A 285,258-nucleotide genomic window follows, 5' to 3' on the forward strand; every position below is an offset into this window, starting at 1 on the left:
TTGTGTTTGAGCCCTGGCACCTCAGGCAGGGTTGTAGATTCGATCTGGGCAGCCCAACAAACGCAAACATCAGGTGTTGATACGCCTCCCCTGAGACACTAAAACCTTTTGAGATCTGGCCTTCAGAGTCTGTAGAATTCAGGCTGCTCAAACCCCCACAAGTTTATTATTTTTGTGCTTCTTTTTTTCAATAGACAAAATACCTTGAAGTCATATTAAATAATAAAGAAGGCAAAATCATTAGAAAAGCAAACCAATAAACTTCCAAACAATGCAAACTGAAGTAACACAAATACTGCTCAGGGCAGTGGGCCCGTTGTTACAGCAGTCACAGGAAAGCTAGAGGCTTCAGCAAAGGTGAAAACAAATTTTCCTCTGTTGATGAACTGATATTCCTGATATTTATTAACTCAGGGTACAAAGATGGGTTTGGTCTGTAAGTTAACTGCAAGTTGAAGAGGACTGCTGTGTGGAAAACTTTCAGGAAAGTGAGGCCAGATTCTAGCTCCGCTTGTATGTATTTGGCCATAGTAATTGAGTTTTATTCAAATAAATAACTTCCTTCTTAATTTTATGGAGCATAATTTACTACTATTACTATTTTAGGAATGATTTAAAAAATTAGACATTTTATTAGAAATGGTACTATGTCTTCCACATCTCATTCATTGAGTCAGTGTACTGGGACAGGGTTTCTAGCATCTCCAATATATCGGGACAGGAGTGACAGTTGTACTGATTTGGCAAGGTAATGAAGTGAAATTATACCAGCAATTATTTGTGGACCCAGTGTGCTCTCCTAGCTGCCTGCAGCTTGCTCTTCCCAGTCCTTTCTGCACAATCCAAGAGGAGGTCTGAATAGGTTCTCAACTTTCAGTTGATGGTCTGTTAAAATTAATATTCAGAGATTGCAGCTTGTAACAAGGACATTTATAGTCATATGAGAAGTGCGTGGTTCTATGGGAGCTCTCGATTCAGAATTGTATCTGTCTTCAAAAATATATGTACATAGCACAAAGGGGGAAAATGAAGCAACTCTGCTGTTTCCTTCTTGGTAACCTGGGTTCACCTGTGTGAGATGAGTTTAACCCTTTTATGAGTGTTACGAGTGCTGAATATCGTATCGTAATGGCATAAAGAGACAGGAGACTACACTTCTTAAGAATAACTCAAACCTTTACACTCTATGCCTCGGGCTATCTTTTCAGTGATTTGTACACTTTGATTTGGAAAAAAAATTATCCATTAATTGCCGGTATATTTCTGAGCGACCCTACTTTTGTACTGAATGAACTTGAAGCTCTGCAAAGAAGGCACTACACATGCTAGGCAGCTTTTTGCGTGTTAAAATACTGTCCATAAGCTGCATGATTTTTGCCTTCATGCACAGAAGGGAAAAAAAAAAAAATCCTTGGATCTGTGAGGTCTCCAGTTTCTAAAGAGAAGAAAGTGTTACTTCCCCTTTAAGCCTGGAGCCGTTCGTGTGTGTGAGAGAGTGTGTGAGTGTGTGAGAGAGAGAGAGAGAGTGTCTCCTCCTCTTTGAGTGACACAGCACTTAGATATGCCTATCAGTAACTTAAACCCCACAAACTCCACCTTCTAAGTGAGGAAGCTGTGGGTTGATGGAAATGTAGTGAGCAGATTGAGACAGACAGTGAATCATTAGCAAACTGCAACGCCAGGATGAACTTGTCTGGAACCTAAAAGGAGAAAACAGTCTGAGAGTCCTTTGCGGTGCTGGGTTTTGCTAAATACAGCCAAAGTGGATCTAAAAGCCGGTTGATCCCCAGTCCAAGATGCTGCTGGTTTCCCAGCGGGTAGAAGCACCACGCATGGAGCCACATATTCCAGTAAGTAGCATTTGAAATCGATATGGACTGGAAAAGTAGGAGTTGATTTAAAAGGACTTAAACACCCTCGGAATAGTTGCTCGCCCAGGCTCGGCGCGGCCGCAGCCGGAGCCGCTCTCAGCCGGGGCTGTAAAGTTTGCAGGCGCGGTTCAAGAAGTGCCCACCTTGTGCTGGCGTTGCCCGGCGAGTTTGTGCTTGTGGGGGCTGCGCCGGGGTCTGGAAGAGGAGAAACCAGAAACTTGGGGTAAAGCTTTCGCCCTGCTTTCTGCTGAGAGCTGGTGTCAGTCCAGGGAGAGGAGGGAGGCTATGGCTTGCGGCGGGAGGGAGGGGGTCCGTGGGCTTTAAAATGGTGGTGAACAAGGTGATCTGCGGGGCGGTGCGGTGCCCGGCGGGGCAGCGGGGCAGCCGGTGCGTGGCGGCGGAGAGGCCGGCTCCGCGGCGGGCGGGCGGGCAGGCAGCGCCCGTGGCCGGCGGAGAGGGGGCGGCCGCGCCGGCGAGCCTGGTCCGCGGCCCGGCAGCGGCGGGGGACGCTCCGTGGGTTTTCGTGTCATTGCTCGCGTGGCGACGCGCAGGGTGCGGGGAGGAGGAGGTGGATGCTGCCGGTCTCGGCCGGGGCGAAACGCCGGCGGCCCGGGGCGAGCGGGATGAGGGACCGGCCGTGCGCCCAGCGCCGCAAGCTCGTAGTATCCCCGTGTAAACACAGCCGTGCGGCCGGGCTCGCTCAGCCCATCGCTGGGGGATTTTCATTTAAACTTGGATCAAACAGGCAGGGAAGGATGAAGCCGTCGTCGCCAGGGGACTCCTCCGGGAAGGTGTCACACGTAGAGGGGCTAATGCTGCTCTGAATTATTATTTTTTTAATAACTCCTGGTATTTGCGTTGGCAGCGGCGTGCCTGGTTATTTTGGGAGTCTGAAGCGCACGTTATAGAGGCTGGATTTTAAACAAAAGGCTCCGCCGAGCCCAGAAGGAGCCCTCGGTTATTCCTGAAAAGAGTGTGGAGCCCAGCACTCAGCCGTTTTGGCGAGGTTGCGTGTGCGTTTCTCGGAACGGGAATAGCCCAAAAGTGAGGGAGATGGTGCAAACGCGGCGTGTTTGCCTCCCTTTCCGAGACTATACATGTATTTGATATAAAATGCATGCTGACTCACGATTTAAACTGTTTTGGTTTCTCATCCTGTGATTAAGATCGGGCTTTAGAGCAATTGCAGGGTAAACAAGGCGCTCGCTGACTCGGTCCCACGTCTCCTTCTAAGGCAGGGGCTGCCCCTCTCCCCCAGTCAATAGGCGATCCCTCCTCCCGGTCCCTCCTCCGCCGCCTTCCCCGGCCTGTTGCTCGGCCCGGGGGAGCACCGGGCGAGGGCACGGCGGCTTTTGTTCGGGTTTGGCTGGCGGGGGGTTGTCACCAGGGTGACTCGGAGGGATCCCGGGGAGAACGGCCGTTTCTTGGAAGAAAACGGGCTTTGGTTTCCTTTCACACCGCCCCCCCACCCACCCCCCCCCGCCCCGCCCGGAACAATAAATTAAAAGGCCGCTTTTGTTTTCCACGGTGCTCCCGGCAGGGCGGCGGGGGGGGGAGGCGGCGGAGCCCGGCGCTGGGCAGCGGGGGCCGGGAGGCGCCGCGGAGCCGCGGCCCGACGCGATCGGCTGGGCAGTCTCGCCGGTGCAGTGCGCGGACGCGTGATCGCCTCGCCTCTTCCCGTCGGAAGCAGATGAGCCTTTCGGGCACCGGCCGCTCGTAGGGAGCCTCCTGGCACGGGCGCTGCACGAAGAGCCTGCCGCCTCCTCCTCCTCCGCCGGCACCGGGGGGGACCCCGCAGTCCCTCCCCCGCCGCCCCCCCGACCCGCCAGCGGGGAGATTAACTGCGTCTGGCCCCTTCCCCGAGCCGGGGCGGAGGCGCCGGGCTCCCCCCGCCGCCGCTCCGGCCGCCCCCCGCCGCCGTGCGGCCGCCCCAGCTCGGGGGGGAGGGGGGAGGGAGGGGTGTGGGAGCGCCGGGAGGGGCGAAGTGCTCCCCCTGTTATATAACGTGAGTGTTTCCCTGCTTAGCCCCGTAATCCCCGGGCAGTGCCTAATGTCGTGCCCCTGGGGGGCAGCGGGGGGCCTCCCCTCCCGGAGCTCCCCCTCTGGCCAGAGCTGATGGGGAAATAAAGCTGCTGATGTGCGCGATGGACCATATGGTGCCTCCAGGAGAGAGGGAGCCGGAACGGCCTTGAACCTGCCGGACCCAGCAGCTGTTTGCTCCCCCCGCCCCCGCCCCGGGCAGCTGATCGGCTCGCCCCCCCCCCGGCCCGGCGGCAGGCACTCGGGCACCCCCCGGGGAAGCGGGGCCTTGCGCCCCCCTCGGCGCCGGTGCCGGCTTTTCCCCGCCACCCCCAGGCCGGGCTGCCCGCCGGAACATACTCTTGCGTGTTGCCGTGCGAGAAGCTGACTGCAAGCAGAATCCCCGCGGGGGCGGGAGGCACTGGTAGTGCGGTGGGGGTGCCAGGCGCTCGGAGACAAACGCGTCCGCCGGTGGGAGAAGCTCCCTCGCACGGGGGGCTGCTTGCCCACGGCCGCGCTCTCCGAGGTAAAGGCAGGCGGGAGCAGTTTGAGTAAGTTACACGCTAGCACCTAAAAAAGCAGCGATCTAGTTCTGGCACTGACCATTTTCAGTTCTCTCTCCCTGCCATATGTTTGGAAGGGGGGGGGGAAGCCATTTGGGAAAGATGCTCTCAGCTGAAGGGAGGAGGTGGGCTGAGGGAGCGAGATACAAGGAAATTCCATGTTAGGAAAGCATTAGCAAGGGGTGACTTCTAATGTTTTCCTGCCACTGACGTTGACAGTGACACACATGTGTGGGCTGAAATTGGAACGTCACTGAGTTTTTAAACCCAACCAGGAAATAGTCTGTTGCTCAGGGATAAAAAACAAATAGTATATATTGTAAGGCAGGTGACATGCAGTTAACAGTTCCTTTCGAGTCAGTGAAAAGCTGTTTAATGTTTATTATTGAGCAGCTCAAATTTAATTTAGCTTTTATTTTCAGAGATTTTTTTTTTTTACCTTGAGGTTTTTTCATCTCTATTTTTAATCCTTTTAACTAATACTTCAGAATCAGAAAAGCAAATATTGACAGGGCTTCACTTTTAGTCCCTTGTAACTAAGTAGTTTGAACCTGCAAAGTCTCTTGGATTTTTTTAAAGCTAAGGTAGTTGTTAAAGGGTTTGGGGGGGGGGATTAATAATGACAGGAGGCATTTCTATTTTTTTAAATTCTTTTGTAGGGCTTCCTGTTACACAGGTAGAAGTGTTTTATAAATACAGTGTGTTTGGTTTTGGTTTTTTACTGACCTCGTTACAAATGTTACAATGTGGTAGCATTCAGAGATTTAAAATGGGATTAGGGAGCTATGGTGCGCTAGATGCTTTCTGAACATACAGGAAGATTTACTGCAAGAGTTCATCATCCAAGATGCCAGGCTGATGCTCTTGCCCTGACTGAAATGGTCGCTAACCTGCCTGGATGCAACTGTAGGACAAGGATCGACCTAGGAACCGGCTTCATGAGAGAGACAGAAGTTAGGAAGGCAGAAGGTAACACAAGGGCAAGGATAACAGTACGTAAAATCCCTGTCGTCCTGTAGGTTAAGTACAGTGCAACTCACTGGTTCCCAGTCATTTAATCAATAAACGTTCTATGTTACTTGCTACTCTGATGAAAGTCGCCTTAAAATAACTTTTATGAGTTCGTAGCCATGGGAAAGTGAAGTAAATCTTGCAGAAGCTGTGACAAATGGATTTATCCAAACTGGGGGGTGGAGTAGTAGAAGGTTGTCTGAGCTCCTTAAATAGGGAAAAAGGCAGGATCCCCAGGTTTTCATTGTTCCCTCGTGCTGGCTGTTTCTGAGTGTCAGCATTTTTCAACATTTAGGCAAAGGTGACTATAAGTTAGGATTTATTAGTAATTGGTGTGGTCTCCAAATAAAGATAGCTAAATCAGTTTAAATGATGCTGGCACCTCTCCAAGGAACCCTCTTTATATCTGACACATTTGCCACTCACTTCTTTAAGGAACAATTAATATTGTACACTCCTATTTTTTCCTCTATGGGAAAAGCAGTAGTGTAACTCATTACGAAGGCTTTCTACCTGATGTTCCAGTTTGACTTGCTATGTTAAAAAAAAAAAGTATTTTGAACTGAAGGAAGCCGAAGACACACCAAGGCTTTGCGTTGAACTGTTTTATATCAATATTGATTTTTTAAGGGGGTTTGTGTTATAAAGAGGGAGCTTTTATCCCCCTGAGCTCTTTGGCAATTATCTTCCTGCCATAAATGTTGATACGCACATAATGGATGTAACTAAAAAATCTCCTTATCCCAGCAGAAAAGGCTGACTGTTTGTTGGAGCAGAGAGAATGCTGAGAGTGTGAATAGACAAACCCATATGTCGCTGGTGAGAGAGATAAATGATGGACGAACAGGAGTTGGTTACTATGGATCAGCACAATAAACCAATTCCCATCATACACCTCTCTTAATAATATACCAGTTTCAATGCCATTGACGGGTAACCTAGGTAGCACCAGTCAACTGTAAGTTTTTCAACTGTTCTTTTATACATCTCAAAGAACAGTTGGGACTGTTCTAATTTTTTCAGATGTTGAGTGCTAAAATTATGCAGAACTTCCTTCCTTGCCAGTAATTTTGAAGGGGAACTTCAGAGCATTGCTGTAAAATGCCAAATGTGCACGATACCGTTGTGTACTCACAGTAAGTTTTGTTTTGTGCACCCCTAAAAGGGGTGCACCCGAAAAGGCAATTGGTTAACAAATATGTGAAGAAACTGTTTAGGCGCTTAGTACTACCCTCATTAGTGTTGTTTCAGATTGGACCGGATATTGGAAGATACTGGAGTATTGTTTTAAGTGAAAATAGCAAAAGAACAATGTTGTTTTATTTAAAAAAAGACCCCACAATCAAAAAAAAAACCAACAACAAACCAGCCCTGCAGAATAGGCAGTGATCAATAACACAGTTTTAACTTTCTGTAACCCATTTCAGGGCTGCCAGCAGCTGAAGGGAAACTTTGCAAAACAGTCTGTGCTTGCATCACGGTCTCCTTCCCGTGTTCTTTATTATTACTGCTAGCGCTTTGCACAGAAAATTGAAATCTTTGTCAGTTAAAGGTTTCACTTTATGTCCTTGACTTCTGGTAGGTATTTTTCATTGCAGTTGCTATGGACCGGCCTGTTAGCTCTGTTCAAAATGAAAGTATATCTCAGGGTGACGGCGTAAGCAGAGCTCATGGCTCTTGGGATATGACTCCATCGTTTTCGAAGTCACCAGTTGCGCTACCAGAGAGTGATGCGGTCAGAGAGGGATAACTAGCAAATGCAAATGAGCTATGAAGAGTCTTTATCGCTCTTGGGAAGCCTCCTCACTGATAATAATTTTCGGTTTTTAAATGGAAGAAAATGTATTACTAAGTCATTACTTTCCTTCAAGAGGAAAATACTTATTTTGTGCAGCATTTACTTGCAAACTCGCAGTAGCTCTTTCTAGAGCTGTTTCCTTTGGTGTGCATCTCGGATGAACTGAAGGGTGTTCATTCGGCCGGGCGGTAGGAGAGTACACCCGTCTTCCTCCTGTCAGGGCCCAGCCTAGCAGCCCTTCTTCATTTTGTAGTAGATGAGACCCAGATTTGATCCTAGAATTAAGGGCTTCCCTTGAGTAGGGAAGGGGGATTGTTACGTGCCCCCCACCCTGCTCACTCTCGCCTGTTGGAGGAAGTGAAATGGAAACGAAGCAGGGCGAAGGATATTGTCTCTGCAGGCTGAATCTGAGCTGGCCCTTGGCTCCTGCGGAGGAACAGTTGTGCCCAAAGGGTAGAGCAGGGGAAGGAGTTGTGGGTTTCCTTCCTCCCCTCTCTACCACCAGCCCAGCCAGCCGGACTGGCTGGGGGACGTAGGCAGTGCCCAGGGAGCGCGCGGCTGGTGGCTGTCTCCATGGGGCCAGTGAAGTGCCAGCGGGGCCCCGGCGTGGGAGATGCAGGGGGATGCGGGATTTCGTAGGGCCCTTTACTCCGAGCGCTGCCTCATCGCTACAATGAGCCATTGATAAGCACTGACCTGATTAAAGGGCTGCTGCTCGTGGGAGGCTGGGGTGCGCCCCGGGCTTCGAGCGGGGGCTGCCGGACTGACCAAAGTTGCTCTTTGGGAATGGGTGGCTGGGCTGAGGAGAGGGAAACCAGAATTCATCGTCGTACCCTGTCCAAAGGGAGGTGTCGTATTATGACTTGTTGAAATCTGCTCTGCTTTTCCCTGCAAGGGACTTGGCAGTTTTATTGATAAAGAAGTGTTACATAAGTACCCCATCAGGCATGTCCTAATTTGTTAATAATTGATGATCTGGGTAGTACAGACATACCGGTGGTGTTAATGCACTCCCACGCTGATCTGCAATGTCCGCAAACCGCCTGTTTTGCTTTTACTTTAATTGTAATACAAGCTTTTTCCTTTTTTTTTTTTTCCTTTTCCTTTTGAATTTACCTGGTGATCCAACCGCAGCTGCCTGTTGTGCTTTCCCGTTCAGGCAGGGACAGCTGGGGGCTCAGCCCGTCGCAGACATGATATAGATTACCTCTGCAGGGGAGGGTGTTAACTATGTTATTGTTTCACCCCGTGTCAGGCAATCTATTGAGCGGCATCAGCGTTAGCCCAGGGGGAAGCCTGTTTTTTGCACCTTCCACCTTTGGAGGTAAGGTGTAAGTCAAGTGGGACGGAGGCGGTTGGTCCGTCCGCAATTCCTGCGCCAGGATTTGTCAGCGCGGGGAAGCCAGGGCGCTTTTTGCACAGCGCAGAGCAAGCACCCTTCCGTTTCTCCCCTTCTGATAACAGCCTGTATTTGCGTGGATTTAAAAACCGGTTACTTTTGTCGTGCCACAGCTAGAGAGATAGGAAAAAACGTTTACTTCTGTTGACACGCACAAAAAAGAAATACTTACTGGATATCATCAACGTGATCTGGCTGCCTCCTTTGTCTTGTGTTGTTTTTCTTTTGCATTTCTGTGGAAGTTTCTTTTTCTCTAGAATTAAGTACCTCAGAACTCCGAGCAGGTTCGGGAGTTACACCTACCCGAGACATACCTATTTATTGTTTTCAGAATAACACAGCGCATTTACTCTGTTGTGGGCAATGAAATCCATTACCTGCATTAACACCAGAAGCAGCAAGGTAACTTTCTAGTTATGTTGTGAAATATAATGCCATTGTTCGCTTTTATTAACGTCTCGAGGTTGATTATACGGCGGTCAGAAGCCTGTTCTGCTGTGCAGAAGGCTGTCTTTAACTTCAAGTGGTTGATCCTGATCCGGCAGTTAGAGCGGCTGCAGCAACAATTGCTTGGAGCTCTAAATCACAGTTGTCACAAGATCTGCCTGCGAGTATTGGCTGCTCGAAGACTTACTCCGACTTTTCAGCGTTACCCTTTGGTTGGATTGCCGTGGCGAGGGACTTGCCAATCTTGCCTGTTCTTTGTGCCTGGTTCTGAAAGACTGGCAAGCTTTATGCTATGTTTTCTGAAGAGGGCCCAGCTTTACTAAGCTGCCTGTCTGTCAGGGATTAATTTAACCTCTAATTACTACATTTTCTTCACAGTTTGCTGCACATGAGCGTGTTATAACAAAAGCACAAAGAAGTATGTCATTTTATTTAGCCACTACTCTGAAATTAATTTAGGGGGTATAGAGTCAGATCTGACACACTTGGTGTTAAAATAATTGTGCTGGCATTAGAATTAAAGTACATAATCTTGTTGTTTCTAATGATACAACAGTACTAGTGTAAATAGTGTTGTTAACTCGTTAGTCATAGCCACAGTAATAGAAATGATATCTAGTTACAGAGAAATACTCAAATAAGCATGGCAGCAAAAGTTTCCCCCAAATAATTCATGGTTTCCCCAAAATAATGCAGGGTTTCTGCTTGATTCCCATCCACCATTTGGGTTTAGGATTACATGTCTAAGAGTAGTTTGTTGTTTTTTCTTAAAAGGTCTTCCAAATTGCAATAAACAAACATTTATGATGGCTTGGGTTTCTTCCAGCCTGGATAATGGTTTTTGAATTTTTTTTCTTTTTTTTCTTTTTTTTTTTTTTAACATGCAGCATCTTGGGAACAGTACAAAAGGCCATATGTCCTCTTCTGCCTGCTCACGCTGACATCAGCGGTGCTGCAGTTCACGTTGCACTGAGAGCAGTGTGTGGTCTTGAAGGAAGGGAGTGAGTCTGTTTCTGTTATGAAACATAGGATGACTTTCTTCTTTTCCAGTTCTGTGTTCTGTGATGTTACAACAAAGATTTTTTTTTTTTTTTTTTTTTTTTTTCCTTTGGGAAGGTTTGGATTGGGAAATGCAGCCTATCTCTGGTTTAGGTAAATGTGGTTAAACGAGCTGTTGTTACATAAGGAATCTGCAGGAGCTGCCTTTTCGTCCTGCCCTGTGTCCTTCACCTCTGGGCAGACTCGTGGAAATGACTTTGAAAATGTAATTTCTCACACAGGGTTGGATCTGCAAAATCGTCGGTTATGTACTGACGGTTTATTTCTAGTGGAAACAGAAGATTGCTTGTATATTTTTGTGCCTTCATTCGAGTTACAAAGCATGAGCCCACCTCAGTAATTCTCCTTCAGTAAAAACTGTAACTGCATTTGATGGGAAACTTCCCCCAAAGATTCCCCAAGGTTAGATAGGACACAGTTACGGAGTCAAATCTTGTAGTCCCTTTCTCAAAAGGAGAATTAATGTGGCATCATTATCCAGGCTTGTGACAGCAGTGACACAGGATTGCCAAAAAGACTAATGGAAGGAGATGGATGATGATTCTCTTTACAGTAGTAGATCAGGTTATTTCTCTGAATTCTTTCTTCAGTTCTCTCAATTCCCAAACTGTAACCAGTTACTGTAATTATTTACTCTAATAACTTCCAATCTACAAGTAAATTGAACATAAATTAAGATCAACTGATGTAAGGGACGGGATGGTTCAGTGAGCTGACAGTAAGGCATGGAGACGCTTTTGCTGATCGGTAGTTACACGGGATGGCTGCTTGGTAGCTGTGTGGAGCGAGTGGTAAGTCCCTGCTCTAATTTTTGTGGATACGAGTTTTCATATAACAATTTGGAGATTTCCTAAGGTAGAAGCCAAGCCCGAATAATGCCTACTCTAATTTCAAAACTGTCAAGATTTTTTTTCAAAGGGTCTGAATACCTGTAGCCCCACAGGCCTCCAGAGGTGGAGGCAATTTTTGGAGTAAACAGTTCCCAGGTTCTTACCTGTGCATTGTAAAATGGGAATAATGGTGCTTTACCTTAACCTTCACACTAAGTGTCCTTAAGTAGTTAAATATTGCGTAAATCATAAGTGAAGCCTAGCTGAAGTCTTTAGGGACTTTTCACATAGTTGGAAATTATATTCAAAATAAAGGCAGGTACCTCTTACTCTAAGACCCCCTCGGTGTGAATGATAGTTTTATTTCTTTGCTTTGGCTATAATGCCAACGCAGGTGGATTCCCCCCTCCCCCTCCCCGACATCACATCATAGTATCTTCCTGTTTGCTGAAACTTCAGAATTTGATATAGGGGGAAAGAAAATATTTAAAGACAAAAATGGCATCTACTCTCCGGCATGTATTTTAATGTTTCGTTCTCCGTCACAGATCTTCCTAGGTTAAGTTTTGGGCAAAGATAAACATGAATATTGTGACATGACACTTGTCACACACAGTTCCACTCACACAGAAGAAGCTTTTTCCCCATACATTAATATGTAACATTTAGTATGTAAACATTTTCATTAGTTTAAGAATAATTATGCAACAGTCATTTCATGTGGTTATCAGAATAGGTACTGAGTATAATTTCATTTTGCTTTGACTAGTTACTTTAAATCTCACTAGGATTTTCACAATTCCAAATTTATATATGGAAATAATTTCTGAATTCATCCGGTATTTCAGTAGCCCAGTAGATCATGCTGATGGTCAGGAACTTTTCAGGACTTCACTTTTCCTGTTCCTTTAACTTACTTATTTTCTTAATTAACTGTGTTGATTTAAATAAAGTCACACAGACTGAAAAAAACCCCAAGTATATACAATCTTGCAGTCAGAAATACAGGCAAAAGGTTTTGATCTCTGACTGCCAAATGGTGACTCATTAAAAAGGAATTTTTGTTCCTCCCTTTTCAAAGGGTTGCTCACTACCAAGCAGTAAATATCTAGTTTTGATGCTACTGCATTGAAATGCCTGACATTGTTGGTGTATTAAGTCCAAACTGTAAGATTATTTGATCGCAGGCTCCATGAAGTTTTGTTTTGTTGTTTTTCTCGATGAAAAACAAAACTGTTCAAGCTTTACCCTGTCAGTTTGAGTACAGTCTAAAATGAAATATGTTTGGATTTTAATAACAGAGGACCCCTTCCATACTTTAAGCAGTGGGTCATTCAAATTCTTTTTAAACACACAGGACCATGCAAGGACTAATTTCTTTCTAATTTTGCGTTGTGTAACACTAGACAAGGACATTGGAATTTGTCTAAATCAAAAAAATTCTCTTTGTCTTCCACATCAAGGGTTGTGTGCTAAGCATTTTCTAATATTGCATTGCATAAAGCTGAAAATAAATTGTACTGAAGAGACACAGTCAAAATCCAATCAAAGGCATGCCCTTTTTCTCAATTTCCATATTAATCTTGACTCTCTGGGCCATCTGCTTTGTCCTCCTGTTCTTACGTACTCTACACGTTTGATGGAAGGGCACAAAGGCATGTCTGAATCCTCCATCTCGTCTCCTCTTCTTATTTATGGATTGGTTGGTTTGAACTTTACATAGTGTTGGAAGGATGTTTTCTTGGTTGCAGCAACACTTGTGTTTGACTTGAAGCAGAAGGAGAGTGCGTTTGGGCTTTTCAGTCTTTATGAGAAGTGAATCTTGATCCCTGAACCCAGAAGGTAGATCAGCCTTAATTTCAAGTGAAAGTCCTGCATCTTCAAATAACTTCCCATGTCAGTTAAAGTTCAATATTCTTGAATTCCAGAGATACAGATGAGTCAAATCTAAAGTTTAGGGCAAGTGTGAAGGATGTAAGAGAAAATGTAGATGTTTCTTCTGATGCCACTCTCCCCTCCCCTTCAGGCTCTCACAGTCTGTCAGCTATAACGGAGTGATTTGATTACTTTGTAGTGTTAAGCTAAAAGAATAAATCTAAGTGCCTTGGGAATGGGGAACCAATCCAACAATCAAAACCAAACAAGTTAATAAATGTGAAGCATTTCTTCACGGTGCTGCTGCAGAAATGCTACTTCCAGAAATGCTTGGGGGCAGCCATGACTATTGGACCAGTCAATTAGTGTAAGTATGGTCACTGTACACACCACCATTAATTGGATGCTGGGGGGTGCGCTCTGTGTTTTGAAGGCGAAGTGTGTGTCTTTTGTGGGTTATAAATTATGAAAATCTTGAATGTCGCGGGCTGAACTGTTTATTGCTCACCCCTTGCTTCCCAGTTACTCTAACGTACCTGCAAAAAGCTTGACTTAGGCAGTCTTAATTGCCCTTTCTTTAAAATTGTTCTGGCTCTTCACATCATCTACTGTCGTGGTTTAACCAGGACATCTACAAATTCTTTTTTTTCCCCTTCTCTCTCCTCCCTTCTCTTCTCTCCCCCTACCTAAGGCCCCAAAAATCTAGCCAGAAATAGAGCATTTCAGTGACTGTCCACAGAGGCAGTCTGCAATCCAGATTATCCGCTCGGACTGGTTTTTGATGCCCACGTGCCAGGCTACGTACGGTCTGGAGTCACTTGTGAGGACAGCGTGCATAGAAATATTGTGAGCTACAGCAACAGTGTCAAGTGCTGTTGTGTAAGAAAACCCCTACTACTCGCCTGCATGGAACCGATTTTGGATGTTGGTACTTGTGCAGATAAGGCGCAGATTAGTTACCAGAAGTTTTATATAGCTTTAATTTTATCATATCTGAGAATGGCAGTAATGGCCAACTAGCAGGTAAATGACCGACTCTGGCTGCCCACGAGTCCTCCCTTTGGAGCGTCTATATTGGTAACTACGTGTCTACTATTTCAGGATTTAAAATGGTCACCCACTTCGCAGCCTTCAGCTAATCCAGCGAACGTCCCTCCATTGGCGTTCACACTTGGAAAGAAGGAGGTATAGGTCTTTGTACGAGGACTGCAGAAAATGCACCATTGAGCGCCTTGCCATCTGCTACCCAAAACACAGTGAAGCAAACTGTTAAACTTCACGTGGAGCTTAGGGCTTGATTAACTTAAATTACCCTCCTGTTGTACGTGTTTGCAATGCCGAGGGGATTAGGTGGCATGTATTTTCAAGAAATACATGTTCATTATTAAGAAAGGTTAAGCAATAACATCCAGTGGTCATTTCCTTTCGGAGCATAGCTCTGTGTCTGTAGGGTAATTTGTTTGTTTATGCATACTGCTGCATCCCGGCGAGGAGGTGGACCAGCACTGCAGGCGCGAGCTGAGCTGCTCTGCGGCGCTGGCTGGCCCGGCTGCACGGGCTGGTGCTGCCCGAGCCGCCGATGGAGAGCCAGAGACCTCGGGGCGTAGAGGTGAAGAGGTCCAAAGTACGAGGAGGCAATGGTAGGGGAGATTGAGCAGGGACGGGCTGGGACCGACGGGAGGGCAAAGCCAAGGAGACAGAGGGAGAGCTGAGGAAGCCGAGCAGGTGTCTGGGATGAGGCACAGCAGGTCCAGGCCCACCTCGGGAGGGCTGGGATCCCTCATGTGCCTGGTGCCCCAGGTCCAGCGTCTCCTATTGCATCCACTCAAGCAGTAAGTGTTTCCTGTGTGCAAACTCGTTCTGTGCTCCTTCAACACTGACTTACAGAGGGTGCTTTTCTGGATCTCCATGGTCTTTTTTAAGTTTGCGACTCTTGGTTTTTTCCTTGTACTCTTGCTTTCCTACCTTTGTTGTGATTGCTCTGCTGGAGAAATTGGACTCTCTTAGCAGCAGTGAAGAGATGCTCCAGGGAGCTAACCCTGCGTCTGCTCTTCAGAGGCAGGCAGAGCTGCAGCAGGGCGCAGGCACAGTGCCGGGGCTGCTCACCTTTGATTGCCCTGTGGCATGTGTTGGTTTGGTTTATTTTGTTAGAAGGAGTTTTCTTTGGGCGAGCGCGCTCCTTGGGCAGCCCAGCTACTGAACAGCTGACCGAAGCACGCGACTGCTATTCCGTGCGCAGCTGCGGCGCGCGCCGGTTGGCTTTGAGCCACTGGGACAAAAGTCAAGGTATGTCTGCGCTGCTGTCCTTGTTGTGTAAATTCACTGGTTCAGGCAGAAATAGTGAGGACCGCTTTCACCCGGCTAACCTGCTGGTTACTGCCAGCAGGACAGCTACGGTTGCATGAGCTAAGTTTGAGCTGCAGAAGTTGCTTAAGACATTAAGTAAATAATCTGGCCTTTGACCCACATGGAACAGCAAAAGTGCCCGGAGCAGCACGGCTGCCTTCCCCGGGCCAGCCTCGCGGGCACGTCTGCGCGAGATCAGCGCGCTTCGCTGCGCCCGGGAAGCTGCTTCAGATCAGCCGAGCTGCTGCCGAACCATCTTCCCACATCTCCTTCAACAGAAATTTGGGGTCTTAAGGTGGCCTTGAATTCTGTCAGCCTAAGACGGTAATGTTCTCTTTTACAGCTGGCTCTGAAGCATTGTAGCTTCTCCGAAGTAAGGAGACGTAATTCAGTGTTTATAAAGGCAGACGGGAAAGTAAAAGATTCTTTGGTTCTCTCTCTCTGAGAGCTTTTTCACACGTAGAAAGAATGAGTCACTCGACATTTCATTATTGAATAGGAGCTGATTTACAAGTGTGTATGCTCTAAGATGAATGTCGGTGGATGAACTCTTGTAGTTTCCTCCATGACCACGCTGTAAATGGGCTTCAGCCAGTTTGATGTAATTCATTCTGTGGCACTCTGCTGCCTTTTGAAATGGAAGCATCATCCTTCTTATGATCTTCTGAAGGCTAGAAATGGGAATTCTTGATTACCTTTAATTCAGCTCTACTACTCCAGGAAAGCATAGTTCCTGAATTGCACAAAGGAAGACTCTTCAAACACGGATCCAAATCAGCGTACTGGAGATCCTGTTGGTAGGTGTGGTGACTATGATTAATATTTACTTGATGCCTTTCATCTTCCAAGTACTTTACACAGAACAAGCATTTCATCTTCACAAAAGATGTATGAGTTAGGTGAAATAAGTTTTACTGTCTCTGCTTTATTAATAAAGGCAGGGAAACTGAAGCAAAGAGATTAAAGTCGTTTGCTCATGGTTACAAAGAAGGCCAGCGCTGAAACTGTGTCATTTCTGGTTTCTATTTCTATGTCCAGACTAATGTCTCTTCTTTGGAAGAAGAAGCAGCAGGACAAACTTTCGAGGAAGAACATCACAAGAATTTAGTGAGGCAACTTAGCAGATGTTGCAGCTGCACCTGTGGCGCTCAGCCGGTGCCCTCAGAGTGATGCACCGCTCTCCTCCCTTGGCCCTGCAGTCTCTCATCCCCCCTTACGGAGGCATCGCCACAGATTGCTGCCTGAGTTGCAAAGCATCCGTGGACCTTTTCTTAGGCTGATAAAATGGCTCAGTTTAGTCACTGGTCTGGCTGGACCGTTGGAGACATAAGTATGTGTTGAGATTTCTGGAGTAAAAGAGTTTCTGCTGGAGTGGATATGATGAGGTGCATACATGATTTTATTCAACTCAATGACTTCTTGAGATGTTCCTTTGGAGATGCGCTAGGAAGTGCTTAAATTGTATTGTTGAATTTTAAGCATGCAAGTGGTCTCATTAATACGGAAAAATCATTTGTTTACCTTTGGCTTGGATAGGGCTACTGCTAGAGCTCGATGTAAGCGCGTGCTCAAGCGCGTTGCTGAACCAGGGCCCTAGTTAGCAGCAAAGGCTGCGTCACCCTGCACCTCAGACTGGCAGGGGAGTTGTTTGAGGGCCCGAAGGTAGTTTTGGGTTTAAAGAGCTTCCTATCAAGATGAGTCAGTGGACAAAGCTTAACATCTGAGAAAGTTCTTATCTGAGAAGGCATCTGACCTTTTGAAAGAGAAACCTCCTTTGTAGATGCGTACGAGTTGTGTGCAGCCTCTGCCCGATCGCACGGCCGGCTGTAATGGAAGTCCTCACCGGGGGAGGCCGCGCCGGGAGCCCCCTCCCTCTGTGCGGGGAAGAGCCGTTGCGGTTTGGTTCCTCCAGTCCCACCTTAACGGAGGAAGAGAAGATGCCCTTGCCTGAAACGGGAATCTGCTCAGAGATGGCGGCTGTAGAAGCCACTTCGTTTAGTCTAGATTTGACTGTAAATTCAGTCTCCTGTTTCACGTGGACTAACGATTTTTAGGCTGCAGTGAGGAATCGCTCGGCAAGAGAAGGGAGACAGGAGAGCAGAGCAGAGCAGCCCTGCTCTCCTCGTAAGGCCATGGTTCAAAATGTTTAATTAGTTGTTTCGAAACGGTGGCTCTTCTCCTTTGAGGGAGGAATGATGTATCAGCAAAAGCTGACCAAATTGATGTAGCAAATCAATTCTATGGTAATCCGTTTATTTAAACTTTGGTACTTAATTTTATAAGCTCTTCTCAAGTGTTCCTGTGCTCCCGTTCATTAGCCGGTATTCTTTTATGCTCTTGCTTGGAGGTTTGTGCTGCAGATAGCAAAATGGCCAGGACATGCCACTCGAAACTGCCTCTAAATGTAATTCAAGCAGGTCTGCAATAATAGTGCTAAAAGAAGAGCTATTTAGCGGCATTATTAATGGGCAAAGAGTTCAGGCAGGATTATGAAAAAGTAAATTTTTATTAAGAGTGGAGGAGCTAGAAGAATGGACTGATTGCCCTGAGTCCTCTGGGCCCTCGAGCAATCAATTTCCCTTTCTAGTATTCAGTTACTTGCTAATTGTATTGATTTTTATCAAATATGTGTACAAATCAATTTTATATTTTAGTGCTGTTAAAAGCTTCCTTCCTTCCTCACAGGCAGTGCTGCTCTGATCGTTCTCATTGTCTTCCTTTATTTTAATGCTTTTATCTTAATCCATATTTGCGTTAGGACACGCATGTTTTTCTTTAGGACATTTACCCGGGTGGGATTTTACCTAGATGCTCAGGGTTGCGGCAAACAGGCGTCAGGCGGACAAAACCTCTGTGAACTCAGTGGAACTGTCTGCTTAAGTAAAAATTGCAGGAAAGGGATGTGTTGTGTCGTAAAATGGGTGGGTGCAAGTGTGACCCCCCGAAGAGCAGGAAGCGCTGCCAGCGCGGGAGCTGAATTGTGTGGCGGAAAGGTTGTAACTAGGAACAAAGAGGGGGGACAAATGCCGAACATGACGCACTCTGATTGAATAAACATGAAAAATGAAGTCGGGGCGACAAAAATTAAACTCCTGAAATAACGCGAGCCGTTTTATCAGTACGGCCTCCATCGTTTCTGCAAACCAAGTCACTCAGGCACTCCGAGTGAAGTGGATGCTGGAGACATCTCTAAGCAAAGTGAATGTATTGAGCTCTGAACAAAATAAAACAACATTCTCCATTTGTGTTTGTTTATGCCCATGGCGGTTTAAATTGTTCCTGTCAAACGTACCTATTTTCTGAGATAGCAGACGCTCGCGCTCTCTTTTTAATGTCAGCTACACAGTTTGGAGTTGAGGAGAATCTCTCTGGCCGTGTGTGTAAGCCTGAGACATCGACTCTCATCACGGCAATGTCTGGGGTACGTACAGGGCTGCCGAGACCGTGGGAGAGGCTTGGGACTTTGAACGGCGTGAGCAGGAGTCATGAGAACAAGGAGAGTTAGAGCTCTGCTTTTCCACTTGCCTCTGACTTAATATTACACTGCAGAGTTCATGTCACTGTGTTTTCTGCTCTTATTGCCAAGGCACTTTAAAAAAGATATTCTTATCCTTTTCTTTGGGAGGGAGTTGCATTAGCAAGTGTCCAGGTATATACACATATCCCGTAAAAATACACTTTACATTAAATAATCTAATACAGTGGTAGAAACATAAAGCATTTTATATTTTACATTGATCACTTTGGTCTTTATGGTTTTGTTCTCCTCCCTGGTTCCGCTGGTGTTTCTTCATCACCCAGCGCTGCCAGCAGAAACCAGAGGTTTCTCAGCCCCTCTTCTCTGCCAGTCGCTGCTCCCCGAGGCAGAGGAGCTGTGGTAGGAGAAGACGTACCCCAGCCCTCCTGCCAGTTCAAATGGCACGGGGGAGCCTGGGAGGTGGTTCACCGGGAGCCCCCAGCCAGCGCCGGGTAAGAAGCAGGCGTCTTTTGTGCCCCGTAACACGGTTTCGCTGTGCTCCCTAGCTGCCACGGCGGCTTTTCTTGCTAAGGGGTGTGTGATATTTTCAGCCCCAGTGTAGGCACCGCAACCGTAATCATCAGTAGAATGTTTTAGAAGCTGGCTAGGAGGAACCAGTCTTATTCTCCTTTGATCTCTGTGCGCAGTGAGATCCTCGCTGCATTCCCAGCTAGGGCGAGGGGACGTATTCTGCTTGTGTGAATAGCTGCCTGCCCCGGGAAGCTGGCGGCTCCGTAACCCGAAGGGCAAGGGCTCGGTGGGAGGAGAGCCTCTGCGAGCGCTGCCTCTGGCTCGGCATCATCTTGCAAACCGTGAGCGCGTTTTTGTCATTAGGTTTATACAGCACCTCTTGTACGAGAAATCACAAACTGGATAAGCTGTATGAGGGGTCATTATAACACAGAGAAGATAAATGTACCGGTTCTGCTGGAGGCTGTCCTCAGGCTGTTTGTTATGTGTCTCTAACACTGTCACTACATCACACACTTCCTCGATCTCCGTATTACCCTACAAGCCTGTCTAATGGGATCCTCTGTTGCTGATTCCGGCTTACCCTGACCTACTTCTTTCTTGTGTCCCAGCAAGCTGTCAGGAGCTATCAGAGCACTGGGAGCTGAAATAAACACTCACTGAGGGGAAAAGCAAGGCTGTCTCTAGTGAATTTAATTAGCTTTGTTTAACTGGCTTGTTTGCTTTGTAAATCACATCATTTTTAGTCAAATTTAAGGGATAAAAAAATCTGTAATTAAAATCAAATGATGCACGACCTTATTAAAAGTCAAAGGGTTCAGTACAAAAAGTCATTTAGTTTGTAACACATTTGCAGCACTCTGAAATTTTAGGGGGAAGAAGAATGAATTTGAGAGGCTTTTTGGTTTTGGGTCTTTCTTCAGACCGGAGGCAGACTGTTATTATTATTGAGTCAATATCTTTACCTTTCCGTGAATTGGAGAAAAAAACCCACTGTTTTTTTTAATTAAGACTTGAGTCTTTTCATCAATATTGCAAGCTTGCTGGATAAAATTTTTGAATCCAAATAAAGATTCTTACTGTTTCTTTTGCCCTGTGGCCTAAGCGTCAGTGTATTACCCATAGTTTGAACCCCTGCTCTTATGCAAGGCCATGGTTTAAATCGTGGCTTCCCTTTGCACTTCTGTTGCATTTTTGAGCATTAGAACAGAAGTCATTGTCATTTTGGCTCTGCCAGACAAATGAAGCACTGACTCGGCAAGTCATCACTGGCTTGAATTTGAAAGTGCTTATAGTGTTTTTATCAGACAGTATGTTATGTCTTTCAGGTGCTTTACTGTATTTCAGTGTGGCGCATATTTCTTTTAACAATTGATGTTCTTGCTCTTGTCAGCATAGGGTCTAATCCTCTTGCTGTTGAAAATGATGAAAGCCCTATGAATTCCTAATACGTCTTATCAAAATCTGGCTAAAATATAAAACGTCTGACCCCAACTTCTGATTCTTCTTCAGCAGAAATATGTTTCTTCCTTGCACCACGCATGCATATTGACAGAGCCTCCCGAGTACACGGCTTATAGAAATACACCCGTCCTTGTGCTGAGCTGCAGCACGAACAGAAAAGGATTAAAGGACCACGGAGAAAGAAATGGGTATGGGTGAACTTGCAGTGTGCAAAAAGGTAAAATACAGGATAAAATGACTACCCGAGAGTATGAGAGGAATTCAAAATTTGTTTCACAAAGCTGCAGTACTTCTTCCAGTCCTTTGAAAAGGATGTAAGATTGGCCAACCTGTAGCACTGCACTGAGAATTCCTCGTGGTAATAATTTCATTGAGGAGTATAACGAGCAGCCTGATTGCTCAATGACTTCTGAGTAACTCTCTAACTTACTGATCGCTGCGAGGTTTCAAAGAAGTAAGAGAGAAATGTCCTTTCCTCGGTTGAAGTTTTGGAGGTCCCTTGGCTCCAGGGGAGCGCGTGGGGCAGGATGCTCTCTGCCGCGCCGGGGCTGGAAGTAGTATGGAAGTCTTACCAAAAGAAACATGTTGGGAGACTTCAGTGGTTTGACAAAATTGAATCAAAACAAGAATAGCCAGGTGAGTGGGCTAAACCAGCCCTAAGCTGTTCAGTCAAGTGAACTAGGTTTGCCAAGTTACAGCAGTGGGGAATGAGGCAAGGAAAGCTGAGACATTCCAGTTGAAGAATTCACATATCTTCAATGACTCCACTGAATGGAGAGCAGAAAATTTGAAGTATTACAACTTGAGAAACTTTGCCGGCATTCTGCTGCTTTACCGGATCCTGTCTCTCCCTTGTGGATTGAGGTCTTCGGTATTTTTGGCATCTGTAGCGGCGATGTGTGGAGTGGGAGGAATACAAGTACTTCTCCTGGGTCATCGCTCCAGAGAGAGTGGGTGAGGTGGATATCGTGGAGCTTTTATCATAGGCATGGGAGCAGACATGCTTTATCATCTGATCCAGTGTGAATAGCAAGAAAAATTTTATGGACTTAATACCCTAGCAGGAAGATGAGTGGTGGAGCCGTGAGATAACGAGGGGGCTAAAGCTAAATGCTCATTTGGACCCATTAGCTGCTGAATGCAGTTCGCTGCAGCTGAGAACCGGGTGTGAGGACAAGGAGACTTCGGCGCTGTGGGAAAGTGGGAATTTAGCGTGTTTGGCAACAAACATGTGATTAATAGATGCGTGCCTGTCATCTCTGCGATAGCACCATAGTCCCTCCATTCATCTCCCCGGCTGCTGGGGGAGGGGAGCAGGAGGGCGGCTCCATGCTCGGAGGGCACGTTTGCTCTTGGTGTAAATCAGGAGCCAAGAAAGGGATCTGTCCCGGCGCCTCCCTCTGCGCTTAGAAAAGTGCCTGGCGTGTTTTGGGCACCGCTGTAATCTGAATAATAAACACTTAATTCCGAGCTGCTCATATTTGGCTGAGGTTGTTCTGTTAAATGATGCTTTGCTTAGAGGACACAGAAAGGGGCAAATGTTCAGTAAGACTTGAGTCGTTTAACTTAAATCAACCTCCTCCTACCCACTATTGACATATCAAGAGAACCAATGAGGCATGTTTAATTACACATGCACTGAGTTTACAATTAGTCTGCAGACAGTGATTTTTTTTTTTTTTTTTTCCTTCTGACGCAGCAAGGAAAGATTTGATCCTGCAAGAGGTCTTATTAGCTGTAATACAAGCAGGGCTAGGGTTTGTTTTTTTTTTTTTCCATTTTAAATGTAAGTGGAATGTTTTTATCTTCTAGGTCAAATGATTTAATCTGATGCTCTAATGTTACATGGTTTAGCAATCCTTCTGCTCCCCTTCTGCTTGTAATAAGTGACAAAAGTACGGCTCCTTGCTTGATAAATGGGTTAACAGTATTCACAAGGCAGGTAATAGAAATCCATATTAATAGGTGGAAATTGGCTCTTGATGCCAGGCAGGAGAGTCTAATGAAAGTATTATTGTTTTAGCTTCCAGCTCCTTTGGAAGCTGAAAGCTAAATGCCTGTATTACATTCTTACTCCCTATTTATCACACCCTATAGCTGAGTGGATGTTTATTAAATTACATTCATGTTTAATGCCTGTTTGTATACTTTTCACTGAACGTGTTCTCAAAGGAAATTTTCTGGAAGTGTTTCAGAAATGCACGACTATTTTCCCATTCTCTTTTTATAAAGTAAAACCATTGTTGCCAACTGTCAATATACAATTGGCTTGGAAATTAAATTGTTTCCTGCTAAGCTGTAAGAACCAGCTAAACCTACTCTATTTAATTTAGGAAATAAATATTTAAAAATCTGAAAAACACACGGTGTTCTTGGGTAATGTTGATTCTATTCTAGTCTTTGAAAATAACCAAGATCCCAAGAGTTGGGCTTACCTAGTTTCAGCTTTAATTTAGCATTAAATTGCTTCATTGGGGATTTTATATATGACCTTCTGTATGTTTGTGATTCTTTTGAGAATATTTAAAATAGTACTGAATACCATCAAAGATAAGAAATTAGGAGACTGTTTATTAATATACCTACTTACGGCACTTCTCCAGTTTTGCATTCTTATTTTCTTCTTAAGCAGCACTTTCAATTCGTTCCATCCAGATTAAAAGAAAAAAAAGAAAAGACAAGAAAAAAAACCCAAAAACCCAAACCCAAAAACCCAGCACAGCTCAAATATTCCCACACAGCTTTGACCTGGAGAGTGCTGGGATCTCAAGGGCTTTCTGCACATTCTGGGAGCAAAAAAAAAAGGGAGCTGGGCTCACATTTTCTTCCACCTGTGTTAGTCACAGCTCGTCCCCCTCGTCGGAGCAGTGTGACCACGCAGCATGGTGGGGTGATGTGGCTTCGGTCACAGCGTGAGTCAGGTGAGGACCGTGGCTGGTAGCCGAGGGCTCCTGGTTGCATCTCTGCCCTGCCCGGCGGAGTCACACCGCTTCCTTTCCTGACCCAGCGTCCTGCCTTGACGCCTGTGTCCTGCCCTTACAAACCAGACAAGAGGGATGCCCGGCTTTTCTGGAAGCTGTGTTTACTGCTCCTGGGCTGCAGGCACCCGTGGCTGGAAATCGGTGCAAGTTTATTTAAGCAATCCCAAACAGGAGGTTTGACTCCCGCTCTCACATGGAGAAATACCTGTAACGCGTAGAAATCTGAAGTGTGTATTCTTTCACGTCACCAAGTTATTAGCAGATGCCCCAGAAATACCTGGGGCTTGGTGCAGGTGACTCTCTTGTGCTTGCAGAGAGCTTCAGCGGCTCTTGCAGGCACCCTGACCAGGGATGGAAGCAGCCCGAGTGCCGGTGAAATGCAGGGGCTCCTGCCTATGAAATCCTGCTTGGAGGATCGGGCTGTAGGATCTGGACTCAAACGAGAAAGACCAAGGGTTTTTTAAGCAAAGGCTTTGATAGCTCTTGTCTGCTTGAAGTTTAAGTTCAATGGAATATTGTATTGATCCATCAGTGCAATCTGTTAAATACTGCGATTTGAACCATGCTTACTTGCTTATATTAAGAATAAATAAATAAATCAGAGCTGCTGCATGCATTTCAGCTCTCTGCTGTGCAGATAATAATGCAAACATTCTCACTTCTGTAATGAGCAGGTTAATAACGATGACTTTTACTAAAATTTTGCTGCCACTGCCCTTTAAAGAGCTAATGTTTGTCATTAGTGGGTCCTAAAAATGCACAGTGAACATACTTTCAAGTTAGAGAGACTGAAAAAAAAAACTGTATAAAAGAATGTCATGTTATGCTCCACTTAGTACTGATTTACATTATTAATTTAACAGAACAATTCAAAACACAGTTGTAATCATGCTACCAATTTTTTTTAAATGGTGGGGAGAGAAACAATAAATCAATCTCCTGGAGTATGTGGAGCACATGAGAAAACAGTATTTCGAACAAATTTTAGAAGGCTTATTGGGTTTTGAAATTTCAGCTATCTTGCATCAGCAAATATTATTAACATTTTAAGAGCCATTGCAAGTGTTCCTTAGATTTTATACATATAAAAATATATATACACTAAGAAAAGTTAATCTATATGTGTGTATGTATATATATAGAGAGAAACTCCATCTCTGTTAAGCATTTTAGATGTCATGGGAATAAGCTCTTTAAACTGTTATTCTTTCAGTTTTAATAATCTTAAGTTCCTTTTCAGTACTTGCAGCTCTGCTTTACCTTTGTGTTCACTCAGTCTGATAAAGACTCGATGGACTAATTGGTTTCATTTCTGCTTATGGCTGGTCTTAATAGTTTTCATTCTTTTGGCTTCTCAGCTCTTGATCAATGCTTCAGTATGTTTGCTGTAAGCACTGCAGGGAATGATTGTTCTCTTTTCTGTACCCCAGTAAAACACGCTGCAGCACTCTACTAGTTCCCCGGTTTGTAACACCTTTAAAATATGGATCTGTTTGAGTCAAAATGCATACGGTGCTTTCTTAAATCATATTGATAGAAACGTTGCATTAGATCCCTTTTCATGGGGTGTAACAGTACAACAGAATTTATAGCATTGGAAGTCATCCATAATAACGCTAGGATTTTCTGACCTGCCTTAATTTCTTTTCTTATTCCAGGCATCTGTAATTGACTGTGTTAATTTTTTTGTTTAATGAAGTTCTTTAAGATGAGACTTTGCCAATTGGTGTTTGGGCAAGTCTTTAATAAGATTTTTTATTTCCTAAAGTTATTATCTTACTCTCCAACAGTTTGTGCGTATTTGAGTTATGTGAGCTTGGATTCTGTCCTTGGAAGTCAACATGAAGTGCTTAGCATGAGGTAGAGATCTCGTAGATCCTGCACATAACATGAAAGCAGTTCGTGGGACTGCAAACAACAGCAAAACCACTTACAGGTTTAATATGTTTGGATAAGGAATGCCCAAGAAAATGTATTTCTGAGCCCCGTGTTGTTTGTTAAGTCACGCTGACGCACAACCGAGGGCCCGAGGAAAAGTTCAGGAACGGCAGAGCTTGACGGCGTAGAGAGCGAGGGAGAAACTTGTCCGTGGAGCATTTCTGTTGAGATAGTTTGTCGGCTGTTTATCGATTGCGCAGGTCATTGGTGAAAGGTCAACAGCTCTGCTGTGTCGGCAGATAAAGATAGAGGAATGGCATGTTGAGGTCACGTTGGCAAGGAATTCAGTCACGCTAAAGAAAGACCATTTTAAACCTTTATTTACTCAAAAAGGGTTGTGAGGTATTGAGCTTGCACGTTTACTACCCTTCAGTGTAAGATTAAGAAGCCTTATTCTCAGCTTTCCCTAGGAGTTCTCCCCTTCGCTTTACAAGCCGTTTTTAGAGTGGAACAATTTTTAGCTGGAATTCCTTGCGCCTGCTTTTGTTTCTTGCAAAGCATTAGAAGGATATTTCTTTAGGCAAAGAGAGGCTGGTAATTTTTTCTGAACTACCAAATTTTGAAGCGATTATGCTCTGATTAATTTAAATTTTTTTTCCCTTTTTTCTCAAAGTGCCTAGAGAGTGCTGAGCACCGTTTATGCAGTTTATTTCTATTGTGTTTTGCTTTTACCCTCTTTGAAGGTAACTATTGCATGGCAGAGCTGAGATTTAACACGTGAAAGGTAAACTGGTTATGTTCAGGACAGGATTTAAATCAGGAGGACTCGGGTCTTGTCTGAACACGGTAGTTACACTGATTATCAGCTGGTGTATGCTGTAGTTTAGCCAGGCTGCGTAAAACCACTCCTTTTCATTTTATTTACCTCCATTAGGAACCAATTTAAATGAAAGCTAATAGGCCATTATTATACTTTAGAAAAAATGTTCTTACACAAACAGCTGAAGTTCACACTTTTAACTAATCCGATGCAGATTGGTGGTGCAGGTAAGGTGTAAGTAGATGGCTAGCTGTTTTCCGGAGTTGGGAGCCAAAACACCTTCCAATAAGCATGGTATTTTTTCCTGTTGCAAAGTCCTGGTCCAGACCTTCCCTGTCACCAAATTCCACTTAATCCCTGGAAGTGGTGCAGAGTCTCTTCAGCACAGGGAACTACACCCAGCACAAGGATAACCTTGTGGAGAGGCACCTCTGGCAATCCCTTGGTGAAGCGGCTGGCAAAGAGCACACTTGTTTCTTTTGTTGGGTTTGGCATAAAGGCAATATGAGAATAAGATTTGCCTTTATAGACGATGTGAGAAAAGGTTTGTATGTTGGAGACAGGGTTGCTTTGACTGATGATTTTAATATTGCCACTTATCCCGGGCTTCTAAACTCCAAAATTACATTTAAAAAAAATCCAAGTCTCAAAGCTCCTGAGTTTATGATCAGGGTAGATTTTTTTAATATTTTAATATTAAAACTAATAAATCCTGCCTGTTAGATCTTCCAAGGCCGCTCAGGTAGTTTGCTTCCCCCCCCCCAGCCTTGATGCAAAGCGCTACGTAAAGATAAACACTTTGCTTTCATGCAGTTCCATGAAGACACTCAAAACTGCTCTAGAGAAGATGCTAAGGAGCACATCCAGGCACCGGGCACGTCCCTGCCAGCATCCTTGGGCACCCTCTGCATCAGCGCTGCCAACCGGGGCTTCTGCTTGCTCGACTTTATATGTTGATACTTTCAAGTGCAGTGAGTTACCTTCTGTACCTCACAGGGAACACAGGAAAAAATAAATGTTTCAACTGTGTTTTGCAATCGCCTTATCTCTGCTCTTCCCCAGCGGGCCCACGTATGTGGGTGGAAGATGATAGTGTTCTTCCGAGCGCTGCCCGTGGAGCAGGGTCCACCGGCCGGAGGCGGCTGATGCGCCTGCTCCGGCACGGTCGTAACAGGACAGAGCGACAGAGAAGCTGCTTCCAGCTGTTGGTGTAAGGCAGCTGTGGTGGGGCTGCGTTTTGGGTGAAATCTTGATAATATGGGGGAGAAAGCTTTTCAGAGTCTAAGACTGATGTGATGCCGAGTGCAGGACTTAGTGTTACAGATGTGTGGCGATACTATGATTCCTCACGGGTCTTCTGAATACCTATGAGTACCTAGAGGGGCAAGAGGTGTGTATGATGTTAGATCCATAGTGACTGTAATAAAAAAAAGACCAATGATTAAACTGAATTTTAGTTTAATTTATTAAGAAAAAAAGGAGTCTGGAGGATGCAAGGGATACACTGCTACTTGCCTGTAGTTGCTGAATCACATCCTGCTCCATCCAGAAGTAACTACATGTTGGCATCTAAATGCTGTTGAGTCACCTCCGCAATATGGACTGGTGATTTACGTTCATACATCAGGAAAATATCTCCGTTTAATAGTAAAAAAAAAAAAAAACACCATTAAAAAAAAACAATTTTGCAAGGGGCCGCCCCAGAAGAAAAATCTCTGGAAGGGGTTAAGATTTCCATTGGCAACAGGCAGGGAAAACTTTGTGAGGAACCTGCCCCACGTAGCCGCCGGGAGAAGGTGCGGAGATCGCAAATACCCAGCCGGCAGCGCTGGCCAGAAACACATCCAGGCCGCCGGCACTGAAGGTGCAGGAGCTACAGCTCCCTCCTTTTTTATTACTGCGGGGTCCCGAAACCTGAAGGGAGCCTGGGGAGCAGACTCCTGCAACTACCGGCAGAGTAACGTGCCAGCACCGTGCCCAAAACACCGTGACCGTGTTTTCTGGTGTGCGTGCCCTCCTCTTGCAGAGAATCGGGCCTTTGTCTGAACAACTCCTTTCTCCTTTTCTTTTCTTTCTGAAGTTTTCAGTTGGCGACTAGGAAGGCGGGGGGGGTGGGGGCGCAGCCTGCAAAGATGAAGCAGCTCATGAAAAGAAAGCTGCTGAATAGGCAAATTGTTTTATCTGGATGGGTTTTGTGTTCCTGACGCTGTGTTGCAAGGGAAGGTACAGTAGAAACAGTGTTCTGGCTCCTGTGCTCCTGCTCCAGCCGGGCGATCGCTGTTTTCTCCTGCTGCTTCTGATGCTCAAAAGCTCTGAGCCTTTGGTATCTTTTTCCTCCTCCCCCGAAAGAAATCCATTCGCTGCTGATGGCATTTCTATTTAGTAACGGCCGTGTTTACACACTGTAAAAAATGTGAGCTAGTCTCAAGGATTCTGCAGCTCTGTGCGCCCCCGCAAAGCGGTATTTCCTATGGCAGTTGACTCCAAAAAGGTCCTGTGTTTCCAACCTCGTTTGCTTAACAGTCTGGAAAGAAAACTGCAAAGTTGAGGATAAATCATCTGCGTGAGCTTTAGAAGGAAATTTGAAAGCCCAGGCTCGGAGTGGGGATCCCGGCTTGCTCTGGCACTGGCTGAACCTTCTTCTGCTTGTCTCTTCTTCCTTCAAAAAAACTTGAGGAATAGCTGAGGCTCTGGTCGGCTGGTGGTCACTGGGTAGCCTGTGCAATCCCAGGCTCCCACATCACATGTGTTGATAGCCTTTGAAACGGAGAGGCGGTGGCCTCTGTATTATTAAAGGTCATCAGGCATCTGGTACGAGCTGAAGGGATTTTGTGCTGTGAAGGCAAAAGGGCAAAAAGGGTGTATAAATTTTTAAAAAAAGAAAAGGAAAAAATGATGGTAAATTTAGTGCCTTAGCTTCAACACCACAGGGAGGGACAGGAAGGTGGGATGTGTGTGTCCAGGCAAAAAAATCCTGATTAAATAAGTCCTGTTGATTCAGGGCCCTTGAAAAGAGAATTCCTTATCTGATGCGACTGGGTTTTTCTCCCATCCTGAACTGTGTCAGTGAGACACTGAACTCCTCATCAGCGATGGGGGAGAGGAATGGAGCTGCTGGCTTCTTATGTGCTGAAATCGTAATTTAAAAATGTAGGGCTGCTAGAAGTTTTCTGGCTTTTCATCTGAGAATAAAGTGCTAAGGCATCCCCCCCGCTCAAAGGTAGAAAAACAGCGAGCAGGACTCTCGGCAAACACAATGGCTCTATCTTGCTCTATTATGCCACAAAGGAGTGGCTTGCTTAATCTCCGAAATTAATAGAGCAGAGAGGAAACGGCTCTTAAAGAGATGTGTGCCTGCTTCCTTCCTGCGCGTAGCACGGGGAGCCTGGGGCTGGGAGGTAATGTCATTTCACATAACTAGAGGGCTCTTCTTATAAAGGACAATTACAGTAAGTGTAGCGAGTCTGGAATTTTTGACTTTTCAGTGTTTTTTTTTTCTTGCTACAGCGGTGGGGATTTTTGTTTAAAACCTGACATACTATTTTGGTGAAAGATGATGCTGTGAGAGTTTGTCCCACATTTGATTTTCAAGAGGTTTTGTTGGTTGTTTTTTGTTTTTTTTTTTTGGGTCTGCCTCTTGTTTAGTGACATCAGAGAGAAACCAGCCCGCTGCTCCGTTCCCTGCCACGCTCAGCACAATAGTCTAAACGCGTTTTGAGCCGTTGTCCTAGGAGAACGTCAGTTCAGCCAGAATTAACGGAGTGTATTCTAGCAGAACAGCTCCTTTTTCACACTGTGTTGGCCCTTTATAGCAGTGTGTTACTCTTGGTGTGAAGCCAAATCGACTGATAAGCAATGGACTAGATTTTCCTGCATGTGGTCAAGGCTGCTCACATCTATCCAAACATTTTTAGCTTTAGGAAAAAGACCTAGCACTTACAAAACTAAACCCCACCTAGCCATTGTCGCTTCGGAGAGAGTGAGAGAAGAGAAAAAAATTGGCTTGCCAAGAAGCCTTCAGGATTTTTTAATTGCGTCAGGGAGAAAGATGGGAAGGGCAGGAAGAGGCACCGTGGGGACCGGGGCTCCCGGGTACCGTGCTGCCTCCAGCCCACTCGCCTGGGGAACGGGGTGATGCTCAGCGTGTTTCAGGAGCTGACTTGAGTTGGGCAGGTGAAGCTTTGCTCTGCTTTCATTCCTTAACTTTTGTTTAGGTGTGATACTGCACAGTAGAAATATCCCTCCTGTTTAGGTGTGATACTGCACGGTAGAAATATCCCTCCAACCCTGCGTTTTAAACCAGTGTCTAGAGCAGCGTCACATAATCCACCCATGTTGTCTATCTTCTGCGTTTATTAAAAAGAAAGGATGCATGAAGCGTTTGTTTTCTGAGTCACAATCGGGGGAATCTGTAATAAAATGACTATCTATAAAATGCAGGACAGTTCGTTCCCTACTAGCAGCATGATGTATTTTACATATGAACAATAGTACGTTGCTTTGCAGAAAATGTGTTTTTGATATAAAGATTATCAGTGCTGCCACCCCTCTTCCCTCATTTATTATTGGACTCACCGCAGCAAAATTGCTGAGCTCCAAGTGCTTTTTCAGCTTTCATTCAGCTGCATGATTTGTAATGACTGTTGTGAGCTGGGGAAAGGAGGAAGTTTAAATTTGGGCAGTTGTGCATCTATCCACAGTTAACGAGGCATCTAATTTCTCTGCAAATTCAATACAGCTTTACCACAGTCGTGGCTGTAGCTGCAAGTATGCTGTAGTATTTTTCAATTTGTTGCTATACCTTTGCTGCTATCTGTGTGTGTTAAGCTCCATCTATTTTGGATTTTATTTATCCGAAAGATGAGATCAAGAACTGGCTTTGTATCAGTGCTGCTCACTAACAGCCGGGGAGGCTCAGCAACCTTTTGCCTGCCTGTCTCCACGCTGCCCATGGACGCTCCTAACCAGGTACTGAAAAGGGCCAACATTCAGTGGAGATTGTATCACTGCAGTGTCCTTTTCCTCTTGACGCGTTTTCAGGAGCACCGAGTAGCTACGTCTGTCTGTCTGAACCATCACTTTAACGCCCTGCACCAGATCCCCCTTCCAAGTGTTGATAAAGCTTGGCTTCAGAGTTACTGCAAGCTCCTAGGGGCAGGGACCATCTTTTCTTCTGCTTTTGGGCAGATGTCTAGCACCGTATGGTTGTGCCCCTGTCTGTCTTGCAAGGAATTACTGTGATTCACGTAATACTGACTAAGAACAGACAGCAGCACAGCACAAGGTGGGATGGCTACAGTTTAAAATAGAAGATGGCATAATGAAGTTCTTAGGCTAAATGCCAACATAAAATTAGCATTTAACCTCCCCCTTAGTATTTGCCTGTTAATTGGGTGTCACCGTTTATATTGGCATAGTTTTTAGAGATTGTTACAGCAATAGTAACATGATTGAAATGCATCACATAAAATTATAATATCCATCAAAGTTTTCTCCTGGTGGGGGCTTAGATCATCCAGCCCACAGCTGGGAATGATATTATTTTACTTGTTCTATTATAGACATCCAGACACATACGCAGCCCTCAGACTTACAAGAATGTGTCTGCAAGGTAAAATAATAAGCGTGTACTAGACAGTCCACAGGATTATAAGGCTATTTAAATGAGAAGAAAAAGTTGGGGGCAGAGATGAGACGGGAGGGAATTACATGGCTTGTAATGATACCCTCTTTCACCTTCCAGCTAGGACTTCTCAAACCGGATCAGGTTTTCTCTTCTTAAAGCTTGGTCCAAGCATCCCGGAGCAGGTTGGAGAGGGAGGATTTCCATCACATCCTTTCTTTGGACCTTTTTTTTTTTTTTAACCAAATCTTCAAGCAGTGCCTTTCATGAGTTTTGATGTCAAGTTTCACCAATTTGTAAAAAGTTCCCACTTCTGGCTGTTCTCCCAAAAAAGACCTGGCCCCGAACTGCTGTTGTCGGGCTTCCCTCTGCGGCCAGGGCCTTTCTGAAACCCCGTGAAGGTCTGGGGTCCAGTGTATGCGGGGCCGCCTGTCCTCATACCTGGCAATGCCTCCCATTCCCATGCAGTCCCTGTGTCTTTTTGGGGGGCCCCTGTGGTGTGGGGGCCCGTCCGGCTGGCCTCCGATAGCTCTGCCCATGCGCCTTCCCCAGCGCCATTTCTCTCCCCCCCTCATAATCAGGACAGCGTTAAAGGGGGGCTGGGGCGAGATGCAGGCTCTGGGGTCCTGTGCCGTACACCACAGCCATACCAGAAGGCAGGCAATTTGCATTTTAATAACTCCCTCATTATGTATTTGTCTGATCTTGTCAATATTTTGCATTTTTTAAATTTTGCTGACTGCAGACGTTGTGGACTATCAAGTTGATAATTAGATCGCCTGATTTGAAACACCTCAGTTATAAATCAGAGCAGCCCGTTTCTATAGCCCAGTGGCTTTGGCTGGAAAGCAGCCGTCCTGTATGTGGAAGGCAAAAGATTTGAGGAAAGCATTGCACGCTGATTTACTGTTGTTAGGAATTCCTTGATGAACATACTTAAAAGCTGGGGGACTGATCCTTTGTCAGAAATAAAAATCACAGAAATTAAATCTTTATCACAGGACGTAGCATCACCTTGCCTGTCAAGTGAGCGTGGTTCTTCCCGCATCAAGTAGGAGAGCCGCAGACTTCACCTTCGGTTATTCCACCTGTCTAATGAGGTTTTTTTTTTGTTTCACCTAAAACTTGAGCTAACGGCCAAAACATTAAATGCAAATTGCACCTTCAGGGCCCCCTTTGAATAGCACAGCACAGCACAGCTTGCACTGCAGTTGATGCTAGGTTTATCTCGATTGTCGTCTAAAGCTTTGGAATTACAAATGTTGGTGTTAGACACATACTTTCTCTTCCGTGTGGTGCAGTTCTTTGTATCGCACATGGGGTTTGAAACGAGTCAAATATGGTGAGCGCACAAACAAGAAAATCTCTTTATATGCGCAGGTATGTGGAAGGTGAGAATAAGCGCTGGTATCGTTATAAATTGTGTGGCGATCATTTCCTTCTCAAAAGAGCTAACTGTGAGTAGAGACGCAGAGAAATGCCCACTGAAATCAGCTGAAAAGTTTCCAGTTGTTTCAGCAGCCCAGGTCTGGGTATAAAACAGAATAGAGATTATGCTGCATGTAGAATATCGCAAAGACAGATTTCAGAGACGAAAAGACCAAGTTTGCTTTTATTTTGAAAAATACTCCTGACAAGCACTGAGATACCCCAACAGAAATGTGTTTGATGCACGAGGCACTGGAGAGCCTGGGCCCGATGAGCTCTGCAGTTGGCACTGGAATGTGGCAAAATGGGTCCTGGGAAGGCGTCTGCACAAAGGAGCACCCAGGAACAAGTGAGCATAGAAAAAGGCAAGTTTTGCGTCTTTAAATTTATATCAGGAACCAAGGGAAAGTTGTGGGCAAATGTGTTGGAGAGGGAGGCAAAGAAGCATTAGAGGTTGCATTATTTCTCTTACTGTTAATAGCTTTTTTCCCAGCATGGAAAGACAGCAGCTCTTCCTGGGGTTGTTTGCTGTTTACGTGACTATTTGATGGTTCAGCTTGTAAATGGACCAGGTTTCTATTAAAAGTATTTAGTTGTTTGACAGCCGCGTGCTTCAGAAGCCAGGAACATATCACGTGCTGGTGAAGGCTGCTGCTGCTTTCTCATGTGGAGATAAACATAAACACATTTTTAAGGGGTAACAAAAATTCCTCCTTGTTCTTGGATTACCCTTAGAGTTAAGCACAAACCATTTGCAAGTAAAGTAAATGCACTTGAGGTTAATTCTCCTTCCCTCCCATTCAATCCATGAGCTTCTACACATTTTAGCGGGGAAAAAAAAAAAGTTCAACCTCTTTCAGAAACCCAAAACTAATATGTGGCAATGAGAGATCCAGACCGTGGCAATGCGAGAGCTGTCTAGGAATCCCGTTGCAGCTCCATTTCGGCATAATTAAATGGGCAGTCCTGATGAGCTGGTGGTTTTCAGAGCCGATGTGCAAGAGCTGCCAGAGCAGAGCCCTGTCCTGCCGGGCGCCGCGGCACCCGTGCTGCCCTGGAAGCGGCAGGTACTGATGAGCAAAATCTCATCTTGCGTAACCGCTCGGCGAACAAACGCGGTGACGCGGCGTCTGACGGGCTCGCGCTGCCGTTCTCGCAGGGAACCACATTCTTTGCTGGGTTGAGGAATCAGGCCTTGCGCTTTGCCGGCGGTGCAGCTCGCTTGCAGGCAACCCGATAAGCTCCTTCCCCGCAGTTCGCGTTCGTGTCCCACGTTAGAAATGCTGTATCGTAAATGAGCAAAGTTTATTTTCAGGGAGTTGCTCATATTGACACTACTGACTTGGTGTCTGTCTTGTTACAGAACAGATTTGTCTTGCAAAAGTCAGGAAACACCATGTAAGGGAACACGCAGCGTGCTGCAGAAGAAACTTCCTTAAATAAAAGTCTACCCAATGTCACCCCATTTCTCCCATGCGTTATTTTTGGTGTCTTGTTGTGTGCTAACACAAAGTATTTCAAATTGGGTTCGGTATTGTGAGTTAATTCTTAATTGGTCATGACCAAATATAAGGCAGACTTGATTTTTCAAAAATGATCAGCAGTACAAATGGCATGATCTGGAAGATACTGGATTATCAGTTAGGACCTGTAGATTCTCCAGTGATAAATAGTTTTCTTGACAGTAAACAGAAACTACAAAAAGGTAAGACAACTATTGTAAAAAGAAAGGAGTAATCCAGCAAGAGGGAGATTTTTTTGTTGTTGGAGGACTGGTAAATTGTGATGCATTTTTCCTTTAAAGATGGACTTGACATTTATCTTTCCCTTTTCATATACAATTAATGGGGAAACAAAAAGGAAAATTGTATTTCAATTTAAGGTGTTTAAGAGGAGAAGAGGGGTAGCTTTATTAGAGAAATACATGCTGTATCTGATTCCACTTCCTTACTTCTTATGCTGTCATTTACACCTGGATAAAGTGACTATAAAATGCTGCCAGGTTAGAAAAGTACTATTTTACCCCCATTGTTCAAATGATTGCACAAAGAAGCAAGGTGAAGGACTAGGTCTTCGTTGGTTTTCTGCCTTGGATTTTTTTAATGGAAGGAAAATTAAGATGACTGTAAAAGGGAGAGGGAGAAATATAACAGCTGAAACCTCCTAACTCATGTGCTTAATCACAGTACATCTTTTTGTGCATCAGCACCTCTCATGTCTGTACAGAGCTCCAGGAATGTCAGTTCTTTAACAGTCTTTACGCTGGTACCAGAATGAGTAAAAAATAGGTTGGATTTTTTAATTTTTGTTGATCTTACAAAATTAGTGCAGTTAAAAATGTGCAGTTTGCTTTAGATTTGAGTACAAATAGGTATGAAACAGGGTGTCAGCCTTTTTCATAAAAAAAACATAGGCAATGTGTTTGGCTTTTTATTTGTGTTTGGCTCTAGATCTGACTCAAATGTTTGTGTAAGAAAGGCTGCACTAAAAAGTGCAAGGTCAGGTCTTGGTGTGCTGCTCAGACGTGGCATGGAGGGAAGGGGAAGAATTGCTGCAATACGTAAGGTTGATGTTTCCTGCCCATTTCCTATATCATGTCTGGCAAATCTAGTGACTGAAGCACAGGAAACCAGGTACAGTTTCTCTGCAGTCCCCGCAAGCAACTTCAATAGGAAATAGGTGTTTTGAAGAACTGGAGCGCTCTTCCTCCAAAGCAACCACAGCGGTGGGACGAAGTGTGCTGGGCTGGGAAGGCGCTGCGCCGCGGTGTGGTACCGATGGCGCTGGTGGGCACCAGGAGGGACTCTACTGAAGATTTGGTTCAGAAGAGAACTTGGCTCTCTGTTAGGAACTTGGGAATGGGAGACTTGTGAAATGCGTATCGATGCTCACGATGCATGCTGGAAATACTGTCAAGGACCAAAGCTAAGCTGGCAGGAGCTTTGCATAGCGGTAAGGATGGAGGTGAGGGGTTGCAGCCGTGGTAAGCACTTGGAAGTGCTCAAGTTAGTCCATTTGAAGAAGTTGCGTTCCCTTCTACGAAGCGGTACCTGACAGCCTCTGTGCCAGTATGAAATAAAATGGTTACCCTCAGCCACTTTTTAGTGGCTAACCTGTTTCCATCTCTATTGCATTTGCAGTCAGTCAGTGCTTCTCAGCTGGAGATCAGCAGCTTCCACCTGGGGGGCTGTCATGTCGTAACAGAGAGGACAGTCATCTCACCAGGCTAAGGCGTCCCTGTTCACCAGCACTGAATAAGCTAAGGGGAGTTTCTCTCGGTGCAATTCAGCTTGAGATTGCCGAGACTACCTGGGCACAGCGCACACAATGTCCTGCTGAGGTCCCAGCGTGGCCCAGCGCGGTGGGTCGCATTAACGTGGTGCTCACCCGCGCTAATTAGTCCCAGAGCCAGCTCAGTGCAGCCTTGGATTCAGGATGTCGGAGCCCCGGGGGAGGAATACGGTCTCAAGTGATGAAGTGCCCTCAAGCAGCTCTGTTGAAATGAAGTGAACCTCACCTCTTTGGGCTAGGGTTAAACTGGTGCTCCTTCAATTCCCGTAACGCCCTGAAACTTGAAGGTGGACACAACACTGTGTTTCGTGACAGACCAGAGCACTCCCAGCAAATCCCAACTTTTGTCCCCCGTTTGCAAGGTCCTTGCAGCTCCCCAATAACGCTCCGCAGTGCCATCCGACGTGACAGTCGTTTCCTGACCGTTACAGCAGTTACATCCTCACTAGACCACGTAACTGTAACTGAAAGGGGAAGTTCCTCCCATTCTTTCAGCAAAAATGAAGAGCTACCCGCCCTCCAGCTCTGTATTTTAGATTTCATAGTTGTTTCAGGTTTGCGAAGTTTGGTGCAAATGGTCACGTGCAGGCAGCGGCTCGCCATCGGCTGCTGTCTGGGCAAGTCGGGTTCCTCCAGCCCCTTCTCCTCGAAGGCGGACAGGGCTTCCCCACGCGCGTCTGCTGGCGGCTGAAGCCCTTTTGGGGAGGAACGGCTGTATTCTTGACAAATCACTGGATTCGGTGACGGCTGCGATAAGTTAATACAGAAAAGGAGTTTTACCTTCACTTTGCAACACTGGGAGAAAAGCATGTTCTTGGGCTTGAAAACTTTTAGGGGAAGTAGTGTAATTCTTGTGGGTAAACTGAAATGTCATAACTAAAAGGCAACAACAGTTTTTTTCATCCTAAACTAGGTACATACAGTTTAAGTGTTCTGACCTTTCAAGAATGTGTTTGCTCAACTCCAGACATCGTGTCTGTATTAGAAAATGGAAGGGTAATTTACTGTTGATGTTCAAAAGTATGCAGTGAGTTTTCCTGTAATATCATTGTTTCTTAGTAAAGTCTTGCAGCCCACGGTTTTCAGTTGAGGAGCCCTTAGTAGGATGAGGACCATACCCCAGGATGTCAACCTCGCATCCTGGGTGGAGGGGAAGCCTCTACTCATTTAAAAATTAAGTCCTGTAAGAAAGGGCTCAGAAAAAACAAAGTACTTGGGGTTTTTTCTTCTTTTCTCCTTAACCTGATGCTCATGTTGCATAACGCGAACACTTCGAATGAATAACCGTGATATTCTTGATTGAACGTGTGCTATGCTTAAAAGGAAAAAATGACTCTGACAAAAAAAAAAAAAAAAGAAGAAAAACCGCAGGTATTGCAGACCTAGTGCACGGTACGTGCTGCTGCCTCCTGTGCATCTCAGCCTTGCTCTGGTGCTGCCGGAGAGCCAAGGGACACCCTCCTAGCCCTGATGCTGTTTCCCCAGTTCTCACATCTCCCAGACGTACGGCCATACCTGTGGTAGGGTAGAGGAAGCTAATGGACACAGTTGGTTTGGAAAGTCCCATTATCATTTAAAGAATTTTAATAAGAGAGTGTTTGATAGCATGTGGAGGGAAGATAAGTGTAAATGGGGAAATGAGGAGCCCATTTGTGAAGCACTCAAAGGTCTAAGGTTTTCTAAGGGTTTTCAGGTTATCTTGTCCCCTTGAAATTAAATTGGAGCCAAGTGTCTAGGCTCATCTGCAAACCTCAGTGAAGGCGTTTAATGAAAAAAATAGTTCCTTTACATAATTCCCTTCCCTTCACCATTAACAGGATATATGGGATTCCATCAGTACTTCCTCTGTAAATCAAGATATCGGGTGCTATTGTCTCCATATGCAGCTCCAGCTCAGTATGGAAAGCGTTTCAGATTTGAAGCTTCAAAGGTCAACCATCTGATTAATACTGCAATTCCCATGATGAGATTTTTCTCTCTTTGTGGTAAACCTGTACTTTTGAAACGCCTCATACAGATGACACTAAAAATGTTTCCTCTGCACTCAGACTTGACCCAGCTGCTTTAGTCGCGTGTTGGGACTGGTGCTGCTGCAGCCATTTTCTGAAGTTCCTCTAGGGAATGAAGGCCATGCCCCAGCCATCCAGGAGGCTTCCGCGAGATAGTCCCACTACGGTCAGCAGTAAGCCTCAAGCTCTTTTTTTCACCCTGCAGTACATCTCCTTCCTGGAGTTTTACAGAGAGACCAGGACCACGTAAAGTATTCCCGAACCGAGCAGCGTGCTTCATTCTGTGTATTCAAAACTACCTCCTCTGTTATGACAGATAACTGCAGTCTGGCTACAAAATCTGTAACAGGGATTGGTAACCCTCCAGGATGATACTTGGCACTCAAGAGCTAACACATGTTTTTGTTACATGAGCATGAGTCTAATAAAATGGCTCACTGGTTTAATATGCCTCTTTGTAAAAACAAGACGCAGTTGGATTTAGAAATTGTGATGATTTGGCAAGTTCAATTATTAACTTCTCTTGCAGGGTTAAGCTTTGACCAGAAATTTGCCATGAACCCATGGGCACATCCTGCTAGGAAACAACATGCAGAAATCCTTCACTGTCCTCCTTGATTTATCTACACAGTGCAAACTCGGAGCGTAGAGCTGTATTTTCCCTGGAGGAAGTCACGGCAACCTCCATCCCCACTCCACAGCAGAATGCTCTAACGTTTTAATGTTTTACTACTTTGCTATAGTTCTGCTCTGCTCAAGACTCTGCATCTAAGGAAACTTCGGCAGGTCCTGAACTGGCCTGTTGTATAGTCTGCTTTCACCATGTTTTGGGAGAAAAATTGAATGTGGTGAAGAGCCCGAGCTATGTTAGCTATGCAGTGTCCTGTGGGATTGTTTGTGAACACAGCAGCTAAAGATAGAAGTGCACCATAGAGATGCTAAAAATACTGTCCAACTCTACAGTGGTTGTTTAGCATTTGGAGCGCTATAGATGGCCTTACACAGACAAAGGGAAGATGCAGTTTTGCAATTTGAATATGCAAATGAATTCCTGATCTTGCAAATGTGCAATCATATGCTCGAATCTAAAAAGACCGCATGTATTCCTGAAGTTAAGCATTGGCAAGATTAAGAGTTTAATCAGTCAAATACGGTGTCATCAGAAGTTAGTGTGATTGCATGGCGATGTGGAGACTTTACTTCAAAAAACAACAAAAATCACATTGCGTGATTAAGATCAGATTTTTACATTCCACATGTTGATACTTGGAACCGTGTTGTCTGATAAATCATCTCTTATTAACGCAGTAGGTTGCAAACAGTTTCTTCTTTACATTTATATGCATGATTTAATAAACAGTATTTTAATATCAGTGGGAACACATGCTATGCTTCATAGCTTTCAACTGTGTGACCTTTAAAGGCAGAACAAAGGCTTAGAAATTAGAGTTTACATAAAACTGAGAAGTGTAGAAAGCTTGAAAGGCTGTGTAATTCACTTCTGCAGCAAGAACACCATTTTCTCTAACATTGTTTGCACAAGTCAGCATTTAGGTTGTCAATTTGCAGTGATGAATGTGTGATTAACATTGCTTCTAGGACAGAGGGGAACTGGTATCTATAGCAAGTCGAGAGGTTCTCTGGTTAAAAATCAAGTAACTTAAGCATTGCGTTTTCTGCTGGAGAGTATTTCTCCAAATCCTGTGTATTTTTAATTCACTCCTTTGGTTAATAATAACGAAAGAGCAAAGAGTGAAAGCCCATCCCTGCTGAAGTCAGTGTCCCAAAATACTTATTTCATTGAGGCGAGGATTTCAACAGCTTCATACAGGATGAGGGCTTCAGGGGTGGGGCGATGGTCTGTGTTTGGTTTGGGGTTTTTAGTACCACTGTTTTGCAGAATCCCTCCAAAGGTCCCTGGGTCAGTAACAGATGCTGTTCAAAGACTGTGTGTTGTAGGAGCCAGAGCCGCGTGCTGGTCCGGTCATCTCGCTGGTCCAGGGAAGCCTACAAATGACATGTTGCCAATGAACCGTGCTCCTATCCCAGTTAATGCACGCTGAGAGTAGCGGAGTTGCTGTGTAGGTAAAGATGGAAGTGGTAGGATAAAATGAAGTAGTCAGAAACAAATTAAATATTCACTACCAGACTCTTCTGCTTTACAAAACATTTCTGCTGCTGGCTGTATAAAGACCTCTCTCTACACCCAGGTTCAGTGAGAGACTCACTAGATTCATGACCTTTTTACTCCAAGTGAGGCTTGGTTTTATAGTTCTGTATTAATCAATATCCTGTTTATTGTTTCATTTTTTGAAAGGCAGAGGCTAACAAAGGCCCTGGGTGAATGGGTAGGAGAGGAGCCGTTCAGGACATTTCCTTTCCCTGCCCGTTTGTTCCATCCTTGTTAGAGTTGTGCTCCACTTTCTGATACCACTTAGGAGAAACTTCAAACTGCTCTTTTAAATGTTTTATCCCCTGCCAAGCCTGGAGAAGAGCTCTGGATGCAGTAATGCATTGCTTTCCGACACAGAAAGTAAGCAGAAGGCCACTCGGCAGCCAGACGCAAGGTGTTGGCGGCCAGGTGCAGGCACACAGGGGAGGTTGCAGCTATTATTCTTTGGGGGAGCAAGTGCGAGTACTTCAGCTGTTGAGAGAAAAATGCGTTTTTTTCAGACTGAAATCCCATTGTTTCTTATTGTTCTGAGAATTTCAGAGCTTTTTGGCCCCGGGTTTAACCTAATTGAAGGCTTTGCCTCCAGGCTGCTAATTCCCCAACCGTACCTTTTGACAAAATGGAACCTGTAGCTTGATAAAACCGCAGGAATAAGTCTTCTGGGATTTTAAAAAATAATGCAATATGTAGTAGAAAAGAAGTCTCAGACTGCGTTTTACCTGGTTATCTAGTAAATGGTAAACCTACCTCATAATTTAGGAATGTACGCAGCCTGTTTCTTACACTTAGTGCCTGTTAACTTGTGGTCATTGCATAACTGTGCCAGTGTTAGGGGCTGAAAAAGAAGAGAGAAAAGTATCTTTCAAATCCCAGTAGACCCAAGTAGCAAAAACATCACTTTTTGCTCAGTGGAGAGGATCTGCAATTCTCCAGCCTAGCTATTGCCGTGAGAAATTAATGTAGTCTACAAAATTACTGCAAAGTGTTCCATAGGACTTTGAAATTAATGGACTATAAAAAAAAGATATAAAACAATACTGCTGGTATTAAAACTGAGGTAAGATGAGGTAATACTGATGGAAAGGCGTTGAGTCTAAGATTGATCTTGATTTACAGCCAGATATGAAAGAAATGCTCTTGTACTACAGCTTAAAAACCGAGAGGCAGAGAACTTGTTCTGTCTTCAGCTGTCTAGTTAATAACACTTGTCATTAAATGGAATGTGGAAGTTACAGCCAAACAATATGCGTGACGTGATTGCTATAAGTCTTCAGATGACTAATTAAGAGGCATCTGTACAGAGATCTCCTGCTAGCAGTACAACACAGGAGCAAGCACTAGTCCTGTTCCTCCAGATCCATTTGTCAGCAGCAATTTTTCTCCTGGAAGAATTTCCATTTTAACAGTGCCGTTAATACCGAAAGCAGATGAATCGCTAAGGAAAGACAAGATGGGAAGGCCCTGAACATTTGTTTTGATAGGGCAGATCTCTGTTGGTGCCTTTTAAATGAGATTGGTAATTCTGTCTGACCTGCAAAGGGGCAAAGCTACTGGTTCGGGGTTTTTTTCTTTTTTCTTTTCCTTACACGGAATGTTACTTGGTCTGTTGCATGTGGCTGGCTTGTGTGGGATGGCAGAATAGGTATATTCTGTGGTTTTTTTTCTCCTTGGAACTGATCCTACATTGATACCTTCACATGGATGTTAGTGTTGTTGCCTGTAATTTTACACAAGGATAATCAGAAAAACCTCGTTCACAAACTTGCTGCTGGGTAGCCTGTAAGGTGTTCCAGTTCGAAGCAGGATGTACATCAGACAGATTTCTGTCATTATGAGCGTAACTGCATTCACACAAATCGGTATGAGAAAATCGTAATTGTAGTATTTCCTTCCCTTTAATTTTTGGTTAAGATTTAGAAAAAAAGAGCACATACCTTAGGCTCTTGGTAGTCCAGGTTGAATTTCCTGTTAGTTTCTGTGGTTTAAGCTTATTGTAAGATCACATCTTTCCGGTTTTGTATAGTCATGATGTTTTGGATTTTTGTGCTTACCAGCAAAACTATGCAGTTCTCAGTATTTGCAGCCAGGATTCCTTCCTATGCCGCATGGTGACTTGGGGAAGAAGGCCACGTAGACGAAAGAAGGTGCCAGGTCACCAGTCACCATTTAAAAGTTCACATATGTTCAACAAACAAGAGACCTGTTGTACTGCAGCAATGTTACAGGGAAGGGGAATTGATTGTAGCTCTGGAGCGACAGTGCAAGCAAGCAAAACCCCTCATCGTGGGCTCTGGCGTGTGTCTGTCAGCCCAGATCCAGGTGATGCTTACAGGCATGGGACCAACTGCCCTGTTAGTTCTGTATTTTTGCACTCGCAACAGGGAGCGTTGCCACCTTTATTAAGGGAAAGCACACACCTTGTTTTCTTCCTTCTCTTCTAACACAGCTTGAGGTTCCTGACTTACTGAGGGAATAACTGGAGAAGATCACAATGAGTGGTGACAGTAATGTGGCAAAGGATCATAGCACGCTCCCGTCAAGTCAACTGATGTTTGCTATACTGATGGGAGATCAAATTCTACGAGTGTAGCAGCGGTGTTTAGGAGGAGTTTTACATGTGCATAGCCCAAGTAGCAATTTCCAATCTATGTTAATATGCTTGTTTTAAAGATGGCAGTTTTCATATTGCCACTGTAAATAATTATAAATTGGGAGAAGCTGTAGTTCCAGGTAAAAATAATCCACATAATGCATACAAGCTAGCTAATAACCAATGTCCTTTCATGGTTAAAATGACTGCTTACATCCCCGGTTCCTCTTCCTACATCCTCCCTTCCAGTTGCCTATTTCCACGAGCATGATGAATAGAAGGAAATCCACCCCGTGAATTTTCCCTATTCATAATCCTTTCTCCACTACCACACCTCATTACAAACGGATCTGCCACCTTTCCAGCCTACAAATACCCAACAGACCCCAAAGCAGACTTTACTGAGGAGCTGGGGTATTGCTGTTCTTAAGCACAGTGAAACACATCTCTGGTAGCTTGGAATTGCAATGTGATCCCTTTCCTGACAATGTGAAATGACGACTTTACGTCCATCCATGCTGAAATCGCTTGAAATCAGAAGGGTCAAACAGCCTAAAGCAGTAGAAAGAATGTGATTTTAGCTTATGTTTAATCTTAGTATGGAGAAAGTGAATGGTAGTTTTAATTGCTTGAGCCTCCTTGAGTTCTCCTTGTAGCCTGAGATGTGACTTTGATAAAGCATAGTTTATGTTCCTCGTAGTCATGGACTGCTTCGGCTACTCACTGGTCAGCAGGAGGCATTTTTTCTTGGATTCAGATATATAATGTGAGTTCCTGTTACCAAACTGCAGCCAGCATGCACGAATGGAAACTTGCAGATGTGCTAAATGCCCTTAATGCAGTGCCAGGTTCTGCTGTAGTTAAATGGGATCTTTGCCCATGAGCATTTGGGTTTTGTTGCTCATGTGCAAGCCAGCCTGCTACTAAAGCAGCACGTCTGATAGTTCAAGCAGGGCTGCAAGTAACTGCTGCCATTTGAAAGGTAATATTATATCAGATCCACTTTCCAGCCTTCAAACACACAGTCAAATTCTCACCTCTTTTTTATGAACTGTCCTCAAAGATGAGTAGGACATTAAAATCTAGCTAGAGTGTGGATAAATGAGCAATGGAGAGCACAAACCTTTCCAAATTGTGTATTTAAGGCACAGGAGAAAAATTTGTGAAGTTTTCTTGTTTTATATGGAAAATTGCCAGTTTCATTTTCTCATTACATGACTGTTTTTGTCAGAACAGATAGAAACATTTTGGGCTGATGGGCAGATAGCTCTCGCTGAAGCTTGTTGAAGCCACAGAGACTGAAGTCTTGATCGCTGAATGCTGCAAACAGTCTGCCTCTGGCAAATGCATACTTCCAGTTTTGGCAGTGTCGAGTGTTTGAAAGAGACAGCGAGTGATAGATTCTCTGGTCAGCTCCGTTGAGCAAACCTTAGACTCAGGTTTTATACTTTGCAGAGGGAAAAAACAGTTTGCAATATACCTTGAAAAAATACTGGAAAAAAGACTTCTACTCATCTCGGGCTGCTGCATCACTCAGCCCTTCCACCAAAAATTAAACGTGTTCTCTCTGTCAAAATAATTCAGATATGCCAGATCTTAGCAGCCTGTTGGTGACCTGGATTCCCCAGGTTTCTGAGGCACCAGTGTCTTGCTCTGAAAGGCTTTGCGCAAAGCTGCCACAACACTAGCAAATCCCAGTATCTGTGGTGAGACTGAAATTTTCCCCGCCTGCCTCGTCTCCTTTTACCATCATTTCTCTCTTTTCTTCAATCAAACAAGATTTCCCAAGAGTTACAAGAGTCTTGAGATTCCCAGTGAAAGAAGGTTATCTGACTCCCATTCTGGATACCCCGGTCACGGATCCATAGATTTCATGCTATTAAATCAAGAGAGTCTCCAGCAACGATGGTGCATGCTGGAGGCAGGGGGAGGTGGACTAGCCGCTGAAGGAGAACGCGGCGCAGGCTCTACAGACATCGGTTCAAAATGGCAGCGTCCCATCGGGCTCGGTTCTCGCTTGAAGAAGCTGCGTAGGTGTGGGAATCGCTGCTGTAGGTTGGATCTCTCAATGGCAGTGAGTGGGGTGGGGTGGTTGCAGATCAATAATCAGCACCCTGCGGTTGCTGTAAATCAAGGCTCGAATCTCTGACAGGCTGCAGAAGCCAGGAAGAGGCACAGAAATACCTCGCCTAACGTTTTTCCTCTCTCTCATTTCTGCATTACGGTGACCTAAATAGGAATCTCTGGTTAGACGTGGCTTCTTGCTGGCGGAAGGGGGAGCATTGCAAGGCTGGAGAAACGAGGCTCTCCCGAGCGGACCGCGGCGGCTCTTTCCTCCCAGACACCGTGCAGGCGAAGGAGCAAGTGACGGGTGGAGAATTAACGGGGGCTGGCAGCAGGGCCATGGGGCAGCCTGGCTCACGTGGAGAGCTGGAATGGAACCGAGGACAGCTGATGTATTAAAGGAAGGAGGAAGGCTGAGTGACAGCGAGGCAGGGAGCTAGTCCAGAGATGTCCATTCGGTTGGTTATTAAAATCCGATGGAACCACCACGGTGTATATTTATTAACAATTTGATCTCTCTGCTCCAGTTTTTGCTACTTCCAGCCTTCCTTTCTCCCTTCATTGAGAAATAGTAAGTTACACAAGGCCAGCACCACCTCCGGAGTTTGGAAAGTGCCTGACGCCGAAAGTCACCCGAGCGGGCAAGTTCAGAGAGCTCAGTCTAGGAGAGGGTGCAGCCGAGGACTAGTTTTGTTTGCCGAGTCTGCCTTTTCTTCCTTGCACAAGAGAAGCCTGCGGAGCGCTCTGCCCACACGTAGGGAATCGGTTCTGTGCGAAGAGGTAGCGTGTGACAAATCAGATGTTTGCAACCGTAGCTGTAGAGCTTCCTTGGACGGAGCAGGGTAAACAGTTATTATTTATTCTTGTTATACTGCCATTGCAAGCTCGCAGCACGACTCATTTGTAACCTGGGTCTTTCCCAGAAAGACAGCCTTCAGTTTCGAGAGGGTAGGAGTGCTGGGATCATGGCACTCTCACTTCTAGAAGCAAACCTGAGATAGTGGAGAGCTCATAATTGGATATTCCCCAAATCGGAGGGCCTGCCTTTGTTTCCCAGGTATTCCCAAACAGAAGTTAGCCTGTGCATGCCAATGCATTTTAATGAATTTTGACAAGGTCACAAGAGCCCATTTGTTGCTTGTCTGCTTTGTCCTTGCTTGCACATATGAATGAAGCTTTCTCATACTTCGCCATGTACAACCTCCAGCCAGCTTAAGTGTGTGCGTGTTTATATTTTAAAGTATTTCTATTCACTTGTGAGGTATTCAGTTTGAAACACAGCTGCCCAATATACTAATCAGCAGAGAAAGAGGAAGAACATATTTTGGTGCTCTTCTTATTTCTGTTGATTTCGTCAAATAGCTTGAAGAAGGGGAGAAAGAGTTGGAATAAATCAGCTCCTTCCTGGGGAATCCAGGGCCAGATGAAGGAAATGGGCAGTAAAAATGGTTTTAGTACAGGAAGAGTCCAGAAAAGGATAGATAGGTTTTAAAGAGATGGTCTTGAAACGTCTGCGAGTACTGGATGAATGAGTTGCACCAAGCAGCTTCTCGAATGAGTTAGGTCAGCAGCTCCTGGTCCCAGAAGTCGTAGTGCCTCAGTGATAATCTCCTGCCACCGTTGTTCTCAGCATGTCCGAGCCAGCCAGCGTCCCCGTAATACGAAACTGCATTATTGTCCCCTGCGCGGGTCAGGGCTGCCACAGTGGCACGCTCATGGAGAGCAGTCGCTGGGAGCCGGGGAGAAGAATGCTGGCGGCTCACAGACGGCAGCAGCACAGTGTGCTGCACGGGAGTAACAACCACGCGTGTTTCCGTGGGGAATACTGAAGCAAACCTCTCAGCTAGCCCGTCCAGCCCAAGAAGGGATTTCTGCATGTAGCTGATACTCCATACTTAAGTGCCTGGTGAAATACTGTCGCCTATTTTTTTCATTTGTGATGTACTTGAAGCAGAGGGCTGAGGATACCCAGACCTCCCTTCTAACCAAAATTATTCTATGATTTGTTCAGTTGCTTTAAGGATGGTGTCTTTCTCTCTCAGATTTGGGGCTGTGGTCAAATCTATCTTAAGCAAAAGCAATGCTACTGAATTGTGTGGATTATACCTGCCTGCACTGGGGGAAGTTGGTCTTCTGGATTTTATGGTCCTTGTGCAAATATTCACCTGGGAAATAGGAGTCTTGCTTTTCAAGAGAACGTAACACCCAGCTAATTTCACTGCCTCTCTTACAGCCAGGCTTCTCACGAGGGCTAAGCAACAGCATCCTATTTAAAAATCCCGTCCCAGTTTTAGAATGCCCATGCCATCGGAAAGCTATGGCCTTATTTTATCTGTTTATATCTAGTAACAGTCTTGGGGAAATGGGAGTTTTGTTTTCCCATCACATTTACTCCCCAGTGCAACAGTTAAAAAGCTGTTTTTCAGAGTTTAGAAAGCCCAAATTTTTCCCCAGTAACTCAGAGCATAGGAATGTCCTATGGCAAAAGAAGCACTGGCAAGGCCGCGCGTGCCAGCATGTCAGCTGGCCAAGTCCGGGAGATCCCCACCGCTTCCTGCCTGAAGGTTCCCAGGGTGCAACTTGGGAACACGCTGTGTTTACTTTGGATGTCTGAAGCCCCTGTACAGATTCTCTATACATGCCTGGGTTTAAATATATGTAGCTATGCTCTACCAACATGTTTCAGCCTACACAGGGCAACATCTGTTGAAACATGCAACTCTGGCTTAGTTTTAGCAAAGAAAATGAAGGAAAACAATTTCATCCATCATTAGACCAACACTTGGGAGAAGATTTAGGCCTTGTTCCATTTCCTAAAGCTAAGCAAATTTTGGCCTCATCAGCCCAGAGGAATAATCAAATCGCTGATGCTTCAGCTGTCTCTGGCTGTGATGTGCAGGCGGTCTCTCGCAGAGCAACGATGCAAACCACGCGGAGCACTGCTGACCGAAGAGGGCGGTCAGGCAACCAGTGAACGGTGCCCTGAAAGCAACTCTCCCTGCTCAGCGACGGTTCTCACTTGCCAGTGGTTTTTGAGTGCAACCCCTGTTAAAGCAGTGCAACTGGAGGTCACAGGAGAGAAGAACTGATTGCTCTAGTAAGGCATAACTCTTAGAGGGTAGGGGGAAAATACCCAGGTAAAAAGGTCTCTTTGTCACAATGCCATTCAAAACTGCTGGGTCTGTTGATGGAGGGTAGGTGAACCCCTCCTAAAACCTGATCAGCAGCTCTCCACAGTATGCAGACCTGCTTTTCCATCTGCCATGATGATCATACAATTAACTTGTATCTTCTCACTCTCCTCCAGACGTCTGTGTAAGCTGGATGCTAGCATGGCAATGTCTGACACTAATCCTAAACTGCATCTGTAGCCTAAGCAACTGCAGGCACAGATCTGCAATCTTCTCTCTGCCCACCCATTTAGAAACAAGTGATGAGAGAGCACTGGTGTGAGCCCAGCTGAGCGAGCCACCGGGCAGCCCTCCCGTGTTCCCAGGTCAGAACAATGCACGTCTGCGGTCGATTGCCTGAACACAGGCTGAATTTAGGGGTGGACATTGGCCGTTTGCACAGTGACCTTCATGTGCACGGTGCAGAAGGAGCCGCCCAAGTTGTGCCCACCCTGTGCCGTGCAGCCTCCCCAGACCCTTCGGTGGTCGTCCTGTGACACCGTTGTCTGAGAGCACCAAAGTTGCTGGCCGTTGCGTAGTGACTCTTAGGCAAAACTGTGATGTGCTTAATAATTAGTGTAAAATTTAGAAGTTAGTCATACCCACCACAGCCCTAGGGTGGATCTGGTTACGCTGGGGTTAGGTGGTGGGGCTTTTCTGGTGATAGGAGCTGTTATTAGATGTGAATTTTTTCCATGGTACTAGATGACTGGCAGCACTTGCAGTTGCAGGCCAGGGCTGGGAGAGGCTTTACTGTGAGCCGGCTTAGAGGAACAGTGACTTTCTATGGTTTTCCCATTGCTGATTAGATACTTCTCTAAATGCTGCCTCCCTCTATTGATAAACCAGGGCTTAATGCTTATTTCCCTTAACTTGAAGCAGTAATGTTAATGTCTGATTAATCCTATGACATACAGGTCACGCTTGTTAAAATTGAAAGCCACAGATGATTATATTTGGGAGAGATTGCCATATCACGCTGAATTAGTATTAGAAGGGTTGTTTTCAGTTTCACTTTCTTCGTATGTATAAGGCAGGGTTTTTTTCCCTAAGATGTGCGGATTTACAACTTTACCATTTCTTGTAGATCAAGATATTTATATAATTGTATTTTGAAAATACTTCCATTTTTATGAATGAGTTGCAATCCTTCAAAAGAACAAAGCCCATACTGCCTTAGACTTATTTACTGGTTTCTGAAATCTAAAACATCTGTGATTAGGAAGCTTGAAAGTCTGTTTAGATAGATAGTTGAGAATTTGTTTTGTTTTGGTTTGTTTAGAAAGTATGCCAGTTATTTCAGATGTTCTGCCTATAAAGAATGTAAAACAATTTAGTTGTCTCAGGTCTGAATTTAATCCGAGTCACTGGCAGAAGGTCACTAAATTCAGTCCAGGGTTTCATTCAGATCTGCCATTGTTTAAACCTAAAAAATGTTACCATAAAAATGTTGGCATGTTTGTTATTCAGGGAGTATAATGTCTTAATTGAAATGGTACCAGAAACTATTTAAAAAACTTCTATTACAGTTCACATGACAGACAGTATTTTATAGCTTTAACATCTGTTTCAAGGCCAACATGTGAGATTTAGCCTTTGTCTGACTATAACTCTTTTGATTTCAGTGAAGTTGCACCCACTTAAGTCCTGATTGAATTTGTCTCACTTGATTGGGTTTTTAATTGTATAATTTAATTTTCTTTATCTCCAACCCAGTGTTAAGAGTATGGAGCTTCAGAGCATGTCAGAATAAGGTCAATAACGGATCCTTTCTTCCTTTTTTATTTTCCCAGTTACAGGGATCCATTAAAAGAAAACTGGAAGATGATAGCTCTCCTGCCTCCAGTGGCGTGCCTGACGTAGTTTTCCCAAATGACAGTAAAAGACTTTGTCTCGATGATGTAAACCTTGCCATGGGCCAAGGTGCCAATCCCAACGTGGCGTGTCCAGAAATGCAAAGTTCTCCGTTCTCCACCAGTCACAGCGCTTCTTCCCTGGGAGTCGCAGGTCATTCAGTGCTCCTTGAAAACAATCACATGAATGGCGGTGGCATTGGTTCCCCGTTTTCAGTGCCACCCAACACGGAAATAAATCAGAAGGGGTCCATAGGAGGGCAAACCAATAACATTGTCCACTATGATGAGAAAGGAAACAGCTTACAGTCTGTGGACCAAGAGCTGCAAGATCTATTGGAAGAGCTGACGAAAATGCCTGATCCTTCTCCCAATGACCTGGATCTGGAGAAGATTTTGTGCAGCAAGGCTGAAGAGCCACTTGGGCTGAGTCATTCTCAGCCAAGCATAAGCACCACCCCAAAGTCCTCCCCACAGAATTCCCACTTGGACAACCATGTTGGTAACAAAGATTTTTCTCCGGGCTGCAATCCAACCAGTGGAGGATCTCCTCAGATGAGACCATCATCTGCTGGAGCTAACTTCCAAGTTCCTCCCTCAAACAAACCTGCTGCATCGCCCATCTCTACAGCAGCTCAGAGCAAGAACCAGCCACCACCTATGCTTCCCGTACCCTTACCCAACATACCCGGCTCCAACTGGCACGCTCAGCAGCTAAAGCAGCTGGCAGCTAGCAAGCAGGTGTCTACTACTAAGCAACAAGTACAGGCTCCCAGCTGGCCAACTATGTCTCCTCCTGGTCTCTCTCCGCCTTACAGGGCAGGATCATCCCCACACCATCAACCTTTCAGTCCTCAAAATGTTATGGTGTCTGGCATGCCTGCTAATAATTTACCAGGAAACAACATTCAGAGTCCTCAAAACACTTTGCTTTCAAGCATGACTTCCAGCAGCACCCCATCCAATGGCCCCTCGCCTCCGTATGGGTCTGAGAAGCTCTCCAGTCCGGCTCTGAACCAGCAGCCCTTCAGCCCACAGAGCTCCATGCTGCCCACCCTGACGGCAGCCAGCTTACCAGCCAACAACATCAAAAGTCCACAGAACAACTTGGTTGCCAGCATGGCCTCCACAAATACTGGACCTTCTCCACCCTACAGGCCAGAAAAGCTGTCAAGCCCGGCTCTGCATCAGCAGCCCTTCAGTCCTCAAGGTACATTAATCTCTAACATCACTCCCACCAGCAACCCCACAAATATGCAGAGCTCGCTTTTTAAATCAATGACTACAAACCAGTCCAAAAATATGAACATAATTATGCAGCAGCCATCCAGTAGCTTACAGCCAGGTCTGGTGAGTGAGAGCCCTGTTAGCCAAGACCAGTTTTCCTTCAGTAACACCAAACCACTGTCTCACTTTGCCTCAGAGTCAGCTACTCAAAAGATGTCACCTCTGACAGCAGGACAAGGGCAGCAGTCTCTCATTCACTATCTCCAGCAGCAGCAGCAGCAGCAGCAGCCGTCTCCGGCCCCGCAGCAGTCCCAGCAGGCTAACAATAGCCAGTTTCTCCAGCAGCAGTTTCGACAGCTGATACAGCCGCATCGGATGCAGAGACACATGCAGCCCGCCACTTTGCCATCTCAAAGCAGACAGGTGAGAACGTCTCTTCTGTCTTTAAGGCTTATATGAAAATATTGAGTCATTTATTTTCTTATTTTTACTTTCCTTTGTGTTTCAAATGCGACATCGCTAAGCTTCTGGGGTGTGCAGAGTGTATACAAGGACAAGGCAGTAACAACATCCTGGTGTTATCAGAAGTAACTTTATTTATTTCTTCAATTGAAATGTACTGTAATTCCACCATGCGTTGTCTCTTCTAGCCCAGTGGAGAACTTTATGCTACTAGGCAAAACACATTTCATACCACTAAAATAAATTATTTTTATGTGTATGGGTGGTATTCTTATTTAGCCTATATTGTAAGCTGCAGAGATGTTTGCATAACGTGTTTCCCATCATCTTTTTGGTAGGAATAGATTTTTTTTTTCTTAGTGTTCTTCAACAAATTCATCTCTGTGTTATGCTTCTGAGGCTAGAAAAGATCAGGTGGGGTGAGAAGTGAAGTTAAAATATGACTCCTTCATGGACAGCAGGTCAAACATGTACAGCTCCCGAATAGCAAAGAGACAGACTTGAAATACCTGTTACCAGCATTTGCCAGAAGCAATGCCCTGCTTTGGATGAGGGCCATTCCCCACCCCTTGTTGATCTGCGATACCAACCGAGCTGGTAAATGCAAAAACGCAGGCGGCAGGAGTGAGACACAGCCCTGATTCCTCTCCAGCACCCTTCTTCCTGAGACTCGCGGAGCGGTGCGAAGCACTATCCGCTACCCCCCCAGATAAGAGAGATTCACTGTGAACGGGGACTTCAGAGCAAGGAAGGGCTTGGGGACGCAGCCTGAGAGCAGCCTGGGCGTGAGGAATAAAGAGCTATCTTGTACTTAGGACGAATAGTAGGAAACAGGTTGAACCTCACCACCAAAGCCAACACTTTGTTAGGCTGAGCCAACACTTTGGAAGCAGAATCCTTCAAGCTGCTTAGCTGTGCACACAGGCGCTGCATCAGCTCCTCGTGAAGGATTGAAACACTTCTCACCCAGCAAACCAGAGGTTGATCTCTGAAGCTCTGCTAGGATCCGCCCGAGAGCGTGGTGCTTAGCTGGGGAACACACTCCAGAGCTGGGTTTCTTTGCTCTTCTTCCCTGCTAAGTGACTGGTTCTTATAGAGGTGGATTTCTTCAATGTGGGTGACTTGGTGTAACCCTGTCCTATGATAGCAATGAGAAATAAGGGGATAGTTACTAAATGTCAGCTTCTTAGTGGTGAATCAATGAGGTGCATTTCCACTGTGCCACTTTAGGATCGACTCACTCTTTTCCAGGTTGTGCATGCTCAGTACCCCCTTGCTTCAATACAGCTGCTTAAAACAGACAGCTGGGAAGGGCTGATGACTTGCTGAATTTGCTTATCCAAATATATAACGTGTAACGATATGGCATACATAGTTGACTTTAAAGGCTCATCAATATAAGAACCCCTAATGCAACAAAGGCCTGAAGCAGTTGTGTTGCTTTAAGTATGTGAGGACCCTGTTTGTGTTCAGTGGGACCCAAATTAAACACAAAGTAGAGGGTCTTGCTGGCTTGGGATCTAGGAGTATGGATGGACATATGATTGAAAGTCAGTAAGTTGCTGCAGCTTCATGAATTACTGCCCATCAGATGTTTTTACTCTGGAGGCAGCGTGGGTGAATAATACATTCACGGTGCTTTACTGCAGCTCTGATGATGGCTGGTAAGTTGTTAAACTGCAGTAACATGATCGCTTTTGATCGTATGTCCATAACCTTTGAGCATATATTTTTTTTCTGGCTCCCCCGCTGGGTGTGTGGAATTGCCACGTCCCTGTTGGATTCCTGAGGTTTCCTGTGCCCTAGTTTTCCCTGCTTCGCATTTTTGTCTTACACCTCTGAACCCCCTACATCATTGATTAGCCAAAAAATAAAAAAAAAGGGAGAAAAATTCCTGCAGTGAGTCTCTTTAATTGGCCAGAATAGCCCCTCTTCCAGCAACTTTCCCAGTGCTCTGCCTGTCTGCATTTTTAGCTGATTCTCACTGTCAGAGAGAGAGTTGTTATAATTTGGCGGCTATCAGTAAAGATCAAGGACAGTTAAGACAATGATTACAGGTGATGAGCATTTTACATTTTCAGACTAGTTAGGTAAGCTTATGGTGCCTCCCTCATTTTACAAGTAAGACTTATTACAATAATTATACACCAGATGACAGTGCTTCAGTTTTACAGTCTGTTGAGCTGCCGAAGAAAGATGGTGGATGTTCTGAAGTGGAACGTTTTGTTAGGTTTTGATAACTTTACTGCAAATTTCATAGAAGAAAATGGATCCTGAGTGCCGAATTAAAAGAAAAATGACATGGAAAAAATATTCTAGGTAGGAAACCTTAAAATTTTGGGATACTTGCTACGTTTCTTTGAATCTAGCATGTAGGTCTGTTATTTTTCTGCAAGAGATTTCTTATTTACCTTGAGACATTGATACTGAAATTCTGGACCCGACCTGCTGTGTACCAATTTTACTCCATTATAGTGAAGTACCTCCAGCGACTGTGGTTTTGACTTCCAGCAGTGTACCCAGAGCTGAATTTGAGCTTTGCACCATCTCGGTGCCAATTCTCTCCTGAGGCAGGTGATGAATAGGACTTTTCAAGCCTAGAGCAGTTGTTTCATTAAAAGGCAAAATGTTAAAGATTCAGACGACAGGGGAGACGACTTCTGCATCTTCAAAAATTAGTAACCTTCTGGTGGAAAATTGCCTTTTTTAGCCTCATTCACAGAAATTTGCTCAAATTAAAATAACAGCATACCCTGCAATGTTGTTTAGCATTTAAAAGTCATCCCCTTACTCTCTGCGTGTGTTTGTAAATGTGACTAAAATTTATAAAAAGAAGGCATAGTACTCTCTTCTTTTGAGCAAGAGGTGCAGCTTTGTGCAGAAGAAGAATGTGGATGGTGGCCAGTTGGAGGGAGAACAATAAACCATGAAATTTGATCCTTGTAGCAGGCAGAGCAACATGGGCAAGAGAGCAGCGGCTGGGACGTAGACCCAGAGTGAGCTTTTTCCCGTTGTTTTAATGCGTATTGAAGCAAAGGCTCCACATTCCAGGAGCTGGGTTACTGGTGGTGCCTCACAGCTCTACCATTTTTGTACTCAGTGATCTGTCTCGTAAGCGTAATCAGTCTGCATCCCAGCTCCTGTATTGCCTGGACAACTGGTAAATCTGATAAGGGCTAATTTTGCCCATCTGAAGCACTACGTCTTTATTGTCGAGCACTGACGGATATTGATTGAGGCACTGACAGTTTGCATTGGGCGACACTGCAAAGCCTGGGGGTGCTAACGTTGCTCTGGTGGGTATGTGCAGGTTTTCATTTTACTCGTGTAGGACCGAGTGAAATTATACTCAAAGGTCTGGGCTTATAAATCCACAATATAAAGATGGTAGTAAATGCCAGGGAGTCAAAGATAGTCTCCAAAACTATCACACACTGTTTTCTGGGCTTAAGCTTAGCCACTTGACTTTATTGGCTGTTTCTGGGTGCATGAAAAACTGCATTTGCCCAAGCAGGTTGAATACTTGGGCATCTCCCCGATTTTCATGTCTAAATACAGTTTGTACTTGCAGATCGCCTATTCTGGCATGTCAGATATATTGGGCCCAATTCTGCCTCCAGCAACGTGATACAACATCACCGCTGCCAGAAGGGCTCTTTTACTCCCGCCAGCGTAAGAACAGACGCGGGTCTTTGCGAACGGAAAGCAGGGTTCCCCCGAAGGCAGGAGAACGAGCCGGTGATCTTTGCAGTTTAAGTCAGGCTGGAATAAAAGAAACCCTTGGGGTAGCCATTACTTTTCCAAGCCCAAGTTTGTCTGAGTTAACATTTGAGAGTCTCGGGGAGGAGGGCAGTATTGCCCACTGCTCTGCGTGTAAAACGTTGAAAACCAAAACACGGCGTAAAAGGTTGTTTTGTTGGGGGGATGTAGCTAATAAATAGCCATTGTTCGGGTGGGACGCACTGTGCGTCTCTGAGCTCCGCTTGCGCTGTAGGAACCAAATGTGCTATTCTTAGAGCTCTCCGCATTCCTGCTGACATCCAGATAGTTGTATACTGGATTGTCAGTGAAGGGTATATTTGTTTCAGCTCCATTGCCAAAAATGATGGTAGAGGAAAAACGATAGGAGAAGAGACAGAGAGAAAAATAATATTATTTGCAGGAAAAATGGCTATCTTTTACTACATGTGGACTGCATATGAGATAGTGAAGAACATGCTGAAGACTAAAAAAACCTTTGAAAAGGACTTGACAGTGTTTCTTTAACTGTGGTAAAAGCAGCAATACAGTATCTGAGTTGGCAGAGTTAAATTATAGGTTGCAGAGAAACACCAAAACCCCTGAGCTAGATTAAATATACTAGGGGGAAAAAAAATTAAACAAAAAATCTTGTTTCTGAGCATGAGTTCTCTAAATATAGAAACAAAACTGAAGAAGAAATGCACTGTTATAAAGAACAAACTGACCCAGAGCTTAGATGTCAAAGGTTAAATAAATATAATGGAATACAAAATAGAGCTTTTATTAATATAAACAGAGATGTTAATACCACGGACTGATTCCTGGGTGTCCTATGTTATGTGAAGTTATTTCTGCCCGTGAAAAGTCAGTGCACCGTGACTGTTAGATGAGGCTGTTCTGATTCAGCAGCACTTTATGTTTATGAGCTCTGATGCAGATTGATTAAGAGTTTGGAAAAGCAGAGAACGCAGCCCACAGCATCTGAGTACATACAGTCCTCTTGTAAGTACAGGGAAAAATCATGTTTTATTTGGGATTTCCGAGATGTCACAAAAAGTCTTCCTGACACATAAAACAACTACGGTATCATGTATTATCAATAAGACCAAAAGTACTGGCCAGATTTCATCTGCAGTTTCAACCCCCCCCTTATTCTTTAAGTGTCAAACTTATCTTTAAAGCCACTTTGAATGAAGTTCCGCTGGTATTTCCCCGTCATCTTCTTTTTCTTTCCTTTTCTTTCCTTTTCTTTCCTTTTCTTTCCTTTTCTTTCCTTTTCTTTCCTTTTCTTTCCTTTTCTTTCCTTTTCTTTCCTTTTCTTTTTTCTCTGGAAAAATTTTTGAAATATTACTTTTTTTTTTCCTTTTACTAATGCTGTGGAGGAGAAAAACAGATTTGATTTCAAAGGGCAATGGTAGCACAATACCGAAGCAAAGCCTTTGAGGGAGTGGAGAGCTTTTGAAGGCAAAGCAACAAGCCCTTCAGCTAATTAAGTGCCTTTGAATAGGCGAATAAAGGAAGCTGGTGATGAATCTGGATTACAGAGAGCAATAAGGCTGAGCCTGGGGTTTGACCTCTCCACAGATGTAAAAACATCTTCTTGAATGGTCATTTCTGAATTTATATTTATCCATGCACTTGCAACTGAGTTGATATTTTTTTTTTTCAAACTTGGAGATTCTCCCCTCCCCTCTTTCAAGAGAATCTGAAAGGAGCTTGACTGAAACTATCGGACTGCCATCTTCTCCCTTCCCCTCCCTCCCCTGCGAATAAATAATGTAAGATAAGTTTTGGAAAGTAAGCAGTAAACTTGTGCAAAGAAATGGGGTGTTTGGCCTCAACATGCCAACAGTAATACAACATTTTCAGAAGTGCAGTAATCAAGATAGATAAAAAACTTAGTTGACATCTGATCTTCTTAGCCCGTTGCTCTTTTGCGGTGTTTCTTAAATCGCATGTGTTGTCTTCTTCTGTCAGATCACAGGTATTTCAAAGCATTTCCCTGCTGTAGTGGAGCCCTTGTAGCCATGTCTTAACCTTCCCAGTTCTTTGGCTTGTATTTTAAGATGTTTACAGGCGTTGATATTTCTAGCAGCTCTGCCTAATGCACTCATCATTCCTTCCAGTTTAGCTATCTGTCGTGCTGAAAGCGCTTTTGGACACCACATAGCACATCATTAGGGGAAGCAATTTGCAGAGGAGAAGCTTGCAAATAGACGAAATCCTTCTGAACACCATGTGGGGAGCATCCTCTCCCACCCTCACCATCACCCTCCTGTTGGATCTGAAATTAATGTGGACACTACATCAAAGCTGCAGCACTTTCCTCAATCCAGCCGGGTCCTTCCCTTAGTTATGACCTGTTTAATAAAATGGAAGGTGTTCTGCCAGCAATTTAGCACTTAGGACACAGACAACTCTATGGGAATCTCACGCTGGACAAATTAAAATCCACTTGGAAAGAAAAAAGAGACTCGGGAGGTACTATAAACACCAGCGAGGGGTGCTGGGAGGCGTTCAAGTCTTCGTTACCTGCAGGACGATGAAGCGATGTGTGCGCGGGCTGGCGTGGTATTGTCCAGGGTTTTGGTGGAGAAAGGCAAGAGGAAGTAGTACTCATGTACTGTGAACATGTAGATGGAAATGTGACTTATCCCAGAGAAATTTAGGACAAGGCGCTGAATTTCAGCCTGACAGGCTGCTGTTAACGAGTCTCCTGGTGCCCAGGACAGAGGCTGGATGTCAGTGCTGCACCCCCCCCAACCCCGCTCCTGGCAGGGCCGCTCAGCCGCGGGGTGCGCGGCCGAGACTGTGCCATCGCACAGAGGTTCTGCATTAACTCTAAAAAAACCCCCTTGCTTTTGTGGTTTTGAGCTTTAAGCAACAGACAGTTGTTTCCTTCTGCTCTGCAGTGGGGGGTGGGAGAGAACCTCTTCTCTCAAAGGTGTAGAGAAAGTGGTGGTGTCATGCTAAAAAGTGTCTGATTCATTTGACGTGAAACACCCATTTGTAGCAAAACGACTCTGATCCTGCCAGCCTAGGTGGGCAGTTTCTCTCGGGTTTTCTAGGCAGCTTGGTAGCACTATTAACAAGTTTTCTTGGGCTAAACAGCGGCTGAATCAGGCCCCAACTGCAGATTTTCTTGCTTTCTTTTTTTTTCAAGTAACCCATTTTGCTTTCTTTATTACCACAAAAAAAAAACCCATCCAGATGCAGAAATCTTTAATTTATAAGCAGTTGAGCAAAAGGTTTTGAACATCTATTTTTTCTCAATCGTGCCCTTAGATGCAACGAAGTTATAAACATCCTAGGAATCTAGGGAAAGACTCGGGGACCTTCTCACTGTTTGGCTTCATAATGAATGCCATAACTTCCTTCTGTGTATCATTCTTAAAAATAACAACGGGAATAGTGGTTAGCGATGGGTAAGACATGCTATTTGCATCCTCACTTACAAGTCAGTGCACCCATAATTCTTATATTGAAAAGGTGTGTTCATGGCACGGCGTGCTGATGAATAGCAATGAGGAAGCGGCTTCCGTGACCCTACTGTACATCCAACTCGTTTCATCTGTGCTGCAAATTCCCATAAATATCAGAACATCTTAATTCCATTTTTCCCCACATTTGTGGAAGATAGGTTTGTTCGTTGTCTGTGTTTTCTGTATCTTTCTTAGTAAACGGCAGTTTGGGAGGCTTATTTTGAGCTGAAAGCAGCCTGGCTTTCAGAAAATGTGCTCACTTCCCTAAAACCATGCCAGTCTTACTACCTCAAATCTGATGCCTAAATTAATAATTAATTTTAGTACTTTTTTCAGTGACACTGCAGGAGCATGGTTTGTTCCCTTGATTTTGGGGGTGGTTTCTAGTCTTGTAGTAGTCAAAAATTCCATCTGTATCCCACAAGGCAGAAATACTTACAGAACCGAAGTCTAATTTAACAATTAGAATAAAAAGCAAACAAATAAATAAGAGAGTCCCTCAGATGCTGTTAAATCATGTGCCTGGCGCCGGACGGCGGTTCGGCAGGGTGGGGTGGCTGGAGCAGCCTAGTTTGTCCTTCTGCTCCGCTCCTCTGTCATTTCTGCCTCGCTGCAGTAAACACTGCACACCAAATAAAAGTACAAACATGTTTTGTTTCAGATGCAATACCTAGAAATAACTTTCCTGGTAAAATGAACTCAGTCTCTTTTTTCTTTTTCTCTGGGCATTTTGGAGAAATTTCAGTGTGTGGGTGGGGGAAAACAAAGCCGTGGCTGTAAACAGGAACTGATATTGTCTCCGCGTCTGAATGGGGAGAGAAACTGAACTGGCCTCGGTGGTTCTCTCGTACATCTGCAAGTCTGGAAACACTGGGATGATTCACAGTTTGCTGATTAATACAGGAGCAAGCAAAATGGTGTGAATTAACGGCCATTACAGAGCTGCGCTGGATGGCAAATATCCCCCTAGAACAAATGACGTTTCACAAAGATTGCTTAGAGGAAGAGGTAATGGGTCTTAAATACAAATTAGAAGCAGTCCCATCAAAGCTGTTAACATTAAGGTTTGAAAGCCAAACACTATTATGAGCTGTCTTCAAAACCTCTGTCCATTTAGGAAGCATATCAGTCTGCCGTGTTGGCTGTGCAATATTTCTGTCTCGAGCACTTTGGACTATTTCAAGCAGCCGGCGCTAATAATTGATAGAAATCCACAATCAGAACGTAGCAGCTCTTCTTAGGGCTTTGAAGGCTAATCACTCTATCACATGTACGTTTTTAAGTTAAAATTTTTATAGCATATATAAAGGCAAATATTATCATTTTCAGTATGTAATTCTTAAAAGCTCAGCTGTTAACAAAAAGTAATCCTGCATTACAATTTAACCCTTTGCATATGGGAATATTAAAAGAAGAAGATAGGAAATACATTACTTCAGCATAAATAATACTCTGTATATGACCGGCAAAATGATGTAATATGTCTCACGGTAGTAATGAAAACGTGATACCTTAGATCAGTGTCAGACAGATGCAGATGTGAATGCAGGTTATGGACAAGGTATGCGGAGCTATTTTTCCCCATTACAGAATTGATAAGAGACCCACAAGGAGGGTAAGGCCTGTAATGTAGACAAAATAGTATGACATCCTGGTCTAAGACATTACATTAACAGCTTGATCTTTTAAAGATTCAAACACACACACCTAAATTTACACAGTGGGAGGTCATCCCAGGACGACTACAGGATTATTTCTAAGAGCAGAGAAATATGCTCTTAGAATCATGTATGTCTTTGTATGCTCAAGAAAGACCAAAGGTGGAGGAGAAGGATGCAGCAAAGGGCGCAGCAGCCATTGGCAATGGCATATTAGTGCTACGACAAAAACAGAGAGTTGGAAGCTTTGATGCACTGTTCCTACCTTCGCTCAAGTTTACATTTTGAATTATTTTTGGCTTTTCTGTTTTTATTTTCTGGAGGTTAGTACCAGCATTTTGTAAACGTGCCAAACTTTGAATAAGTTTATGGTTTAATCAGTCCAGGGATTATTTGCAGTCCTCTGGGTTTGTTTTTTACAAACAAAGTCATGAATTGCAGAAGCAAAATTTGCCCCTTGCAGGAAGAAAAGCTGCCCCCTCCTCTCGGGCACAGCAATCACAAAAGCAAATGAAGAAGAAAAAAAAATTCTTAACAAAGACTTCTCCCCCCTCTTTTTCTTTGGTGTTTGAAGGCTGCTAATGTTAATGTGTTTCTTCCCTTTCCAGAAAGATGAGGACATACTATCCTGGGATACCAGCAGTATGTATCCCTGTCATAAACAAATCCATTTCTCTCAGTACTTAAATACTCAGGGCTTTTGGAAGCTTCTCTTTGCGTAATAAATGTGTTTAATATTTCCTTTACTCTCCAGCATTATTAAGTATAAACTGTTACTGTACTGGATTGAAGGGTAGTTTACATGGCACTTGTATTTGGATAGTCTGTTTTCTTTTACCATTGCTCCGAAGGGCGTGTTTAAGCAATGAATGAGTGATTGTATGAGCATTATTTTTTTGTTTCGTACAACCCCCTTTTTCTCCTCCTTTCCCGCTCAGTCAGCACACTTTCCGCAGCGGCATTTTAATTTTCTACGTGGAAATGTGGCGTTTAGCAGAATAGATGCATAACAAGGATGAGACACTTTTTCCTCCTTTCCCTCTTCTCCCAAGAGATACCCTGTGACTTCCTCTATTAGTCCATTAATCGCCGTAGCTCAAAATTCAGTCTGATCAAAGGAGCAGAACGAGGTTGAAAAGTGCAGATTCTGGCAATTGACTTGACTGTTTAGATTCCCCGCTGAGCTCATTTAGAGCTGGAATTAAGCTATTCCTGCTGTATTTTTCGTCCTTGGCTCAGCCATAGTGCTGTGCCGAGCGCCGCGCCGGGGGAGTGCTGACGGCAGCGCGGCCGCTGCCCCAGCCCGGACCCAGCCCGCAGCAGAGAGCAGCCTCCGGGACCTGAAGGGCTGAATCTCCCTGTGCCAGGAGAAAGCTGAGTAATCTCGTCTTAGTTTGATGAGAAGGTCTGCGTTTAGATTGCGTTAGCTGTTCGACTGCAGGAAAAGTGGAGAACCTGTTAACTGAAGGTGCCGGAGTCAATATTGATGATTCTGTGTTTTTTAATTTAAGCATCAGGTTTCCGTCTCTTGCAGCTCTCTTTACTGAGGTTGGTGCGCGTGTTGTGAGTGGGAAGGAAAGAATTAAAAAAAAATGTAAAGGGGAAATTTGTAAACAACGTGAAGTTTCTTGTAAAAGTTTTCTTTACGAGGTAATGACTCACTTAAGGAATACAGTTGTTTTTAATGCCTGTTTATACGTGCAGTTAGAAACCGGTGCTGTTTTCTCTCATTAATAGTCTTGTTGGTTCTTGTTTGCTTAAGGCAAAAACGCAGACTGCCCATACCTGTGTTGTTCGCTGCAGATTAACATCTGATTTTGCAATCCTTACACGTCTCAAATTCCTACTGATGTAACCGGGAGTTACAAGTTCTCCAGGAATAGTGCTGGACTCTTGATGTCATTATTTGTGGTTCTACAGTTCCCCAAACTGTGCTAATATCTCTCAAACAGAGTTAGAGTAATTTGATGTGTAAGTTCTTATCTCATTAAAGTGAATTATTGTTACTGAAATGTGAATGGCATTCTATTATCAGAAAATATTATGTATTTAATGGTTTAAGAGTGCTTAAGGTCAGCAAGAACAGAGAAATGCTGCTAACATCACCATAGACTGTGTGATGGTCCTGAAATGTGAGTAAATCTTTAACTGAAAAAAGTTTTGCTAGACGTATTGGTGTTTTCCCGTAGTTTAGGACTTTGTCTAAAATCCCTTACATTTATTTATGTTGTATTTTACTTAAAAAAAAAAAACAAAAAACCAAACCATGACCATTTAATAAGAACCTTTTTTATTAAGAAAAAATATTGGTCGTGAGGGGGGAAATGGACAAATCCATTTTGTGCCCAGTCCAGAGTCCGAGCTTTTCCCTACATAGATGTCATATATCTATCTGTCTATAAATTTTAATTTTAAAAAGAACTGTTGACTTTCATCAGGGACCCTATGTGGAATAAGATTAGAAAGGGACTCCTGACTTGGGTATGCTGTTCCATTCTAAGTTTACACAATATATAAAACTATTGTGCTTTAGCTTACAGAGGTTCCCTGAAATTTCATGCTTTCTCTGTGATTTCTTATTTTTTCTGCTTATGATAACAGTATTGAGGCTTTTCATAAGATAAAACGCTGTCTAGCTGCATTTAAAATACACATTTTTGCCCATTTCTGTCTTGATTAAGCTAGAGGGAGAGTACCTACCTGCTGTCTAGATTACTGTCAAGCTTAACTGAAAGTAAAGTTGCATTGTTCTCTGTTCTCCTAACTGAGCCTATTTTCTCCTCCTGACTGGGTACTAAAAGGCTTTTCCTGCTGCACTAACATTTTCCAAATAAAACCTTTTTGCCCATTTCTGAAGAAATATCAGAACAAGTACCACCTTAGACATGCTGGAAGGAGTCCTGCGCCATAGATTATAAATTGGAACAGTTGGCCAGAATAAGGAATTAAAGTAATCCCTGATATTAGGAGAATGAAAATGAGATGACCTTCTGTGTATGCCCTGTGTGAGTTTCTAACGCAGTTGCACCGTAGGCTCCCCTTTATCGCCGTTCCCCCATACCTATACCACGCAGAAAACAAAAGACCAGCCATTCAGCTGGGAAACTGGAACACATGCTTGCAAATATTACAGACTTTAAATGCATTGTATTTTTAACAGTAGTTCGTGATTGGAATGACAGGAAGGAAATGAGCAGAAAACATCCTATTCTATCTCTATATAAAATCTTGCTTGTGAAAGATACAGTTACCACAATAATGATCGGACGCTAATTGATTCATTGTGCTGGGAGACAAGTGCTGAGTGGAGGAGCCAGCGGGGTCATTTTCTTGCTCCAACTCCACTTTGGTTGTTTGCTGAGGAAGGGCAGGAGAGGGTTATAAAGCTGCTGCCACTACATTCAGCGCATGTTTTTCTCAGAAGAGAAGAGACACCGCCAGCCAAGATCTCTTTCCTTTGGAAATTGTGGCTGGGAAGGGCCCCTTTGGCTGGGGAGACAAAGTGGGCAGTCAGACAGCCCCTTTCCTGAATCCCAGGCAGGCACCAGACGGCTGAAGGAAGAGAGGCACCAGGCTGAATTAGATTGCCTGCCTGCTTTGGACAGTCAGGCAGAGAGGCAGGCTTAATTGCTTTGCAGCTGTTCATTTTTTCCCCTTCTCCCTCCCCTGCCCTCCTCTCCCTCCTCCCGGCTGACCCCGGCGGCAGCCGCAGCTCCAGCCCCGAGGAAACCTCGCCAACTCGGGGAGAAGTATCAAAGGTTTCTGGACTCGTTTTTATCAGCCTTTATACCCTTCCCTCAAGTCCAGCAGCAAAGGGGAGAGAAAGGAAAGTACTAAGGAAAAAAAGACGGCGTAAACTAGTAATTTGTCGCTTTTTTCTGGGTTAGTTTGTACAGTGGCTTCTGAGCGCTGCTTGGGGCAAGGGGCAGGCGGGGACAGGGGACAGGGCAGCGGCAGGCAGACGGCTCGGGTGGCATCCTTTCGGGGAGGCGGCTGGGTGTCTTCGCTGGCGTCCTGTCCGAGCGGACGAACTGGGAGAGCCTTTGAACGAGCCCCCTGCGAGGTGGCACTCCCCGCAGCAGGATTTACGAGACATGTGAGATTTCCTCTCCGGAGCCGCGATACCGCTTCCAGAGATCTCCCAGGCTGGTGCCTGGCAGCGTGAGTGTGGCTGGGGTTGATTTGGAGGTGCTCTCACTGGTAAAAGAGCCTCGACACTGAAATGTTCTTGACCTGACTGTTAACGGAAAAGCTTTTTTGAACCTCGGAGAACTTGCAGGGGTCTCCAGCCCTCAAAAACTGGCTCAGACCAGACTTGCAGATTTGCATGTATCTCATCAACCCAAACTGCCTGAACCTCGTGTTTGTGCAGGAAACAGAGTTTGTTTTCTTAATTGCTCTCACTCCACTCCCGGATTTAAACATTTGAAAACGTGTTTCCATGCCTTAGCAATGAGACTGCAGTCAGCTTTCAGCTCACCTGGTTTGCAGAGAGGGGCTTTGCTCCTCTGCTGCTCAGCCAGCCTTCCTGGGTCTGTTCACCTCCAGCAGCAATGTCAAGCTAACCCAATTTTGCAGCTGGTATCGAGCGCCAGAGGCAAGCTTTGTAGATGTCTCTTTAATTCCTGCACTTGTAGAATTTAGTGTATATTTTCCCTCCAGTTCCACTGACTCACACAGTCCTTGGGGGCGGAGGCAGGGGGAGAACAAGAAGGCTGTAACCCAGGTCTAATTTACTCATCTGGTAAGGCCAGTCGTCAATGAGCCTTTCCCCTCTCTGTCCACAAAGATAGTCCCTCTCGGGAGCCTGTTTGGCCTCCCAGTTATAATTATGGCATCAGTAGTTTCGTACTTGACTGTCCTCCTAGGCCGACTGCATCTTCTCTGCCAGGGTGTCGTGTCTGGGTGATGGCATTAGAACGTGGAATGCCCCGGCGAGCCGACAGTACGACGCAGGGCGTGCAGCCCCGCATGGTTTGGGAGCACGGGCTGTCGTGGCACGCTAATCTCTTTATACAGGACATATTTGCTGCTTATTTTTTATGATACCCTTAACAGCATAAACCAGAACCTGAGGTGGTCAGCAGTGCAGGTTTTTGGCACGTTTCATTTAAGGCACAAAACTGCGATGGGGATCTTTGCTCAGGGGCACTGGAGAGACGGAGGGTGTCGTTCCTGGAAAGGTAGCGCAGCCACCAGCCGCATTGGTGGTCAGAGGGATTTCTGTCTGTAAGAAACGGATTTAGAAATAAGGTACAGTAGCATGTAAGTGACTTTTTTTTTTTTTTTAATCTGTTCAACATGCAGCCTACAATAGCTCTGCCAGTTAGATTTGAATTAAAACCGGCTCCACAAGCTACAAAGGCTCTTGAGCCTCATTGCCCAGACCGGAAATCCATTGTGGCGTCCTGATTAGTGCTGGTGAAATCGGAAACCTTTCTCGGGGCAGATAACAATCTCGCAAATGAAAATATAACCTGTTAATCCTGAATTTTAACAAGGATGGTTATGCAACTCCAGGCCAAATCCAGGATGTCCTATCCGTGTGCCCCTTGGTCAGAAGGATTTGCTGATAGGGAAGGGTGGGATTGCACCCCTGCAGTACCCTCTCTCAAAAGCACCCCTGCTTTATGCCAGGTCTGTGGCCAGAGGCAAGAGGAGGGGTGCTGGGGGTGAGGCTCAGCGCAGGAATTGGGGTTCACGTGTTGAGACCGACCTCTCTGAAGCTCTTGGCTGAAGAGTCTTTAGATGGGGCTTCTAATGTTCCTCCCCAAGCCAGTCGCCGCTGCCAAAGGAGGGGTGGTCTGGCTGGGGCCATCCATGCTTTTGCAGTCCCATAATAGTCCCTTTAATTATGGGTAACAATAGGTTCTGGTTTTTCCTATGTTAATAACAAATTCCAGGGTATAAATAACTCTGCAATTAAAACAAAGCAGCTAACGATTTACCATTTGACACCTATGCAGTCTGACGGAGCCTTGGCTGTGCAAGGAATTTTTTCTCCTGCCCTGAATATTTTATAATTGTTTTACAAAGAGCACATGGATGCTCCAGTCATTAAGAAATGCCAACCAAGGTACATTGTGGCACCAGGGAGGGGAGAACAAATAGCTACGCCTGTGCCAAGGCCATAGAGAGCTCTCCTTTCGGACGTGCAGGCATGATTTGCTTGACTACTTCTGTATATTGACCTTTGTTTTTTAAGAAAAACACAAACAATCAGGATTGCTTTATTGTAGGACCCATTAACTCCTTCAGAGACTTTGCGGTGTCCGTGGGTAAGAGCAGCACACGTGTGGCCATGTACTGCAGTCTGTGAAACCTCTGCTGCTCTGCTGCGTTTGGATGTTTGCAGGCAGATGCTGCATGTCGCTAGCTTTGAGCATTTGGAAGAGCCTGTCTATATGTAAAATTATGTGGAAATAGGCCGGGGGACTCTAATCACATTGGCCAAGGAGATAGGGGCCATGGGGAGAGGGGAATTCACCTCTGCTTTCAGTGGGGAGGCATGGAGCCGCCGTCTCTCATTTCCGAGACAGGCTGTGATGTGTTTGATGTGGAGCCCGCGCATGGAGTTGCTTACATATACAAGCGTGCCTAAAAATGTAAAAATAAAAGCAGTGCTATTTTAAGACTCTAGAATCAGGGATTATAAATAGCCCAACTGGTGTGTTACTCCTGGCTGGGTGTGTCGGTCCTAAAACATCACCACAACTGTCACTTCCCTTTGAAGCAGCTTGTCGGCTAATGACCGTGGCAGTGGAGCCTCCTCTGCATTTCCATGCTCTCTCGATAAGCACAGGTCAATGATAAGATGCTCTCCAGGCTGACGTGTCCATCACACAAGCCCTCACTTTGCCGGCTTGAGCACACACAAACGGAAGGGTGGGTGCACGCTGGCGGGGAGCGCTGCGGAGCTGGGATTCAGTGGTGGGAGGTAGCATTAGCAGGGCAGAGCGGAGCTCGCTCTGCTGAGCACACGCTGTGGAGCCGGGGCTGCTGAACCCCAGACAGAAGGCAAAATAGTTGCGTGGTTAAGCGCTGGTTTGGGACTTGTGAGATGTGGGTTTAGCGCTCTGCGTTGTCAGCCTTCCTCTGTGACTGGTTGGGATTCATCTTCCTGCTCCCATCATTTAGGCTCCTCCTGTGGCCGGTGGAGGAAAAGATCTGTGGAAGGTAATTTCACCTCACCCTAATGTGCACCTCCGAGATGGGATGGATGGTCTGCGGTGAGGGAAGCCTGGACAACACGCTTAGGCTTGGCCCTTGTCTGCTGGAGGTACCTTTATTCTCCATCTTTGGAAGCGGCAGCAGCTGTGGTGATCCAATATAAAAAAGCCTGTGAAGTTGAAAGTCATATAGGTACCATAAATAGCTGACTTCTGCCTCAGAAAGCATTTTCGTTTCTGCCTGTTTTTCCAGTGCGGTGGCTGGCAAGGAGTGCCTTTGATGGTGTTCCACCACCTCAGTACCGCGGGCGAGCGGCTGGGGGACGGGCTCTTCTCTGGCGGCTGTTTCCGAGAGGAATTCTGGCCGACTCCTGCACCAAGTAATGATATGTTTATTTGCAATATATGGAGCCAGGAGACGTCTCTGGGTGATAGGGATCTGGAGACTAGTAAACAAAAGAAGGCAAGGTTGGAACTCAAACTGTAAGAAGGCTTGTTTGGGTCTAAAGAAAACAACTATAAAACCAAATAATGACGGTGTTCAAAAAGGTCTGCAGTGGTGTATCTCAGGACAAGGTGCAAATGTATCCGCCAAGTCCCTGCACTGGTAGGATGCCAAAATCTGGGTTATTCTTACAGGGAGCTCTAAGCAGCCTCTCCCCAGAAGGTGAAGAAAAGGGAGCTTGTTGGCTGCTCCTTCTCTTCCTAATAGATAGAAATGGGCTAGGAATCTCTCCTGCTGTAGCTGAGTCTTCCCCAGAAAGGGGGAGCTTATTTCATGTTCTCTCAGTAGAGGAAAGCTTGCAAAGAGGCTGTGTCTAGCATTTCTAAAAGAAGCAAAACACCCTGATGTCTGAAGGTTTCCAAGAGTTCATGCTGAATTCTTCCTCCATAGCCTGCTTGTAACACAGAGGAGCTGTGTCCTGACGTGGTGCTTCCCTAGCACAGAACAAGCATTTGTATTTTATGGTGATAGAGAAGATGATTTCCATCAAGAAACGAATGGGGACAACAGCAGTGACAAATAAAGACCTTAAGCTTCAAAACCGATAAGCTGACAGCTCCGTTTTTTGGTTCTCTTGAACTAACCACCTAGAAACAGTATTTTGGCAATCTGCTGACTGCAGTGGGCCCCTGCGTTCTCCGCACTGCTGACAGTCGGGGAGCTTCTGGGGGGGGGGCTGGATGTGGATATGAAAAGTTACAGTAAGTGCCAGGTCAAAAATTAAAGCCTTTGTCTGAAAGTGAAGTTCTTCAGTCTGAAAACGGGGACTTCTCCCATTGCTCGCGGTGGTCAGAGTTGCTCCTGGAGGGCAATAGGAGGACTGATTTAATGCTCCATGTCTTTTTTCTTTTACGCTGCACTCTTAATTACGCCTGTATTTCACTGCCGATTAGCAGGGAGCGCGGTGCGGAGCCCGAGACCCCTGGGGTGCAGCGAGTGCCCAGATCTCCTCTGCCCTGGCCCTGGGCTGTGTTTGCAGATGAGATCTGTGGCTCTGCGAGGATGCACACACGCGTGCACGCTGTTAGGGTATGAAGAAGCTCAGTTTGCTTTTTATTCCTCCCCCCTCCTTCTTCTTTTCTATAATCATTGCAAAACAGGAACAAATGAGTGTGTCACTTTAAACCATGAAACCACTTAGTCCGTAAAGACAGATTTGGCGTCTTTGTGCTGGCAGTGACAGGCCAGCGCGGCGCTCCATAGTGATCCCACTGTTCTCCCTCTGCCCCGCACCCCGCCGCCGCTCCCCACCCCCTCCGAGATTTGCGCCGTGTTTGCCTGCCTCTGTTTTTGTGGTTGGTAACCAGCAAAAGAATGGAATGGATTTAATGATTTGTTGGCTGCGGTGCCGGCATGATTAAGTCAATAAAGCTGCAAGCTGCAAACAGACAGTGTAGTTACAGTATATGACTTTAACCTTGTTAATGCATGTTTATGTCCTCCTGCCCACTGTATAGCTGTACATTGCATAAAGAAGATCTGACCAATCTTTAACCCATTAAATAATTCATAAAGTGAGAGCAGACATCAGCTACTTGCGGAGCGGATCAGTAACCATGGGGTCAGCAATAACTTTGGCTCCCTGGACCATATCCAGCATGTTTAAACTCTGGTGATGTCACCGGGCAAGCTTCTAACCTTAATCATTTGGATGGGAACAAAGGGAAGTTAACTGTTGACATGCGGTGTCTCCGCAGAAGAAACAGAAGTGCTCTGCAACATCTCTGCCTCGCGGGGAACATGGACTAGCTCCAGCCTCCTTCCTTCTTTTATACGCTTCCCTCTTCCCTTACGGCAAAAGCGTGGCTGGCCAAATGTTCAAAGGCACACGTTTCCTAGAATCCTACTATCTTAAGTGACAGAGGCACCAAAATCCCACAGAATTTCAGGGAAACGTTGGCTGACTTGAGAAGATGGTATTTGGAGGCACTTGGATGGTTTTTTCATCGTGGATAAATTTTGAATGAAAAGTATCTCCTGCCGTGTAAATGAAAGGGAAGGATATATAATGGGGATGGAGGGAGGCGGAAGCCAGGGATGCAGGAGAGGATGTGGAGTGAAGCAGGACTCTTCTCACCGCAGTGAAAGCTCTCACAATAAGGTATCAGGCAGGACTTGCAGGAAAATCCTAGGATTCTCACCCGTAACTACCTCTTCTTTTTTTCAAAAACGTAGGGCTGACTTCTGGCACGCAGCCCTTTTTACCCAGCTCCCAGCTGGGCACCGAGGGATTCTCCAGGTGCGGCGATGTCCGTAGTTGTTGCAGCTGCTTCTTTTGCTGGCACGTAAGGGGTGAGTCATGGGATCATGGGGCGTGTGGCCGGGACACGCTGCGCTCCACTGGTCTATGCAGCCAGGTTAGAGGCCCTAGGGGACCATTACGAGTTGGTGTAGTTTAGTGCTGTTCTGAGATGCAACCAGCTGTGGCCGGACCCGGAGGAGAGATGCAAAGAGGAGGACACGACAAAATCTCGTATGCAGAGTGAAGCAGAAAAAGCCCTTCCACCTCTGGCCGGCGAGCAGCATGGAGCGCGGTTCTGCTGCAGGTCTTTGGGGTCATAACCCGAGGGCATGGTAGAGGCAACGTTTCAGGAGGCTGGAGACAAAACCTCCACGCTGCCCCGGGATCTGACCTTCATCTCCTATTCAGGGAGTAAATTTAATTCCTTCTGGGGGGGAAACTGAGACAGAGGGAGAAACGAAGCGACTTGTCCATAGTCACCTGAAGAAACTACGTATGATGTTGAACCTGGACCTGGGCATATGAGCCCGAGTCCATACAACCGGCTTTTATCCTCTGACTCAGTACAAAACAAACTCACCGTTCAAGATCATCTCCTTTCGAGGTGGCTTGGGAGTTCACCTTTAATGATGCCATTTTCTACGTCTCCTTCTGACAAATTGCATGCTCACAGTCTCATGAGCTAACCCTCCGCTGTGTGTCCAAAGGGACACTTGCTCGTGCAAGTAAACTCATCGGAGGCTCGTGTGCCTATCTGCACGGCGTACATGCAGGTGTGTTTGCAAACAGACCTCTATGGTGTGCTCGTCTTTATGTTTAGGACTGTTGGAGCTGTTAAAGGCATGCAGGTAAAAACTCTCACACCGTTATTTGTGAGCCAGATGGCTGCGTACAGCAGAGCATATCTCAGAATCCACTACATCAGTAGTGAATTTTCCAGGTGCCAAAAGATACGCACCTTGAGTTGGAGATTAGAGCCGGGACCTTCAGTTCGCTGTTGCCAGCAACTGCAGCCAGAGACCGGGGAGGAGACTGACCCCCAGAGCTGGTTATTCTCAACCACTCAGTTATTCCCTGTTGCTTTATGATTGTGCTAATGAAGACTCTCAAATTAATTTACCCTGCTTTTTTTGGTTTGGTTTGGTTTGGTTTGGTTTGGTCTTGCCATAATCCAGAACAGCAGTCTCTGCTTCGCAGAAGATGCTCCAGAATTTATGGCCAGTCAAATCTGATCCGAGTAGAAATTCCACGTTCCGTTTTCTTTGTTTTTAGCTTGGAACGCTGTGTGATGCATCTGAAAATCTTTCCTTACCGGTCTATTGATTTCGATGAATGAACCCACATACACCTAGTGATGTTTTATTATCACTCACCCACCACAGGGTATATAGCAGCTGGTAATTTTTGTGCATTGACTGCATTTTTTTTCTGCTTGATGGAAAACAGAGTCGCTCCAAGCGTATGCTAATGCTGAACGGGGGGTCCCAACTTCTGACCCATAGCTAATATCCTACAAGTCACATGAAGCTACCAAGAATTCTTGAGCTGGAGTTCGAAATGCCTATGTTATCAGCAAATAAACACCATTAATTGCTTCTAATATGTCATGCAGTGGTTAAATGACAAGATCCTTATTAATATGCGTGTATATCAGCCTTTTCAGTGTGTGTGAGGGGGAGTATGAAGTGGTAAAATTATTTAAAATTAGTGGGGAATATTTACAGGAAGGCATAAAGAACTGTCAGTTGAGGAAAGCAGCATTTTATGTTCTTGTCCCGGATGACCTTGCTCCAAGGACAAATCAGAGCTTGATGAAATGAAGCTGCAGATGGCTAGTGATCTCAACTCTGTAATAATGAAATGACACAAGAAAAAAATGAGACATCTACAGTTTGTAAATACAATCTGAATGGAAGGGGAAAAAAGGAATTTTTAAAAGGAGATTGAGTTGACTTGGTTACAGCAGTTCAGCTTCGGGTGTTTTAATAATAATTTCCATTTAAAAAAATAATGGAATCACTCCTTGTTCCCCATACTCAAGGTCACCTTAATACATTTTTCTTTTTTAACATGTCGATATCTTGGTTTTAAAAATTCGATCATGAGGACTACCTAGTCACAGCCTACTTTGTGTCCATTAGTTTAGCATATTATTTATCATTGCATTTTGTTTGGTAGGTCATGGTGGTGATTTTTGGCACCTGATTGGGTAGACAATCTGATACAACCATTTTAGGTGTTTGAATAGTTTCATCTGTTAGGAAGGAGTCAGCTTGTGAGATACTGAAAAAGTGATGTGATACTTTATGCCAGAGCGTGCTCTGTTTGTGCACTTACATGAGAAACCAGGAGTATGTACTGCTGGGTTTTGCATGTGGGCAGGTTTTCATGCAAAGGGCTTCTCGGAAGCGGTTAGGCAGCCAACTGCTATTGAAAGTTAACAAGACTTGGGCATCTGCCTCTGCAGGTTGAACCTTTGCGTGAAAAGGAAAAAGAAATTAATGGAAACATTAACTCAGAGAAATCAAGGGATTCGCAAACCTTTGCGATCCAGACCACCTCACTGCAGTTTGCAGAGCTTTTCAGAAATGGGCAGGTGGAGAACTGATCTCTCCCATTAGCTCAAGATTTCCTGACTTTCACTTTGTTAGAGTGAAATCTTCACTGCTTTTTGATCAGATCTTTTCTGCTCTCCCTAGTACATAAATTCCCAGCCAGTCATTGCATTTCTCTGTAGCAGCTTGTGCCGGGTGTTGAGCTAACCCGGCTCCTTTTGAATCTCATCGACACCTCTGAGAGCATGCCTTGACATAACACAAGGATTACTTGAGTCAAACCACTTTATAGGTACGAGATGTTGTAGTTTGTCATCACAGCTACCGCAACCTTGTAGAGACAGGCAGAAGGACTACCAGCTGAAATTGGGTGAGATAAATACAGTTTTAGATTATCTCATTGAATTTATAGGCAAGCTGCCCTCCATGGGAACGAGAGCGTGGTGTCAAGGGTTGGAGAATCATGATAGCTGTACAAGCCAAATATAAATATTTTGTTCTTTGCAGAGAATTCAATTTTGGATCTTGACTATATGTTATATAGACAGGTACAAAACACCCGTCTCTGCATCTTCGGGTGTATACACATAAAACCAATAACAAATACAGTTTATGTTAAAGTATGGTGGTACAAAGGCTGGTGGGGATGAGTCCAGGCGTAGAGCGTTGCTCTCAGGTGGAGGAGAAGTCTGTTACCACTGCAGGTACCTGGGTCCCATGGCCATCAGGGCTCTGGCACAGCCCCCGTGGGTCTCTAGCCCTCCTGAAAGGTTTGCCTTTCACTCGGGGTGGTGGAGCAAAGCGCTTCTCCGGGCTGCCTTCACCCATGGCCTGGGAGCTCATCTGGGCCAAAGGATCCATTTGCAGGGAGCTGCTGTTGCTGGGGTCTTGGTCGTGCCTCCTTACAAGCACCGCAGTCCCTGGGAGGCTGTGTGTGTCTGTGATACACCAACTCTCCCACCCGTGCTGTGCCTCAGGCTCTTGGCTGCTCCCAAAGCCGTTTCCCATGTTCTTTCTAACAACATGGTGCTGGTAACAGCATCACAGCTGGATTTCCCTGCTAAGGGATGCATTTTCGTCTAAGAGAAAAATCACTGTTGCAATAATTCACTCTGGATTTTCTGTCTTTTGCTCTGATTGCTGCTGCTCTTCAACGACGTGTTTTGATGGATGAAACCAGCTCTGAAAATATTGGTAGAGTCTTTGCACAAAAGCTTTAACTAATTCGATTAATTTTTTTAAGAGAGGAAGTGGACTCAGTTTCTATCTTATTAAAATTCTGGGTGCATTTCTAAAAGCACTTTGGGTGCTTTGATGGGATTTTGTTTTGTTTTGAACAGCATGCAGTATAAGAGCAGCTATAGGGAAATTAGTGTTTCATCTGCTTTGCTTGACGGGAGGAGATCCTGATACAATTGCTAGCCAGGTTGGTGATCTTGTCATTGCTCCTAGCGAAGAAGGAGGACTACCTTTCAAGGAAGCTGTGCGTGCTTGTGCCGTATGAAAAGAAAGAAAAACTTAAAAGAACTTTTTTTTTTAAAACAAAACCGTATACCCATGGATCACTTACAGTCTTCAAACAAAGCCTCTTCCTGACTGACAGCCCCCAAGATAAGCTTGGAAACTTGAGTCTGGTAGTATTTCACATGCTTGTATATCAAGTAAATGGGTGAAAGATGGGTAAAAAAAAGATCCACTGAGCTGCGCAGTTTGTTTTATCAATGTTCATACATTGTGTTAAAACAAACACGCAAACAAACAAAAAGCTTTGGAGCATTTCTGAACTGAAAGGCTGTTTTATCTTGAAGAGCATCTCTGAATTGTGAGCAGAATAGAGGAGAGAAAAAAGACAGAAAACTTCCAAAGCGCAAATGGAGAGTTTTGTTAAAGGCAAGAGGCAGAGGCGAGAAGCATACGTAACCCCTGACTTCTGCGAGAAGCAAATGATCATGGCATCTCATAGACATCACGCTCTTGAGTGGGCTGACACGGTCATTCTGCCAAACCATGACCCTGGATTTTGTTTGCTTTGTTTCTGTGCATTGGCCAAACAGATTCACCATCTTAGTATCTACTTGGATGAACAGCCGTGGAGGCAATGATCCTCCTTTGTAAAGGTGGCATCAAGGTTTTCTATGGGGCCGCACAAGGTTACTAGACACCAGGAGAATGTGTGTGGCTTCTCTGTAGATCTAAACATGAAACTCTTACAACCACGAAATTCTGTGGGTGAGGCAACTTTAATACTATTAGTGTTTTAATTGCTTAGTTTGTAGTATTTGTAGAGTCGTCGTGCCTAGGAGTCTTAGTCCTGGACTTCAGGCCTGAAAGCCCCACCGAGGAGATGCAGCGCGGGGGACGAGCACCGGCAGGCAGGCGGGAGCACAGGGAAACGCAGCGGCACTAGTTTGAAACTAGTATTTGCATTTCCTCAGCCGAGTACAGAACTCCCCATACGTAACAGATGTTCTTAAAATACAGAACAGAACTCGGCTAATGAAACTTCCCCACCCCTAGAGAACGGCTGTACCTGCTGGGAATACGGACCCACCGTGAGTCCCCGGCCGAGCCCCAGGGCCTCGGAGCGGAGCAGTAGCCCAGGCTGCTGCCAAGCCCTGTAGCCATGTTTTTCCTCTTTGTTTTTTTGTTGTTTTTTTTTTTTTTTTTACTGTCCGATGTCTCGGTAAATACTTCAAGCTAAGTTATCTTTGGTTACAAAAAAAACCTGGTGGGAAAAGCAGTTTGTCCCTTTCTCGCATCTACAGCAAACATCCACGCCGAGCGACCCATTTCCTTCGGTCTTTTCCTTTTATGCTGGGGTGCAACAACCCTTCTGTTTTGAGCTCTGTAATTGCTGGCTTCAGCTGGATGCCCTGAAAGTGGAGGGAATATTTCTCAAATCAGCAGTGCCTTTTGAAATGGAAGAAACTTTGAAAATGCAGGTACTATATGCATTTTTAATTAGACACGTTTCCGTTCTTCCACTGCTGCTAACGCTTTCAGTTAGGAAGTGCGGCTCTTCCCCGACTCCGCAAATACCTACCGAAAATTTGCAAAGCTCTCAGTCTCTCTCTCTCAGTAACCTTGCTGTGACCTGGTTATCTGTTAGAACCACAAAGAATTCAGTCTCTAATTAGTCCATCTGTTAACTATTGAAATTCATGGCTTAGTTTTATTGTCTGGGTCTGTAACATAATGCTGAATGGTCTCACCTGGCAGCTTATTTCTTATAAAGCAAATGTGCCTTTCCAAGAGCCATTTTGGTGCAGATAACTGTCTTTTCAGCATTGGACAAATGACTCTGTCTAGCAGCCTGCAGTCCCCTTCATGCCCTCACTGAAATAAATTGTACATCTCCAATAGCTCTGGGCTTAAGTCAATACAATTTAACATGTACGTTTCTTTGTTATATTCTTTGGAGTTACACCGTAAGAGCAGATGGGAAAGTTTAATAATGATAAATGAGTTTAGTGTTTTCACATAGTCCTAAAAAACAATGAATGCTTTTTATTAAAGATTAGAGGGATTTTTACATATTTGCCAAAGAGCGATTAAAGCTCTAGCTCAGATCCTCAGAAAGTCTTGCTTTTAAATTCTTTTTGGACTGTTTGTTAATGAGGATTCAGAGGAATTAGGGGCCATAAATTTCTTCATTCTCGCTTAAGTGAAGCCACAAAGTGATTACTGGATATGTAACTAAGTGCTGAGGACTGGAGTTTATCAACCACGTTCACACAGAACAATTCATCTCCACGCTTATTTACTGCAGTTGTGCATCTCGTACGTAATCAGATGATGGGGCTGGGCAGGTCAGGCTCGCCAGTGGATTTTTAGAGGATGTAGATTCATAAATATATGTGGTAGGTCTCAGTGGGACTCTTCGCACACTTTGCGTTGTGTGTGCCCGAATGTTTTGTTGGACCAGACCCACGCTCGGTACAGTTGTTCGCCGTAATCTGCAGATGCGTTTGCCCAGCCTGAGCAGCCCGCCATTGTGCGCCGGCTGGGCGGCTGGGAGGGACTGGTTTCACTGGGCTGTGCGGCGGCTTTTGCAATTACAGTCAGTGGCTGAATACGGACACAAACAGTACGCGTTCCTGCAAACCTGGAACCTCATTCTTTCCTCCTTGCTCTCGAAACTAGTGCATGAGATACTCAGTCAAACCACGAAGCTAGCCCCAGTGCCTTTTTGAACAGAAATTGCCACCTTGGAGAGCCGGGGGAGTGCTGCAGGAGCTCCGGACCTGCGGGGCCACCGTTCGCCTAGCAACAGAAACACACTGTCAGACACATGCCCTCCAAGTCCAGGTCGTGGCGTGCCGTTTGGTTAGGGATTCTGCCAATTTGATGTTTTAATATGAGTTTTTGGAGGGGAGAATGGCAAAAACCCCGATACCTACACGCAAACACATTTTTTTGAAGTTGAAGAATAAGAATCCCCAGTAGCCATCTGTATCCTCCAGTTACAGCTGGCTCAGCCGCACGACCCTTTGGGTGTGAACACCCACTCCCATCGTTCCCGACTTCGACACTAGAATCCTCCTCTCTTTGCTGTCTTCCTGGATTTTAAAATGGGATAATCCAAACCATAGAGGAGTTAAGATTATGGCTTGTTTGGCTTGGCCTTACTATGGGAAGGAAAGTGATTTTTCTTGGGAAGCGATGAAAAGGAAAAATGTTTAAAGTTCATTAACCTTTGGTACAGATAGCAGTGTCCTTTAGACTACACCAGAGCTATTCTTAGTCATGACGTTTAAGTGGTTATTTTTTATTGTAAGGGAATACAGTAGTTCCCACTAGTGGTGAAAAGAGAGAACTTTTTCCTTTTTCTTTTCTTTTTTTCTTTTTTTTTTTTTTTTTGGCTTAACCTAGATGTGAACTGTAGAACGCAAGATTTTGAATTCATTCCTTGTCTTCCCATCTACGCTATTTTGTCCTAATTTCCCCAAAAGCAAAATTTTTATCTATAGATTGTTTCTTTACTGGCTAATTAAGTGTTATACAACTTTGCTCTGAAAAACTCAGCAACCCATTCTGTGTATTTGCAAATGAACTTCGCTGATTGTCATTATTGCTATAGGGTGCCTGCAGAAAGTCCCATATAATTAAGCTGTTGTACTGCCACAGCACAAGAGCCGCAATTAGTAATGTGATTTACACTTCTTTACCATTAATAATATGGAAAAATCAACATTATTTTCTTGATGATGCTTAGGAGAAATTAGAATGAGGTGGACATGATTAGGAAAAGAGACTTTAATGTTACGACTTGTTAATGCAATAGCCCTGAGCGAGACATCAGAATGATTGTCCTTGCGCTAAACTCATTTGCTTCAGTAAGCACAGACCCTCTGCACGCAAGAAGGCAAGTTTGGAGGAAATTGGATAGATGGCAGGGATTTTGGTGGTATGAACATTTCAGTGCCTTTCATGTGCAGAGTACACAAACTGAATCCCTGCACTTTCAAATATTCCCCTAGAGGCAATCTGCATTATTCAAAGCTTAACTATGGCTGCAGAATCCTGTCTGACATGAAAGCAGAGTGCTAGCTTTACATGAACTTTCATATTTACATCTGTAGTAAATCATATTTACTTTTTTCCTCCCCTCCCTCTTTTTCTGTGGGTAAAATGGGTAGGAGGGAAGGGGGAGGAGGAGAGATGTCCAGCAGAATTGTAAGCAAAGCACCAGTAATAAAGTCTAGTCTTATGAGACTGCCCATGAATAGGAATGATAATGAGAGCAGTGATGAGCTGCAGGTTTGTGTCTTTTGGTAAATTATCTAGCAGGCATTTACATTTCATCAATTGTGCTTTTGCATAATAGACCGAAGTGCTACAACAAAAGGAGGCACCATAAAAATGAGGAATTTCAGTGACCTTCTTGGTAATCGCTCTTACAAAGAATATCTTGGAAGGAGTTGGGTGATTCCTCATGGTGAAGCTGCTGTGGGAAGGCGCCCCAGGCCCGAGAAGCTTGCCTGGTGACAAATGCCTTCCAAGGCTTTCTTCTGGCCACTCTGAAACATGGCTCGTATCCTGTTTTCTCCATCTGAGCATGCTTCTAATTGTCAGATGTCAAAAGGCAACAACCATTTTCTTCTTGCTTATCTCCTGATAACATTGATTCTCAAACAAAGGATGTGGGCTTCCATTCTGAAAACAAAGGAAGCATGGCCCAGCTAAGGATGCTGGATATAATATACATACTTCTCCCTGCCAATAAAAACAAAACATCATAAATAATGTAGAAGCTGGATGTGAAAATGGAGAAAGGGGAATACACTGGTACTGCTCTTCCTGGGTACAGCACTTACAGAAGTTTGTCCTCAGTGCGGCCTTGACTTCTTCCCTCGTTTTTCTCTTGTATTTCCCTGACTACCTGCCAGCTCCTAAGATGTTTAGACGTCAGTATTTTTAAAATTCTTTTTCTCTTTTGGTTTGTGTCTCCATCGTGTTCTTGTGATTTTTTTTTTCTCTTCTCCCCACAATGCTCTTTCTTTGGAGGCAAGTCCTCAGCTGGTGAAAGCCAACTCAGGTCTTTCACTGAGGACTTACAGCGAGGCCAGTTTGCACCAGCCAGGAGTCAGGCCTACCGCGTTACTGATTTGTGCCCGGCCGTGACCCGACCCTGGGTTTTTGCATGTTCTGCTCTCCTTTCACAATTAGCTCTCCTCGTTTGTCCATCATGGAACCCACAAGGACCACTTCAATCCCAGGCCCACGTCTTCCCCATCTTTCCAGGTCCCTGGTCTGATGGCACCTTTTCCCCTCTTCTGCCTTTAGTTTGCTGTTTTCTTTTACTGTAGGCTTCTCCTTTATCTGCAGTTGCCAAATCCTACCCTGATGCAACTTTTCTTTCCTTATGTCTTTCAGTGTAACAGTTGGGGAACTGGTGGGAAATGTGACGCTTTACTCACATCCCTTCTGCCAGCCAGGCAGCCATGTGACTCCGGTAATGGTAGTGAATCAGTCCCGTAGCCTTGGGCTAGTCACAAAGAATTTTGATTAACCTTTTGCTTCTCTCACTTCTTGTGCTGATCCTCAGAAATCAGAGCCGTCCCCTGCCCCTCGCTGTCCTCACCGTGACGTGCGGGTCCCTGTGAATCCAGAAGGTGTTTTGGCCTTGGGACCGCCAAAGACCGGAGAGAGGGCATCAGCAGAGAGGATAAGGGCTTCTGCTGTTATCTCCCTGATGAGATTAATTTTCTTTTTTCATCTTTCTTGGCAGGATCAAAATGCTGGAATTGTTGCCAGACTTCAGGAGCCGGGCTCCATCCCAAGCGGAGGCTCTGTGCCGGCACCAGCCACGGTGAACGGGTACACGATGAGGAACCATTTACTGAAGCAGCAAATAATGAAACGACAGCTGATGCAGGTACGATGCCGAGTGCCTCCGTGGGTTCCTGCGCTGTCCACCTCACTGGGAAGGACAGGACTGACTGGAATGGGGAAACCACCAGTCAGCAAACACTAAGGAGTGACCCTGGAATTGCTGGGTTGAGTCAGACTGGGGCTGTGGTGAGTCCAGGATGTCGTGCCCAGGAGAGGCCAGGGCCAAGTGCTGCTCAGCAAGTCCAAGTGCAGATCTGCCCACTCGTATGCGAGGGAAGGATTCAGTCACCTCCGTACCATTGCCGTCATCCTTGGTCAGCCACAGAGTTGGGAGGGAAGATGCAGAGAAGGGAGGCTTGGAGAGTGAGTCAGCCCCAGGAGAGATGTTCTCCATGCTTGCCTTTCTCTCTGGTTCCCTGGGGGTTTACCAGAGCAGATGTTAGACTCCGGTTTGTCCTGGACTTTGCTGGTCTCTCTCTTAAGTCCCTGTACAAGGTTTGTAAGATGCTGTGTGAAGGAGCAGGGATGGGGGAATCCCACAGACGAGTTGGGTGAGGCAGCATTGAACATGTGCCTCTGACTTTCTGAGTGTGCTGCTGGATTTGGGTCAAGGAGGCTCATTTCTTTGGATGGGAAATGAGACGAGAAGTCGCTCAGTAAAACCCTCAGCCGAGTACTGTCCTGCTCATTGATCAAACTCCCTTTCAAAACCAACTCTGGCTCCTTGTCATCAGTTGGCTTCAAGCTTATCTGTGCTGCTCTAATACAGCAGGAATTAGCCAGGCCTCAGCTTCCACCATCCACGGAGAGTTCCCCAGGTCACAGCTGCTGTCGATGGCAGGGATGCGAGTGTGGTGGCTGGTTCTGGGGTTAAATGGTGGGAGATGGAAATCAGGTCACTTGGAGGAAGCCAGCAATGCCTTGCTCAGGGAGCACCTGCTGAGGATCCCTGGCTTCCTGTGGGTCACTGCTGTGTTCTGGTTAGAGGTGGCAACCAGCACCAAAGGTGATGGTACGCACGAGCAGAGCCATCCTTCAGACAGGGTAATGGCCACCAGCAGTCTCCTGTTTGTCAATGTGTCCCCGCAATGCTACCACAGGTTCTGCTCACTAATAGACTTTTGGGCACGTTGTGTCCCCGGATCTGGTCCTTCAGAGAACACGTCCAAATAGTCAGCACGAGAGGCGCTGGGGAGACGCCAGGATTCCCGCAGCCTCCGGCTGTGCTGCACCTCACTCGCAAGCTGGTGAACACGAGGGTCCCCATGTTCATCCAGCTCCCCTTGGGCCTTGGGCCGCCCGCACAGCGTCTGCCGAAGGCTGCGCTTCCTAACGCTGGGCTGTTGTCAGGACAGCTTTGCAAGAAGGGCATGGGAGCAATTAGGATCCGGTCTGAAATGAACTGTCTGGGCTGAGTCTCGTCAGAGGTGTGTGTGTGGTTACGGGAGAGGTTGTTAATGATGACGGTGGCTATGCTTCAAGTGTCTGCTGCTATTCTTGTTTGTCAAGAGACTGCAGCTTGACTATTAGGCCCCTTGTTTTCCAGGAAAAGCAGAGACAGAACATGCTGGGAGTAACATCTGAGCAGAGGAGTTTGTTTGCGGCTCAGCAGATAAATCAGTTTCAAGGTAAGGAGGGAAACTGCATGCTATGAAAAGCCTCGAGGAGCCAGGGCCTGGGGTCTGATTAAATACAGGGCGCTTAATGATTCTCTGCCCTGAAATAAAAGCATTTGACATTTTCTCCCATATCATGAGATTCGCCCGTTTCCTCATTGCCCCAGTGATAACTCTGTTACAAAGAACACAGAGGAGAGGCCCGTGTAGTGAAAGAGAAAGGTGGAGCAGCAGCCTTTTAAGGCTCTGCCATGTTTCCAGGGTGAAGGTGCGGCTAACGTGTCTCTTTGTACGCAGCCGTGCAGCAGCCCATTCCCGCTGACTGCAGCCAGGTGATGCCAGCTCCGCCGCCCAACCACCGCATGCTGCCGTCTAACCCAGCCATGCTCCAGAGCACCTTGGGCTCTGGCATGGCCCCAGCCACCGCCAGCCAGAGCAGCGGGACGATGGTGATGATTCCACACAACCCTGGCAAGCAGCAGGGGATTTTTCCACCTAATTCTGACTTTAACATCCCGCTGCGGCCGAGCCAGAACTCGCTGGGCATGAACTCGGGGTGCCAAACAGTACATAGCCACTCTGCTGTGCGGCCGGGAATGCCGATGGCAGGCTTCAGTTCCGGTTCCTTAGCAAATCACTCCGCAACTCAGCAACACTTGAGGCAGCCGAGCATGCCAAGAATCCCTAACGTCTACCCCAACTCATCTGCCCAGATGTGGACGCCGACCGCTGTGCCAAGAATGCCAAATCAAAGCCAAATGGAAGCCGGCATGCAGCAGTTCTCCGGTAACACCCTCTTCTCCAAACAGAACGTGAGACCAAGCGCAGCGGGCCAGCAGTTCTCCCAGCAGGCTGTAGTGCCGCCTAACCAGATCGCTCCCGGCGTCCAGGTCAGACAGATGCAAAAACTGAGCATGGGGCAGTCTGGCCAGGGCCTGGGCTCAATGAGTAATCAGAACTTGAGACACAGTTTAACCAGAGGACCGTTGCCAGCTATGAATGTTATGAAATCAATGCCACAAGGAGTGTCCAGTTTTAACCAGCTCAATCCTGCCTCGGGCCTCGGCCCGCCCAGCTACCCTTCCACAGGCCAGCCGCCCGATGCCTTCGGCAGGATGAGCGCCGCTGCCGAGCTGCCGCAGTACGACTTCGTGTCCCAGCACGGCGGTTCGATCGTGCCCGCAAACTGCAGTGACACTGACTTCCTCGACTCCCTCATGAAGAACAGCAGCAGCAACGACGAAGAGTGGTTGAATAATCTGACAATGATAGACGACATTTTGGGACAGCACGCTCAAAGTTCCGGACATGTTTAGCTGGGAGAGAAGCAGTCTCGTTGTAAATAACATACGTATGGCTTTTGAACATAACAGACAACCCGTGAAAGCCGCCGCCTCTTTCCATACCGAATGAACAGACTCAGCCAATTCTTTGCCTGCATCAAAGTTTAATATTGGCAGTTTTTCAGACGACTGTATATATTTGAATATTTTGTAAATTATGTTTTCCTAAACCTTAAATGTAGAAGTATTTATACTTCTTTGCTGGACTGTTTGTAAATAAATCTATAGCATAACTTTTGGTTTTATTATAGGGATTTCATTATACCTTGTTATAAATATGCAAACAATATTGTTAGTTTCAGTAATACTGTGTATTACAGCATAAAATACTTATGTTTTTGACATAACTTAACACATGAACTAGGGGTGTCATTGCAACCAGACTAAGCAGAAATCAGATGTGGCATCTGTTCTCCCATATCAAGAGGAAAGATTGAAAAGTTGCATTAAAAAAAATAAAATCCGTAAAAGGAGCTGCTGACTCCCTGGTAGCTCAGTCTTGCAGCCCGATTCTGGTATGTAGGTCCCATCCGGGCTCCCAGTGCATTCCGGGATCTGCCCGCAGAGATCCATTTGCAAGATCCCGGGCACGTTCTCAACCTGCCACACTCCGGTAGGTCGGTTCGCCACTGCCAACGCGTCGTCCGTTGTCCTGCAGCGAGCGTGTGCTTGTGACGTTGCAGCTGCTGGCAGGCGCGCGTGGCCGGGCCCCGCAGGCAGGCGCTGCCCGGCGAGGGCTGCGCCGCAGCGGCGCGGGGCAGGCGCTGCCGAGCCTCCCCGGCGACTGCACCCTTCAGCGAAAAGGTAGCTCTGGTTTGCGCACCTCGGCCATGTATATTTGTAGTGTACAGGTGATTTGTTCCTGGTTTTAAGGCTTTTCATAATTTCTGTTTTAATGTGAGACTTTTTTCAGGGGAAAAGTCTATAAACATTAATAGTTAATTTTTGATGTTTTTCTGTCAGCTACTATTGTCCTATGTATATTTAAGAGTCTGTTTATAAAAGATTCACTGTACTGTAAACTTCTTAAAATGTTCATACTTTGTGTAATCATATTTTAATAGTCACGTCATACTTCGCAATACATTTGTAATATAACGTCAGCTTCAAGCACAGAATGTTTTTTTCTTCATACCATAATAAACTGCCAGGGGAAAATTGCATATACTTTATGTGCTCATTTCTCAGCTACAACGTTTCGTACCTGCAGATATTTGAATTAATTTGATTTGTCCAGGATGCTATAACGTCAATCTAATAACATGTACAAATGCGTTTGTGCTGTTAGTAGAAGAAATGGGCCAGACGAAGAATTGAAGCAGGCTTTAATTTTATTTTAAGATGGGATTTCTTAGTGTCGTTTTTTCCAGTGTAGTTATAGGTGAACGTGAAATTAACCTCTGTTGGGGTTTTTTTACATAGCACCAGGTGTATTTAAGTGACAGTTCTTGTTTCTAAACGCCCGTATCAGTTGGCCCATCAGAAAGTAAAGCCGTGCCCAGCGAGAGGCGGTGCGGAGGGCTGGGGGCCGCGGCGCAGTCCCACCTTGCTCGTGCGGCGATGCCAGCGAGGGCGGTGGCGGGTAGGGCAGGTCACTCCTGTGACACAGAAATGGTCTGACGGGAGAGCTGGTGCCTGCCCTGGGGGAGGTGAGGCGGGGAGGAGGGGTAGGAAGGAACAGGAAAATTTTAGCAATCTTAAATAAATGCACAAATAGAATCTGTAGCTAAAATTGCCTCGTTTAAACAGAGTCAGACGCCGCCCCAGCTTCCGAGGGCTGGTGGAGAAGACGTGTCGGTGCTGCCCCTTGTCCTGGGCACGCTCCGGGCACGGCAAGCCTGGGGAAATCTCCTGGGGGGATCCCCCTCAAAGTGTCCATGCTGGAGGGAGGGCTTTGGCAAGGTTGTCCCCACCCTGGAGTGGGTCCTTCTAGAGGCCTTTTCTCCAGAGCCGGATGGCAGAAAAGAGCTCCTGAAGCCAAAAGTGAGAGGGGAGAGTCAGGGTGTGAAGCAGTCGGGTACACGCACCGCTGCCGGTGCTCGGGTGGGCCGGAGACCTCCCGCCGGCTACCACCACCCCAGGCCTTGTCGGAGATCTGTGCGGCTTCGTGATGGCAAAGGTAGGTCCTCGCCGTGCAAGAGGCTCCCCGGGGAACGACCCCCAACCGGCTCCATCTCGAGAACGGCGCGTACTTGCGTGAAACCAGGGCGAGGAGGAAAGAAGCCAGTTTTTCCAGCAAAGGAAATCGGCCCCACCAAACAATTGCCCAAAACAGGCTGTAAAACCCGGCGAGCGGCTGAATGAGACAGAAATGCCGCCTCGCCTCCAGACAGCAGAGAGGGGGAGAAATGCCTCTGAGCACGTCTGTGGCGAGGACAAAGGTGAGTTTGTGCGGCTGCGAAAACTGGCACCGTTTCAGCAGCTTTTCTGTCGTGAGCTGTGTCCTGCCAGGGAGCAGCGCTGGCCGCGGCCGGGCCTTCGGCGGGTCTGACCGCAGGTCTGGGAGCCAGCAGCGCCTGACCCCCTCCGGGTTAGCAGCACGGCAGTCACAGATGGCAGAGAAGGCTACTGCCCACACACTCTTCTGGAGGATATTAATAAACATCATAAAATGCCCTCTTTTCATTCTTCGTTTTGTTTCTGTCAATGCACCTTTCAGCTTTTCAGTTCTGCAGGATTTGGGTTACAAACACCGGGGGGGGAACGTCTTCAAAAGCCAACTGTTTCCCACAGAATTTATGGAAAACAGTTTACCTGTGCTGTCTACCCACTTGTTTTCATTCTGTTTTTTGCCTAGCTTTCGAGCTTAGAGCTTTTCGCCCCTCCGTATCCCAGTTCCTCACATCTCAAGAGGGAATGATGATCCTTCCTTGCCGCAGAGGTGCTGAAGAGTCAGGACTGTATCAAGCTTGGAAGAGGAACAGAGCTAAGTATTATTATTATCTTGCTGTCTCTGGTTGTACTTATAGAATCATAGAATCACAGAATAGTTTGGGTTGAAAGGGACCTTTAAAGGTCATCTAGTCCAACCCCCCTGCCGTGGGCAGGGACATCTTCAACTAGATCAGGTTGCTCACAGCCCCGTCCAGCCTGACCTTGAATGTTCCCAGGGATGGGGCATCTACCACCTCTCTGGGCAACCTGTGCCAGGGTTGCACCACCCTCATTGTAAAAAATTTCTTCATAGGAGAGGTGTTCCATCCCCCTGATCATTTTCGTGGCCCTCCTCTGGACCCGCTCCAACAGGTCCATGTCTGTCTTGTGCTGAGGGCTCCAGAGCTGGACGCAGCACTGCAGGGGGGGTCTCACCAGAGCAGAGTAGAGGGGCAGAATCACCTCCCTCGACCTGCTGGCCACGCTGCTTTTGGTACTTGTAACTGCTGATTCTTAGGCTGGAGCGCACGGCGCAGGGGTGCGCAGGGGAAGGCACGATGACCGCGGGGTAACGTGTCAGCGACTGGAGCTCTAGCACTGCATTCTGGTTGGTGTCAGGCTGTAACAGGTAATGCCTCTATCACAATAAATTGTCTGTTTTGTTCTGCAAAAAATACCTTTGTCTGTGCTTTGCCTCCCCCTTTTCTTCTCTCCGTTTGAAGTGTGAAAATGGCCGAAGTCTCATCCTGCCTTTGCTTTCGTGGTCCGTATCACTAAGGTGAATAGTTACAACTCGTGAAGGAGTAGGGCTAAATACGTCTGCACAGTTCTCCCATTGCGTCTACTGGACGGGCAGATCACACCACAAGGCGTACATAGACTCACGCCACGAGCCAAATTCTGCTGCCTTGCAGGCGGTGTAAACATGGAGTAGGTCTCCTGAAGGCAGTGGTGTAGCATGGGACTTACACAAGCATAAATAAGAGCAGCATCTGGTGCTGTGGAAGTACAAAACGAATTTGGATTTCTAAAATAGTTACAAGGAACGAAGTGTCTGACAGCACTCGCTGTTGAAAGCTATCATTTATTTCCCAAACAAGTTACGTCACCAGACTGCCCTCATAATTACGGCCATGAAAACAGAGGCAAGGCAGTAAGCTTTTTCCTCTTGGATTCTAAAATAACATCAAATGCCTATAAAGGCCAGAATTTCCAAAGACCTGAGCTCACTAAAAGCCTGTCTGTCTGAAAGGTTAGTAGCATAGGTAAGTCGGACTTATTGCGGAAAAATTCTCTTTGTGGACTTAATCTAAAGCAGCCCATTTTTGACAAAGGCAAAACAGAAAAACACACTCATTCCTACCAGGAAGCATGCAGGGAGCGCCTAGGAATAGCTGTCATGGGAGCCTGGATCAGGCAGTTTCCCCGGGAAGCCTAGCCCTGACTTATGCAGAACCTGAGCTCTGCTGCTCGGTGGCTCTCCAGGATTGATTACATGTCTTGCTTAAGAAGCTTTCAACAAAGGAAGCTGCACTGATGTTGAAGTGTTAAGGTCAAGTTCTCCTCTTGTGTAGGATGTTGTAAATCAGGAGCTATTCCGCTGCCTGCAGCAGGGTAACCCCTGATTTACACCAGTCTGGGAGCAGGAGCGAGCGCCTGGCGAGAGGCTGGCACTTGCCTCGTGGTGCTGCCCCGAGGGCCCCGCGCTGCAGATGTGCAGGGTGGCCCCGGGAGAGGACCCGAGGGCCCCGCGCTGCAGATGTGCAGGGTGGCCCCGGGAGAGGACCCGAGGGCCCCGCGCTGCAGATGTGCAGGGTGGCCCCGGGAGAGGACCCGCTCCGCGCTGGCACCTGCTGCAGGGCAGGCAAGGACAAGTGAAGGCGTGAGGGCGCGAGGCCGGCCGCTGCGCCGGCTCTGCCTCCTCTCTGCCGCCTGTCTGCACTGAAGGGCAGGTGGCACGGGCTCCCGGGGAGACACTTGGCCCTGACACGTCTGCCCAGCCATCTATTCAGGCTGAGCTCAGGTTTTGGTGCTTAATGCCAAATTAATGCCTGTTTCACCTTCTATTCCCTGCTGTATACATAGCAAATTTTAAAAAAAAAAAAAAAAGAGTCTGGAAGAGAGTGAGGTGTTTTAAATACCAATAAGGGTCTCTCCTGGGCAAGCTAAAACACAAGTACTGGTTGGCAGCTGCAGGAGTTACTGAGAACTTAAGACTCCGGCTGGTCAAGAGGCCTCCTGTGTACAATCCTGCATAAAACCGGGGAAAGGCGCCTTATTAAAGCAGCCAGGCTGAAACCAGTAGAGCTGTAGTTAATCACAGCCATTTTCTTTGCTCCCTTCCCGCTCACTCGATGGTTTTGTAGCACTGCGCAGAATAAATATGCTGCTTTATACACATCTTGATCCATTTCCCGTTACGCAGCAGGTCTGGGACTTGGCTTTCATCCTCGCTCTGCCCGAGGCAGCCATTTGCCTAACGCGGGCTCGCGCTGTCTGTGCTGGGCTGCATGTGTGGTGTTGGGCTGCGTGTGTTGGTGTTGGGCTGCGTGTGTTAGTGTTGTTGGGCTGTGTGTGTTGGTGTTGGTGTTGGGCTGCGTGTGTTGGTGTTGGGCTGTGTGTGTTGGTGTTGGGCTGCGTGTGTTGGTGTTGGGCTGCGTGTGTTGGTGTTGGGCTGCGTGTGTTAGTGTTGTTGGGCTGTGTGTGTTGGTGTTGGTGTTGGGCTGCGTGTGTTGGTGTTGGGCTGTGTGTGTTGGTGTTGGGCTGTGTGTGTTGGTGTTGGGCTGCATGTGTTGGTGTTGGGCTGCGTGTGTTGGTGTTGTTGGGCTGCGTGTGTTGGTGTTGGGCTGCGTGTGTTGGTGTTGGGCTGCATGTGTTGGTGTTGTTGGGCTGTGTGTGTTGGTGTTGGGCTGTGTGTGTTGGTGTTGTTGGGCTGTGTGTGTTGGTGTTGTTGGGCTGTGTGTGTTGGTGTTGGGCTGCGTGTGTTGGTGTTGTTGGGCTGCGTGTGTTGGTGTTGGGCTGTGTGTGTTGGTGTTGGGCTGCGTGTGTGGTGTTGGGCTGTGTGTGTTGGTGGTGTTGGGCTGCGTGTGTTGGTGTTGGGCTGTGTGTGTTGGTGGTGTTGGGCTGCGTGTGTTGGTGTTGGGCTGCGTGTGTGGTGTTGGGCCGTGTGTGTTGGTGCTGTTGGGCTGCGTGTGTTGGTGGTGTTGGGCTGCATGTGTGGTGTTGGGCTGCGTGTGTTGGTGTTGTTGGGCTGCATGTGTTGGTGTTGGGCTGCGTGTGTTGGTGTTGGGTTGTGTGTGTTGGTGTTGGGCTGCATGTGTTGGTGTTGGGCTGCGTGTGTTGGTGTTGGGCTGCATGTGTTGGTGTTGGGCTGCGTGTGTTGGTGTTGTTGGGCTGCGTGTGTTGGTGTTGGGCTGCGTGTGTTGGTGTTGGGCTGCATGTGTTGGTGTTGGGCTGCGTGTGTTGGTGTTGTTGGGCTGCGTGTGTTGGTGTTGGGCTGCGTGTGTTGGTGTTGTTGGGCTGTGTGTGTTGGTGTTGGGCTGCGTGTGTGGTGTTGGGCTGCGTGTGTTGGTGGTGTTGGGCTGTGTGTGTTGGTGGTGTTGGGCTGCGTGTGTTGGTGTTGGCTGCATGTGTTGGTGTTGTTGGGCTGTGTGTGTTGGTGTTGGGCTGCGTGTGTTGGTGTTGGGCTGTGTGTGTTGGTGGTGTTGGGCTGCGTGTGCTGGGCTGCTTGCGCTGGGCTGTGTGCCCTCTGTGTAGCCAAGCACGCGTGACCACGCACGTGGTGGGGACATGGAGCCCGATTTCTTTGCTTTCCTCAGCTCAGGAAGTAGAGACGGTTGGATATTTTTTTCTTTTTCTGAAGTTTGGTATGACAGTGGTGTGGGTTGCATCATGGCCATGTGTCAATTAAAACAACCCACAGCTACAGCAAGGATTTCTCCCCACAGCCCAAAGGGCCCTCTGCTGCGCGGCTGAACTCTGCTGCCGGTCTCACACGCGTTAGAGCCAGAAACCAGTGAGAAGCTCCTGGGTTTTGTGCATCACGTTGGTTTTGTCCTTATCAAGGTTTATGATGCTGCAATTTAATGTCTGAGATTTAAACAATTTGGTTGGAGAAGAAAAAAGAAATGCCATTTTAAGCTCAAAGTCGGATTTATATCAAAAAAGGACATTTTAATTGTTCTGATGTTGTCTTAATCCCTTTTCAAGGAGCAAAAGGCCCGAGTGCTGACCCGGCTTGGTTTCACGTCCTGGAGTGTGCTGTGTTTGATGAATGGCTGGGAGAGACAAGACCCGGGGCAGTGGCAGGAGGTGGTGAGACCGGCCTGTTTTCACTCCCTGAGGGGAAACCAGCCTGAAGCTATAAAGTTGTGAAATGTCTTTTTTTTCTTTGCTAATATAGAGCTGTGCTTGACTCCATCCAGCTGCAGAAACATGCTTTCTTTCCAGTTTACAGACTGCTCCTTGTCAGCCCTGCTGGCTTTGTACGGCAGCCGGGGAAAAAGAATTACCTGGCAGACCAGGACCTGTGTTCCTTCCCTCTTCTCAGCCCATAAATTATTATTCTCTTTCACCTATTAGCTGGCTACACTATTTGCCTAAGCGTTTCCCATTAACCCCCTGTTTGAGCCTCACAATCTTTAATAAATACATATATTTTCCTGTGCCCTTTCAGGATAGTTGATGACGTCCATTAGCAGCGGGGGACCATGAGGCACAAAAGGCTCAGGACTCGAATCCCAAAGATATTTAAGTGCCTAATGAGGCAGGCAGGCACCAGTAGGATATTTCAAGTGTAGTTAGGCAGGACTGGCAGCCATGTCTCGCGGCCAGTGGGTTGTGTATTACTGTTGGTTGCTGTGCACAGGTTTGGACTTTGTTTTACGGATCTGGGAGGATAAGCTGGTTGTTTCTGCACGGCCCGTTGTGGGCAAAATGGGACTGTGAGTCAAGCCCCTTGGTGTCTTAATTTTCCAACCTCAAAAGCCAGTTGGCTCATCCCGGCTGGGGAGAGCATGCAGCCCAGCAGGTAGGCAGTGGAGGACGAGCCATCCATTTCACCGATCTTCCGTGCAAGCTCTTCACTTTACTCAGCGCCTTGTTCCCAGCTCTGGCACGCGGCACACTTCGCCCTGCCAGAGGGGCTGGGCTCACGGTGAACACGTGAGTGGTTCACTCTTCTTGGCCAATATCCCTGCCGACAAACTCTTTGAAAGTGCCTCTTGTGCATCTTGAAGAGCAGGTGGAGTCCTACTTCTGCTTCAGACTACAGATCTCTACTAAGGTTTTTGGCTTATGACCTGTGGTTGAAATAGTGTAGTAGTATCCCACGGCAAACCACACTAATGCAGCAAGACAGCTGGCAAGGGAAAGAGGACCTGTGGGGATCGAGCAGGAGAAAAGGGACAGATCTGAGTTCTGATCCATCTCCAGAGGAAGCAGGAGGTGCCCGTTCACAGCGGGGACGACGGCCACGCGTTCAGATGGGGAGCAGCCTGGCTTTAGCCTCAGGGCAGCACAGCTCCTCCCGCGTGGGCTGGGGATGGTTGCTGCTCGGGGTAGCAGGGTGCAGCGTTACCACGCTAACGCCAGGCTGGCCGTGGCCACGTTGCCAAAGTGGGACTGCTGTGAATGTAACATCACCTGGGGTGAACCTGAAATGAAGGACGGAGGGAGAGGGAAGGAGAGAAGGTGCACAAATGCGCTGGAGGCAGATTTCATGGCTAGGACTTCACTTACAGCCTCAGGTGACCCCTCTGCGCAGGGATGTCCTTTCCCCAAATCCTGTGGCACGGTCACCTCCCCCGGAGCCTGCAGAACCAGAACGTGCAGAAACGTAATGGTGTCTGTTGGTGGAGAGCTGGGAGGAGGTTGGGTGGGTTTGCACAGCCAATTTGCCATGGGATACCCCTTTGCCCTCCTGCAGAGCCCTTCCCTTCCCTTGGGGAGGCGTTCCGGCCCAGTGGCGTGCTCGTCACTGTAAATCAGAGGCTGCTGGCATCCCAGCCAAGCTCTGCACCTCAGTTTACCTACCCATAAAATTGAGATAGTCCCTCTTCCACAGAGATACTTTGAGGGGTAATTGTTTAACGCTGATAAAGCGCTTTGAGCAGCTAGGACTGTAAAAGTGCCAAGTATTATTATTAGTCCCATGTCTTTGCTTTACTGCGTCAACCAGATCAAAGAGCCTCCTGGTACCGCAGCAGCCTCCTGCAGCACCCGCTCCCCACACAGCACAGGCCACGCAAAGCAGATTAGCCTACAGCTGGCCTTTCCAGGCCAAAAGCAGCAGTTCCCGCTGCCTGCGGCGGGTGACTGAGTATCCAAAATAAAATTTAAACTAAATACTTGTAAATGCTTGGCTGCAATAGGCTGAGTTTTGCTGCTTGAGTGACTGAGACCCCAACCCCTTGCTGAAAAGGGAAATGCGTTTTTACACCAATGAATTTCAGGCCATGCTCTGAATCTACCTGGAAAATTAGTGTTTTGTTGGTGTCTCACAATTTGTGGGCAATTGTGCATTTGTGATTACCTGCAACCTCTCAGAGATTGAGTTCATGCTGTTCAGCTACATGAGTACTCCAAGAGGGTATCTGCTCTTGGATTCGCAATGCAGCTTTAACGTGTTACTTGACCAGTTTTTCCCCAAACAGTGGAAGTGATTTCTTACAGATCTGGCATTTATAGCTGTTCTGACTTTTTAACTAAAGTACGCTTTTTTGGTTTTTGTTTGGGGTTTTGGGTTTTTTGTTGTTTTTTTTTTATATCTCCTCACACATCTATACATTTCCTTTATTTTCTTCACATAGCCCTCCACACACACGACGATAACCTGTGGACTGCCATGTCTGGCTGTAAAGCACTGCTGGGAATCCAAGGCTGTCAGAGGTGAACCGGTGAGTATTTGGATAGTGACCCGCTTCTCCCTGGCTGTCTACCTTGTGAAACTTAATTATCTTGAGACCCCTAGTGTATTTTGAATTTGGTACAATTAATGAACAGTTCAAAATCATCTAGTGTGGGGGTGCCCAGGCACACACAGAAATGATTGCATCAGACTCATTCTCAGAGGAAACTGGCTAGAAGTGAGTTGTGATATGAATACAGCATTCAACAGAGAGGAGCCAAACGTTATTTACTAGAGGTAGCAAAAAAGGTGATTGCATCCTGGAATGGTTACCAGTGTGTAAGCCAGAAAACGTGCCCATGTTTCCAGCTGCTATGCCAAAAGCTAACATGCTAAGCCATGTGTAGATCTACCATCACAGGCGCACGCTTTTCGAGCACTCTCTAACTCACGGGGATATGTAACTGCTTCACCATTTTACCCACTTGTTTCATCTTGCAGACATCTCCGTGATTGACTGGTTTAGAAGCTCAAATGCCTGACACCTCTTGAGCTTCTTATGGATGGCTAACGTACCCAAGAGTGTCGCAAGACACCATCTGCAACCGTGCTTGGCCTGGCATGAAATCAGACAGGGAGGCTCTTTTCATCTTCTTGCACCTTGAGGTCTGATCCCAGAATAATGTTTTCATTTTAATTGTCTGTCAGTAGGTAATTTTATTCCTGGTGTCAGCATCCACAGTAAGCACAAAAAGAGTTTTGCCTCTGGCTGTGGCAGTAATGATAGCTGGAGCACCTCTTGTCCACATCCTCGTATCATCCTTAAACTTAAACTGTGAGCTATTCCAGAGAGCAAATATATTCTTTGTGTATTTTATGCAGTGCCCAAGACAATGAGGCCCTGGTCTCTAGACGCTACCATAATACTACTAATAAATAATAACTCAACACTGAGATTAACACTGCCACACAGAGACTTTCTGATTTGGTACATTAACTTCTTATTCTTTTCATGCTGTGAATGTAAGCTGTAGCTGGAGATACAAAGTGCTGTGAAGATTACTGTAAGTACTCTGATCTTCTGAACCCTGAATGGAGGTCGCTGTTGTATAATAAATTGCATTAAAATATAAATGAAAAGAAATCATGTACAATTTTTCCAGCAAGAATTATTCACAAGAAGCTTCATGGAAGAAATGACTGCATTAGTTCCATAAAAGCCATTATTTCTTTCAGGTGGCTGCTTGAAGCTTTGCTAATTGTCTGAAGAAACCTGTATCAGCATCTGATGTGATATTCAGGGCTTCTGAAGACCCTACTTGTCTCAGTGACTTTGCAGAGTTGAGAAGGGTTTTGTTTCACTCATTGGATCAACTAAAGAAATTCTGCTTCATAATAAAATGATTTTCTCCCACTCACCAGAGTGCAAAGATGAGCCAGGCTAGCTGATCCACAGTGGCATGGCTCTTTCAGTCCCATGGGAATGATCCTTGGTCCCACAGGAGTTAAGAGAAAAACCTTCATTGATTGCTGCAACGGAGATTCCTGCAAACACCATGAATACCAGTTGTTTTTAATCCTGCCAATAAATGGCAATTTTCTCTAACAACGGGAAAGAAAATTGCATTTGAAATCCAGTTTCTCTTTTCCCCACCATGACATATTTAGGCAAACTGACTATGGTGGTGATCGGTTTTCGTTTTTATTATAAAAAATAACACCTTACAGTAACAAGATTAGATCAATTTTCCCTACAAAACATAGTCAGGGGAAATGTGAATTAAACCAAAATCAACAAAGCATGAGCTTTGGAGAACCCAAAAGAAACCATATTCTCAATGCCTCTAGCTATGCACTGGCAACCTCTGCTGACACAGGCTTGAATCCAACCTGGAGTTCGTCACCACACCTAAGAGTGCAGAGTTTCTTCCGAATTAATGGATCAACTGGGCTTTAGAGAGAGAAATCAGTAAAGCTCTGGTGGGTAGTGGTGCCTGGAACACCTTGCCAATTCATTGATTTCCTATCGTGCATAAGCAGTCACTTCTGTTGACAATAGGACAGCAAATACTAGCATGGAAATCAAGCAAAGCTATGTTCTGATCTAAATAGATGCATGTTTTTAAAGAGGAAAGAGGAAGGGCCTTCCCAGTGCTGATCTTTCTGCAGGCTCTCTGGCTGGTCCTGTGACCTCAGGATTCTTCGGTCGGCGTTCAGCAACCACAGTCTGCTGCCTGGAGCTTGTCTGAATTTTAAAGCTAAAACTCCTCTTTGTTGAGGGATGACAGCTGAGAGGGGCTGTGCTGTGTTTTCAAAATGCACAAATATTCCACTATGAGTAGTAAATACTGGTGAAAATGTTTCCCTTCCTGCCCTATCGGCTGCCGTGACTCCTGTACTATAAAACAAAGAGTATTTCTGAATAGAGTGTGTATGAACTCTGTTCTGTCAGCCCATCTCTGTTGTGCTCATTGGCATATTTAAAATAATGGTTAAAATAACTCTTACATGCTGAATTTTAAGTGATTCAGATACTACTGTAGTTTAAGTTGTACATATGTGGACCTTGACAATAGAAGGAGGGTGTTGTGGGGGTCCATCTTACGCAATTTTTTTATGCTGATAAAACTGTTTGATGCCAATGTGCTATGCTTCTAGAAGGTATTTTAACTTTAACCACTTCACTGCTCCAGCGTCAGCTGCCTTGTGTCACTAGAGTTCCGTCGGGACTTGAATGAAACCTCAGCCCTTCAGAGAACTTCAGAGCACAGAGCAAAAGCAAAGCACTTAACAGGTATTAATCTAAAAGGTCCTTCTGTTTTATGAGCTATATTTACACATTTAACAGGTAACTTTCTATTGCAATTTACATTTAAGTGTGCTGGAAGCTTATTCCTTTGTGTGCTATTTAATTTGAGAGGATTTTCTTCTATTATTTCTCTTAATTTGGGGCACTGTTCTGACGGTACTAAAATTAATTCAGTGGATATTACTAACTTCCATTTGTTTGGTTCTTTTCATCCAAATTCATTCCAGTTCTCTTAAAACCTTTTATTTACTATGCAAATTAGGTATGATACATGTGAGAATGAGTTTGCCTTCCTGTGAAATGCAGCTATTTCTCAAATAAAACATACTAACTGCTTCTAATATTTGCATGGAGAAAATAATGGGGGTTTTATTCTACCTAAATATAGAATCAGCAAGTACCTGATATTAATTTTCTCTGTCTTTGAAGACAAAGAATCAGCATCTAATAGGAGGTATTCATCTACTAGTCACAGCAGGTATATATATACGTATATATATACGTATATATATACGTGGGTGTATATATATATATATATGTATGTATATGTATGCTTCAGTTGCCATGTGCCAGGTTTTGGTGACAGCAGTACTATGCATGCAAAACCTAGGTGTCTGAAAGGTAGCACCTGCCTGATTTCACAATAGCAAGTATGTACATTCAGTCAGTGTTCCTGAAAATGGTTCCCAAAATACAATGGCTATTTCCAGCCCTTGGGAGTTGCAGGATCCAGAAATACAACTGGCCTCTTACATAACTCACCTTATTGCTATTGTGAGTCAAGCAGCAAGGGGCAGATTTTTTTTTAGAGTGCTATAGGTGTTTTATTTGGTGACGTTACCTGATAAAGAAATGATTAGGCTAATTGAGGGAAAAGCTAGACAGAAATAGGTTAAAGAGGTCTTAAAGTAGAGCTTAAAAGAATTAAATCTGGCAGTCTTTATTTAGCAGAGACAAAAATAAACATCAAGTTAGCAAACAAAGGACAATAACAGGAAACAAAGGGTGTAAGTGGCACAGTGTTAGAAAAGCAAAAGAATGACTGATATACCATATCTTTTCTAATATCTAACTCATAAAAGGAAAAAAAAATGTACACATGTGAACATACAGACATACCTATGTATGTATGACATGTTTAACACTACATTGTCTTTTCCATTTTATCCATCACAATAGCAACTATAACCAAGTGGAAATTGTTGCGAGGTAGATGGATATAAATCATCTTTAACTTGACCTATGGGCTTGATTTAAAGATGCAGACTCCCACCTCCACTTAGTTTTGCCCCCCTACTCTCCAGAATAGTAGGAAAACAAGTAAATACTATTATCAGGTACGGTTATGCTCCCAAATTGCACTTTGTTGTCATCAATCTCATAACACCTAGGTTCTCCCTGGCATCTCAGTTCCACATGCGTATTTGTTATTTGCATTACCATAGTGCTACAAGACCTTGTTATGGATCAGAATCAACACAAAGGATGGTCCTGCCCTGAGAGCTTTACAAAGTATGAAATGAGAGAACTGAGGAATACAGGCAGGAGAGGCAGCGCAAAGAAATGTGACACTGTATTGTAGACATTACAGGAAAGAAAAGTTTTAAGGAGAGTTTTGAAGAAAAATTATCAGTAACTTTTGGGCTTTTTATTGGATCCTTGGAAATAAAAGGCAGCCAAAAGAACGCACAAAAGAACCTGTTTAAACGTATTACAAGTGGGCTGTGAAAACTGGCATTATGAGCTGACTGGAGCTGCAGTTAGATCTCAGTAGTGAATGGAAATGGCAAGTAAGGTGGAGACAGGCTACCGAGGCCTTCCAAAGTAAAGACACGTAGGTAAGGCTTGACATGATTGAGTAGGCTGAGCCAGCGCAGGGATGAAAAGAGAGGAATAACATGGTGAAAATGACAGACTAAGAAAAATGGTCTTTGTGGCAGCGTTCTCGATAAGTATGAGCAAGACAAGGTTATATTTTCCAAGGCCAAAGGAAAGGATGTTGCAGTAATTGAGATTTGAGAAGATGGGAGTTTTAGCGATATGGACAGATTTAGACGTAGTCTGAACATAAAGGGCTAGGGAAAGGTCTGAGTCAAAGATGATTACATACAGGCAGATAATAGTGTAATAGATAAAGTAGAGAGTACTTGAGGGAGAAGACTCGACACTATTTTAACTGTACTGAGCTTAAAATGACATTAGGGTTGTCAATTAACCAGTTTTTATCCAGATGGTCCAGGGATTGGAGGCTAGAGTATTTGCGTGCCGTCTGGGCTGATTACAACCCAGGCACCATATGCTGCAATACAAAAGAACGAGGACCAGAAACACAGAGGCAGCCTAAACATCCCAGAACCCCTCTCACACACAAAACTTTAAAAACGTATGCTCTTGCAGATCCAAATAGCCATCAGGTGAATCGTCAGTCGGGCGACTCAAAGCACGTTTCTTCCAGTTCACATCATCTTCGGGCGTCTGACCATGCAGGTGTGGGACTCACAGGGCGTCCGTGACTGCGTGCAGCAGAAGGTAATGAGCAGTCCCACTGAACACTCGTAGGAAGGTAATAGAGACACAAGCCAAGAGTTTAGTTAGGAAAGCATGCCAATCTGCAGTGAAGAGGCATAGCTGTGAAAAATCTGAGTGGAAATTGTGGTTTGAACTGTGGTTGTAGCACACATTATCTGGGGATAAAACATAGAGTGTCTAGAGAGCGACCCAAGGGGAAAGGCCTGGTTAATATCTACTGGAAGCTGGAAGGCATGTAAAAAAAGCCCCTCAAAAATGTGCCAGTAGGTGGGTTAGGAATGTAGGAGGAAAAAAAGGGAGAGGACAGTCACCAAACAAGAATGGAGAGTATTTCATTTGGCAGATTAGGGTGGAATAATAGTTGTGATCATTAAACAGCAAGAGACTGTTTCAGACTTTGTCTTTTTAAGAAATGCAAGGGGCATAAGCCAGGTTGGAAAAGATCTAGGACAAAATTGATGGAAAGAAATTTAGGAGAGCATTTGTGGAGAGCACTTTTAGTGATCTAAGCCCTGAAGTGTCAGAAATGAGTAAGGCAAAAAAAAACCAACTTTCTAGTTTTCATGATGTCAGAGAAAAACTTTAAAATGTGATCTGAGTGAAACCTTGAATGAATGATCAAATAAGAAGGATCCTCTGTGTGTATACACACACATATATGTAGACCAATAAATGTATACCTATACATATAAATGTATATATATAAATGAATACATTGATTTATGATTTACAGTTGGAAATACCACACTGGAATCAATCGAAGAAAGTCTTCAAAATTGCATCAGTGAATTTTCTAGCCAGTCTTTACTGAAAGGATGATGTCAGAAGCAAAGGCGAATCATACCAGAAGACAACAGACAAGATTGGCTGTGTGAGGGAGGTGAACTAATATTTCATCTCCTTTTGCTCACTGCTTGTTTCTGCTGCTTATTAATGTAAAACATACAGTTCCATGCTTATTGTAGAAAAATATTTTTTACTCCAAAACATTTTTTCCATCGTAAGAGGCACCAGCCCAATTCCCTTGTGTTTTTTTTATTTTTATTTTCTGAAGTTTTTGGAATTCCAGATGTAAATTGTTTAGTAAAGGAGACACCTAAAAGTAATGAATAAAATTAATTTTAAAATGATTGTCTTGTGGCTCCTTCTGGAAGTACATCTTGTCTGGTACAAATGCATGGTTCGCCTCAAAGCGCCTTTAGCTCAGAGTCGGCTCTTCAGATGGTGTAACTGTTTGTTCATAGACAACAAACGACTGGCAAAACTAAACTGGAGAAAGACTTTTTCAGGACGATACGGGAAAGCAGAGGCAATGGTTGTTGGTGTGACGCTTGCAACGGGCAGGTGACGATCTTCCTCCCAAAGGAGGTAGCGCCGGCACCGCGCTGGTGTGAGGCGGCACTGCTGGAGCCGCGAGATCTGGGTTAAACCGAGTAGGAAGCTCCTAATCGCTTGGAATCATGAAGGAGCCCAAGGTTACTTTTGTTTTATATTATTTTCTTTATTTTTTTTTCTTTGATCAGGTCTTCTGTGGTATCCAGTCCTGAGAGCAGGGGGAGGTATTGTCCCTCCACCGACAGGGGAACAAGTTAGGGCCGGCCACACCACTGGAGACGCTGGACACAACTGTTTTGTAACTTAAAAACACGTTTTATAACATAAAAAATGTTTTATAATATCACGGATCCCCTTTTCCTGAGAGCACATAGCATCAGACAGCAAAGGGTCCCCGAATCACCACCTTGCCCTCCAGATGTACGCAGCTGCTCTTTGTACAGCGGCAACAGGCCATTTTATAAAGGATATTTTTTTTTAGTCTTACATGAATAATTCTCCTGGCATCTGCATCACCAGTTCTTTTACTCCTTACCAGTTCCTATTTGTGCTCAGGGAGCACCCAGAAGGCTCGGGCCGCCGGGAAGTCTCTGACCATCAACCTTCCATCACCTTGCTCTGCTTTGCACTGGGCGCCCGTCCCGTGTTTCCCGTCCCTTCCCGCCTGTTTCACCCCGGCACGCCCTGCTCGGCGAGGGACGGCGCTGCCCCCGCCTCAGCCGCCGCTTCCCGCCTCAGCCGCCCTCGGCCGCGAGCACCGCCCTCTAGGACTACACCTCCCGGCAGCCCCCGCGGCCCCGCGGACTACGCCTCCCGGCAGGCGCCGCGGAATCGCCCGGCGGGGTGGAGCGGGCGCCGGCCCGTCACGTGAGCGGGCGAGGTGGGCCCGCGCGGGGCGGGGCGGGGAGCGCTCGGTGCCGCACTCGGGCCCGCGGCGGCGACGGCGGCCGCGTCGCGGTGAGTGTCCGTGGGGCCCGGGGTGGGCAGCGGGGCTGCCCCGGCGGGCTGCGCCTCCGTCCCCGCGCCCCCAGCCCCTCCCCGCGCCGGGGATCCCTTCCTCCCGTCCCCGGCCAGCCTGCCCCGGCGGGGGCTGCTGCCGGCCCGGGCCTTCCCTCGGCCCAGGCCCTCTCCCTCGGGGCGCGGCACACCGCGCGTCCCCCGTCGCTTGCCTCTTCGCCTCCCGGGGCGGTCTGGGGGTTGCTGGAGGCTTTTGTGGGGGCCTCCCTTTGCCGCCCCGAGCGCTCTGGGAGCCCCGCATCCCCCGCGGGCCGCGGTGCCTGCCCGAAGTCACCTGTGGCCGCCAACCGCGGAGCGGCCGGCGGGGCCCTGCGGCTGGTGGGACGCGGCTGCTGGGGCTGCGTGTGGCTGCTCGGCTCCGGCTTCTCCTGACTCACGCCCTGGTGTGCTGAATCAATCTGGAGGGAGACGTTGCTGAAGTGCATAGCCCAGCGCCGCGGCTTAGCAGAAACACCTTTGAACTGTAATTTTTGCCTTTCCTGTAAAAGGAGATTCTCTCCCGTGACATGAAAATATTCCGAGTGCTCTTGATTCGCTTTCAGACTTTCAAGCCCCTGTAGTATTCATTTCTGACTGGCTTAAATTTTGTTCTGAAGCATGTGACTTCTTTCAGTGTTCACGGCTGAAAAGCTGAAACCTTCCATTTCAGAGCAAACGTTTTTAGCTGATTTAAAACAAGAAATGACTCTTGAAGATAATAGACTGTTTCTGCTTGCTGGTCTTTATGCTATGGCAGTCGAAAAGCTTAATTCCTACCTTGTGTGAGTGGTGTTGTTTGGTTGGTTTGGTTGCTTTTGTGGGTTTTTTTCAGATGTACATGTAATTAAGAGCATAAGAAGGGTATTAGCTTTTTCTCTTCTCACAGAAAGCCCCGTTTTTCTTGACACTATAGAAAGTAACATAGGCAAATTCAGTTTTAAAATTGTGTAGATGCTAAGTATTTTGCTGTTGTCCTGTAGATTGACTTGTCACGATATGTACTAATCAAAACTATATATGTTTAAAAAGTACCTTGGCTCCACTGCATAATACCTGTTTTGGGGCAGTATTGTGCTCATTGCTTGCTAGTAGTCATGTATTTATTTATCATTAACCAGATTTGAAGGGCAGATATCTCACAGGATTAGCACTGTGCAAAACCAGAACCTCTTTCCTGCTATAGGTTTCTTTTTAATGTTAATTTGTGGTTTAGGTGGTTAAAAAAGTTAGGCTGTGCAGTTATTAACAAAGCTGCTAAGTGCAACAAGCCTTAACACACAGAACTTTTGGGGCTGTGTGTAGCTTCATTGTGTGGCAAACATCACAAGAGATGAGATACAGAGGCATTTCAATAAAATGCAGGATTTTCCCTTTTTACACTATTTATCATTCTATGCTTGGTCAGAAGGAAACTTCCAAAAGACGCGCTTGCCGAAGAGATGGGCTTGTAGCATCATTGAGGTTGAGCAAACTCTAGTGTTAATGTATTCCTGATATGTAGAGTTTCTGTGTTAACTAACATAGTTAATAGTTAATTTAGAATGCAAGACTAATTTAATGAGAAGTAACTGTAAATCTTTAATATTGTGTGTGTTCTTCTAAAGGAGACAACATACTAATTTTTCTAAGAACTTGAATCAGGTGAAAATAAGTTTCATGGTCTATTCCTTCTGACTTCGCCAAGTTACATAGCAGCTTTCATATCAAAGTAATTCCTGAATGTATTTGGGAAAAGAAACAAATAAATGGCAGTATTCTTTGGGAAGGGATGAGAGAGGAAATGCTTAACTGTGTGCAGAAAGATGCCCAAATACGTATGGGGAACATAAGCGTGGTTAAAAGTCTGCATAAGATTTACACATTAGAAACACTTCAAAACTGCATCTTGAAGTTTTAGAAGAGAAAGTTCTTCTCAATTCTGACTACTTGATGCCAAACCTCCTGACACAAGATAAAACATAAAAAGAGCTAGTACTGTTTGTTTCCTTTCTCCAGAGTGTTTTTAGTAGCAACTATTCTGGGGTTTTGCTTCCTTTCGGAAGTTTTTTTAAAAAGTTATGTCAATTGAAATATTCTGGCAGTGCTAACAATGTCTTCCTACCTGTTCCGTTCCTGTCAGGGGCCAGCTACAGCACAAAAGTCAAATGTTGTTTGAAAGTTGAAGGAATGAACACACTGTTGTCCCCTCATCTCATACTGAAGTGGGCGTCTCCTGTATTTTCTACAACTGAAATGACTTATTAAACCTGGAGGCTTCTGAGCAAGAGAAAACAAAAGTAAGTGTTTTCAAGTAGACCGGGTTACGTTTTTGTGTAAGGTGGGGTGTGTGTTTTTCAACAAAATCTAAGTAATGGGCGCGCAACCTCTTTGCTGGGTTGTTGCATATAATGAATGGAAAGGCTGTACGCCAGAGACTCTCTGTGATGTGACTACACCCATTAATGCATAACATACATAGGCAGATGTGGAATACAGAAGTATCAAACTTTCTGTGCCCGGCAAAGTACCTGCCTGTTACTTGGAAGAGAGCACACCCAAAAGTATGGTGCTGCCCTGTGAATGACTTAGGCAGGATAGTCCCAATCTCCCCTTTCTTAGGGATTGAAGCAAAGAATTGTGTTTGGGTGAATTCATCATAGTCCTTAGTCTACTTCTTTTTAAACAGAGGCAAATTCAGAATGCTACTTTCTCCGTGGTATTATGTATGTTCAGAGAAGCAATTCATGTAGTGGAAGAAGGAACTAAACACAGCAGATGAAAGAGGATGAGTCTGATGCATCAGTTGTCTGTTGTTCTCAAAGGAAAGTTAGAGGAAAGCCTGAGTAGGGGATGTCATTTTAACTGTTACAGTGTCATTTTTTTATACAGTAGATCATTATATAACAGATACAATTTCCATTTCTCTTGTGGAATCATCGGTTAAATCTTTAGCAATAGAACTACAGTGGCCTAAGGGGATATCTTTCAAGAAGAATGAGCAGAGAGCAACTGAAGGCTTTCTTAATAGAAAACTTTGAAGCTGTATTTGCTATCCCATAGGCTTTCCTGTCAACCGCATCAGCTTTTGACAATGTGGGAGGTGTACATTCCCTGCAGGGGATGCAGAGCAGAGAAAATAGACTGGGTGGGTTTAGAAAGCCACAGATCAGCCTTCAGGCATAGGTTTCCTACAGATGTAATGCTGATTCTAGAGGTAATGTGACAAATGGTTCCTAAAAAAAAAACCCCCACTCACTTCTGTCATGCCACCTAATCTAGCTAGATTTAACAGCTACTTGCTGTACAGGGCTACATGCATAGAGGGAAAACTACGACTTTCTTTGATCCACTCACATGACTGAACTTCCACTTTAGAACTCAGTTACCAGAGTAAATATTAAGAAAAAGTCAGGAAAAAAGATAATCATGGCAAGGAGAAAGGTATTACATATAGAATAAATACAGGAAAAGCAAGAAGCGAGTACAAGTGGACAGAAATATTGTTAGCATAAATTACAAGGAATAGACCTCTGACAATTGCTAGAAAACAGGCCTTAGCAAATAATTACATTTATTACCACTGAAGTAGGTGCTGCTTTTCCTTGTTACTGTGATATAAAGCATGAGAAATATCTAACTAACCGATCAGAGTCCATCAGCAGATAAGTTACTTAGTGTCCATGATATAGCACATGTCCTACTGTATCATCTCTCTTTGTGAGAGAGCTTGTAATTCTCTTACAAGAAAGCTTGCCAGGATAAAAGCCAGGGATATCACCCTGAGCTACATTTTCAATATAACTTGAAAGGAGGAAGCAATTAGGTTGATAATAAGAAAAAGTAATGTTACAAACTTTTATGTTAGGTCTTGTTGGAAGTTGTGATTTACTTTGAAAATAGAGTGGGAGTCAAATTCCATGAGAAGTTAAGACGGTAAAAGAAAACCTTCAAATGGAGGTAGGAGAAATATCAATCAAGAGAGAACTGAAGATTTTTTTACTCCCCCCAGCTATTATTTATTCAGTACCTGGCTTCCATGTTCAAGCTACAAGATTTGTTTTTTTTTTTTTTAAAGAAGCGTATACACGGAAGTGCATAGGATCTGGTGGCACTGAGAAAATATTTGCCAAAATTTCTGCCAGGCTTTTGCTACTTGCTGCCATTTGTAGAACTTCATTGCCAGGATATTATTTTTTGTTACTGCAAGATCTTCTAATATCCTCAAAACTACCTGGTATAGTGAGCCTATAAAATAGGAGTGCGCAGGCAACTGGCGCGTTCTAATTTGTTTGCTGAATTAGCAGTCACTTGACTGTTGCGAACTTTTGTTCGTTTGTACTTGTTCATATTGAGTCCTTTGGGGACAATGACTTGCCCTTTCAAATACAGGGCACATTAGGGAACAAGAGAATGCTTTTTCTAGGAGAGGGAACGTTTCTGATTCTTCTCAAACAGTCTGTGTTGAGTTGTACAGCTTGCTGTTCACAGTCTTAACAGAGAATTGGCAACGTGAGGGATTCTGGAGTGCGTTCTTTAAAGACAGGAAGCCTGGTGGAGAATTAGCATTTAGCAAACAGGTAGCTCCAGATTGCAAGCTTTTTTGTAAGTGATACTTTTTTTGTAGGATACAGAAATCTTTTATAATGCATTACCGATGAATTTGATTAACTGACTTAGAAACTTCAGCGCAGAAGGGCAAACACTAGTATGCATTCTACATGCACAGTATCCCATTGAGGCTTGTACTGCTGGCATGCTTTTTGTGTTCTAGTTATGGCTTGAATTGAGAAGGCTTTCAAAGAGACTTGAAAGCTCATATGGTTTCCCTGGAAAATGTAGATTTAGTAAGTATATGCCAATAGGTACTATCATTTAGACATTAAGGGAGAAGACCCACTAGTGGCATAATCCAGTCTCAGATCAGTAGAATCATGAGGATCCACTTGAGGAAAGGTAAGGGCTGCAGACTCCATTACTAAGAGGTTACACTTGAAAGGATTTTACACCGCGTAACTGTGATGGTAAAGAAGAAATAGGAGATTCTGTGATCTAGCAATCCACGTTGACTCCAAAGATCTGCTCTGCAATAAGTGCAGGTAGAAGTTTATGACTTGATATGCAAAGGTGGTTTGTTGGTGTACATCATAGGTATGATTTGCCCTTGAACTCTGATGGTAAGAAATCATAAGTGCTCTCTTAGGTGGTTTAATAGAACCTCTTCCTTTTCCTGCTTAAATGATACGTACATCTCACAGGTAAGTCAGTTTTCCTTTCTTTCTGTTTGCCATCGGTTGCATAACAAGTGACAGGTAATGGCCACAGGTAAATACATGTAACTATGATGTCTGACTTGGCATTGCTCTAGGCATGTATTTGATGTCAGTACTGTATGACTTCTAAATGTTAAAATTTGTTTTCTAGTTAAGTAGTCTAAATATATGAGGTCAGAGAGAGCATGAGTGATGTCATTATGATTAATGATCAGGGGGATGGAACACCTCTCCTATGAGGAAAGACTGAGAGAGTTGGGGTTATTCAGCCTGGAGAAGAGAAGGCTTCGGGGAGACCTTATTGCAGCCTTTCAGTACTTAAAGGGGGCTTATAAGAAAGATGGGGACAGACTTTCTAGCAGGGCCTGTTGCGACAGGTCAAGGGGGAATGGTTTTAAACTAAAAGAGGGTAGACTTAGACTAGATATAAGGAAGAAATTCTTCACGATGAGGGTGGTGGAACACTGGCACAGGTTGCCCAGAGAGGTGGTAGATGACCCATCCCTGGAAACATTCAAAGTCAGGCTGGACGGGGCTCTGAGCAACCTGATCTAATTGAAGATGTCCATGCTCATTGCAGGGGGGTTGGACTAGATGACCTTTAAAGGTGCCTTCCAATCCAAACTATTCTATGATTATTTAAAAAAAACCCCAGAGTTTTGCTTCTAAAACCCCCCTGCATTGGTTATCTTTCACTGTTGCAGGAAGTTTTTATGGTTTTTTTTTATTTCCTTTGGAAATAAGTATAAGCAAGTATTTCTGTAGTGTGGATTTTCTGTGGATTTTTTGGTTGTTTGGTTATTTTAACTTTATCTGTTTGAAACTGGAATGTTCTGCCTTATGCTACTTATTTTTTGTAGCTTTGTTAAACTTTGGAGACTTCTGCTACCTTATTTTTGTTTCCGTTATTGAGTGTAGTTCCTTTGTGCTAAAATATAACTGGTTAAATGAGTGTGAAAGAGGTGTATTTATTTCTATGGACTTGCTTATTTGGTTGTGGCACTTTGGTCTCACTGTGTTTCTTTTTGGTTGATTGGTGCTATTTGGTTAGCTGACGACAGCTGATGTCTGGAAAACTGCCTTCATTGTTGTAGATTTTTCTTGTGACTTGTCTTGTATCCCTGTATATCTTTACATCTAATTCTGAAATGTTACTAATCTTTAATGAGATTAATGACTACTCTTAGCTTCATTAGATTAAATGCTCATGTACTAGTGTTAAAGATGCTGATGCTTAATTCAGTGACTCTCTGATATGATAACTTAGACGCCGTTGTTGGCTTGACCCTTCAGGACTATTGCTGTTCCATATATTTTTTTTTAAAAAAGGATTTATGTTCCTTTCTGCTTAATACTTAAAGTGAAATACTTTTTTTTTTTTCTTCTCCCTTCATGGTTATCTTAGCTTCATTTTGCTACTGTCTTAGAAATTCCTAGAGTTCTGCTCTATTCTATATGTTATTTCTGAAAACCTATGTATTATGTGTTATCTCTTCTGTGCAGTTGTGGTGCTGACAGATGTGGTTTTGTTTTTAGGACTTCGTATTTTATGCTTTTAATTTTATTATGGGAAGCACAAGGCAGTATATTCATACTGGCTCTGTAGGTTGTTACTGTACCAAATAAAACTCTCCAATCTTTGTGTAACACCAGCATACCTTGTCATTATAAACCTGCTTTTTTCATTTTTTGCATCTTCTGTTTAAATGAGGGTGCAAGCAAGCTTTTTCTATATACCCGCACTAACTTACGCTTACCTCTCAAACACAGTGAAAAATTGTTTACTAATATAATACTATTTTTTTTCTCTTTGAAATAATTCCTTATTTGGTGTCAGGTCTAACTATGAAAATAACTTCATTTTTATCTAGACTGGCAGATGCCTTGCAGATCTTAAATGATTAACCCAGTGCACTGATCGCTTTCAAGTGTCATATAATTATCCAATTGTAACTGTAACTCTTTTTAGAAGTGCTCTAATTGTTTTCTGAATTACTATGACAGCAAATGAAGGGGCTTAGTAAATTTTGTAACTATATTTTTAGGAGAGGCTTTGGAGATGCACAGACTTTTTTCATTCTTGCACAAATCACTATCTGGAGCAGGATTATGAGAACTTTGGCGTTATCCTGTGTCATGGTTATTCATGTGTGACAGAAATTGGAACGCCTCTAGAAAATGTTCAGTCGAACTTTTTGTTGTTCATTTTTGCCGTACTGATAAATCCGATTCTGGTAAAACCAAATAATTCTCATGCTTATCCAGTTGCACTTATATTTTTTGTTGTGTGTATATATATATGCACACACACACAAAAATAACTGTTTCAACTATAATAATATGTGTCACTAATGTTTTTTCATCATGATTACCTCTTACTCAGTATATTCTGTAAATGTCTTCTGAGTATGGTAATTTAACAGTTTAATTTTCAGATTAACATATTGAACATTATAGACTATACAAAGTTAAAAACTTCATTTTACATTAAGTGTTGTAAAAATTGCTGTTGCTCCAAATGATTGATATAGGTACAAATTTGAAAGTGTTTTTTCCAAAGTTTTAATCCAGTGATGGAGGGTCAAAAATATTAAATATCTGGAAAGTGGTGCTCACAATTTACTTGATGCAGTTTACTTGATCTCAGATGTTTGTGGTAGTAATCCTTTGGCAGATGCAGATTATGTTGTTTTGGGGCACAAACTAGTTCTTTATACGTGTAAAGATTTTAAGTTGACACAAGCATGGCTCAGTTATACAATAGTTACAAATTATTTGGTGTGATTCTGGTGTGAAGATGAATCCTTAAAAGGACCAGCAAAATGTCAAATGAGCTTTAATTTGTTCCTGGATCATAAACAGTGAAAACTACTTTCACCAGGCTGTTGTCAATCTAAACATGGCTTGTAAGAGTCTTGGTGGTCTTTCCAAGCTGCGCTGTGCACATCCTCTAACCTGTTGGCAGCGAAGAACCTTAAGGAAAGAGTAGCTGGTCATTCCAGGTTTCTTAACCCTCCAAAAGCTTATTTACATGTTTTATTGTTTATTTAGATTTTCTGTGTGGGCATAGGCTTGTGTCTGTCGGCATTTATTCATAAAGAGCAGATAGGATTCTTGAACTGACTTCTTAAAATCTGGCCTTCGGTGCCTACCCTTTCAAATGTTGTTGGGCCTCCATTCCCATGAATCCTAGGAAGCACAAGTATAAATATAATCTCTAAAGAAAATACAGATCCCAAGTAGTTTAATTGTTATTGTAAGATCATTGGAGCCTACATTTCTTGGTAGCGTTACTATATTAAGTTCTGGTAACTTTAACAAAGCTTTGTTTATTAGTTCAAGTTAAATCCAGTAAAATTGCTTTGTTTCCTTGCTATTCTAGATTCAGGGAAGAATGTTCAACTGTTTGTAACTGCAGAATGTCATAAACAAAGTTGTCTGATTTGTTTTAAATTTGCAGAGTAATTGTACTTCTGTTCAGCTGCTGACAAGTGTGAGGTTTGTGTGGTTTTCAATTTTTGTGCAAGTATAGAAGTACATATGGGTGATACTGGGGAATAAAATGTGTTTGCAGTGGAAAACTACTTGCAAGATTTTTCCCTGTGTGGAAGGACTACTGCTGCTCTGTGATAATGAGAAAGTTGTAGCTATTTTAAGACTATGATGGAGTATGTTTTTGAATTGTTCATGGCAATATTACTTTGGGAGGTTGCCAGAAGCTGCTTCTACAGTTTGACAGGAAAAGAAATAATATTATAAAAGGAAATATTTCATGTTCTGTTTCGTGTACTTGTTTTAAATGTTTTTGAAAACTTGTTTGCTCTTTTGGTATAGAGGAGTCCGCTTCTTTAAGGGTGTGTCCTTGTTTGATGGGTACTTTTAAATGAGAACTTCATCTTGTTTGTTGCCTGAAGATCACAGAAGCATAGAAGGGACTTCAGGAGGTCTCTAGTTCAACCCCTTGCTCAAAGCAGGATCAGACCCCGTTTCTCAAAGCTTTATTCAGTTGGGTCTTAAAAACCTCTGAGGATGGAGACTGCAACCTCCCCGGGCCCTGTTTTCACTGCCTGACTGCCCTTACAGTGCGAAAGTACGGTATTTTTTTCCTTAAATCAAGCTGGAATCTAATTTGTTTTGGTTTCTGTTGTGTCTTGTCCTTTCGTTACTCACCGCTTTGAGGACCCTTTGAGGGCTCTGTCTTCTCAGTAACCACCTCAAAGGTAGTGGTGGGCAGCTGTGAGGTCCCACTGAAGCTGTCTCGTCTTCAGGCTGAACGATTCCCAGCTCCCTGAGCCTCTTCTTATGGGGCGGGCGCTCCAGGTCCTGGTTCTTTCGGTCACCCTCTGCTGAACTCGCTGCAGTTTATCAATGCCTGTGTTGTACTGGGGTCCAAAAGTGGACACTGTTCTAAGTACTGTCCAATAGGTGTTCTATAAGGTAAAGTTTAATTACTTGACCATAGTTTACTTATAGAAATCAGGGAAATGAGGGTGGTTATAAATGTGCTTATTAGTATTCGGGTTTTTAAAGTGTGATTGGATTTCAAAGCAAAATTTAGATAGCATTAAAAGAATTCTTTCACTTATATACTGATGAAATAACTTGCATTAATTTTAGTGAAAATGTTTGATGGATTTTAAAAAAAAAAATCTGACAGGTAACACGTTACCTTCAGCACATATTTATTCAACTTAATTATCTCTGAATAAGTCTAATTTGCATCATTGAAGTGTTGGAAATGAAACAGAGTAGTTGGTTGTAATTCTATAGTGAAATATTCTATAGAAATTGAAGTCAGTGGGTGAATTCATTCTCACTGTAACGTATGTTTAAGGAAATCAGTCTCATGGAGAGTTGGGGGAATTTTGCACGAAGTAAACTTACATGCACAGCAACAGGCAGACAAAGGTCTGCTGCAGGAGCTGTGCAGGTATCTTGTGTGTTTGACGTGGCCTGGTGGGGTGGCAGTGTGGAGGGGAGGAGAGCTCTGTCCCCTGTAGTGTCAGGGTCCACAAAGAGAAATTTTTCTGAGAATCTGAAAGGATCTCTGCTTATTCCTTTTAATTTACACTGAGGTTTGGAAAAGTTGTAGTCAGTGTTCTGGAGTCAGAGGATTATTTCAGAATTGTAACTCACCTCATGTCATGCTACAGTTCAGCCAAAACTTAGTGAATGTGCAGTAAGGGGGAAATAATATAGAAAGCAAAGGAGGAAACAGAAGGCTTTTCAAACACTCCATACTGTTCCCTGCGTGAGCAGCAGAAGTACGCTGCGACTGGAGGTAGTATTTGTTCTTATGAGCTTAGGCGGTGGGTTGGCACAGAGGTGAGCGTCCAGGATCCTGGGTGGGCTCCTGTGACCTCTGCTGAAGCTCGTCTTTCTGTGGCTTCGCTGGTGGAGTAGCTGTGGTTGGAAGATCAACAGCTAGCTTGGGTGTGCCTGTACCTGCTGCAGTCAAAATTTCCATTTTGCAGTGCAGATCTATTCAGGGTTGCCACATCTTTTAAAAGTCACTTTTCTAGGGCTTGTTTATGCTCACTTGTCTCTCATGGTTGGTGCAGCCTTAATTTAAATTTATGTGAGCTCTAGTTAAAACCACTTTCTGTGCTGACATAGAAAAACTGGGGCTGCTGTGCCTTTGTCTCTTAGTCTTACCTGGTGTTTCTCACTTAAAATATGAACAAAAACCACTTCATATGGAAAACATTTTAAAACAAGCTTCTGAGTAAATATACCTTTTACCTTTATAAATATCTGGTTATTAGAAAACTTAAGCTTCTGTAAATTAAGGAAAGTCATCTGAACAAATATTGGCTGTTCACGAGTTAATATAGCAATATAGAAGAAGTTAAATCTACCTTAACTTTTATAGTATGTAAGATATTACAAGGAAGGAAAAACTGTGAAAATATCTTCTCTTAATCTTCTCAATTTTATAGTCAAAACATTAGTCTCCAGTGTTGCAATAGTTTTTCTGTGGAGAGTAGTTTGAAAGAACAATGATTTAATGTTGATTGCTAATAGCTTTTCATTTAAATTGTTGGCATTGCACTAAAATTAGTTCAGCACCCCTCTGTTTCAGTGTTTGGAGAAAGCTGAGACTGCTGGAGACCCAGAAAGGGAGTAATACCTCCGTGTGACAGGGTCACACAGGCTCTGTGGCATTCAAAAGCATTTTTCTTCATTTTTCAACCTAATGTGTGTTCCTTTCTCTCTTTTTTTTTTTGTGGAGGGATGTGATTTTTATACTGATAAGCTGTTTCACTGAATATTAGAGTTTTAACCACAGTGTCAGGTTTCCTATGTTTTCTTTATGAGACATGGAAGACTTGGGCACTGTAAGGAGGTAACAAACCTGTAGAACCTCGGGTCGTGGTTTTCCACCTTCTTCCTGCACAGACACATTTCTGTATTGTTATAGTAACTTCGAAGCATTTTGGATCTTGTGGTTTAATCTTCACTATCGCTTGTGTAGGACTGTTGCAGTGTCACTGTCAGCCCACTGTTGTGCAGGAGCATGGGCTGACCTGTCATGGTCCAGAGAGATCTGTGCAAACTTTTTTCAGCGTTGAGAGGGGAGAGAAAGTGCTTATTTAAGGCTACAATGTTTCATTTATGGAATAGAAAAAAAGATTGCGTGGCCTGTAATCACCTCCCCCTTCCCCCAAACTTAAAAATAAACAAAAACTCTTCAAGATTGCTGTACGATGTCAAATCGGCTTGATGAAGGGCGTGTGACTCGTGAAAGGGAAGTAGAATTCGGTACGACGTTACTGTTTGGAGTGACTTCAAGTATGAGCGTTTTCCCAGTGCTTGTTCTAGAGATCCCTTGTGCAATGTCAAGAAACGATTAAGAAGATGAATCCTGTATCATGCGATTTTTGTCTTTAATCAATACCATTTAAAAAAAAAAAAAATCCATCCTTTTCCTTTAAACATATCAAGGCTATTCAGACCAGAAGGCTGGACACTCCCCCTTCTGGTGTGCTAACTGAAGTTTCAGTTTAGGAAATGGGAGATTGTTTTTAAATGTAGAAGTATGTGGAACTCCTGCTTTTTCCTTCTCTCCTTTTTTTTTTTTTTTTTAAGCTTCAAACACTTGAGTGTATTGACATGCTTGTGATTTCAAGAGCTGTGCAATAATTTTATAGTTTGTTCCTGTTTTCCTAAATGAAAAGTCGTAATACAAATGCTCCAAGTAGGTTGCATTTCATAATAGTGTATCCTGTCGCTTAAAACAAGCACTTTAATGTCTGTTGACTGAACTAATAATAGTATTCAAACAACTGAATTCCAAAATACAGCTTGAGTCAGAATATTCCTTATAGTAAGAACCAATCCCAGAGCTTGTAATGAATTTCTTTTTAGAATTGCACGCTTTTAAATGGTGACCTTCAATTACAAGGCATTGTGTAATTTTTTAAATTAATAGTAACTTGCAAAACATTCTTGGAAGCTCTTGATGTCTACCTGTGGACCTCCAAAGTCTAAAATCTCTCCTGTAAATAGTATGTAGTCCAGGAGGAAGTTTAAGTCTCCAATTTGTGCTTTCTCATCAGATACCCGGTATGGCCTCATCATCAACACCTAAATATAATTCAAACTCCTTGGAGAGTTCCTCAAGTAAAAGGGTGAGTGTAACTTTTTTCATGTTTTTTACGCCAGAGGTCCCAGAGATCATTATCTTCCATATTTGACTGGAAAAATAGGTATTTGAATGACTTTTTTCTGAATGTGTATACTTATGTTTATCGCTAAAATTCTAATGCAGTTAACTGAGTTAATTTAAATATCTTTCAGAGTGGATGGGTGAAATATGCTCTGTATCACAAGTTATGAGAGCCTTCTTAAAATCAATTCTAATATACTTACTCTTATCTTTGCTTTCTACATTGAAATATTCTGTGGCATTCTTGAAAACTTGTGGCACTTTGATGCTGTAGACAGATTCTGTACTGCAATTGATAAGTTATACCTATGTTTGGCTGGCTCAGTTTTAAAATGTTCATCTGCAGCAGAAAATACATTAAAGCAATCTAAATGGCATTCCCCTCTGCTTTTTGATGGTGCGTGGCTGAAGAAAATGTAACCTGTGTGCAAAAAAACAGAAACTAAGGTTTTATTTAGCTTTTTAAACATTTTTTCAAAAACAAAGATTATTTTCTATTAATCATTTTTAAAAACTACTGAACATGGGAAAGTCACAAATGAGTAGATTGTGTGTAATAGTTGTGAGTACATTGCTTAAGCGATTTCAGTTGATTTGTTCTTCCAAGCCCAGCATACTTGGAAAATTAAATGCACAAAACTTTCAGAGAACTTACAGTATAGAATTTTAATTCCAATTTAATGCAAATATAGTTAACTATTCATTTAGAAGGAGAAAGACTAAAACATGCTTATGTTTCAGATCTGTTCAACCTTTAATAGTTGCAGTTTAGGATAGTGGTGTGTGTTCCTGTGTTGTTCAGGAAACCTGTTCTTTCCCATGCACAAATTACCTTTAAGATTTTTTTTTTATCTGAAACTTGAAGGAATTGTAAATAAAATACGATGTTATACTTCTCTTTCTTTAGACTCTAAAAGATGGAACTAACTGGGAACAAAATGAAGAAATACCTCGTCTGCCAGGAGAGACTAGAGTTACAGGTATGAAGCTATATAGCTACCTAATGCGGTGTCTGTTTAGGAGTCTGGCATATACATGGATCTTACTGGATTGTTTCATAATTTGGACTGGTTTGGGCTGAGGGCGGGGGTAAGTCGTGCTAAAATGTCAGGAATTTTTTTAAGTAATTGTGATGGGGACTTTTTATCACTTATCACAAATCACTTTTTAAGTCTTTAAAATCTTGGTTTCCACACATGGCAGATCCTCCGATACAAAGAAATTGCAAGTCAAGATGTGTCATAATTATATCTACAGACTAAGTAGCACATGCCTAGTGATGAGAGCCCCTCCAAGCTTTCCAAAGTCAAGAGAATTCTACATGCCACCCACTATGTATTGATATCTTGTACAGTAGTGGGGAACCTTAGCCCAAACTGTGACTAGCCTAAGTACAATTTTATGCTTCCTTGACACAACATGGCATGCACGTAGCTTCTATGCACTTGTAAGCCTTTACATACAGTAATGTTGTAGCATAAGGAAGATTAATGTACTGTGTACAGGGGTTTCTTACTTGATGGAGGCTCTTCCTGGAATGGAGCCTTCCAGTCATGGAAGTTTGTGTTGAGGTACCAGAATGCAACTGAAAGTGGTCTGTCTTGTACTTGTCAAGCTTCTCCTTCCCCTCGTCTGAGGATTTGTTAGGTGGGTTTGCAAACAAGATTGGCTGAGGTAAAACCAAAGTGGTGATTCAGAGGAAGTAGTTATGTTTTTAATGAGGAAAGTTGTGGGGAAGGCATGAGGGAGAGGGTGTGGGACTAAGATGAATGCTTGATATGATCCTTTTGAAAATTGTCTGTGCTTTGGGGCAGCACGCTGGAAGAAGGGTGCTTGTTATGGAAGGCAGATAAATAGATTGGGCTAAAGAAATGAATGGACAGGGAGAAATAGGTGGTTCATAGTGCTTGGCTTAAGTCCTTAATGGCATTGCTTCAGTTAAATCTTTCTTTTTTGAGTAGTATGTGTTAGTACTCATTTTGTTACTGTGCTTGCTGAAACACTGCTGATGGCGCTGCTGTATTTGATTGCCTCAAATTGAAATGTAATGTTTCTCTTCAGGATGGTGAGTTCCCTAAACGCTTTACAACTTGAACTACGTACTTCAGTGCAGAATTGGTTACAGAGCACTGAAAGATGTAATAGTATCAATAGAAGAATATATTTGTTCTGGGATAATGAATAGACTGGTTCAATAATCACAGAGAGGACTTAAATCTACTCGCTGTTGTATGTCCTGCCCTCTCCCACGTAGTGCCGAGAAAGAGAAGAACACAAATGTAGCTAGGGAAGGCTACTGAAATCTCTTGATTTAATTTGCGCAAGTTTAGTATATGAAACTTTCACATTTTCTTAATAATTCAAGTGGACAAAATTCAGATTTATTACTTTTTAAATTCATTCATCTCTCAGAGTGGCTCTTAGAGTGCAGCTCTCTCTATTTTACTGCTACTTGACTGATGCTGTCCTTAGCTCTGATTTTTTCTTTTCGCAATCTTTAAGAAATGCTGCATTTCTTACAGACAAGGATGTTATTTATATGTGTCCATTTAATGGCCCCGTTAAAGGAAGAGTGTACATCACAAACTACAGGCTGTACCTAAGAAGTGTGGAAAATGTGAGTAATATGCCACAATTACTTCCGTGGGATGAGTTGGCTTTAAACCCCCTTCCCTTCATCCCCACTGCCTTTGATTTATTTTGTGGCCAGTTCATTTGTTTTAGTTTTGGCACACATAAGCTTGTGGAATTGCATGGGAGGCTTTTTACTTGAAATGGTCTGTAATGTTTGTAATAACCATATCTTAATTGTGTAATGACTAAATAGTAATTGCCTTTGTGCCACTGAGAAATCCGTACAAAAATGGAAGTTCTTTAAAGTTAAATGTGTTGTAAAAGTGTGATTTTTGCCTGGTAAAATTACAGTTTAATCACTTACACTGAACTGATACCTTTAATTTTGTCTGTGGGAGCTTTTTTGATAGCTGTTCTCTTTACACTTATTCTGTGATAGATCAAGGGCAGCAACTAATGATGTGCAATAGTTCTTAAAATGGCTATCAGTAAACAAAGATTTTTATTGCCCTTGCTGTTGGAAGAGAAAAGTACTTTGATCAATAGAACCTCACGTGGGTGGGGGGAGTAGTAGTGTGTTTGATAAGCAGCAACATGAAAGGGAATAAAATGCGCCTGTTATCTGTTTTGTAATATGTTTTTGTTTTGTTTTTTTTTTTTTTTTTTAAATAAGGTTTTAGGACTATTGAACTGAGGTCTTTCTGGTTACAGCTAACTCTACTAGTAATCTCTTCTTCATTTTGTTCTACTTTATTCTGTATATCAATAAAGCAATCTTAGCAAGCAGAGGCAATCAGAAGTATGTAGCAGAAGGCAGATTTTAGGGTGTTGCCACCTTTTTTCCCTGCATACTGTATTAGGCATGAAGTATTTTGGTTGCCTGTTAAATTGGATGATGTTCAAGGCTGTAGAGTGACTGTACAGACTTGATAACATGTTGGGAGGGGAGACTCAATCAAATGCAGAAACACACTTTTGCTTCCTGTATGTATTTCATGTCTGCTTTCTATTCTAGAATGCGTAAGAACATTTTGCTTGAAGTCCTCTTTTCAGGTTAATCTTTTCCTTACTCAAACTTTCCTTGCAGGATCCAGTTGTGGTATTGAATGTTCCATTGGGTGTAATTTCAAGGATTGAAAAAATGGGAGGAGCTTCAAGCAGAGGAGAGAACTCTTATGGATTAGATATAACCTGTAAAGTAAGACTTTCCAATAATTCAATAGGAAATGAAATCTAGAGGTTCCTTTTCTCACTGCTTACCTATTTATAGGAATGAAAAAACACGTGTTCCTCACAGCTGAATTTAAAAAGAGCTTTTTGGAACTGGGCAGGGAAATACCTTTTGTATAAAGACCTATTTAACTGTCCTCTCTGCACGCGAGGAGAGGGATTGGTCTTCCTTTCCGAATCACTAATTGACAAGAGGTTTTGCACAGTAGTCTTGTTCTAGGGCATTATTCCTGCATTGCTTCATTATTTCATTTGGTCTAAAAGTAATTTTCTTATAATCCTAAAATCTTTGAAGAACACCTCAAACGGGGGTTTTGTAAGCTGTAAAGGCAGTGAAAAGCTTATGTAACAGCTATCTCTATTTCCGTAGTCTCACAAAAAAATTATGTTGCTGTGAAAAGATATGGTCATAGGGGAGTTCTCAGTGGACTATTCAGGATCCTTTATTTGACTCATTAATGGAGTACGTATACACATTTGATTCTTAGTAGTTAATGCACAGATTGCTTATTTTTGACATTAGTGATGAGAAAATAGCTAGGGATAATGTGGTCTAGACAGATTATTGGCAAATTTTCAGTTTGAAAACATAGAGCAACTCCCATCGTGCAAACATTCAATAGCCCATGAGACTTTTTAGTGAATCAGATACAGTCATTTCTGATGGCTCTATGCCAAAGACTGTGGTACTGCTTTATTTGTAGAATTCTTATGCTCTATTCTATTTTATGGGGTAAGAAATAAAACTGAACATTCACAATGGTTTGAGGTGTGTTGCAAGCAGATTCTAAATCACGTTTAGTGTATAATATAGCATTTGTACATCAGATAAAAGTATCTTACTGCTTTGGTTCACTTAAAAGGTAATGCCTTTGTTTTAGGATATGAGAAATTTACGGTTTGCATTAAAACAAGAAGGGCACAGTAGAAGAGATATATTTGAAGTCCTCACAAAATATGCTTTTCCCCAGTCACATAACTTGGTAAGTTACGTAATTTATACTATTGAATTGTCTTAATGCAGAGTTCTTGGCAATTAACATTAACTGTTTGACCTACTAATGAACATCATGGCTGCTTAAAAAGAATAGCCACAGAATCTGGTGTCAGCATCAACTAAAGCGAATTGATGTTTTTATTTTGTACATTTACAATACTTACATATATGTATCTGTAAAATTACGGATGCTATATGCTATACTTCAGGTAAACTACTAAGCACCTCTGATCCATACAGATTTCATTGCTTAGAGACTGCAAGTTATCCTCCCTGATTAGGAAATATAGTAGTATATGCCTTACTTGATTTCCTGAAGATGTTAAACTATGGGGCAGTCTCCAAGGCAATGATAAATATGAATCACCAAGAGTTTTACTTCAGGAAAAGAAAACGTGGTAAGACAATGCTTGCTTTATTGATGAAATTGATGAAAAATGTAACAGGCAGGTAATATAGTAATGAATTTACACAGATTTATTTCAGGTAAAAAAAAAAATCACATGGAAGGAATTGAGCGTCAATGATGTTAACTAACCATTGTCTTTGGTTTCTTTGCCGAAATCTGTGAACTGTGCTTGATGGATCATCTCTTTAGTAAATGCTTTATTTTGTCTTTTGTAAAATTCAGTTTACATTTTATTGCGGTGCTTTCATTTAGGATAATTGTATAAGAACTCCCTTCACAAAATGTTAGAGGGTTCTGCTATGAATTTTTAAGAACTTTGTTCAGAAAATTGTTGAGTCTATGAGGCTGCAGCAAGTATCTTATTTCTTTCTCCGAAGATACGTGTCAATCAATGGGCTATACTCTATAAACATTTAATTCTTTAAAACTTTTTTTGCAAAAATTTTGCATTCTGTATGCAAACAGTCTGTGGAATGAAAGCGAAAGGAAACATAAATGCTTTGGTTAGAATATTTTGTAGTGTTGATGAATAGGTCTTAAGAAATGAAACGGAGATTTCTACATTTGGGTAGGTGTGAGGGGTTGTAGTCACAAAGAAAACTGTTGTAGAAGAAGTGAATATATCTCTAATGTTACTGCTGGCAATTTATGCATCTTTACAATAGAGAGTGATTGAAAGTGTAACAGGATATACGGACTTCGAAAGGATGATGGAAAAAAGAAAGAAAGCTATATGTAGAAGTACGAATTATAGAGAAGTTCAGGTCAAAAGGGGCTTCTGGACATCATCTGGTTCAGGCTACTGTTACAAGTAGGGCCTTAGATTAGGTTATCCAGGGCACGGTCAAGCCTAGTCTTGAATATTTCCTGCAAGGTAGATTCCATCATGTCTCTGGGCAATCTCCTCCAATATTTAATCATTCCCATGGTGACGAATTTTTTTTTTTCTCCTTACACTGAGGACCTGTGTGGATTTGCATGTAGTGAACGTGGACAAACTAAGTTGTAACTGACTTAGAGTCCCTTGTGGGGTTTTTTTATGGTGTCCGATCCAACTACAGGGTTTGAATAACATGGTGATGAGACGTGGACTTGTATTAGGTTTTGTCATCCAGAAAGACCTGGTGTTCCTGTCTAGCGATGGTAGTAATGTGTGGAGCAGTACACTACCTGCTTTATTTGTTGCACCTGTTGAACCTAGAGCAGCTCATTATTACATGGCCTGGCCAGTTTTGAATGTAACTTGCCAATAAAAATTATGCTCAATAACAAAAGGCTTGGTCAAGGTAGAGGTAATTTTTCCTTCAGTTTCAGTAAAGCACAAAATTTGGGAAGATAGTGACAATATGGAGAATGGCCATACTTTATATCCCTTAGCTCTGTCTGGAGCAGGGTATAACCATTAGAAATTATGATTACGTTGGAGTGAAATAAAGTGGGCCTATGTTCTGTTATGAAGTTGCACGTGTGCTTATTTTCTAATGTCACAATGTGGATGAGCCCTTAACTTCAAAATGAGCTAAACAAGTGTGTGATATTTTTGGTGTGCTTTTTCCGTATTTCAGTAAGCAGTTTAAATTGATCCTGCCAAAGGTGGGCGTTTCTGCCTGCTTGTTCATTCCTTCCTTGGTTTTTCTTGCATGAGTTTGAGGCTGCATGATGAACCAGATACGGAACTGAAAGGGACTAAAGCTAAACAAGAAGAAAAAAAAAAAAGCTTTACCCTGAGTCATTTCCTCAATCTTCTAAGCCCAATGTAAGGATGGGGTTGGGGCATCTATGGGTGGATGTGAACGAAGAGGAATGATGGGACTGCCTCTGTCAGTGGCTGGTTCAGAACAAGGTTTCACTGTCTGAATATGACAGTATGTCTGGGCTGTGCGTGCCTGCCTTCTCCTTTGAACTAACACGAATACTGACCACGCAGTCAGGAGACCTGCTTTGAAATCAGTATGCACCAGAACCAGTGCAAGCGAAGGCGTGTGAGTGGAACAAAGAGCAGGCAGGAGAGAAAAGAGAGGGATGTCCTATTTTTACCGGTGTAAACTGGTAATTTTGCTCAGACCACCTTGTGGAACTACATCCTTGATCTTCAGCTGGTTCTGCAGCACTGATGCTTGTGCAGCTCTGCAGTGGAAAGAAGGCATCATCAGGACAATAAAGGGCTAAACCTTTACTGGCCTGATTTTTACCTGTATTTTTATATTTTATGTCAGATTTTTATCTGACTGATTTTTATCTGTAGTGGAAACATATCCTTAGAGCTGATCCTAAACAAGAACTTTTAGAGATGCCTTGCTTCCATTTTCTTCATGCTATACCATTCTCAGACAAATGGATGGTAAATACAGCCCAAAACATTATTTCTGAGTGGAGTGTACTATTGTTTTCAAGATTTTTCTCCATCACCATCCCAACAGCAGTGTTTTGAGAGCCTATAATAAATCACAGGTTTGTTCGCAACTGCTCATCAGTGTCTCAACATTGTCCTATGTGCCTGCTTCCAGAAGCTGGTTCTTGTCTCTCTCCAGTTTGAGCATAAGTTGGGTTCAGATCTCCTTAAATCAATAACATAATGTAAAATCTGATAGCTCTTCTGACTGACAGCTTAGTTGATATGGAACAAACAGCTGCTATCCACAATCCTCTGTTGCATTTACGAACTTGTTCTAATTGAAAGAAAATTGTTTCTGAAAGTGTTTTTAAAAAAGTAAAAAAAAAAAAACCCAAACCAAACAAACCAACCCCCCCCAAAATTAAATGTTTTAGTACCCCACAAAAGATGAGATATATTTAGTCTCTAGTTTAGTTTCTGCATAGCAGCTGCTTCACTTCCTGATCTTATCTTGAAACTACACATCATCATTTTTACAAGATTATTTGCCACCATAATACCTGCATGATACGTATTTATTTCTAGCCATGATAGCTCTGTGGGAATGCCAGTTTTGATGAGAGACACTGGTAGTCATGCTGTCTGACTTTGACCTCTCCCGCTCCCGGTGTAGCTAGTTATCCTGGTAGTTTAAAATGTCTGAGAGTCAGATCATGCCAGTGTTGCTATTGGATCTACAAAGATGATTTCAGATGGCAGTGAGGGCTGGCAGAGATGCCTATCTGATGGAGCACTTGATTTTGCAAAAAACATCTTGACTTGAGGCTTCATTCTGAATGACTTATGTCAGCCTCAGTGCAATAATGGTGTAAGGTTACCATATTTGCAAATGATCAGAAGTTAATTATGTAAATTCTACAGTGTCTGATCTTAGTTTCTAGATGAACAGGTAAGACGTAACTAGCTGAGTTGTAGTAATGGCATATTAAAGCCAAGGATAATGTCATCTTTATTTTTAAACACACTGAGAAACTGACAGCCTTTTCACTGAGTAAAAGCTTAGTGATTTATAATATATGAAAAACATAAACCAGTAAGAATAGAAAAAAACAATTGGCTTTCTTTGCATGTGTGTAACACCTTCTTGTTCTAGTTTTGCTGCTTTCTTCTTTTGTAATGCATAAAGATTGGTCAAATAGTTAATAAATTGCCTATGTTATATGCTCAGGTACAAGTAGAACATGTATTTATGTACTATGATTCCATAAATAGAGTAAATATGTAACTATTTGTAAATAGACTGCTTGCCAAACTGTATTGTCAGATTGCAGCTGCTCTCTCCTTTATCTTGCAGAACTACATTGTATTGTGAGCAACCAGTGTATCGCATATTATTTTTGTGTGCAAAATGGTAATGATAAATTGGATGTTGAAGGCAAGTACTTAGTCTGTAGGAGGTCTGAAAAAAAGACTCTGTGTTGAAATTGTGGGTTAGCACCTGCAAGGAAGTAAACAGAATTATTTGCACAGTGAAGCATAAAAAGTGGCTTACCAAAAATGTTACAAGATTTGAAAGCCTTTTTTAAAGTGAAATAGTAGCTTTCTGCTTCAAGCGCAGCAGTAGTCTTCTGCTTTTAGGCTATGGATCCGCAGTGAAATCCCTGCTTCTGTTCTATGTGAAGAGGTTTTAATTTGCATTTGCAAAAATCTTAACTGATGCATTATAGGTCTTACTTGTTTTTACCAACTACAGGTATTGATAAGTCACAAGCCTTGCACCCCATAAGTTTTCTGAGTGGTGAATTACTATACTTCTTTTTTTTCTTACCTCTTTAATGCTTTCCTTGATTTCTGCTTTCTGTTTCCTATGGCAGCTGAAAAGAATTTGAAATTGATTTTCAATTAGTTGATAGACTACTAGGAATTGATGGGCTTCCATCAGACATGTAGCACTAATCTCCATCAAACTTAAAACAGATACGGTCAGTACATTGGAAGTGATTGCAAACTATCCTGCTTTGAACCCAAGATGTGAGATAGAACCAGTAATCAGTATAACTTAAGGTAAATCTATGCTTTATTCAAGTGGCTTTCAGCTAGCTGATCTCAGTGCTGAGAGGAGGGAGGCCAGCTCAGGCTCGCTGCCTGAAACACTGATTTACTGAGCAGGTAGTCTACCTGAAACTTGTTGCTTATACTTAGTATCCAACCAAACTAATCTAGGGTTGGCTCAGGTATACCTGTACAAACCACAGTTACGCTTTCTGATTATATGTTCATGATTTTAAAAAGCCTTTTCATGATCTTAAAAAAAAAAAAATAAAAAGCAAAACACTTATTTTGCTGCAGTGTTGTTCTGAACCTGAATGTCTCTTGTGTGTAGGTTTTATTTTTTTAAATTTCCAACCATTTTTGTTGAATTCAGACACTTTAATGAAGCTGCAGTTGATTTAATTCCTGGGAAAATAGGCTGAGTGCAATAGGAGCTGCGGAGAAGTGTTTTTTGTTGGAGAGGCAGGATTAACGACAAAAGAAGGGAATGGAATTTTGTGTGTGGAGGGAAGAAAGAAATGAGTGGAAAAAAGAAATAAAGTATTGTTTGAGGAGAAGGAGCGTTTAGCGGGGGGGATGTACCATAGATGTGGAGGGAAGGAAAGATGTGTGAAGAAGGCATGGAGCGGAACTGGCCAACTTTTTATTATACTCTGGTGTTTGAAAGGCTTGCCTGCGTGCATAATGATGCACTGAGAGAGGTTGACAGGGCTTTTCTGCTTTATGGAGTTACGTGATTCCTATAGCTGGTCATGTAGTTTGCTTCTCTGACCTTCCTCTGCCCTCCACACTCTGAAGGATATAAATACACACCCAGCTGGTCCATACTAAACGCCTATGGGCGGTGAAGTGACTTCCCTGTTTTCATCCTGACAAGAGAGGTGTGTGTATGTGAAGGGCACTAATATGAAGGAACCTGTATCTACGAAAAGCTAAACCATGTATTTTTACTAAGATAGCACCTCTCAAATCTTACATCAAGTGATATGAGAACCTATGCAGAATATGTTGTAGATGGCATAATTTCTTCTTCCCATAATTTCTTTCTGTCCCATTTGCCTGCTGTACTGTAGAATCGCATTCAGATTATGTGCACTGTGATGTGAAAGCTTCAGCAATGTTAAGTTAATCAAGACATATAGATACAAACATAGTGCATTTAATCTGTAAGCTGGGGTTATTTAGGACAAAAGTGGAAATATGTGGGTTGTTAGTGCAGATGTGAAGCTTACCTGAACTATAACAAACCCTTCTGGGATCTAAATATGTATTTATCACATTGATTTGTTCACTATAATGGGGTTTGTCAATTTGATGCATCAGAATAATAAAAGATGCAATTCAACAAAAAATGTTATTCAGTAGAAACTGCTTCATGTAGCTCATTATCACATTTTGTTTCTAATAAATAAAAGTAATGTACAAATGTGTGCTAAATATGGCTTGTACTGACACAAGTAAGAAAATACAATTGTATCCAAGCATGTATCTTATGTTTGCTTAAGTATATGATTCTTAGTATTAAAATGGTTATAAATGTGTGTTGCTTGTTACACTGAAGTTAAACTGTAGTTTGAAATTAAATAGTACTATATGAAATTAGTATAAACATATGTAGAGCTTTAAACGCACGTTCTCCTACTCTGACTTTTCTGCTGTGTCATGTTGGAATACATAGAGGGATACAAATTTTATGTACATCTAATGAGCTGCTTAAGTGGACGTGAATGTACGAAAATCTTAGGTTGAGAAATTACTTTAAACTATATATTGTTGCATGGAACCATGCTATAATTGTCAGAATGGTCAAGGAAGCATTTTTACTTTGAAACTGCTTTATATGTTGCTTTTTATGATTTGTTGTGAGAGATGGGCCTAAGTAGGGTGGGGATGTTGCTGTATTTCAGACTCTAGCATTTAGCCTGGACTAAAATTCAGGCCATCTTCACAGAATATTTCAAGACTTGAAATATCAAGTCTTAAGTGAAAGGCTGTTGGGGGTGGTGGGCATGGGTTTCAGATCTTTAAACTCTTTTATACAACGAGTAAGACTTTCAGTAGTAACCAGGTTAACTGTACAGTCTGTACACAATGTGCACATGTGTGTATATAAATTTATGTTATAATTTAGTCAACTCTCGCAGCAGAAAAGTAATTTTTAGTCTTCAGGTTTTTAGATACTGTTAATTTCTAAATACTGTTCTTGTTGGAGTATACTTCAAGAGTTTTCTCTGAATTGCTTGTACAAAGTCTAAGTCCAAACTTTGCTCCATACACCTTTGCATTCATTGTAGTGGTCTGTTATTTGTTAGACTTCAGATTTTTGCTGGTTGATCCATGCTACTAATGATTTTTTTTCTTGAGCAATACAGGAAGAATTTGCACTACCTGGAATGTCAACAAAACTGATGAAGCTTAATTGTCAACTTTAATACTTGTGGGTTGTATGACTGAAAGCTTTTGTAGCAGATGTGGTAAAGCTGCTGTAGCTAAGTGTTTTAAATGAAACACACTTACATAGGTGGGCATTGTTCTTTCAGAAAGGATTCTGTCCATCCCCTCCAAGTAAATAGTAAATTTAACCCTAGTTTTTAAAAGGTGAAAACAAAATACGCTTTTCCATCTGATTTCTTGTGGATTATTTTGTGGGTGACATGAGCAGCATAGCTGCCATTTGTTTATTTCTAGTTTGGAGCAGCACCTTCTTTATTTTTGTCAGTAAAATCTTCTATGTAACAGCTGTCACAGTGCACCGTAAGAAACTCATGTATTTTACTTACCAGGGCTTAAGCTGCATAGTTTTTAAGTTCTCACCAGGAAACTTGCAGTAAGTAGCAACTTAAATAAATAACATAGTCTTGCTTTTGAAACATCCTTTAAGTGATCTGTTAGGATTCCAGTGTTTCTATTTCCTACTGTTATAACATTCTCCTTTGTGTCTGGTTCCTTGGTGAATTCTTAGCATAGTTGCTCTTTGGGATATAGCAAATGCCTTTGGGGAGGAGGGGATGGTTCTTGCGTATAGCTATTAATAGTTCAGCAAATCAGTTGCATCTACTGCTTTAGGTAGTGATATTCCTGTTTTGCTGTATTCCTAGTTTGCAATTAAAGCAAACAACTTTTTTCAGTTTTTCTGCTTAAGTTCTGATACTTGCATCTGCTTCTAACGGTATGGTTTTTTCCCTGATACAGTTGATGTCCACCTCTCTCCTTTTCCTTTCTTCATCTCTCCCTCCATCCCACTTGATAGCAGTTTACTTAGTCAAAAGAATCCATAATGTTTACTTACACTGAAGGCCTACCCCTTTAAAAATGGTGAAGACATTCAGAAAACACAGCTTGGGAATGCATTGTTTATTTCTGCAAACTTGCCAATTAATGTACTTGCTCTAAAATATTGATGTAATTTAAGATTCCAGTTTCTAAAACTAGCAGGATAAAGTATCTTGTGTGAGCGGTAACATCCTTTTAAAATACTTGTTGATTTGAAATACATGAGGAAAACCCCCCTCCTTTTGGAGGGATTCAGTTTTGTGTTTTGATTAGAGCTGTTTACTGTTGAAACCATTGTAACCTATTAGGCTAAACAGAATTGCCTTGAGCCATTCGGGTCTGCCTTCATAAGCTCTAAAGAAACCTCTGTCTGGGCCTATGGTGCGCTTATGAAGCATTGCCTTACCTCTGTAGACATAATCATGGCACCTTGGAACCATGATTTTTTTTCTGGCTTGCCAGGTTTTCTGCATTTCTGCTTAGTTCAGGTCTACGCCTGTAAACGATGTAGATTTGGGATGTTCAGTTTAGCATTCAATTGATTCTTTTAATGTCTTTGAATAGCTAGGACTATTCAGCTAAGACTTCCAGCTTTTTTGTTATAAATGAGCTATGATGGGCTCTTGAATGCTTTCTGCTCTGGCTGCTGATGCTCAGTTAGCTCAGGACAACACATTCTCTTCTGTGTTTTTTTTTTTTTTTTTTTGAAACAACTTAGTTTCATGCTCCAGTTGGCATCTGAAGAATTCGTAAGCCACCAAAATCAATTTTCTCAATGAAGGAGATTTTAAAAATAAACATTACTTTTGCTTTCATCATAAACTGTAAAAACAAACTAAGGAAAAAAGGGGTTAGTTAGGTAATACAGCCAACTTGGAATTGGTTGAAAGGAGAAGGAAGCTAAAAGGTATGAGGAGGTTGTCAGAACCCTGGGTGAGGATGCTGTGTTGTATAAACGAGTCTTGAGAATGAGCAACAAAGCAAGAGAAAAGTAGATAGTGTAACCTGCTAACAACATATTTTGTTTCTTTTTTAATGCCAACTTTTTAATTTCCATGGAGTTCTATAGTAAACTGGATTTCTGTTAGTAAGGATCAATTGGGGAGGGGATGCAGAAAGAAGGCTGCTTCCTAATGGCAATAAGTAGCAATTAAAACCTTTTTACACTTTCAATTTAGTGTCTAATATTTTATGCAGTAATTGCAGCTGTACCTATTGGAGAAATTTTGGTGAGAAGATGGTAGTTTATTTGGTGAGGATGTGAAATACGGGAAATAAACTGATACAAACTATTTTAAAACATTTCAACCTCCTGACAGTAAAAAAGTCCAACAGTTTAAGCTTTGTAATTTTTATTATTTTATCACTTCTTGTTTTAACTGTTGTCACATTTTCTTTATTTCATTAGCAGATCTGTGTTGTTTGTTACTTCTTGCTCTTTGCTTTACAGTCTTATAAATACCAGATTTAAACGGAGATAATGGCATGGAAAAGTTAGTCCTATTTTGTGGCGGGCATTAGGGTATAACTGAGCCCTCCTATTTGCCACTTTCAGTCAGAGTTTGGTGTAATAAGCTTCTTTTATATCCTACAGCTTTTTTTTGCGTTTGCAAATGAAGAAAAGTTTTCTGAAAATGGATGGATGGTGTACAATCCAATGTCTGAATACAGGAGACAAGTGAGTTATTAAAGTTGCGGTTGCTTGGTGCTTTCATAGCTGACAACTAGAGGAATTATTGTTTGTACATTTCTCTTCTCAGCTCTTTTGTGGGGGGAGCTGTGAATGGGAGAAGATGGAAATACAACTTGGAAAAAAGTGAAGAAAAGAAATAAAACACTGGAACCTTTAAAAAAATTAGGATGTCACAGGAAGGTGACATTCTCTTTGAAGGAAGTTACTGATACCTCTTACAATGTGCCACTGTTAAGTGAGCAGGGGGCGGGGAGAATGTGCCAAATATGTAACTACAGTGTCCTAAGTATAGATTTGATTTGGTCTTTGATTTGGTCTACTTCTTCCTGAAGTGAAGCAAGAAAAAAGCAGCTTATTTTAGAAACAACGGTGCTTTACGGAAGTTATTTATATGCCTATCAGTATTCTACCTTGATCTTTAGGTGATTTTGGAAAAATATCAATGAAAGAGGATGATATATTTAATCTTAAAATGTCTTTTAGACAATTTATTTTTGCTTTAAATATGACATGTTTTTTAAAAAAATTTAAATAGCAAACAGTAAGAACTTCCTTAGATTTTTTTTTTTTGCCCCTCCATAGCTTTTTGGTTCAAGGTTTAGAGGCCTAAGACCCAAAAAAGGTAAACACAAACACCCACACAGACCCCGCTGTGCGTGTGTGTGTGTGGAGGGCTTATCAGTCTTTCTCAATTTCCTGGCTGCTGTTTGTGAAATGTCTTACTGACCAGACTGCAACTGAACGTTGCTGCTTCTCAATAAGAAAGCTAGCCTGAATCTTATTTTTAACCTGAAGGTAGCATCAGGCTAGAGGGAAGAAAGGTTGAGACGAGACTTCCTCCCCTGTCTTCTCAGGACCATGGTCTCTTTTCAGCAGGCGAAATGGAAAGGCAGAGCTTTGAGGGAGGAGAGAAGGCGATTTTCTTTCCTCAATCCCACAGTTAAAGAAATACATCTACTAGTTTTAATCATTGTTTTGAAACTTGTTGTAAGAATAGAATTGTGTATGTAAGAGTATATGAGGTAGCTATGCAGTTGTTTAAGGCTGTGAATCCATCAGCAATGAGCAGTTTTGTGTGGTCTTGTAATCTTTTTTCTTCTATTGTTTTGAAACAGTACTGTAGTTAGGTTAAATTGGTAGGTTGTTGCCACCATGTGGCCATAATGTCATGTAAAATTCAAGACCAGAATTATTATTTGTACAGCCAAAAATACATTGAAAAACTTTGTTACGTTTTAGGGACTGCCTAATGAACGGTGGCGAGTAACTTTTATTAATGAACATTATGGACTGTGTGACACATATCCGTCGCTTTTGGTAGTGCCATATAATGCAACAGATGATGATCTGAAGAAAGTTGCTGCCTTTAGGTCCCGAAATAGAATCCCGGTGAGTATTATGTGATGAAAGTTACCTTACGGTGCAGCTAGTTTTAAGTATGCATCCAAACAACTTTTTGCTGAACACAACACAGAGGATGCTTTTTTTGGAAATGGTTACAGCAAAATAGTTTTGATTGGCTGGTATTTTTTACTGCTTGAAACTAGTGTATTGGCCAAGCCACATTTCTGTTTTTCTCCCCACAACAATCACCCATTCCAACTTTGTTGGTTTTAACTTGACTTTTCTAGTAACAACTGCCAGCATTGCAGATTCCCTTTTCTTAACGAAGTATGAGCCTTAGGCTGCCATCTGTACTAGTTTGTTGACTGTTGTTGGATGCACATAAGAAGTGATAGCAAATGTTATCCTCCTGTAAGCAAACCCCATGGCATTTAAACATAGTTCCGATGGTCAGTCCTAAAATAAGACTTTGTGCACGGTCTCTGCAGTGAATTCTTGGGGCTTTTAGTCCTTTAAATTGGGCTGTGGAATTTAAGATAAACCCATTTGACTTTTTGGGTGTATTTCTGTAAGTAAAATTCTTTCACGTGAGAGAATTTTTATGAATCAGCTCGTTACAGCCCTATAGAAAATATTAATTTCTATCACAATACAATCTGTTTTAACTAGTATTTCAATTTGGCAAACTCGGAAGAGGTGCTGCATTCTTAGCCAGCATCAGAAAGCTGCCTTGAATCTCAGTTAATTTCCAATAGATGTGAAACTTAGTATGATAAGTATTTATTAGATATGGTATTTACTGACAGGCTAGGCCTATAATTATAAATTTACTATATACACATACATGTATGTATATGCATAATATATAATATATATGTTAAATATGTAGTGTGTGTATATAGTTCTTATAACCTAGCTGTATCTTCTCTGTCATCTCAAAATTCATGCCAGGGCTTTTGTATGCCTGTACAGTGAGACTCATTTCCTTGGTAATAGTAATTTTATTCTCGTCAGGAAATAACCAATCATACTCACCCGCACACACACTGACAGGTCTCGTTTCCAGATATACAACTAAGGGTTGTATTTCAGGAGTGAATACTTTCTGAGGATTTTTTTTTTTTGAACTCTGATGTTCTTTCACTCTGTAACCCACAATTTTCAGACTGGGTGAGAATACTGTTTCTTAATATTCTTCAACGATAAAGTTGGAGTTTTTGCCTGCTTCTTGGGGTGCTTATCTTTAATCTCTTGCTCTGCAATCTGTTCCCTGGGCAGCTCACTCTCTCTTGTTTGTGGTAAGTCCCCTCTGGCTCAGAAGAACAACAAAGGCAGCATGCACTCTGCTCCGGTGCCTCCGCTTTGTAAAGAGGGCTGAGGAATAAAATGTACTTTAAAGAGAAGGGGAAACATTCAAGATACTGCAGAAAGGTTCAACTTTCCTTCCTTAACCAATAAAAGGGAAAAGTTGTTCTTGTAGAATTGGAGCATCTTAGTCACCGTTTCTACAATGAGTTCATTCTTCTGATATTGTTTCTTGGTTTCAGCAGGCATTGCTATGTCTGTTTCCAGTTTGTTTTTCAGAATTATTTTTGCAATCTAAGACTTGCAGGAAAATATTAAAATACACTGGATTATGTAGGTAAGTATAATTTCAATAAGAGTTAAATATGGAAGAGAATGAACTTTTTCAAAGATTATTATTATTAAATTTTATGAGACTAAAGTGGAAGCACTGGGGATCTTCAAAAGATAATCTGGGGATTACCTTAATAAAATAAAAAGTGTTAATTTTCATATTATCTATTTTCAAAGAATGTAACTTTAAAATCTAAGTTATGATTTTTTAATAAAATGTATTTCTTCTAATGTGTTTTTGACATGTGACTAGGTTCTGTCATGGATTCATCCGGAGACTCAAGCTGTTATTATGCGCTGCAGTCAACCCCTTGTTGGAATGAGTGGCAAGAGGAATAAAGATGATGAAAGATATCTTGATATCATCAGGGAGGCTAACGGGCAAATCTCAAAACTGACCATCTGTGATGCTAGGCCCAATGTCAATGCAGTCGCGAACAAGGTAAACAGATGCTTAATAGTCTTATTTGTGAAGGGGGGTGGGGAGGAGACTTATTTTGAAGTTTTCTGTGAGGAGGTTTTTGGGAACAGTAGTAATCTTAGTGTAGATAAATTTACATAATCAAACACTGAGGCTCAAGGTCATGAAAGGACATGAGTGCCTAAAGTAGGTCATAAGCAGGGTTTCAGGACCATGTATGGATTTCCAGACATGCTTTACCCTGTCTGTTACCAGTCAAGCACAGATCTTAGCACGGGACTGAAATCAGATATGCCTACACTCTGCACTGTGAGGTAGACGTAGGCTGAGCTGTAGAGCATGTCCCCTGTTGGAATGACATGCCACCTCTATGCAAGCCACAACTTTGCTTCATATCCTCTGGGAAAATTCTGTCCTGGAAAGGCTGTGTGCGTAAAGCCAAGCCCACTGATAGGCATCCTTTGTTTGGTTCTTCCTAACCGTGACATGAACCACTTCAGACCTATCCAAGCATCCAACAAATAAAGAGAAAGTGACGAATAAGTTTAATTTGGGGGTTTGCACGCTAAACAGCAGCATGGGTATGATATTGGATACCTAGATACCTGTTCTTCCCTAGGTTCCTGTAGTTGGTAAGTGCAGTAACAAAAGTAGTGTTTCCATCTGACAAAGTGACCATTTTTTTGCTAATCTGCGATCAAAGCCTAAATGGGATCAGAATCATAGAACAGCCCGGGTTGGAAGGGATCTCGAAAGATCATCTGGTTCAACCTTTCAAGAAGAAAAGGTGTCCCTGCGCCTTGATTTCCCCTCTGCACCCCCCCCCAACTCTGGTGAGGACCAGGTTGTTCAGGCATACTCAGATAATGCCCGTCACAGCGTGTCCGTATTTGTATTTGGCATAGAGCACAGCAGACATGGATGTGCTCCATGTTTATGTGAAAAGCCTAGTTAGGGAGAAGCGCTGAAGGACACAAGTTTAATGCTTTCTTCATATGAGACTGTACCAACTTCATTCCCTCCATGTCTAAGATAGTCCCTTACCCACTGAATTTCAAGCACAAATGAAGTGGACATGCTCTTCAGTGCGTACTAGTGAAGTTGTGTGTCTGCACAGCAAAGAGAGATGAGCTCAAGAGGGTTCGAGATCTTAGTGAAACGATAAGTGTGCTTATCTGGGAGAGAAGGAATTCTAGCTTCTGAATCATTTTGTGGCACAAAATGAACACTAATTTAGTGGAATGAGTCCTCTTCAATGTTTGTGCTGAAAGGAATACGAAATGGTAAAACTTGTTTGCCTCTAGGAGGTTTATATGTAACAAATGTTAAGTTGCTTCGGAATTCAAGAGGGACAATAATGTTAGTGTTTTGCTCTGTGCAACTTAAACGCATGCGTCTGTACCTTTACAGCCCTCTTCTCTATAATAGAGAAGATAATTTATTAAGCAAGGAATAAAGCTTTTTTTTTTGTATAGCACACATTCTTTCAGAGACTCTATCCTAGGGGTTGTTTGGCTAGGTTTTAATCTGATGGTTTGTGTTTTGAGAATCTGCCTCAATTGCTTGCATTTTACTCTACAAATTGCATTATCCTCTACACACTGAATTTTTATGGATGAACAAAACATGCAATCCTTCTGTTTGCCTTGTGGAAGGAATGTCAAGTCTTACATTAACTTAAATTTTTCCCCAGTTCTTGGACAAACTCAAATTTTTACCCCATTTGTTTCAAAGATGTATTATGGCCAAACTTTATACACATATACTTACTGAAGTATGAAGCACAGTTTTCAGCTTTTTAAAATGGTCTATGTATTTCACCCATGTGTTTTAATTAACTCCTGGTATGTCTAAATACGGAATACTCAATCATAGCAGTAAAAGCAGTAGGGTGCATTTCTGGGTCTGAGGGACAATGACATACAGAGTGGAAGCCAGTGTTGATCAGCACTGAAAAAAGTTTTTTAACAGCTGTGAAGATTAGTATAAGCAAAATCTTGGGCTACGCTACTCATGCATTCCTGTGTTCTTTGTACATGGTCAAGACCATGCAGTCAGTAGGACTTCATAATACTCAAAGGAAAGAGAAAAATACAGTCGTTACTACTTTTAACACAGAACCTGGCAGCTCTGAGAATACCCTCACATCTGAGGAAGGAGATAGAGAGCATAGACTAGAGGTACTGTGCTACTACACAGAAATACAGGTGGTACTAATGGGGAAAGGCTGTATCATACTTTAGGTTGTTGTCTGATGTGTAGTTGGTGGCTGTAATGGCTTACAAAGGCAAAATTTATTTATCACAATTCATGGCATGGCATGAATGCAGGAAATGCTGCGATTTTGCAGCTATCTTCGGCAAACCTCATCAGTGGTACTGTGTCCTAAAATGCGTGTGGCTTTTCCACTTCCTTTTGTGACCAGGCACATCCCCTGCTGTGGTGGTGATTAAGTGTTTTGAGAGAGCAGCAGTAGAATAGACTTTCTGCTTATGTGGCTCTTCAATTTCTTAACGATCTAAGTACATGTTTAGTCTTCAGCAATAAAATTTAATGTTAGAAAAATTACTTTAAAGTAAACTTTAATGTTATTACCAATTTACTTCTTAGAGGCAGAATCTAAGATTCTTGAACTTAATTCTTAAATGAAACGTAGCTTATTCTTAACTGGACTCTTAAATTTAATTTTACTTGGCCAAACATTTTATCATTTTTAACTATTTCAGTATCAGTTCAATTTTAGTAGTGAATAACTAGGCAGTTTAAACATAGGAAGGTGGGTTTTTTGTTCATTTTTTTTTTCAGTAGCAAGTTTGCACTGGTAAACCTGAGATTTGCTCTCTTTTGAATTAGTGGTGTAAAGAAACAGACAAATCCTTTTGACTGAATTTCTTTCTCATTGGTACGGAAACAAAGAAATTTTATTTCCTGGAAATGTGATCTAGTATGTTATGAGTAACTGCTGTTTTGTGTGATGTACTTAACATTTTAATTTAACCTTAATCTGTCTGGGAAGTAAGTTGATCTCTTTTGTATTCAGAATCATGAGTTTGTTTAATCCTTGGTGGGAAAAGTGAACATAAATGAAGAAAAAAATACTGACATTGTAATGTCAGTTGGTCAAGGAAAAGCTGTTTCCACCATGAATCTCAAAAGTAATGAGGAAGGTACAAATGTCTCTTTATTCTCAAAGCAGTCTGAGTCCTGACTGATGTGATGCTGGCCCACTGTCCCTTACCTGGCTAGTTCAATCCTATTCAAAGGCCTCCAGGCCGAACAGTGCGAACAACCTTTTAGTGTTAATCTAAAATAATTAGTTTTCCCTTTTAGGGTTACACCTTTGAGGTTTTGAAAGGAACTAGGCTGGCTGGAGCAACTTGAATGTCTTTCTGGCAATGTGCTATGCTTAATATACTCCGTCCTTTTGGACAAAGGAAAGCCCCCAAGTATTCTTCTCCAGCATTTGCCCTTCCAAAGCTCGTAGCTGAGACTGATGTTTTAAACAAGCAACTGAAATTATATATTGCCCAACTACAAAATAAAGTATAAATAAAATTCAGTCCCTTCTGGCTCTGTTGAAAAGCTGCTACAACAGTGTATATATGACTAAAGTTAATTTTAGATCTTTTGTTTGTAGGCAACTGGGGGAGGATATGAAGGTGAAGATGCATATCCCAATGCGGAACTTTTCTTCTTGGACATTCATAATATTCATGTCATGCGAGAATCTTTGAAGAAGTTGAAGGACATTGTTTATCCTAATGTGGAAGAATCACACTGGTTGTCGAGTCTGGAATCAACCCATTGGTTAGAACATATAAAGGTAACTTTTTGCTGTTTGTTTGAAATAACGTTTGTCTAAATCTGTCATATCAGACTTGCTTTCTTTGCTAGACTTTGAGATAGTCCTGGTATGGAACAGATCAAACTACTTGGACTGCAAAAACAGCATCACTGAGTGTTGGCTTTTTGCCAACTAGTCTTAGAGTATGTTATGAGATATCATTACTAAGCAACAGTAGGTGAAATTCAATGTTTATTGTCTGGCTCAAGTCAAATGTCAGTCTTTGATAGAGGATTAATTGTTAATCTGATCGCCTTTACATGTGTGAGAACTGATTTATTTTGGTCTCTAGCAATACAGGACTACAGATAACTGTCATTGTGAAGAGTTAGTAATTCCTTTAGTTGTCAGTATGTATGTGACTTTATTCTGTGAATAATGGTTTTGAAAATAAATCTTGTAAATTTATTTGTAAACTTTGTAATTTTCATCTTGTAGCACAAATAAAATACTTAACACTGGTAATTTACCAGTGTTCTTAGTTGAACTAGTTGACCTTTGAACCTTTTGCCTCAAGTACAGCTGTGCAAAAGCATTTAGAGTATTATGTAATGAATCCTACTTAATACAATTTTCATTTTAAGTTAATATTTGGAACATAGGCATATTAGAAGGGTACAAGTTCCTTTTTCCAACAACTGAGATATTTCACTAATTTAGTTCAAAGAAAGCAGCCAAATGAAATACAGAATTTTTAGAGAGTATATCCTATGGTAAATCCTCTCTTTCTTTAAAGAAGCAGCTTATGTTCTTTGGTTTATCAAGGTTGCTGTTTTCTGCCCCCTGTTTTAAGAATTTGCTGTGAGATGAATTAGATCTTACTAAGGGATTAGGGAACCAATCTGTTTCTCTATTTTTATACAATAAATTTACTTGATCTCCTAGAAAATTCTTTTCCAATTAACTACACCATGCTCTTTAGGTCTTTTAATGGAAACAGTATCAATTTAGATACTGTGTAGATACAAAGAGATCAATTTATTTGTGTTAGAATGGTAACACTAATCTGTTCCTCTTTGCTAGCTTGTCTTGACAGGAGCTATTCAAGTGGCAGACAAGGTATCCTCAGGAAGGAGCTCTGTGTTGGTTCACTGCAGTGACGGCTGGGACCGGACAGCACAGCTAACATCGCTGGCCATGTTGATGCTAGACAGCTACTACAGAACAATTGAAGGCTTTGAAGTTCTGGTGCAAAAAGAGTGGATAAGCTTTGGACACAAATTTGCATCGGTAAGAATTAGAAGATAATTGCAAGGACCATGCAACATTAACATTCTAAAAAGTTTTTAATGTTAAACTACTCGTCGTGTCAAGGTTTGATAATTCTTTTCATTATTTTGGAATTCTGATTTAAAACATTTCTGGGTAAATCTGAGCAGAGCTTTTGGTTTTGGTCCTGTTTGGTTAATACTTTTTTTGCTATTCTTTCTCTGAGAACTCATATTTTGTCCTTTACACCCTTTTAAAAACACAGAATTGCTAGGGTTACTGTGGTTATTGAGCAAGGAAAATGAGAAGGCAGAAAAATGATGTCCTCCCAAACTTTTCAGAAGAAAATCAAATAAGGTTGGGACATGAGGCTTCTCCCTCACCCTCTCTTTAGACTATTTTGAATGTCATGAGAGGCAGATGAATGAGTCTGGCCAATGTCTTTTAGGTGATGTTTTGAATGCTTCTTCCCAAATGTTCTAAACTTTTCATAATAGCTCTCAAGGGGCTGTCACTGGTAGTGCTGGTTCTAGTTCAGTTGTCTTCTGGATGCTTAGAACTTTAAGTAGAAATTGTGTATAGCAAGTCCTTAATATCCTACCCATGTATAATGCAAAGTCAAGGGTGTTTGTGTCAGGAAACTTTTCAGAGTCTTAGTGGAACTTCTCTTAAATTTGGCAGCTAACCATTTAACCAGGAAATCTATATGAGGAACATGGAGAAGCAGAATAGGTTGCCAGGGAGAGTGTGCTGGGATATGTAAACGTAAAAACATAAGTTGGGAGCTTTACCAACAGTGTTACTTGTTGATTCTGAACCTTGTAATTCACAGTAAGAAGTTTCCACATCTTCAGTAGAAGTTATTTGCACAGACAATTTGTCCTAGTGGAATATTCTAAAGATATTACTTAATATTCCTAAAATTGGGAAAATGGGCAATCTGGAAAAATCAAGAAATGGCAAAAAAACCCTATGTGTGTATTTCATGCCCATTTTACATTTGCAAGAGTGTCTCAGTCATTTGGAAATTCATGTATAGCTACTCAGCATGAATCACTTCACCATTTAGGTGAAGGCTGCGGCAGTCTTTGATCTGACATTCTAAAGGTGCTTTGAGGCTTAGGAGATTTGCATTTTGATTGTTGGGAGTGATATCTGCTGTAGTCCAGTTTTTTGTGTACTTACCTGTAGTCTTCTAGTAGTGATGTGTTATATAAACCTCTGAAGTATTCTGTCTTGGTAGGGCCACACTGGCTTGCCTTTTTATTCTCGTATTTTATTTTGTATTTTTAAAAAACGTTATAGTCGCGATACAGATAAAATTAGATTGTGTAACTAAGAGACTTGTAGCCTAGCACGTGTTATGGTTTAAGACAAAGCTTTAAAAGAGAGATCTTTTATGAACAAATTTGAATAATCTATGATTCTTTTTATTAAGCCATTAATTTTAGTTTGAGTAATCAAAGGAGTTTGTTCTCTCCCAAGAGATAATGTTTTTTTTCCAATCAGTGAGGTAGGACTTTTACACCCTTTCCAGATAACTAGCTCAAGTCCACTGGTTCATCTCTGACAATGTAGCAGAATAAGGGTGATTTAAATAGCTTGCTTTTGCTTAAACTACTATTTTATTTTCCCAACTTGCTCACTCAAGTAGTAATCTTTGGAAATGGTTGAAGCCACTCTTCTTTAACCGTCTGCGGTTTTCTGAGAGTACTGTATATTTTTATTTGATGGGTTGTTTAGTTTATAGTGAAGGTAGTCCTTTTCTGGAGTGTTCTGTAAAATAAAAACTGATAATGCAAGCAGAAAATATTTTGATCATACATGCTCTGTTTTAATTTGGTAATTATTCGGTAGAACTGTGAGTTTTAATAGTGAGGACTAGGCACTTCAGTGCAGTTAGCATTTCCTGAACCTCATCTTTGAAACTATTGTTGTGATGCCTTCCCTCAAGTGGGGAGTTGGAGAAGAGTAGGGTGTTTCTTATATTGGCTGGGTTAGAGCAAGCTTCGTGTTTTCATGTTAGCAGGGTTGCAATTTGGATGTTTTAATAACACATAACTAAATAGTAGACTACTTAATAGCTCCTCTCTGTATTTTCTCTCTAATGAAGTGCACAGTAAGTTTCCTTGTTGAAAAGGAATTCCCTACCCCAGCTTTTCTATGTATAGTGAACTTAGTGCAATATCTAGATGATAAAATCGCTTGCTATGTGGAATGTCGTTCTAATAATGCATTCTAATATAAGAAATATGAGACATAGACATAATTATAGGTGGAAAATACTCAGACATCCGAAAACTGCTAACCATAGTGAAAGGACTTCCACTCCTTACTGAACACAGGTATGACACTGTTAACAGATACCATGTATTTTAAACCATGAAAACTGAAGAGCAAGGAGGCCAATTTGTTTGTCTTCCCTATAGTACTTTTCTAGCCATTTGCTAATGTTGACTGAGTTCAGCTACAATCCCGCATCTCCCTCTATTTCCTGCCATTCAATTCTATTATTTTAAACTGTCTTGCAAATCATTGTATAGAGAAATGTGCTGGTTTTATCCTTTTTCACATCCTCAAGACATTAAGCCTGCTATCTTACAGGCAGATAGACAACATCTTAGTTCAACATGCATGTTCTTCTTTTGTCTCCTCCAGGCAAGTATGTTCAAGCAGAATTATGGAGTTAATAGAATTTCTTTTCTCTGAATCTCTTATCTGTTCTCAGCTATCAAATGTGAAAAGGGAGGAAACAGCTTTTACCAAACCTACTTTTTGTCTGTGGGGAGAATTCCTTTGATTGTTACTTTGGATTCCTCAGAATAAGCGGCTCACCCAAACTTTAAAAACGTGCATTAATTTTCTGTCAAGAACATGAACGTTTCTTTGAGCTCACTCATGTTCACTCTATACCTCAGGGTGAATCTTAGGTTCAAGTGTGGAGGGGGAAGAGGAGAATCTGTGTGGATAGTTTAATGATCTAGGTTCTCCAGTGGCTTAAATTACAAAAGAAGACAAAGTACATAACTTGGCTTTTGATATATCAACTTATTACGTAAATATAGTTCAAAATATATCTTGATTATTTGCAAAGTAATAGATGCTTTAACAGTTCTGCTTGTCCAATAACTAGCAGGTTTTTGTAACAGGACCAATTATCACTGGAATTTTTCTCGGACATCTTTGGAACAGCTTTGCAGTATTTCTGTATATCTGAATCTCTCCTCCTTGGTGCAGTAACTAATTTTGAAATCATAAGAACAGGTTGCTCTATTACGGAAGCATTAATATTCTAGTGCAAAATAGGAAACAATGTCTATTGGCCATAAAATAGACTGTTTCGGTTAACAGGAAGCTGTATTGCTTCATTTCAGAGAATAGGCCACGGTGATAAAAATCATGCTGATGCAGACAGATCGCCCATCTTTCTCCAGTTTATTGATTGTGTGTGGCAGATGTCTAAACAGGTATGTTATATCATTCTTCAGAAGGTAACATTGTTAGGAGATTACTGAATTAAAAACCTAGATCTTTATTTAAAAAAAAAGTATTGGAAGAGGACAGCATACCCCTCTGCTGTGACACTGTAGTCAAAAAGAGTGTATTTACCTTTAAACCATACCATCTCTCTACCCTATTTCTAAAAATGGTGTACAAGCTGTAGTTTTATGTTGCTTAATATGGCATTGGCTATGCATGCAAGGCTGGTGTGTCTTGGATATGGGCTTCTCAGAAACATACTGAGAGCTGTGACCCAGCAGAATGGTTTTACAGGAATTGCATCCAACTATCTTAATAGGGTGTGTTGTTTCATTTCACCATTTTTGTGAAGCTGTCCCTTGAACTACAGGGAGAAATGTTTTGTCAAAGCTTGAAATGGAAGCTTGGGAGCTGTTGAGTGCTGAGATTTAAACGTTGTATTTTCAATAAGTAAGGAAACAAAGCAGAAAACTTAGTCCGTTTAGGGCCAAGGCTTAGGAGCTAAACCCTTATTTTCCTGTACGGTGCTGCACTATAAAGTGCACTATGGATATCTTTTTCTGTCTTGTTAGTAAAAATGTAACTGTAACTATTCTGTATTTTATTCTTCTTTTTAGAAATTAAAGGCAGTTAGAATATTTTGAAAAGAGTTGTTTTCAGTGACTTGTTTGAGAAAGTTGAACACCTCATGTCATCTGAACACTTACTCTGCTAGAAAGTATTAGCTTAAAAATTATTGTAGATGTATTCAGGCTTCTAAACGCCACGTTTAGCCTCTTAACCAAGGCATATGCGTCTCTCCGTGCTTTTACGATGTGAAGAACGAATTTGTCTTTTCTGTTTTTAGTTTCCTACGGCCTTTGAATTCAATGAGCAGTTCTTGATTACAATCCTGGATCACTTGTACAGCTGCCGGTTTGGTACTTTCTTGTATAACAGCGAGTCTGTTAGAGAAAAAGAGGTTAGTCAAACCACTGATTGTTCAATTGTGTTGCTGTCTTGACCCTAGATGACTACAAAAAGTTTTGGTCATATGGTATTTGGTTATATTTCTTGTATGACAGTGGTTTTGAACTGGCTTTATTCTCGTTATAGAGTAGTTGCATGGTAAATTCATTGGTTTTGGTATCTTAAAGACTATGCAGTCACTAAAATACTTGTCAAGGACTGGTTTTGGAATATTTTTAATACAGTAACTTACTATGCTTCTAAGTAAATCAGAAGTGTATTAATTTTAGAATGTAACCATGGTTTCTATGATGGATTTCCTGATTTTGTGCAATATTTACTCTTCTTATTTCAATTTCATTTTAGAAAGTGACTGAGAAAACGTTATCGTTATGGTCTTTGATAAACAGTGAAAAATCTAAATACACGAATCCTTTTTATACTAAAGAGCTAAATCGAGCACTCTATCCAGTAGCCAGTATGCGTCATTTAGAGCTCTGGGTCAATTACTACATCAGGTGGAACCCAAGAATTCGGCAACAAGTAAGTAAATTCTCTATAATATACAAAATGCTTTTAGACTTCGGAAATAGGGGTTTGTGTCGTAACTGACTTGTAGAATAGTACCTGTAATCTGTTCAGGTTTTTAATATTATATTTGTGAAGATGGAGAAAAAAGGTGAAAATGATTATTCAGAATTCCTTTTTTTTTTGACTAAGCTCTTTTCCGAACACTGAGCTTATTTCACTGCTTAGTGTCAAGTCGTCCTCAAGCTCTTTCTAGCCCCTTTTCTCGGGGACAGGGCTGGGGGAGCATTTTTTAAGGGCATTTGATGCTATTAAAGGGTGAATGACAATGCTTAGAAACAGGGCTTAATGATCCCTGAAGAGGTAGGGCATTAGCATCACAAACATGCTTAGCTGCATTTGCTTTGTCTTTATCCGTTTTCTGAGAGACTGTATGAAGTTCTACAAATTAAGATGATTTATTCAGTCCTTCTTCAAAACTGCTATCTGTATTGATGGCTTATGGTAAGATTTTTTTTTTTAATGTAACTTTGATGATGCAACATTGTTTACATTGTGTAACTTCTGAATGAAAGTTGTTACTGAAAATTATACAAGTGGATCAGATCGGAAGCCCAGAAAAGCTTTTATCAAATTACACATAGTTCAGTTCTGTGCTTTTAATGTTTAATATATGTACACTCAATGTTTGTTACAATCTTGCTAGAAATCTCAGCGGTGTGGCATGTAAAGATAGTGTATAGAGACTTATTTATTCTTCTTAACAAGTTGCGGAGTTTTGAGTAGGAGAAGATAGACGAGCAATTTCTTTGACAGAAGCAGTCTTCACAATCCAGCCCCTGGAATGAATCAGGAGTTTTCAAGCAATGCACTTCCTTTTCTGCAGCTGGTCTCCTGTATTATTTACGACACTTCAGAGGCTGCAAGAAAGCCAGACAGTTTGCTATATTTTCTTACAAGTATGTTGCCAGTTTTAATTTGGAGTTCTAGTTTTAAAGCTTTTGTTGCTTGCTGTGAAAGATGAGGGCATTTTGCAAAAGGTGAATCCAAAGATTTATTTTAGAAAGTGAAGGATTATAGGGCATGCAAATTAGCTGTAAATCTACTTAAAAGTGCACTTTGCCATTATTCAGGAAAGATTTTTAGCAGCAGTTCCATATTAGAAATGCAAACCCATGTGATAATCTGGTCCCTCATTTTCACCATTTCTATATACAAAACGCAACAATGTTTTTTTGCTGCACACGAAATTTACGCTTCGTCTTGACTTAAGGAACTGAATAGTGGACATGTGGCCCAAACCAGTTTTCTGATGACCTTTCTTAGTGCCATTACTTAGAAGTATGTTCTGCATCAGACTTCAGTCTAATGAAGAGTCTGGTCTGTCACTAGCAACATCATTAACCCTACATCTCTATCATCTTAGTAACTACATTCAGTCATTGATCCAACTTCTACAGTTGCTTCAACATTCATCGCCGTCCCCATCTGGGGTGCATAGTGAGTGGTGCACGTAAGAGTGCTGGTTCAGCTGGTTTTGAACTGGTGAGGCATTTACATTTGCTCCTGAAACTGTACTGCTAATAGCTTTTAATTACAGGCAGTTAACTGTGAAACAGCAGTAACTTTTTGACAGGTATATGCAGCTCAGGGTAACTTCAGGCTCTGTATCTGCCTTGGACATTTGTAATACTACTTTTCTATTTGTTTCATTACTCTATCTGAAAAAAGAAGCTAAGCTTAAAATGGAAACAGTTAAGATGCTCTTTCTGTGAGTAATCTCCTGAAAGCAAGGACAGTTGATTTTAAACACATTGAAGTTTACTTACAGAATTCACTAATGAAGTTTTGCATTTATTTCACTTGTTTATTTACACAAAGTTGCAAATCTACTATTAAAAACTGAAGTAAATTTCATCAGTAGGGGAAGCTATTTAATCTGGAGACATGAATTTCATCTTAATCTGATCAGTGTAGCTAAAATAGTCAGTCTAGCTAAACACTGTTTTTAGGGAAGATAATGAGACATCTGACCTCTGGAATCTAAAACCTTTTAATAAGTCAAGAAGAGAAAAGCTTCTGACAAGGTATTCACACCTATCTTCCACACAATATTAGATAATAAGAAAATAAAATCCATATGCTCCAGGAAGTGCTGGCTGATTTTATTGAGGTAGGAAAAACTGTTTTGTGTAAAGATTTTCTTTGGATGAGAACAACTGGAAGACAGAAGGCTCTTGCATTATTGAAAGAAATATTTCTGTTTAGCTACAATTTGTTCCATATGTTGGAAACTACAAATACTGAGTAATGCCAGAAAAACACAAATACCAGAGCACAACTGTGTAGCAGTAGTTGGACTGAAGTGATAAGACTAATATAGATCTCTTTCTAGCAGCCAAATCCAGTGGAGCAGCGTTACATGGAGCTCCTTGCGTTACGTGATGATTATATAAGGAGACTTGAAGAACTACAGATCACAAATAATTCTAAGATATCCAATTCATCAGCCTCATCAGCATCTCCCTCACAAATGATGTCCCAAGTACAAACACATTTTTGAAGAAAATGTTGGCTTCATTCTATACTGTAATAGCAAGTGGTGCTTAACATAGATCTATAGCATACAGAGGAATATTTTAATGCCTTACATTAGACTGTCCTAACACAAATTATTTTAGACTGTCTTCATTTGAGGAGGACTTCAAAACCAACAAAACCAACTCTTCAATTACGTGCCTTTCAGAGCCTGTGGACTGGGAACGTTATTAATCAACTTCTAGATATGGAGGGCTTTAAGAGTTATTTTAGAAAGTCTGGTACAATTGAAATTAAATTGATTTATTGTTTTCATAAGAATGCTTTAATTTATTACACTTAGGTCATGTTCCTGTAAGGAAATTCATGCTCAGTCTTACATGTCATGAATAAACACATTAATGGCAATAGGAATATTCACGTTGTGTAAAATTAGGTATGTGTGTATTCCTGTTAGGAATACGTTTGTGGAGTTCACGAGATAAAAATAAATTCTATTGGAAGATTTCAGAGAGAAGTGTTGAAATTTTCTGGTTACCTGAGAAGTCCAAATTTTCCTTTTTGGAAAGAAACAAAAGTATGGAAGGCATTTCACTGATATGCTTCTAATTAAAAAGTTCAAATAGCTCAGTAGATATCAAAATAAAAGAAAAATCTATTTTTTTATTGTAAATTGATTTTTTTTTTTAAACAAATGACAATTGTACTGGATTCTGAGAAGTCCTATTTTGGCTAACTGTTTAGCACTAACGTATGTTACAAATTATCACTGTGGCAATATTGGTTTTTTGGATTAATACAGAATAAAATGGTTCTAAAGAAGGTTTAGAAGATAATTAAAAACAGACCCACAGAGACATTGCTTAAATATCCAGCAATAGCCATAATATTAAAGCTTGCATTTTGTCCTGTAAAAGTAAATGTGCCTATTTAAAGGAGCTTTTATACCAAAGTAGGCAAAAATTTTCAGTTACAAATACTGTTGAAAACTTGTACATTTATAGCTTAGTGTTTAATTTAACTTTTGCTCAACGAATTTATTCTTAAGTATTTAAGGGACTTCAGTATACAAGATTTGCATATAGTGTGTGCACTTACATTGAACCTTCCATTGAATTCTAGTTTCAAGCCTTCATTTCAGAGGCTTCTTGTAAACCTTCAATTTGTTCTTTTCAGGTATTGTTTTAAATAGTTGCAAGCATTTCTTATGACAGCACAAACCTTGCTACTTGATATTTAATTAAAATTTTGCATATTCTCAGAAGTTTAATGATATTCAGGCAACCCAGGAAATACTGCAATTCAGAATCCCTAGAGGACTCTATCTAATATTGTTATTTTAGAGGAGATATTTTGATGCTTGAGGCTTCTGTCATTGTAAATTATTGTACATGTGGTGAGTTTTGATCTGCAAGATATAATAGGATTATATATAAATTAAGTTTTGTGTAAGTAAAATAATATAGTTTATTAGAAATTCTGCAAGTTTATAAAGTGTAAATATTTTGCATATGAAAACTGATTTTTAAAGCTATAGTTCCATAAAATAAGTCAAAGTTTAGAGGACATCTGGGTATTTTTAGAACAGTATTTCTTCAAAGGAATAAAAGTATACAGCCTCTTGATTTAATTCAGTATATACACTGAATTGCACTATTTTTTTCAGGGAAGCTCGGAGCATACGGCATGTGTGTTCTAAATACACATGATTTATATGAGTTCTTATTGTCCTCTAAAGTTCATTCTCCTGTCAATGTTCTTCAGTATGTGTTTCCAAAATAGCAACATTGTCCCAAAATCTTGACTACTTAACGTAAATAAGATGCATTACATCAGATAAATGAAGAAGGATACTCGATTGTTCATGATATATTTACATTTTGAAAGCTATGCATATTCTGGTATATTTGTCTTCTACTTACTTGTGGTTTATAAAAGAAGCTATTTTTTATTAGAATATTTAAAGTGTCTGTATTTGATTTGAACGTATTGGTGACATCTCTGAGCAGTGTGGAGAAGTTCAGAAAATCTAATAGTTTTTACTGTGTAAACACTACATGATAACCTACTGCTTTTGGGAAAGTGTAATATATAATGGAAAGGATCTTTTTGCACTTACTTCATTACATATATACCATTCTTCGTATTACTGGTTCAGTCGAATTTCAGTCTTTGAAGCGCTCTAACATAGCTCTGTGCGGGCTTGGGTTTTTTTTCAAGTCAACAGATGAGATACTTGTTCTAATTCTATTTTTACATGGCAATATTAGGCGAACATAGGGGTGGTTTTAATCCAATACTTTCTGGAAAATACTACTTCAAAGTTGTGAATGTAGGCATACAAGCTGATCAATGTTAACACAAAACTTTTCTCCTTTCCACTTAAATGCGTGATCTGGGCGTCGTTCTGCGATGCACTGCAGGCACGCAGGCTGTACCCGTGCGGCACCCAGTCCCCTGTGCACCGCTGCGGGTGCAGCAGCTGGCCCGTTAACCGCCGTCGGTTCCCTGTTGTAGCTGCCACAGCCGAGGACAAACCTGGGGAAGCTTTTGAGGTGGTGAATGAGAGCGTTCCAGGCGTTGAGTGCCCTTTCCAGGAGGGGTAAAAAAGCAGGGCTGGGATGTGAACATCAACAGCTGTAAATGCCCGATATCCCATACGAAATACCCATCTCGGAACGCTATTTTAGTTTTTTCCTCTCTGTATTCTCACTTCCATGGACCCGAGAAGATAACCTAGTTTTTGTGCTGGGCTTCAGTTACTTATTTAGAAAGTTTATTTGTTGAATGCCTTCTTTATTTGCTTATGCCTTATCCACCCGAGCATCACTGTTAATGGGTATACCCTAGAAATGATTTGCATACTACCTCCTTTTGACGTATTTTTAAACTCTGCCTTGAGTTCGGTTTTTTGTCTCACAGTGAGCATTTTGAGTCATGCTTGAGAAAACAGGTTTTTGTAACTGACCAGGACTCTCCTCCTGTGCTCCTTGCTGCTCCTTGGACCTCAGTGCCGGCCGCCCCCGCTGGATACCGCAGGACTGCTCTGGAGCTGGGCCTTATTTCTCAAGCGACTTTGGGGCGGGGGGAGAGCTTAACATCCGCCTGCCATGTACGTGTGTGAAGGGGAAGAAAATAAAGATGTCAGTTTTAAACCCTTTGCCTCTGACAGACGTGTTCATGGAACACCGAGAGCTGACGGCGGTCCCTCTCTCGCAGCAGCGGGGCTGCCTAGCGCCCGGGCGGCGGGAGGGGGTACGGCCTGCGGGGGTGCCCGCCGGCCCTGCCCTCCCCTCAGCCCCGGGCCGGGCCCCGCGGAGGCCGGTGGCGCGGGGCGGCGGCAGCCAGGCCTTCCCCCGCCGCGCGGGGCCGCTGCCCGCCCTCGCGGCGGCGCGGAGGCCTGTGGGTAAGCCCCGCCGCCAGGTGACAGCTCTCGGCCGCCGCCGGGGCCCGAGCGGGCCGGGCTGAGGCGGCAGGGCCGGGCCGGGCCGGGCCGGGCGGGCGCCGCGGAGGGGCGGGAGTCCGCCATCCCGGCGGCGCAGCGCGTCCCGCCGGCGGCCGGAAGCATGGAGCGGGCGGCGGCGGCGGCTGGGCCGGCGGTGGAGGGCGGCGGCGTGAGCCGGCGAGCCGTGCGGGCGGGGGCCGCCGCGGCGGCGGGGGCAGGGTCGCGGCAGGCCAGCACGGAGACGCTGGACAGGTGAGCGGAGCCGGCGGCGAAGGGCGCGCCCTGGGCGGGGGGCGGCGGGAGAGGGGGCTCCGCTTCCCGCGCGGGGCGCCGCGGCCTGCCCTCCCCGCGGGGCCGGGCGGCGGGAGGCGGCGGCAGGCGCCCCTCGGCCCGCGCCTCCGTGGAGCGCGGCCCCCCCGCCTTGGGGCGGCCTCCCCGTCGCCGCCCCGCGCCCCGAAACCGACGTAGAAGCGGAAGCGGCGCCGCCGGCCCGTGTGGCTGAAATCTGGGGGTTCATTGTTGTGCGGCCGCGCAGGCCGGCGGCGGATTTTCCCCGGCGAGAGAGCGGGCTCTTGTCAAAGTTTCCTGCTGGCGGCTGTGTGCTTTTCGTCAGCAGCGGCATCGCCTTCGCGAAGGCTGAGGCTGCCTGCGGGACCTGGGCCCGGCGATTTTTGGGGCAGTGCGTAGCGCCTCATCTTTGCAAACTCAAGGGAGGCCGGTCTCAGCTTTTAAGTCCGTATTCCCGACTTTTGTTTCATGCAAGCGTGTTTTCGCCTGCAGAGGTGTGGCTGCCCCGAAGCAGCGCTGCGTGTCCCCCGCGTGTCGGTTCCCCTGGGGGTGCGGTGGCCCCGTGTCCCGCTGGCAGGCGGGGCAGGTGCTCGGTCGGGCGGGGCAGCGGCTTTCGGCGGGGCGGGTGCGCAGGAGCTTGGCGCCGGGTGCTACCGCACCGGGTTCGGCCGAGTAGCTCCTTCCCTCAGAAGTTCCCCGCTGGAGACAGACTTCAGAGCTGAATTTAAAAATCCTTAAACAAGGAGTAGAAACTAAAGGAAATTTCACTCAGATGAAAAATAAAGAAAAAAGACTGGATTTAAAATTCAGTGCCAGGTTCCAGTCTCCATATTCCCTCTCTTTTCTGTTAGGAGAAACCTGGAGTTTTACATCGTTCCAGTGAAGGTGGAAATCAAATGCCCATCTTCTATCACCAAAACTTACATCTTTGTGTTCCTTATTAATGCACTTTCTTATCTTAATTTGCATCTTTCTTTCTTCTCCTAATCTTGTTCTACCCTGGAAAAGGTATAATGTCTGTTTGTCATATAACTTATTTATTTGCCCGTGCGGTTGTAGCAGGCTACGCTCGTGTGCGTGGCCTTAGATGAGACAGAATGAAAAGACGCGTACTGGTATGTGTGCCGCTTGACAGATGGTGATAAGTCACATCGGTATGATCAGCATCCTGTGGTACACTGATACACCCTGAGACGCTGATCGTAGGAGGTGGACCTGCAGTCACATTCGTTTTCCTGCTGTCACTAACTTTGTTGATGTAGTCATTCCCGGTGAAGATAAGCCATAGAAAAATAAATCCTTTTCTTAATTAACAAGTAAATGTTTATTTGGAAACAAACTTAGGCAAACCCTAAAGAGATGCACTAGAAATTAGGAGATGTGAGAGAAGGAGAAATAAATGATATCAGAAAAGGATTACTGTAGGGTTTAGCTCATGCACTCTTTTGCAAAACTTAAGGGAAAAGTTTCTCTAAGTGAATCTGGACTCGAGTTCAGCACTAACCTGAGAGTTATCTTCTTGGTCAAGCAGGAATATCATAGATGTGTTTTAGCTGCAAAACAACATTGGTGTTCTAGTACTGTGTAGAAATTTGCAGGTGGGGAGAAAGCTACTAAAATTTATCAGAAAAATTCTGAAAGAGCTTTCGTTTCAGGTATGAAGTTGTTGCATGCATCTTCACCTTATGTCTGCCTATCCCAGCAGAGTTAGTGTGAGCAGAGACCTCTAGTTAAGTAGTAATTGGTCATCTTATGCCATTATCCCACCCTCTTAATGTGCACCTGTTGGGTATGTGTATGTAGTTACTCACATCAATGTCACAGGATACTCACAGAATCCAAAGCTAGTTTATGAATGAATTCTAAAAATGAATTAAAATTTTCTTTTTGTGTTTGATTTCTGAATAAATCTATTGAAGAGTCCAACTAAACTGTCTGAAGAAATGGCAATTATCTAACTCATCAGCTGAGGCTGCCGTGGCACTCAGGGAACAGTTCCCTCTGGCATTCCCAGTTTTTCATCAGATGCTGGCATGTTTTGAAGCAGACCTAGCGCACTTCAAAGTGGCTGGCAGCAAACTGTGTAATTGCTTCTCACTCTCAATACTGCGTTATTTGTAAGCAGCGCTAGTTCAGGTGACTCAAACACATCATCTGGGATTTAGTGCGATTCCGCTGTTCAGATGCTTTAGGGTTCTTATAAACACCCTACATTGCAGAATTCCTTGGAGTGGCATGGGAAGGCCCGTCCTGAAGGTTATTCAGAGCTTACTTTATGAGTAGTAAAAAAATATGGCTAGCTAGAAGTTACCCTTTAGAAAACATGTATTTTCTACATTTAATATTAATATAGAATACAACACTAATGTAGTTTAAATTTTTAAATACTAGCATAGAGTAATTTAATTTTGAGGATTTGCTGAATAATCACGAAATAATAATAAGGAAAGTGTAAGGAGTTTCCTATTACTTGATGAAATGAATTCCATGGATGGCTTTAAGAAAAAAATGTGTGAATGATGAAAAAAATTACACTGGATAAGGAAAGCAACATTTTTGTAAGTTCCTAGGACCCTAACCTTGCTTTTAACCTACTGACAGCTCTACATCTCTGATAAGATCTAGTAAAATTCTTTTCCCCAATTTGATCAGTGAAATAGTTGCATTCTGCCCACAAAGCAAGCTAATTTTTATGATGTTAGTGAGTATATATGGTCTTGTTTTCTTGATGTGGTCACTTGCTATGCTATTCTCAATATACATTTTGAATTACTGCTAAATAATTTGAAATATTCTTTTTTTTTGTAGCCCGACTGGATCCCATGTGGAATGGTGTAAACAGCTGATAGCTGCAACCATTTCTAGTCAGATTTCAGGGTCTGTCCCATCAGAAGGTGTGTCCAGAGACTACAGGGTAAGTGACTTGAGGAATGCATTGATTTGTTTAAGATAAAGAGTGAGTGATCAGGGAAGTCCTTGCTACCTTGATTATCAGGTGATAAGTACTTAAGTGATCGCTGAATGTGTCAGAACTAGAAACATCTCATTATGTGTAGGAGTCTTTTGAATCTGCTTTGTGTTTTCCTCCAGATTTAGAATAGTGGCATTGAAATCTACAGAATAAAAATGAAGAGAGAGGTGAAAGGAAAATTAAAAGTCAATGTTTTGAATAAAATGCCAAAAGTCAGTTGTCTTTTCTTTTGATTACTACATAAAAAAAATTTGGTAAAGTAGATACTGTGCAAAGAACATAAATCCCTATCATTTTTCATGGGGTTTCACCAGAGACAGAGAATTTAACATCAAACAAACAAACAAACAAACAAATAACCTTTTTCATTCCCTCCCAGCAACATTTTTGTCACTAAGGTAATGATTGCACAGTATGGTTTACCTGATAGGTTCCATTATGCTTTTTTACCTCTATTCTTTCATGGTCATTTGCCATTTCCTATAGCAGCCAATCAACTGAACTATCAAGAGTGGAGCATATGCAGTTTTCCTTCTACAAATTGACAAAAGTCACCTGTGTTTCAAGTCCCTTTAAGAAACCCAGGCTGCTGCTACCTAGACCCTTTTTTCTTCCTAGATTTGAAACATTTTCATGGTCTTCATGCAAAATGGCCAAATGAAGACTTTATCTTTTTTTGGTTTTTTTTAATTAGATTTTAAATTATTTTCTAATATGCTCTATGATTAAAAATTTTGTTGTCCAGAAACAGCATATTTTAGATTCTGTGACAGCAGGTCAGATTTAGCCCAAGCCTGAAGATGAATCCACAAAATGTTTTTGACCATAGTCTGCTTAAAAATTCACCTCACAGAGTTTCACACTATTGGCCCAGTCAGCAGCTTATACTTATAAAAAAGTGTAGCTCTTCCGTACTATGGCAGCTGAATTGCAAATGCTTACTTCAAGTCAAGGCTAACATCTTTGATAAAACATTGTGAGAAACCTTGCATTACAGCTGTCGATGTTGTATTTGCCCTGTAGATCAAGGACTTCATTTTAGTAAAACCCAAGTACGTAAGCTTGGTGTTCAGTTTATCTCTGAGTTAGAATGCATTCCTCTGGAATAAAGAGCACTTTTAAATTCTAAATAACCTCCTTCTCTATACCAAACTTGTCTTGGATATTATTTAACAGGAATAAGTCTTTTAAGGCCTAATTAAAATTCTACTTCATTCTCTGTTTCTTAGAAATGAAAGAAAAAAATTTAAGCCTGGTGGTATTCAGAATTTTTGTGTAAAAATTGTATTTGGCATCATTGCATTGCTGTGATTTGAAATCCCATATTTGTGTTTAACATCATGGAATTTTTTATCCTACAATATCTTTAATTACATTCAGGACCAGTATCTTGTGAAGTGGTGTCTGTGCTTTAGGAGAGGGTTTCCTTTGCACTCAGCTTCTGCAGAAGTTCAATGGTACAATTAGTTGCTTAGTCAGTACCACTAACAGGCTGGGTTTATTCATTATTACTGTGGAATTCACATGTAAAAAGATAATGGCCATTTATAACTCAGTTTTCTTTTGAGACATCTTTCCCTTTTGATGCACACTGATCAATTTTCTGGGTCTTCATTACCTTTGGTTACCTCGAATTGCTGCATTTAGAGACTATCTTACAACAACTCAGAAACTTCAGGTAGGGCCAGATGTGTGTGTTTGCTTCTGGAACTGGTCAGGCAGTTCTGTTGCTTTCTGCTGGGTTTACCAGGAACTCACTGCTTTATTCTTTCTTTCATCCTTTTTTTAATGTTTCAATCAATATGTTTGCAAAAACAGGTAAATACATAATTTCTTGTATCTAATGGTCTTACTCACATGACTCTGTAACTTACCTTACCAGAACGTATTTTAGGGGAGGGGGGAAATCAAAAGGAAGCAAAGGGGCTGCAAATGAAATCGCCGAAACTGGAGAGCGCCGAGGGAGCTCTTGCTTGCTAAACCCTACAGCAACATGATCTCACTCTGAGTTTGAACTCTGCTGTGTATGTCTTCTCTGACATACTCTCTGCCTGGGAAGTATTCTTGAATGAGGGGTTCATATAAATGAAAATTGCTTAGATTATAGTAGCTGGGTATAGACACCTGCAGAAATAAGTTGAGAAGAGTTGTCGCTATCCTTGTTTTGTCATTTGAATCTAAAAGATATGGTGGTTATATTTCATGGCTGTTATTGCAGGCTTATCGTCTTCCACCTAGAAGGATTATCAGGCTCTTTCTTCTCTTTTCACAATAGCACATTGTAACTGGATAAAAGGGTGATTAGGAATGAATGTTTCAAAAGAGCTTGGTATTTGTTACATCACTAAAATGAAGTGGCTAGGTTGTTGTTAGACCAAAATAATTCTGCAAATGAGAGCTGCATAGTTTTGTTTTGTTCTTTCAAAATCCGGCTATAATTAAAATGTTTGCAAGTAGAGTACTTCTGAAAATCTGATGAAGTAAGATATCTTTAAAAAAATCAAATCTGTGTGTTTTGTTGGATAACATTTTATATTTTAACTAACAGGTGTACAGGAGGCCTGTTATACGGGTAAGATTACCTTTGGCTAGCAGTAAAACGGCCTCCTACCTGTTTGTCTTTTGTGCTGTGTGAGATCTTGGTGTGTCGAGCGTTCTTCTTTACTTCATTAATGGTTTTTATGAACCAGTCAGACCATTTTGCTATGCAGTGCAACAGCTTCTTTGCCATAGAAATGCTTTATATACATTACAATGTTTTCGTGAGCAATAAAAGTCAATGTGTAAGAGAGCAGTATTTTTAAATTATGTTCTGAATGTGCAATACTAACTTCAGTTTTATTACATTAATTTTGACAAAATGGATGCTTGCAACTGAGGCTTACATGCTTCGGACTACAGAGTACTGTATTAGCAGCTCTAACGTGTTATCTATGCTAAAGAATATTAGTGGTAAAAGCGTTACGTCTTTGTCTATCCTGTTTAAATAAGGTACCAACTCATGCTTGCCTTTGTGCATGTTTTACCTTAATTGTTACCACCCTGTATTAGGATTGAAAGTTAGGTTTGAAGTTAGACACTAGTGCAATGACCTGCATCTTTTTAATGATAATTTTGAGACTAGGTCTTGCCCATTGTTCATTGGAGATATAAAAAGGGCATGCCTTGTTTTCTTGTCCCTCTCTCTTAGTAACATTTATGAAGCGAGAAATGATCTGGACACTGTTCTGACATTGTTCATGAAATGCGTGTAACACTTTTATTCAAACAAAGACCTCTTGTTCAGTCTCAAACTGAGAGATGAAGCCTGAATGATTTCTTTTTCTCATCCGTTGTTTACATATTTGAAAATGATGTGTTTAGTCCAATCATACAAATCCACAAGTTGATCTTTTTTTTTTTTAAATAGATAGTCTTGAAATAATTGGTCTGAGTTGAGCAACAAAAATTGACTGTTTTCGTTGAGTTTTTCATCGTTCTTTGTAAAGGCTTTGATCTTTGAATGATCTGCTGTGCTTCTTTCTCTTTCATTTATTTAAAATCTTTTGGTGTATTTGCTGGTTGTCCTTCTGGTTTTCTTCCAGAGATCACAATATCTACTTTGCTTTAATTTCCGAAACAACATTTTTATAATCTGAAATTTAAGTAATTTCTATTTAACAGAATTCCACCAATACTTAAGTGTTAGAAGTCCTTTATAATTTGAAAGGGTTTTAAAATTAATTATAACTTTTTAAACTCTTGTAGAGTTCAAATTGTCTGAAGATATCTGAAGTCCTTCTTCTAAGTTTTTCTTTTTTGAGGGTTCTGTAGAAATACTGTAAAAAGAAAAATTGACTTTAGCAAACATATATCAATTTAGACTGCAGCTGGTTTTACAGTCTATCAAGCGAGAAGTTCTTTGCATGTGAACTGGGAATAATGGACTGTCATGAACACAACTTCTCTGCAGTTAATAAAGAAAGAAGACGGAAGAACAATTTTGGCTGAATGTATTAAAACAATTACTTCGTATGACCCTATGACATTTGTGCTTCTCTCCGAAGTGCATAGGGACCTTATGTTTATTAAAGAGATTTAATTAATATTCAGGATGTGCTGCCAATATGATGCAAAAATAACTTAACATTAAAAAGTGAATTGTTTGCATATTTTGCTATGAGGAGTAATTTTAGGTTCTGTAAAGTTACTGACTAGGTTTCCAGCTACAACACAGAAGTTGCTGGAAAAATATGTGAAACCATAGAACTGAAAGTTCAATTAAAGCATGTTTTACACAGTAAAACATTTTCTAAATTGTCTTGATACTTCTATTTGATGTCGACCTATTTTTTCCGTGAAAGATTGCATGAGTTTTCCCCTAATGCTACCATTGCAAGCTGTACTCAATTTCTTCTATTGATAAGCATGTGGCATACTTGGAATTCATTTTCTTCACTATAAGGTTGTTTGTCTTAAAAAGACAGTACGTACTTTTATGTTCTTATCTACCAGCACTGACTCTTTTGTGAAAAAGGGATTAAATGTTTCATTTTGTGTTGTGCCAAATAACATTAAAAGCATCATGCTAATAGCTTGGATTCCTTTCTGTGGAAAGTAGTTTGTGCCAGGAGTGGAAGATTTTTGAATAGCTAAACTGGAGTTAAAGTATATGCTGTCTTTTTAAGGAAAGAAAAAAAAAAAGGAAACAAAAAAGAAAAGATTCTGTCCTTTCACCTGTTGTCTGCATGTTTTTTCCTGTTACTTCTCTCTTGCCCTACTGCTGCCTCATGCAATGCAGGAGATTCAGGATGGACACAATGGCTATCATTCTGAAGCAGAACCTGATCAGGTGGCAAGTTTTACTCGTCTTTTGTTCATTAACTGTGTAGCAAGGTACTATATATTAGTACTTGTACAGTACGTACAAATTTATATTTCTCATGCAAGAGAATCCATAGAAGGCATTTAGTGTGTTAGCTGGTTATGTGCTACGTAGGGTTTTCGTGTAATGTCATGTCGTCTAAAATGTGATACTGCACGTAAGCCCCTATCTGACAGAGCACATCTGTCCTTCTAAGTTTGTAAGTATCTACACATCATCTTTTGTGATTGGGTGCTGAATGTAAAATCCTGTTAGTTTCCAAAAAAATCTAAAGCCAGAGATCAATTTAAATATCTTTAGAAATTATTTATTAATGAGGGCTTGGGGTAGTTTGTTTGGAGGCAGACAGATCCTACCAGTTATTTGTATGTAGATCAGAGCAGTAATACAGGGAAAGAGTTATTTGTTTGCTGTAACATAGCCCATTATATTTATTCTCACTTCAGGATGTAAAAAATTGAAACCTAAATATCTCATCATGGTGACCTGGAAGAGATCACTTTCTCACATGGTCCTTAAAGGGCCCGCAAACCCTTTTATTCTTAATTAAAATCTTTAGTACTTGGTAAATCTTAGCTGCCAACGAAGGACCCAAAGGATCAATCTTGTATCATTCAGGAATGAAGCCATTTACCTAAATGAAAATTTATGGAACTAGCCCTTATTTTAAAATTGCTAATTGTTCTTCTATATTCCATTATTTCTTCATTCTTAATCTGACTTTCTGGATCCAAATTTCCTATAATGGACCTCTTCCATAATTTTGCCACTCTCAGTAGGGTATTGGTTAAAATAGAGCATCGTGGGGTGCTTCTGACTTTTTGCTATCAAAAATGCAAAGTGAAAATGTTAAATAAATAAAGCTTCTGCCACATAATTCTCTCAGTATGAAAATACTCAAATATTAAATAAGCAACATTAAGAATAGGAAAAAAAATATTATTGAGCTTTAAAATGTTCTCAAGTAGATAAAATACCCAAAACAATACCTGCATTTAGCAAAACGCTAACAAATTATTAATTACAAATTTGGGTATATCTTATTGTTCATATTTTTGCATGCTATATGTAGCTAGCCTGTGAAACTAATTGTTGCATAAATGCTTTATTACTAATATGTTACTAACATGTATGTCTGTGTAATGCTTATAATACCGATTTTTTTTTTTTACTATGGTACTGTTTAATACAGTTGCGCCTTGTAAAAAAAGATACACTTCTTGTGTTCCAGTAATCTGGTAGTAAAAGCACTTTGCATCAAAATGTATCGATGTAGTACAGATGGAAAGTGAGATTTACTCATGGTTTTGGATTTCTGCCAGGCACTGCGGGATGGAAACAAACTAGCACAGATGGAAGAGGCTCCACTTTTTCCTGGAGAATCAATCAAAGTTATTGGTAAGCATACTACTGAGTACTACACTGAATACTATTAAATCACTGGTTTATTTATTTAAAAACAGAATATTATTTCATTTTGACTTTTGTTATTTTAATTTAATACACTTTAGGTTGGCTGATTTGACGTGGATTTCTTTTCTTTGTCCTTTAAATCCAAATAGAGGAAGGAGAAATCAGTTGCAGGGGATAACTTGCTCTATATAGATAAATCAATTTTTTTCAAGGGTTAGTTTGTTCCAGACAGGTGTATTGGTTGTACTTTTGCTTGGGGATGCCAAGGATACTTCGTAGACTCAAAAGCTTCAAAATTGTGATAGCAAAGAAAATGAAGTTTGGAAAACTTAGTTTCCAGTTCTTAGCGAGATTTATTTCACTTTGGCCTGTGACGGCAAGCTCTGCGTTAGCAGTACAGTATGTGGCTAGAAAAGAATATTAGCTCTTTCAAATAAAAGTGAAAATGAAGATATGGGCATATAACTGAATTACTTGGAGGTCAGTTACGTACACATCAGTAATTGCCCATTTGGATGCTCTCCCTCTGAGGTGAGTGTGGGTGCTTTACACGTCAGGGCAGGGACCAGAGCGCCTGCAGCTAAGAGTATTAGCAGGGTGCTTTGTTACCTGCCTGCCCCTACTGCAGCCATGCTAGCTGAGCCCAGCCCCAGTTGCTCAGTAGTTGCTGAGCAGCAGTGGGACTGAGGAATTTGATTGTTTTCATTGCTGAGATAAAGACAGCTCTTTAGTCCTGACAGCATCTGAGGAGTAGGCTTTCCTGTAGAGGTCAAGCATCAAAATCTTATGGAACTGCAAAAATCTTGCTATTTTTAAATGGAAATAGATTTTTATGGAACAAATGTCTATAATAATAAAACAAAGCTTTAATTGGTCTGTTTTCCAGCTAAAGATGTTATGTATATCTGTCCATTTATGGGAGCAGTCAGTGGTACACTAACAGTGACGGACTTCAGAATGTATATCAAAAGTGTTGAAAGGGTAAGACTTCACTATCTATCTGCGTATTGTTTCAGGTAGGAATGTTGCTAGTAGATTTCAGAAACTGACAAATTTAGTGTAAGTGAAGTATGATGTTCCGCAGCAGTCTATTAAACAGGAATTATAGTTGACTCTAATGAAACATACATGAATAGTATTAGTTTGTGTTCCTCTTAATGTAACAAAATTCGTTTGTTTCATATACAAATTTCAGGATCCACCTTTTGTTGTTGATGTTCCCCTTGGAGTCATAAGTAGAGTTGAAAAAATTGGAGTACAGAGCCACGGAGACAACTCGTGTGGTATAGAAATAGTTTGCAAGGTATGGATTGGTAGTATATTAAATATTAAACTATTTTCATTTCATTTTTCTGTAAGAGGAATCTGCACGCACATGTGCTGTTTTTCTGTCTGATCAGTTCCCTGTATTTGAACCCTGCTTCATTTAGATAATATGTTTCAATTCCTCTTATGATACTTGCAGTCTTAAACACTTCTGCCTTTTGTCTCTAGAGTGAATTCAAAGGAAAAATGGCTATTTTTATGGTATCTAGCAACTCTAATGACGATCCTAGTCGTCTGATATGAACACTTACAGAACTGTGTTCTAATGTGAGTTAGATGATATCAGTGACTTAGTGCTACATGTATGGCTTCCTTCAATCAAATTTCTTATAACTGCTTGTCGTGGTTTAACCCCATTTGGCAACTAAGCCCCACCCAGCCGCTCGCTCACCTCCCCCGTGGGATGGGGGAGAGAATCGGAAGAGTAAGAGTGAGAAAACTCATGGGTTGAGATAAAGACAGTTTAATAGGGAAAGCAAAAGCCGCGCACGCAAGCAAAGCAAAACAAGGAATTCAGTCACTGCTTCCCACTGGCAGGCAGGTGTTCAGCCATCCCCAGGAAAGCAGGGCTCCATCACACGTAACGGTGACTTGGGAAGACAAACGCCATCACTCTGAACGTCCCCCCCTTCCTCCTTCTTCCCCCAGCTTTATATGCTGAGCATGACGTCATATGGTATGGGATATCCCTTTGGTCAGTTGGGGTCAGCTGTCCCGGCTGTGTCCCCTCCCAGCTTCTTGTGCCCCCCCAGCCTGCTCGCTGGTGGGGTGGGGTGAGGAGCAGAAAAGGCCTTGACTCTGTGTAAGCCCTGCTCAGCAGTAATGAAAACATCCCTGTGTTATCAACACTGTTCCCAGCACAAATCCAAAACACAGCCCCATATCAGCTACTGTGAAGAAAATTGACTCTACTCCAGCCAAAACCAGCACACTGCTTTTTTTTTTTTTTAATTTATCATAGAGTAAAAGAGTATAACTTCTTTTTGACAGGATATGAGAAATTTGCGGCTGGCCTATAAACAGGAAGAGCAGAACAGATTGGAGATTTTTGAAAACCTTGTAACACGCGCATTTCCTGTTTCTAATGGGCTGGTAAGTCTTAAGACGTAGAGAAGGCTGTCACTGGCTCTCCTCTTTTTGGAAAGTGTAGGTGAAGAAATACAAGAGTTGTATAACAAACACAGAAATGTTGATCATAAAATCTGTTACAGAGCAGGCAAGCTGCTCTGACTCTGTTTCCTTTTTGCATTAATTCATAAAACATTATGCTATGTCCTGCTATCGGTGAAGTTAGTTAATTTGTACATAACCCTTGAGATCTAGATTTGCCTAATGTTGCTGATTAAAAATATGTATGTATTGACTCTTATTTTCTGCAGTAGGTAATTCAGTCTAGAAGTTCTGTCTAAAAGAACAAATGCATACAATTGGTCTTATTATTAGTTAGCTGCAGAATGCTATTTCACTTGCTTTTACGGGTAAGGAACTGGTTGGGAGGTAGGAGACCAGTTTCCTCATCCTGGCTTTGCCATTGGTGTGTTGTATGATCACAGGCAAGTAACTTCAACTCTCTCTGACTGTTTCCTATCTTGATGTACTTGAAGGAGGAAACTGTCTTTCATTTTCTTTCTAGCACAGTGTTCAGTGTTGTCCAGTCTTGACTGAAGGTTTTATGTCTGCTGTTAAAGAGTTTTAGAAGTGTTACCTTTGAAATATTAGAAGGTTCACTGTTTTGGAACTTACTGTGCATACAGCCCATCAGACAGTAATTTATGCCTTTGCTTTGTTGTCTTTAGCCTCTTTTTGCATTCAGCTATAAGGAAAAGTTTGCTGTTAATGGCTGGAAAGTGTATGATCCAATGGCAGAATATAAGAGGCAGGTAAGTTATATAAGTACTTGGTGTATTATTTTTTTCTCCATCTCCCCCAGAGCCATTTAAATAAGGAAAAAAGTATTAAAGAAAACTCAAAATTTTTAGCTCTAGCTACATACAGGGACTGTCTAGATCTCATGTTGAGATAATAAAATGCAAGTGGCCTGACTTTGAGAGTGTTGAGCGCCTGCTAAAGTTGATGGAGATAACAGGTGCTGAGTACTTGAGCAAATTGGTCTATCTTAACATGCATTCTTAAATCCACATTTTCCAAATGCTGCTTCTAGAAAATATAGGCTTTATAAAAATTTGGTTTTGAATAAGCAGCATTAAACAGAAGAGTAACCGCAGTTTGTCATTGTAAATCTACAGTTTCCTAGTTGCAAAAGTGTTTTTATTTCACTATATGATCAGTTTTTACCTGAGCGTGCAACCATTCAAATGGTTATTTTGCATATCAGTTTTAAAGATAATAAATAGGAAAGACTTTCAGTGTTCCGGTTTACGGTTCAATATGAAGACCTAAAGTTTATAGCTTATTTAAAAGAAAAACGTGGGCACACTTTTTAAAAAAAGGGTGTAGCATATAAAAATTTTCATCGCCCCAAACTCAGATATGTAAAGGTATAACCTGAAAAATACAAAAATGTTTTGCTTTCATACAGGGCTTGCCCAATGAGAGTTGGAAAATATCCAAAATTAACAGCACCTATGAGCTTTGTGATACATACCCTGCTATTCTTGTTGTGCCAACCAGTGTAAAGGACGATGACCTCTCAAAAGTGGCAGCATTTAGAGCAAAAGGCAGAGTTCCAGTAAGTGAAACTTTTACAAGGACATATAAGTGCTCTATAAATTTGTAGCTTATAAGAAATTATAAGAGTTCTTTTAGGCTTTTTTTTAAATAACAGTGGGCCGGATTCCTTCCTGAAAGGGAGGGGCAAAGTAAGAAGAATTAGGCTTGATGGGCTTAGAACTGAAGAGAGCAACTCAAATGTGAATCTAATTGCTTGGTTATTGTGCCGTATTATAAATTTTTGTTTGGAGTTAACACTTCTAAGCCACAATGGTATCTGATGCTAATTCATATATTAGCTTGTGTTCTGATTTGGTGTGGAATGTGTTACAGCCATAGCGGTTTTCTTGAGAATAGGCAAGTTTTGCAGGTAGCATAAGAACCCCTTTAAATATAGAATCATTAAGGTTGGAAAAGATCTCTAAGATCATCGAGTCCAACCGTCAACCCAACACCACATGCCCACTAAACCATGTCCCTAAGCGCCTCATCTACCCATCTTTTAAATACCTCCAGGGATGGTGACTCAACCACTTCCCTGGGCAGCCTGTTCCAAGGCCTGACCACTCTTTCAGTAAAGAAATTTCTCCTAATATCCAATCTAAACCTCCCTTGGCGCAACTTGAGGCCATTTCCTCTCGTCCTATCGCTTGTTACTTGGCAGAAGAGACCAACACCACCTCGCTACAACCTCCTTTCAGGTAGTTGTAGAGCGTGATGAGGTCTCCCCTCAGCCTCCTCTTCTCGAGGCTGAACAGTCCCAGTTCCCTCAGCCGCTCCTCATAAGACTTGTGCTCCAGGCCCTTCACCAGCTTTGTTGCCCTTCTCTGGACACGCTCCAGCACCTCCATGTCCTTCTTGTAGTGAGGGGCCTAAAACTGAACACAGGATTCGAGGTGCGAATCACCAGTGATGAACACATCACCAGTGCCCAGTACAGGGAGATGATCACCTCCCTGCTCCTGCTGGCCACACTGTTTCTGATATGGGCCAGGATGCCGTTGGCCTTCTTGGCCAATACGTTAGATGGTGACAGTTTTCATGCTGTAGATCTGCTTAGCAAGGTAGTGTACAGGTCCACAGACTTCCACATGGAAGCAGTTTTTCTTCCTCCATTGTTCTTTTTTTTCTAATTAGTAAGATGCAGTAGCAGGCTTAGTTTTTATTAGAAATAAAAGCTAAGACGTTTAGAATCACTTAGTATTTCAAGGTCAGATTTGGGATGAGCAGTGCTAGTGTGTGCTGTCAATATGGTTTTGCATCAGCTTGTCCTTAAATTTGCATTTGTTGATTTGCCAGGAAACAATGCCATGTAGGCAGTGTGATTGTCTAATTGCACTCTGACCGGCTGCTTTAATAGTAGTATAATAAACTAAAACAATTTTCTTTTATTCCAGGTGTTATCCTGGATTCATCCTGAGAGCCAAGCAACAATAACACGATGCAGTCAGCCATCAGTAGGCCCAAATGATAAGCGTTGCAAAGAAGATGAAAAATATTTGCAGACAATAATGGATGCCAATGCTCAGTCACATAAACTTATCATCTTTGATGCCAGACAGAATAGTGTTGCAGATACAAACAAGGTAGGCTGGTATCATAACTAGCATTAGTAGTTCTATCTTTATTACAAGTCTGAAGATTGAGTGAGAGATGAGGATGAGGAGAACTTGATGTTGAAAAGAGATAAAAAAGAGTCTCTAAAGAGGGCATGGGAAGGAAGGAAAGTTGCTTATAGCATTTTGGAAAGGCCGGCAGGAATTGAAGGCAGCATGAAGACATAGCTGAGAAACGATGCAGTAAAGCCCATAGAAGACCAAAGGTTTCAGTAGCAAAAAGGGGAAGGTATGTGAATGTATTATCAAATGTAGCCTATTACAATTAGAATTTCTTTCACCTAAAATAATACCCTAGTGCTTCTTAGAAAAACAAAAGCCAAAAATATGTTTTTATTACTGCTAAAATAATCCTTTCTCTCAGAAAATCCTGAAACCTGGCCAAAATAACTCTCTCAACCTCATGATGAAGTCCTGTACATGTTCTTTTCTTTGTCTGTTTTTACTTTTTGAATGACAGGCAAAAGGTGGAGGATATGAAAGTGAAGGTGCCTATCCAAATGCAGAGCTGGTCTTTCTGGAAATTCATAATATACACGTAATGAGAGAATCCCTGCGTAAACTTAAAGAAATAGTTTACCCTACTATCGATGAGACTCGGTGGTTATCAAATGTGGACTCCACACATTGGCTGGAATATATAAGGGTAAAATACTTTTGATGTGGAAAATCAATTGTTTTTTTAAACCATGTTTTTAACTTGCAATCCTGAAAATATTACTAAAATAATGTCTAGATTTAAGCACATTGCTTTGATCAGGATAATCCTGTAAAAAAACTTAATTTTTAAATGGTCACTTAGAACATAGCATTTCAAGCATTCCGTAATAACTTTGTATGTCCAGTTTTATGTATTGGTAGGTAATGAGTTAATTTCTGATAGCACAGTATCGTATTTAGTGTTGGACAATGTTTTATTTTCTTGAGAGGGAATGTTTGTGAGCAGTCCAGGGTTATCCCTGCTTTTTGGAAGAATGCCCTGGGAACTTCAGATTATATTTGAACAACTGCCAGAAGGTCTTGACTGTAAATTCTGCAGTCTTTCTCATCCTTCCCTCCTTCAATGCGATGTTAGTGTTCATGTGTCGGGCACCTACATTTTCATGGGCTGTTTATAGTCAGTGCTCTACTGGGTTATTATCTGCTCTATTATTTAACATAATATTAAAATAAATCACTACCACACTCAGTTTTACAGTCTGTTTCACTAACCTCTGAAATGCTTTTAGAATAGATTATTTCATTACCACATTCACTCCCCTGTTTATGATGAATATGAATGGAGTGGAATTTGTTTTATTAGCAACTGGCTCAAATGTCACTCATGCAAAACATGTTTGGGATTGTTCATTAGTTTTACTCTTCTATTAACTAGTGCTTGCTAAGCTAGAGAACCAGTAGAGGGAGCAAACACTTAAATTAAGAATTAAACAAATTTAATGATCTTTTGGGAACAGTTTAATTTTCTTGTTGTCTTGAAGTTGGACTATTTCAAACAGCTTTGGGAATCTGAGTATCTGTAAGCCTTTTCTTACCAGCCTGGCCTTAAATACAATAGTCTATTTTTAAAAGTGGAGTTGTTTGGGCCAGTGGTCACCTTTCATTGACATTGACTTCAATGGGCTTCCTGGGCTTAGACAGTGTCAGAAGTGGTTGCCAATACCACTGTTGCACAGATGACAATAGCATAGCAATTTGAAATTTCATTTAAATTATTTTAAAGAGTTGACACTCATGTAACATTCTTCATGAATCTGTCCCTTACGTGATACTTCACGTTACGATATTGACAGCACAAACTGCGGCCTGATTTCTTAAAAGCTGCCATTACTGTGTTAACAGTGTTGATAGTATCTCCCTGTGCTTTTATCCACGAATTGCTTGCCTTCCTTGCTTATTTGATTTGGCTTGTAATAGCAATTGACAAATCCACAGCTTTATGCTAACGCATCTTTTTCCGGGCTCAGACCAGTGTGGTTGTGTCCCAGGTTAATGTGTTACTGGAAATTCACCTTTCTAGCACTGGGCACCCACAGCACTTTGGAGATGGTCCAGGAGTGTCTGAGGAGGCACCAGTAACATTCTGTGTGTGTGAAGACAGTGGTAACAACAGGAGTAGAGTCACTTGGAGCTTCTTGCACATCCAGGATGTTTCCTCATGCCCTCCAGGGTATTTTCTGTCTTTCAGGGTAGAACTTGTGCTTAATTATTTTTAAACCAATTGTCATTTTCTAAACCAATCCGAAGCCAGTTATTCATTAGGAGCCCTAACTAAAATTCTGTGATGGTTGCTAAGTTTTGAAACATCTATAAAAAATAATAATAGTTTGTGGAGGAAGCTGTTTTCTAAAGGCTTTTGTCCAAAGTAGAATAAAATGCTTCACCTACTGTGCAGATATTTACTGAATTAATAGTAACTCTATTTTCAGTCTCCCATTCTCTGCTTATTGCCTGTATCTGTTCTATCATTTTATTTTCAGCTGTACTCCTTCAGAGGCATCTGTGTTCTCTTTAGGACAATTCAGTGGAGCAAGCTATTGCATACCTGTATGTTATATAGTTTAGTTTTCTGCTTTTATTGAAGACTAAACTGTTTTAATATTTGCACTTTTTTAGTGCAATAGAGCTTTGTAACTGAAGTAATGAGCAATTAACTAGTTCAGACCACAAGCTTTATTCTCCCATAGAAGCTTTTGTATTGTTTCCTGATATTTCCATCCTGGCATCCTTCAGTTTTACCAAAAAAGATACGATCAATGAAAGATATAATCAATGAAAATTGTCTCTAAAGCATGGTTCTTGAAATAACTTTGAAGACTGGTCTTGTGCACAGCTTCTCCAGTGGATGCTGGCTTTCCTACTTCTCAGAAGATGTTTTTACATGCCTGGGAAGGGAGAAATGCAAGTATTTTGCAAGATTCCATTTTCTGATGTTGGAATGCAGAATAGGAATTTCTCCTGTGGTCTTATTCTAGTGGTTGGGTTTTTTCACATATTTTTCAGGGCCATGATAGGTCACGTTACAGAGACGATTCTTCACAGGAGAGAGATTATTCAAGTTTTTAAAAAACGACGGAGCAGCATAAGAGAATAAGAGAGGGTTTTTTTGTGGGGGAGAAGAATAACAAGTTCACAGAGGTGATCTCAGTCCTATGCCATCTCTATCCTTTGCTTTCCAGGATGCTTCTGAGTCCACACTATTAATGGTCTGCTCATGGGTTGAATACAATGTATGCTTCATGCACCAACAAACCAGCGCAGGCTCCCAGCCAGGGGTTTCTGGGTTTGTTTGGGTTGTGTTTTGATTTAGATTAGCCGGATAGTTTGTCCCTTTCTCTAAACTTAGTGGTTGAGAACGGAAAGCTGAGGAAGAAAGAGTGATTGATTACTGTGAAAATGAACTTTGAAAACATTGAACCTTCAGCCTTTGGAATAGGTTACAGTATTTGTGTCTTTTCATCATGATACAGGATTTCAGATTTAATTTAGAGAAGGGATTCCCAGGTTCTTTTGCTATGTGCTACTAATAATGAACAGCTGGTTAGAACTCTGTTATGGACAACAGAGTGCACACAGTTTTTGATACCTCTGGGATTATGCATACCACCATTTGGAAATCTCTAATTTAAAGCAATGTTGTCCAGATGATTATGTAATTAATCTGAAATTTTAAAATATATTAACCTTAAGAGTATAAAATTGTAACTCTTTTTTTTTGGTAGAGTTTTGGTTAGTATTTAATATGCTTGTTTATTTCTTTTTGTTTATTGAAGATGCTTCTTGCCGGAGCAGTAAGAATTGCGGATAAAATTGAATCTGGTAAAACATCTGTAGTGGTACACTGCAGTGATGGTTGGGATCGAACTGCACAGCTTACTGCGCTAGCTATGCTTATGCTGGACAGTTATTACAGAACTATCAAGGGGTTTGAAGTTCTTATAGAGAAAGAATGGATAAGTTTTGGACACCGATTTGCAATGGTAAGCTGAAAGATTTAGTGTGCAGTTTGTCACCTTCAAGGCTTTTATTTTGAATAGTATGTTTTCTCTCAGTACACTGCTGCATTTTAGTTATTATCTATGGTGTCCTCCTTTTAATGGTGTGAGTGTGTCAGAGAATTGTGACCTGTTCATTTTTGACAGGAAATCTGTGTGTTGAGGTATAATATAAAGTAAATAAGAATTAAGTGGCTTGAACATAATGGTTAAAAAAAAAATACAGATTTTTTATGAGGAAGAGGGATTGTAACACATTGCTTCATCTTTAACAATCTTATGAATGGAGAAACAAGGAGAACAATTAAGGTGTCTAGAAGGTAAAATTGCTGGAACCATCACTCTGATTTAAGGTTGAAGTGTTTATTTAACACATGGGCTAGTGGGGAATTAGGACATAAATTATTATAACATTTTGTGGTCTCTGACTCTAAGATGGTTTAGGAGAAATGACAGTAGTTATGCAGGTGGATATGGAATAATCGTTGTTTCAGTACACTCTTAGTAAGTACCTACCAGTTTGACCCACTGGTAGAAATAAATGGCTGTGCAATGAAAGATGAAACAACTGACACAGCTTTGTTGACCAAGTGTCTTTCCAGCTCTGCTCAACAGCAGAGGCCTGTCCATAAGTGAATATTGGGATGCATTTTTAGTAGCTGAAAAATACAGGTTAGCATTATGGAAGATTTGCTTGTCTTGCCATTGGAACATATTTAAGAGTTACTGAGTTTTAAAGTGTTGGGATGGTACCATAAATACACCAGAATGAAATGAAAAGTTTGTTTTGACTTTCAGCGAGTAGGACATGGCGATGATGATCATGCTGATGCAGACAGATCTCCCATTTTCCTTCAGTTCATCGACTGTGTTTGGCAAATGACTAAGCAGGTAAGATGCTTAACGTTCTATGAGGTCTCAGTCTTTATCTAGGAAACGTAATTCATGTAGGAGAACACATTCCTTTGCAGAGCAGTAGCATGATTTCCTGAAGTTGGTTGTGCTATGGCTGCACCGTGCACACACAGGGAAACTTTTTGCTCAAAGTGAGGTACAAGGAGCTAGAGTAGAAGCATTGACTTGAAACCAAAATATCAGGAATCCTTTTTGTTTAAAATACGCTTTCAAAGGATTCTCTGATTACATAAATGAGGGTTATTGATGGGATAAATTATTTGCATTGCATATTCACTGGTGGAGTAAATGTTTGTATGGATTTATATTGTCCTTAAGAAACAGCAAAAATCCAGGCTGATGGTGAACTGAGAGGAGGAGAGGGTTCTTCTATGTATGTCTCAAATGTGAAATGTAAGTTAATGTTGGCGTCATTATGCATACAGGACAGCATTTCTGACATACAAGCCTATTCTCAGATAAGTTTTCTTACTTCCAACACTGCTTTTACCTCTGGATTAGGGGAGATCTTTGAAATTAGTAATATTTAAAATATCAAAATATTAAAATCCTCTTTTATTTTTTCTGAATAAGTTAAATTGTAGAACAGCTTTAGCCTTCATTTTCCTTATTTGTACCTCCATGAGCATAAATTAAGATCTTTCTGAGCTTTTATATTACTGTTCTTTAATGGGGTTACTGAAATTGGTTGTCCACATGAAAGCTTTATTTCCAAGTAAATTAGAAGTGCTTGACTCCTTTTTTTCTTTTTTTTCTCTCTTTCTTTTTCTCCTTGAAGCCTCACACAGATCCGTGCTGTTATGGTAAAAGCTATTATACTGAAGTCTGTATAGAATGTGATTTGTTTTGAAGAGGAGAGGGTAGCAGTCTGGTTCCATATGATGCTAGCATTCCCAGATGTCTTACCTTAGTCTTCTTGTTCTGAACACGGTTCTTAAAAACTTACATCATAGTTTCCAAAACTTGTATTCAAAACAGTCATCTTTGTTGCTTTATGAAAGTTCCCTGTTGTAATACTGGGCCCTTGTCCAGCGTCCCTTGAAGACTTTCTCTTTCTGTGTATCTATTTCAGCATTAATATGCTGTTTAGCATGGCTGGAGAAAATAAATGAAAAATTCTGCCCCTCTCTCAGAGGAAAGCTAATAACAATAGCAAAGAGAAGCAGTTCTAAACACCTGGTAGGAACAAAAGTCCTCTGGGGAGATCCTTAATTGAGAGCAACCTCTTCTATTTTTGTGATCTCCCTTGCTGCTTCCTATTTCTTGCTATAAACAGTTTAGTTCCCTCTAGTTTAAAAAAAAAAAAAGGGGCGGGGGGAATCTGTGAAACATTTTGCCAATACCACATCTGTTCAAAACCTGGATTCAGAAACTGTTCTGAAATTCATGAACAGCAGTGGCATTGAAAAATCATTAAAGTTACAGCAGGAAAAAAATTGAAAACATCATTCTTGGAGAGTTCTTGCCCACTTATTTTCATTTTTTAGTTGACTTCAACACCTAGAGAATAGATGTGAAGGTTGTGATTACCTTGACATGGACCTATGAAGACCAGGGTTTTATTTTATCCTTGCATAGATCACTTGCTCATAAAACAGTGCTAGTTTCGTGCTTTAGAATCCATGGTAAACATATGTGAAATGTTCCAAAGCTCAAATAAGTGTTCATGACTGCGGGAGGGTGTAAGGGCTCGGGTTTGGGCGTGGGCTCAAAGCAAGCAAATTTTGTCTTTCAGGTTCTGAGAATTACATTCTTAAAACAGTCGACTTAATACAGTGAGAGAATCTCTAACTTCCCACTAAGATAGAAATTTCCGGATAGCTTCAGACAATGAAACTCAATCCTTGACAGCCTTATATTTTCCCTTGGTTTTTATTGTCTTCATGACACACAAATACAGTAATAGAGAACTTGAGAGAAGTACATTGATATCAGATTTTAATAAAAAACATACGGTGAAGTGATTTCCCTCCTCTGGTGCTATTTTGAATAGCAGATGTCAAATTGGAAAGGCCACATGTGATCTGATGAAATACTGATGCCTTGTTAAAAATGAAACAAAACTGTAAAATTTGCATGTAGCATTGCAGCTCAAGTAGTAGCTTTCTACCTTTCATGCACAGTACCCACATAGGAGGAAGGTATGTTTAAAGTTGGTAGAAAGTTGCATCCTGTTTGTTATCAGATGTCATCTGTTGCCAGAGATTCATTTTTCACTAGTTTCAGTAGTGTACTCTGTTATGATATCTAGTGTTCAGTTAACCTGATTCAGTCGAATTCCACAATCATAAGAACTATTCCGGAAAGTGTTTCAATTTTAAATGTTACTGTAGTACGGAACAAGTTCATTGATTAAAAAGCAAGTTTATTTTGCATGCCTCTGAATCAGACGCCACTTGGCATCATCAGACTTTTAAACAAGAGAATTCTTCTTTTAAATACCTCCTTTACAAAAACCCCCAACAACTCCAGCAGCATCAAGTGGGAGATTTTAATGACTCATGCGTTCTCTCACAATTAGTGGATTTGACACGAAGTAAGTTTTCATTTCCACCTGAATCTTCAAACAGGCGCTAATGGGCTTGGAACTACAGAGGAAAGCGTTTTTAGGTCAGTGATTTCTCAGCAGCGGTAATAGAAGCTTTACAGTCTTGATACATCAGCTCCAACAGTACAACTCTTGTATCCAAAGACAGAGTTTCAATAAAGTGCTATCACTTATTAATAAATTAGTTGGAGTGCAACCACTGATGTATGGAATTTTGAATATGCTTCACTGGATTGGAATAGTGGCCATGTTGGCATCCATCTGATTAGTACGGACCCGTCACAACACAGAACCCTAATGTGACAAGGCTCATTAAGTGCTTTCAGTTAAAGTACTTTAGGAGAGGCTTTGTCTTCAAAGTTATTTCTAAATATCATCTTGATCCTTTGCAAATTATTTTTGCTCTCTGTATCTCATTGCTGCTTTGGGCTGGGCACAGGGGATTGAGGTCTGAGACCCACTGAATTTTCTCCTGACTTGGTTCGGCCCACCTGCTTATCAAGTTCTGTTCATACTTTTTTAAAATCCTAGCTGTGTTGTTAACATCATTGTATTGTAATTGAATTTTGGCATGATTTCCGAGAGAGAAGGAAGTGCTGTAAGTGATAACTTTTGAACATGACTGAAAAAGAGAATTTAATAATCTTAAGTTCCTATATGTTTTATGGAGACAAATGGCTAGGTGATTGAAAACAAACCAGTGATTTGGGAGAGAAGCCCTAGTGTGAGCACGCTGTGCTGTTGAACTGTGCGTAATCCATAGCAGAGTCAGAAGAAGGCAGGCTCCCATTCATTTTGTGAGCCATGATATTGATAATTTCCTTACCCAAAATTTTCAGTTGAAAGTTGGTGTATCTTAGCTTGAGAAGTCTTGGAAAGAGAATGTTTTTGCAATGTTTGACTTAAATCAGTCTTCTTTTAAAAGAACATTGCTTAAAACTTACATCTTTCTGGGTTTAATACAAGCACACCCGTTGTGTGTTATTCAACTCTTTACTTTCAACATGAATAAACATTTGCCCTTCATAGATCACAGATGACACTGAAGAGGAATTTCTGAATCAGCTAGTTCATCCGCAGTCCCAATTGCTGCGTTATTCCTCCTAACTATACTCATCGTTTTTTTTTTTTTTTAATTTAAAATAGCTCTCGAGTCACTCATGCCAAGGTGTTCAGTATTCTTCAGTGGCACATAACAGAAACCAGTCTGCTGCTTTCTTCAGATCCGAGATATTGACTTGAGATTTCTCCATATAACAGGAAATTCTTCCTTATGAATCTGTAACTTTGCATTTTAGACTTCTGTAAAGATTTACTCCTTTAGTGGGAATGAACAAAATTTGTTTCATTTGTCCTGACAATTAGTCTCTTATCACATTCTCTTTCATGGTAATGAGAGAAATGCTACTTCTTAAATTTTCCTTTAGTCTTCTAAATTTTTTTTTTCTCCTAAATGTTTATCATTCTGTATCTGTGTTTGAGACCCTTATCATAGTGAACACAAAGTTATTTTGACACATCAAACAGTTGCCATATGTAGTCCTATCATAAAATTTGATTGAAGGACCTTTTCCGTCTGAATAGGTAGCAGCCCATGCAGTTTGCATTAATTCCTTCCTTTATGATTTTTAGAGCACTACAGATTAAGATAGATCTTAAACATTTTGAGTGTTTTCAAATTATCAACTCTATTTCCTAGAATGTATCAGGTAACCTCTGCTAGTGAATAAAATACCTAGTGGTGCTCAGTGGAATAACAGTTCTTTCACTTCAGACGTACAGGATTTACTTTCCAATATAAAAGAAGAGGGATTAAATTATTGTATATAGCTGATGGTAAACTCAAGGGATGAAATGGAGAAAAGTAACTTACTTGGGTAGAAAGTGAAAGAAACATCTTAAATATATTGTACGTGCAGTAGTCTTTATTATCCAATTCATTGCATGTTAGAATAGGAAATAAAACTCTTAAATGTCATCATCATCTTTCCCCCCCTCCCGCCCCCCAAATGATTTATTGTCTTGTAACAAGAGAAATAATGTTGAAGACAATTTGGGATAGGTTAGAACAGAATACGGTTAGAGCTCCTTAAAATGGATTGCTTTGTGTCACCAGTTTCACATTAGCTAATGTTTCTATGTTTGTATTCTAGTATACTTGCATAATGAATGTAAGGTTTGTCTCCGAGGAGTATTTATAAAGTAGTATGTAGGTGAAATGTATTATTGCAGTGGGAGTTACTGAAATTGCTGAGTTTTCCTGAAAATAATCACTAAATAAGAAAAAAAAAACCTTATCTGAATCTTCTGTTATTTCTTATGTCTGAGTTTCTTCCTTTCTACACTGCTTAAAATAAAGTTTAAAGTAATTTTAGCAATTTTTTATTTCAGTTTCCTGCAGCCTTTGAATTCAACGAGTTATTTTTGATCACCATTCTGGATCACCTTTACAGTTGCCTCTTTGGGACTTTCTTATGCAACTGTGAAAAAGAGAGATTAAAAGAGGTAAATAATTAGTGTAATATGCATTCTTAATTTGTTGATTTTGTATGAAAATGCTTAGAATACAAGACCTAAGAACATCTGAGCTGTATTTGTGGATACATTTGTCACATAGTCTTAAAAGACAATGCAGACATGAAATTTCATGGTATGAGAAATATATACTGAATGCCCTGCTATTAAATGGGGTGGCTCTTATTTTTCTTTAGTTATTATCTGTTCAGGGGTTTGAGGGTTTTAGAAAGTCCTCTTTCAGATATTTCTAGCCAACATATACAATTTGAAATAATCATTATCAAATTATATTAGCATTTCTTTCTCTATTTCCAAGGGAACGCCTATGGCTGACTTTGCAGGTCACTTGAGGACATAATTAGATGGAATGTATGGTTGAAGACTACAGAAATTTAAAATAACTCAATGAAAGAAGTTAGGACTTAATGAAATACTTAGAGTTTGGAAAAAAAAAATTAAAATTTGTTAATATTCCAAGTACACTTTTGCTTACTTTTAGCTTTGTTGTTTTTAATACTCCATATTTTTTAAAGCAAGTAACCATTCCTTGCCATATTTAGCTTTGCTATTTTTTTGGTTTGTCTCTACTGCTTCTGTAGGGAAAAAGTTGCATGTAAACACCACAAGATGGAGCTGAATAACATGTTCTCAGCAAATGCAGAGTTTCCAGGCAGCTTTCTTTCATAAATGAATAGTCAGATGCAATTCTCAATAAAGAAATGCAATTTAAGACACAGCGGTAGTAGAAACACATGCTTTACAACACTGGAGAAGTGTAAAATTGCAAGTTGAATCTGCTATAAGTTCAGATTTCCAATCTTTGACCTAACCGTGATTATGCTGATTACATTTAGAATAATATAACTTTCAGAAGTGCAAATAAAGATAAAGTAGGCATTTTAAAGCATAATATCAATCGATAGGAGCAAATAGTGTGAGTGGGAGAATTGAATAATTATTTTTCACAGATGCTGTTTTGGATCTTCCAAACTACATCTCTCCACTGATTTTCTTGTCAAAGCTAATTTAATTTTTTTTTTAGTTGGTCAGTGTGTAAGCCTATATTTAAGTAGCTGTAAACATTGCTGTAAATTACAAGCAGTACAGCTTTCTTTTGCTCAACTAGACTTAGTGTCTCTGAAAATAATATGCCTGAATCTCCTTTCTCAGTTAGCCTTGGACCAGAATAAGTATTCAAATGTTTTGCTAAAGTTTTTAGGCTGTTTAATGACCAGCTGCTGAAATTGTTTTCAGAGTGCTTGCAATTTTCTAGTAGATAAGGTAAATTTCACAGACAAAATTACTGACATGTAGATATTAACCTCAGTTTAAGGTTTTGCAATCCATATAATTAATTTTTATCTTTTTTTCAATCAGGAGGTAAGCACAAAGACTATATCGCTGTGGTCCTATATAAACAGCCAGTTAGACGAGTTCACAAATCCTTTCTACGTAAACTATGAAAACCATGTCCTGTATCCTGTTGCCAGTCTGAACCATTTGGAACTATGGGTGAACTACTACGTCAGATGGAACCCAAGGATGCGGCCTCAGGTATGAGCTTTCACATGACTTCTATGTTTTAGTGAAGAGCACAGCGATTAAAAAAAATTATTATTTTTCATAGTGCCAAATGCAGCAGTTAATTTCAGAAGTGCTCATCTGTTGCACGTATTTCAGCTGACAGAGGAAAAGGTGATTTTCTTGAAGATGATGGGGGATGTGTTCAAACTTGGTAAAATGATGTTTTCATTACAGTCACCAGTAGAATAGGGAGTTAGAGTATCACTTTATTGGCTTCTGAAAGGTAACGGATTAACAGTCTTTGTTGTCAGAAGATTACTTTTATAACATTCTATAATACTTCGTAACACTTTTTAATACTTTTATTGCCTTAACCTTCTTGTACAGTTTAGTGTACCTTTGTTTATAGTCATGTTTTGCCCTTTACCAACAATGATATAAAATATAGCAGCAGTTTCTGAAAGAATTGGACTGTGTACCGACTCATTTTGTAGGCTCTCTAAACTTAGCATCACATAGGTGCTTGTTTTCAATTGACCTTTATGGTTTCAAGCTGGCATGCTAAACCTTAAACACTCTCTATACGTGCTCCTTTATTCATCCAGTATTTGTTCTTATAAGTAATGTCTGCTATTCAGATAAATCTCTAAATCTCGTCAGACAAATACTCCACATGCTTAGAAGTCTGAATAAAGAACATTCAGTTTGTGTCCCAACCATAATATATATGAGGGTGCTACGCCATCTCTTTATTAAGGTAACATTTCAAGATACCCCCAAGCATATTATGATAAATTACCTGTATTAAGTGACTGCTCGAAAGCTGCTTTCATCATCTAGCAGTTAGAATGAGACATGAGTTTCAAGCTTATTAGACACCCACAAGTCAGAGGCTGTTGTAAAAGATGTTGTTCCAAGATAAGTTTCAAGGGCAGTACACTGGTAGAAGTCCAGGAATCTGAGAAACACCTTTTAAGGTCCTGGAAAAGTCTGGATTGCCTGCTTTCTCACTGAGATGTTTCCTCCGAGCTGCTTTGTTTCCCTTACTTGTTCTAGTTTGGTTGATGTAGTCCTATGACTGTTAGGTACCTGTTAGGTGTTAGCATGTGTTAAGACTTCAAAGATGGTGTATTTTAATCTTTATGGTTTTAAAGTAAAATTGTCAGCTGCTTCTTAGCAAAATACCGTCTTTCCCTTAGCCTGTTTGCGGAAAAACATCTGTGTGGTTTATGCACATTTTAGTATAATCGGCCTGCAGCAGTGTCAGTTTATTACTTGTATTTAATTGAGATCTATAGCCCCTGAAAGCGAGCAGGCTTTGTAAACACACATGAAAGCTAGTCCTGATGCAAAAGAGATGAGGGTGGGGAAGAGATGACATAATGAGAAGATATCAGAACTATCATATACTTAGTGGCAAGCTCTGCTCGCTGCCTGTGTGTTGGAGAGCGCTCTGTCCACTTCTGTTGGAGAGCACTCAGGCACTCCAGCACGTGTGAATCATTGACCTTCGTTGGTCTTTGAGAACAGGTCCCTCAAATCAGCAGGTTGAAGGTAACAAAATTTGATGATCCTGGTAACCGCCTTTACTACCACCTTCCTTTCTTGAAGAACTAATACAACTGTTCCAACTTTTTAGATCTATCACATTAGCTTTATCTTGTGAAGATACGTCTTCTTGCCTTTCCTCTTATCTCTGGGCTGAATTTATGTGATGTTTGTGACAAATACTCGGAAGTGTTTCACATCTACTTGGATAAATTTGCTGCAGAAATTACAGTTTTTTGTTGCAGAATTGTGTTCTCCAATCTAATTATGAGAGCACGAACTCATGCAAACAAGTAAATAACAGTCTTTATAATCACAATATACTGAATTTGCTTTCTTCTGTATTTGCATTGTCCAGTTGCACACCCTGTTAGCCAATTCAGTAACATTCAGACCCATTCAGTAACAGCAAAAAAGACAATCACCATTGCGACGCCCAGCAGGTCTTCACTTATCTTCAGTGAAAAGATTTCTTAAACAATCAGTGGATTTATTAAAAGAATGGGCATCTGCACCTACTGAGAAAAGGTGGTTTTGTTGCATAACTTTTAACGTGGTTCTTTTGTTTTTCAACTGGAATAAGAGAAAGTTAAATATTTAATGTTAATGAAGAGCTCTCTGGTGAATAGCAGTTCAAGGCAACCTCACATACTGTTTTATCAGCTACAAAAACTTCTTTAGGAAACTAGAAAATGTTTATTGTTTTCTAGGAGCTCACTAAAAAGGAGAAATGCCTAATTACATGAGTCTAAGGGAAGTTGAAGAATAGTCCTTTAATATAATCAGAATGGATGTTTGATACCCATTATCAACCATCTTTATAGTATGGGAGAGGAAACTCGCAAGAGCAAAAGGGCAGGTTTTGGTTTGAGGCAATATTGTAGGTTTTCTAATTTCAGCTTTATTAGTGAGTGAGGCTTGAGTTTTTAAATGGACTGAGAGAAATTAATCATTGCACTTCATTGACTTTTCTATTGGAAATGAGCATACACCACCTTTAATTTTTTTAATTTGAAAATTACTGAATGCTAACTGGATATAAGCATTTATATTTGCTTTGTTGTACTCTGTCTTCAAATATCTGTGCCTCATCAGACTTGCAACAGTGCAGTAAGGTTTGACCATATTCGTCATTGCACTAGGATATACAGAGTTCAGAGATATTCTTATGTTCTCTAAATAAAAGATTGCTTATAATGATATATTTTCAGTTCTATCTAAGTTTTGTGGAAGGCTGAATTGGTGGTTTTGATGGTGTTTATTTGCATCAAGAGCCTCGTTTTAGGATTATAGCTGTATTGCAATAGATGCTGTGCAATTATGTGACACACAGTCTCCTTCCATAGGGTTCAAAGCTCAAGTGTCTGAGAAGTGAACGATGTGGAGAATTCTAAGTTGAATATGAACATTTCTTGTAGATTCCCTTTTTGCTAAACTGTGCTTCAACAAGATCATTCCAATTCTTAAGTGAAATAAAATATTCCTTGGTTTCAGTTTGGAGGTGTTACATCATTATTGACTTCTTGTCCCAAGAAAATTAGATGGATTTTAATCCTATCTTATTTGAGTTCATTGACCGAGAAGAGGTTTTTTTCAGATTTCCCCTTTCCTTGGGTTGGAGAAATGTGTATTTGTATGTGACATGTGGAAGATAAGCTCTTTCATTCTCTCATACAGAGATGTGTGCTCTGTGGGTACCTCCTACTAGACTCACAGATGACCCTACTATCTGGAATAGATAAGATTGTATGATGCTTTTGAATTTTTTCAGTTGATATCATATATTTCTCTTTCCTTTCCTATGTAGTCATTCAGACGACTTCTTTACATTGGTTTGAGGAGTTCTGGCTGCCAGATGTCAGTTAGTTATCTGCTTGGGCAACTCTGGAAGGTGGGGACAACACAACAGATTATTTTCCTGAATATTATTTCTGTAGGGGCAGTATTTTTGAACTAATATACTCTTATCATTCATATATGCAGAGCATGAGTAAAAGTCCTGGTCCTTTCAATTCAGGCTCTGCCTTCCTATGTGAGAGGCAAGGAAAAGAATGTATTTTAGTCACAAAATTTACATAGTCCATTAAGATATGTTTAGTTGTTTTTATGACTTCTGGGAAATGACATTTTAACCCTTGGAGTACAGCGCTTAAACTTGGGTTTTTTTAATTGTTTTTTTTTTTATTTTTCTATGCCTGCTAATTTTTCTTCAAGCTCTGTTCTGGAAATTTGGCCACTGTGCTAGAGATAATATCATAGGAATCCCTATAAGTTTTTCAAATTCATTCTTCTCTTTGTGTGTGTGGACTTTCATCCAGAATGTAAGTCTAGCACCATCTATAACCTAGGAATTCAATTCAGCTACTGGAATGGGATCATCTGCTAAAGGCAGTCTTCGGAGCTTCCATGAAAAGGCAGGGAAATTCTGTTCATAGGTTAACAGCTGGCTTAAAAAAAGGAAAGGAAAAGGTAGGAGTAAATAACCGTTTGTTCAGCATATAAAGAAATTATCTAGAAAGCATATAAAAAAGTTACAATGATTACTGCTTATTTTTTTATGCTGTGTATAGAATTGTAGAAGGATTTGATGTGTTGAACAGTTGAGTCATTAGATGTCAGCTGAACTTCAGTGTCAATAAACACAAAATATTGCATATTTAAAAGAACAAATAAGATGCTAAGCGTCACTGGAAAAATTGTTGAGAATAAACTGGAAAACATGATTGCTGAGATGCTTTATCCTGCACATAATAGTATAGGACTTACTGTCTAGCATGTGGGGTGTTCATATTATACCTGCCTTCAGTCAAGTTGCCCAGCATTTTCCTCTCTGAGCATGTTGACAATGGTTGTAATATTTTCAAAGTTCATACACATGATTTAACACCATTTTGTGGCAGGAAAAGGCCATCATATGGCTCTGGAAATGCTTGGCATTGCTGGTCCGCGATCCATGGTCTTGAGTCCATCTTTTTGCATGAAAGAATGAGGCAGGAGACGTCAGGAGAAGGAATCGCCGTGTGGGTTAGGTAGCTGAGTGTTGCCCTACTTAAGGAGATTTCATCCCTGCATTTACCGCAGAGTTTCTTGTGAGGCAAGGCAAGTTTCTTACAGTACCTGACAGTTTCTCTCTATCTGAGTGTCTAAGTCAAGATCTCCAGAGTCTGATTTACTGCAGGTAATTTACATCTGCAGATAAAACTCTCAGCATTCAATTGATATGGAATAAAATAAAGACTAACTGCTTATCCTGTGTGCTGAAAAAATCTGTAGTTATTTAAGGGAAAAAAAATTGGTATCCTGTAATGAGCACAGCATCAGAACATGCACAGAAAGAGAGAAACTAGTACTGTATAAATAATCTTAATTTTGGGGATTTTCTAACATATTTTGAAGAGCAAGCACTCAAAGCATTGCTCTAATCTATCAGATGTCTAAATCTAAATAGGCTGTAGGTTTTAACAAGCAATGGCATCAGCTTGTAGTGTGTAGAGTTTCCTGAGTCTGGAAATCTATGCAGTCGTTTGCAAAAATCTCTGTTCCAGTTCCGCCATGGTGGGATTCATAATTTCTGTTTGCTAGTCCATGCTTTTCCAGAAGGCCGGGGGTTTTGCTTGGCTTCCCCGGAGCATACCTCTGCAATAAGTGTGGAAGTATTGATTATTATTGAAAACTGCTGTTTTCATCTTTGAGATTGCCTTTTTCTATGAGTATACTGTTAACTAGGTTTTAAAAGCAAGTCAGAGTTCCGGCTCTTCATGAAGAGGAACAGAAAGCTCAAGTGAAAGATACTGTTGTCTTTCCAATGCATGGAGTAGGTTTTTGAAAAACCGACAGTCTTAACTCAAGCCATGAATTTAAAATAACCATTTTCCTCTGCAGCCTTTCTTCCCTGTTGCTAAAATAGATAAAATATACTCGCTGAACAAGATAAAATGCATTCACCGTTGGACAATTTTCATGTGAATGACTGTCCTTGAGCTAGTACAGTAATACACAGTAGATATCCATCCAATTAAGACTTGGCGGTACTATAAATGAAGTAGCTATTACAATTTCTTTTATACCTATCCTTGTGTTGACAAATTTTGCTATCCAAAAGCACTCCAGAATCCTGAAGGATTACTTGGGAATGAAAACCTGAAAATCAATACTGAAAGTGAACTGTAGTAATTCTGCGAAGAGAAAGGTTTGAATTTTTCAGGAAATGAAACTGTCTTACGTCTAGTTGTTTTTTATGTGTTGTAGTATGTATATTGTATAGCATAATTGTAGTTTCTGTGTGGGTATAATTAAAAAAAGCCAACTTTATCTTTCCTCAAGTCCTCACCCAGCAGGAATAATTTATTATAACTGTGAAGTGGCGTGTTCTGAGAGTTACAGTACACCAGGTTCTGCTTTTGATCTACATGTGGATAATTCAGTTTAAAAAATGGTTTCATATCAATGGTATTTTAAGCAATAAAGAATGTTTCTTTAGCAGTGTTCTAAGTATTTTTCACCTCATTATAAGCAGTAGATACCTTATCTTTAAAGTGTAGGAAAAGTATCTGCTTTTGAATGAAATAGGCAGCAAAGCTAGCCAGTCGGGAAAATAAAACCCCATCCATTTTAACTGGTTAATTCGCAGGAACCTACAGTCGGTTCTTTCTGAGTGAGGAACGTTACTTGGCTCACTCAATTTTGCAGCATTTTGCTCTTTTTTACTGGTTGGGTATGGGATTTCAAATACTGCAAGTATCACTAGCAGTGGGAGAATCACATCAAGTTTTACAGGGGAAAGACGCTGCTCGTACCAGAGAGAAGAGAGGCAGGGCAACTGGCAGTATCATAGATAAGGAAGGGAAGGGAGAAGAAGCAAGTAGCAGGGAAGATCTGCAAGAGTAGAAGGTAAATATAGGTGAATAGATTGTATGAGGAGGGGGATCAGGTCCTAAGTTTAATCATGGCTTGATGCAGAAAAGTTGGACTGGAAACTTAAAAGAATGTTGTAATGGGCAAAAATGTGAATTGTTAAAAGGCTAGAGAAACCGAAGAACTTTGCTAAATAAAATCTTCCTGATTAATTGATTTTTGTTTTAATTTATTTACAAAAAATCAGTTCCTTAAGATAACTCAATGAGAGAGGGGTAATGGAATAAAAATAGGGATTTGAATGGGAAAGGACTAAAAAACTTGGTGAGAGCTTAAAACCAAACAAAAAGATGCTAGAATCATGGACAACTGGGATAAGTCTTTAAAGCTTATATTTAGTGCTAAGGGTATTGCTCAGGACGGGTAAAAGGACTAGGGACGCAGGGTTTGGGTAAGTGGCTGGAAAAAGTTCATTATGAGTTGGGGATAGGAGCAATATGCAGTCTCAGTCACATTCTTCTTAGTTTCTGAGTCAATATTACACTAGCAATTAAAAGGAAAAAAAAAAAAACACTGAAAAAACTTTTTGACGTGTTGCGGGTAAATTCTTCTCCAGCTTTTACAGGGCCAGCTTTTGGTTAATGCCTGGAGCAAGGTCAGACTTCCCAAGGATCCGGGCCCTTATCCCCACTGCTTAGTGCTGCTGGCAAACTCCTTACTCTTGTCTCTGGTTGGATTGTATTGCTAACTACATTAGATGTAAATGGCAATTTTGTTTTGGATCGATCAACTTCTAATCTGTTTTTAGTAAATTTTATGTGATTAGAGAAATCTAATTTTATTTCTTATAAATCATCAAATGACAGAATGTTTTGATGAGGTTAGCCCACCAAAATCTGTTAAAATGTGGTATATTCACCTTTATGTTTCTACTTTATTTTTTACTGGAATACTTTGTTAAATAACGGAAATGAAATTTACTGTTTTTCAGCACATTGAGGTAATAGTTTAAATAACGTGTGAAAAACATCCTGAAGACCTAATGAGCAATGGCCCAGCCAATTTTCCAGCCCAACAAAGCCGCAGATGCACTGCCGGGTTAGGTTTCATCTGCGAAGGCTCCTCTTGTGCAGCAGAAGTAGGTCTTTGCTTTCCCCGGAGTACGGACAGAAATGGTGGGGACCTGGCTGTAGCGGCTGGGTGTTGCCTAGCAGCATTACTGCAGCAACACACGGGGAAGCTGGTGTTACAAAGGAAAGGATGCTCGCGCTTCTGAAAACCTGGTATCGATACCGTGGAGTAGAGCAGCAAAAAAATAACTTGCATGCGACTGGGTGGTGGGTCCAGAGTCATTGTTTGAGCTTCCACTCCTAATTTGAGAGGCGGGGTGAGAGGGTAGAAAACAGTACATCTGCTGTCAGACTCCCAACAAATTCATCTCAGTCAAATCAATTATATGATTTCTTAACAAGACTGTAATAAAAGCTTGCCATGGAGACACTGCTTGTGCTTTGCAAGTATACACTTCTAGGGTTAAGGTGGTAACAAGATCTTTTAATAAATGATCTTCTCCAAACTTGTTCCTTACAGAATCTGTACCACTTCCACTTCCTTTTATTCTAAAGTGGCAAAGTAAAGGAGAACCTTGTTCACAGCAAGCCATTACAGGTGTTACTGTGAAGGTTGTCGGACCCATTTCCTTCTGAAGAAGGCTTTGTTTGAGAGAGGAATCGCACGCTGAAATATAATGGTGTGAAGTGACAAAAATGGAGATAGTTATCTGTAAGAATTTGCACAGGATGGTATGAGGAAACACTGGCAGCAACAGGTCTGCCTGGGAATAAGTCTTTAGGAAAAGTGGAAATGAACTAAACTTCTTTTTTATTATTATTTGAATGGTTTTTGTGACAGAATTAATTTGAAGATGCTTTGTCCTCTTACTCTTCCTCCTCCTTCCAAGATGGAAGGAGGCTTCCAGAAAGCTGCGTAATTCCAGTTCTATTTGATTCTCTTAACGGTTTCATTAGAAAAAAAGATACACATGACTTGAGGTTGAGGCTCTGTTTTGGGCATTGCCACCCTTTTTCCCTCCATTGTCTATCTTTTCATTCTTTTGCATTTGAACTTGCTGCTTTTTTCAAAAAAGGGAAGTTACAGTAGCAGAACTGAAGACATCTGGGGGGAAACACAGCTCCTCATGCCAGGCTGCTTTTCAAGTCTTTTTATAAGAACTTCTACTTTTTTTTTTTTAATATCTTTCAGCTGCCTATACCACCTTTTTCTTACCCCGTGAGTATGTAATTCTAACTGGACCTTTATCACTAATAAATCAGTTACTGTCAGCTGCTTGAAAATACTCTAAAAGTGCTAAAGATTTCTTTAGACTGAATTTGACATGTTATTTCGCGAAATTAAAGTATGCATTGGAAGTTTAGTGTGTGAAATCTATTTTTGGAATTTTATTGTTTTACATCAATGTGCATCTACATGATGCTGTGTTAAATGGCAAGGTATGAGAATCTTCTCCTGGGAAAGACTTGACATTAGAAAACCATTCATGTTTACACTACCATGTGAAATGGCATGATGATATTTATGTAGAACTGTCTTGCAGTGTTTACATCTAACATGCACTTATTAAAAGATGGCCAACATTTTAAAGGTGACCCATTTTTTTCTCCATTATAAGACCCTGCTCTGCCTTGCTTACAGCTTTGCCAAACTTTAATGATTTGTATTGAGTCACCGAGTATGTGTGTGTGACTTAATTGTTTTGTAAAACTTCATCCAAGAATGCTCAGTTGCTTATGAGAATGTGACTAAGAAAAATGTTTTCCCATATGAAAATGCTGGTATTGTAGATTTCTTTTGTTGGGGCGAGGGGCTGTTTTTCTGTAAATATTCCATCTCTAGGGCAAACACAAGATTTTAGTAAGAGAGATTATGTTTCAGAAATGTGCCTGCTCTTATCTTGGAAGAAATTCATCCAATTTGGAGGTCTGAGGCTGGAACAATCTCAGTGAATTCTCAAGGACTGAGAATAAATGAGAGTAAAAGGACTGAGAGATGGATTTGATACAGCATCTATGAGAGTTGTGATGAACTGGCAATAGGAACTAGGAGTGAATAATGCTCCAACTGTTGGAGGTCTTTGCTTTCTGTTCAACCCATGGAATACAATCTGGGAAAGCAGGTTGGAGGGGGCATGCATGCAGACAAAGAAAAAATTGTCCCGCGGGTGAGGGAGCAATGCTGCTCTGGAGAAGTGAAGCTTCTCCCTGCCTTTGCCACAGGATTCCTCTGCTGAAAGGGAGATCACCGGGAGCAGAGTGGTCACCACGTGTGTGCTCCTTATTTACTGGGTGTCCTGCTTGATACCCACAAGGCCAAATTGCAGAGTTCCTAAGTTCTCTGTTAAACCAATTTGAGATCAAGCTATCTAAAATTAGGAGGTGCTTGCTTCAGATCCTTGTCTGTAAAAGTGGAGTGTTAGTACTCCCATACATCATTAGGGTGCTGCGGAAATAAATTTGTTTCTTGACATGAGATGAAAGTACAGAAAAGGAAACCTAAGTGTTTTAAGTTCAGAAGAATAAATAAAGGATGGGGTCAGACACTGCAAAGAAAACTAAATATTGAATAACTGCTGACTAATTGAGTAGCTTCAAACTGTGCACTGAATAAAGGAGGAGTACAAGGGGGAAGCTAGTATTTTAATGTTTATTTAACCAATGATTTTAGACAGATCTACAGGAAAGCTGAATTGAGTTTGGAGAAGTAATCTTCATTCTGACACCTCCTGATTTTTTGAGAGCATAATTTTGCAACCTTAATGTTGAAGAGCATTTTTGTGTGACTTGAATATACACAGACTTTTTAAATGTCATTATTGTTATTTGGCTAATTTATTTAAAGACGGTCCTTTCTTTGAGATAGACGCGTGGGGAGAACAGCACTTGCATCCAAGTTTGTTGAATTAGGTTCTGGGGGAATGCAGAAGAAGGATTGAGATGTGCAGCCACACTTTTCCTCCTTGAAGCACTTTACACAGTGTGCCAAGTTCTGCAGCAGCTTTTGTGCAGTGTATCCTGAAAGGATCTGTAGTGGGTTCCCCAAAAGCCAGGTGTATGGAACTGCTTTTTATGAGTGTTTATGAGCATTGTGCAGTGGAACACACCGGCTAATGCCCGTGTGAAAGGTGTCCAAGAGAAATTGGCTTGTTATGCTGAATCATGATTAAGCTGTGCAGAAATGAGGTGTACCAATCTCCCGTGACCCAGGGCTTGCGTGACTGATGATACCAATGGTAAATCACTCTGTTACAGACCTAAGTGTTTCAGGAAAATGTCTTCATAAAGAAGAAATCTGAAGTAGGAGTGTATGAGGAAGGGATCTTTTACTTGAGGAAAGAACAAAAAATAGAAGGGGAGTGCTAGTTCCAGAAAGTCTTGGTCTTCAGTGAAATTTGAATTTTCCATAGTGTGTATTACAGCATCTTGGACACCAACTGTTCATCACCAGACTCAGTTTTGCCATGTTTTTAGGTGTATACATTTTCTGTAGCCCACCTCAGAAAAACGAGATTGGCTTTCTGGAGGGTGTGCTTTGTGTTTGATTAGTGAAAGAGGCTGTTGTCTGTAGACTTGTGGCCTCACTTGCTAAGGAGTTTGTATGGCGGATGCAGGAGAAGATTGCAAGAAGAGAAGGAATTCATTGCATAGCGAAGGCAGGACTCTGGGGTCATTGGGAGCTTGGTGGTATGCAGCGATTGTTCTGCTGAAGACTCAAAAAGTTAAGCTTTTAAAATTGCTGTAGATGGCATGCTGGATGAATTGCTGACTCCCGGGGTACTGGGAGCAGCACTTTGCGAATACACTGAAGTTTCTGTTCATGGGCTATGCCACAAACAAGAAAAAGCATATGGCCAAAAAGATGTTGACCTAACCCAGACTGTTTGATGCTTTTTTATTCTTTTAAGTTAGAACTAAAGTTAGAGATGAAATGGTATTTTCCTGTTTCAGAAACAGGTGTAGATTTTGAAAATGTCGAAATCAAATGCATGGATTTTTGATGAACTTTTTTTAAAAAGCCTGAGTTCACAAAAACGTAAATTGTGACTGAGTTGTGTGTTGATGGCAAGAAGAGAAACCCTTTCTGGTTTTTGATACCTTCTTCACGTAGCACCGTGTGAGAATTTCGTGCATCCCAGCCCTGTAATCATCTTCAAGCAGTAGGAAGCGATCGTGAGTGAATGCAGTTCCCTGGAGCCTGGCATTCCAGAATCCCAGGGTATAAATTACAACGTCTAGCAATCCATAGGTTTGCCATTGCTGCATTTCCCCATGATTGTCTCACCAGCCCAATTAAATTATTTTCCCATCTTGCTCTTTCCAAAAGCTGTAAACAATTAGCGTTTATACAGGATAAAATAAATCAAAAGCAATTTACAGGCAAACTTTTTCGGCCTTTCTGTGGCATTTGGAAGAAGTGGAGGTCTCTCTGTGCTTGTCTGAGATAACAGGTCCAGCTGCAAAAACCAGTGTGGCTTGCATCTTCCTTTAGCCGTGATATAGTTAAATCTTCCAAATGAGCGTGAAAAATGCCTAGAAGTCTGATGCAGAGTGGTGCATCTCTGGTGGTTTTTTGGGCACAGTCAGAAGTAGAGGCAGAAGCCTGATCCACTTCTACGAAAGGTTTATCAGAGTGCGACTCCGGGAGGCCCACCACAAACACAATTCACTTGGCTGCTGCACTTTTCTCACTGACAAGCTGGAAGGGGTCAGACTCTTGGAAAGATGCCCGGTTAGAAGAGTAACAAGATGCTCCATGTGGAGCCAGCTTTGTGAACTCTACTCTTTACAAAGTAAGTTCTGTCCCAACAGGCAGGGGAAATAGTTCCCGGGAAAGGCATTTTAAATTCAACTGAAAGTGGTATTGATAAGGGATAGGGGTACATTTATTGGAGTATGTTTGGTGTCCCATTAGCAAACAATCTTTTGAGTAGGTTTTCTGCCAACTGTTTGCTGAAATGTTTCATTTCAAAGGACTAAAGAAACGCTTTCCCTAAATGTTGATATACTGAAATTCATAGGTGTTGGATTCATTGTGTTACTGAAGGAAAGGCTGGAAGCATTGCTTGAGAAGATAACTCACTGGCAGTCAAAGTAAGCCTTTTCTTTCTTCACCTGGCAGGTTCCAATCCATCAAAATCTTAAAGAGCTGCTCACCATCCGGACGGAGCTTCAGAAGAAGGTCGAAGATTTGCAGCGGGAAGCTGCCACACGATCCATTTCTTCCTCCTCTGATAGAGGTTCATCTCCTTCCCATTCAGCCACGCCGGTGCACACCTCTGTGTGATGTGTAACAAAAGCCATGTGAAAAAATTTGTGTCAGGTAATACAGAGAGGAGGGTGAAATGCTTCTCCCATCACAAAAGGATTGTGAGTGACTTGTAATTGCTATGATCTACATGCCTTACTGTGTGTCTGATATTATCATGATGAGGCCAAAAAGAGCTTCAATAGATGTGATATATTTTCTTGTTGGCAGTTCCCACATGTGTTTTGACATCTCTAGCTAAATCACCAATTGTGAAATTAAACTCTGTTTTGAGCAACTAACAATTTAACCATTCTAGAAAGGAATCCATCTGCCAAGCAGACAGAAAAATGCCTCTCACACTGCCTAGGGTACCATGCCTAGTTGAGAGAATCAGATTAAATGCCACATGATGCTTACACAGAACGTTTTTCTGGATGGGAGCTCCTCATTTCACTCAGTAATTTTTTTTTTTTTTGCTAGAGCAATTTATTTTTTTTAGGTAATTAATGCACTTGGAAATTGATTTTAAAATAAATGTTTTCCAGTGTAGTCAGTTTTACATTTCAACTAAATATGCCATTAAAAGTGGATGAAGTTAAGCTGGATTTATCAAGTACACCACACTGACTTGTATGATGTAATATATTTGGTGAAGAGTGTATTTTAGGTTTTTTAATGCCTTTTGTACAAGTTGAAATAAAGTCTTTTGACTGTTTAGCTTAGTGTTCAGTTTGAGCCTCCTGAGCGAGGGATAAACTTATTCATGTCAAAGTCTTGTACAAAGTAAAGGTTTTTTTCTAGCAAATGGTAATATTTGGGGTTGGAATGACACCCAGCTGTGTAAATTGTATAGTCTGTATAGCTCCACATTTTGTTAAGTGTGTTTTGTTTTAAAGTGTACACACAAAATGCAAAGCTGTGTCCATTTATACACATGTGTATGTGATGTTAAACATATGCATACTCCCGAGGTTTTAAGCTGTAAGTTCAGAAAATGGATCCTGCCTGTCCAAACTCTTTTGAAGACCTTAACTTGTAATGACTTTGTTTGACAAAGTTTTTAAATAATATGATCTTAATTGGTTTTCTTGAAATAAAGCCTCTTGGCTTTTTGTTTTTTAAATTGCTGCTAGCATTTTTTTCTATAAAGTGAATAATTTAACTGTTTTCATATATACATTCCCAACTTTCTTTCATCTCCCCTCCCAAAATATTAATATCGGAGAGATTTGATTACTATAACATCCAACCTTTTAAAAAATTGTTCAGTGGCTTTCTTGGAAGGCCCAGAAACGGTGCGTGCTGAAATTTTCCCTGGATTGTTTTCCTTGCTGTGTTTCGTGAGAATCTGGTTCTTCTCCTTAGGGCACTTAAATACTACAGCTCTGCTTTTTGACTCGTGCTTGTATTGCTCCAAGTTCTGCTGGTGGGATTTAAGCCCCGTTCCTAAGAGCCAATTGATTCTATATGCCGATTGTGGTTTTTACTGTCTGTGAGTATTCATTTATTACTGCGCATTTGTTCTTAGTACGCGATGGCGCTTTCCTGTTTCTCTGTATTCATATATGTAGTGTATAGTTAATGAGTAAGGTGAGCCGCTGAGCACTTTTGCAACTTCAACTGGAAAGGCTAATGTGCTGTAGCCAGTCTTACAAGTTTACTGTGCAGTGCAGGGTATTTCAACATGTCCTTTTTATTATAGTGAATGCTTTTTTATAATAGATACTCACCTACAAGAACAAAGTTTAGGAAGGCTCGCAATGTTCCATCTCTTAATCAACCTCAGGCTTTTTATAAATAGATGAAAGATGTTTTCCTGTAAAAATGGTTCTGCTGAACAGTATGCCAGCAGTGAATTTTACATTGCCAAAATATGTTGAGCTGGTATTGAACTAAACTCTTCCATACTTTGGATTTCCTTGACATTTTAACTGTATATTAAAGTAAAGCACATTATCTCTAAAAGCAGTGCTAAAGAAAATCTTTTGAAGTTTTCCTCTTTATTGCTGCTAATAATCGCAACATTTTCTCTGTAATTATTGTAAAAGTGATGACTGGATTAGCTTGGGCATTCTGAGATTTTTAAAGCTTAGATTCCTAGAGCTGAAATCTGAGAATTTGGTTTTGCATAGAAGAATACCAGTTATTTCAACTGACTGGCTGTTTATCCACAAGTTTCAACATAGCTCAGTGAGTCTTCTCTGATCTGAAGGGAGAGCACTGGGGGAGGGGTCCTGCTACAATACGTGCAAGCACAATGGATGTTTTTGTATGTACTTTTCAAAGGTGTTATATAGCTCATATATGGTAGTTAAAGCATAGTTTTATATTGAAGAGACGACTGTCTTTGCGCTCAGTCTGATTCCCGATAATCAGATTTTTTCCTATTGATTTAACAACTAATCCTGTCATTATTTTTTATTTTTTAATAAGGCAATATTGAACTGGTTGAGGAAAGACCAGAACCCTGTTCCCTGTCTGATGCACCTTAGACAGAACTATTATCTTCTGATTCAAAAGCTGGGATCTTCTTTTGCTTTGGTTTTTGGTTTTGCCTCTGTTGAGTATAAAGAGAATGTGCAAAGACAGCAAGCAGTTAAATTTGACCTGTAGGATTTTCCTATTGTCCCAGAATGGGCTGAAGCCTTGGTAACCAACTGAAACATTTTCTGATTCTAAAGTAAGTTAAGTGAATCATCAGCATCAAACACTTTGCCATTTTAGTGAATTACACTTTTTCCTCTTTTGTAGGTGAAAGTAATCTTTTTGTTGTTTCATTAAAATGGAAGAAGGCTTTTAAAGCTGGTAAACACTCCTATCTGCCTGGTTTTTTTCCTCTGCATAGGCAACCTTCCTCTCAAGGATTTAAAACTTTAAACAAGAAGTGTTTGATTTTTCTCCTATTTTCCGAGAAAAGCTGTACTAATTCATATGCTGTACGTAGTAACATCAAAAATGGCTGGTTTTCTAAAAGCTGGAAATAAGGGATCAACAACTCCCATTCATTGAGCCCCACAGCAGAGGACAAAGTAAAATGGGCAATTTAGAGTATTCCCCACATGAAGCATTTATGTTAAAAAGCAAAAAGGAATGTCCATTTGCTGAGAAATCACAGCTGCTGAACTAAGTGGGTATCATAGTGGCGATCTTTTTACTGCCAGTCTTTGTGCAGTTGGGAAGAATTTTATTTCTACAAGAAGTATGAGTCAGAATTAGCTACTTTGAAATATAAACCACCTTTTTTGACTGTGAGACTAAGCACTGCATCATTATACAAAGGTCAAAAGCTTAGTTTGCACTGCCTGGGAGATTCATCTACTGGATGTGAAATTCCAAAGAAAACTGCAGGAAACCTAGGGCAGCGAAAAGGACCAAAAACCAGCCGTGCTGAGTGCAGCCAGGGACACGGGGCACCACCTAGAGTTTAGTTACTGGGTGAGCCGAGGAGAGCGTGTGCGTGTGTGTGCGCAAATACTTCATTTTTACCATTAAATTAAAGTTTTCATAATGATACTTGTTTTCTCACAAAGTCCAATTTGTTTTGTTTTTTTAAGTAAAGTCTTTAGTGTAGTTATAAAAGAGGTTATGTACAAGACAGATATAGCCCACCATTTGCAGTTTACTTCCAACATGAAAAAACCCACAAAACCCCAAGTCTTATTAGTCAACTTGTTTTATTTGGTGTTTTCCAATGGTAGTCAAATTCTGATTTTTACCCCCATGATCCTTACATGCACATTAGCAAAATGAATCTTACTTTTCCTAGCATAACGTTCAACCTTCATTTGGTATAGATCGCTTCTGCATCAGCAAACAATATGCCTTGCTTTTAAGTACAGACTTCACTCAAAAGAAAGGATTCTTTAATTTCACAACACCATTATTTCTGAACTTCATTTGTTCCTGAACCTCCTTTGTTGCAGAAGCAAATTTTTAAAGCCTTAGCCTATCGACTCATCTTACTTTTTCAGAATTTGAAATGGTATTATGGACTAATTCCGTTTTTATCACAGCAAATGAGTAGTTAAGAATGACAATATAGCACTTGTAAGGGTTCCTTGGTGGGGTTGCATGAAAATGACTGAACTTATAGGGCCAAAATATCTGAAATTCATGTCAGAGTATTCTCAACTGAAGAATCTAAAACGAAGAAACTACTACAGTATTGCCAAATCTGTCATGAAGAAAATACTACAGTATTGCCAAATCTCACATGAAGAAACTACTACAGTATTGCCAAAGGAAAATGCAAGTAATTGATAGAATAAACAACAGGAAAAGAGCTAGTTAAATTCTTTCAGTTCTCCGTTTTCTCTGTAATTGAGAAACCTTTTATGAATCACTTTATTAAAAATAGTTTTAGTTAAACTGAAGAAGTGAGGCATGGTAAAAAAAAAGGCCTCACAGCACAGGTAGTACATAAACTCTCAGCTGTACATATAGTTTTTGGACTGATGAAGAAAAAAAAATCCCAGTTTTACAGTGTTTTATGGCCTTTTTTGTAAAGGATTAGGAAGTTCATACCGTGTATACAGAACCTAAGCGCAGGATTTTTAAAAATTCCATATCCAGTTTTAAAGAGAATAGATACTAATTACATGAAAGTAGTTAAAGAAGTCAGTGCTGGATCAGTTGTTTCAGAACTTGGATCACTACGAGGAAAATACACAGGAATCCTCTCAGTTGCTATAATGCCTAAAATATAGATGATGTATAAACTCCCTATTTCTCAGAGACTGGTCTGAGAGTTCAGATGGAGAAGGAGACAGACTGCAATAAAAAAGCAATTTGAGCCTTTACAGACATTTAGCACATGAAGACTTTGACTTTTGTCCAGTTTTGAAGAGGAAACCAAGTTTAATTTCTTTACTCCAGTATTTGTCAATATTTTCATATTTGAAATCCTAGAGAAAGCGATTTTGAATTCTGTTACTGTAAATTTTTGAAAAAGCGTTCCCTTTCACTCTGCATTTATGGTTTTCCACATACCGAGATATTACGCTAAAGCGCAAGTATTCACCAAAGTCATAGAAAAGGCCTTGGGGAAAGGACCAACTTCTGAGTTCTAAAAACTGGGTGGTTTTTTTCAGTGAAATGGCTTTTTAAAATTTTTTTTTAAACCGCAGTATTTGTGATTAGTCACGTGTTTCTCATATGTTCTAGTGTAAGCGTTTCCCAAAGGAGGGATAGGCGCTATATTCTTTAAGCAATGCTGGACACGCCATTGCACTGTCCGCTAGACAAACGGGGAGGGCACGGTAACAGAAATGCAATAAAACTGATGATCTGCATCGACAGAACACATGGTCATCGCCGAAGGAGAAACGGAATTACAGTCCCTTGATCTAAGCTAGGAAAACGGCTCCTGGTTATCAATGCTGTGTTGTAACACTTCATCTACGGTAACTTTCTAAAAACATTTTTCATGCCACAGCTTTCAAATGTGTTTGGCTAAGAAAGAAAAACAGGTGACGGTGTCTGGGAATGGAGATACACACACTCAGCTGCGTGGCTTCGTCAGCATCTGCACGTGATGCTCCCAGCGCAGCAGACCACGCTTCCTCCACGAAAAGCCTTCTCTGGGAGTAAGCAAACACAGAGCGCGTCCCATCTCTATTTCCTCTGCTTCCGCTCTCTGAGCAGCCAATAATTAAATATTTTTGTTTTCTAATCCAAACACATTCATGAAACAAAGCAGCAGCAGTTCGTAGCAGTATTGTAGCCTAAGTGTTCTAAACACACGTGACGCACCATATATCCCTAGAACTCGTCTCCCTTATAAAACACTGTAGCTGTTCTGCTAGAGCTAGTGTTAAGGCTTTAAAATGCAAGTGTTAAAAAGAGCATAGAGAATTGTGCAGCTATTGCAAAATACTTAACCATTTTACTAGGCAATTTCTTTTCAAATGGAGCTGTTAGGCAGCAATGCTCCTAGGCTGATTCACCTCCTGGCAAGGCCTTCGGTAAGTCGTGTCTACCTGAAAGCTGTGAATTTGTACAGCAAACTTAAAAGTCTTTTTTTTTATACACAGTCACAAAATATGGGATTTGCAAAACAGTACAAAATGCACACATTTCAGGCTTATATATAAATAGTGAGTACCTTTTACACCACATAAAGTGAATTTTCCTTCACTTGAGAGCATGCTTTTTAAGCAATCATTGATTTGGATACATGTATCAGAAAGTGGTAGCATCCACATTTTAGCAGCAATAAAAAAGGGTTGGGGAGGGATTAGAAACATAAACCCAAATTCTTGCAACATAGTGAAGGTCAGGTCTTGACACTGGTACCACACTGAAGAGGGCTGCACGAGCCCCGGGGTGGGATCGGGGTGCTGTCCTGTGGCAGCCCAGTGTCCTGCTGAGCACTGCTCGCAGCCCGACGCTTCCCAGAAAGCTGCAGGAACCCCACGCGGGACGGTGATGGAGGACCCATCCTCTCAGGAGATTCTGCCTTTTTTAAAGGTTAGTCGGTGACACAAAGGATGAAGCTTTATATCCTTTTTCTGCCTCGGGTGCCAGGGGTTGCTCTTGATAGTTGCGGTAATGCCTGGAGGAGAAGCGGGGGGGACTGCATCTTGCTAAGCTTGGCGTCTCTTGTGGCAGTGAGTGTTACAGGTCTTAACGGATACCTACTTCGTTTATTTTCTTTTGGGTTAAATGTGTAATTTGTTTTAGTGTGAATGAGATCTGAACCTGTCCTTGGAAGGTTTTCATTTCGGTGACAATGTAGGTATCTCATGTCACACAGACAAACTATCGCTTGGCAGCTTCAGCTCCATTCTGATCTCTAGCACAGCCAAGCGTTCAAATGGTATTTGCTAAAAGTGAACACTGCGCACGCTGCTATTACCTGTATTTATGAAAATCGGGCCCTTTTATGTGGTTAGAAGCCCAGCGCTACATGGTGGTGAGGCATCCTCAATTGCTGGCTTCGGAGCAGGGAGTCACCTGCCTCAGCCCGAGGCCCCACCTGAGGACCGACCCGTAGGCACTTTATTTTTAGGTGTAGCTACGCTAAGGATCGCAATCTACCCTCAGGAAACGTGCGGTTTTCATCACCGCCGTTGGAAGCGACATGCCCACAGCTGATGGCAGAGTTGTCTGGAGGTGCTTTACAAAGGGCTTCGAATGGTTTGCTTTGGGTTGCTATTTACAGGCACTTCGCTGTCCTCACGCCTCTGAGCTCCTCTGCTCCTTGAAAAAGACCTTGTCCCTTAACCGAAAATTGACCCCTGCTGAAGCACCTTCTGTTGGTTTGCATACAACTGGACATCAAACCTACAATATTACTTCCATGTAAACATATACCTCTTTGCAAAAAATAAACACATACTACCACTCTAACCCTAAAGCCTAGAGCAATAAGAAGCCAGTTCAAGCGTAAGTACACATTAAATAGCTTTGGAGTCAAATTAAATAAAAAGCTAAATTACAAGCATGTAAGATCTCCGTTTGCTGCTGACCAATTCTTTTCTAGCCACGGGTCATGCTTTACATCTTCGCACTGTCTTGTTTTGGTGGTTCTGCTGACTGTGTTTCCAGTACTGAATATTTAACTAGGGAGAAAGAAAAAAAAATCATGAGTACAATAGCACAGGATGGAACCAGAGCGCAAGCAATGGGTGCCCAGTACTGGTTGGTTGTATCTGACATTGGAAAAGCCTTTGCAGCAGCCTTGATTATCTGTCATTGAAAGAAGGATCATGCTTTTCTTGTACAAGACACTTGATGGCTGAAAACGTGAAAGCTAAATATTAACTGCCACCGTTTGCAGCGTTAGCTCCTTGGTCTCTTGCCGTGGCTTTCCTTTGTGTGCAATAAAGGGGGAAAACACCGTGGTGGGTGTTTCACAAAAAGCTGCAGCATCACCTACGTGGTGTCTTCATCAAAGAGGCAGCTCAGTACAGCACGAGGGACTTCAAGGAGGTAAAGCTGCTTTTGTGGCCAGACGCAGGCAGGGTAAGCAATGCAAGCTTCTCACCTTGGGGTTCCTCGCTTACGACAGCTTCCATGTTTTCTCCTTTCACATATTCCGCGTTAAGTCCCTCTGAGAAATAACAATAAAGACAGTGAGATGGGAGGGTGGAAACTAAAAATTATTTGCTTTGATGCCTTAAAAACTGGTAATGGGCCTGTAAAAGCTAAGATGCCTTTTTGCAACCTCCTCTGCATTAACAGCAGTATAGAAACATCAGTAAACCATAAACAGTGCTAAGAAAGCGTTGCTGGATTTTAAAGTGACCAAAGAGGCTTGCCTAGAAGACACAGCTTCTAGCAAGCAGCCCTGTTTTCTGAGCCTCTTGCTTCATCTTTATCACGCGAGGCAGCAAGGCTAATTACTGTGCTAAGGCGCTCAGCTAGAAGTGCGTGGAGGAGGTACGTCTTCCGGACAGGGCTGCGTCTAAGCGTAGATAGAGGGTGTCCTTCTCATTAAAAGCTAAGTTATGCAGAGCTGCCAGAAGCAGTTTAGAGCCGGGCTGTGGTGATGAAGCAGGATCCCAGTGGGGCGTCAAATCCTGAAGAGGTCCCTTATTTAAATGCAAAGAAGTTTGCAACAAGTGCAGCCCAGGCCAAGGGGCAAGGCTGGGCGCTGCCGGGCAGGCGGGTGGCTGCAAGGTGCAGCAAGGGGAAGGGGTGGCACCGCTCGCCGTGGTCCAGCTCAGAGCTGCAGAAGATTAAGACTGTCTGGGGTGTGCCATGGACCTCAGTTGTCCTCCACAGCTGCTCTAAAGGACCTCTTTGGAGAGAGGCAGAGATGGGGGTGCTGTGCTAACCACCGTGTCCCGTTAGGGAGGGACCAGGGAAGGGGAGCGGGCCGTGCTGGTTTGCAAAGGGAGGCTGAGGCAATCCCCGCTGCGGCCATGCAACATGCACTTTTTAGGCATCTAACCTTTATATGCATCTAAACGCAGCGCAAAGTGTGGCAGAGACACCCTATGCCTCACCACCAGGTTTTGGTGGAGCTCATCCGTACCTCACGGGGAAGGGGGGAGGCAGGGAACGGTGCCAGGGCCGAGGCAAAGCAGCGCGATGGGAACCCTCATGCAGCAATGGGGCAGCCGCAGCCTCCAAGGTATGCGGGAGAAGAAAAGGTTCTGCAACTGGCTAAAAAGCCCCATAAAACCCCACGCCAGCAGAGACACCGCGGTCTGTGGCCGGCCAAGCCGTGGAGGCAGGAGAGGAGGTGCCGGGGCAGCACTGACAGCCCCCGGCCTGCCCGGGCGGCCCAGGGCAGAGGGACCCCGAGAGGCTGAGCCACAGCCAGGGCAGGGCTAGCGAGGGGAGACGCGGGGTAAGAAAACAAAGTGGGATGAAGAATATTAGGCAGCGTTGTACGCATCCTTTAAAGGAATCGGCAAATGCTCGTCGGAAGAGGCTCAGAACTGAGAAATGGAGCCGCAGTCTCGCCACGGCTGGGCAAGGAGAAAAGCCGAGCCTGTTCCTCCGTGCTTCACACGAGCGGTCATTACACGCCACCGCTGCCTCCCCCAAGATATGTGTTTTGCTGGGATAACACCAAACGCAATTTATGTTTTTCAATAAAAAGCCACTTTTGCAGTGGCTGACGGCTCTTAGATTTCTGTCATGCATTGCAATGCATTGAAGGCCTGACATTAGCCCAGCATGCCATGTCTGATGGCTTAAATTAATCCTCCTTTATAATTAACTTTAATTTCCTGCCGCCTTTCTGGGGCTTTGTGTCTCTCAGCTTCCCCCTCATCAAAGCCTTTACTCTTGTTTTTTTAAAATTATTTATTCTTGCCAAAATATCATTTAAGTGGGGGGAACATGCAAGGGTGTTTCATTCCATCACATTCACTTGACTTTTCCTGCTGATCTAATTTACCAAAACGCTCCAGTTTATTTCAGGCACAACTGGGAAAATAGCACGATTCCAGCAGAAATTTCCAACGCTGAACACCCTTCCCCCAGAGCAAAGGGGACTCGCAGGAGATTTCATTTGATTCATTTAAAAAGAGCTTTTTCCAGCTGTTTGCAACCACCCCTGCCCACCACAGCCAGGCCAGTGCCATGGGATGAGGCTGTCGGGACACCTCCTGCAATGCTCACACCGAGCAACTTCATGGGGCAGCTCGTGCAAAAGGCGCTTTCTGGGAATAGGAAGCTTTGCTGCTTAATTTGCACTTAATTGCAGTGATTGCTGCACACCTGTGGGAGGGTGGGGTGGGATGGGATGGGGTGGGGCGGGGTGGGGCGGGGCGGGGTGGGGTGGGCTGGGCTGTATCACCCACGGCTGTAGCTGCTTATGGCCCCCAGCCATGGTGGCCGATGCTCAGTATGCTTCCCTTGCTGCTGCCTGGTGAGTTTTTACCTCTTGCTGAGATTTTGGGTTTTTTTTGGTTTGTTTGTTTTGGGGTGTGGTGGTTTTTTCCATATTTACCCTGTTTGGTGTCTGTGTTTTGATCTTTGGCTGTGACTGTCAGCGGGTGCGTGCGAGGGGCTGCGCGCACCCTCCGGCACGGCAGCAGCTCCTGGGGCTGTTGTTGCTGGGGGGTTCCTGCCTGTGCAATGCCTGGGGGGGCCGGGGGGCTCAATAACCCCTGGGGGGGGGCTGGAGGCCTGACACCCCCTCCTGTCTCCAGGCTGGAAAATGGCAGCAGGGTTCAGGGAGCAAAGAGGGGGGGGTGCTCGCTCTGTGCCCCTGCGGCGGCGGAGGGGGGACTTACGCTGGATGCTGAAGCAGAACTTCTTCTGCTGGTAGGAGATGTAGCTGGAGACGGCCCCGATGAGTGCCATGGCCAGGGCGCTGGCGATGCCGGCGATCGTCCCCGTCTCCGCCACTGTGCCTGTGGGGCGCAGAGAGAGCGGGGTGCTGTGCGGCGGGGGGCACACGCACCGCCCGTCCCACCCCACTGCCCGCCCTGCGGCCCCGGTGGTACCCACCTCCGCTGTAGTCGCTGTCAGTGCTGCCCCCGGCACCTGCAAGAGACATGAGCCCGTCAGCGGCCCCGCGCCCCTCTGCTCGCCCCGCTGCCGTGCCAGGCAGCCCGGGAGGGAGCAGGCACGCAGGGGAGGGGTGGCAGCGCAGCCCCAGGGGCACCCCTGAGCTGGGGGCGAGCCTGTGCCACCGTGGGCACGGTGTCTCTGCGGCCCCGCACCTCCGCCCGGCTGCCCGGGGCGGCTCGGCGGTGCTTCTCAGAGGGGTCCGAGGCTGCTCCTCTCTCCCGCCGCGCGCTTGGGGGAGCTTTGGGGACAGCCTGTGCGGGGACACCTCTGCCCGCACAACACTCGACCTCACCTCCGCCCTGCCCCGCTCTCGGCGTGAAGAGAGGATAAATGAAACGTTGTCAGACAGTCACACCGTTACTTGAGCCGTCACAGGGAGGTGACCGGCTAAGCTCCATAATGTCAGGGAACCTTCACTTGGCTTGAAGTCTATTTTAACATCATCTTCCCTGGAGAAACAGGGCTGGGAGGAGAAGCCGCTCCTGCTGGAAGCGCAGTCCTTACCGAGTCACTTGCATCCTGAATTTATGGAAGCAGGTCAGCATTGTATTAATGCCTCCGATGTGGTTTGTCCTTGGCACAGGGATTCATTAAATGTTGATTGGGCTCGTGGTCTTCATCTCTTTACTCGACTGCTTTTAATATTTAATGCTGTGGATCCTCGCAAACGTGCAGGCTGATCCAATTGTTGCTGGTTTTCCTCCTTGTTTCAACCATCGCTGGTCGCACGGTGGAAGGCAAACGAAGGCTTGTGCCCTCTGATGCCCAGGGGCGGGCGTCTGCTTTTGAAGTGGTAGGGGAGATGGGGGTCCCATCTGCCCTGGTGGCAGCTGGAGCTGCAGAGCCTCCACAGGACCAAAAACAAGCAGCTCCAACCGCTGGCACAAGGTGTGACTGTGGAAGCCAAAAACTATGTGTTCCCCTGAGACACCCCCTTTCCCTGCGCGCATGCCCCCCTCGAGAAGGCGAGCGCCGCTCCGCACGGCGCAGGCTCTCGGAGGTTGGCTGATAGAGCAGTTACTGCCTGAGACGCGACTGCTAAAGCAAACGAACGTACGTAGGTCACCGCTTACCTTTCTTCTTGTCTGGGCTGTAGCCGCCATCCACGATGCCGGCCAGGTCATCATCTGAAAACGCTTTAAAAATAACAAGAACAAATGGTGGTTGGCACCCGAAGGCAGATGCGGCCCCACCGGGAGGTAGCGGCCACGGGCTTCCCCACGGAGAGCTGTCAGGGCTTCGCGTGCGCCCCGTGCAGCGGGGAGCTCACCCCCTCAACCTGCAAAAGCCAAATTTGCCCAGCAAAACACCAAAGCCGCCTTCCTGGGAGGGCAAATGCAGCCAGCGCTGCCTAGAAAACAACTTAAGGGGAAAGAAAAATAGTGCGTGGCTTGCTTGGGATGAGAGGGATCCCCAAAACCGAGTGCCCTTGGATGGGCAGGGCCTGGAAACGGGAATTCTGGGGGGCGGGGGGTCACCTGCGAGCATCACGCACCCAGCGTGGGACTGGCCGCCTGCAAACCCCCGCTCCCGGGGAAATGTTCCTTTGCCGGGCAGACGGAGGCTGCTCTATTCGTTTGAGTATTTTCTCTGAAACCCTCTGTCTATTTTGAAGAGCCGTGTGGGGCTTTCTGTGCAGCAGGGCCCAGAGCAGGGGTCTGCACGCCCATTTAAACCAGCGGCTCCCAGTCAGCCGGCTACTCCTCCCCAGCAAGGACACGGACCGGTTAATAAGCAGTTCTGCTTCTCTCCCAATTACCAAACGTTAACAAAACGTTTAACCCCAAATTATTTTAAGCTCATAAAAGAGGTAATAATTGACTTTAAGTCTAGCTTGAAAGAAATACCCTTGAATCAAAGTTTACATGTATTTTTTTTTTTTTTAACCAAAATGACTGATGTATTTATGAATTCACGAAACGTTTTGGCTGCTCAGCCTCAGCTGGCGGAGGAGGAGGGAGGAAGAAGCGGTCTGTGTGTGCAGTGGCCGTGCTGCCGGGGGCCGGCGTGCCCCTGCCCTGCCTCTGGCCCAGGGTCCTGCAGGCGGGGAGCTGACTTTCCTCCTTCCCGGCGGGACAGAGCAGCTCCCGTGGAAGAACTGAGCACCGGCACAGCTCGGTACAGGTGAAAAAGTTATCTCGGACACAGTTGTAGTGGGAAGGTTTAATTCGTGCAGGATAGGCGCAGAGAAACACGGTCTGGGAATCAGCAGCTGAACGAGTGGAGCTGTTGAACCCCTTGGCTCCGGTCCTGGGAGCCTCGGGGCGCAGCAAGGCACGTGGTGGGAGAAGAGACCCAACGCCGGGCCAGCAAAAGGCTCCTTCTCTGACGCTGTGCCTTGGGAAGGGTTACCTTTGCCTTAACGGCCTGGAAGAGAGTGCCTTATTCACCAGCTCACCACAAAAAGCAGATTTATGGGCTTAGTAATGAGTGTAAAAAGAAAAAAAACCCTGACTATGCCAGAACTGGGAGAGGTCCCAGGCCGTCCAGGGCGCAGCAATGCTGGGGGAATGCGTGTGCTGGTTTGTGACCGGTGCCACGTTCCAGCAGTTCAACGCCTCAACCTTTCCTGCAGGATTCTAAAACCTCAACAAGCCCAGAATATCAAAGTGCAGACAAGTCACCTAGTTAATACAATCTAATAAAATATCTGACTATTAATTACACGTGCGAGCAGGGTATACGGCCATCTCGACATCAATAAACTAGCCGTGCAAAATCTGTTTTCTAGCTCAAGCGCTCAAGGGAACAATCCTCGTAGACAAATGATTCATTCACCAGAGTATTTTAGAGATGGAAAAAACGTCTCCCAGCCCATAGCGTATGTTATGCCAGGACTTAAGCCTGCTCTAGATTTATGTCTTGGCAATGACCACGAACCCCAACAGCACATGCCCTGGGTTAAATAGCTGTCAGGTACAAGGACGAGGGGAACTTAACACAATCACCGCAATTTAATGGGTCAGAAGAGACCCTGGGAAAGAAACCTGCAGACAGGCAACAGGTCCTTAGGCAGAGCCCCCCTCTGCCAGCGACTGCCGAGGCGGGGGCTCCTTCCCTCCCCACGGCCCCGGAGGAAGGGGCTGCGCTGCCTGCGGAAGCGTCCCCCGCTCCGGGCGGGCAGGGCAGGGGCAGCGGGGTGCTGGCTGCGGGCGGGAGCCTCGGGCACGGCAGCGCCTTTGGTCCTCCTTACCCCGTCACTCAGCGGGGACGAGAGCTGGCAGCGAGAGCCTGTGCCGGGGAGGATCTCCGGCAGGTCCCGGGGACGGCGCAGCTGGTGGCAAGTAGGAGGGAGAGGGGAAGTCAACGTACCTTCACCCGGCCTTACGTCTGGCCTCCCACCATCTTTCCCATCGTTCTTATCATCAAGGGCATCAGCCAAGTCAAAATCCATAGGATTCTTTGCTAGAAAACAACACAGGGGTTGGTTAGCAGTGCTGGCCGCAGGCTGGGGAACTCTGCGATTAATTACTCGAGGAATGCTCAGCTTTGCCAGGGGAAAGTGCTGGAGGAAGACATGAAGCCCCCGACACAAGCACCTCCTGGTTTCGCTATGCAGCGTCATGGCAGATCTTCCGAACCCATCCCGTTCCCTGCCCCCGCGCCGCTGTGGTGAGAAACGTCGTGTTCTTCCCGCAGAAACAGGCTCGCGTGCCGGGCAATCGGATAAATCAAGCTGGGTAGAAAAGGTCAGAGCCAAACAGGGGCTCCCGCGGGCCCAGCAGCGGCAGTGCCGGGGGATGCCGGGGAGGGGAAGGAGGCGGCTGCGCCGCGCTGGCGTGCCGGCTGGAGCGGCTGCGACTTGATTGCTCGCTGTTATTTTCCTCCGCGAACCTCCCAGCCGGTCCCCTGAGCAGCCCGGCTCTGCCAGAGCAGCTATGGCCTTCGCTGAACGGCGGCACGGAGCCAACCTCAGCTGCTCAGCCCTCTCGCCAGCTCGCACCTTAGTTTATTCCGATCCAAAATTGTTTGTTTTGTTTTGTTTTGTTTTTAAAGCCTGGGAGTGCCTTTTGCCAAAACTCTGCCTGAGCAGGCAGCAAAGCGCCCGGCTGACAGGGTGCCCTGAGCCTGTGGGACGGGTGTGCCGGCGGAGCCCGGCACGCCTGGGCCCTGCTGTGCTGTGCCGGGGGGGGACAGCAAGCCCACAGCCTTAAAACAAGCAGAGGAATGCAAAACGGTCCAGGAGCCGCCGAGACCCCCAGGGAAGTGCAGGGTAATGCCGAGATACCCTCTCTGCCGTGTGGTGGGTTTTTTTGTTTGTTTTTTTTTCCCCCTAGGTGCTTCATGTGAACAAACAGACTAAGGGCTGGAAATACCGGGGCGAGGGGCAGTGCCGCCGTCACCGCACATCCCGAAGCCTCTGCCTGCGCTGGCAGCGGAGCCGGGGTGAAGCCGCGGGGGCTGGGGAGCTCACGCTCACCTGGGTTATGCTTGGGGGGGGCCCTCGTAGTTTTTGGCTGCTTGGTCGTGGTGGTGCGGATGACATCCCAAAAGCTGTTGTCTGAAGGGAGGGGAAAAAAAAAAAGAGACCAAAATGACGTTACCCTCTGAAACGTGCATTCAGACGAGCGCCGGGAGGGGAACCCCCTTTCCGCAGGGAGACGGGGGCTGCGCTGGGACGGTTCAGTGCTCTGGCTTCTCCACAGCTTCAGCTGCCCCTGACACCAGGGGCACCCCCTGCCTGTCGGTGCCCAGAAGATGCTCGAGCTCTCAGTGTGGGTGGCGGGTGACTTCACGGGGATCCCCTGCACCAGGGCATGTGTCAGCAGGGCTTGAATTTGAGAAGGGGACAAGCAGGGCTGCCGGGAAAATCCCCCCCAAACACGCTGCCGGTGGGACGCACGTCACCGCCCGCTCACGGGCGCTCTGCCACGGCAAGGGCAGCCCCACGCCACCCCTGCCAGCTACCCACGGCACGTCGGAGCAGGACCAGGCGCTGCCGAAACGATACATAAGGATGTGTTACTTCATCAATGAAATCTCCCACCCAACAATAGCTAACGGCTCCGTCCCGGTCAAAAACATTTTATAAATGCTGCTCGGCAAAGCCCGTGATACGGCTCGGGCAGGGGTGCGTGGGCAGCGAGGGAGGGAGGACAGCGAAATGCTGGTGCCGACCTTCCTGGCACGTTAGCGAGAGCCTGGAGCATCTCATCTGCCAGCTCCGCTATGACAGCGGAGCAGGAGGAGGTGGTCACCAAAACTTGCCGGACCTCATCTGTCAACACCCGATCCCAGCCTCCCTGCTGCCGGGATGGCTCCCGGTCACCTCGGGGAGCGTTTTCCCCCGTCCGGAGCCCTGAAGGCGAGCACGCGTGCACCCTCCCCGGGGTGCAGGGGAGCTCCGCAGTACCTGGCTTCCCCGGCCTGGGGAAGGGCTTCGGAGTCGGCTTGGCTGGTTTGGTGGTAGTCTCCAGAGGGGTGTCAAAGTAATCAGCCAAATCAAAGCCTGTTGTAGGAGAGAAGGGATTGTTAAAACCCCCATTGTTTGTGGGGACGGTGTGAGGCTTTCGGCATGCATCCCCTGCGCGGCAGCTCTGCGGGTGCCGGGCGAGCGACGTTGCACCATAGCTGGCGGCCACCGGTGCCCGCGTCGGCGTGGAGCTGAAAAGGGCGTCCAGCTGCTCCGCTGCTCAATCGCAACCGTACTGCAGAGCCTTCAGATCAGCCCGGCCATCCTTTAACTCTCACCATCCGAGCTGTGGCTGCCGCCCACCCCCAGCCTGAGCAACCCCAAAATAATGCGTTCTGGGGGGAGACCTGCGGTGTTCTGAGAGCGGCATCTCCCGAGAGGGGGAGGCTGCAGGCGAGAAGGTGCTGCGGGGATTGAGCTGGTGGCTGGGACCTGCTCTGCTCCCTGCACAGCCGCCCACGAGTGACCCTGGCCCGAGCGGAGCATGCCCGGGAGATGGGGCCAGGGCACAGGAACCCGCTGCGGGAGCCCCTCGGTGCCAGCACTCATCCAAAGAGCACTCCCCGGGGAAGAAGAAACTCGCCGAGATGAGGCCATGGCTTCGGCACGCGTCCACTTCCCGGGGAGGGTTTATTGGATCAAACGGCCTCTCATTCAGGCTGCGATCCAAACGACGAAGCCCTGTGCACGCTTCTAGCACTTGGCTTTTCTTGTCCCTAGCAAAGATCACGGCGGCCAAGGAGCTGGACAGTCGGATTTGCTTAAATTTGTGCCAAGATCCTCATGCAGGGGTGAGCAGATTCACTTCTGAGCGCTCCCCTGCTGCAGTTTATTTCAGGCTCGTCTGGCGGGGTTGAGCAACCCTCGGCTCTTGTGACCGCACTATATTTAAGTAGGTACGTTTGGCCAGAGGAGCTGCCGGCGATGAAACTCGGGTGAATTTAAGGGAGCTTCCTCAACCGGGACAGATGCTGTGGAGCCAGCCAGCACGTCTGATGGGTACAAACAGTCGGAGAGACATTTTTCCTTGGATGGGGAAATGTCACCAGGCTGGGCCTTTCCGTGGAGGTCGGGGATATCTTGGAGTAAAAAAAAGGAAGGAAAATATCCTCTGGGCTCCCTCCCAGAAGGAAAGCTAGCAGGTACCACGCAGCCAGCAACAAAAGCCCTTGTGTAGCTGAGCGGTGATTTGTGTCTTTCCCATTAGGATACTGCAAAGTGTGCGAAATTCAGCCTTGGCCGTAAATGCTCCGCTGCCACTCGCCTTCAGCATGGACAGAAATATCAATATTGCATTTACTTTGGCCGTACGGGAGGAGTGCACGCACGCACGCCGGCACCAGCTTTTTTACAGGGAAGCGAAGGTGTCCCAAAGCCTCTGCTAAGGCAGCAGCACCCAGCCGCACACGCGCAGCCGGCGGGGGGGACGTGCACGGTTCAAACCCCCACGGGAAGCAAACCCCGCGCGGTGCTGAAATGATATGCACGCACGGAGGTCTCACCTGTCCCACCTGCCGGCTTTCTGGGGTCCTTGGGAGTGGCTGTGACAAAACAGACGGGGAGGAAAATGTTAGTCATGGGCATCACCGAAAATGTGTCACTTCTGCTTTGAGAATAAATGGCAAAGATTTCACCGCGAGCTTTCCAGCTGATCGTCGTTGGTCTGCATTTGTAAACTCGCAGCCCAGAGCCAGAAAACCCATGGCCACAGGGAGCGCGGGCGAGCGGCTGCAGCCCCGTGCAGGATTGAGCCCAGAGCTCTGCAGGGCGCAGCTGCGCCGAACGCTGCCTCCGGGCAGGCCAGCATCCCGCCGAGCGGAAAGCAGAGAGCTGTAATAAACTGCTCCGAAGTTAAGATTCCGAGACAGCAGCAAACAGAGCAAGGACGGATACTGTACAGAACAGCGTGGAAAACAAGAGTAAGCTGCCAATGTTTTGTTGTCCCCTGCCCGGTTGGTTAGTTAAATGACAGATAATTTCCAGTGCTGGATTATGTACGCAGGTTCCCTGTCAGCTGGAGGAATTCTGGTGACGCCCCGATGCTCAGATCCCAGCTCCCCTGGCCGCTCCTCGGCTAAAATAAGCTACAGTCAGCCTTTGGGAGGGTTGATTATTTATTTTTTTCACCCCCTGTAAACCACTGTCTATTAATAGTGGCTAGCATTACCAAGTATATGAATAAATTATGAGCAAGAGTTGTGGCTGCTCTATTCCCATTAATTTCCATTTGCGTCTCTGAATACCGAAGTGCTTCTGCTGGGCTTCGTTTCCAGTGTGCTGGTACAGTTTGATGTGACCTGACTCCTGACCCTTCGTTTGCTTTTATTCGGGGGCTGCCGCGATGAAGCCCAGAGCGGGATGCAGCAGCCGGGGGAGGCTGCGGGGCCAGCGCTGCCTCTTCCCCCCGCTCACAGCTGGGACTCCAGCCTGGGGAAACGCTGCTTTCCCTCTGCACGAGGTGGCCGTTAGGCGTTTCTAACCAGGTCTCCACACATACCGTGTTAAAGGGCTTGCAAAATCCTGGATGAGATCCCTCAGACCCGTCACCAAGTCTGACACCCCATGGTCTATCCTGTCCCCCTCCTGCTGAACCGGGCACGCCACAGGAGAGGTGCACGGAGCATCCTGACTCTTTATTCCACATAAACTCGAACGTAACACAGCACAAGTGTCTGTGTGTTGTTAGACTATAGAGTCAGAGGTTTCAAAGCCTGTTACAGCTTTCCCTTAAGTACTTATAGGTGTATTTTGTGTGATCACAGGGGCTGGCATCGCTCGCAGAGCGCTCCCCGCTACCGCCCGGCCGGGCGCTGGGTCTGGGGACGGTCACCACGAACCACGTGGGGAGGGATGGGCAGAGAGGGGTCCTGGGCTCTGGCGTTTGCAACTCTGCCCCGGTGCCTCCGTGGCCGGGCAGTGAACGGGAGCCGGCGACGTGTCCCCGTGCAGAACCGGCTTGGGCTCAGCCCTCGGCGCGGGGGGGAGGCGTGCGACGTGCCCCCGGGAGGGAGACGAGCCTCCTCCCTTCCGCTGCTGCGCTGGCGGTCAGGCTATCTCTTTCGGGTGTACAATGGGAGCTGCTCCGCTGACTTTCCTTCCCCCAGGGTGGTGCAAACCCCCCCCACCGGCCCCCTCACCTCACTGCTGTTTCTGCCAGGCCCAAGGCTGAGCTCTGCAGGCACCGCTGTCCCCTCAGTGCCGCAGCCCAGCCCTAACTTATATAAAAATTGTGTATTTCAAAGCCAAACATTAAATATCAGCATGCCAGCAGCCAGGCACCCCCTTCAGAAATGGGTTCTTTAACTGATGGGTTACACTTGAAATTAAGCGAAGCAAAGCAACAGCCCAACGCGCCGTTTGCTTTCCCCGAGCCCCATCTTGCAGTGGGACCAGGGAGGGACCCGGCGCTGCCGCTGCCCGCCGGGCTCAGCGGGTTGCCTTCCCCGGCTGGAGAAGGAGAGCGGTTAATGCGTTATCTTCCAGGCAAACCGGGGCACGTTCGATGGTAGGTGTTACTAACGCAGGCAAGGAAGCCAAAAAGATGCGGTCAGTGCTGTTGCTACGTCAAAGCCCTGGTGTGTCTCTGCGGTTTGCTCTCGGGAAGCAGAAAGCGAAGGGCACAAGGGCAGCAACCAGCTTCTCCAGGACTATTCCCAGTCCCACCTGTTGGCAAGCCTGGACGCTGCATCTCCCCGGGCAGACGATGAGGTAGCCCGTATCCGCCACCACCCTCCCGCCGGCATCAGATCCCAAAGAACAAATTGCATCTATTAACATCTATGTTTTCTCCTCTTTAAAAGAATAAATAAATGTGACTTACGTCGCTTGGTGCTGAGCTCATACAGGGCATCTTCTAGGCTGAAGTCACCTGGGTCGTCCCCATGACCTGGAGACAAAGAATCAGCACTGGTTGTACTCGCGCTGCACAAACGGCCTTTAAATACGGCGCGGCTAGACTCATTTGCTCAAATTGCTTTAGTTTTTAGAGGGCTTTCTGCTTTTTTCTGAACCTGACCCATCATCAGGGATGAGGAAGACATCAGCCTTCTCCGAATGCTGTGACTGTTAAATTGCAGAGCAGTCATCTCCGGATTTTCCATTTGTCTGCCCTAATGGATGCAGTATAAAAACACATGCTACGCTTACATTTGTCAAGGAGAGCCTACCAATTCATCTCTCGAGCTGCCACTCATCTGTAGCCGTGCTCACGATTATACGTTTGCTAAACACCATGAAAACATTGGGACAGCGCAGACGAATTGGGTGAAAAACAAAAAAGCCCTATGCACCTCTTCTTTGCAAGTGCCTTCCAACACCAAAGGCTTCGTATCAAAATGCTGCTGCTGGCTGCCAAGCACCACTTAGCATTTCAGAGACCGCCCGCATCATTCTGCCTCGGTAATGCAAACCAGGACCAAACCCCCGTCCCAGGGATACAGCTGACAGGCACCGGCAGATTTTTTTGTTAGAGATGCCTCATCACAACTCCAGTCAGTTTATAATATCCCGGGGATAACTCGGCGCTACACCGTGTTCTCCTGCGATAGGGCCAGCTAATCCTTCCTTTCTCCGTCTTATTTTTTGCATCGCGTTAATTACTGTTGACTTACCCTAGTTCTGAATGTATTTGTCTTGATAAATTCATGCTTTTACATCTCAGAGCATGCTGAGTAATTAATATCCTTTGGGTTTGCTAAGTACTGCAGCACTGCAAGAGAACATTAAAATGGCTTTCCTCTTATTCCTACTGCTAAATGGATTTAGCTATTGCCACCTGAGCTCCAGCGTGCTTCATGAATAAATTTAAAGCTTTACTGACAAGGACAATAACAACGGGAAGGCACCAGTCCATCAGAAAGCAGGTATCAGCATTTCGGTGAAAAACTTCTACCGAGAGTGGTCACTAAGTACCGCAACACCTCCAGCTCCGGTTTCACTTACTCGCACATCACATCTCGTTTCATTTGCCGTCTATTAAATGTATACTCAGCAAACCTGAGGGTGATTTAAATGCAGGGTCTATGGCTGGGAAGTTGCTACGGGCTTCTCTCCCCTGGCAAAGCGCTTGGCGTTAAGCTACTGCTGGGGGGGTGTGCGTAAGTAACACGTCCCAGCCCACGGCTGCGTTTCCCATCGAGATGAAGGATGCCAACGCTTCCCCCGCGAGCCCGGAGGAATGGCCGGCAGCAGGCGATGCCCCGTTGCAGGTGGAGCCCAGTTACCACCGTGTGAAATCCGCGGAGCGAGGTACGAGGACGAGCCCCGTGCTCAGCACAGCAGCGCGGCAGGGCTGTGCTTGGCACCCTCAGCCTCCCCGCACGCCCCTCCGCTCCCTTGCCAAAATATTTGCCTCTTAGGCCTTATTGCTGGCAAAATATTGGCACCGAGAGACAGGCGATGCTCTCCCGCTCCGACAGCCTGAATGAAGCCGCAGGGTTATCAAGTGGTCCGTCGGTGCAAAGGAGCAAAGTAAGGAACATGCAAGACGATCGACGGCGCCAAAAAAACACCATTCCAGCCCTAGTGCTTGCACGGGGCGCTGCCGAACCACCAGCACGTCCCTGCTGAGACCCCACAAGCTCATTACTGCTGTAGCCCACTGTCCCAAGCTTGCTACTCTGGCAATTTCACATAGGCTCCCTTTCCCAGCATGGCTCTTTCCCCAGCCTTTACTGGATTTTCAGGAACCGGCGGGGCTCCGTCATTCTTGTCTTTCTATTTTAAACTGTGTTTAAAAAAAGGGGGAAGGGGAAGACTGCGGCGTCTCTGGCGGGATGAGAAGCGCTACAAACCCGACTGGGGGAAACGCGCCGTCACTGCATTTCGTTTCGGTTCCCCACCTCTGCGGCGGGCAGGGCGAGCCGGCAGGAGGGATATGGTGGCGGCACCAAGACTCGCATTGGTATGCTGGGAGCCGTCCCTTCCCTCTCCCCCCGCTCCCTCTGCTCTCCGTGATTAAGTAAATGTTAAGGGCGCTGATTTGCTGCACGCTGAGCCCTGCCGTTACTGCATCCTCCCCGAGCTTCACCTTGACGTAGGAGCCCAAATACAAAGTGAGGGGGAGCGGGCAGCCCCGGGGTGTGTGCAGCTCGCCCGCTCTTCTGCTGAAGGGCCACGGGATTCCTGGGGCTGCACGGAGATGCCCCCCTGGCAGGGCAACGGGCCCTGCAGGGAATGCAAATGCCCCAAAAAATGGGCTCCCCCCTGCCTGGCTTTGGGGGGCTCACCGGAGCCGCCAGCTGAGCAGCACTTAACACCTCCCCGGGTTTGGTGACGGCTCCCCTTGGCACCTCTCGCCACAGGATGAGGAGGGTGCCGCTTTCAAAATCACCCTCCAAAGAGCCAGCTGGCAACCAGCGGGTCCGGGGTGGGTGAAAGGTGCTCAGGGCCCTCCATCCTGCCGGGGCTGATGTAAAACAGCAACCGCTAACATGTCCTGCAGCTGCATCCCGGGGGAATCCCCCCCGCCGGGCAGAGGCATGCCCGCAGCCCGCGTGAGGGTTAGGAAAAGTGTCGACGCACTGAATCAGCCGGTAAAACCTTCCCTAGGAGCTGCGGCGCTTTGCACAGCCCCTTTCCCAGGGCTTTCCCACCGCTGCCCATGGCTAACCGAGATCCTTTTCCAGGGCAATTTAAACCCAGGAATCCCCTAGGCATTGGCAAGGATTAATAATAGATTGCCAGTTAATTGAAGCTGACAACATCTTTATTTCATGCAAAGGGTGTTACAGAGACGTATTACACCTTTTATGGATCAATAACAGCGCCGCCGTCAAAGGCATGCAAACTCGCCTGCTCGCTCCGACAGATAAGAGCTGAACGCTTTCCTCCTTATTCTTTTATTCAGTTATTAAGCAGCAACAAACCTGGCACTTCACAGCCTGACGCTTAAAACCCAACCAGCACTCGGTACGCATGTTTACCTTGCAAATGCAGTTTTTCGGGAGGCAGCGCTGCTGCTCCCTGCGCTGTCTCATGCAAATCCCTTTGCTCCTGCGGCCCTGGTCCCGCTTCGCAATCGCTGGAGGAGTGGGTCTCCCGGGCTCCCAAAGCCCATCCTCTGATGGGAACCCTCGCACAGCACAGAGTATCTTTATAGTAAGGGTTTATAGTCTTTGGGAGAAGCTGGGGTACGTCCCTACATACTAGAGCTCACAAGCAGCCTGCTGCTGAGTTGCAGAGGTGTCTGTAATGCATGCTCAGCGGTCAGGGTCGTGCATGCCCTGACATTTCACCTCCCCTGTGGGACGTACCCACGCTGCCTGCAACCTGTTACAGGACCATAAAACCACTGATATGCAAAATCATCCTCCGCCGGTCGCTCGGTGTCAGGGAGCAGTACAAGATCTTCGCCGGCGTTGATGACTAGGCTAGTTTGGGGGTTTTCTTCCTCACCCTTGCACTGGGTCCTTGGAAGAACTCTTGTCTCTGGCTGCTGGGAGCAAACGCACATCCTCAGGGGCAGCTTGGGAGGCGATTTAAGCCCTGCGTGCCGGCTGGCCAAGGGCACTGGAGCATCTGCAGGACTGCAGGTCTGTGGCGGGGGGGAAAACAGGCAAACGAGATGTGTTTTCCATATTTTTCTTTAATATGACAATCAAAAGAAACTGAGCCAGGACATCTTGTGATACCTAATAGGAATCCCCCAACGCCAGAGCGGGGAGGTGGGGGGACCCCCCAAAGCTGCAGCTGTGCCGGGTGGAGGCTGTAAAAGAGAGGTGAGAGTTATGGCCGAGCCAGCGCCGCAGGCTCCCCCGCCTCTCGCCGAGGACCCTCGCCTTGCCGAGGGTATTTTTAATCAGAGCTAGTTCTCTTTGAAGGTAGAAGGGTTTTGTGCCTTAATGTAGTCTCTCCTCATTATTTTCTGTAGCAGGCAGCTGAAACGCACAATTGTACTCGTCAGCTTTTTAGTTTCTACAATTATATATATATTCTAATTAAGCCCCACTGTTTGACAAAGCTTGAATTACAGTATCATAATTCACACCCGGTATATTGCTAGGCCGTCTGCAGCACCCCGAGTGAGGTGTATTCCATTTTTAGCGCCAGCCCACAGATCTCTTTGTGCAATATATATGTGTTTAGCTTCCCTGGGAATTGAGAGCCTGCGACGGTACGAGATTGACAGCCCGCGAGATTACGGGAGAATGCAAAGCAGGTACAAGGGCAGCGGAAAGTAATTCAAACTGCCTGACTTTATGCATCTACCTTAGGAGCGACGCGGCGGGCAGCGGGTGGGAGAGCAGGAGGAAAGCACGTGCCGAGGTAACCAGAAGCACCAGGGTCTCCCCAGCGACCAACCTCGTTTGGCTCTGAGTTACGGTGTCGGTGCTGGTGGTTCCCTGCGCAGGGCACCCACGGCTGTGCTGGTACCTCTGGGCAGGGTGCTGGGGATGGAGGGATTTTGGGTGCAGGGCCGTGTCGAGCTGCTGGTGCTGGACTGCAGCGTTTCCCGCTGTCTCAGCAAAGATACAGCCCCAAAGGTCTGCGGGGAGCAAACGGCTGCTCCTCCGTGGGCGCAGGTCTGCTCTGCAGCAGCTGGGGTGCCTCCGGCAGCACCGGGGCTCCCCGGGGATCTCTCCTGGAGCAGGCGACCAGAGCAGCGATCCCGGTCAGCACAGACCAGAGCTCCAGACTCGCCAGTGCTCTCCACCATCGCTGCCAGACACGTGGGAAATTTACTTGCAAGTGCCAAGTTGCTTGCAAATCTCAAGTTCTTGCTGATCGCTAAGACCAAAGCACAGTTCTGAGAGCGTAGGGAGAGCAGAGCTCCTCGAGCTGGGGCGTTAGGGACGCTCTCTGGCAGCAGTGCTGGCAGGCCAGGCGGGTAAGGACAGCTTCACTGCAGCTGCACTTCTCTCCAGAGACATGACCAGGCTGCCTCCTGGGCTCAGACCTCCTCCTGAAGTTAGTTCCGCCTTGAAAAGCAGACTCTGAACTTTCTCCAGCTCCTCGGCCGCTGTCAGGGAAGACAGGCTGCCCAGCGACGTGTACAAACATCCCTGTCGGCAGCCCGCCGGGGCGAGGGGAGGCAGGGATCTGCCGGGAAGCGAAGTAGGGGAGAAACTCAGCCCCCTGCGCCCGCTGCAGCAGCAGGACCGACGGCTGAGGCCGGGGGTACATCGCCCCGGTCCGGGGCACGGCCAGCTGAGAGCGGTGGGACGCAGCCCCCCGGCTGGGACGGCCCCTGCTCCTCGTGGGGGACGAGGTAACGCTGCCGTCCTCGTTCTCCATTCCCAGCGAAACATTTTGATTTCCAGAAGTACTAATCAAAATCACTCTTGATTATGGCAAAAACAACCTCTGCTGAATTTTTTTTTTTTAATGCAATTAACAAGGGTATATGGTAATTCCAAGCAATCTTGCTCTTGAGATTAAAGGAAAGCCTGCCAGGAAGCACATGAATAAAGCTTTAAGATGAGAATTTGCATAATGAAGACTTTCTCTTTGTGGAGGGACTAATGGTGGTTATGTTTGAAACCTATTAACGGAAATAAAAGCCTCCGCTAAAGCCAGCGCGCTGCCGCCGTGACCCGCGCAGCCCCCGCCACCCCCGCTGCCCTCTGCGCTGCCGGGTCCCCCCCGGGAACCTCAGCTCCACAACACCCCCGGGTTTGCCCTCTCCTTGGGCCGCCCGAGCGGCGGGGTGAGCCGTGCCGGGCCGGGCACGCCGGGTGGGGCAGGACGGGCCGCCCGGCCCCCGCACGGGCACTGCTGTCTGCAGCTCAGGGCAACGCACCTCGTTTGGGCTTTTAAGCCACAGGATAATTCTGCATTTCTGTGCATCGGGGCAGCCGGATGAGAAGCAGACGTCTGTTGCAATTTGATTTCAAGGCTTACCAGAAATAATTTAAATTATTTGGCGGCAGCACCCGATACGCTTGGCACCCAGCAAGAGTGATGGAGGTGGCGAGGAGAACGCGACCAGCAAAACCAGCCTGCAACTGGTGGGCTCCAGGCTCCTTCTCACCAGACACTGTCAGCACCACGATGTGGGGCCGGGCCAGAAGGGCCAGCGTCCTGGTGAACAGCAGAAGGCAAGCCCTTGCTGGGACCTGCCCTGCCAGGCGCTGAACGCTCGAGGAATGGTGGTGCCCATCCGCCCTGTTCCATGCCGAGGGCTGCCCGAAGGTCCGAACGCATCTTCTCCTCACCTCGGGTGGAAGGACAGACCTCCAGGTTGCTCCCAAAGCACCCGAAGAAGCAGCACAGCCCCGCACACCCCGCAGTGTCCCAAGCCCCGGGGAGCAGCCGGCGGCTCAGCCTCCGCCGCCGCGGCCACACCGGGAGCTGCCGGCAGGTCACTCTGCAGAGACCAGACAAAAAACACATCGGGGAGGAGTTTCTCATCTGCTGCCATCTTGTGCAGCCTTCCTCACTCCTCCACAGCAAGATTTAAAACCCCGGAGGGAAGCGCCCTCATCTCCTCGTTCCTAACAGCCGCATCTGGTAACCGGCTCGCAGACAGCCCGCGGTATTTACCAGGTGCGCCTGCGTGGGGGCTGCAAGGAAATCTCGAAAGCTGAGGGCTAAGGACAGTGCTGGCCTCTTCCTGCTGAATTTTGGCACGTGAGAAGAGCCCCTGCTCCAGACCCGTCTGCAGGAGGATGAGCTTTGCCACCAGGCTGCTCTTCCCCCAGTGCTGTCCTTCTTGGAGCAATGGCCACCACCACCCAGCCTCCACCACCAAACTCACCAGCCTCCACCATCAAATCCACCAGCCTCCACTGCCAAACCCACCCAGCCTCCATCGCCAAATCCACCAGCTTCCATCTCCAAACCCACCAGCCTCCAAGACCACCCAGCCTCCACCGCCAAATCCACCAGCCTCCACCATCAAATCCACCAGCCTCCACCACCAAACCCACCAGCCTCCACCATCAAATTCACCAGCCTCCACCACCAAACCCACCCAGCCTCCATCGCCAAACCCACCAGCCTCCAAGACCACCTAGCCTCCACCACCAAACCCACCAGCCTCCACCATCAAATCCACCAGCCTCCACTGCCAAACCCACCCAGCCTCCACCGCCAAACCCACCCAGCCTCCATCGCCAAATCCACCAGCTTCCATCTCCAAACCCACCAGCCTCCAAGACCACCCAGCCTCCACCATCAAATCCACCAGCCTCCACCGCCAAACCCACCCAGCCTCCACCACCAAATTCACCAGCCTCCATCATCAAATCTACCAGCCTCCACCGCCAAACCCACCCAGCCTCCACCACCAAATTCACCAGCCTCCACCATCAAATCCACCAGCCTCCACCACCAAACCCACCCAGCCTCCATCGCCAAACCCACCAGCCTCCAAGACCACCTAGCCTCCACCACCAAACCCACCAGCCTCCACCATCAAATCCACCAGCCTCCACTGCCAAACCCACCCAGCCTCCACCGCCAAACCCACCCAGCCTCCATCGCCAAATCCACCAGCTTCCATCTCCAAACCCACCAGCCTCCAAGACCACCCAGCCTCCACCATCAAATCCACCAGCCTCCACCGCCAAACCCACCCAGCCTCCACCACCAAATTCACCAGCCTCCATCATCAAATCTACCAGCCTCCACCGCCAAACCCACCCAGCCTCCACCACCAAATTCACCAGCCTCCACCATCAAATCCACCAGCCTCCACCACCAAATCCACCCAGCCTTCATCACCAAACCCACCCAGTCTCCACGACCACCCAGCTGGCTCTCGAAGGGGCAGAAAGCACCCTCAAATCCAGAGGCGTTTCTTCATGCTAAACTCTCGTCCCAACTTTCTCCTTCTTCCCAACGTTTCTCTTTCACGCGCTCTCAGTCTCACCAACTCCAACCGGTGGTGATTACTGTATTTCCACCTTTTATTAAAAAAACGAGACGAGACAGGCCACTAGCGGAGTGGCTCAGTTGCTGCCAGTTGATTTTTTTGCTTTTCAAACCAGCGCGGGGCTGCCAGCTCGGAGGCTGCAGGAGCGTGGCAAAGGGCTCTTTCTCCACACGCTGGGGATCCGAGATGCAAAGGAGCAAATTTGCTGTTGGGGGGAAACAAAGTGTTTCCGACACTCTGCCGGTGTCGGCGTCGGCGCGTCGCCGTGTTAAAGCTGCGGGCGGGAGGGGGCTGCAAGCGCCAGCTGGCCCTGCGACGCCGCAGCTCTGCTAGAGACGGCCAGCCCTGGGGGTGACGTACCCAGCGCCCGCGGCAGCCACGCAGCATCTGGGGTGCCCAGCCCAGGGCCGTGCGCAAGGTGGAGGGGGGGAGGCGAGGGGCCTGTGCCATGCACCGCGTCACATCGGCCACCTCCACGCAATGTGACAGAAGTCGGTGTAACAGCAGTGAGGCCATGGAGGAGCACCGGTGCCCAGGGGACCATCCTGGTGCTTGCGGCACAACGAAGGGCCCTTGCGTCTCCTTTAATGCGATTCCCACCCCACTCTTTGGGGACACCGCGAGGAGAAGTATGGCTGCACAGCGCCATGAACTACCTCACCCCAGAGGCATGCTCGGTGCAGGGACCACCGAGGGTTGGATCTGCTGAAGGAAAGCGTCTGGTCCCCGGGAGGCTGCAAAGCCGCAGGCTGGGCTGGAGCCCTCAGCTCTGCAGGAGACCAGCAGCTCCGCGACCCGCTTGTGCACCCCAGGCTCCCCAAAAGCACCGGCTGGAGCAGTACCCCCCACCACGGACAGACGAACAGCTCCGGGTGCCGGCAGCAACCCTCGACAGCTCAGAGTGAAAAGCAAAGCCCCATCAAGAGCAGCACTATGGGAGCTAGGAAAGACTTCGCAACGGGGTTTCTCATGGGATGCCTTGGACCTGCAGCCACTGACTGGGTCTGGCCCATCTCTGGCTCCACATCATCATCCTCTCTCTGACCCCACGTGAAGCAAACATTTCACCAGGTCTTCTTCCACCCCAGCATGGTCAGAAAGCAGGTAGCCCTATTCTGGCAATACAAGATGCCAATCAAAATGGTTTTTTTCAGTATCAGCACTCAAAGCTTTCAAGGTTTCCAAGGCTCTCCAACATCTCTGCCTGTAGAGCGGGTGACTTTAATAAGACAATCGTTCTTTGAGGTTTGTGTCAAAGAGGTCTCTGCCGCAGCATTGCCAAAACCTGCTTTCAATGAATCCCAGATCAATTGCATCCGGAGCAAAAGGCTGGAAGGTTTTGAGCACAAGTATTTAAGGTTCCTCCCTTTCTGGGGAGTGCCTGAGCCCAGCTGTACCCGTGATGAGGACGGGATGATGCCCAGATTCCCGTGCCTGGGTTGGGTACAGGGACATTGCGGCCAAGGGCTAACGAGGGCAGGGGGAGCTCAGCCTGTCCCAGCCCTCCCAAGGAGCTCTGCCGCTGAGCCTAGAAAGCAAATCTCTGACCCTCCCTGGGACTCTGGGAAAATGCCCCAGGTAACCCTCAATAATTCAAAGGTGCATCTGATGGGAAAGGGAGTTGTTTCTTCTCTTCACTTTTGCTGTTTGTTTGGTTTGTTTTTTTTTTAAGGAAGAACAATTTATTATACCTAAAGGGGGAAAGGATGTGAACGGCATCATTTTTTTATTGCCAGACCCCAACCACTTTGCAAGTGGCAGAGGGGAAATTGGCACTGACCCCACCGCACAGGTTAGAGAATGGTTAAAGGTGACTTTCTCAGGTCACGGAAGAACCAACAGTGTCATCCAGGACTCGGGTTTGTCCCCCTCCAGATGCAGTGTGCAGGGGTCCGCTGGAGAACTGCATTACTGCCCCTGCAGCAAGGGAAGGGGAGATGTGGGGTGCTGTGACCCTGCTCCCGAGCAGGCACCAGCCCGGTTTCCCCGCAGCAGAGGACAGGTGGCCATGGCCCGGTGCGGCGGTGCCGAGAGCCAGCCCTGCCAGGGAAAGGCAGGCCGGGAGCAGGAGGCAGGATCTGAGCTGAAACCACTTTGGGGGCAGCCTTGGCACCTCCTGCGTCCAGCTGCGCTGCCCCTGGCCTTCGCCCAGCCCAGCCTCACCAGGCGTAGGGTGGTGGACCCCAACTCACTCGGTTCGTGATCCCTAGTGAAGATCAGAAAACACAGCACGTTCCTTTTCCTCCTATGACTGTGGGTGCAGGGCTGAAAATCAGGGTGCTTTCATGTTTTCCTGCATGCTGTCCACCCAGAAGCGTTACGAGGTATGTTCATATTAGCCGCTTGATTTCTGCTTACACGTTAAGTAATGACTATGAATTTGCCTAGGGCCAAAGACGCCTGTTTATCAACCAAACAACAAATTGTGGCATGAAAGCATTTTGTTCGCAACCCAGCGCGGAACAACTGATGACAAAGCCAGCGATGCAGGAGCCCAAAGAAAACCGAAGCGGGAGATTAAATGCTTATCACCTGATTCCCGATGGAAAGAGATTGCTCTCATCAGATAAAGATCAAGAGAAGATGCTGTAGTTAAAAGTAGGTAAATAGGGAATCACACGGTAAAAATGCTGGTTCATCACTTGGGATGTGCTGCTCCTGTTGTACTGTGCTATTTAAAATCGGAAGCGGAGCGGTAGTGGAAATGAAGACTTGGGCGATGCTGACAGATGGAGCGAGGCCCTGGGAGAGCGTGGGGGGTGACAGCCCTCTCCTCTGGCTGAAGGCATCTGTCTGGCCCCTGTCACCGCAGCCTGCAATGCAGGGCTCCTGCCTGGCTGCTGCTGCGGCGCAGCGCCTGCAACTGCCTGCTTGCCTTTCCGCAGCACCTCACCGTGCAAATATTGGGTATTCGGATCAGGGCGGGGAGTTGTTTAGGATCCAGCCTCTGCTGCTCGCCGTCTGCACCCTCCTCACATCAGGTGCGCTGGGACACCAGCGCTCGCCCGGCCGCGCTCCCGCTCCCCCCGGCTTTGGGCAAGGTGGCTCCGCGGCTCCCCAAGGGGTGCTGCCAAGGGACCGCACTGTCCTGCTGCGGGAAGGGTCTTCCAGCATGGAAGGGTGGGGGGCTGCACCCCCCGCAGTAGGAAGCAGCAGCAGAGATCTGCTGGAGGTAATTTTGAGCAGCTGGTGCAGGAACGGGCAGTGATTTTTGACCACCGGCCGCGGCCAGCTGGGCCAGGCCACCCCCGCCCAGCCCCGCAGCTGCAAGGACCCCCTCTCGGCTCGCCCACAGCAAGGGAAGCCGCTGGTCGAGCCTGCGGTGGCAAGCCGTCCCACATCCCTCAGCCTTTTGCACTGGCTCGTTTTCAATAAGGTGGGTTTGGCTCCTTGCTTTCATAGAGGAGGTTGGAGAAGTCCCCTGGGAAGCGGAGTTCGAGGCGTGCATCCACTCCCTGCTGCTTCCCGTGCCCAGCACAGGCTGCGTCTGCAACCGGGGAGGTAAAGCCAGCTTTCCCCAGAGCCTGCCTCCCGCAGCCGGCCGGTGAGCACCCGCTGTGTTCCCATCACCTCCCAAGTGCGCTTCTAGGAGAAGCAGCAGAGTCCTGATATGCAGGTGGGAAAGCTCTGCTGAAATATTTCTGCCAGGGGAAAAAAGTGTTTCTGTTAAGTTAACGACAACTTATCAGGACAAATTCTGAAAGTTTTTGTTACAGAATTTCATGGGTTTTCAAAAAAATTATTTCATGACTGTAATTTAAAATGTCCTTTTTTAAGTCATGAAAGACAGCTGTTTAATCCTGAGATAAAACACTCCTCTAGATGAAGGAGGTGCACAGCTACCTGGTTTTGCCTCCCATCACCAGGGGAACAGTTGCCTTATAACCAGAGCACCGTTTGCTATTGATGTAGCATGAAATAATTTAAACATAAAAACAGGAGCTCACTGAGCTCCAAGAGAAATCCACCAACAGGTCTCTTGCTCTTTCTGACCCTACTTGTGGAGGAAATAGCCCCAACATTTACAAAACCAACGGTTTGTAAACTGTTATTTTCATTCAAGTGTTACAGCTCTGAGATTTCCTCTGCAAAAGTATTTAAATAATTCACTCGGTTAAGACCATCATTACAAAAGAGAAAGAAGGAATATACCTTTTTAACAAATATATGCTATAACTTCACTGAAAAATGCTCTATTTTCTGCATAAGGCCAAAGACGTACTGGAATCTGCGTGCATTTTTGAGCCCATACACGTGGGCTCAAAGCTTAGTGCTGTCCCATGCATTTTTGGAAATAACAAATTCTGGTTTCCTGGCAAATAATTACACACAAACCGCATGGCATCCGCTCAGTGCCTCTGACAGTGCGTGAGACAGTCTGTCACCAGCAGCAGTAGCTGATGCCCGGCGAGCGGGGCCAGGCTGAACACCCGCCCCAGCCGAAGCACCGGGGTTAGAAACCAGCCTGTTTCTGGGTCAGAAAGCAGGGCTTTGCCGGGGGGCAAGGAGGTGCTCAGGGCAGGCTTGCACCAGCTGGAAACATCGCCTTGGATGGTTCGGCTTTGGGGGGGCTGCAACCTCTTCAGCCCGGTGTTGCGTTGGGGTCAGGTCACATGGGGATTTCTTGGGCCAAAAGAACTTCCAGGGTGGGAAAATGTGCTGGGCAAGGTGGAAGTTTCACCAATTCTTGGTCCTTCTACCTCTTCATGGCACAAGAGCATACCCTGGGGTACACTCAGGCTCTGTAGCGAAAATTATGCAAATCTCCGAGAGGAACGCTATGTACCGGATGGCAGGATGGGACCCAGGAGGTTTTTACTCCGAATGAGGTAGACCAGGTCTGGCATTAGCTTCGCTCAGATCGTATTGTCTGGAAAGATGACCCAAGTCCTGCAGTAGCGGGGACACCTGAATGGAGGTGGCTGGTCATCACGGAGACATGTGCTCCACCAAGCTGCTTGCTTTCATCCTATACAGGTCATATAGAGATCTGATACAGAGATAGCGACTTTTCCCTAAGCTCCTACCCCTAGAAGCACACGTTTGTCAGCAGACAACGCTTTATGAGCACAGATTAATATGCTGTTCAAAATCTTATCACATATCTAATGTCCTTTCTGCAGCACAAGCACCTCCTTTGTCACCCATAGCTGGGAAACCTCTTCTGCTTGTTTAGCTTTTGCCTCCCACCCTGCTGGAGCCCACGCTGCAGTTACCCCTAAACACCCCGCCAGGAGCGTGTCCTTCTGAGGCTGGATTTCAGTAAGATTCTTCCAACTTTGACAAGTTCTTTCTACCCAGATTTCTTTGTGTATGGGCAAAGAGAGCATTTCAAAGGGCAAGCGAAATGCTGAGCAATTCTCTTTTCCCCACACCTCGTTTGCTGGAGACAAGCCCGTGCGAGCCACACGGCCCCTCACCTGCGGAGCCTTCCAACAGCAGAACGATGCTGTTCGCAGCGTCCCTCCTCCCTTGCCTCAGCCGCCACCTCCAAAATCTTGCCAATGCCTCTGGTTTTGCTTTCTTTGGCTTTTCTACAGATATATGCCAGCACCGAACCCCTACGGCAGACCTGGCCCACTCCTTCCTGAAGACGCTGCTCATGTGGTTGCGTATCTCGGAAGAGGAGCTTGCACTCAGCATCAGCTTTTTGCTTGTGGCCCTGGTACTCCTACCACAATAATTTTCTGCGTTTCCCAGACCAGGTTGGAAAGCAATGAAAAAGGATTTTGGAGGGACAAGACGACAGTTTCGTAAATATGTATTAGCGTTAACTTTATCCACATCGCACCAGTAGGCTGAGCTTCAGAAGATCAAAACCGAACCTGACCCTGTGCGGCTCCACGGAAATCCCTGCAAGTGAACAGAAAGCGTTCGCCTCTCGCTTTGCGACGGCTAACGGGCTTCTATCGGGGCTCTCTGTCTTCTTCTCAAAAGCGTCGTTCACTCGGCAAACACGTTCTTGTGCTCGCATCCCAAATCACAGCCAGTGACTCCAGCATCTGGATCCCCAACTTTGAAGCTTCCTTTTGAAAAAAAAGTCCTTTCATGTTCTGCGTTTTGATATGCCACGTTCCTCTTCTCCCACTTTTCAAGTTCTTCCACCAGTTGTGAATTATATCAGTCAATCAGATTACAAAGGAATTATTGCAAAGGTTTTCTCTTTGTCATCCATGTTACGTAGTTTATTAAACATATGTTTTGTTATTAGAGTGGCTTCAGAAGCACTGTCGTCTAATAAAATCCCAGTTTTTCCTTTAGTTAATTGTAAAGTCAATGCCTTAAACCTCCAGGAGATATTTTTCCAAGGAGAAACAAATTTGTTTTTAAACTGAGCAGTCCTAAAAGTTTATTCTAGTCAACACTGGAGATCAATAGACTCTTCTGTTTTATGTGCTTTAAGGGCTGAAACGGTTGCAACAGATGTAAGGAAAAAATTACATTTTTGTAGAGGGGAAAAAACCTAAGAGTTAAATGGCCGTTTCCAAGCATAGGTATCACTAGGCTGGTAGAAGAAAAAGTTCCTAAATACAAGCAGAAGTATGGAAATTAATTATTTCCAAAGCTCTGTACGTAAATATCTGGGCATGGCACATTTAATTAATGCATATTTGTTCAAAGATCAGAGATAATTTGTAAGAAAACCAATTTAGCTTCTCCCGCTTTGTCATACGCGATAAAGACACTATCAAAGTAAAAATTATTCTTTAAATGTATTAGTTTGACTCGCTGCTGATACCTAGTAATTATAAATTTAATAACATAATAATGTATTATACCAAAGATTTTTAGCGCAGGTAAACGCTTTACACAACGCTGCTATCTACTTGCGCTCCGACAGCAGTGCCGAACCAAGGCTTTCCCTTCTGCTCCAAATAACTCCTCCCTGCCACTCTCCCAGCGTAACCGTGGCGAGCGACCCTGGCAAGCGATGGGTGCAGAGCCGGCGGGTCACCTGGCACCGGCACCCCCTTTTCTATCAGCTGCGTCCACCACTGCCCACCGCAAAGCAGAGCCCAGACACCTGGAAAAACATCTGGAAAAGAGCTGGCTCCTTTCTGCTTTCTCTGTGCTCTCGGTTGGGCACCGTTGTGCAGAGACTGTGCAGAGGAGCCGCCTGCAGTGACTGCAGCCATCTGTGCAACAGTTATAAATAGCTAATTATACTGTCTAATATTACTTTCACATTTAAGTAATTATTGTAATTGCTGGTGGGATATTGTAGTCACACTTGAGAGGAGAGGTGATCTGTGAGACGCTGTCTATTAAGACACGGGATGACAACAAGAAGAGTCGCCCGTCACTGCTGATATTGCAACTTTGGAGGACATGCCCAACTACTCTCATTGTCGGTTTGTAATCATGAAGTTTTTCTTCAAGCTTTTCTTACAGAACGTAAAGCATAAAATCTGGACGTGCCCCTTCTGCCTGGCCTGTAAGAGGTAACCTTGCGCTCCCTGCAAGAACGCTGACCTCATACGTCAAATTTGCCATCTTTCCATGAAAACTCATCGGTGCATTTCTGTACTGGCTTACCAGGAGAGTGAGGACAGGAGCGGGGAAAAAAAATGCCCGTAGAAAGTTCCTTGTTTGGCTGTTTTCCTTATCGTTTTGCACAAACTAACTAACCCTGGATTTTGTGGCTAACCCCGGATGACTCAAACGTAACTACTTTCTGGAAAAGCCACAGATCTGTGCATTTAAAACATCATGCAATGTGCCAGCATAGGGAATGCTTGCTGCTGCTCCAGCTGCAGCGAAAAGGCTTTGCAGGGTGTTTGGTTTCCTCCACCACCTCAAAATACTTTTTTGTAATGCTTTTGCCCCCCACTGCAACTGTGGGAATACGCCGGAGTTTAGCAGCACTGGAAAATGCCCTGCGAGCAATTCCTACTTCCAGCATTGCACCCACGGCCAGAGGGGTGGTGAGGGCGGAGGGAGCACGGCAGCTCGGATGCATGGATGGATGCTGCACGGCTGTGTCCAACAGCCCACCGGGTGCTGAAGCGCACAGCCGCGTATTAAGGGAAACGCAATGGAATTTGACCAAAGAGAAACCCAAAACCTACCATATTTTTTCAATTAAAAAGTGGGGTTTTGTTCCTGCTTTGCTGGAGAGCCACAGCCAAGATGTACGTTATTCTTGTGTCAGTGGTGGATCTGGACCTCAGCTGCAGGATTCACGCTAACTACCGATTTTGTTGTCTGGTTTGCTTGGTTCTTGGTAATTTGTAAACCTCCGAGCTTGCAAGAGACTGGGCTGTCTGTGACCCACCATCAGCAGCACTGGAAAGACTGTTTCAGAACAAGAAGCCAAAAAAACGCCAGCGAATAGAGGCAATGAAGAAATTTGATTTCTGTTGCTGCTGTACTGAGGAGCTGGGGTACAAAGCCCTGCCTCGGAAACCCACTTCCTTACCACCACCTGCTATTTTCCTGTGGCACGGGATGACGGCGGGGAGGCCACCCTGGTACCCGAAAGGCCAGTTCAGTGCTCAGGCGGGGAAGGGCTCTCCGAGCCTCTGTCAGGGCGCTGCAAAGCTGCTCCAAAACATTGGGGAGAGAGACAGAGGGAGGAGCAGGCACCCACCCGTGGGTCGGGAGAGCCACTACCGAAATACCGAAACACTGGGGGAGGAACCGGCGGCCACGTGGAAGGGCTGAAGCTGCACACCAGTACCTCATCTCTACACGTCCGGTGTCAGCAGGGCTCTGTGCAGAAGAGGTTGCAAGCGCAGAGCCCGCTTACCTTTATATAGTTATTTCCATGGAGAGGCAATTTAAAGCAGCTCAGACAGGAACTGAACTTAATGTTGTTCAATTACCTGTGAAGCCTCGTGCTGGCAGGAATGATTTATGAATGTTTCAGTGAAATTCATTTTGAATCAAACACAGCCAAGGATATTTAAGAGCTGGACCCTGCAGCCCAGTGCTCCAAAATGAAACATAACAGCATTTTTTGTGGCCCACAAAAACAAACAACACAGAATGCAAATAGCTTTACTGCTGACTAATCAGATTTTTTTGCAAACAACACAGAATGCAAATAGCTTTACTGCTGACTAATCAGATTTTTTTTAATTTTAATCCAAAATCAGGACTTTATGCACAGTCGCTTAGCTCTGCCTGTCAAACTGATAACCACCAATTAAAATGTAGCCGCTAAACTGGTGAGCATAAGCAACTCTGTACCATGCTGTTACCCTTCCAGGTGCACGAGCAGGTAAGTACCTAACGCAAACGGAGACTAATTCCAGGCTGCCTCATGGTAAACCTAATCTCTTCCAACAGCAAAAGCTGCTCGCGGCCCAGTTCACTCTTCGTTTTGATGCTAATATCCTCTAACCAATCTGTGTTTGATGGGTGCCTCCTAGCTAATAGCAGATTTTTTTAGAAAAACTTTCCCAAGGCCTTTTACATAATTGCTGTCTATTTTCTCTGTACAACCTTTAAGAGTACTTTTTTCTATTTAAACAAACAAACAACTTTTTAAGAGTACGTTTTTTTTTAAAGAAAACAAAGACTTGTGGTAAGCTTTACATTGATTTTCATTCCCTCCCTCCCCCCCAAAAAAAGCAATTTTTTTCCGCTATCTTCCTAGTTACTGTCCAGCTGGGACTGATTTCTGGGTTAGACTATTCTGATGTGCAGAAATAGCAGGGGGACTAAAAAAGAGTGAGAATACAATCAGCAGCCTGAGAAATTTGGGTCACACAGAGAATCTGCTAATCCAACAGCTCAGTAAGCAGAGAGACAAAACCAAACTGCTTTCATGACGACTCTGTGACTCCCTCTGTTTTGGATTATCCGAGACACAGGCTGCTACAGAGCTTTATACCTGCAGCATCACACATTTTGTTTGAACATCGTTGTGACACTTTCTCACAAAGAGGCATATGCTGCGTTCTGAGATGCTTTAATCACCAGTATTGTCATCTAATGATGATGATGGGTTTAGAGCCATCATAACTGTCAGATACCTGTGCAGGAGCATCCCCAGCCGCCGAGCGGGGGGAGAGGGGACAAGCGCTATCGGGGACGGTAAGAGCCAGGCGTGGGGGGTCCGGGGGGGAGAGGGGGTGACTAGGGAATGGCTTTGGCCGAGCCGGGCCCTGGTGCACAGGCTGGCGACCTGCCATCCGCTGCAGTGTCGGGGTGCTCTGCGCAGGGTGGGGCCCCGGGGGGGTGCAGCCCTCCCCAAGGGCCATCCCCCGGACGGTGCATCCTCCTGGGGGCCCCCGCTAGGGATCCTCCTCGGGGTGCATCTCCCCGGCCCCATGAACCCCCCGGGGAAGTCTGCATGCTACCGGGGGATGCATCCAACCGGGGGTGCCCCCACCGCGAGCGGGGGGCTGCAACCTCTGCGGGATCTCCCCTCGGGGGTGCATCCCGCGGGGTGACCCGGGCGGACGGGGAGGGGGTTTCCGCCGTGTCTGGGCCGGGCCCGGCGCCGCGATCATGCGCAAACCGCGCCGCGCCCCCCGCCGCGCCCCGCGGGACCCCCCCCCCGCCCCGGGCCGCCCCCTCCCGCTGCCGCCCCGCGGTGCCGGCGGCCGGGCCGCCCTACCTGCGCCCAGCAGCGCGGCGAAGGCGAGGAGGAGCCCCAGGAGGCGGCGGCCGGCCATGTCGCGGCGGGGCTGCGCGTCTGCCGCGGGCACGGCCGCCTGCCTCCGCCGGGGCGGGACGGGGCGGGACGGGGCGGGCGCACGGCGCCGCCGCCCCCCCGCACCCGCCGGGCTGCGCTCTCGCCCGGCCCCGGCCCCCAGCGGGGAGGAGGCGCGTCCGGGAAGCGGCGGAGTCCCCGCCCGGCGGGAGCTGCGGCTCCCGGGGGATTGCTGAGCCCCGGCACCGGAGGCTGCCGCGCTGGGCGGCTCCGTGCGCTGCCCGCCTCTTCCCGTCGCGGCGAAAACGCGTTCCTGTCGCCCCGGCGCCGGCGCGCATCCTCCCGGGATGGGCTCAGCCCCACAGTTACTCACCGAAGCGGGGAGAATCCGCGCTGCAAATAGCGATGAGGAGATGCGCAGGAAACCTGTGCGGGGGTTTGGGTTGCTGCTGCCTGCATGTGATGCGTTGTAGCGGCGGGCGGGGCGGGGAGGGCCCCGCGGGCAGGACCCCTGGGGGCTGTGGGAGCCGTGCATGCCGGCGGGCAGGACCCTCGGGGGCCGTGGGAGCCGTGCGTGCCTGCGGGCAGGACCCCCGGGGGCTGTGGGAGGCAGCACTGGTGCCGCGATGGGGCGATGGTGCCGGGCGTGGGTGCTCTGCCCCGCTCCCGGGAAGGGGCTCCGCAGAAGTGCAGGGGAGGGAGCTGCTGCAATTTCACCCTTTAATGCCAAGTTTTTAATGTGGAGGTTACGAAGCCATAGAAATGTGGGCTGGAAGCGACCTCTGGAGGTCTCTAGCCCAAACGCCCCCTCGGAGCGGGACCCACGGACAGCAGGTCACATCAGCCGTGGCTTTGTCTGGTGGGAGTTGAAAACCTCCGGGGATGGAGGCTCCCCTACCTCTCTGAGTGACTTACAGCAGTGCTGCCCCACTGTCCAGTGAAGGAGATTCTCCTGGGTTCAGTCTGACCCTCCCAAACCACTTCTTTGGCCATCACCCCCTGTTGTGTTTCTTGCCACTGCCAAGAAGGGTTTGGCTTTGTCATCTTAATAATAGCCCTTAAGTAGCTGTAAGCTGCGATTAGATCTGCCCTCAGCCGCCTCCTGGCCAAAGCAAACAAGCTGGCCCCTGTGGTTCATGTACATCGGGTGCTGGACCCTCTTCTCTCCATCTTTTTTAAATGGGGGGAGTTTTATTGTTTTAAATGTAACAATACAGTAAATATCTTCTTTGTTGACATTTATAGGTTGTTTCACTACAGAAAAGGGGGTGAGGATGCCTCCTGTATTTGGGAGGAATTCCTAAAGCCTTAGTGGGGACTGAAGCCCGAAGAAGTTGCTGGGTTGTCCTAGTGCCACCCCACCTTACAGCAGTTGGGAGATATTGCCCCAGCTGCTCCAGCTGAATGTTGGGACTGCCTTGGGTCCACTCAGTGCTTTTTGTCCTTGGTGGGAACATCACTTGAAAAGATAATGAGCAAACAGATCATGGAGGAGTTACACTCCTCTTTAGAAGTGCCCAGGTTGAAGGATGTGGCGGGATAGCAGGGGGAGGGATGCTCTATTGGTGATTTTCATCTATGGCCACGCAGAAGATTACAGGCTCCACCGCTCCCCGTGACTTGCCTTCCACAAGCCTTCCCGGGGGAAGGTCTCTAAAACCCGCACCGGCACGGGTTTCAGTAAGTTAGCGTAGTTCCGTGTGCTCGTATCAAGCCATTGGAGTTGCAGATGCTTCTATACTGGGCAATTCTCTCTGCTGCTGCAGCAACTAACGGGAGTAACAGGGGTCCCAGATTACAGAGAAGCTAAGCTGGAGAAGATGCAGTTCAGCTGCTATACAAGGCCGACTGTGCATTCACAATATTGCCTCTCTTCCTATTTATACAAAGAGAAATTCAGGATTACCGTCCCGTTTGAGTCAAACTAAAGGAAACTAGGCAGGACAACATTTGTACCTTCCCAGTCTGGCTCCCCAATAACCTCTCCATCAGCTATTTGCATTTCAATGGCTTTCCAAGCCTCTGGTAATTGTTAGGGGAGGAGGCGGGTAAAAAGGCTATTATATGAGAGTTAGATCAGCTTTAGCAAGCCTGAAGGCAAGAGAGAGCATCGCAGCAGCTGATGCAACCCGTGACAGTATATTGTTTGCCGTTCTGTGTGAGCCTGGGGTGCGCACCAATGCTTGTGAGTTGATTCATAATTACAAAGAAATGTATGAATGTAGCATTTAATTGGCAGGAAGGCAGCAGCAGTGCTGCGCTCCGAAGCTGGAGGGAAACGGGGCGGTACGAACTGGGAATTCATGTTGGAACCACTCATCTGGCTAAATCCCCCCCCCCGACATCCGAGGGTGCCGTCCCTGGCCGGTCATGCCCAGCCAGAGCTGGGGCTGTGTGCGGCGGGCGCAAGTTGTGTCTTTAAGGGAGGCCGAGCCCAAGGCAGCTGGAGAGCCTGGGGACTGGCCAGCAAGTGACTCAGCATCGCCTGACCTGTGCCCAGGAGTCCAGGCTATTCTTGGTGTCGGGTGTGTTTAAGGCAGGCAGCCGAGGCTTAAACGCTTCCAGTTGCTCGGCAGAGGATGTGCCCGTGCCGAGGCTGGAGCCTCGCACACGTTGTGTTGCCCAGGGGTGCAGTGCCGTCTTCCTGTTGCATGGCTTTCCTCCAAGCTCGAGGGGGCTACGACCTTTTCATTTTCTTCTCTTGAGCTAGATTAAAGCTGTAATCTTTAACGAGTGGAATAAATAGCCATCGGAGAAACTTTCAGTGGGAAAATATACTTGCTTCCCATTATGTTTTAACAGGTATCATGCTTAACTCCTCTTGCTGCCTTTGAAATTCTGCTCGCTGGGCTTAGCACGCTTTTGTCTCTCTGAGCGAAGATATGTTTAAAGGGAAGGGGAAGCGCTGATCAGGAAAGGTAATGCTGGGTCAGACAAAAATCTGATTTAGAATCTTTTTCTTCCTAAATCTATTCAAATAATTTAGCAGGCTCAGAACATGTAATCCATTAGATCTCAGAGCCCCTCGCAGGCACTAATCAATTACCCTTGATAAGTGATGGACACATAAAAAGCATCAATTTAGCTGCTACTGAAGTGCTGCTGTTTTAAAAGCAGAATGAGCTGTCATGTAGCAGTGCATAGCCTTGCTACACAGTTATCTGTGATGGAAAATGAAAATACTATACACAATTTAAAATGAGCAATTTCAGAGGCTGAATTACATTTCCACCTGTGTCCATCTCCTGCCTGAGGTATTGTTGTTTTATGGCCCTGTTTCCACATACAACAATTCTTTTTTAAGTAAAAAATTTGCTAATTTGGAGGTCTTTTAAATTCCCTTATAAAGCTGGAACTCATCTGGTCAAATTTTCTAAATGCTTTGTTTTCTATAATCTTGATTAAAGTTATGATCCAAATGATTCCTTTTTAAAAAAAAAAAAAAGCAAACGTTCCCATCTCTGGGAATGCTACAAACAGCCCTTCGCCCGCACCACCTCAGCGGCCCTGCGCTTAAAGGACTCGGGGATATTCCCAGTCTTTCCGTCACAGCTGCATCACCGTGGAGAAGGAAGGAGTAGGCTTCCCTGGGCAATGGGCTGGCGGGTTGCCGTGCTGCTGGCTCTGGTCCTGTGCCAGAGCTGAGATCCAACAGACTCTCCTCCTTCAATGCCAGCAGCTGAGCTGAGGGAAGTGGCTGGGGGTCTTTGCAGGCTTTGGTTCCCCCCCAGCCCGCCGGCGTGCTGTGGCTGGCTGCAGTGGCTTGCCTGGTGGAAGTCACGGCTGAGTAGAGCTCCCCGTAAACAGACTTACTCCACTTCTCACCGCCTGCCAAGTGCCGAGCACTACTCGCTGTAACCATCTTCCCGGAGAGCCTCCAGTCTGGTTCCTTGCAGAACTGATGCATTGGGGGATATTTGTACAAGCCAATTTTAAGTAAGTATGTTGTTTCTCTGCCTAAATTAGATGTCTAGACTCCTGCTATAATCCAAGGTGAGAGGCAGGTTCCTAATTACAGTGCTCTGAATCACACCCTAAAAGATCCCTTGTCCGTATGGGGAGCACGGGCGCCTTACGTAGGTGCTTAAAATGGGCCTGAATATTCCCTGTTGTGTGCTGGGTTTGCCACTGCTACCGCAAACAAATACAGAACCTCCTCGCCTTGCGTAAATCAAATGCTTTAGCTGCACTCTTAAAGGAGAAATGTCAGTAGTACTCAGATGGAAATTAACTGGAGAGTGCATTTATTTTTGGCCAGTCCCCTGGGAGCACCTGCCAAGCATTACCTCTCATTTCAAGCCTGGCTGTTCCTGCTGAGAAAGTCTGATGGAGCTTCGAGTCTGGGTCAAGGTGAGTGCCTGGCTCTTTATCAGCTGTCTGTGCCATTTAAAAGGGAAAGAGGGAAGCAAGCTAAGCAGCAGATCGGGTGTGAGGAATGGTGCGCTCGTGCTAGAGAGCGCAGGAATGAGAAGAAACAGGACTGCTTGGGTATGGTTTATGTACTGATTAAATGCACCTGCTGGTCCCTAAGCATCAGTGTACAGTTTTAGAATAAAAATGTTGAATCGTAAATTAAATAGAGAAAATTAATTCTGGCCTCGTCTACTCCGGGACGATAGCCAATTGCTTAAAACAAGGCTTACGTGCACCTGTTTGAAACCAGAGTAACTGACACAAGCCACGGTGCCTATGTAAAAGGTTTCCGAGAGTCATTAAAGCTGTCGTGTGGACACGCTCAAGTGTCGGCGATGGGGACTTTGGCATCAGGTGGACCAGGCTCTCCCCTTCTGTCGGAGCATGACCGGAGCGTGCGCAGGGATGCGCCTTGCAGGGTGCCTGGAGGTCCCCAGTCTGAACGGGAGCCGGCGCAGCCAGGCTGCCTCCTGTCCCACTTCCCAGCATCGTGTCGCTCGGAGCACGCTGGTCCAGCACTGGGCGCTGCGCTGCTCTTCTGACGGCAGGACTCACGGGCAGAGATGTTTGGGAATTTATTTTCTCAGAATAACTGTGATCTCAAATGGAAGGATGCTGGGGCATTGGAGTCAATTCCCATCTTTCACAAATGCATTAGAAATCCATGTTTGTCCTCGAGATTCCTGAAAAGCAGAAAAACCTGGTGTTTTCATTTTTTTTTAATTTTCCACCAGGGACAGAAATTGCTGGCTGAGAATCTGAGGCCTGAACCCAAAGAAAACATGTCTCAAGAAGCAGCATAACTGCTCTGGCCAAGGTTTTTCGTTTTTTCTCAGCCTACTCCAGAAGTCTGCAGAATCCAAAAGGGGCTACAGAGTGTAAGGTGGATCAACGAACAGCTGTAAAAGAGCTTTCCTGCCTTTCCCAGCAGTTAATAACTTCGTTGCACAGAACTTAGTTTGTCAGAAAGACCTCATGTGTTTTTTGGCTGACTAAGGACTGGCGAGGAATGTTCATAGTTACAAACGGGGGGGAATTTATTATTTTTTAAGGGAAAAAAACGCCAAACCCTCAAACAAACAAACTTGCTTTCACCAAAATCTTTGTCCCTGTTGCTGAGAGTGTGCAGTAGTACCTGCAGTAATAAAATGGTGCATAAAGCAGCCTCATTCAGACTGAGAAGTGTGGAAATTTGAGTGCAGAACAGGTAGTGTCAGGCAATCAAGGTGTCTGTTTTTTTTTTTCCCCTCGCCCTGGACAGGCGTGATCTATGTGGCTGGGTTAATATAACGGTGGGGTGGGCACTGGCAAAAAGCAGGTATGACCCAGGGCTGATACTGCTTGGGAGGAAAACAGTTTTGTTGCCAAACCCTGGATGCTGGCCCTTGCAGAAGGGAGATGACTGTATCTTCTTGGCTCCTGAACCTAAAGGAGACTTTTAGCACAGCTAAATTGTACGTGTCCCTTGGGAAGGGTTTTGAGGCCAAAACCACTAAAAAACCCAGACTCTTTCATCTAAATACAGTCCTAGGAAATTACTGTGGTCTCAATCTAATATGCATTCTGTCTTATATGATGTTAGCCCTCTTCTGTAAATAAGGTTTTGGTTGTTTACTCCTCATTCTACCTGTAATGGAAAAGTTCCATCAAGTGTAACAGAAGTTGTGTAAAAAAAGGAAACTAATGCTTATAAAATCCAAAAAGTTTGGGATTGTTCTTGAATTATTGTGTGTGGGTTATTTTTTTTAACCATGCCATAAAATTTTGTAATTTTATAGTGATATTATTACAGTGATTTTATATTAAATTTTGTTACAGGTTCAAAACCCTATCGAAAAGTGCTCATTTGTCTGGTACTTTCTCTGTGACTCTCCTGTAAATGTGAGAGAGAGTTAGAAACCCCAAGTGTTGGAGATGGACAAGTTCTTCTCAGGGCAGCGCACAGTTGTTCCCTTGTTGGGAACTGTTCAGGCTCGCTACAAGCTGGTAATCTCTACCACATTAGCTGGACAGATACGAGTTTGATGTTTTTAACTTAGTATTATGAGGCTAATTTTCTTTTTATCAGACCCTGGGGACATATATTAAATGCTATTATGTGTGACTTAAAAATAGGAAAATCTATAAAATTCAGGCCCTTTTTCCATGGTTTTTGTTGTGCTCTGGTCCCGGCTCTAGGGCTGGTCTCCATCGAATGGAGTATGTGACCTGACCCCTGCTGGTGGACCTCACCGTAACCCGAGTCAGTGTGGAAGGGTTCACTCAACGTGCTCTTAAATGAGGTTATTTGCCTACAAACGCAGTTGTTTCTACTGCTGATGCCATAGAGTGGATCTCCGGGTGTAGCAAAACTCCAGGGCTAGCAAAAAGCAGAGCTGGTGGGTGTTTAACTGCTGACTTAATGAACAGAAAAAGATCTGACACTATTTTGACATATGCCTGAAGTGATTCTGTTTTATGCTTGTGCGGCTGTGAATTTTTTTCCTTTCTTAATTTTAACCCTTTTCCTTTCCCTCTTACTGTTGCTGTGATCATAACGCTTTCCCTCCCCTCTTCCCTCCCCCCTCACCTCCTGTATTCTTTAACATCTTCCTGAGTTTGGAGGAATTTATCAACCTTGTTTCATCCAGTCCCGGGATGCGTACAGCAATAACAAGCCTGCTCAGATGCAAAGTGCAAACGCTACCCAGCAGAGCGGGCTGACACGTCGGGCCGACTGTGGCTGCCGGCAGGTGATTGCAAAGTATAAACCCTGCCCGTAGCGAAGACAGAACAGCAGAGGCGTTGGCAGAAAGCGTGTGTGTGCATGGGTGTATTCAGGTCTACTGCAATGCGACCGAAGTTTTGTCCTCTGCTTGTCAGCCCAGGTGCTCTGGGCTGGTGTAGAGAGGAACTATCTTTGTGCTAAAGATCTTACCATCAAAATAGACTCTTATCGCTAGACCATAATGTAACAATCAACTTCCATGCCCAGACAGAATTCCCAGTGATGTCAAAGGTTTTATTTCGACTGAGAAATTAGTAAGTGCTGCAGATTTTGGAATATTATCAACATTAAAACAACAGTCTGGACTGTGTTTTCCCTGCTGTTGTCATGTGAAACACTTAGGGGTGACTATAAGTGTAAGTCTCTGTTACTCTTTCATTCTGTTCATTTGATGGCAGAATTGCTGTCTGCTCAGTTAATTAATTTCTCCTGCTGTGCTCCGGTCTTTCACACAACACCGGGGAAAAAAAAAAAGTCTTCGAGAATGACAATGTAGCACGAACCCACAAAAGTTCTTAGAGGGACCCGGGGGAGGTGAGAGGTTCTGAAAGTTGCTTTTATAGTTTAAAAATGGTTTTCCTGTAGAACACCAGTGCGTGTGCCACTGCAGAGTCAGCGGTCAGAGCAGCTGAACAGGAAGGAGTTTGGTTGACCCGCTTGGAAACCCATTACGAAATTCTGTGATAATTCACCGTAAGCAAGTTCATAAGCAAAGCTGTTTCTTTCCCACTCCAAGCTGTCAGACATTTTTTACCGCTGGGGTGAGGTTTGTGCTATCTCCTGCAGCTCCGCTCTGGGAGCTCAGCCTGCTCTTCGGACTCCGTTGCCGTTCCTGCCACGGTCAGGCCGTGGCATGTGCCTCGGCGAATAGCACAGATGATAATTAAGTTTTAATTCCCCCATCTTGAGCCAACTGCAGAAGTGTAAATATTGTTACTGCTGTTTTACAGGTGAGGGGAAGACGGGTGGGGAGAAATGTGATTTGCCCAGAGTGCTCAGCCCCGTGGCCGCGCGCTGAACTGAGCAGCTTGCACTGATGGGACAGCCTGGGAGAGGCTGGAGAAAGAGAACCACGTGTTATCGCTGTTCCGGGAGAGGCCGGGGGACCCCAAAATGCCACCTGCCTGGCTCTGTGTGGAACAACACCCGCTTTGACTCGCGTGTCTTTAAGCTGTCGCGTCGCTGGTGGCACGAGCGGCTGTGGTCTGCCTCGAGCTGAGGCCACAGGCTGCCTGCGTCCGGAGCCCAGGCTGGTGGGGCTCTCACGCTGCTCTTGCCAGGTGTTAGAGCCAACACTCACCGCAGTTCTTGCCTTCTTAGCGTCTCTCTGCGGCCTGGGACAGTGCTCGGCCCCTTGCTGCTGGTTGCATAAAGACTATAAAATGGTACATGTCATCTGGCGTGTTTCTGCGTGTTGTGACTCCTTGGGAAAGCTCAGTGCTGGGAGCCTACTGTCTTCCAGATGCAACGTCTACCATCCCTACTCCTCCCGGCGGAGCCAGTGCTGTCCCTGGTGGGAGTGTTTGCTACATCAAAGCCCTGGTTTGTGCTGCGAGCGGATGATTTCTCTGGTATATTTACACTTGTAAGGGAAGATTTTTTTTCCCCCTTGTAAATATCACGGCACTTCTGTTGCTTCTGTGCTGGCCCATCTGTGCACCATTTTCACTTGTACTGACTCATGTTCACAGAATAGTAAGAACTGTCTCTAAGTATTTAATTTCTGCGTTAGAGTGGGCCCATTTTGCTTTTCCAGTTAGCTCCTAGGCAGTTGAGCACTGGGTTTTCTTTTTTCTTAATGACATCTCTGGACTTTATTGGGTTGGTATAAACTTTAATGAAGCAGTTTGCATTTTTTCATTCAGATTTTTCAAGACTTCCTTTCCCATGTTTCTGGGGTTTGTTCTCTGTAGTGAGATGTGTTTTCTGGCTGTTTTCTGCGTGACCAGAAGTCACTGGGTGTGTACCCCTTCTGAAAGTGGGTACAACATCTTTAGTCTGTCATGAGGTTTCAAGTTCAGATATTCCAGAAGAAAGAAACGTTAGGTTAAGGTTGTTCGCGCAGATTGTGTGGAGGCCCGTCGAGCTCTGCTGTGCTCTTTTTAATGAGTGATCACGTACTCATTTTCTCCACCTCCGTCTCTTTGGGTAACCAGAGTAGACCACAGCTGTTTACTGAACAACTCTTGAATATTTTGCCTTGTCTTCGCTGCACCCAGGGTCGTCTTCATTGTCTACAGGTCAGACCTTGCTCTGGAGGTAGGCTGATCACAGGCTCTTTTTAGTAGCCACTTCCCTGGTGTTCACTGATATGTAGTGTCCGAATCCTCGCTCTGCTTGAACGGTCTCCCAGCTCTCTTCTGGCCTGGTACCACAGAGGGCCTGCAACCAAAGGGCACATTTGCAATGAAAGCTCTGCCAAACCCTGCAGCCGCAGGAGCATCCTTGGTCACGGTCGGATGCTGCATGTGTTGCCTGACCGGTGTGTCTGGCACAGTGGGGCACTGAGGATAGTCAAAGTAGCCGCTGGATCTCTGCTGTACATGTGTAAACAGCAAATATATATCTACGAAGTCTGAGGCTGAAGACAGCCAAATTATGATCCTTTTTTCCCCCTGAGAATATGAAAAGACATGTATTTCCCAGCAGTCGAATCTGCCAGTACTTCAAGGTACTTCTTTTAGAAGCATGGAGATGTGAGTGCATTTTAGTAAATGACAAAAAGATCCTTTTAAGAGGGGCAAAAGAGAGGCTTTTTCCTTAAATACATTCCTGGGAAAGACTTGAGCCATTTCAGCTGAAATGAAAAAGTTTAGCCCGAGGCCAAACCCAGCTGGAGAAATTTTCAGCCCAAACAATTAATTATAGATGAAGTTATGAGCAACCAAAACTGGAGTTATACAATAGTAAACTGTAGTTACAGTGGTGCTTTCAACTCTGCCTATAACGTTGGCACGTATGTCAGTGTAAGTCCTTGTGACTCTCTCAGGAAGAGCCTTCTTGCAGAGCTTGCTGATTTGAGGGGAGGGGAGCAAACGTTTCACATCAGAAATAATCTGCTTCTGAAAGATGGACTAACCGGTGACTTTCAGAGCACTGTCTTGTCTGTGTTCAGCGTTTGCCCAGGGTCAGGTTTAGCAGGGCTAGCACATGGGAGGAAGGGCGTAATGAAGAGGGAGCCTCCTATGACAGAGAACAGCTCAGGCATGAGCTGGGATGGCAGAGATTAATGGGGCTGCATCCCATCTGTAATACCTCCGTCTGAGCAAGGCTTTCCTGGGAAACTGGAAGGTAACCTCCCGATGATGGAGGCTGTCTGTTGTAAAAGCAGTTCCTTGCGTAGCAGGGAGAACACACCAAGACTGCAAGTGTGTCCTGAATGAACGGTTCCTCGTGGAGGTGTTCATGCCACACACAATCACAGGCGAGCATTTTAGAAGCTTGCACATGGGGGAATATTCTCGCCTCCGTCGGCTGCTAAATTGAGCTGCTTGTGAACTCTCTCAGCAGTAGAGGTAGCGCTGACAAACAGTCATCTTCAGTGATGAAAGGAGTGCAGGTGAGAGGAAATTTTGTGGGAGGAGATCCTGCTCTGAATTTCTTGTGGAAACCGTAATTATGTGATTCAGTGTAGAGAGGTATGAGGGTTTCCAGTGTAAGCTATAAAAAAAGCTTAGGGAAGCAGCCTACGGATGAGGCTGCTCATTCAGACCTTATCTACTCATGTGGGAGCGTGGAATCTTAGCACTCCACCTTATCTCTTCCCCCCTGGGAGATCAGTATTGAGAGAGTTTGACCTCTCGCTTACCGTTTCAAATCAAACCTAGTGTAACAGTGGCTTTGGCCATGCAGTCTCTCAATCGCTTGATGAAATAATCTTGTTCCCTGCCCTTGCGGGTAGAAATACGTCTTGCCAAAATGCCGCTGAAGTGATACCTGGAGGATAGTTGTAACGGAGTAGAGCTATGGCAGAAACATCCTCCCTTGCTCCAGGCTTTCCCTGCGGGTGCAGTGCTTAGGATGTTGGAGGTAGTGGAAGTTTGCCCCTCTGCTTTGGGGCAGCTCCTATTTTTCATATGAAGAAGATCCCTGTTTCTGTGCTTGCTCCTGGGCTTTTGTAGTTCCCTGCAGATTTAAATGAACTTTAAATCAACTTTGATTCAAAGCATTCAGCACAAGGAGATCCCAGATCTGGAATGGATGTTCTCCAAAAGCAAGGGTGCCTCGGTGCCAGCACAGGAGTATCCATACAAAGAGCTCTCAGCCAGAGCTGTTTTGCTTTCTCACACTTGAAGCTGGTATACTTTAAAGGATATCAAGCGGCAAATGTGGCAAAGGGGAAAAATTATTACAGACTGTATTTGGCAGAAAACCAGCAAAGATAAAATACCATACGTTCTGTGCAATGAGCTCCTACATAAATGATTCATTCACTAGAACACAGCTGGGGTCAACACCTCCTATTTGAACAGCCCAAAGTTATGCAAATATTTTTATGTGGATTTTCTCAAAAAAAAAAAAAAGACAATATATTCTGTTCCAATAAAAAAGCTCTTTATCTATGTAACTTTTAAGAATCCAAATCCCACAAGAACAGTGTCACCATGTTATACACATATATAGAGCAGCTGAATACCTAAAAAATGACAAGATATGCCCTAGAGACGCAAACTCTGAAAAGACTGCTTGTTTTCCTCTGTATTGCCAGCCAAGTCTGTTCTACAAATTGTGTGTGGTGGAGATCACACTATTTCAAAATATCAAATTGCTAATTAAAGAAACTACTCAAGGAAACTTTCCAGTAGAACAATATATGCAGTGGGATAATAGTAGTCACTATTTCTTTAATGAGTTTCTATCCTAACCAGAATTTCTTACAATACATTCAGTGCAGCCATTCAGTTAGATTATTATGAATCACATGTGTATTATTTCTGGTTCGGTATTAACATAAAAACTTCTGATGAACCATAGTATTACAAAAACAGGTCTAGTGTATAGAATGGCAATATCATTCCTGCAGATAAAAGCCTGGAAATGAAGGTCCTTATGCAGCAATACAATTTAATGTGTTAGTTTCTAGGTTTAATTTGCAAAGGTGCTGAGAAACTACAGGTCCAACTGAAGCCAAGAAGAGCAGGGTGTCTCTGGATGGTCAGATATGTTGATCCACAGCATAAGCATTGCTCTGCAGTGCAGCATTGCAATCTGTAGGATCTGAATCAGCAAAAGGCAGTGGGAGGGAGAAATCTTTCTTGGTGGGTGTTCCCATAACATTGTTGGTTGAGTTGGAGATTTTCTTAAATACTTATATTTTGCTACAGCGAAGTAATTTAGCAATGTCATCCAAGGGACAGTGTGTACAAGCCCTCGTGAAATGATGCGGGTAGATCAAGTCAAGCAAAAAGTAGTTTAGTTGTGTAGCAGAGAGAAGAGTGGAGAATGTAAGAGATGTCTTAAATCCTTTCTTCCCCATTCTGTGAGAGAATGGTGGTGAAAATATTCCCTTCAGGTTCTGAATAGAAGTTGACATAATGAGATGGATTTCCAAAAATATTCCAAGATGGTGGACAGCTTTTTTGGTCGCTTGTTGGTGGTAACTAGGTGCCTCATTTGCTATTCTTGAAAATCTTTCTTTCCTGCTTAAGAGGTTCTCTAGTGTCTATTTCATTTTCTCTGGTGAACAAGAATGACTTCTTGATCTTGGATTTTGCATTCCCAAATAGCCATTCTTCGTATTCCCCTCAAGTAAAGAGAGCAACCAACCATTTAAAGCAAAGAATGCAAGAGCTTACTAAGTATAAAGGTAAGGCTTTTCCTCCTCATGTGTTTGGAGCGGTTACCAGGCATTAGGTAAGTAGTCATAGAATCACAGAATCATAGAATAGTTTGGATTGCAAGGGACCTTTAAAGGTCATCTAGTCCAACCCCCCTGCCATGGGCAGGGACATCTTCAACTAGATCAGGTTGCTCAGAGCCCTGTCCAACCTGACCTTGAATGTTTCCAGGGATGGGGCATCTACCACCTCTCTGGGCAACCTGTGCCAGGGTTTCACCACCCTCATTGTAAAAAATTTCTTCCTTATATCTAGTCTAAATCTACCCTCTTTTAGTTTAAAACCATTCCCCTTTGTCCTGTCGCAACAGACCCTGCTAAAAAGTTTGCCGCCATCTTTCTTATAAGCCCCCTTTAAGTACTGAAAGGCTGCAATAAGGTCTCCCCGAAGCCTTCTCTTCTCCAGGCTGAACAACCCCAACTCTCGCAGCCTTTCTTCATAGGAGAGGTGTTCCATCCCCCTGATCATTTTTGTGGCCCTCCTCTGGACCCGCTCTAACAGGTCCATGTCTTTCTTGTGCTGAGGGCTCCAGAGCTGGATGCAGCACTGCAGGGGGGGTCTCACCAGAGCAGAGTACAGGGGCAGAATCACCTCCCTCGACCTGCTGGCCACGCTGCTTTTGATGCAGCCCAGGATACAATTGGCCTTCTGGGCTGTGAGCGCACATTGTGGGCTCACGTCCAGCTTTTCGTCCACCAGTACCCCCAAGTCCTTCTTGGCAGGGCTGCTCTCAATCATCCCCCAGCCTGTACTGATACCAGGGCTTGCCCCGACCCAGGTGCAGGACCTTGCACTTGGCCTTGTTCAACCTCATGAGGTTCACACGGGCCCACTTCTTGAGCTTGTCCAGGTCCCTCTGGATGGCATCCCGTCCTTCAGGTGTGTCAATCGCACCGCTCAGCTTGGTGTCATCTGCAAACTTGCTGAGGGTGCACTCGATCCCACTGTCTGTCATTGATGAAGATATTAAACAGTACTGGTCCCAATACGGACCCCTGCAGGACACCACTCGTCACTGATCTCCATCTGGACATTGAGCCATTGACCACCACCCTCTGGATGCGACCATCCAACCAATTCCTCATCCACCGGACAGTCCACCCATCAAATCCATATCTCTCCAGTTTAGAGAGAAGGATGTTGTGGGGGACTGTGTCAAAGGCCTTACAGAGGTCCAGATAGACGGCATCTGTAGTTCTTCCCATGTCCGCTGATGTAGTCACTCCATCATAGAAGGCCACTAGGTTGGTCAGGCAGGACTTGTCCTTGGTGAAGCCATGCTAGCTGTCTCGAATCACCTCCCTGTTCTCCATGTGCCTTAGCATAGCTTCCAGGAGGATCTGTTCCATGATCTTCCCAGGCACAGAGGTGAGTGACTGGCCTGCAGTTCCCCCGGATCTTCCTTTTTTCCCTTTTTAAAAATGGGGGTTATGTTTCCCCTTCTCCAGTCAGCAGGAACTTCACCGGACTGTCACGACTTCTCAAATATGATGGATAGTGGCTTAGCAACTTCATCCACCAGTTCCTTCAGGACCCACAGATGGATCTCATTGGGTCCCGTGGACTTGTGACCTTCAGGTTCCTTAGATAGTCTCAAACCTGATCTTCTACAGCGGGCAGCTCTTCATTCTCCCAGTCCCTGCCTTTGCCTTCTGCGGCTTGGTCGGTGAGGCTTGGGCACTTGGCGGTGAACACTGAGGCAAAAAAGTCATTGAGTACCACTGCCTTCTCCATATCCCGGGTAACCAGGTCCTTGGTTTGAATCATATTCTCTCACCACACAGTTATCCAGAGACCTGTGGAATGACTGTTCTTCAGCTGCCCTAAAAATTTCTCTTGTAGCTTTTGGTGCTCTGAATGACTGAGCCTCGGACTCGATGATAATTGTAGTGTTGGGATAATGGCTTTGGATGGGTCTTCCATAGCTGGTCCTCACCCTGGCACTGTTACCATGACTCTTCCGCATTTCCTTGCACTGATTGACTCCCATTCCTTTCCAAATAAGAACTGAAACAAACCGCATGGGAATGAATCACTTGGAGAAGGTTTGGCCGTTATTTGAAGACAGTGGAGCCAAAGCCTTCAGGTGGGGGATCAGCACTTCACTGTGCTACGTTCTACACTAACTCATAATAGAAAGATTAGAGAACTTAAATACTTAAAGTTAATATGGTTCTCCATTTCTCCGTCCATTCTGGCCAGCAGAACTGGGCCAGGGTGCTGTTTCCTCTGTGTTGGTTGCATATGGGCCAGTCTGTTAGGAAATTAATTTGTTGCTAAACATCAGTAAGACAATGCTGTCGTCAGGCTGAGTGTGCCATTGTTTTCTTGGCATCTAAGCTTCACTTGGATGTTTGCCATGAGAGTTAGTGACCTGGTGAGCTATTTCCAAAATACGACCTGTGGCATATGACTGAGGTCAGGGAATATGGATCAGCCTAATTCCCATGTGTCCAAAGCACCCTGTCAAATGCTGAGAAAAATATTGGAGAGTCTAACAGGTCAGACTTCACTCATCAGGTCCAGACTTGGCTCTTTTGTCTCTAATGTCTAACAGGCAAGCCAAAATCTCAGTGCAATCACCGCTGTCCTCAGCACCTCCAAATGTGGGTTGGATTCTGTCTACTAGGCAAATCGTTAGTCAATGATTTAAGAAGCAAATAAATGTTGATGGTAGGACTCCTTCATCCCAGGAAGAAGTCAGGAAAGAAAGATGGGAAGGATCAAAGACCAGTGTACTTGTCTGCCCTCATCAGAGCCATCTTCGGGCAGCTTCTCTCCTCTTAGTCGGGAAGTCATAGTGTCGGATCTGAGAGTTACTGGTCTGGGAAGCTGTTGACACCTGAAAAGTGGAAAGCGTAGAGAGAAGGAGAAGTTAATGAAGGGCAGCAAGCGACCACAGAGTCCCTCACCATCGACCACGGACCTCTTTGTTTCTCTTTGTTCGGTGATGGGTACTCCTGCACCACCTCAGATGCTCTCCCCTTCCCTGCCTTGCAGAGCACTGCTCTTTGCATCTCAGTGCATTTATTCTCCTCCTTATCTAATTTTAATTAAAGCTCCTTTCTCCTCTCCCCTCCTCCCCCCCCAAACATAATCAACTGAAGAAAAATGAGCTGGTAAGTCATTGTTTTTACCACTTTGGCAGCAAATGAATGTTATGTCTGGCACGCTCGGCACCAAGTCAGAAAATGAATCAGCAGCTGTTGTGACAGAAGCTTTTTCCTGAATGGGGAAACAGAGACAAAAAGAAAACAGGCCAAGGAGGGGTTTCTGCGGTGGGCATTGCCAGCCCCCCACCGCCGTGAGGAACGTCTTTGCCCTTCGCTGGGGAAGGCAACCCGACCACCGGCGGGGCCTCCCCTCTCGCCCCCGGCATGGCGGCGGGGCCAGGAGGCGCCATTTTGTGACTGGCGTTGGCTGGGGGCTGCTGCCCGTGGCCGTGCCTGGGAGGGGAGCGGTGGGACGAGGTGCCCCAGCACCTTGGCGGGGAGCTGGTGGTTTAGGGAAAGCGAGGGTGACCCAAATCCCTCCAGGTCTTCCTGAAGGCCCCATCTCGGCTAGGTGGGCAGCGGGGCGTTTATGCAGGCGAAGATGAAGAAACACTTACTTGTCCCTGGACTGCACTATGGCGTGGTTTGCTTTGTGCCCATCCATGGGAAAATGATGAATTATTTCTTTGTGTCTTGACAGACTTGGACCCATATTTAGTTGTTTTAAGTGGTAACCTTGCACGTATTATACGCAGCACGCTGTGAGCTGCAAGGTTGTGGATTAAAGAGTGGCTTACGGTACCCCCAGATCATCCTCATCCTTTATCTAATGGTTAACTTCTCATAAGGACTCAGTTTGCTTTGTGACCTTTGGCACCTGCTGCTTCTTTTACGCCAAACATTTAAGGGCACATGAGAAATGCTTTTCACTAATATTTCGGCCTTGTTAATATATTGCGAACTATTTCTACAGGAGCAGCATCGAAGTTTTATCTGCTAAATAAATATTGCCGGGCTAAGCTAATAGGCAGAGTAGATCTGCAGGCATTACCACACTGGAGCAGACACAAGGTCCAGCTGGAGAGCAGCATTGTACAACTGGGCAATGAGTGAAACTGGAGCTTCAGCAGATTTGTCTGAGACAGAGAACCAGCCTCCGTATCTCCTTGGAAAGGGCTGCTTTTGCTAGGGTATTTTTAATGGGAATAACAGACTGAGCCAGCTGAGCTGGTGACTTGCAAACTGAATAGCTTCAGTAAAGTCCAAAGGGACAGTGTGTGGTTGCGAGTCAGGGCAGAGGTTGTCCTGGGTTCCTGGAGACAATCATCACAATATTTATAGCTCCTTTCATGCCAAATGGACAAGTGACGTATTTGTCCTTTCCCTGTCCCTATAAATTCCCTCCTCACCTCTGCAAAACAGTGTGTGCTTTAACGCCTGCCCTGTCACATGCTACCGGTGACACAGGTCGGAGCAGGGTTTTCTTCTGTGGCACAGCTGGAGGGACTTTCTCTACCCCTGGTTTTCTCTTGCTGAGCATACAGCGGTGTTCACAGTCCAGCCCATGGCCTCACCATGCCAGAAATCCCTCCAGGTTTTGGTTGGGTTTTGCGTGGGGTGGGATGGGTTGTTTTATGTTAGTAGGACAGAGTACAACAATTACGGGAAGAATAAAGGTAGGGGTCAGGTCCGTTTGACATTTTGTGTATTGACTGACAAAGTTTTTGGTGAAGTTGCGTGCTCTGTATTTCACTTTCAGTTCCCTTCTCTCCAGTGCCAGCGCCCTCATTCCAATCCAATAAAATGCTGGTTTGCGCCATAAAAACCCGCAGTCCCGTGGAAATGCTGGGCACAACGCGCCTGCAACTCCACATGGTTACCCAGCCGGAGGAGGAGAACGTGGTCCTGACAGCCCGGCCCGCCACAGTCACGGAAAGGTGTTTTAATAGAGATTTATTATTCACTGGCCAAAGCACTGATGTGACAAACAGTCACAGCCTCAGCCATACCAGTCCTCTGAGTCCTCAATTAACCAATTTATATAAGAAAAAAACTCGAGGAAGAGAAATTGCTCTAATAGGTGTGTGGTTACTTTTTCTTTAACTTTGGTTTTGTTTTATGACTTGTATGACTGGTGGATTTACAATCCATCAAGAGGAACCCATCAGACATCACTTTCTAGGAACACTGCTTTTTGTTATCTTATTATATAATTTATTTTCTCATTTTGATCCTGATCCTGCAAAGCCTTTCCATCACGTGTAGATGCAATGGTGTTCTTGTCACTCGTGTGGCAGCAGCTCAAGGGACCCCAGCCCTGCTGGAGCAGGGACAGGACCCAGCAACAGCCCGATGTTGCCCCAGAGGCTTCTTTAGCTCCTGAGTAGCTTCATCCTGAGCTGCTGAAGTCAATGGGAGATGGGCCAGTCCTTCAAAGTAACTTCACGTGAATCATTCCTGAGCGGACTTTAAGTTAATTGATTCTGTTTGCAGATATGAAAAGGAGGAAATGGGGTGCTATTGGTGAGCACGTGCCATGCCTGTTGAGGTGCTGTGGAGGGACCTTTTCCAACCAGCCTCACACACGTAGAAAATATTGAGCCTGATTCTTAAGGTGTGCATGCAGCTTGCTTCGCGGGATTTACTGAAGTCACTCCTGATTTGCTCCGGGCTGTGATTATGTGAGAGGAAAATGAAGTTCATTGATTGTCTGAAGAATCAAAATCAAAGCTGGAGGAGGGAAAGGTGCTGTGAAATTTCAGGACGGACCGGCCATCTGTGCAAGCATCAGCTATCTCCTAACCAGAGTCCATCTCCTTCAAACTGCTGCGCTGACAGCACCGGGTTCTCCCGCATCAGCACGCGCAGGCACGGCTCTGCCGTTTTAAAGGCTTTCAGGATTAGGCCAGGGCTCCTGCACAGCTGCGGTGCCTTGCCCCTATTTTACATCCACGGAAAGATTTTTGAATGGACTTCAGAAGCCATTAGGAACCCAAATGTCGACTTGTACTTGCAAAATGTCTCTGGTTAATGTTTTCCTACTGACGCTCTGCTTTGCTCCCCGCCTGCCAGAGTTTCCTGTGACCTATTTGAAATATCACTCTCCTAAGTGAAAATGTGCCTCTCTTTTTCAAACTTGCAAAACTCACAAAAATAAATAGCCTAATTTGGCCAGTTAATAGCCCTCTCCTGGGGCTCCTCTCAGCAACTAAGAGGCCTTTTAAATACAACATTTGTGACTGCGTCATTAAAGCTCTGCATGATCCAAGCAGACTAAACCAAAAAGAAAGAAATGCCTTATTTGATCTAAGTTTTCTTTTCTTTTAAATAGTGACACTAGAGACCCATTTATTTTTAATTACACAATTGCTTTATTAAAAGCCTAAATCCTGCAGTCCCTAGTCATTGCTTAGGCAAAACTCCTATCATTGAAGGAAGGACCTGTAGGAGTCAATCCTAAAAATAGGGCAGCTGACAAAGTCTGCCTTTCAGAACGGGTTTGCTTTATTTTTGAAGGATTTCCCAAGTCAAAGAGAACTTCCCTCTGCTTTGCTTTTCAGTTCTGCAGCAATTTGAAAGCTGAATGTAGGAAAGCAGTTGCTCCAGAAAGCAAAACCAACCTCAGTTTTCCTTTCAGATTGGCTGTGCTGCCCTTCCCACCCTTAGACACCATCCTCTACGTAGTCACGTTAGTATTTACTGGCACAACAAGGTATGCATGAGAGTTAGCTCCGGCTCTGTCCAGACACATCTCTGAGCCTGAGCCAGCTTTACTTTGGGCCCTGAGCAGAGGTCTCCCTCGCACCCACCCATGCACTGTGCCCAAATGAGCTGCGTGAAGCCCCCAAGCTATCAGCCAGGTTGCCAGCCCCTAAACACCTGCCCCGTGCTCCTACCAAACACAGAGCCTCCTGCAAACCCTCCCTGGATCGGGGTTTGTTCTGCTGTGCAGAATTATGGCACTGCTGCAGCAGCAGGCAAGCCCACCTCGAGTCCTGCAGCACCTCTCTGCAGCCCTGCCTCGCACATGGGGAACAAATCCAGCTGCTGGGAGACTGACAGAGGGCAGGATTGATCCTGTGCTAGTGCACGGGCTGTGCTACCCAAGCGCAGTTATGTCTTTGGGCTCCATGTGAAGGGCAGATGTCCTTGCTAGGTTAAGACGGTGCTGCTAGCAGTAGGAGAGGGAGCAGGCTAGCCAGCCACATATACTGGATTATATTCCTGGGCTGAACTCCAGAGCCTTCAATTTTATTATCTAATTACCCAACCAAACTCATTCATCTTTATTTTTCAGTCTTACCCGCAGACCCCGGTTTAAATGCAGCTCTGCTATGTGAAGTGCTGCCCAGGCACTCTCCACTTGGAAAAATCCACGGTTTTTCAGCTTTATTTGCTCAAACTGTGTTTTCTTAGTGTAAAGGATGCATGGCAGAAATCCCAGCCCCGGTCAGTGGCAGAGGTCTACGTTAGGCTGTGCTGAGACAGAGATGGCTGCATTATCACAGGCAGTTGTATCAGGGGGAACAAGAGAAAGAAAATAAACCTCTAATTTTATATGAAGGTTGTGTAGCTAGATGTAGTCTTCATCACCAGTGTGACGCGTCATTAGATTCCATACAGGGCTCCCTGCGATATATGGCTTTATTACCAAGTATAAACACCAAGAGTTAGTAAATAAAAACAACAGGGGGAAAAAAGTCCCCCCAGAAGTTAATGAGACCTCAGGAAAATATCCCTGGAAACTGGAGCCCAAGTGGGCACCAATCCTGCTGTCCCATCCTTTTCCTCTTCAGGTCAAAGCGGGAGCTTGGCCTTGCACCTCTGTTCTTGAGTGCCCGTGGCTAATGCGTGGTGTGAAACCCTCCAGCCATGCGTGCCGGGGAGGGCTGCGGCGTGCTGAACACGAGCCCTCCTCTCCATATGTTACTATCGTGTGTATATGTAATCCATGTACCATGCTGGGACAGAGGCTCCCTGATTAGCATAACCTTGCCCCTGGGAGGGGCTTAGCTTATAAATGCTGCTTTTTCTGTGCTCCTTGCCTTTATTTCCTAAGGGAATGCAGATACTGGCAGGTTCAGTGGGCATCCGGAGCAGGTAAATGGCTAAAAAGGGCTAAAGTAGAAAACTTTCCTCCAGATCTACCCGTATTCATGTTTGCTCTCCAGTTTGCAAGGGCTGGGAGGGGGGGGAGGGAAGGGAGAGGTGGCAGATGCTGCAGAGCATGAGGCTGCTGTCTCGCCAGCTTGCTTTCATCTTAGAGAGAGGAGAGACATGGGAGAGAAGCCCTCATGCAGTCTTTAGAGGCCTCTTGCAGAAGGAGCCCTTCTGGTGCTGCTTTCCCAGCCCCAGCGTGCAGCCTGCTGGAGTTGAGGGGCTCTGTCTCGTAGGAGGCTGGGGCAGAAACACAGATGTTTTGTGGAGTTCGGTCTGCCCTCCAGGCAATCAACTGCTCCCACTTCTCAGCAGACAGCACGGCCGGGACGAGCGCGCGGCAGGAGCAGCCGGGGAGATGTTGCGTGCTGTGCCGTGCAAGGAGCCTGAAAGCCAGAGCTGCTCAGCAGGGCACTGAGGTTGTGTTGCAACACAGGCAGGTACGTGTCAGGGAGGGTGCTCTGTCCTGGCCTGCTGCGGTGGAGGAAACGCTCTGCAGAGAGGTGGTGGCACCTTCTGCAGGACAGGCCTCCATTCATGCTGAACAGCACATGGGAAGGAGCCTCCTGGAGCACAGCACACGGAGCAGAAGGGGAAATGGAGACGGGTCTGGTCAGGAGGAGGGAATGAGCAGCGGCAGGAAAAGCCGCTACATCTGGTGGTGGAGGTGCTGAACTCTGAGCGCGCCTGGTAAAAACCTGTCGGGCTCTCAGAACTTGTGTGTTCTCGGAGGCTTTGCTCAGGGATGCTTTCACACACGGCCACAATTCAGGTCCTTCCGCTCCTCTGGTGGCAGTGTGGCTTCTCCTCGCCTTGCCTCTCTACCTGCTGTTGTCTAGGCTTTCTCCGAGCAGAGACCAGCTGACTTTATCTTCCCAGATGTTTCTTATGATCTCTCCCATTCTAGCTTTTATCCCTGACCACAAGCAGCACTTGGAACAATTAACACCTTGTGCTCCTAACATCTTACGGTTTACAAGGCAGCTGGTTACTAGGGCAACAACTGCACTTTTTTCTTTCAGTGTATTGACTGAAAATCAACATTTTATATTAAAGGAAAAGAAAAATAATATTCTCTCCAGCCACAGTGAGTTACAACACCATCTCTCCTGTAATCAAGATATTGCTGAATTATGGTGCTATAAACAAACACTTCTGATATAACCACAAACACTGTGGGACATGTAACACATTGGCAGTATATTTCAAGTGACAAACTCATTTATTGTGGGGAGTGGAGGGAGAAAAACACCTTTCCGGGAGCCGCTGCAAGGAATTACAGCAAAGAATGACCGGAGCTTAAGGATACAGAAGCAAAGTAATTCTACCAACCTGACCGGAATAAAACACTTCAAAGTATGAAGAAGATCAGAGCAGTACCAGTAGCTCAGAAGGTGAGGACACAGGACTTGATTATTCTCTCCCTCCCACTGGCATAAATCAAGATTGATTCCATAGCACTTAATAGAATCACCATGCTGTGAGACTGGTGTAACGAAGTAGCTCCCAGGAGGTTGGGGAAGTGAGCCCACAGCTATCCCGTAACGTTAGCAGGCCAGTGTGGAGGCTTCCTTGTTTGCAGGTGGGACTTGAGTAACAATCATGAATCATTAAGGTACATAACTATCTGAGAGATCAAAGTCATCAAGAGCTCTAGATGTGAAACCAGCTCGTGCCAGATGCCGCGAAGGCAGAGAACAGGCTGGGAGCTGCTTGCCAAAGAGGTTTCATCTCCTGCTGTGTTCCAGGTGGCTGCTGGGTCACTTTGGTCAGCGGGATTGAAGAGAGCCATCATCTGCTTCCTCGGTGGTCTGCCAGCCCTTGTGTTTGGTGAGTGTCAGGTCGTGAGACTTCCTTGCCCAAACAGGGTGATTTTGTGTGCTGTTTTATTATGCCACGATGTGCTAGTCTGTTTTGGTAGTGATCTGCTGCCCAAGTTGTTAAATACAGGCGAGCTGTCAGCAGTGACTCTCCCGGCTGTAACCAGGACCATGGATGGAGCAGGGGAAGCAAGATGGGCTGGGCAGCTGTTCAGTAAGTCCCCAACCACATGCAGAAGGACATCCATGCCATGCAGTGGTGATGGGAGAAGGGACAGGGGGATATTGCCTCCGTACATCCTTTAGTAAACCTGCCCCTGGAAAAGATAATGTATATAACCATCTACTGCGTACACGAATTTGATAATGATTGAGCGCTTGTGATCAGGAAGTACCTGTGCCTGAAGTTCATTGACTGTGTCTTACAACTTATGTATTTATACCAACACATAGAGCACGACTAGGTTATCCAAAGCTTGTGTGGGGTTTGCAGGGTTGACTTTGAAGTAAAAAACCCCATGTGTGTAACATGTGAGGTGATCTAGCTGACATTGTGGGTGAGGATGATTAGGGTGCCGTTGCTTCTGGAAGGCTGGGTTTCCAAACGTGCCGTTACAAGAACACTGGGGTTCTCTGCCTTTAGTTTTAAGTGAGTTTGGGGTTGAGGGGAATAAAGCTCCAAGCAATCCCACCGCAGAGTTTGCAAATGAGCACAAAAATGCATTGAATGGGAGCTGTTCAGCTTGCAGACTTCTGATGGTTTTGACAGCGGAGCTCAAAAGTTCCTTGAATAATAGGTCTGTGATTTCTGGCAGCCTGTAAGCGCTGAACTTCTTTGGATTTCAAAGCAAATAGATACATCTTAACAAAGACCACCTTGTGTCAGCTATCCTTAAAATTATAGCACATAGATTAAAATAAAACCTGTGTACTTGTCCCTCCTGGGACACTGGGGAAGGGAAAAGCATTATCAGAATTCTTTAAACTCATCTTAACAGTATTGAGCCAATTATTTTGTTAAATTTGGGTTTGTTTTCTGCCTCTCAATGAGAACATTTGAAGTCTATCATCTCCACCATTTATGAGTTACCAGTATGCAAGTGTAAAATTTCCAATTGGAACATATGGTATCAGAGGGAACGAGGGGGAAATATCTGATTGCTCGCGCTCCCCAAACTCCAAATCTACTGCATTTAGTATTTTGCTCACAGTTCCTGCAGGGGGAAATAAAAGAAATCATCTCTGAGCTGAGACCAAGCACTGAACATTTCACCCTGAATAGGAATCTGTTTGAGAAACTTATAAGCAGCTGAAAAGGGAATAGAATAGAAACTACATTTCAGTTTCTTCACTGGGGTTGCAGCTACTGGCAGAACTTACCACCAGTAACAAAAGCCCTCTGAACCTTCTTCTCTTAAGTTCTGACACCTGGTTTGGGTATGTGCCTGCAGCCCATGAAAGGCCAATTTTCCCTATGAAAGGAGGGCCTCTCAGTGACCGCACTAATAGAGGAACCAACTGCTTCACCTGCGGTAGCTCAAGTGGTTCGTGACCAGCTGCACCATTTGTTCAGAGGCTTGCCGTGGATATGGAGCAGCCTCAGGAACTCGCATGTGGTGTGCCTGGTGAATGAGAACATGCTGGCAACTGATACCCAGCCCGTGGGGATGGCTGAGCTGAGGTGTCGAAGGAGCCGTTGCTGGTGTGATGGTGGATGTGTAGTGTGGGCTTGCAGTCCTCCCTCTGCCTAGAAGCAGAGGATCACTAGGTGGAGTGTGACCAGAGACACCTCACAGCTCCAGTCGCTGTCTCTGCTGAGTGATACCAAATGCTTTGGAGAAAGATGGAAGGACCCAAGGACTGGAATGTCATTTTCTACCCTGAGGTTTTTTATGCAGAACAAGATTTTGGGTTTCTGTCTGTCCAAGCATGGAGACAAAGTAATGCTGCTGAGGCACGCTGCTCCTGCACGATGGCCTTGCCTCCAGCCAGTGCGTGGGGACAGAGCAAGCAGGAGGTCAGAGACCAGTTGTTCTTCCCCCCATGATCACCCCCCCACCTCCCCATGGCATCAGTGAGGCTGGGCAGTTCAAGGGCTGCTAGCAGAGCTGGGCGTGCAGGCAGCGGGGCTGCTGTGGCCTGCTGCAGAGACCTGGAAACACGCTCTGCCTCTGAGCCCTGTGATGCTTGCAGACTGTGCAGGACATCTTGCTGGGCATACCGCCTGGGTTAACCCAGGTCTGTATTCAGCACCAGCCTGAGCCTCACCATGCAACGGTGCAAGCCCTTTGAGACCATTGGGCATCACTCGCTATTAGGCACTGGGTAGTCACGTTGCTCTTGTAAATGGTCAGTCCCTTGCTGGCCTCCCTGTACCACCGCTGAATTGAGTCTTTCTTGCAGGGGCATCCCTTTACCCCGTTACAGAAAATGATTGTGCAGACCTTCCTTCTGCGTGGCGTAGCAAGTGTCCCTCTCCTCTGCTTCCCTGCACAGCAGAGGCTGTTAGCCCTGAGCAACTGGACGGTAGGATGCAAGAAACAAGCTTCTCGCCCTTCATCTTGGCAGAATAAGGAGGGACTGAGCCTGTAGCCCTGGGAATTGATGTGATCAAATCACAGAAGAGGAGCCTTTCACTCAGCAGCACGGATGGTTGTGTAGCGCCATGTGTACAACCAAATCTATCCTTCCTGCCATTCAGACAGAAAGCAGCATGTTTTGGAGTAACTTCCCTGGGAGGGGGAGGAACAGATGTTTGAACCAGAAGCGTATGTGACAGTTGGGAGAGACAGCGTGGAAACGCACAGTTGAAAGGAGAAGTCTGATGGGAGTGTGATGACAGCAGCAGGACTCCAGTGACAAGGAGTGGGAAGGAGAACAAGCAAGGAGGAGTGTTACTTCGAAAGCTGAGCAAAGTGCACAAGAAGATGTGTCAGGAAAGCGTCAGGGAAAGGAAGAGAGGAAATGTGAGAGCAGAGACAGGCTTTGGGATCTGTCTGCGAGCATGTGTGACCTGTTGCCTGACAAACGGAGACAGGAAGGCCTTTTATTCCTCTGCCTTCTTCCACTGAGTTAACTCTTCTTGCAGCCAAGCTAGCTGGCCGGCTCTGGTAGAGTTCTTCAAGCATCCAGTTAGCACTTGTGAAAGTAAAGCTGCCTATGCTGCTCCAAAGCACTGAGGTCCGGGGGTACCGTGCAGCAGGGACTGTGGCAGGGATGCCCGGTGCCTTTGCAGGGCAGCGCAGTAGCCACACGCCTTGGGATTTCTGGATGCTGCAAAAGGAGGAGGAGTGGAGACAATCTCCTAACAGGCTTCCCCTCAGCAATTGTGCAGCGATCGCGAGGGCAGGATGCATGAGGAGAGAAAAAGAAGTGAGGGCGTATTCCTCCTGCAGCAGGGAGGGACCTCTCCAGCAGCGCCTTGCCCTGGTGGTATAAATCACAGCTCTGCAGTGTCCGGTTTTACCTTAGTTCAGCAGATGTGCAAGGCACACTGGGAGCGTGCCACTGGAGTGTAAAGCCCCTGACGCTAGAGATCCTGTAAGCAGGGGGAGGGGGGACTGTAACTTCTCCCACTGAGGGATTTACAAGTGCAGTTTTGCAGACCCCTTCCTGCACTCAGACTCACCGCTGACCCCCCAGTATGCCTTGAGAGATGCAAACTGGCCGCTTCTGCTTTATGTCCTCTTGTAGGAAGGGGAGAATTTCCCTAAGTATGGGGTGAGTCTCGAAATGCATTAACAAAGTGATGGTCAGGTAGACACCAGGAGCTATGCCAGGAGCTGGGATCTGTCACTGGATGTTGCATGGCTGGTGACTCTCTCCCCCTTCATAGAAACACTGGCATTCATTTCTTGCTGTGAAATCCCAACAAATTAGGGGACAGGCAATATCCCCTATGTGGGCGTGCAGGGGGAAAGGCTGCAGCAGGGTTAGGGAGGCAGGTCAGAGTGTGCTGCGTCTGACAGCTCTGGGGGAGAGGGGCCTCACCAGGGAGCAGCAGGGACCTGTGAGTGGTGTGAGCTGTGTAGGGTCGAGGCTCAGCCAGCAATGCGTTCATTTGTTTATTTATTTTAAGGAGGAAACGGATGGGAAGGAACATGAGGGGAAAACACGGGAGACTCTTTCCTCCTCGTTAGGGTGCGTACTCTTGGCTGGAATGATTCATCCCACACCAATGCAATGGTATCCAGTTGTGTGTACTCATTGTGGCAGCCTCGTGGGAGGGCTGCAGGAGAGCCTGGGGGGTGCTCCAGTAACCCTGCTGCTCTGGAGAGAGTGGCCCCCGGCTGGATGATGGCTCTTAGTCCTCTTGGTTGCACCATCTCAGAGATGTGGTGAAGGGAGGAAGGAGAGGCCAGAATCTCCCCTGACCTGCCACGGTCAGGAGCAGCTTCAGACAAAAACAAGGGTTTGGGACCTACTGCGGTTGCTAAACTAGTGGAAAAACTGAGCTTCCTGAGGTCAGACACATTGGTTCTCTCTCCCAGCCAGTACTTATGGACTCCTCGACTCACCTCTGGCTCCTTGTCGCTAAGCCAGTCCTTGTTGGCCCATGTGCCACTCTGTGACAGCACAGGATGTCTTGGGGGAAAGAATTGTCTTCCTTGATGACAACGAGCAAGCTCCCCTTGGCTGATCCCACCATCTGCTGACCTGCTTCTGAGCTCCCACAGGGGCCGGGGGCTCTGCCAAGCGGGTCCTGGTGGCCAGGCTCCATGTAGGGGCAGTTTCCGAGACATCCCATCCCGCAGCTGCGGTCAGTCTGGGTGGTGGAGCCTGTTGGGAAGTGCCCTTGGTCAGGACACCATGGCAGTGCAAGGGTGTTGAGTGCCGTCAGAGAAACGGCTTGGTGAGGGTGTGAAAAACTGAAGGATCTGCCCTTCCTTCCTCACCACGAGCAGAGATGGCAGGCTCACGGCAATCAGCATAAAGGCAACGCAGGCAATGTAAAGGTGATGTAGGGAGCGTAAAGGTGCTGTAGACCTCCCTGGTGCCTGTGCTGATTGACTCAGCTGCAGGACCCTTCTTGGAGCTGGTCTGGGGGTGGTTCTCAGTGATCAGTACTTCTAAAGCCTTCCACGTATGCAACGAATTGGGGACAGTGTGGCTTGCAGTGGCTGTTCTTCCCCCTGAGGCTGTGGCGTGGGGTCTCGCGGCGAGGGGCAGAAGGGGGCCTGCAGGCTGGCAGGGTGGCTTCAGCTAGGAGGAGCAGGCACCTTGGTGTTTTCACCCAGGAGCGATGAACTTCGCAGCAGGATAGGGCTGAGCATCCCCCAGATGCTTGGTTTTGTGTAGCAGAATCACAGCTTTCTTCCCATTACCTTGCACAGGATCTCGGCCCTTGACTTCAGTAAGAGTCAGGATCAGACCCAAGGGTGTATTTTCTAAAGTTACTCGTGCAGCTACTGAAATTAAAATCTCACGAGTGAAGATCTGTCTTCCTTGCAGTCTAAATTCAGAACAACAGAGGGGCCTTTAGTCTCTGGACATAGTTTAAAAACCTTCTCAAGGTCTGTGCTCCTTGTGGAAAAAATAATTCAGACGATACTCACCACATCTGACAGAGTTGCCAGCCTTTGTTCAATACAGTAAGGGTGCTGTGCATCGAATTAATCAGGGATTCAACTCCACGATGCCTTGTACCTGGGAAACGGTGCATCGCCAAACCCTGAAAAGATGCTGGAGTGTACTGGGAAAAGCAGGCTGCAGGAGAGTATGGGTGATTTCTGCCTCGGCCCTGCCAGCCCGGATTTGCGGAGAAGGTTTCCTTAGGACCAGCAGCCTGAGTTCCTCTGGCTTTCGCTGCAGCCGGCTCCTCGCGGAGCAGAGCCGTATATCACCCGGCATTTTATGCGTGCCTGGGAAAGGGAGCCTGAATCCCCTTCCTGCACAGAGAGCTGACAGACTGGGGGCCAACACACAGCCCTCGGCATTTTTTATTTACTATAAACCTCTTAAATGAAGGCTGGGGGATTTTTTTAATTTACCATGTTACTGTATGGAACCAATCACTATAAATTTAAATGGAGAGCTGGTAGGAGCACACTTACCTTTTATATAATAATTGTGCGAGTGTCGCTGCCGAACTGCTATTAGGATTATTCAGACCTTCTCAGATTTCATTGTAAAACATTAGGCTGCGAGAGGTACTGTAAGGGTGTGATTATCCAAAGAGGGTAAGTAGTACTGAGCGTTGTCGGCCAGAATTACTACAACGGGGGAGAAATGCTGAGTAGCTGGGAGTAGAGGAAGCTGAGAAGCATAATCTGCCATTCAGAAATACAGTGGTCTGTGCGTGGAGAAATCCCCCCTGATTTCTATCTGGATGTGCACTGGCTTGACAAGTTTGTCCTTAAATTGACAGCGGGCGCGATCCGAATCCTCAGCTGAGTGTAGGTGGGAGCCCCCGCGCTCCTCTGTAGAAACCGTAACGTGGCGTACCGGTCGCGCTGGCGTTCGAGCCGTGCTGCAAAATACTGCCAGCGTGGCCACGCTGGCTTGGGGCATCGGAAAGTCGCGCTCTTCCTTTGATGGGATCAACTAGTAAGACCTGTCGTAGGTCCGGCCGTGCTGGCAGAGGAGGTCTTCTGTGAGCTGGGGTGGCAGGGGCCGTCGGCCGCTGCCCTGGTGGAAGAGGTGACCTCTCCCGCTTGCTGCCGCTGCTGCGGATGCAGTCCAAGCTCCTTCCGAGCGGTGACAGTTTGTCAGGTGGGGGATAGCTGGTGTAGAGTTGTCGACCTGACAGGAGCAGGGACCCAGGCTGTGGAGTACAGGCAGGTCTCGGAGCAGCAGAGTCGCTGCTCTCCTGCTCTAAAGAGAGCCCAAAGCCACACCGTGCTGAGAAAGGGCGCGGTGCTGGGGGGGTGCTTAGCTCCCCTGCTTTAGGCATTGGCCATCTTACAGCATCGCATCCGTAAGGACAAGGCATTTGCAACTTTTTCGAGGAGGCAGGGAGAAAAGAGCAATGCTGTATCTACGCTCCTCTGTTGCCTTGATTTTTTCACCTGTGATTGAGATTTTAATTTTGCATCCCATATGATTTTCCTGTTGTAACACACGCCTCTTGGCTGTCACTGTAACAATGCCTTTTCTTGGCAGGGAAGGCAAATCTGAAAGGAAGCTCTTGAGCACTCTACTGTGCGAGTTCCTCAAATGATGGCTGTGTTCCTCCCCCTCATTCCCCCCGTTTTCAAATAATTTTCATGCTGGGAATAAATCTGAGCGCGTAACAATCATGTTCAGCATATGATAACCAGAGACAATTGTATATGTACAAGCAGCCACATGGAAAACAAATGAGCTGATGGAAAGGCAGAAAGAGCACAAGATGACCCAGAGACCACAGTTACCATGTTCACAGTAAGACCAAATAACTTTGCCATTTCCATATAATGACATTTCTTTTCCCAGGAAAATGGGATTCTGAAAAACGCTTTTAGTTACTAAATTTTTATCTCATCAGTTTATGCAATGGTGGGAAAAAAACATCTCCCACCAACCAATATACTATGGGCCAATTACACTTAAGCAACACAAAGTTGAATTCTGTCCTGAATTTCATCTATGAAATTCCAGTGAACTCAGTGGGGTTTTGTAACTGGAGGTCAGGATTTGGACACTAGTTCATAAATTAAAGAACAGCAAGGGCTGTGCAGGGTCTAACCTAGTTGGATATTTTTAAATGCCAGATACACTGGGCTGCTGCTGATATCCTGAAAATGTGCTGTCTCTGATGATACAGGGAAGAAAGTTTGGCAGATTTTTGATTTTTATTTTGTTTTCATCCTTTCAGTATGTTTGTCTTTCTTTCGTGATTGAAGCCATTTTTCTTTGAAAGGCATCTACTTTTAGGTGGGGAAAAGCACAAAGCTGAGACATTTTGGGAGAGTTTTATCAAAGACCTTTGTCTTGATATGAGAAGTTGTAATTAAAAAAAAAAGTTAATTGACTTCAGTGGCATCTGTAATGATAGATATACAATACACACCCCGATCTCATTAGACAGTGTCTTTTAAACCTGAAAGGGGTTAATAAACCTAAAAGAAAATTGAAATAGTTGCAAATGTTTTGGGGAAGTTCACCTTCCTTTAACTGTAAAGCGATTCTTAATATATGTATGTATACATATGTGTCTCTATAAAGAATATGTGCACACATAAATTATACAATTTTAAAAACAATTTCACTGTAAATATATTTGCTATTCACTCATTGTAATGTTCCTACACTCCTATGCAAAACAGGGATTAAATATGTTAACAAAGCAGATGTTCAACGAATGTAAAGCAAGAAGAATTCAGGAGCACATGGCAGAAATCTACACCCTTTATTATTAAATTTCCCCCCAAATAAATTTTTCCTTTCACATCATCAAGGATAGATGTAAGCACCTGGTGGTAGCAACCTGAGCTGGATACCTTGTCATCGTCTATGACTCTCCTATGCTTTTCAGTAATGTAAAGATATTCGTGTAAGTCCCAACTGTGCGTTGGACAACACTCCTCTTCCTCTCCTTCATTGCTTCATCACCCTGTTGACTTCTTTATCTCCCTGCTGTCCTGCTGAGCGCAATACCTCCATGGTCTAGCAGCAGGATTGAGCCTCATCTGCTTCAGTTCATGCTCTGACGTCTTAGCTCAGACCCATCCTCTCTGCTGGGCATTGCTTGGAAGTGACCTGGACTTTTGTTCTTTCACAAAATCTCACCCCCAGACTCTGGTAGCTTGGGCACCGTTGGCCACTTGGCCCATGCCAGCACAGAGATGTATGCAGGGGAACTGCCTGGGATGGACCCAGCTGCCCCGGTGGGGTTTGTGGTCCCCGTCTGTCTCCAAGCACTTGAGGTAGTTACTTCAAAAGTAGCTTGGTGTGTCTACAGGAGCTGCTGTCATACCTTGATTACAGTGTAGCTGCATACAAAGTGCAATGACTGAAAATATTCCTGCCTTCTTGATAGTTTAATTGGTGGCATTTAGTTAATTGTGTATATTCTCTTTTAGTGGAATTAAATCTAGAATTATGCAACTGATCATTTTTCCAAAAGCAGGGAGTCACTCAAGCCTGCTGCCGCAGGAGAGCCTACCTGAGTCAGCCAACAACTTCCAGTTGTTCGAGCTGCTGTTTGCTGTCTGTTGCTATGGTGAAGTGATAGCCCCAAACTGGTACCAAAAAGGAAACGATATTTTCTGAACAGATTTATCAGAAGAAAAAAACGTAGAGGGGACAGAGAGGTCATGGGGGAGAGTTGGGGAAGCTTAAGGGACTTTGAGGGTTTTCCTGAGCCAGTGTTTCTCATTCCCTTTTTTACTGAAGGTCCACCTAACCCTTTGAAGACGATCCAAGAATCATCTTGTGCAATGACACCCTGGTGGGGTTTTTTTACAACCAATTAAATGTTCTCCTAAACTGTAAATACTTGTAACTTCATTTTGCATTTTTTCCCTTGCTCTTTGGGAATCTATGTGCATATAGGCAATGTATTCATTCCCTAGCTTTACGGTCAGTTTTGGAGATCTTGTGTCTCAGCAGTGTAGTTCAGGTCACAGATCAAGAAAAACTGCTTTAGTCTCTGCCTTTGCAGGACCTATATCGTTTATGTCTTTTCTGACAATTAGATTTTTAACCCCTCTCAAAGCCCTGTTGCGCTAGCAGCGTGTTTCCCCACCAGGCTGGAATCGCCCAACGCTCTCCTTGTTTTCTTACACCCAGACCTTCAACCTACTTACGATGCCAGCCAGAACAGCTGGTCCGCGCAATGCGCTCCCGCAGCTGATCGCCCGGCAGCCTGACCGGGCAGGGAAGAGACCGAGCGCCTGGTTCACAGTTCCTGCGGAGAAAACTTGTTCCTCCTTCTCTCTAGCCAAGGATTTCGTACGTTGCTCCCCGTCTCAGCGGTGACACAGGCATCTGGAGACAGGCAGCCTGTCTTTAAAAGTTACAAACCATGGCCAGACCCAAAGCTTCATTCAGAAACATGTTGTGAGATAGTGTAGCACCAAGATTATGCTTCCTGCAGAACATTCTCCTCTTTCATCCATCTGAACGTGAATGGTTTTAATGTATCATCTTGTCTGCATGCCACGTGCTGCCCTAGTCCTGTTTTGAAGCGTGGACAGTGGCAGGATGGCCAAAGAGAAAAGGATGTGTTCAGATACTGCTGACTGCGGGGGGGTATTCATGGTTTTGGAAACAGTTATTTGATGATCTGAAAGCAACTCTGACCATAGCAACGTTTCAGGACTGTGAAATAAGTATCCAGTGGCACCTTTCTTGTCCCAGCGCCAGCCCTTCTGATTGCTTCCGTTAGTGTCACTTCAGTGGTGTCTGAACTACACCTTAGCCGTATCATCACCAGCTTCTTTCTAATGTGGGGTCATGCCTCCCTTTATATCTCGTCCTTTGCTGGACTGCTGTTGGGTTGTAATTGCATTGGATTCCTAATAGAGTTTCTTGGTCTGCTGTCACAGCATGATTGCAAGAACTTGTGTTGCATTGAATGTGGTCCTGATTACTTGCCAATTAAAGTGCAAGGAAAACACTTACAATCTTCTCCTTTAAAATTACATCTAGATTCCATCTCCTCTGAAGGCTATGGGAAGCTTGCAGAGATTGTTTCCAGTTGTCCTGTCTTCCTACTTTTAGTATTTGGCTTGGTGGGGTAGGTAGATAAATGCTTATTTTTTTTTTCCCAGGGCCTTTAATTTTTTTGAGTGTGGTTCTTTGCATGCAAAACGTAAGCAGAAACGCCCTTCTGAACTTGAATTTTGCTCATTGCTCATACGCCGGGTCGCTTGGGGTTTACAAGGTTTGGGATAGTGCCTCTTTAAAAAGAAGATACATGGAAACAGATGGTCCTGTGGTAGCTGAGCATGGAAGGAGACGGCTGAAGAAAGTGTGTTGTGGCAGGAAGGATGTGTTAGATGAGGGAGCAGAGACGAGCTGGGAATGTAAGGAGGCAGTATGCAGGGGGCACGCGATTTCCAGCAGTCTGGTGGCGTAGGAGGTGCTCTGCTGCGGTGGCAAATCTCTTGGAGCAGGTGTGCAGGGGCAAACTGCCCGCCTGCCACCCCCTGGGCAGCTTGGCAGTGTGCGCTGGGAAAGAGCCAGGGCCGAGGTGTGAGGGGAAGCAAAAACAGGAGGGGGAGAAGGGAGCGAAAGGAAGAAAAAAGCCAGCAGGAGTGGGGACAACGTGACAAGAAGCGGGGGGAGCCCACCTGTGAAGGTAACCGTGAGTTTCTGTTTATCTTGCCTGTGGTTATACTGCAAGGAGGTTTTGAACTGCTGCCTAATATGACTGTCAATTATTTTAACTTGTATTTCTCACCTCAGTCCCCATGAAGTGCATTTGACAATAATTAATTTTGTGTGTGCAACTGGGAGTGTATCCTACTCCTGCCGAGGTGTCAGCTTAATGGGATATGGCTACAGGGGATAACAGGCTGTGCCACCCCGTTAGGGATTTGGGGGGGTCACCTGTTCATCTGGACTAATATTTTAATTGTTGGAACATTAGGTTTCCCATAGTTGAATTGGGATCAGATTAACCTCTGTCTCTCTGAACTTGCATGCTGGCAAGCTCCTTAAACACCATCGCTAATTTTATTTTCTACTTTCAGCACGTATTTAAGATAACTCTCTTTGTTTCATAGGTTAAAGAGGAAATACTCTCACTGGCTGAGATCCCAGTGAGCAATTACAAATATTTTACTATAGTTACAGGACTTGGAATTCAGCCTTAGGTCGTGGGCATCAGAAAATCCATGCATGGAAATCCCACGTGTTGTAAGACTGGGAGGGTTTCATACGGAGGGATTTCTTCTCATCTTTACTGAAGTCAAACTCTTGATTTTTTAAAAAAAAAAAAAAAAAAAAAGCTCTTGTACTTGTAAATCAATCCTCTGCAAACAGCTTTCGACTATACCAGTTAGAGAAGGGTTAATCGAGCCTCTTCGTCTCTATTGCGTGTTAACACAGAAGGTCAGTGATGGGAGAAGCCGGGTCCAAACTGAAGGCTTTTGAAACAGCCCCCTAACTAGCCTAATGAATATGCTGTTGAGATGAACAGGTCATTTAACACTTTTCATGTCGCTATTGTCCATCCAACCTTAAATGTCAACTCTGTCACTCCGATAGGCTGGTTCTGCTTAAAAAGGTTTCCTGGCTTTGTTAGATTCCTAGGAGGGATTTCCCCCCGCCCTTATTCCTAATTGCTGGCAGAACCCTACGGATGTATTTATATCAGCCTTTTCATTCGGGTCAAGTCTTCACTAGAGAATTTTGCCAGTGGGTAAGGGTTGTGAAGAGATGCGATCCAGACAGAAGTGGAAACGCCAAATGCAGTTGTAATTATACTGCTTAAACTGCAGCTTACCGACCACAATGGAATAACTGGCTTTGCTAAGGGCAGGATGGTTTGATACGCCGCTCCGAGGAACATCTGACGACGTGCCGGGATCGCTGTGTCTGCGCTAGGACCATTTCACAGAGCCGGCGTGCTGGAGTTCGGCTGCCAACCATCCCAGCCCGGTGCGGTCCCAGCCTCGGGGAAGGGCTGTGAATGGGGCTGGTGGGAAGGAGCCTTCTGCTGACAGCTGCCTTGCAGCGAACCCCTCGCAACAGAGGTGGGTGGCCCCCTCTCTGGTGTTTCTATCAGGGCCTTGAGCGCATCTTTAGCGTGCTGACGTTGGATGTTCAGGCTGCTTGAAAAGACGTTGAAAAGCTTGAACCGAGCTGCATAGCTGATAGAACTGAGTATTTATCAGAAATGTTTTCCTAACTTCCTCACCCTGTGAACAGCAAGCGAGTTTCTTCTTGGGAGACTTCTATTTTTCCTGTGACCCACGGCGTTCTGTGGCCTAGAAGGCCTCAGAAAGTTACTTCTTAGCTCAGGAGGACAGCAGGCAGATGGCCCCAGGCTTTCCAGTGAGATTTTTGATGCCTCCTGTACTCCTTGCCTCGAATAGGCTCCCCAGCGCAGTGGTCAGGAGCACAAGAACATGGGTGCTCCTAATTTAACCGCACAGTCATGGGCTCGACATATTCCAAAGCTGGGTAAAGGGCAAAAGGACTAATGCTGTATTGGTGTCTAATGACTCATTGCAGTTATTTGCCCCCGCAGACTTTCTTGGCTTTCTGATACCTGCGTCAGCTGGCAGATAGAAAGGTGGAAACTCGGGTATCAGCACTGGAAAATAAAGGCTGATGGGGTGCAATAGCACATCTCCAAGCATGTATCCTGCAGACCAGAAGAACTTTTGTGGCTATTCCCAGCGATGCTGCTGAACCCGAGCCCAAGAAGCTCCTCGGTAAGGAAACTGCTTTGGCAATGCGCTATGTATTTGAGCTGCCCCTCCAAAATGGGAACCAGGTAACTGTTTTATTTCTCCTGGAAATGATCATGTATGTTTGGGAAGCTTTTCAGACACAGTAGCTCATTTTGAGGATATCATTACACCAAGGACCCTAGTCATTTTTCTGTGACTGGTGTGTTTCTAATTCACTGAGATGCTTTGAAATTTCAATGTGGGAATTAATACCAGCCTCTTCCTAGCTATTAGGTGATGCTACCCCTGATCAAGATAGCCAACACAACAAGCACAATGCGCTCTAACCAATATTGGACAAACCCGGTAAGGACACAACATCAATTCAAATCAACCGTTTGGCTGAAATCATCCCAAGTGCTGAGCGAATGCCTACAGAAACTAGCAAGAGGTCAAGTACAAGTTATTGTCAGGCTAACTTTCTACATCAAGACAATCTGGATTCAGACTGGGAAGCTTGTTAAAGGTCTTGAGGACTAATCTTTTACACACAGTTGATGTCCTCCAGAATCCCTCTGAGGCATTTATTGTCTCACCGATGGGAAGGAGATGGCCGAGGTACAATGTGAGAATGGCTGGATGAGCTGTGGAGGTGCAGGCGGCCAGAAGCCCTCAGTGTTTGGAGACTCCAGCTGGGACAGGGCTTTGCAGTCAATCTTTTCAGCACAAGCTACTGCAAGTATTGGAAGCTGTCTACTTGCTATTGGACCTTGAACCAAATTTTATGCCTCGGTCCTTATATTCAAGATATTGCCTGGCCTGGGTCTCTGCTGTGGGATGCAGGGTATGGCTGACAGTTGCTTAAAAATGTAGCATGTACCTGTAGCAATCATGGTGGGGATCAGGCCAGAACTTTCTGAAGGGAAGGTACAAGATTATGCATTGAGCTCTCCTAGCATTGTTGCAAACCTTGCTGCCTTCTGTGCCAAGAGTCAGGCATCCTGAAATTTCTTTTAGTTTTGGTTTTCTTCTCATGCTTCCTATAGCATAAATACACAGTAATCTGTAATATTAAAACAAACAAACAAAACCCCTAGAATTTGCCAAACCCACACTTCTTAGGAATGTGTCCCTGCTCCTGGCTGTACCCTTCTGCACCTTCCTTTGCCTCGGCTCTGGTACTTGCCTGACTCCTTGGTACCTAATCCAGCAGGAAACTAACCCAGCAAAAAAGGAGGTTGAATTTTGGGCTTTGTTTGTTTATTTTTTGTTAGGTTAGTGAGCTGCCTTGGCTCCCAGAGGGGTCAGGTGAAGGCCAGAGCTGGGGTGTGGGGGGAAGTGGGATTGCATGGCCTGGAAGAGGTTGCAGCAAAAGGTTAGATTTGCTCAGCCAACTTTCTAGTCTGTTTTCTTGGTGCACCGCAGGAAAGCGCTGAGACGCAGGGACCAGGTGCAATGTGCAGGGCAGAGGGCACTGCAGGAGAATTTTTTTCAGCAGTGGCAGTTCTGGGGGTGAGTAGAAGCTTTCCCTATGGGGGTTATGTTCTTTGCTACTCAGCCCTCCACTGCTTTCAAAGCCATGCTGCGAGTGCTAGGACAAAACCTTCAACGCAGCTGTCTCTCAGCTACCAAAATATCTCCTTTGCCCCTTGACCAGCTGTCAAAACTTTCCTGGTCTTCCTAGAACGAGCATCTTAGTGCATGTTTCCCTTGGCCTATGAGAAATGGAAGGGATGCTCTGGAGATGACTAGCAGGACTGAGCATTTGATGCCAGGCGCCTGTCCTAAGCAAGCGTCTAAGCAAGCCTGTCCATCGGGGCTGCCACTGCTCGCTTTCTAATGCTCCCAGCTCGGTGTGCTCTCCAGGATGAGATTGTGGTTCGAGGAAGAAAGTGCTTCAGATCAAAAAATTGTGCAACTCCAGAGCCAAGAAAAAAGCTTTAATTATTCAACTAGTTTGAAACACTTTAAAGTATCCCTAAAAATAGGTGAGAGGGATGTTTGTCAGCTACAAAGAGATTATCCTGCAGTAGTATTGCTTGTCTTATTTTATGATGATGCTACAGAATATAGTCCCTCAGGTAGCCTCATTAATGTTTATGAATGAACCCCTTGTTTTATGCTTTTGGTTTTAGAAGGTAGAAATAGGGCGAGAGGCTAGTAAGACTGGTTTTACCATATATGACTTGGAAAGCCCAAGGACACGGGTGTAAGGTCACTATAAGCCTCAGCGGTTCTGTATATGCATGACAATTGGATTTGGGCGCTCGCTAGACCAGCTGAGAAGGTGTACCCTAAGGGAGAAATCCAGGCAGGACTTTGGCTAAAATCCTGGGTGAAATTCTGCACGCTTCCCAGTGGATCTGTCAGCAGGAGGTTGGCACTCCTCTATGTCTCATCAGTTGTTTTGTTTTGATCTTTTCCGGCAAAGGCAACCTGTGACCATATGTTGTTATAGCCATAAGTGCTTCCACAGGGCAGTATCTGGTAAACCCCGCTGCTTGCCAGCATCTCAGCCCAGGGTGGAGGCTTCTTTTCACTATCTGTTCCTTAAAGAGGGCAACTGTTTCTTCTGGCTATCATGAAAGAAGAGTGGCAGTTACGCCCAGCCCATAACAGTATGCGGTGGTTTCTGAGTCTTACCGCTCCAGCCTTAAAATAACAGCTCTTTTTTCCGAGCCAACCAACAATTGTGGTCAGCCACTAATACCAGTTTAACCATTTGGCAGCTGCCCTATAGGAAATAGCTCTTTCGAGAGAGCCAAAGGAGCCCTTGTCCCCAGAGCCACGCTGGGTTGGTTTCAGTCAGAAGAGCATGTTGACAGATTTCCTTGTATACAACCAGCCTCTATAATAATAACAACCAAATCCTAGAAAGCTAATACCAAACAAATTGTGGAAGTAGGTTAGAAACTGTAATTCAAGTTAATTGTTTTGGTGTTTTGTTTGATGAATGAGTGGGTAAAACTCCCTGATCCCCCCCCAGCCAACACGCAGTTTCTTGCCCTGTAGTTCCTTTTCCATCCATCGTGTGCTGGGACTGTCAGCGGAGTTTATTTTGGGCTCGTTTCCCTCCCTGTTATGCACAGTAGTAACCGGCTCTGCAAACAGTGCCATTCAAACGGGAATCGGGCCCTTAGGGCTTTAGGGCAGAAATTGGCAATAATGGGCTGCTGTAGGCCGGGGGCTCCCACCCTCTCCCCTGGGATGCTGCCGTCGCTGCCCCTCGCCCCTTTTGCTCCGCGTCCCCCTGCTCTCGCAGCGGATCTCATCTGCAACAGGGCACCAAGGCGGGCAGCCTGCGGAGCCGCCAGCCGCCCGTCGCTGCCGGACCCCGCGCTGCCCATCACCGCGGCTCTCCGCTGGGGGTGGGGGCTGAGCACCGCCCGCCGCGCAGCGACTCCGCGCCCGGCCCCGATGCGTTCCGCGGTGAATGGGGCAACCGGCTCCCCCGAGCAGCCGCAACCACGTGGCGAGGGCAGCTTCCCGGCCGGCGGCCGCAGCTCCCGCGCTCCTCCGTCCCTCCCGGCCGGGGCGGGGGCTCCGCGGGGCGCGCAACAGCGCGCGACCCTCCCGCGCCAACTTTCACCCCCCCCCCCAGCGCGCGCCGCCGAGCTCCCCTTTCCCCGGCGGGCGCTCGTTTTGAATGAATGACCTCACCCGCGCCGGCCAACCGCCGCGCCGCCGTGCTTAATATTCATGAGGCGCCGCGCCAATGAGCGGGCGAGGAGGTTGTTTTAAACGGCAGAGCCCCGCAGCCAATCAGGCCGCTCTCGTAGGCAGCCAACGCGAGGCTGAGCCGCGCCGAGCCCCGCGTCGTGCCCTGCGCTCCAGCTCCTGTCCACACTACCGCGAACAATACAGGTACGTGCAGCCCCGCCGCAACTTTTCGGGGGGCGGCTGCCCCCTGCCCGCCCCGCCGCCGCCCCGCCCTGCCCCCGCGCCTTCGCCCCTCTGCTCTGCCTGCCCCGGGCTTTTTTTTTTTTTTAATATTTTTTTTTTGTTTTCCGTTTCTTCCTTCTTCCGAGGTTTTTTTTTTTTTATAATTTAAAAAAAAAAAAATTCGGAAAAATCACCCAAAACTTTCTTCCCTCCTCGCGAGGGGATCGGCGGTGCCGGGGCAGATGCTGCGCGCAGCTGGCGGGGCGGCGGGCAGCGGGCGAGGCGCAGCGTTTGCCCCCCGTCCCCCTCCCCTGCCCCGCCGGGAGCCCCCCCGGCGCGGAGGGGCTACCTGTCCCCGGTGCTGCCCGGTTTCTCCGCGCCGGGCTCCCGTGCCGCCGAGAGTAATATGGCTGGTGCAGCAACTACACCGGGACTAACTCCTCTTCTCCCCCGCATGGGCAGGGATTTTTCTCTGCCGCCTCCTAATGTCGCACGGCAAAACGCGCGGCGCCCTCGGCTTTTATTTGCCCCCTTCCCCCGGGTGGGCTCGGTGGGGCTGGCGGCGGTGGGAAAGTTGTTGGCCGTGCGCAGTGCCGTGCCCGCTGTTTATTCTGCATTAATATGGCTGTCGCTTTAGCATCTGACAGGGATAAACCCTGCGCGCTGCGCCCGTCTGTCCCGGCGAAGCAGTTTTTTTCTCGCCGCCGCCGCCTCCAAACTCCCCCGATCCCTTCGCCTCTGCCTCCGCCGCTCTTCCCCTGCCCGGGAAGGTGTCTCCGGCGGGGCTGCGCCCGCGGCGGGGCCCCGCATCGCCTCTTCCCCGCGCCGCGCCGCCCGTGCTGTGGGCATTAATATGGCTGGCGCTGGAGAGCCCCGGCGAAGGGAAGAAAGACGTGTAAGCGGCATAGGGATGGGGAGGGGGGTCGCGGCGGGGGAAATCTCCTTCCCGGCGCCCCGCAGGGGGCTCAAACCTTTCGCTTTCGCCCCGGCTCCTCTCTCCCCACCGCCCCGCGCCCTCGGCCGGGCGCCGGGGGCCCGCCCCGGGGCTCTCCGCACTCTTTTTCTGGCGGCGCGGAGGAGCGTAGCGGCGGCGATAATGGCTGCACGGGAGCCTTTGTTAGAGAGCGCTGCGCTAGGCAGGGGCCGGGGGGGGGGCGCCTCCCGCCCGCGCCCCGGCCCCGCCGCCCCCGCCGCCCGGCGGGGGGCCGAGCGGGGAGCCCCTTCTCGGCGGGGGCGGCGTTTTGGCGGGGCCGGCGGCCGGGGGCGGCGGGCGCGGGGGGCTGAGCGCGGCGGAGGGGGAGCGCGGCTTTGTTCGGCGGCGCGGCGGCGGCGCCGGGAGAAGCCATCTTAGCGAGCGGGGCCGGCCCTGGGCGCGGAGCGCGGCCGCCGCCGCCGCCGCTCCCGCTGCCGCTCGCACCGGCCGCCCGGGGCCGGGCCGGCGCCCCGCGCCCCCGGCCGCCGCCCGGCCCCCCGGCGCCCCCCGCCCGCCGCCCCGCCGCATTTCAGGGGCACTTTCTTTCATCAGGAGGCATTTCACAAAATGGAAGATGAATTATTGGCGTCTGGCGGAGCCGCCGCTGCCCCCTCCGCCCGCCGGCCCCGGCCTCGCCGCAGGTGCCCGCGCCCCGCGCCGCGGAGCCCGGCCGCCGCGGTGACCTTGGGGGGGAGAAGATGGCGGGAGGGGAGCGGAGCGGAGGCCAGGCCGGCCGCGGCGGGCCGCTCGCCCCCAACTTCGGGAGCAGGCGGCGGCCCCGGCCCCGCTCCGCGCTCCTGTCTCGCCGCTTTATGCCCCGTTTAGGCGGGTTCTCCGCTCCGGCGGAGGGCTGCGGGGCGGGAGCGGCAGTGCCGCCAGCGCCGGGAGCGGCCGGGGCGGGAGAGGGCGGCTTAAAGCCGCTTTGGCTGCACATGGGGGGTTAGTCGGCGCAATTAAATATTAACGCTGTGCTAATAAAAATTAAATTTTCAAACGCTTGAGAAGCTGTAAATAGGAAATATTGCTGCGGGATTTTTTTTTTTTTTTTCTGAGGGGGGGAAAAATAATACGGAAGAGGGGGAAAGAGATACAGCCCAAAAGTTAGCATCATCCTCTCGGTGACTTGCTAATCACATCTTTGCACTGACCACTACGCCTCCGAACATGTGTCACTTGGTGGAGCAAGAGCAAGCGCTGCTCACCTCGCAGAGCTCCACGGGTCCTATTGTGTTTAACGCTAGCCTTTATTTGCACACCTTCTTATATATAAAAGGTTATTGCACTTTTATGGGGGGAGTGAGCTGTCCTGCCTTTCTACCTGGACAGCAGCTGCTAACATGTGAACTCCAGCTACTAAAAAGATAAGTCAGAGCCTGGCACTGTGCATGCCACTCAAGCCCCGGTGTGGTAGCCAACTAAAAGAAATATTTTATATCAGTTCATATATAACTCTTAACGGGCAGGAGTATTTGTATTTAATAGCCTGTCTCCTGTCTTAGACATGATGTAAACATCTATCAATGTAAAACTTAAATCTAGTGACCAGTTTCACTTGGCTCAAGTCTGCAACCTGAGTGTCAAGGAAGAATAATTTAAGTTTTTGTATTGGGGATGGCAAGAGGTGTTGGGGGGAAGAAAGGGATGTGTTACTGATGGGACATCACTTCAGGGGATGGTGGGGTGTGTGCATGTATAAATATATGCACACCATGTATGTATACACACATACGTATACACATTCATCCATGCATGCATTCACCTTGGTTTTTTTTTTCCCTTTTCCCCTCTTCCTACAGAGTCAAGATGGCTAAAGGTGATCCGAAGAAGCCCAAGGGCAAGATGTCTGCCTATGCCTTCTTTGTGCAGACGTGCCGTGAGGAACATAAGAAAAAGAACCCAGAGGTTCCAGTCAACTTTGCAGAGTTTTCCAAGAAGTGCTCGGAGAGGTGGAAGGTACCTTAATTTGTGACTTCCTGAAGCGGTAACTTCTTACGGTATCTGCTAGGATGACGTGCATGTGTCTGAACGTGAAGGAAGCCGGTGCTGTTCTGGTCTGTGTGCCGTTCTTGGCAAGGTGCTGCTGACTCCTGTAATGATGGTGAAGGCTTCAGCCCAGTGTATCTGCCCATTTAGGTGCTTCCACTAGAGCCTGGCATTTTTTTGTGTTCCCAAGCGGTGCCCTTCAGCAGCTACCTCCCTCCAGGCCTGTGTCCTCGAGGAGGGCTCTGGCTGTGCTTGTCCCATTCCCGTTGCTTCCCTTTGCTGAGTTTGGCAGCTGTGGCTGCGGTCCCCGGTACAGGACCTTCGTCCCCCAGGTGGTCCAGTTAGAAAACAAACAAATTCTGAAACTCCCCTATCGAGTCAGTATGTGTTGGCTTGTTTACTTAAAGTTTGCCAGCTATTGAACAGTTGGGTAATCACAGGTTCGGTGTCTTGTTTTTTGGTTTTTTAGACCATGTCAAGCAAGGAGAAGGCTAAATTTGATGAAATGGCAAAGGCTGATAAGGTACGATATGATAGAGAAATGAAGGACTATGGACCAGCTAAGGGTGGCAAGAAGAAGAAGGACCCCAATGCCCCAAAACGACCACCGTAAGTAACTTTGAGGTATTAAATGCACAAGTATTTTGGCTTGTTTTCATGCCCTGTAACACAGCTGATAGGTTTCCATAAATGAAGTAGATGGGGCATACTGTTGGTATAGCAGGATTGGTAATATTCATAGCTCACTGATACTTCTTGTAAATCTTCTAGGCAGCTTGTAATCTTGAGCATGTAGAGCACTATCAGGAATTGTCAGTACTTGGTACCCTTAAACTTGTAGTGATGGAAGACATGGAAATGACCGGGTCACAGTGAGACTTGTGTATCTGAGATGAAATCGGGTGGGGGGGATAGACAACACTTGGCTAAAAACAGCGTTGGGTGAAGGCTGCAGGTCTGGGCCTCAGTAAAAGCAAAACACGTGTGGGTTTGGTTTGGTTTTTTTGGTTTGGTGTGTTTTTTCTGTTAAGTAAAAAAGTGTTTCTACTCAGCGTGTGAGTGCGTGTGTGGATGTTGTGGGTGAGGGATGGAGAAAGGGGGTGCTCTCTGGGCGTGCTGCTGCGGTGCTGACTGTCCTCTGGTGCTTCCCCCCAAGGTCTGGCTTCTTCCTCTTCTGTTCAGAGTTCCGCCCCAAGATCAAGTCCACAAACCCTGGCATATCCATCGGGGATGTAGCAAAGAAACTGGGTGAAATGTGGAACAACCTCAGTGATGGTGAAAAGCAGCCTTATAATAATAAGGCAGCTAAGCTGAAGGAGAAGTATGAGAAGGTAAGGCTAGTTCTCACTTGTGCCTCTTCCATACCGGCTCTTGTGTTGATGCGTTTCTGTCACATAGACCCAGCTAAGGTGGCCCCAGCGTAGTGAGCACCTCCAGCTTCCAGACCTGTTCTCATTGTGCTGTGTGCTACGTAGCCGAACTTTGCGTACGTTGGGACAGAGTAGGTTAGAGAGCCGCGGGCGGATTCCAGCCAGGAGGGAGAGCTTCCCCCAGTGATGCGCAGCAGCGGCTGCTCACCTTGCTCCGGCAAAGGGTTTGCTGTGCTGTTAAAGGAGCTTTGTCCTGTTAGCAGGAAACTTTTAAGAGAGGCTGGGTTCTCTTCTCCTCCTCAAAGGAATAACTATGAACGCAGGCGGTTGAGTACGCTTAGGTGTCTGCATACCTGTGTACTGTAATGCTGGCTGTCTCCCTTTTTGGGGTGCAGCTGTGGAAGGCCAGTCCCTTCACGTTAACGCCCGCTGCTGTACAAATGCTGTTTGTGTTTGCTGCGTAGAGCAAATTAAGACATCCCCTTGACTTTGCAGGATGTTGCAGACTACAAGTCTAAAGGAAAGTTTGATGGCGCAAAGGGAGCAGCAACCAAAGCTGCTCGGAAAAAGGTAGAGGAAGAAGACGAAGAGGAGGAGGAGGATGAAGAAGAGGAGGATGAAGATGATGATGATGAATAAAACTGTACAATACTTGTCTCCATGTGAATACCATAGAGTAGGGGAAACACCATAAATGAAGCACCTCTTATTTGAGATGGTGTCTCTTGCCCTTATTAGGCTTAATTAAAAAAAAAATTTGGATTCCGATCGCGTTGTAGTTTCTAAAAGTGCTCTAGAAATTGTAACTGGTTTACATGAAGTGGCCATGGGTGTAGTGAGCACCCTGAAACTGTATCAAAGTTGTACATATTTCCAAACATTTTTAAAATGAAAAGGCGCTCTAGTGTTCTCCTAACTCTGTGCACTTTGCTGTTGGTGTAACAAAGCATTTAAAAATGTTTCAAGCATTTTTTTAATTTGTAAGGTGGTGTTACTATATGGTTATTGGCTAGAAAATCCTGGGTTATAAACTGTACATATCTATAGTTTGTAAAAACTAGACAGATTCTTGTGGTACATGCTTAGAGTTATGATGCCTTAGAGGAGCAGTGATTACTTGGAAAGGCTGTACGTTCCCCGGGGTGCCATGGCCCAAAGCATGCACTGTGAGGGTAGATCTATTTACACTACAGTGGGCGTCCATTTAGCTTAAAGTTGTCTTTCTGTATATAGTGAAATAGCATTCTGCTGCCATTCTTAGTTGTGGAAGGGGGTTCAGCTGGCATGAGAAGTGTATGGATTTTTTTAGTTAAGTGCGGTAGTTTTTAAACTGAAACTGTAGACATCTCTTCATCGTCAACTAAGTGAAGAGCCAGTGCAGCAACTGAAGTTCAAAAACACTCTGTACTTAAACGAATTTGCAACGTTCTGTTTTTTTTGTATGTTTAGAATGCTGAAATGTTTTTGAAGCAAAATAAACAGTATTACATTTTTAAAACTGTTCTTGACAACACTCTAAATTTCTGGTTTAAAAGGATCTTAACAACAGCAAGAGGTTCATTTTGAAGTCTGTGGCATCCCTCAGGGCTGGTGACTTAGAAAACATTCTGACTCAAGGATTAAAAAAAAAAATAAAAAAAAAAAAATGGTGGCCAGCCAAAACTGGCTGAATTGAAAGAGATGGCTGCTCCAGCTAATATGCAATCGTAACTGTTTATGGCTGAGTGGCATAAGATGCTATGCAAGTTTGAACTTTATTACTTGAACTTGGGAGCCTAAATGAACATTCATGACGTAATTGTTTGTTTGTGTGTGTATATAGCAGCATTCAGAGATGCAGAGAAAGGTAGGTGGCTAGGAATGAGGCTGACACCATGGAATAAGTATAAAAGCATAGTTTGGATTTTTTTTTTCAGTTGTGTTGGGTAAATTTATAGCCCAAATGCATTGCTGTACATATTAAAATGTGCCTTTTTTGTCCTGTGTTAAACTGTTTCAGACTTGTGGTTTTTTCTAGCATCTTAATTCGTGGCAGGAGCCAGGCGCCTAGTCTAACTCCCTGCTGAAGTAGGAGCGTGGCGCAGGTACTTAGTCTGTGTCCTTTCTCTAATGACGCAAGTTTTAATACGAATCGGGTGCTGTGAGGTGGGTTGGGGGAAGGACGCAGGTCTCTCTTTCCCCTTTGGTGACCAGCTGGCTGCGTCGCAGTCTTGCCGTCTTTCCAAATCCAAGCTGGGGATGTTTTGCAGCCCTTGGAAGGGAAAGGTAATACCTAGTCTCTAGCTGGCGACTCTAACCTCGTTTTTCCTTCGCACCGAAACGGCGTGAACTGGGAAAACTGTAGCACCCCTTCCCTGCCCTCGAATTCCTTCCTTGCGCTGCCTGTAGTTACAGTCAGTGTTCGCTTGGCAGCGAGGAGGAGATGGGGCTGTCAGGATCCGTGCATTAATAGCAGGTCAAAGTTGTGGGCTGCCGTGTGCAGCTGAGTTAAGAGGACAGGGTAACTCATTAGCATCAACTGTGGGTATGGGCGGCTGCCACTGCTTCCTTTCAGCCAAACTGCAGATTAATGAGGGCCAGGCTTACAGGCAGTAACTGCTTCTAATGTGGATAAAACGGCTTCGTTGCCTAATGGGGTAGCACATCTGGCTTCCTGTGACTTCCCAACAACCATAGTATCTTGGCAAAACAGTCTGATCTAGTGTTGAGATGGACTAGAATCTGAAAGCAAAACCAAGCAGAACTATGATGGAGCAAGTTAATAAACTTTTACGAAATGTAGTAACATGTGGCAACTTTTTTTTAAGGCTAAGTTACAGTTGGATCGCTTAGAAATATTTCTATAATTGGTTAATTATGGCAACTCTTGGTGTCTTTAATGCACAAAAAAACAAGTGTGAAATTGGCCCCCATTTTATGGGAAGTTGCATTTTAAAAGCCTCAATAAAGCTGCATCTGGAAAAGAAATAGGTACCTTTGTATTTGCTACCCTTTCCGCACGTCTTCTGATGTAAGGGAGAAGATGACTGGAGATTCCAGCACGTGGAAATTTGATGGGGAAGTGGTGGAGCAGAAGAGAAAAGCGATGGCATCATTTCAGGAGCTGTAATACTGTTTCTATTGTCTGGTTGGCAAAATCTCCCCTTAGCCACATATGGGAATTAGTGTAGATCACTGCTGTGCAAATCGAGCTTGGCTTTGAATTAACTGCTAGTGAGCTGAGCCCCTATTGATAGTGTTAGCAAATAAGAACTAGAGCTGACACCTCTTTGTCTTCGTTATATTGGAAATCTATCGAGTTGCAGAGCTTGATTAAGGTCCTGGACCTTACGGTGCACTACCTATTCCTGCTCTGCAAATTTCTAAAATACGGCATGCCTCGGGGATGCTGTTCAATACAATACTAGTGCAGGACTCTGGGGACTCAAATTTGGATATTGCAGATGTAGTGATGATGTTTCTTCCCCCAGTACTCTGCCGTTGATAAATACCATAGTGTGAATGTATATAAATAACACATGATTTTCCCCCCCCACCACTGGTTTTCGTGTTCTGAGATGTCATCTCAAATATTGGGAAGTGCTTAATTTTACCCAGCTCCATTTTTTGATAGAACACCCTCCAAATGCTCTTTCTCTCTGCTTTGAAATGCTTGTGGTGTTTCAGAGCAGACATTTCTGCTTTGGGCTGCTGTACAGCTAAAACTTCTAGTTCGACTTTAGTCCCAAGCCAAGCAGAGTAAATATGTCTCTTATTAGCTCCATTATATGTAGAGTAGTGATAAAATAGATTTGGGGAAAGGGAGGGATGAAGAGAGACGACTCCTTGCATGAATTTGACAGAGCTGACTGTGAGACTGCTTGTGTTCCCGAAATGTGATTTGTCGCGTCCCCCTGTGCCTGCTGAAGTCGGGCTGAGGCGGGCGGTGGGGACGAGGGGCTCGGTTAAGAAAGAGGGACGGTGCTGGTACTGCAGCTGTGAAAGCCTGCTCGCCGCTCTGGGGGGGCAGAGGATGGCTCGACTGGGTGGGGCGGTCCCTCTGGATGCCTAAAACAGTGGCAGAGGTTTGAGAGCTTTTGCTCAAGGGAAAGCCTCTGCCGGTGCTGATGTGGGGCAGAGATGGGCAGAGGCAGGCAGGGTGCTGCCCGGCAGCGCTGACCCACCTCGTGCAGGTCATTTCCCGTGGTCGGTGCCGTTTCATTTGCGCTCAGGACTACGCGTAGCCTTGAGAACACGGTCGCTACCAAAACGCACCCCATCCGTCTGAAATCAAACCAGCTGGGTGGCGATGGGATGAATGGGGCTGCCGAGCTGCTCTATGCAGTGGCACCTGCCACTGCCGAAAATGAGCCCGGCAGCCTATTAGCGCAACCCGGGGAGGCAGAGGAGCGATGCTTTCCCGCTGCTCTGTAGCCTATACATTTCTAAATGCAGGTGAAACGTGGTAAATATTTGGTGTGAGCTAAAAGTGAGCCCTTAGACTCGAGGGGGGGCCCTGGCGGAGGGATGGCATTGGGAAAGCCCCACCGCTGGGCTGGGGTGAGCTCCCCGCAAGCAGTCACAACGAAAACCGTGGTGCAGGATGGTTTCCTACCGTTCGTGTCGGTACCCTAATGCATCTGTGGGGAAGTAGTGCATTAATTTTTCTGTAATAAAATTAATTAAAAATCCTAGTCTAAAATGCATATTGAATCAATTAGCAGAAAACGGCTGCAGCTCTAACAGAGGGCTGTAGGAAGGTGAGAGTCTGCTTTGGGGATCGTAGTGGGGATACAGGCAGAGTCGAAACATCTCTCTTATCTGCGTCCTTTGAACGGCTGATTTTTATATAGTTTTATTCACTCCTAAGAAACCCTGCAGGAACAGCAGCGAGGTGTGAGGGCTCCTGTTGGCTCTGGCTCAGGCGGTGGCAGGTGAATGGCTTTTCGCTTCCAGCCTCCAGCACAATTCTGGCAGCCACCTCGAGTTTATGTTTTCCCTCTGCTCACTCGGGCTGTTGTTCCACGGGCAGAGAAACATCTCCCAAGTAAGCCCTCTTCTGCTGAGGGTTTTGGGAAGCAGGGCTTGGACCAGAAGAAGCGACTGGGATGGGACCTCCCCGCTGGCTTTGCTGGGGCGAGAGCGGGATGCTGCATTTATGGCCGTGCTGCCATTCGCTTTCTGACAAGCCCCACGCTCCCCTCTATGAATGTTAGGCTGAGCTCGCTCTCCTCTAAAAGATAACGGGAGGAACTGTGACAAGTGACATATTTATTTCTTTCTGCTAGGGCTGCACCACATTTTAATGCAATAAACTGCATTGCAAATTACAGCTGCGCTGCGAAACAAAGTGTGCTGGAGACCCCATTACCAAACGGTTGCTCTCTAAATGTGTTTCAGCTTGCAGTGGAGAAGGGACCGAATAACCAGCATGCCTGACGGGGGGTTTCATGCCCTGCGAGGTGTCTTCATCCCTTTTCGGCAGGCTGGGCTCCGGTGGGAGCGCGGCGTGTGCCTGCCCCTGCTTGGGCAACGTTTGGCGACCTGTGTTCAAAGCGCTCTGCAAACATCTCGTCCTTCTGAGAGCTCTGATACGTACGTGCTAAAGTGGGATGTGGATGAGGGGTGGCTCCTTGCCTGTGCTAACGATCTTGATTGGCATTGTCTGCTGCTAAGAGCTCTTCCCCGAGTGCCCTCCTGCACCTGGACCCCTAAATGAGGCAGGAGGAAGCAGCCACGGCCCTGCTAGAGCTGGCAGCTCTGTCTCCTGGGGTGCCGAGTACCTCCTTCTCTTGTTCCTGGACGTGGCATGGCCTCACAGAAACGCCTATGAAGTAGCTACACGAGGGTTAGTCTTTCTGTTAAGCTGGAGCAGAGATGGCAAGTGACCTCCCCAGGACTGGGGAGCCTGGGCGTTGTGTGGAACAGCAAACTGGTGCTGTGGTGGGGTTAAGACCTTCGGAGGCTGGGATGTATAAAAGCAAATCTTTGTATTGTTGATGTTGAGAGATGAAAATGCATTAACTGCGTAAGGGGATGCCTGTCCTGTAGCCGTGTCCCCCAACGCAGTTGACTTTATGTCCCTGGCTGAATCTAGCAGCCAGGAAAATCACAACGGGGAACCGAGGCTTGCTGTGGGACTGGGTGTTTCGATGGTGTTTGCGGTTGACTTTTGAGCCCCTGAAGTGCAGAGTACCGCTGCTCTGCCCCCGTACCTGCCACCTCGTCTTGCTTCTGGCTGGGTGCTCCCCACCAAGACACCCGAGGAGCAGGAGCAGCCCCTCTGCATGGGTGTCGCACGCCTGCGCACGCTGCTGTAGCCAAGCCCGTGTAAGGAGACAGGCAGGTAGGATGCTACGAGTGATGGAGGTGCTTTTTCTTCCCAGCCCCTTGCCTTGTAAAGCTCCCTCAGGTATTTCAAGTCAGAAAAATGCTCTTTTTTTAAGTATTAATCAAACATGGCCTGGCTTTGTTGTTGTAAGAGCTTATTACTTGTAAGTGTTTTTAACTGCTTCTTTGTGAAGCTTAAGATTTGCTTTATGTTAGTTTAGAAAATTAATACGTGTAGAAGGGTGAAGTGGTTTGAGGGATTGCTTGAGACGAATACCTCTTGCCTGCTGGTAAATACTGTGTGATTGCTCTTTTACTATGTGTTACCTGGGATGTACCAGCTATAATTCATGGTCTTGCAAAAGAGGCTCAAGAAAGGTAGAAGTAGGGACAATTTGGTCTCCAGTTTTCTTAAAAAATATGATGGTCAAGTTTTGCTCTCTTTAGCTTTAGAGGTCAGGCTGGGGATCTTCCCTGGGCTTGGCTTCTGCAGTTGCTTAAGGTATTGCTACCTGCAGCTCCTGGCAAAGGTCGCTCCCCAGTAGCAGGGAGAGCAAAAGGAAACATGTGCTGGGTCTCCTATTGCTTTATTTCATTGCTTCATATAATAACTTAATTTTTGCAAGCTGCTGGGAGGTTTTTCAAACCAAGCTCAAAGATCAAGGTGTCAGTAAAAGTCTTAAAGAGAACCCTTTCTTCCAAGGGCTTGTCTGAAAGTGGAATACAACCTGACCAAATAGCGTTAAACTGTCTAATTAAAGAGCTCTTTAACCGTCACTCATGTTTCATTCGTTGGTGATTCCCCACCAGACAGAGTTGTCTGGCAAAAAAAAAAATCAGCTAGACCAGACCTGGTATTTTGAACCTTGAGGGCGACTTACAAAAGGCCTTCGATGGTTTTGAACGTGAGAGGACTTGGCCTTGTTTGTTTTCTACTCTTCCCCGTGCGTCTCTGCAGGACGTCGCCGTCCCCCCTCAGCGCTTTGCCTGGGGAGAAAGCGAAGGCGTCTCCCTTACGGGCTCAGCCCTTCGCCTTGCCGTTAAGGTGCGATTACTCAGCTGTGGGGAGCACCAAGAAATACTCCTGCAGACCTAGGGGAGATCGCCCTTGATGCTCCTCGTTTACTGGAAGGTGACATCTTAAAAAGCCAACTCTCAACAGTGGTTCAGGCTGATCTTTCCAAGTGCAAAGTGGAAAGAAGCCCCCAAACCCTTTTTCTCTCTGTTTGCCCCCTAAACCCTCCAAATAAATGCCCCCCCCCCCCCGGTGCTGTTTCACTGATCCCTTTGCTTTTAAAGACCCTTTTCTTCACTCATTTGTTTCCCCCAGCTCTCCCTCTGCCCAGCGAAGCAGCCGCCGTCAGCAAATGGGACCCAATGGCTTATTTGAGGTGCTGTAATTTACTCCCAAATTTTGGGAGCAGACTGACCTGTGTTTTCCCGCTAGTCGGATGCTTTCGGGAAGATCTTCAGCTGGTGTGGGCTGTTGCTCTGTGCCAGCTCAGACCACCCACCGGTGCCCTTCCCCTGAGATCTTGCGCTCGCGGCAGCGTCGGGGCGAGGGCGGAGGCCACGGCGATGCAGGAGCCGCTGCTGGCTGGGAGCGTGCCAAACCGGCCGGTGCACGCGGAGCCGAGCGATTGGGATGGAGATGGGAAAATGGGAGCGGGAGGTGGCTGAGGGATGCGGGTCTTTGGGTCATGAGCAGACGGCATCCAGCCCGCAGGGTCTCTCTCTGCGTCGGGGACCATATGGTGCTGTATTTCACAGCCGGCCCTGTGAGATAAGGTTCGGCAACTAGTATAGATGAAAGGGAACGGGTGGTCTCAAAAATGTTTGCTGTTGCTTGTGCTCGGGTCTCTGGTGGAGATGGTTATGGCCAACGAAATAGGCTGTGCCGTGGCCGTGCTGGGTTTCTGTAGCGTGCTTATTGGGCTGGGCTGGGAACGCCTTGTGGCAGGGAACAGAAATAGGCTGCTGTGGGTGAGAAAAGGTGTTAATTAACGTGTGGATGGGAAGCACCTTCATATATATTCTCATCCTGCTAAACATGAGTTTCCCGCCCTTCAGAGGCGCTCTGGTAGGGTCTCTTCCCCCTTTACCCCCTTCCCAGGCCATGCTCTCGCAGGGGGTGGCGGGGCTCTGCCGGAGCGCGTTGCAGAGCCCCCCCCGCCGCCAGCGGAGCGGGGACCCGTTGGGCGACAGCCTCTCCCAAAGCAGAGCTGCAAATCTCCGCGAGCCAGAGCGGGATTGTCTGCGGCCCCGCAGCGCAAGGGAAACGAGAGCTGTCCTCTCGCCGCAGATGTGGGTGCTCGGGCAGCCCCGCGGGGAGGGTCCCCTGGGGCAGCCCACCCCGACAAGTGCTTGGGGTGCCTGTGACGGGAGAGGGGATCCTGCCGGAGGAGCTGCGGGTTTGCTAGAAGCTGTCTCCTAAATATGGACATGATTATTTTTATTTATTTATTTGCTTGCTCTGGAATCTTTGCATTTTTCTTTAATCCTGGAGGAAAATCAGTGGTGCCCTGTGTGCGTGTGACATGGCTGCGCACAAACTCCCTTTGTGACTTCTTTCTTTCACGGGGGAGAAACACATTCAGGAAAAAGCAGGGCCCTGACAACAGGAATCAAGTGTTTCTAAATATGGACATCCCTTTTTGGACTAAAAAGTCTTTTTTGTACCATGCATATTTCCCCTGTTAATCATTTCCTTTTGTTCCTCGCAAACTTTGGTCCTCCAATGTTATAGAAGGAATTATAGCCGCTCTGTTTGTAAACTTTCCTTTACGATACATGAACTGACTTGTACGTTAGACGAGTTTGCTGCGTTTTCTTTTCAATGCGGTTGGAAAGGCCGGTGCTCCGGTTACTCACCCTTGGCGCTTCCTTTTTTTTTTTTTTAAAAAAAAAAAAAAAAAACAAAAACCAAAAACACAGTTATATTTGGCCTCGGCCCGTCTTGAAATATTGGGGATTTCACAGGCCATTGAGCTTTGCCTGGTCCTATTCACTGCTTTTGTGTTACACTAATTGGCTTGATAAAGAAGAGCCTGAGCTCTGTGAAGTGCTTCTCCTCCAAGATGAAATGTGAGATGGAGGGGGGAAATATTCAGATGTTCACCAGCAGTTATACTCGCTGGATAATCCGAATGCATCAGAAATCAGCTAGAGCTCAGACAAAGTAGGGGATTAGGAGTCTGAGATGGGTGAGCGGGGTGGACATCTGGAAGCCTGCTGTTTAGCTCGTCTGCTGGGGTGGGTTGCGTCTTCATTATATGGGTTATACGTGCCGAAAATGAACAGCGCGCTGGGATCGCGGTTGCTTTCTGTGGATATATTCTGAAATAACAGTTTCTGTTGTTATTTACGGAGCACCCGGCCCTCCCCAGCAGAGCTCTGTGCGTTCAACGCAACCCAGCGCAGGCGGCGCAGGAGAAGCTCACCCTCTGAAGCCGGAGGGACACGCTCGGGTTTTACGGCCCTGTCTGCACACACGGCCGCTGCCTGCTGCTTTGAGGTTTCGGGGAGAAACATTGCATGCGCCCGTGGCCGGTGTTTCGCAGACGGGATGCTCGGGCCCTCCCTTGCGTGGTGCTCCCTGCGTTTTTGGGCAGGTGCAGCTCTGCAGAGCCCGGTAGAAAAGGCAACGCATGGGAGAGGAGGAGAGAAACCCAAACTCGGGGCTTCTGAGCCCTTCCCATGTGCAGAGCCTGGTTCTCCCAGAGTTGAGCCCATCCTTACAGCACAGGGCTGTTTCTGCCACTGCCAGCATCGGCCGCGGGCAGCACCGTCTGTCCGGGGTCGGCTTCACCTGCCCCGTCCCGCTGCCCCCCGTCCCATCCCTCGCCCTGTCCCCCTGCGGGCACAAGGATGTGGCTCGGATGCAGAGCCGTGGGTGGAGTGGGGACAGATGTGTGGGATTTTTTTCATTTGATGGTGAAATGTGAGTTGAAAAACGCTTTTTCCCTTTTGAAAACGCAATATCAGAGAGGGAATTCCAAATATGTTGTGAACAGAAATAGCCAAATAGTGGTTTGTTTTGCTTTTGTTTTTCCCCCCAAAGTCATTTCTTTACCAGCCTCTCGGCACGCGCTCCATTTCTCCTCCTCCATCTCCAGCGCTTTCCTTTGCTCACGTTTCCATCTCCTTCCCGGACAACCTGCCTTGGCAGCTTCAATTTTGGCCACAGCTGTAACATGCCAAAACATGGCTGCGCGCAGCTGGAGCCTCGCAGCGCTCCCACCCAATATCCACTGCTGCCTGAACAGCAGCACGCCTGCCCACGGGTGGGGAACATCGCCCTGAGCAAGCCCACACCGAGAGGTTTGGGATAGGTGCCTTGTTCGGGTGGGCAGTGTAATTCCCACCCTGCCCCGTCTCTGGCAAAGCCAAAGCGAAGCGGTTTAGGGGAAGGTGAGGGGACCTCCAGGCAATAAAATACATCACCCTAAAGCAGATGCAAGAGCTTGGTGGTGCTTTGGGTCATGCTTGGGATGATAAAAGCAAGGGGATTTTTAATTTAAAAAAATAATCAATGCTGCAGAAGAGAGGCGGGTAGCAGGGCAGCGGGGACCCGGGCAGGGCTTTAATACAGGGACGTGCCAGTCGCTGCCGGACGCGATGCCCCGGGGAATTAAAAGCGGGACTGAGGAGTGAGCCCGACGCAGCATCTGCTGAAAGTGCTGACTCAGTGAAACGTGCCACGTCGTGTCAAAGACGTGCAACATTTAGGGAGAGAAGGAAAGGACGAAGCTTCCATTTTTTGTATTTTGTGGGGGATGTTCTTGTTTTACCTGTTAGCTACGCACACGCTAACCTGGCCTGTGGGCCTCTCGGCACAGTACTGATGGCCGGCAGCTCCTGCTGCGCTACCTTGTTTTATCGTCTTTTTTTGACAAAACTGCCTTTTCTTTTTTGGGGAGACCTGACAGGGCAGCAAAGCCGAGTCCCAGCGGGTACCAGCAGCATTTTTACTTTTTTTTGGGTGCCTTTGTGTCCTACTGGGGTTGGAACATGATGTCCTCACATTTTCTCTATGGGAGGAGCTGCTGGGAGCGATTTGCGAGCGCTGGGCGGTGTGTGGACACGCAGGTAAAGCGGCTCCTTTGCTCGCTGCCGGCGTACCGGGGAGCCTGCATCTTGGTCTGTGTTAGCAGCAGCTTTTGGCTGGAGAGAAGGAGGTCTGGAGAAGCGGTACAACTCCCCGGGGTCACCCGTGGGCCCCCTGGATGCCAAACCTCTGGAAGCCGGATACAAAATCCTCCTTTTCCCCTCCGGGTGGGAGGAGGAGTGTGTTTCTCCTGAGAAGCAGAAAAGCGTTTGTGTGCTGTGGGGGGACTCTGGGTTAGGAGACTTGCGTGATTTTACGCAGACTAAGTGCAGTTAGGTGTTACGGCCCCAATCTTGCTCCATTTTAAAGTAATTTTTCAGAAGCGCTGGCAGCGCAATGCGTTGGAACTGCCCCGTGCCGGGGGGGGAGAGCCCGAGGGGCTGCCCGGGGGCTTTGGGAGACCCCATGGCAGGGACAGGGCCCGCTGCAGCTCCCTGCTGCCCTTCTGGGCTGCCAAAGCCTTTGCTGCGAGGTAGAGGGGTCCAGGTTTGGGGGAGGCAGCCCCGAGCACCGGGGCAGTCCTGACGGCTTCGGCGGGGGATGCTCCTGCAAACAGGAGCCGCTGGGACTTTGCGTTCCCCTTGGCCTCAGCCCTGAAGAAAGCCTAAAGCCTCAGTCAATAATAAGCTTATAAGACAGTAAATCTTGGTAATGAGAAAAACAGAAGACGGCATCTGCTCAACACGATGGTACTGTGTATGGTCTGGTAAACATTGAAATGAGTTGCCTGTTATTGCAGGGGTTACAGCTGAAAAGCCCAATTTCCCTGCGGGATCGGCAGGTTTCGCTGCCCCCAGCCCTTCGGAGCCGCTGCTGGAATCCCATTGAGGCTCAGCACGGGGAGAGGTGACCTGTTGCCCGTGAAGGCCGGGTGCTTGCCCACAGGCACGGCAGCCCCCGCCGCAAAACTGAGGCAAGCTGCCATCATCCTGCGTGCCTGGAGCCTGAGACGGGCAACGGGATGGGACCACCGCAGCGGTTGTCTTCTCCTCCTCCTCCTGTGCCCCCTCCTTGCAATGGCTGCGCTCGGAGATGTACGTACTTTGGAGGGTGCTCTGCAGCAAATGAGGGCTGGGGTAAAAATGGGACAACAGTTTCTTCTCTATCATGTCTTCAGAGATGCCGAAATGAGAGGAGCTGATGGGCAACAGGCACCTGGGGATAAATGAGCTGTGCAGGGGGCAGCAGGAAGGGGAAGGTGCTGGGTCTTCATCTGACACCCACTTGGACGGACCTGGTGCCCACGGGGTGGGAGCTGGCAGCGGTCCCGGTCCCGCTCAAACTGCCTGAAGCCAGGTCTGCAAAATGGGGAGGAGGGGGAGGGGAGAGTTCAGGGGAAGGAATCTGCATATGGTGTGTAATGCTTTTATGAATTGGGTCTTTAATAATTTACATTACCAGTTTAATACTTTGAATACAAATTATCTTGCCCATATGCTGTGCTGACAAACATAAAAATGGAGTAATCAAAGCTGTAATAGCACTACAGCAAAAAGACATAAAATGCCACTAGAAGGCTTAGGATAAATTATTGCATGCACACACTAGCTCTATGGCTCCCTGGTGCCAAAGGATGCATTGCAATTTCTTCCTCAGACTTTGCATTTGGGCTTGAGGACTGGTGCAGTACCAGGAGTACCGCTCAAAATTCTGTGAGACGGGCAGCGTTTAACAAAGAGGAGGAAAGAAAAAAGGCTCAGACCTGTTTGATAAACACCGCAATTTAAATTCTGCTCTGGCATTACATGGGTTGCGAAGAAAATATAGCCCTCTTATTTGTAGGGAGCCCCCTTCTTCCTCCAGCGGGGTTATTTGCATGTATTATAAACTGCAGTGTTGGCTTGCCATCTTCAGGCAGCTGCCACACACTGCACAGCGTCCCTGTGCATCCCTGTCCATCCCTGCGCTGGTTGGAGGTGGCGGGTCCAGCCTGGGTGCCACAAGGGATGCCCAAGGGAGGATGTTCGCCGCAGCCTGGCACCAGGTGACGCAGGCGATGGGCAGCATCAGTCCAGGGAAAACACAAGTTTCACCTCATCCCTCTTCATACCTCTGCTTGCTCCCCCCAACGCCCGAGCTCCGAGGGGCTGGAGGAGGTGGGAGAGGATGAAACAGCCTCTGGCCCTTGGTGCTCCCTCCTGGCCGCCCTTGGGCTGCAGTTTAGGTGCGAGGGAACGGTATGGGTGGACCTGGGAGCTCGTGGGTGCTGCAGGTGCCTTAGTGGTTTGCTTTTAGCACCCTGGCATCTTTTGTTGCACGTGTGCTGGTATACTGGGCATCCCGAACGGCGTGGGGCTGTGCAGGGAAACGAGCAGGTTTGCAGAGCAGAGATGCAAGTTGTGCTCACAGGGAAAAGCTGCTGTTTGTAGATGTCAGTGGACCATGTATTGTGGCTTGTGGCAAAGTCCCTGCTTTTAAATACCAGTCTATTCATTGGTGCCGTATCACAAAAACGTCGCCCCTACAAGCTAATCTTTCACAGAAAGAGCCATTTAAGGCTCACATTTGCATACACTGAATTTCTCAGCTATCAAGGTTACTCCATGCCGTAATCCATTCTGCGCTTCTAATACGATCAGTGAAAAATGAGGCTTCTTCCCAAATAAATCATCAGCAACAGAGGGAATGCTGCTTTTCTGGAAGGTGTAAGGCTCCGGCGGTAGCAACATCTTTCCCAAAAGGCAGAGGAATCGGGGCAGGCTCCTTCTGCGCTGCGGTGCTGCCCGCACTCGCTGCCAGTTGCCCCGAGACCCAAACCCCTTGCACACGAATGCATTTTTCCTTCCTTTGCCGTTCCCAGGATCTGCTGCCGGCTGTCTCCCTGGGATGTGGTGCCAGCGGCTAGGGCGTAGTGCACCCCAAGGGCTGGGGTCACCCATCTTCGGCTCATCCATTAATGCATGTATTGGCGCACACACACATCTCTAACGGGCTGAGGGGAGAGGAGCGGGTGCCAGTGTTTGGGATCCCGTGTCCCGGCGAGCTGGGGCACCAGGGCTGCAGAAAGAGAGAGCACCCCGCTCCTGCGCACCCTGCCTGTCCCTGTGCTCACTTTG

At 45.0% G+C, this 285,258-nt stretch overlaps 5 protein-coding genes and 1 long non-coding RNA gene across 28 annotated transcripts; 5 read left to right on the top strand and 1 right to left on the bottom strand.

The window, feature by feature from the left end:
• The first annotated feature begins 221 nt into the window (after positions 1–221).
• MAMLD1 (mastermind like domain containing 1) lies at positions 222–85,048 on the top strand. The gene is made up of 5 exons (XM_075162273.1): positions 222–1,850; positions 50,491–52,200; positions 80,823–80,969; positions 82,473–82,554; positions 82,840–85,048. The coding sequence occupies exons 1-5, from the start codon at positions 1,797–1,799 to the stop codon at positions 83,856–83,858; spliced, it is 3,012 nt and encodes a 1,003-aa protein (XP_075018374.1). The 5' UTR covers positions 222–1,796; the 3' UTR covers positions 83,859–85,048.
• An 8,112-nt stretch (positions 85,049–93,160) lies between these two features.
• LOC142087733 (uncharacterized) lies at positions 93,161–100,020 on the top strand. Of its 2 annotated transcripts, XR_012675575.1 has the most exons (6): positions 93,161–93,655; positions 94,108–94,272; positions 94,843–95,586; positions 96,300–96,400; positions 98,813–98,944; positions 99,678–100,020. It is a non-coding gene; the product is annotated as an uncharacterized LOC142087733 (long non-coding RNA). The 2 variants fall into 2 exon arrangements; XR_012675576.1 differs by lacking the exon at positions 98,813–98,944.
• Positions 100,021–101,137: 1,117 nt separating this feature from the next.
• On the top strand, positions 101,138–147,866 carry MTM1 (myotubularin 1). 12 transcript variants are annotated; one of them, XM_075162285.1, is made up of 17 exons: positions 101,138–101,236; positions 103,395–103,551; positions 114,084–114,155; positions 115,101–115,173; positions 116,716–116,810; positions 117,855–117,965; positions 118,879–118,980; positions 128,658–128,741; positions 129,996–130,145; positions 131,992–132,180; positions 135,797–135,982; positions 137,027–137,233; positions 140,587–140,679; positions 141,540–141,653; positions 142,007–142,183; positions 142,985–143,127; positions 144,564–145,216. In XM_075162285.1, exons 3-17 carry the CDS (start codon positions 114,093–114,095, stop codon positions 144,622–144,624), a joined length of 1,848 nt encoding a protein of 615 aa, XP_075018386.1. In that variant the 5' UTR covers positions 101,138–101,236; positions 103,395–103,551; positions 114,084–114,092; the 3' UTR covers positions 144,625–145,216. The 12 variants fall into 12 exon arrangements, with proteins under 12 accessions (XP_075018386.1, XP_075018389.1, XP_075018390.1 ...); XM_075162288.1 differs by having other exon boundaries at positions 144,567–145,216; XM_075162289.1 differs by having other exon boundaries at positions 142,988–143,127.
• Positions 147,867–148,297: 431 nt separating this feature from the next.
• On the top strand, positions 148,298–188,644 carry MTMR1 (myotubularin related protein 1). Of its 11 annotated transcripts, XM_075162284.1 has the most exons (18): positions 148,298–148,403; positions 151,248–151,353; positions 153,959–153,982; positions 157,597–157,672; positions 158,574–158,668; positions 158,883–158,990; positions 160,004–160,105; positions 160,810–160,893; positions 161,553–161,702; positions 163,081–163,269; positions 163,760–163,945; positions 167,073–167,279; positions 168,093–168,185; positions 173,149–173,262; positions 174,652–174,828; positions 176,870–176,874; positions 183,347–183,416; positions 187,393–188,644. In XM_075162284.1, exons 4-18 carry the CDS (start codon positions 157,627–157,629, stop codon positions 187,555–187,557), a joined length of 1,791 nt encoding a protein of 596 aa, XP_075018385.1. In that variant the 5' UTR covers positions 148,298–148,403; positions 151,248–151,353; positions 153,959–153,982; positions 157,597–157,626; the 3' UTR covers positions 187,558–188,644. The 11 variants fall into 11 exon arrangements, 10 of the variants coding, with proteins under 10 accessions (XP_075018385.1, XP_075018377.1, XP_075018376.1 ...); XM_075162276.1 differs by lacking the exons at positions 176,870–176,874; positions 183,347–183,416 and having other exon boundaries at positions 148,299–148,403; XM_075162275.1 differs by lacking the exons at positions 153,959–153,982; positions 176,870–176,874; positions 183,347–183,416 and adding an exon at positions 156,191–156,241 and having other exon boundaries at positions 148,299–148,403.
• A 2,207-nt stretch (positions 188,645–190,851) lies between these two features.
• CD99L2 (CD99 molecule like 2) lies at positions 190,852–226,402 on the bottom strand. Its single transcript, XM_075162299.1, has 11 exons — positions 226,291–226,402; positions 207,729–207,794; positions 205,411–205,449; positions 203,849–203,944; positions 202,916–202,996; positions 201,808–201,900; positions 199,569–199,631; positions 198,433–198,468; positions 198,216–198,335; positions 195,509–195,574; positions 190,852–195,083 (listed from the first exon to the last, which is right to left on the bottom strand). The coding sequence occupies exons 1-11, from the start codon at positions 226,346–226,348 to the stop codon at positions 195,019–195,021; spliced, it is 783 nt and encodes a 260-aa protein (XP_075018400.1). The 5' UTR covers positions 226,349–226,402; the 3' UTR covers positions 190,852–195,018.
• A 39,879-nt stretch (positions 226,403–266,281) lies between these two features.
• On the top strand, positions 266,282–272,776 carry HMGB3 (high mobility group box 3). Its single transcript, XM_075162300.1, has 5 exons — positions 266,282–266,442; positions 269,230–269,386; positions 269,886–270,025; positions 270,573–270,747; positions 271,282–272,776. The coding sequence occupies exons 1-5, from the start codon at positions 266,294–266,296 to the stop codon at positions 271,423–271,425; spliced, it is 765 nt and encodes a 254-aa protein (XP_075018401.1). The 5' UTR covers positions 266,282–266,293; the 3' UTR covers positions 271,426–272,776.
• Positions 272,777–285,258: the final 12,482 nt, after the last annotated feature.

Source organism: Calonectris borealis, chromosome 13, assembly GCF_964195595.1.
Source record: "Calonectris borealis chromosome 13, bCalBor7.hap1.2, whole genome shotgun sequence".
Classification (NCBI taxonomy): Eukaryota; Metazoa; Chordata; class Aves; order Procellariiformes; family Procellariidae; genus Calonectris; species Calonectris borealis.

Excerpts from the sequence above, each read along its gene's own strand:
- MTMR1 (XM_075162284.1), top strand. The coding sequence starts at position 157,627 with ATGGAAGAGGCTCCACTTTTTCCTGGAGAATCAATCAAAGTTATTG. Across the intron at positions 157,673-158,573 it reads AGAATCAATCAAAGTTATTG|CTAAAGATGTTATGTATATC; the intron begins GTAAGCATACTA and ends TCTGTTTTCCAG. Across the intron at positions 158,991-160,003 it reads GTATAGAAATAGTTTGCAAG|GATATGAGAAATTTGCGGCT; the intron begins GTATGGATTGGT and ends TCTTTTTGACAG.
- CD99L2 (XM_075162299.1), bottom strand. The coding sequence starts at position 226,348 with ATGGCCGGCCGCCGCCTCCTGGGGCTCCTCCTCGCCTTCGCCGCGCTG. Across the intron at positions 205,450-207,728 it reads TGAGCTCAGCACCAAGCGAC|CCACTCCCAAGGACCCCAGA; the intron begins GTAAGTCACATT and ends GTTTTGTCACAG. Across the intron at positions 198,469-199,568 it reads CAGCCCAGACAAGAAGAAAG|GTGCCGGGGGCAGCACTGAC; the intron begins GTAAGCGGTGAC and ends TGTCTCTTGCAG.
- HMGB3 (XM_075162300.1), top strand. The coding sequence starts at position 266,294 with ATGAGCGGGCGAGGAGGTTGTTTTAAACGGCAGAGCCCCGCAGCCAAT. Across the intron at positions 269,387-269,885 it reads AGTGCTCGGAGAGGTGGAAG|ACCATGTCAAGCAAGGAGAA; the intron begins GTACCTTAATTT and ends TTGGTTTTTTAG. Across the intron at positions 270,026-270,572 it reads AATGCCCCAAAACGACCACC|GTCTGGCTTCTTCCTCTTCT; the intron begins GTAAGTAACTTT and ends CTTCCCCCCAAG.
- MAMLD1 (XM_075162273.1), top strand. The coding sequence starts at position 1,797 with ATGCTGCTGGTTTCCCAGCGGGTAGAAGCACCACGCATGGAGCCACAT. Across the intron at positions 1,851-50,490 it reads GCATGGAGCCACATATTCCA|TTACAGGGATCCATTAAAAG; the intron begins GTAAGTAGCATT and ends TTATTTTCCCAG. Across the intron at positions 80,970-82,472 it reads TGAAACGACAGCTGATGCAG|GAAAAGCAGAGACAGAACAT; the intron begins GTACGATGCCGA and ends CTTGTTTTCCAG.
- MTM1 (XM_075162285.1), top strand. The coding sequence starts at position 114,093 with ATGGCCTCATCATCAACACCTAAATATAATTCAAACTCCTTGGAGAGT. Across the intron at positions 130,146-131,991 it reads GGTCCCGAAATAGAATCCCG|GTTCTGTCATGGATTCATCC; the intron begins GTGAGTATTATG and ends ACATGTGACTAG. Across the intron at positions 132,181-135,796 it reads TCAATGCAGTCGCGAACAAG|GCAACTGGGGGAGGATATGA; the intron begins GTAAACAGATGC and ends TTTTGTTTGTAG.